General features: G+C 39.9%; 4 protein-coding genes and 1 long non-coding RNA gene across 13 annotated transcripts; 1 reads left to right on the top strand and 4 right to left on the bottom strand.

The window, feature by feature from the left end:
• Nucleotides 1–80,101: 80,101 nt before the first annotated feature.
• DUSP6 (dual specificity phosphatase 6) lies at nucleotides 80,102–85,081 on the bottom strand. Its single transcript, XM_032107299.1, has 3 exons — nucleotides 84,137–85,081; nucleotides 83,070–83,507; nucleotides 80,102–81,637 (listed from the first exon to the last, which is right to left on the bottom strand). The coding sequence occupies exons 1-3, from the start codon at nucleotides 84,537–84,539 to the stop codon at nucleotides 81,330–81,332; spliced, it is 1,149 nt and encodes a 382-aa protein (XP_031963190.1). The 5' UTR covers nucleotides 84,540–85,081; the 3' UTR covers nucleotides 80,102–81,329.
• Nucleotides 85,082–117,727: 32,646 nt separating this feature from the next.
• POC1B (POC1 centriolar protein B) lies at nucleotides 117,728–170,242 on the bottom strand. Of its 3 annotated transcripts, none has more exons than XM_032106603.1 (12): nucleotides 169,871–170,242; nucleotides 169,556–169,640; nucleotides 160,687–160,858; nucleotides 159,741–159,920; nucleotides 158,375–158,482; nucleotides 157,389–157,504; nucleotides 156,897–157,030; nucleotides 156,081–156,149; nucleotides 151,823–151,975; nucleotides 144,813–144,899; nucleotides 122,872–123,051; nucleotides 117,728–121,663 (listed from the first exon to the last, which is right to left on the bottom strand). In XM_032106603.1, the coding sequence occupies exons 1-12, from the start codon at nucleotides 170,240–170,242 to the stop codon at nucleotides 121,559–121,561; spliced, it is 1,761 nt and encodes a 586-aa protein (XP_031962494.1). In that variant the 3' UTR covers nucleotides 117,728–121,558. The 3 variants fall into 3 exon arrangements, 2 of the variants coding, with proteins under 2 accessions (XP_031962494.1, XP_031962495.1); XR_004239694.1 differs by lacking the exon at nucleotides 117,728–121,663 and adding an exon at nucleotides 138,493–138,684; XM_032106604.1 differs by lacking the exon at nucleotides 144,813–144,899.
• Nucleotides 164,453–169,090, bottom strand: GALNT4 (polypeptide N-acetylgalactosaminyltransferase 4). Its single transcript, XM_032106605.1, has one exon. The coding sequence runs from the start codon at nucleotides 169,066–169,068 to the stop codon at nucleotides 167,317–167,319; it is 1,752 nt and encodes a 583-aa protein (XP_031962496.1). The 5' UTR covers nucleotides 169,069–169,090; the 3' UTR covers nucleotides 164,453–167,316.
• Nucleotides 170,243–184,591: 14,349 nt separating the features above from the next.
• Nucleotides 184,592–245,481, bottom strand: ATP2B1 (ATPase plasma membrane Ca2+ transporting 1). 7 transcript variants are annotated; one of them, XM_032105196.1, is made up of 22 exons: nucleotides 245,056–245,234; nucleotides 219,088–219,499; nucleotides 214,057–214,254; nucleotides 212,945–213,199; nucleotides 212,739–212,864; nucleotides 212,233–212,376; nucleotides 209,361–209,399; nucleotides 208,851–209,012; nucleotides 207,286–207,500; nucleotides 205,866–206,108; nucleotides 203,282–203,523; nucleotides 200,513–200,750; nucleotides 199,454–199,633; nucleotides 199,280–199,367; nucleotides 198,878–198,984; nucleotides 196,794–196,985; nucleotides 196,387–196,600; nucleotides 196,043–196,254; nucleotides 194,104–194,211; nucleotides 192,086–192,268; nucleotides 191,632–191,855; nucleotides 184,592–187,503 (listed from the first exon to the last, which is right to left on the bottom strand). In XM_032105196.1, the coding sequence occupies exons 2-22, from the start codon at nucleotides 219,290–219,292 to the stop codon at nucleotides 187,491–187,493; spliced, it is 3,588 nt and encodes a 1,195-aa protein (XP_031961087.1). In that variant the 5' UTR covers nucleotides 219,293–219,499; nucleotides 245,056–245,234; the 3' UTR covers nucleotides 184,592–187,490. The 7 variants fall into 7 exon arrangements, with proteins under 7 accessions (XP_031961087.1, XP_031961082.1, XP_031961088.1 ...); XM_032105191.1 differs by having other exon boundaries at nucleotides 191,697–191,855; XM_032105197.1 differs by having other exon boundaries at nucleotides 191,630–191,783.
• Nucleotides 245,482–251,204: 5,723 nt separating this feature from the next.
• Nucleotides 251,205–255,240, top strand: LOC116442366. The gene is made up of 2 exons (XR_004239532.1): nucleotides 251,205–251,265; nucleotides 252,042–255,240. It is a non-coding gene; the product is annotated as an uncharacterized LOC116442366 (long non-coding RNA).
• Nucleotides 255,241–288,358: the final 33,118 nt, after the last annotated feature.

Here is a 288,358-nt window from a genome sequence, read left to right as displayed (position 1 = left end):
CTATAGCTTGTAAGCTGCATCTAATCCTTGAATTGTTGCACCATAGTTCCAGTGGTGGGGCTGCACTGCATGACTGGCAGTGACACTGTACTGGTGCTGTTGTCACCGTGACTCTTCATCTGCAGGAGAACCTAACCAGCAAAAGCCACTGAACCCAGATTACCTAATGTAATGCATCTGCAAAGGCTTGCTGGGAAGCCATTGTCACCTCCCATCTGTGAGCACTTCCCTGTCCTTTGGGTCTCTGAAATAAGCAGCATGTGGCTTGCAGCCCCCGTGTTCTGCATGACCCCTTCCTGTCTCATTACAAGAAGCAAATGTTAGATACTGTGTCCTGGGAAATGCCAATCTGCATTACCAACAAGATACTCAAAATCCAGGCTGTATATTAACAGCTGTGTTCCCAGAGAGGAGCAGTTAGGAGCCATGGTTGTGGCTGTGATGATAGTAAATCATGTGGTGAGCACCTGTGGTTTAGCTGCTGACCCCTCTGTCCCACATTTAACCAGGATCAAGCAGAACATTGTAGGTGTGTACCTTACCTCTGGAGCACAGGCTGGTTAACAGAAAACATCTCTGCTACTGCATCCAGGGTCAGTTATGGCAGAGATGACACTTAGCGAAAGGGACTTCTTTGCCATGAACGCTCCCTCTGAGCTGCCTGGGTGTCATGGTTTTAAGACCAGTATTCTTCAATTTAGTACTCCTGCTAGAACCGCTCTCTGTTTCCCCTTCCCCTGCCATTTCCCCTCCCACCTCGAGCTGGAGGCACAAAAGCCAGGGGTTGAGATAAGAACAATTTACTGGAAACAACGAGATAAGAAAATGAACAGTACCAGCAACAACATTACTAACACAATTGCACAATAGGATACTGCCTGCTTTCTTTGTTATCCAGATGATTTTTTCACCTCACTTTAAGCCTCTGTTTGTTTCATTTGCATCAGTCTACTTCAGTCTTAAACACTTCTTGAAAAAACAGAAATCTCTCTTCACGTTAGCTGTGCTGTTTCTGCAAATGTAAATTTTGATATTAGCCTTAATATTTTACTCTAGATTTGTTTGCCAACACCTGCATGATATCTTTTTTGCAATTTATGCTATATGCTTTACTCTGTCCTATCATTCGATTTCAGGATACATTTTGTGTGTGACATAATCATAAAACATATCTAAATCTGCCCAGGCTCAAAGCTCAAAGAACCACAGAGTCTTTTAGTTAAAAATCCTCTTGGTTTACCCAGAAGAAATACGTTTGCAGTCTCTTTTTAAAAATTTGCTCTTTATGTTTGTTTTTCTTAAGTAATACCTTGAAATAAAATGTCATCATTTGTCTGTGCATTATAGCTCATGAGTACAAATCAATTTCTCATCAGAGAGCTTGCAGTGGGACTCAAAGTCCTAAAATATTTTGGTGTGTCTAAAATATCAAAAGCATTTGAGTGAAATTCTAGAATTATTTGTTATTAATGGAAGTTTATTTTTACTGGAGAAATAGAGTGACTTCTGGTAGTATAGTGAACTTTGTTAATCAGCAGACTATTTTTGAATCAGAGGTTAAAGAGCGCAAAGTGTGGTGCTGGTTTTTTCACTTCTTTTTCTAAATAAAAAAAAATTGTGAGATTTTTGATTCTACAATATGTAACTTATGGAGTTAAAATAGTCATAGCACAGACACTGCCCCTCAGTGCAGAAAATATTTTATAATTTCAAATCTGTTTCCTACAAAATCTTTCAAAGCTCAAAAATGTGGTACATTGCTGACATTTTAGATAGCCTGACATGAGAAATTTGCCACGCTGTTAACCTTATTAATGTTGGCCTGTAAGGCTCTGTTTATTTTTATTTAATAATGGAAACCAGCATGGAAGTATTTAAATTTTTAGAAAATATGCCTGGGTTTTAAAAGTCTGCAGCATAAGAGATAGTTCATGGTATAATTTTTTCCCGATGGCACTGCTGTTTTTAGTGAGTGTGTATGTGATGCAACCCATCAGGTCACTGAATCCCAGCCTGAATTGAAATGTTTGCACTGCTGGAACTTCAGGGACTGTATGCCCACAGGTAATTTCAGATGGCTGAGTACCACAGTGACCCAATGTAACCAGCCCTGGAAATAAAATACATTAACCAGGTCTAACTGTGCTTCCTTCCTTGCCTTGTAGAATACACAGTATTTATGATTAAGCTTTGTAAATGAAAATCAGAGCAGTTTCTGTGCTCATTCGAGCTGCACTGTCTTATTCTGGGTGATTCATTCATTGAGTCAGGCAGCCATGCATGCAGTCATTCATAAGTAATGCCACGCTTCCCTTCAGCATGCAAGAATGATTTACCTCCCTGCTGCCTCTCAGTGTTTGTTCAGCAAACACACTAAGCTGGAGAGTTCCTTTTTCAGGCTTTGTTCTTATTTTAAAGAAACAGTGTTACCTAAATGCGTGTATACAGGGTGCTGTCCATGGAAGTGAGCACATACGTCTGTAAGAAATGGTTGCAACCCATAGCATCCCTCACAAGATAGTCTGTATTTTCTTGGCATTGATGAGAAGAGGCTTGTACTTACAAGCAAGATTTCAGCTCCTTTTATACTCATGCCTTTCCACAGGTAGGCCTATAAAAACAGAGCTTTTTTAACATTCACCGGGACTCCTAGAAGAGGACTGATAACACCCTAGCCTCATGCAAAGAAACCTGAGGCACCAGCAGATTTTCTGTTATCAATAATTTTTTTGCTAATTTCAGCACATAAGAGGAAATAAAAACATAGCCTATCACAGACCAAGGAAGAGCCTTTGACTTGTGCAATTTTAAGGAGCTATGAAGAATGAAGATCTGGCAAGAGCTGAAGATGGGCAATAATAGGTGCATGAGTCTTATAAAATCATAGCATGGGGGTTGACTTCATTCAACTTTACACAAATGGAAGAGACATGTGAGTGCAAGCTAATCACTTTCATATTCTCCCTACTTCGAGAGGGGAGTGCGGGTAAGTTCACAGGCAATGAAAGCACGATGTGACACTGCCTATATGATTCCTTAGTCTTCTGGCACTAACTAATGTCTCTTTATAGTGAAATTAAAAGGTAAACACAGGTAAATATCAACAAATACACGGCTCAGGGCAGCTCTCACAACCACCAAAATTCAGAGTGCAGAAACACTGGGTGAAACAGAAGGGTTATGCAGCACAGGTGCCTCCTCCCCTTTTGGGGAGAAGAAGAGACTTTTTTCCCCTCATTTCTAAATAGACTTCTGAGCTGTTGAGAAAGCTGGCCTTTAAATTTTTTTTTTTTCATCTAAATCCAGAGGGAAAAAAAAGTAAATGAAAGCTAAGAAGTTTTCTGGATGTGACATGTTCATACCTCCCAGACATCTGGGGTATCACAATTAGAAACCCTTTGTGGATGTATTTTCATTAGTCACAGAAAAAGACGACTCAGTTTTTCCCATTTTCTCGAGATTTCAAAGCTCTACACTGTATCCTTAAACATTAGTCATTAAATTATGTCTCAAGCTAAAGAAATTTCATGCTTTGAAATTCTTTTGAAGTTGGCAGATTATTTTATTTGTCTGTTTTCCCTTTTTAATTTTGGTTCATAAAAAAGGAACTTCAGTTTATCTTCCGTTATTGTTCTCTTTTCTAGCTCATCAAAGGCACCCTTATGAAAAGGTACATATTCATATTAAAGAAATATGTTTTGAAAGTCTCTGCTGCATTTTGAAATCCCTGGTAACAGCAGGCCTTTAAAAATACCTATTTTAATTATTTACCTTTCTTCTTTTTAATCGGATTTTCCAGGAAATCAGAATTGTTTCCTTTGAACTTTTGCCCCTTTCCTTTCCAATGTATGTAACATATAGCACCAACAAAAAAAGCAGTAATATTACACGACATTTTTCTGCTGTCTTTTAAGTTCTGAAGCATTTTAATTATTAGAATTTACACTATTTAAGACACTGTGTGGCCATTATTCGAGGTAGCAGTCTATTGCTGATCTTAACAGTTTATAAGAAAGAAAACTGCATTTGCAGAGAATACAGGCATTGCCATGTTATGGATTTAGTGAAGTGTCTGACTGAGAATTATTTTTAAAGGAAGAGTGAATTTTTCACTAAGCTATAAATTTTATAGGGTGGCTGGGTAGTGCAGAAGACTTTGATTGCCTCTTGAAAGAATCAAACACCCCAAAATCTGAAATACTTTGGTGGTGGTACTTGGTTCCTCTGTACTTATGAATTTTGAGTCAGATTTTGTCCAAGTAATTAAATGAAATTTGCATGTTAAAACTGTGAATGTTTCATTTTTACTTCAGAGAATTTCATCCTGACATTGTGTTGGAAAAGCTGCTTTCCACTGCAATCAATATATGGACCCAACTCTTTGAAAGAGATCCCAGACTGATACACAATGAAACAAATCAAGGGACATGGCAAAACCAGATGCAGATGTGGATGGGGTAGGAGGAAGATGGGCCTTGTAGTGCAGCCATGACCATGGGATTTGACTTGTCTCACTTGGATTCAAGATTTATAACCCTACATACTTTCTATAAACTTCTCTGGACTCTGATTGCACATTCCAAGCATTAAAATCCATTATACTTGCCCATAACCACTTGTCCAGGACATGGTGCAAAACCTTGCTCCACAGAAGTTATATGTTTAATTGAGTAATACTATTATGTCCTATAAAGTGACAAATGCTGCAGTAAATGCAGCAGCTCCTTGCCTGGCCCATATTTTTCACCCAATCTGGCCACCTTTCTATGTAGCTGGGTACTGACCTAGAGTTAGAGCATGGAATGTAAGCTCTTCTTGATTAAACAACATTTGTGAAAGAAAAATTAACCTGGGGAGTTGATATACTGGTTTTACATATCTACCTGACCAAAGAGACTAGTGTTTTCTCCTTGCCTGAGAAAGCACAATCAATTCTTAGTGTCTTTTCTGATATTACTTGACACTAACACAACTATTACTGTTAGTGTAAAGCAGCAATAATCAGCTCTGTGGTTCAGTGTGAGGCTGGATTGAACTGGCATAGGAACAACTGGGCAAGATTTCAGTCCTCATAATAAACCTAAGACCTATAAATTACAAAGAAGCATAAATTTTTAAATTGTCTTCATTTTTTAGACAAGGAAATGAGGCAAACGAACCTAAAGTGTGCATCAGCATCAAGAACTGAACCCAGAGCATGTGATTTCAGTAAATCACTGTTTGGCAGGTAGTGGTCTGCCAGACAGTTTCTTTTGTAGGCCAGTGAAGTCTTTTCTGCTTCATTTTTAATTCTTTTGTTCACCTTTCTGAAAACTCATCAGTGACCTCCTCCCTCTGTTCTGACCTTGTGCTCTTTGTAGTGTGGATGTCTGAGAAGTTGTCTCCAAGTTAGCTTAATGTAAATCCACTGGTTTTTTACACAAGAGGGAAGAAGCCTGACATGGCTGAAACATAACAACAAACAATAATTCTTTTCTCACAAAGGACCTGCTCCTGTTCTTTCTGGTCTACACTAACCTCTTACGTGAAATAAAATCTCTGATTTCCATATACTGCATAAAGGTGAGTACTGGAAATACCAAAGTCTACAAGATAACATTCTTTAGCAGGATTGAGCTGGTGAGAACTACTGACTATTAAAACTACTCTAACTTGTTAGTTTGTCTTTGTACTTCAGCAAGTGTCCCTTTATTAATTCACCGCGTACTATCTAAATCTCAGTTTGCAAGCCTTCTGGAACACATGTTGGTTTAGGATTATTACTCAGGACAGTGCAGAGGGCATCATATCCTCTTTGGTAACCTGACCACAATAAAGAGAATGAATAGTCACCATTCTGAGTCTACAGAATGAGCATGTTTCATACGTTAACCTCCACAGAAGCACAAACAGCTCAGTCATCAACATGCTGTTCATCAAGGCATTTCCAAATAACAACTCCACTAAGAACCAGGATATTATGGGTTCAATAGCATTTCTGCTCTACTTTTTCCTTTCGCTTAGAATTCATTCAGGCACCTTGAAGCCACATGTAGAAGTTGCAGCGACACTCACTGTAGGAGGCTGAGCTGATTACTTTCTGCTTCATGGTCTGCTGAGACTCCAGGCACCAGGTTCTTTATGGTACTGATTACCCTCACATTTTAGCCCATTAAGCATTGCATATCTGCTGAGCTATCCAACTTTTATTCAGAAAGCTAAAAACCTGTGCCATCATCCAGCACTCTGCAGATGTCCTAGATATTACAGCAGCACAATCACTCCACTGTTTAGAGTACTTTGTTCCTGTCTCTGTGAATTATAGGGTGTCACATCATGGCATGTGTTGCTAAAGTAGGAGGTAACACAGCACGATGTGACATAATGGGATACAGCCTGTGGCTCAGGGAGAGGGGTGGGAAGGGAAATACAACTAGATCCGTATCTGGTGAAAAATCAGTGACCAAAAATTTAGCTAAGCATTACTAGTATCTTATCAGATTATTCAAAAAAGAATCAAATGTTGATGGACAGTGATCTATAAGCAAAGTAATTTGATTACATAACTATAAAAGTAGACTCAAAATCTTTATTTGTATTTCAGTTAGCTCATAACTTCTGCTGATTCTAAAGATGCTCCATTTAGTCAACATTAGCAGCCTCTGTAATTTGAAAAGTTCTGCAGAAGCCCTTCAGTTTCAGCAGTCTGGAATAGACATGGGGTGGGGTTCAAAGCCCATAGGTTTCTGTCAAAAACATGTTTATGATTTCCTGTCAAGCTCTTCCCACTCCTCCCTGCTTTGCAGCTTCCTGGCAGCAAAAGGCTCCCAAAGTCCACCAGTCCTGGGTTCAAAATTCCCTTGTCTTCAAAAAATCATTTTAGCGTTTTTATTTCTCATTCTATGGCAGATCAGAACCAAACATTACAGGAATAAAATTCTTTGTGGAAAGGCTTTACCTATCTCCACACAACTCTACTCAAAAGCTATAGAAAGAACCAAATTAACTGCAGAACTGCTGTTGCCATGACACATAAAACCAATTCCTTGGGAGACATTTAGGGTTTAGTCACACACCAGACTCCTGTCCTTCTTTTTCTCTCTCTACCTACACCTAAGTATACTCAGCAACAGGCAATGAGAAGGAGTCTGTCAAGAGAGGAATATATTATCCTGCAGCCTTATTTTTCTCAAGGGAGAAGTACTTTTCCTGTCCTAGAATAATTGTTTGTAATTGCAAAACATCCTCTGACTAAATAAAAACAAGATTCCCCTTGGCAAACTCAGACAGGCCAATGCTTATTAATTGTTTACAGCATCATTACACATTTGAACTCAGTCATGAATCAGAATCCTAAGGGCCACCTTGCTACATATAGATGAATCTAAATGTAGAGTTTTATATCCTTCCATTTCTGATTAAGTTTTTTATAAGTGGATCATTTAATTAGAGAAATGCAGACAGTAAAAAGCACTGGAAAGATATTCCAGGCAAAGTGTTTGTCTTTTATTAATGTCATATGTGTTCCATTGAGTGTTTTTGAGCAATATGAACAGGATTAGTTTTCTGAAAGCAGAGAAAGGGAACTGAAGAAACATTTCAAATGACTGAGAAAGTTTCAGAGAACAAAAATCTTTCAACTGCTAATTAAGAAAATGCATTATATACTGTAAGCTTACTGGATGCAAATGTTTATGTTCTTATTAGGTACAACCCTTGTTTCAGTTCTGGTTTTAGTGTTTTCTGATAAAGTCCTGAACAAAAATCAGAATTCCCTTCCATGATTTATCAGGTTGCTGGTACTCAACCTTTTCTTGCAGCTGTTTGCTTGTTTCTGAAAGGCGACTCACAGAGTAAGAGCTATGTGTTGGTGTGTCCCTGCACATTTAATGAAGATATTTTTTCCTCTGTTCCAAACCTGCTGGCTCCATCAGGTGCACATCAGAAGGATTTCCCCTAGTTGACTCTCTAACTGTACCCCTACAACAACAGAAAAATCTCGTCTTGAATGTTGACTACCTCCAGAACGGAGTTTAGTCACTGTATGCTTTCCCTGAAATCTAAATGTTTATAAAAATCAACCTAATAGACCTACAAAGTCTGTCTGTAATGGCACTGTCTGATGACTCACACTCATGTTACAAATCAGAACTAAGATGGAGCAGAACCAGCAGCTCACTGCATCTTTGCTGAAGATGTCATGCCTCTGAATATGAGAAAACACAAGCAAAAAAACCCAAACTACATCTCCCTACTCCCTGCAGAAAACTAACTCTATTCAATTTTAAGGAATTATTAATGGATATCTTCCTAGATGCATTTTAAAGAATAAGAGGTAAACTCAGAAGTGTTTTATGCTTCCTGGATCAAACCCATTAATCTTGACTTTGCTTTTGTGTGGAGGTTTATAGTAGACAGCAGCTTTGTTTTTCTACATTTTCCTGTCTATTTGCCAGTTGCTATGTGAAACTTAGCTGTGTTTTGAAAAGATGATTTAGCAAGATCAACCAGATGTTCCTTCTGGGTTGATTTTTCAGCCTGAGCAAACAGAGGATGAATTTTAGTCCCATGACTCTGAACACATTTCCATCCTTACTTAGACACAGTCCCTCCAATGGTAGGGAAGGGTTCTCTCCTCCCAACAAGCATCTGAGACAGACCGCAGAAAGGGGAGTGGAAAGAATGAATTTTTTTCAGATGCCCAATCAGTATGTATTGCTCACAGGCCCAGGGACATACAGCTCCCCAAATTTTGAGTCAAGGAAGGAACTTCTCATTTCAGGTTCTTTTGGAATGTGAGAGATTGAGAGCGTAAATTAATTCACCTTTTTATATATCATGGTTCACCTGCTGCTATGATCTATGCATTTTTTAAATGATACTTTTCTTTTTCAGCACTAGTGGCATGTTGTTCACTTGTATCTTCAGACAATGACAAATCTGGTGGGGTGGTTTGTTCAGCTGAATTTTGAAGTATTAGATCTTTCATAGGAATGGAGATCTCTGTGTTAGACCAGGTGAAAGCGCTACTGAATGAAAACTCAGCAGCCAGTTTCCAGCAATGGCCCATCATGGATGCATAGGTGGGAATATAAGAAGAGCATAATCATGTGTAGAGATATTAATCCACAATACTTTCCCAGCCTGCAGAAGTCTACCATACAGGGGCTTCTGATCCAGAAACACTCTCTTCATATTTAGTAGCAACCCAAGCTCACTGGATTTTCAGTTAATTAATTAGATGCATCCAACCACTTGTCTAACATCCCCAACACATCCACAAGTGGCAAGGAAATCTGGCAGTGCCTACTGGAGTGAAATTTAACAAATTAGATAATCTTTACTAAGTTTTTTAACTTAAAATTTGAGAAACCTCTCCATATCACTGTTAGTTGCCATCTTACAACACTCTCCAAATCATGGACAAAAATTTTCTGCCATCAAAATTCCTTACATTACATTTTTTCTTTAATAAGTAGAGAATTGTGTCTTTTCTCTGCAGAGCAGTATAGAGAAGCAAAGGCTACAATCCTTCTAAGCTTACACACACACTGCATTGGTTGCTTTTTACATTCTCATGGCAGCATAATATAATCAGACCATTTCCCACTCTTTTCTTTTGGTCACATGCAGATTCTGAATGGACTTCGCTTGGATCACTTGGAGGAAATCCTAATTTACCAGGACGTGCCTTTTCCTCAGGGTGACAGGTTATATAGGGAGGTTTTTCATCAATGTGCTTAATTTTCTGCCAACCATATGGAAAGCAAGAAGAAAAGTCTGGCCTTAAAGACTCCTAGGAGACTTAAAATGGAGGCAGAGCGGAAAGCACATCCATTATAATTGTTCTTTTACAACATAGAACCTCAATATGTAAGAAATTGAAAATTATATTAAAAAAAATAGGTAGTCAGGGATGTAAGCATATACAGTTTCAAAGATGATATTTTGAAGATAGATTTGTGGATTTTAAGTTTAGAATGGGCTCGATCACTTGTCTGATATCATGCATACTACAGATGGACAGATGGGTGGGAGGAATCCACTCCTTCTTTAAATCTAAATTTATTCAGAGTGACAACGACTGGTCCCATGCACCTGTTGATCTGAAGGGTTGGCTGGTTTGGAAAAAAAAGTGTGTGAAATTTTACAGTGGGTTTTAAACCAACCTTTACAGTATACAGAGCGCCTAAAATCTTTCTTTTCCCCCAAAAAGACCAGCTTTACCTCAATTGTTGCTGATAATGCTGGATCTCTGAAGCCTTCACTTAATATATGTATGTCCTGTCAGTTTTAGTGATGTGGCTATTAGTGGTTGAGGCTTTCATTTCTCAGTAAAGACTTTTTGTTTTGGTAGATCAGTATTAATTTTATTATATAGTACCAATGATGGAAAAGACTCCTAACTATCTGTCCGGGGATTCTTTTTCTGGGGTTTAAATGCTTGCTATAAATTTATCCCAGAGAGTGTAGAAGAAACACATGGCAAAAGATAAAAAGCAGATCACATTAGTGGGTTTGAAAGGCTTGTGTGAGCTTCCCTCCTTCTATATTTTGACCAGATATTTTTGTTTGGTTTGTTGTGGAGTGTGACGGACTTGGAAAAATTTAAACTTGCCTTAAGAGGAATACAAAAGAGACCTTTGGATCAATCCACCAGTTATACAGCAAATGTCTTTGCATAGTCTCTGGAATATTCTTGTGTATTCTGCTATTACTTTTTTAATGAAGAATGAAAGTAGGTATAAAAGTTTAGATTCTGATACTAAATCAGTAAGTGTCCTCACTTTAGGACTTTTCTTTTGAGAAACAAAGAACTCTGGATAAGCCTCATACACATAGCCCCGACTCTTGTAGTGAAACTACACCTCAAACAAGAGTCAACAGCACCTGGGTTATGAAGTGGGGAGACAAAGATCTCTAGCTCCTGAGCAGTCATCTAAGGCTTAGCATATGTGATCCTTCTGCATTTGAGATCTTGCTCTTGTGTGCCAGGAGGGCTGCTCCCTTCCTCCAAGGCAGACTGCTCCAAGAGGACACCAGCAGTGGGATCCCTTTCATGCTCCTCATGATCCCTGTGCTGTTTCATCTTTGACCCTCCCAAGCTCCACAGATTCCTGTGCACATCAGACAGGCAGCAACTTTGCTCTGCTCAGGCACTTTGCTGGACAAGAAGTGAAACCTTGTTGGGTGAGGTGGTATTGTGGATGGCTGGATGCCATCTCCCCACCACTGAAACAGATACTGTACAGAAGCAGGGATGTAGTGGGGCTACTGGTGCTGCTCAGGGTCAGGGTGGGCAAAGTTGCTCTAAAGAGAAGGCACTATCACAATGCCAGCCTTGTAACGCTGGTTTTTTGGGTAACACGTGTATTGTAACTCATGGGACACCTGACCTAACAAATACTTGCCACATTGCCTCTCTCCATTCTGCTTCCTAGTTATGACAAGTGAAATTCCTTGGCTCCCTCCATAAGATGTTCTACAAATATCAGTTACTGTGCAAAACCCTAATTTGGTATTTTTCATCATTCAGGTCAAAATTTGTTCCTCTTTCTCACAGGATCAATACAATTCACCAAGATAAAAGTCCACAGCAAAGGAAATACATCCTCTCAGGGCAAAGTACTGGTGAACACAATGAGCTTGCACACAAGGCCATTTTCACTAGCAAGTGAACAAATATCTCACTTTTCAGAGTAGCCCAGCAATCAAGGGTAAAATCTTTTCAGAGACAAGGCACTAACCTGTTTCACTAACTTCACTGGGAGGTGGCACTTGCTTTCACCTGAAAAAAAGTGGGGATGGATTTGAATCTGAGATAGCAAGTGGTTTAAGTCACCTCTGTTTATTTTACACTTAGACCACTATCTTCCTATGATCTGTACCTAAGGCAAGTTGTTCTTCTGTGAGCACACTATTTATCTTAGCAGTATTGTTCAAAACAACCAAGGGTCAGGTTAGGAGACAACAAAATATATCAATTTAAATAAGATTAGAAGTTCAGACAGCCAAAATATGGACATCTGTGGGGTTACTGTGGATGAATACAATATTTGAGGTTAATAAACAGTCAGAATTTTGTTCTATTGGCTCATGCGCTGGAGCAGCAACCGGAATTTATGAAAAATAAAATAAAAGGTCAAAATGACAAATGTTATCATTATAGTGACAGTAACTCATGCTCAGTGGAAAGCTATTTTAAAAGCACAGTTTTTTCTGTTCCCTATCAATATGCAAATATTACTCTTAACAGCTTTCACAGTCCTAACAGAGCTGGAGAGCCATAATTCTTAACAGAGAGAGATTTTCCCAACATGAGAAATTGCCCACATTATGTTCCAAGAGCCTTATGAATAGAAACCATGAAAAACTTTGTATAGTAATCTACAAGCAGTCAAACCCCATTAATTTATTTTCATTTCTTCAATGTAAGGCTCAAACTCAAAGTTATTTTATATTACAGGGGTTTCTGAGGGGTTATGGTATCAGTGCTGCTGTGTCTTTATATGCTAAAAGCACAAAAGCTACAGGGAGTCATTGACCTACTAAAAGGCATAAGAATACCTGATATAAAGTGCTTTAGGGCTTAGAATATTTTTTAAAACCAACACCCAGATCTACCCTCAGCATGAGAGCCTAATGCAACAAGTTGTCAATCCGCATGGCAGCAGTGGGAAGAATGATTCCTAATAGCAGCCCAAAAACTAGGACACAGACTTTTGGAAAGTCTTTCCCCTGGGATGCCATGCTAATATATCTTTATAGCACAGCTTTTTTGGGTATCAGAGAAGGCCCTGCTGAATAAATGAAGCCACAGTAGCATAGCCCATGCGCAAAAATCCAGCTTGCTTGCCCAAACTATGAGGAATTCAGCAAGGATATGAGCAGGATTTGTGAATTTCTCCCACGGAGAGACATGGAAGAAATTCCAGGCAAAATTCCCGAGGAATATCCTTGTTACTGAAGCCTGTTCCTGCTTCAGGATTTTCTGTTGGAGAGGGGGTGAAAATGTGTACCCAGAGCTGCAACACCTACGTGCTGCGACTCGGCTCCTTGTCCAGCCCCTGTACAGTCAGCGTGACAAACCTCACCCCTGGGGACAAACCCATCCAGCAGGCATCATCCTATCTGAGCAGCCCAGTGTGGAAGGAGGCAATGAGGTCAGATGGAGACGGACTGAGAAACACTTCTTCAAGGCAGCCTTGTGTTGCCTGAGCAGCCTTTGAAGAGCAAAGAATAGCCAGCAGACAATGTGGGAGGGAATGGACAACAGAACAGTTGTGGTTTTGACAACACCAACACACACTGTGGTAGTGACAGCTGTTCACATCTCCTCTCAGAACTCCAACAACTTGACCTGGTTGCAAGTACGGATGCAAAACCTCAGTCTTTGCCTTCAATGCTAAGAAAGTCCATGCTTGTAGGTGGCTCCCACATGGTAGGATGTACTGAGCTATCTTGCAGCATCATCTGTGTGGAAACAAAGCATCATACTTCTCTGCCCTGAAATAAACTAGGCCCCACCAATCACAGATCCACTGTTAACAGCCCCACAGTGATAAAAGGTTTCTGTTTTCATAGGTGACAATGCTTGAGGCTTTGAGTATTTGTGAAGACAGAGAAACCAAACTTTGTTTTAGATAGACAAAAACAGATGCACTAGCACTTTCAGGCTCTTAGTTTATTTTCAAGACTTTCAGAAAAAATATTAGGAAATAGCTGGAATTTCAATGCCACAATTTTCTAGAATGCTTTCTTCTGACTCATTTCTATGCCAGGCTTACTCTGACTGCTGCTAAAAGAAATGGCATCACAGTCTCAGAAGCAAATTAGCAGCCTGTTCCTCATCTCCAGCAGTTGTTTTCTGTGTCTTTTAGCAAGTTGTGCTCTATCATAATTGTAACAGGAAGCTTTTTTCACAACTGATGCCCCAGTGTACCCTCTTCTGCCACAGATGTACTTCTGCAGCACAGCATCCTGCTGTCTGCCCTGCACTTTCAGAAGGGAGAAAAAGGAATGGTGTTGTCAGCAACAGCAAAACACATGGGAATGCTGGAACAGGGACAACTGTGCCAAGGATATACAAATTTATACAAAGCTAGTGTATAGGTGTACTGTAACAAGGATGTTCAAGCCAAACAGGGCAATGGCCTTCTGGCCTAAAAATACATTTTACCTTGTAATCAGCACTTGAATATTTCCTACAGTGTTCTATGAGAAATACTAGTTCTTAAGCATGAGGGAAGACAGCAATAGATAAAATATTCTATTTGGGAATAGAAAGAATATTTGTGCTACAATACAGTGACATTATTTCAGGGGCCGGATAAATAACCCAAGGCATTTCCAGAAGAATGCCTTTCCAGTCATCCAGACTCTTCTTAAATTGGATGATCACCATGCTGACAAAATCTCACTGTGTCCCTTTGAAAACCATCCTCGAGTCAATGGGTTCCAAAGAGTTGCAGACCAAACTACTGCAGTAGCAACTCCCTGTACAACACTAGCACAAGACAGATATTTTACAGATATTTTGTTTTTCGGTATTCAAGTACTTTTGATCGAAATTTGCTTCGAGTTTTTGGTCATTTGAACAAGTTACTGGATTTATAAGTTATATAGCACTCTCCCTGCCACACAAGCTGATGTTTGATCATTGGCCCATGCCTAAACAGCAGTGTTAACCTAAAGCCCCTGTGTTCTTTTCTCTTCATGCATGATTCTTGCTCACAGAGCTTCATGCAGAGGAGCTGAAAAGAGGATTTCCAGTGGGAAAAAAAACCCAAAAACAACCTTCCAGAGGAACAAAACCCCAGAGTTTTTCATACCAGAGCTGTCATTATAAAATAATAAACCAAATGAACCTAGGAATATTTTACACAATTTACAGTCTTAATGCTTCCAATGAGGCCAAAGAGTCTTAAGAGACATGGTCCACATATGCAGTGTTTCAGTTAACCTTCTATGAATGATTAGCTCACTGTTACATATAATGGAGATATCCAACTGGTCTTAATTTACATTAATTAGTGTATCCTAAGCCATGGCTAAACATACATTGAATAACAGATTAAACTCTGAAAAGGCATGTGATCTACCAGATAAGGCACAGGACCAGGATCCAACAGAACTGGATTCTGCTCCTGGCTAGCTACAAGGTATCTAGCTCTCTCATCTGTGTCTCAGATACTCAATTGGTAGTGCAAGAGAACAACTTTGTCTGAACAATAGTCTTTATTAGGAACCAAATCTCAGTGTTGCAACTTGCAAAACGTTTAGGGTGTACCTGCCTTTGCAAGTCAGAGAATAGCAAAGAGATGTCTTTGTTTCTGGAGTGATTAGCACTAAGTGCAAGTGCCTCTTTACTGGTCCCCTGGGCATGAATGACTAAGCCATTGAGGTACCCAGGTATAATTACCCTTTTCTGTTCTCTATCAGCAATGCAACCCTTTCCCCATTGGTCAGTAACCTGTGTCCTTGTTTCAGGAAAACACCCTCTTTCGGCAGTGCCTACAAGATCTCCTGCAGAAGCACTGAACGGTTCAGTGTTCAAGGTATGAGGAGCTCAGAGAGGGAAAAAATAAATTCACCTAGATCAAAATACAAAGCCAAATGAGCAAATATTTTTTACTCAAATCTTAGAAGCTAACACTTGGGAACAGATAATTGTATTATGGTCCTGCTGCCAAACAAACACTACGAACTATTACTGGAGATCACTTCATCACAACCTAAAGGTCCTGTTACACTTCTACATCTCCTTCAACCAATGATAATAGAATGTGCCTCCATCACTGTGTACTTGTAGGATGCCTGCAGATGACTGTAGCCTGGCTCTCCTCTGTACTGAGAAAAATAGGAGCACTTTCATTTTTAAGAGAAGGTGGAATTCAGTGTTCAAATTTAGGCATAGTGAAAGTTTTCTTCCAAAGCTGCTGCTTCATCTGCATCACACTTTCTGTCCATCCATTCACTTGTTCCCCTTACTGTATCATCTAAACTCATTTTTTTTCTTTCTATTTTTTGGCCCTGCTTGGCCAATATGTCTCATCCATTTTAAACACTCCTGCCTAGTCAAACCAAGGTACCAGAGAATATCAGCAGCTTCCTACATTTTTTAATCAATATTCTTGTTTTTTTTTTCCTCTGTCCACTGTGTTCCACAGGGTGGAGCTCCTTTAAAGCATCCTATAAGGAAATTCATTATCCAACCTGAACTTCCTTTTTCTGCCTATAAAAAATGCTACACTTACTGTACCATTCATTTCAATGCCAGCTTGAGCTTGTAATAAAAAACACCACCTCTAAGAAAGGCACTTCCCTTCCACCCATACAGATCACTACCTTTTGCTCCTTTTCTGGTCCCCTGACATGTGCAGGCAGAAATAGTGGTGTGGCAGCACAACAAAGAGTCAGGAGGTTGACATGGGTAAAAATAACTATCTTTTGCTCCATTAGCTGTTTTCTGCATCAATGCTTGTGCTGGGCTGGAGTAGCTGGTGAAGGGAGGGTGTACAGAGGATACAGAAGCCAGAATAATCAACCAGAGAAAAAGACAGGGCAGGACTGTTTTTTTGGCAGTGGTATTAGTTTCTGCTGGCTTAAACTGCTTGTAAAGCCATGGTACCAGGCCACTGGCCCCACTGCCTGTCATGCAAAGATGTATTACCTCACTGTTTCCTTGTAACCTTTTGTCTCCTTCTGACTATCTTTCACTCTGCCCTTTCTTACAGTGGAATTTTGGAATGTGTTGGCTTCTGTATAGTGATCAGAAAAAGTAATGACAGTTTCAGTCACAGGAGAAAATGCATGTAGTAAGAGAAATGTTTCCATCAACTTAAAATTATTTTTTACTCTTTTTTTCTCAGCAAGCAAGAATTCTGGTTCACGTTTCTCTTTTGGGCATGAATATATATTGCTGCAAACTACGCAAAAAAAAAAAAAAAATTATCCAGAAATCAGATGTGCCTGCACTAAAAATGTTCTTAACACCTTGCATCTCTCTGCTCAGGACAGTCGTAACATCGTTCTTGCAGAATTTTTCACTAAATTTTTAAAGAGCTACCAGCAGTTATTTTTCTGAGACACAATATTATCCTTCTGAGAGTGACAGGCAAGTCTTGCTGTCTTGGAAAGTCCTTTCCCACAGCCACAGAATCCACTAGTGTGAAATGCTCCTGAATGGGCTATAGCAAAGCAACTTCTTTTCTTGCTTCCCCTCAGCTGTTGTGTCTCAACTGCCTGAGGCTTTGAAGACCCAGAAGGTGAAATAGTATCTAGAAGCACTTAGACATGGCAGTGGCAAGAGTGAAGGGACTTTTCAGGCTGAAATAACAGAAGAGGAAGCACGTAGATCTGATGGAAATCCTGAGTAACTTGAGGCATCTCTAGTATCTTCAGTACGCTCTACTCCCTTCCTTCCTGATGAAGGGAACGGAGACTCCTCAGGCCCTGTAGCCCCCTGGGAAGATTCACAGGGTTAGAAAGTGACCTATAAAATCAGCACAGTCGGGCTTATCAACACGACTTCCTCATTATCTGGCAACGAAGCTTTGAGAGTGATCTCCTCCTTGGCTTGTCTCCTCTCTTCTCTCACCTACCTTCTGCCTTGCTTGTGCACTCTCGCCTCATTGCCAAATAACCACAGAATTGGCCAGCATGTGTGACACCAAGAGAAGATGGCTGTGAAGCTCTTAGAGGTGTACAGGAATCTCTTTCTTCTCTGTCTTAAGGGGAGAGGTGGACACAAGCCAGTTTCTTTGGGTTTGTGAAGAGCCCATGGCATTGCTGCACCCCAAATAAAACAGCATAAAGAAACCTGCCATAATGCTGCCAATTTGATGTGTACTTTCCACTGAAACTTGAAATATATGTTAAAATTTACTACTAAAATGTTTACTATTCTCATTGGTATCTTCCACTGATTGCTGACAGTCAGTAAAAACAAACCCTTCTCCCTTTTACATTTATTTTGATGATTTTAATAGCACTTTCTTGCTTTGTTAACAACCAATTTAAAACTTCACAGGGCAGATTTGAGCATGAACTATGCACATCTGGCTCTGTAATCAGTGTCACTAGGACTTCAGAGAAAACTTCTCCTGAGGTTTTTCCATTCTTTTTCAGAAATCAACCAACTCATTTCTAATTCTTCTTGGTTTTATATCAATATCTGATCTATGTTAGAAAACTCTCACATTTCCGTTGTTGCCTGAATGTCAGACCAATTTCTTTCCCCTCTAAGAAGAGTCACAAGCAACACACAGAGTACCAGGAGTGCAAATAATATTTGTTTAATGATTCTGTCTCAGTAGAACCAGAGTGATAAACCAGCAACCAGAACGAGCACTCTGGCAGAAAGCTTGTCTTTGAAGGTGTGTGATACCACATCAAAACCAGCTACAGAATATTTACTGATGTCTCAGATGTATTTGTACCTCTGTCTGAACGTAGCACATTTGAAGCAAGAAAAGAGGGACTACATCACAAGAAGGAAACATTAAATATATAATTACTTCTTTTTGGCGCAAGCTGTACAGCCCCAAGCTTCTTATAATGTATAAAATAGAGTACACCTGTCACGTCTTGAACGAACATGAAACCAGGATTTACAAGGTTAAATACATCTGAAAAAATTGTCTCAGTTTCAAATTGGAGGTTATATCTGTAGTAGGTAGTCATATAGTAAGATAAATGCATATTTGTTTTAGTAGGCAGATTTCAGTTTCCACTTTCTGCCTCAGAAGCAGCAATAGTATTTTGGCATAAGGGGTAAGAGAATCAATATTTTTAATTTAAAACATGCCCATGGTCCTTGTAGATTGATACATAGGTATATTCTTTATATGACAGATTGAAACTACTTTTGTCCTAAAGGTCACAGGCATAAGAAGCAGTGGTTCTGGGCTCCAATTCTAGCTTGCATCCACTGTAAAAACTTGGTCAAGACAAACTCAATCCTTTTACAGTGACTGAATCTGTTTTTACTTCCCATTTGAAACAAAGTATACTTTGAATCATTTCTCTATAGTTCCATTCTGTTATATTTTCTTTTCATTCTCAGGTTCATTCAGTCTAACAATGCTCATTGTGAAATATGAATCCTTCCCAGGGAATACAGTGAGATTCAGAGTGAAATAGTATAGCAAGCCTTCAGTATATTCTCTTGGCAAAATAGAAAGCGACTTCACAGCTTTTTAAGCTGGGAAAACCAGCTTTAATGGAGAAACCACTGCTTCTCCTCCCAGACAGTCGGGTCTTGCTAGAAGGAACTCACATGTAATCAGCTACAGAAATTAAATATAACCATTTAGCCACCCTGTGACTCCCTCAAAAGTCAGTGGGAAGAAATGGCATCCTCCAGTCTTTGGAAAAATAATAAGAAAAAGAATAAGAATTGATAAACTGGTAACTTTTTTATGGCACACAAGAGTGATCAGTATTTAGGATGGAGCAAGCATCACTCTTTTTGTACAATTTCTTAATGCCAGTGAACCCAGGAGGCTGGTCCACTCCTATTGTTAAAAGCTCTAATGTCTGCTTTGGCAGAGTTGTCTGGCCTCACAACTGTCTTGCAATTTGACAGCAGTGTAAATTAAATAAGGATAAGAGTCACCAGAAACCTGGGGACCCATGGCAAGGAAAGAAGCCAGGGTAACTTGTGCAGTCATCCAATTTTGAAAGAGAGCAGATTCATCAGGAAATGGGAAGACTGGGATCTGAGAAACACATGTGGAGTCTCTTTTTTTTCCTGAATGGTTATTATTATAGCTCAAGAAGTAAAGGATCACTGATCTCTTAATTCATCAAACATGTTGAATACCCTGTTTTAGTAGAAATGCTTATAGTTCACATTGCTTAGCATTTGCTGCCCTTTTCCTCTACTGTATCTCTCAAGTATGTTCCAATTCTTTGAAGCATAATGAAAGCTCTCTCCTGGGAAAAGGGAAGTCATGAGTGATAGAGCAACTGAAATGGTACCTGAGGTTGGCTTGGCAGCAAGCACAGCTGGTGAGCTAATAAAGTTGACATTTCTTACGGATTCTTTTCATTGTGGCCATGTGATGAATGTCATTCTGTACCATTTCAAATTCTTCACAAGGGAAATAGAAGGTTGGAGTATTTTTGGAGCATGCCTCTGTCAGAATGGGCTCACTGGCTACCTCTAAAAATTCTTAACTGAATGCAGCTTCAAAGCTTGGAACATATGACAAGGTGCACCTTGATTCTTTGGCAAGAATTGATGATTACAGGGCACAAATAAAAGTTGCTGATCCATTAGATCAATATAGATGACAAACACTATGGTAGGGAGTGTTTTATTACTCACATTTCATTAGGAAGAATATTAGGGCTTTGACACTTTTGTTCTGTTTAGAATAATGGCAGAGTGTTGCCTCAGTTTCTGTGACATTGCTAACATTGATTAGACAGGGGCCTTGAGTTTTAAGTCATAGATTATTTAGGCTGCAAAAGACCTTTAAGATCTTATGTGCAACTGTTAACCCAATACTTCCAAGCCCAACACTAAACCATGTTGCTAAGTGAGGTGTCTACACATCTTTAAATACCTCCAGGGATGGTGACTCAACCACTTCCCTGGGAAGCCTGTGACTCTTAGGAAGAAATTTTTCCTGATATCCAATTTAAACCTTCCGTGGTGCGGCCTGAGGTAATTTTCTCTCACCCTATTGCTTGTTACCTGCAAGAAAAGACTGACCCCCACCTGGATATACCCTCCTTTCAAGTGGTGTAGAGAGCAATAAGGTCTCCCCTGAACTTTCTTTTCTCCAGGTTAAACAACCCCAGCTCCCTCAGCTGCTTTTCATCAGACTTGTGCTCCAGACCCTTCACTAGCTCCATTGCTTAGTGGCTCCATGCTCCAGCACCTCAACTGGGAGGGGCACAAAATTGAACACAGTATTTGAGATGCAACTTCAGCCAAGTACAGGGGGGCGATCCCTTACTTAGTCCTGATACAGGCCAGGATGACATTGTCCTTCTCGGCCACCTGGGCACACACTAGCTCATGTTCAGCCAGCACACCAGGTCCTTCTCCTCCAAGCAACTTTCCAGTCATTCTTCCTCCAGCCTGTTGCTATACTGGGGACTTGTGACCCAAGTGCAGGACCTGTCACTTCACATTATTGAAAGTCATGCGATTGGCCTCAGCCCATCAGTCCAGCTTTCCCAGATCCTTCTGCAGAGCCCTCCTCCCCTCCAGCAGATCAATGCTCCCACCCAACTTGGTGTCATCTGTGAACTTACCAAGGATACCCTCAATCCCCTCCTCCAGATGAGTGATAAAGGTATTAAACAAGGCTGACCCCAATAGTGAGCCCTGGGCACACCACTGGTGACTGGTTGCCAACTGGATTTCCCTCCATTTAACACCACCCTCCAGGCTCAGCTATCCAGCCTATTTTTCACCCAGCAGAGAGTGCACTTGTCCAAGCCACAAGCAGTTTCTTCTGGAGAATGCTGTAGGAAGCAATGTCAAAGTCTTTACTGAAGTCCAGATAGATGATATCCACAGCCCTCATCCACCTTGTCATAGAAGGACATCAGGTTTGTCAAGCAGGACCTGCCTTTCATGCACCCATGATGGCTGGTCCTGATCCTCTGGTTGTCCTGCATATGCTGCACGATGGCACTCAGGAAGATCTGCTCCATGAGCTTCCCCAGCACTGAGGTCAGGCTAAAAGGCCTGTAGTTCCCTGAATCCTACTTCCAGCCCTTCTTGAAGATATGCAACACATTTGTTAGCTTCCAGTCAACTGGGACATCCCCAGTCAGCCAGGTTTGCTGAGAAATGATGCAGGCCGGCTCAGCGAACACTTCCCTCAGCTCCCTCAGTACCCTTCGCTGGATGCCATCCAGCCCCATAGACACATATATGTGTACAAGTATAGCAGGTCACAGAAGCACAGAATATTCTGAGTTGGAAGGGACCCACAAGGATCACCAAGTCCATCTCTTAAGTGAATGGCCCGTATGAGGATTGAATCCACAAGCCTGGCGTTATTAGCACCATGCTCTAATCAACTGGGCTAATTGACCATTTCCCCTTGGATTACAGAGCTTCATTCTCTTCCAGATCAGAGGACTGGGTACCCAAAGAACAACCAGTCTCACTATTAAAGACTGAGGCAAAGAAGGCAGTAAGTACTTCATGCTTTGTTACTCTGCTGTTCCCCCCACTCCCCACCCCTGCATTATTTTTCCAATAAACTGAAGAGTCCTTCGGATTATTCACAAAGTAGATCAAATAAGAATGGCTTGAAAGAGCAGACTGCAGCATCACCGGGCTTTGCATCAGTGAGTTTCCATGGTCACAATCAGGTAGTGAAGAAAGCTTTTGTAAACACATCCCAATGTTCTTTGTCAACATCTCCCTTCCGGTGCTGTATGGCTTTCTTAAACATTATTTGTATTTCATTCTGAATTCTTTTCATCACACAAGTGAGGTTACAGATAGGTTAAAAATGATGAATGTATCTTGCTCAAGAGTTAACAGAAGTTATATTTGTAGAATGCATGACAATCTTGGAGAAGGCAGGGACTGCCTTTGGCTGCCCCATCTCAGGCTGCTTAAAGTTGCTGGAATAGCCATACATGGATTGATATCTTCAAGTGACTGGACAGCAAGACTGCAGCTCTATGCAGTGTGTATCACTCATCTGACCCAGGTCCTGGATCTTCCTGTGCTGGAAATGTGGTTCTTTCTGTACAGGAGGAAACTTGAATCTGCAGCGAGTTGTAGAGGCATTCACTTGCTCTCTCTGTGTCCACATGAGACTCTACCACCTGCAAGAACAGTTTCTGTAATGCACTGTGTGATGCCTTAATGCTCAAACACAAACACTGCCAGCATTCTTGCAGTGGCTCCTTGAATATGCACAGGTTTTGCCTGCCTCCTTGAGGGAAGCAAATGCAGGTTTGGACCTGCTTTGTACTTGGAAGTAAACTGTCATAGTTTTCCTATTTTGAAGAGGGTGATCCACCATACAGCCTGATCAGAACCGAGGGTTTTTCAGGTAATGAAGATGAGTATAGACACTATTTTTCCACCTAAGTCCTAGTCAAGATGCCCAAGCCCTCATCTGATTTAGGCACCACACCTTCACACTCCTTGTAATGTGAGAAAATATGAGGAATACAAATAAAAAAAGGACAAGGCAATGTAAGAAAACCAGTTTTTGCTGCCCAATCACAATGGATCACATCCCATTGAGGAAACCGGTTGCCAGCAAAGTGGAGCTGGGGAAAACCCTGGAAAAATCAGCGTTGCTGACTCTTTTGGAGTTCTTCTTGAATAGGAGCAGTGACTGCTGCCTCTGGAAATTGCCACGTCCCAGCAGTACTACTGGCCTTCCAACGTTCTGGCATCCACAGAACATGGATTAGTCACAAGCACTATAGCCAATTCATTGTCCCCCAAATGTCTGTTCCTCTAAACAACTGCCTATGCCTAGAGGCAAACCACTGGCAACCAGTGCCTGACACTGGTAAAGTTCTTCATTATGAGGCAAAAAAATATTTAAAACTGTGCTGGAGGGATCTTTCAGGCCATCGGCATTCTCTGTACATGTGAGAGATTAGCAAAATTTCACAGGCAATATTTTTCTTCTTGAAAAATGCATTTTCAATTTGAAAGAAACAATCTATAGACCCACGTGATGTTCTTCAAACCATTTTAAGCAGATGGAAACAGGGGAAAAGACCAACAGCTCTACCTCTTGGGTTTGATTTTTTTCAGAACAAAATATTGGAATTGTTTTTTAAACTGTGCTCTTGAATTTTCCTTAAATATAATTAAATCTAAAATTAGAAGAACTGACAACCCTGTAAACAGAAACTTTTGTTTTATGGGATTTGTAGAGCTGTTGGCCTTGGGCTGTGAACCAGAGAACCAGCTCTCTATCACATCTAGAAGCATGGCTTCCATTCTCCAAAGATCAGAATTTTGTAGAAATTTGGTGTGCTCAGAGTAGATATGACAACTTAATTCAGGAACTGCGTACCTCCTGCCTGGGCTCAACCATGGCTCTGGGAAGCAGCTGAAAAGAGGTTTTCCAGAAATGCTGGCCATGAGCGTTAAATGCAGATGTAATCTGGACACTGAGACAGGAGACAGGCATTGCAGAGACCAGGAATGGGCTTGTGGTACTGGGAAGGGTTGTGAGATGAGACTGCCACTTTTTTATAAACTAACCTGGGAAAATCGATGCTTTTGAGATTTTTGCTCAAGTTTTCTCTAAGCGTTCTTCTTAAAGGTATTTCAGTGAAGTAGTTAAATATTCAAGAATGCCCAAACTGAAGCAACTCCTCCTGTTTTCAGTGATCTCAATGGGTTGGCGGGGTTGAAAAGTAAGGTTTTCCCTACAGATGTGGAATAGCTCTTGGAAATATTGAAGCAATTTGGGTGTGCTGAACTCCAGCTTCAGACTCTGGGATTTGCACTGAAGCTTTCAAATTCTTCCACTGAATGCAAAGGGCTGTAGGATAGTCTTTATATAAAAGTTTTTTAGAAAAATATTTTTTGTTTTCCATAAATCTTCTGGATTTTTTTGAAAAAAAATTAAATGGATCTAAGATATTTATTCTTGTTGAACTAAACACATTAAGAATGCAACAGAAACTGGCTGTTTCAGGGGAGCAGAAGGAAAGGAAAAAAAAGAGATTTTTTTTTTCCTGAAGTAATAAAGTATAAAAACCCCACAGTCTATTGTGAGTGCTCCAGAGGGACAAATTTCTTCTTGCTATCCTGCACACAAACTATAAGAGCTACTGATAATGAGTGCTGACTTTGTTACAGCACACTTTAAATCTACAACATGCTATAATTCTCTAATAAACTAAGAAAATAGCATATGTTCTTTCCTCACCTGCTAAACAGATGGCAAGGAGTATAAATTAATTAATTTTTTTTTTTTTTTTTTTTTTTTTTTTTTTTTTTTTTTTTTTTTTTATTGCTTTGGGCATCTTAAATTTAAATAATCAGACTCAAACTACCAACTTCAATCTAAAACAGGCATACTTTGGAGAAACGAAGGATCCTTTTTCAAAGGAAAAAAAGCTCTGGTAAACAGTAAGCAATTAGCCGCAACATGCTACCAGGGGTTATTTAATTGAGGCTGCCATACTAAATTAACCAGATACATGCCCTTGGAAGGACTAGTGATGCAGAACTACTTACAGGTGTTTTCAATTATTCTATATGAAACCATGTGCTTTTTCTTTGATTTTTTAATTTGTTTTTCCACTCCAAGAAAATTAAAATGCAAATCAAACTAGCCCAAATCAAACTTTCTTCCTAAATGGTAGGACTTAAATGATTGAATATTAGCTGCCAAATTCTCTCTGGGCTACTCTCTGTGGGTGGATTCATGATACAGAAGTAACTTACAGTTCTTGTCTGTCCTTAATGACTGTCCTGTCAGGTTAAACTGCCCTAGTTTCAGGCTTTAAAGAGCAATTACGACTGCTTAACTCTGTATGTCCCACAGATGTGGGGAGCATCTGGAGAACTGTAAATGAGTTCATAAAATAGTAGGGGAAATGTCCTTGGCTTCACATCCAGGTTGAGTGCTTCAAGTACAGAGAAGCTCTCTCCCAGTACTGAGCTAGAGGTTTTTTGATTCCTAGTTAGAACTGCTCCTTGGAAGTCTTGCAATCTTCTCTGAGTTTCCTCACTTTGATTTCTTGGGTTTTGTGTAGATATCATTTTCAGGAAGTTATTATCTCATGAGTTCCTGAATACCATGAGAACTACATCTGCAGTCCAACAACAAATTCTCTGTCCCTGAGGGCAGTGTGTAATTAGGCAGTGTATGTCTGTTTAATGCACAAAAGCAGACATAGTAAATAAAGGAAATTATCTTACTTGAATAAGTCATCAATAAGATGAGCTCAAATCTCATCATTTATTCAGAAAGAAAAAACACCCCTCATTTTAAACCTCAATAAGAGTGGTTCAGCTGGTACCTAGAAAGGCTCCTGCAGCCTTATATGAAGAACCAAAGTCCCTGAGCTTATGTCCCAAACTCTAGGCAGCCCAATAGATAGATATTCTGAGTCATCCTCTGGGACACCACACTATCTCCATGCATCATCATAATTTGTATAATTTAGGACTATGCACCTGAAATTCAGATAGTCCAACAGCAAAGTTTTCTGTTTAGTGTACATCATTCCTAGCATAGTCCTTGAACACAGAACTAGAGGGTCACTTGCTGAGAGCACTGTGTCCAGAACAGAATCTGAAGTATACGGGGTCAACATGTGAAAGAAGCCAGCTGGGATGTGACTGTAACTCTGATATCAGCACTCTGCAGCTGGACCCTGAACTCTTTGTTCATTCTCAGTCCAATTCTATACATTGTCTAATGTCTAGTAAATATAAAACATCCAGGCTAAGCAAAGTTTAAAACTTTATATGAAAATAAATTGCATCTTACCCCACAGTTACTCAAATCAAGAAAAGATCATATAAATTTGGTACAGACTGTTAACCTACAAGCTCTGAGAGGAGTGCTAAATTAGGAGTTTATTTGCTATTTGCTTCTCTTCTAGTCAGTGGTGAAAGTTTGGCACTTCCAGCACAGAGCAGGAAATCACCAAGAGCGGACATGTACATAAACACAGGACAGACATGAGACAGGTCTGGTATGGGGCACAATCTGGACCCAACAGAATCTAAATCAGAGTGCTGTGTAAATTTTTCTAATATAACTCAAAGTATAAGACTGCCATAAGCTGTTAAATGTATTATTTAAAAACATTAATGAAGTCAGGTAGTTATACAGTATCTGTAAGAATGTAGTACATATGAAAAAAAATGCTTTCAATACATATTTAATATTTTGCTTCCTATGACTCCAGAAATACATAGTTCTAATCTCTAGAAAGAAAATAAGTATACTATCCATTTTTAATTAACCCTTGCTCCGGAGTCCTGTATCTCACAAAGATGGTAAACAGTGTTGGTCAGTGATTTTTAATGTTAAGAATAGTGATCAGTATATGTACTGCCTGACAACCAGAATACAAGGATGAGAAGACATCAGATGAATTCCAGTAGAATTATAAAGGTAGTGTGTCCCATTATTTAGTCCCATTCTAGTGCAATATCGCAACACTTTAACTACATGTTGTCCTCCTAGGTCTTCGGATTGCTCACCTCACAACTTCCTAGCTCCTGTGGGTTGAAGTTTATCCCTCATGTTATTTTAATGCAGGCTTGTGGACTCTCATTTCCTTTGAAGATTTTATGGAAACAGAATTACTACCCAAATGCATTAAAAATGTTAGAACCTGCGGAGTTGGGGAGGGGGTTCTCCTGAAGCCTGTAAGCAACTCCTGCAAAACAGGAAGCCATTAACTGCCACAAACATGTATAACTGTGGATATATTGCATGGGAGACTTATAAGACATTTACTGGTGGAGATAAGGGGTTTGTAAGCTGGTTTTTTGGTTGTAGAAATACTGACAGCAGCTGTATTCTTCTCTCTTCTGTAAGGCCTTATTAAAAATATAGAGAGAGGGGAAAACTTACACTTTAGCGCCAGTTGTGAAGATTTTCAGAGCTTGCAGTTTTAGAGAAGCCCACAAAAAAAGGGGCCTCATACAAGTTATAAATGTGTGCGAGCTTAATTGCCTTTCCAGTTCCAAGATTCACAGCTAAGGCATGGCCTGCCCCTGGCTCCCCTGACCTTCACTTTTAGGAAAACAGACAAATCAATGTCAGTGAATGAAACACAGGAGATGAAACACAAGCAGCCATTGAAGAGACCTAGGAGATTTATGATTTGAAGGTGACTGGAATTTAACCTGAAGGTGAGTTAGTCACTGCAGTACCACAGGGTTCTTACTAATCTGCTATGGTCAAAACAATGGCATCTGCATCCACTGCACTAACTTAACTTTCTGAGTGGCCAGAAGCCAGTTAGCACTTTCCTCTGAGCTAAAACAGAAGCTTGAAGATGGCTATTCACAACCATTATCATATCATAGAAGATTACAGCTGGAACTGTACCTCTACAAAGTTGAATTTGTGATCTGTTCCCGCACAAGGCATCCCTGAGTAAAGCAAAAAGAAACAGAAATGCAAAGCTAGACTCAATTTCAAAGAAGAGAATGGCAAGCTTAAAACAAGAGAGAATTAAAAAAATATATATCTGAAATAAAAAAAAAAAAATCCAGAGGGAAGATCAAGCCAAAGAAAAGACCATGTAGATCAATGAAAAGAAATACGAGACACTTACAGACAGCCAGAAGATCATTGGGCAGTGCAGTCCTCCTGGCAGATTCTGAGGCTGAGATAACTTGTCTTTTTCTTCATTAAATTTCCATTAAGGCACTGTCAGGCTCCAGAATTTTATTAAGCATTTCTAAATTTAAGAGAGCAATGAAACTAGAAAATACACAAAGAAATAACAGCCTCATGACCCCTGGAAGTTTAGTGCTTGTGTCCTGAGTCTGTGAGCAGCCAGTGTGCTCCTATTTCAAAGGATGCTTGTGCTACTTGTTTGCGCCAGATTTCTGTTGCATTTAGTGCCACGTTTCAGGGGTCTTCTGGTAATTTGGAGAGAGAGAAGAAATTACAGTCTTGCACATATTTTGTACCCATCTTGGCAGGGTGAGGGAGAAGACAGCATTCCTCTGAGCATTCTAGGTTTGCAACAGCTGCAGATAGTATTTAGGCAAGGAGTGAAGAAATGTGGTAGAATTCAGTTCCTGTTCTACTCGTAAGACTATCACGTTCAGGTTCTGACCTGTAAACCTATCTGGAGCCAGAACATCATTTTTCCAGGTCAGGCAGGAACATTGCTTTTCTTTGTAGCATGTCTGCCTTATAAATGATCTAATGGACGGTTGGGTGGTTGCATCCAGAGGGCAGTGGTCAATGGCTCAAAGTTCCAATGGGCATCAGTGACAAGTGGTGTCCCTCAGGGTCCATACTGGGACCAGTGTTATTTAATATCTTCATTAATGACATAAACAAAGAGATCAAGAGCACCCTCAGCAAGTTTGTGGTGACACCAAGCTGAGTGGTGCTGTTGACACGCCTGAAGAACAGGAGATGCCATCCAGAGGGACCTGGACAAGCTCAAGAAATGGGTCCATGGGAATCTCATGAGGTGTAACAAGACCAAGTCCAAGGTGCTGCACCTGGGTTGGGATAAGCTCTGTTATCAACACAGGCAGGGAGATGAACAGATGGAGAGCAGCCCTGCCCAGAAGGACTTGGGGGTGCTGGTGGGTGAGAGGCTGGACATGACCCAGCCATGTGCACCCACAGCCCAGAGAGCCAAACGTGTCCTGGGCTGCATCCAAAGCAGCGTGGGCAGCAGGGCCAGGGAGGGGATTCTGTCCCTCTCTTCCTGTGAGACCCCACCTGCAGTGCTGCATCCAGCTCTGGGGTACCCAGCACAGGAAGGACATGGACCTGTTAGAATGAGTCCAGAGGAGGGACAGTGAGTTGATCAGAGGGATGGAAAACCTCTCTTATGAGGAAAGGCTGAGAGAATCAGGATTGTTCAGCCCAAAAAAGAGAAGGCTTCAGGCTGACCTAATTGCAGCCTTCCAGGACCTGAAGGGAGCCTACAAGAAAAAAGGAGAGGGACCATTTACAAGGGTATGTAGTGACAGGACAAGGGGGAATGGCTTCAAACTGAAAGAGTAGTTTTAGATTAACTGTTAGAAAGAATTTTTTTAGTGTGAGGGTGGTGAGGCACTGGCACTGGTTGTCCAGAGAAGCTGCGGATGCCTCATCCCTGGAAGTGTTCAAGGCCAGGTTGCATGGAGGTCTGAGAAACCTAGTCTAGGTGAAAGGTGTCCCTGTCCATGGCAGGGGGGTTGGAATCAAGTTATCTTTAAGGGTCCTTCCAACCCAAACCATTCTCTTATTCTATGATTCTAATAATGCTATTCAACACTATCAACTAGACACAGTGAACTGAGAGGAAACATCTTTACTGGTCATGTAAATAACCATCATTTCTAAATGCTTAAAACTGGTGCACCTACTTTTGAGGCACCAACTGCCTCTTCCTGTCTCTACTCTTTCTCATTGCTCTTTTAACAGTGGGTTTAAGTTCCCAGTGGCTTGGATTTTAAATAATGTGGGACAAAACTGCAGCAAATCCACCCTTGTGACAACTCCTTTTCCCAAATTTGGCTGCATTTTAAGACTGACCAAATCCAGTTTAGATATTGCCAGCTGATTTGCTTAGTAGTTTAGAAAAAAAAAAAGTAGCAAAATGATGAACAAACTCCAGGTTTGCATACCCAAGCTGTATGTAATCCATCCCCTATAAAGCCAATAAAGACAAAAAATAGCATTTCTGTAGTCACTGCTCCCAAGAAGGAAGGGGAAGCTGAGAGTAAACAGCTGCTGCTCCCACTGACCCTCATTTTTGGCACCACAGAAGCACACATCAGGGACCCTCCTCAAGAGGGTGTAAAAGAAACACGAGTTTGTAACTACAGTGTTCCTGTCCTACCAAATATTCACAGAAGCTGCTGGCAAAATGTGTGCCTCCTCCCATTTCAGTGATGGTCCACAGAGAATGAAGTAACCTTCTCTAAGAGCTCGAGTGTTGTGCACCTTTCTACAGCACAGGGCCATTTAGAATTTACTTGCCACAATCATCCACAGCAACAAAGACTTCCAGTGTATGAGGCAGGAGGGCAGCTGGAAACAGGAAGGGGATTAGAAGACACAGGCCATGAGGTCCCTTCCAGTTCTGTGTTCTCCAAAGGAAAAAGCTGACAGCCTCCAGATAGAATTGCCACTTTAATTTCTGTAGATTTTGTTGGCATAAGTCCATTGAAGGAAGGCAAAACCTTCAATTTGCCTTCCTTTCAGTAAAAGCAAGGTTTTCTTGAAATATATATGTATATTGCTAAAATAGGACATGGACACAAACATAGGGTTCCAGTTTTATCTCCAGCAAGATTGTAATGCATTTTGGATTTGGTTGACATTGCTCACCAAGGAATTTGTCACCACCAAACAACACAGCTATTGAAATGTGAAGTGTACCAGCTTCTTTCAAGTTCCACCTTTACTTAAAAATCCCACTAATTTAGGGCATTTTTTCAGGTTGTGTTAAGTCAACCAGAGTGTCACATATTGTTAGGTCACTTTAGAACTGGTTTTATGTAATGTTGCTGTAAAGCATACCCTGCTAGGACCCGTCAGAACTAAAAGCACATGGCTCTATGTCCATAACTCAAAGGAAATTTGACTACAGGCCAGTAACAATGGTCATTTTTAGTCATACCTATGCTGACTGGCTGCCAAATCCAATTACTTGGCAGTGGCTTAGCTTTTCAGGTTTTGTAAGGTTATGCACACACCATTAAAATATATGAATGACTCCTTAAAAGCAGGACTCAGCATTTCTTATTCTTTATTTATTTTCATTACTGTCTGAAATGTCACTTTTTTTAATAACATAACTGGATATTTTGTTTGTAGGAAAGTACACACAGAGATATCATTCCTGGAGAACATACTACTGCTGCACATAGTCATGTTTATATGATTTCTCGATGGTCTACATGAATTTTGGCACTGAATGGCCTGTGTAAGCACCCAATACTGACTCTAAACCTTCTTAACCTTCAGCATAATTTCGGCTTCATTTGTCCTGTTATAGCTGGGAAGAGCATAATGACATCCTCAGCATACATGGACTGTGTAGTTCATGTCAGACACAGACCCCTGAGGTAGTTGTGGTGAAGCCAATGAGGGCACATGATACAGCATAGCACACAGCAGGTTGATGTAGCCACTTTCTTGGGGTGAAACAGCCTGTGGATCCCAACTGCCTTGGTTGGACAGGTAAACTCTGCCATCCTCCATGTTCTCCTGGTGTTCAAACTCAGTTCAGGATCTGCTGTTAGGTACTATCACAGGGATAGGTATATTACTCTACATGTAATATAACTGGTGGCAAAATATCTATGTTTCTTTTTTAAAAAAACTCCCTAATCAGTTGAAAAAACAAAGCAAACCATTTGGCCCACAGAAGAAAATGAACCAGCAGCATTTGTTGTGAAATACTACAAAAACCTTGACATTTTCCAATCTATTTTCCCCAGAATCTCCAGCTGAAATTGCTTCTAATTTCCCTATTTCACTAGTCACTAACACTAGCCGGGGATAAATGTGATAAAGCACAGATTTCAGTGTCTTCTGCAATGACCAATGTCTTCATACCCTGTCTTCGCTCCCACACCTAATATTCAAGATGAAAAATCTTTCCTGTGGAAAACAGCATGTCTTCCATGTGGCAAGCCAAGTGGAGTTACTTTTTTTGAGTCTAAAGAGATTTTAAATAAAATGTTCACCTGCATGTTTGTCTGTTCCACAGCGAACATTTCTCCATGCCTTCTCCAAAGAACATAGTCATCCAATTTGTAATGTCTTATGCTGGACTGATTGCTCTTTGGGAGAAGCCAGAGATACAACTGTGTGATAGCCTGGGTACTGCTGGAGATGGACCACTGCTGATTTGAAATAAGATTGATCAGAAGGTAAGGTCAAGGCAAAAAATAAAACCAACTGTGATCTTTTGTAATGAAATAAGATTTCCTAACGCTGATTGGACTGTGATGCAACTTCAGCTTAATTAACAGCTATGTCCCCTTGAGAAGAGCACTTATGGTCTCAGTGTTGTGTGGACAGTTGCTGTCTAATATTAAAGGGCAGGGGGTTAATTTTTTATGTGAGTGATTCAGATTTACCCCTGTGCTTACAGAAGGACTGATTACGCAGTTAGGTTAGGCTCTGTACAGTTTGTCATTCTTTGTTACTGTTTTTGTTGTTCTGGGGAAAGCATCACAGACGTGGGCGAGCTTTGCCATGTGGTGGGATGAGAACTCTCTTCAAAGTGAGGAACTTGGTAGGAGACAGATTTGAGGTGGTGTGGGGAAATTAGTCACTCTGTTGTCTGGAACACTTCTGTTAACTGAGATTTTGCAAATCTTGCTGTAGAGAGCATGGAGAATTTCTTGGTCTCTCCCAAGAGGTGATATAACAGGAGAACAGTGATGTTTGAGATAGTCTTCATGCAAATACCAAGAATTGGCCCTTTCCTCTTACTCATTTGCACATTGCCCAACTTTTCTCCATTCTATTAATTCCTCTACAAGGCCACAATTATTGCCTTTTCTAAACAGTGTGACAATCTATTCTTATCCCTATGTTTCCAATTCTGTTTCTGTATTTCTCTTTCCAGTCCCTCCAGATTTTTACTTCCAGACAGGATGCTCACTGGGTAAGCTGTCAGAATGCTCACAACCCACAGAGCTGGAACCTTGGGTAGGGGAAAGTGAAAGGAGTATCTGGACCAAATCTGAAAAATCAAAGGGATAAGAAAGGGATCCCCCAAACCATCAAGTCCCTACCCACACACCTCAAGAAGGTCTGCAGTGATGGGCAGGAAGGGCTGCTATAGGCATTTTTTCCTGTCAGTTCAGAAAAAGCAAGGCTTTTAATTATCCAGTGCCACAGATACAAATTGAAAAGCAGAGCCCTGGTCTCCATTTCTTCCACATCAGAGGAGGTCCTCACCACTCATTTGGCATCTAACTCCCTCTTTTTCTTCAAAATGAAGTTGCATTATTCAGGTTAGTAGAGTATTACATGCTTTGATATGCTATGTGGAGTTCAGCTAGTTAAAAATTCCGGAAGCACATAACTGTGTAGTATGAGTCTCTATCCAGGGAAGATCATAGAGCATCACACAGAGACACCATTACTGCCAAGTCCCTGAGTTACTGTCATGCTGGCTTGCTTTTGCCTACTGTTTGTGTCATCCTTAAGCAGACATTTATTGTGTAATACAGCACTACCACATCTGAGCACCATCTCTCTTCTGGTAAGAGGGGAGGTTTATTTTTTTAAGGCAGCCATTCTTGTCTGTTCTAATAATGCCCTTTAGATCATTTCTATGACCTGAGGAAGCTCGCAAATACTGTAAAAAAAAGTAATCTCTGTCTATTTTGCTTCAGGTACTTTCACCTGATGCTGCACTCTGATTTTATTTGATTTCAATAACTGATCTCTCTACCGGTCACCAGCATTCACGTACATAGTCCTTTTTTTGCTTTTACTGTTCACTAACAAGCTTACCAAGCTTACAAGAAAAGAAATTAATATCGGTTATTGGCATTCCAGTCCCCATTTTCCTTCTGGCTTTTTCTTTCGCCTTTTTTTTTCCAGTTTGGTTGGGTGTCTGGGTTGGTTTTGTATTTGGTTGCTTTGGACTTTTGTTGTTGTCTTTTATTATTTTTTCATTCAGTACTTAGGTTACAAACATGAAGGACAAGCACTTTAAAGAGCAGCAATAGATTCACGACACTCTCTTTTCTTTTACGCTTTTATTTGTTGCCGTGCATGTGGCAGGGGCCACAGCAGCAGAACATTTGGAGGATGGGCGGACAGGCCTCCAGAACACCAAGGTCTAATCCTCACCCCATGGTTACAGCAAGTTCCCATGTTCCGAGTGGTTATTGGTTCAGGAGTTCTCCACCCAGTTTTATGTATAAGTTCATGTTTATGCATTTCCCCTAGTTGCTTCTGTATAATTTCTGGAAAGTTCTCCCTTCTTCAATGCTCCATTGGTCTACTCATGTAATTCCCCCTTAAGTTATCCCTATTGGATAGTCCCCTGTTGTCCCCTCCTCCTCAGTCGATCCCCATTGGCTGTTTCCCTTTGTTCCACCCCCGTATAAAATACTGTGTTCTCCCTTATTCCTGGTCTTTGTCCTTGGACTCTCCAGCTGGAGTAAACCAGCTGGAACCTATACAAAGACCCCTCTCTTGTCCTTTGCCTCCACTGACTCTTTTACATCATCTTTGGTTGGGGCTCGCTCCTTGTGAAGGAGCCAGCTCCCTGCAAGCTGCATCTGACGCCAGGGACATCTGCAGCTGGATGCTGTGCTGCCTCGGGCAGCCCCAACAGTGTCATTTATCCTCTTCCATTCTCTGTGAGGATTGTTTTTTTTCTCTTTGGTCAGCTTTGGTCCCTAAGACCTTAACATGACTTGGATGAAACCTGTTCATTTAAGTATCATCCAAATACAGAAGAACTGGTTGTAACACAGAGCTTATTTTCAGCTTCTGAAAGTTCCTCACGAGTCTTTTTTTTCCTAGTCTGTTTTTCCTACATCATCACGCAGTGTATTACCCATACTGCTACTTGCAAATCTGTGTTGTGGTCACTTGTGTTTGATTTTGGTTAAATCCATTTTTTGTTCAGGAGTTAATAGTTTCAGTTGCTCACCTTAAACAATACTAGTTTCTCAAGGTACTTGGTTATGATTTCAGTCTAACTCAGCTGTTTATTGCAGCCAAGTGAGATGATTCAATTTCCTTGCTGATATACTGAATTCTTGTTATAGCGGGAAACAAACATTTTCTTGGTAAGCTAAATTCATTTTTTACAGTGATGAATGACTCACTGAGCAATCGTTCTTGAACGTGGCTGCAGCCGTTTTTAAATACTAGATTTCTAAGAGAGGAAGACAGTGTTTAGTTGTTTTGTTTTATGGTACAGGCTAGCATATCTATGAGTATTACTAACATTTTATATCCTCTAGAAGAGAACTGTGGTATCCATACTAATATCACAGGATCTCATTTTATTTCCCATGACAGCTAGCAGGACATCTTGATCTCTTACTAGGCAGAAAAAGCATATTTGTTCTAAAGTGGATTTACCAGTTCACAAGACAGTAATACCCACACTTCATTAACTCAGTCTTAATTACCTTGTACATACAACAGGTCTTTTCCCTCTAAGGGGATGTAAGCAAACCCTTACTGCTAACAATTGTGGGGTGAATGACAAGAGCTGTTCCGGTCTGAAACTACAGTGTCTTCAATATTAATATTTTTCCTCACAGGCTAAACATTTGGAGGAGTGTTTAGATTTACATCTTTTATGGAGCAGATATCTATTCTGACATTTTCTGTGCCAAGACTTGACTCTCAGAGGAGTCATCTATGTCCCTAAAATGTAAAGCTAGTAGCATAGTTGCTGGCGTACCCTGCTTTGTCCTACTACTCTCCTTATACTGTTTCTTCTGCATGTGCCAATGTGTGCTAAGCCTGAACAGAGGGGAAAAAAAAGATTCTGCAGCCTAAAAAGATTATACTTTAGAGCTTCTTTTCATGCAAACACATGCATCACTATGTGATCTACATGAGTGTTTCCATACCTATTTTTAGAATCAGAGCTGTAGAGTCTGGCCGTGATGTTTCAGGAGTACATGTCAATTTGAAATTTCTCAGTTTTAGATTGTTCCTCTCCAGAGCTTTTGAATAGACCTGAGAGGTGGACGGTCAGATACGACTTCAAGTGGCTGGGCTGAAATAGCCCAGAGGTGAAGCTTCAAGACTCTCCAGTTTCCACTGTGTGACACACAAATGTGACTCAGGTGGAACTTACCATGTCTCCAAATTTGAAGAATGATGAGCACTTTCTATTTTAATAGACAGTTTTCAAAACGCCAAATACGATTCAGTGAAGGAAGAGGATAGCAGCCATGATATCAGGACAGAGAGAGAAAAAGGGAAATTTGGACTGTTTGAACACAGGACAGAAGAACAAGAGTGAAGTCTGAGACTGAATGAGAATGAAGTTTGAAAAGGGACCTAGAAGTAAGGAGATGAAGTTATATGCACATATATATAGGCATAGAGAGAGAAGGAGCAGAAAGGGGCAGCAGAAGTGGGATTTAGACTGAAAACAAGAGGACAAGAAGGCCTTTGTCAACAAGCTTGTCCTCTGCCCCGAAGCCTAAAAGGGCATCTTTCCCCTGTTGTCACAGAAACACAGTCCTAAAGCAAAAGTTTCATGCCCATCAAAGCTAATTTTCAGAGAAAACTACATACTTCGTACCCTGATGGCCTGGTACCATTTATTCTGTTCATTCCAGAGGCTCCAGTTCCACATCCATTTGCATTAAGTGCCATGGGATAATGGCATCTGAAGGGATAATGAGCAGGTTTGCAATGGGTATTACAGATGCTTTCCCTCATCATGGCCCAGTAGACTTTCACATCATGGACTTGTACTGCAAACACTTCTGTGTAGACATGACTTGCCTCTGCAATTACAGTACATGTGGAGTTTAGAGGAAGTACCTTTACCATTTTACCAGTTTATTCAAGCCTTCCTCTCTGTATCCTGCTCAAGCCTGTCTCCTCTGTCACAGTTTCCAAATCTGAGAACAGGCAAATTCCTATTGTTGAGCTAGAGGAATAACACAAGCACACTGCAAGAGAAAGCCAACATGCAACTGTTGTAGCAATATCAGACTTCTCAAAAAAAAGCCAAAACTCCATTCTAAAAACAGTATGCAAATCTTTGCCTTATTCAGAGTTTTATCTTGTGTGATTGTATGTCAAAACTGGCAAGGACAATCTTTGTGTGGGAGTATTGTGGGGGTTTTGAATTAAATCATATGAATTCCTTTTTGTTTTTTTCACATTATTTTTATTTTCCAGAAGACTAAGTGGAGAGACAGTCAAGCTGGATGGAAAAGGTGCTACTGACTCATAAGGATGAGAAACAGCCAGCCTTAAGAAGGCATTCTGGATTTATGCTTGCTGATTCATAACTTCCTACATACATGTGGGGAAAAAAGAGTGGATTTTGCCCTGAGCTATATTCTACAGGAAACCCGCCCTCCCTTCACAAAGTGAGAAAGTAGTTTCAAAACTGTAGGAGGACTTAACTTCAACTCCCAGAAGATGTTCCCCTAAAAAATTTTGAGAAAAAGAACTGAAAACACTATCCCCAACCACCAAGTCCTATTTTGTCTGCCTTCACAGAGAAGTTCAAAACTAGTTAAAGCTCAAATTTCCCGGTTAAATTATCAGGTAAACCAAATGTACCAATCAAACAAATAACAGAAGAGCATTGTATAAGGAAGGCACTAAGGGGTTTGTGGAGAACTACTTTTCCTTTTCCATGCAAGTGCTACTGGATCAATATGTCCCAAGCAATTAAATAAGAAGAATATAAATAAAATCAAGAACAGTAAGAAGATAACAACTAAGTAAGTTGTTGCAAATATTGTTTCATTTTAAAGGGACTTAAAACTCCACTTATATACAAACAGTTCATTGATTACCTATGTTTTGTAATTCACAGAGGGTCCAGGCTTTGATTGTAACAACAATTTTTTGTGACACTCTTCTACCAAGGAGCCCAAAAGAATCTGCATGTCCCTATAGAATTGGGTGACAGAATTAATTGGCATGGCAAGCAGGATCCTTGGCTTAGAATGCAGACTGATTCCCCTGCTGAATGGTATCTGTTGCAAAAGGGTTTTATGGAAAATGGTTGGCAAGATCCTAAGTGAGATAAAGAGTGACTAAGGGCAATAAGCCACAATCTGAAAGCCTTAGTGAATGAATTCAGTAATTGGAATGATATGTGTAAAATAAAAACACAAGAGAGGAAGGGATGTGCTGGCTGTTAGATGCAATATGAAAAATTGAAAACTAACAGGCTGAAAAGTTAACAGAAGAAATTCAAAAGGGAAAGAGTGAATTTTCAGCAAAGGATTGACAATTAAAGGTAAATTGAAGGCTGGCAGCAAATCTGGGGAAAGGGTATCTCAAAAAAAAAAAAAAATAAAACTAATGCCACAGGATATAAAGAAAGAAAGAAAACACCAAGAAACTGAATTACAAGGTAGCAATCTGTTGTGATCCAGTTTAAACCCAGAAGAGCAAAGAAAATTAAGAACTTTGAAGGTTCAAAATATATCCAAAAACAAGATTAAAACCAAACGAGGTTAGATGTTGGTGCCAAAAAATTGATTAGAAAAGGAGGAAGAAGGGAGGGAGGGAGGAAGGGAGGAAGGGAGGGAAGAAGGAAGGGAGGGAGGAAGGAAGGGAGGGAGGGAGGAAAGGAAGGAAGGAAAGGAAGGAAAGGAAGGAAGAAAAGGAAGGAAAGGAAGGAAAGGAAGGAAGGAAGGAAAAGAAAGGCAGAAAGGAAAGGAAAGAAAGAAAGGAAAGAAAAGAAAGGAAGAAAGAAATGAAGGAAAGAAAGGAAGAAAGAAAGAGAAAAAAGAGAAAAAAGTGTGTGTGGGGGGGGTGCAAGGACAGGGAGAGGTGACAGGGGTTAGGTGGAAGCATATCACCCTTCCAGGGGTCCCAACGATGTCTCATTGCTCCCCTCCATCTGGTCTTCTGGTGGAGGGGGGTCCCGCCACCACGCCACACTCCACCACTCACCAAAGAGTACAGAATCCCGTGGATTAATACACAGTTTGGGCCAGGTGGAAATGCCCACGTGCCTCCCTCTCAGGGGGCCAGTGTGATGCTGTCCCTTGCAACACTGAGGGTCTGTTGCTTCATCTCTGGTGTAGGGTCTGGGGACCCCTTGGGGGGGCCTTTGATGGGCCATGACACCCTCTCTGCTGTCCTTCACATGTATGTGGCTTCTCCCAGGGTGAGGGCCCCTCAGATGGGCTCTTCTGCACAGTGGAGGATGGGCAGTCACTGCGCCTCTGACCACAGACTTTTCCAACACACAGCCAAAGCCTCTCCTCCCCCACCCTTTGGTTCGAGGGTCTGTGCAAGCCTGGCAGCTGATAGCCCTGGGGCTGTGAGCTCCACTCCTAAGGTGGTAAGATTGTGCTCTGTGAATGTCCCCAGCCCTGAGCTGTTACTTTCTCTTCATCACCGAGCGGTGTGTAGGGTCTCTCAGAGCCCCATTCAGGGTGCAGTAGTCTTCTCTGCAGCTTTTGTAATACAGTTTTCATGAAAAAGTTTATGACTTAAACTGTAATATTTCAGTCTTTGACACAGTCTAGACCTCATGAAAGTCTGCACAGCTTTGTATGATAGCAACTGAGATGGAGACATTTGGAATAGGCTAGATGGGTCTAATGAGGAAGCCAGTAAAGCCAGTGACTCTATACCAAACTAACACCTGATTAAACAAGAAATCATTACTGATTGCGCATTTGGAAATGAACCAGAGAGATGGAATTCCACTGAAGTTCATTATTTTAATGCAGGTGCTCTGTGAAAAATGCAAGTAACCTGGGTGCCTTGGCTTGATACAAATTTTGGAGGAAAACATCTGAAATGAATGCTTCTGCTAGAAGGCAGATTTCAGCAGCCCCTCCCCCACCAGGTTCAGAAAGAAATTCCTCAGAGGAAAGTGAAAAAAACCTATTTATTTAACAAGTAAAGTGCACGCATGCACGGAAAAAAGAATGAATTATGTTAAATAATAAAACCTCTCACTGTGGAGAAGACCTAGGAAGATTCAGAGTTCTTTGTAGGTGTGGCTCTGCCCTCTCTGGACCTGGGGTTCGGCTTGGGTCCCTCCAGGCCATGGTGTGGGGCCTCCCAGTGATGTTCTGGTGTTGCTGAACAGTCCAGAAGAGAAGAAGAAGAAGCCAAAGTCCCAAGGAAAAAAACTTTCTTGCGTCAGCCAGCAGGCTAGCTAAAAAGCAAAGGAGTCTAACTCTCCGTCTCTCTCCTGAGAAAAGGAGCTGAAAGCTGGCTAAAAGCAGGAAGATGCTTTCCTCGGCTCTGTAGCAACCAGGACTGTACTGAACAAACACCTGATTAAACAAGCAACTAACCAGGAGCACAGGGGAGTGTGTGTCCTTGAGCACAAACCGCTCTGAAAAATTCGCCTGGCTTCTCTCACCCCTCTCCTGAGAAACAGCTTAAAGACACGGGAAGGCACAGGATTCATGTCTGGCATAGGGTAGATGATAGGGAATACAGTATCATACCATCACCCCAGGACACCGGGGAATCCATCAGTGATTGTACCAACTTTGGTGTGATAGGGCAGAAAGAGTGTCTGTTTGTGACAGAGGCAGAAGATTTATACCTAGGCCTTGCAATTTTCCTCACCCTCCAAGAAGATGCTACTCAAACATTATGGATTCTACCCATTAGATGGGCAAGACAGGTCCAAGAGCAAGACTGGGGTGAGGAATCCATGTTATCAAGTCATGACCCAGATGAATTGCAGGGAGAATGTTACAGGTGGCTGTCCTAACACTGCACAAAGCTGAAGCCAAAGGTAGTAAACCTAGTCCTTGGGACATATCTGCTACCTCCCCCAAACTGAGATCTGTTGGGAAGGGGAATGTGGGAATAGGAAAATCAGTTTTCATACATCTATATCATACAATACCTGTGGAACTCCCCTTTCTGCAAGCGCTCGCACAAACTATTTTGCAAATGCAAGAACTAAGAGTTCTGACACTTAAGACTCTGAGTGGTGCCAGGTCTTAATCATCTTGGCCTGACCCAGAAGTTGTGCTCCATCAGACCAATGGACTAATCCAATCAAACAAAACAAGACTGTTAGAGGAGTTACCAACCAAACTAAGGAAAAGAACCTGGCTAGATGCCCTAGCATCTTATTTCATGTTTATAAATGACAGGACAAGAGAAAAAGGCCTCAAGATGCTTCAAGAATCCTTCAGATTGGATATTAAGAAAAATTTGTTCGCTGCAAGCATTGTTAAGCACTGGAACAGGCTGCCCAAGGAAGTGACTATCTCTGGAGGTCTCTAAAAATTGTGTAGATGTGGTGCTTAGAGACATGGTTCTGTGGTGGACTTGGCAGTGTTAGGTTGGACTTCATGATCTAAAGGTTATTTTCCAACCTAAATGATTCTATGAATACAAGCACAGGGGAGTTTTATGTCAAATTCTGGTTTTACTTGCATCTGTGTAAACCTGTTATTCACAAGCGCTGCTTGCAAGCTAAGTGAATCAGGTCATGTTTAACCTGTGGGAATTTATTATTTATTACTGTGAAGCCTGCTACAAGTTTTGCTGGTCTCCAAGGGACTGCATCTTTTACATGGAGCCTGATAGAGACTTGGCTCCTATCACCATTTTAATGAGTAGTCTTTTCCCATATGTGGTTACTCTTGGAGCAGCTAGAATAGAAACTTTGTTAACTGCATAGAATGGCTTTATGAATGAAGACAGGGAAAATGATCTGTGATACCACTTCTGTTCCTCAGTTTCTCAGAACAGCATCGTCCTTTACAAAGGAGAAAAATCAGATGTGAGTTACAGATCAGGTTTGCAAGTTGCCACAATATCTGGGATTGTTCAAAGATGAGGTTTTTCTTCCAGATGCCTCTAGAAAAGGAATTATCTTGTTTACTTTCAACACTCCAGATGTCACCAAAGTAATTGTGATGTTCAGTGGCTACCTTGAAAGACGTGCAGTGTGCCAACAAAACATTTGAAGTGCACAAGGTCTGCTTCAAAAATCGACATGGATCAATAGAGGCAGAGTTCATTAGGAAGACAATTTCTTTATTATGTTAGGAAAAGCATGGTAGTTTCATTAGTAATAAAAGAAAGACTTCTTGGAGTTTAAAGCTTAATGTATTAGTGTTTATATTACTCCTAAGGAATTGATATTTAGGCCTTTTTCTTGGCTTTATCATAGTTGCTAGGTAACAGAGATGCCTGTGACATGGTAATCTTTAGGGATCAAGATGGAAGAAAATTTTATCCAACAAAAGTATGTGTGAATGATTGCTTTTTTTCTCAGCCCCATCCCAGGAAAAAGAGGAGCTGGAAGAACACACTTTTAACTATTCTTGGAAGAATGCTGTCAATGTTATGGAGAATTCTGCTTGGCCCCCTCTATTAAAATTTTAACATCAGTGGAAGTCATTGGAAGAATTAAATTGTTTTCTCACATTCCTTGAAAGTGACTTAAACCAGCACAAAGGCAAATGACCACCCCGTTGGACCCTCTGTAGTAAGCGCTGGGCTCATGGTCCCCATTGTTTCAGCTGTCTTTCCAGTCCCAAGGGCCTTGTCCCACTTGCCCGCAGAGGTTTCTGCAGGCTCAGTTCCTCCACTCCTTGGACCATGGAGCAGAAGAGAGCACCAAGGTCAGAGTTCAGATGGCATGGGTGTAGTTTTGCTCCCTGATATTCAGCTGACAGAGTTTAGCTTTCAGATTCACAGGTGAGGCAGGCAGCAGGGGGGGTTTCTTTTTCCACTATGCCCTGGTGGCCTGTCAGTCATCCATCTAAGCTGATGAAACAGTGCTAGAAGCAGATTTTAATATCATCAAGCACAAGCCATTAGCCTTAACTAGACAAGAGGAACAGCCTTCAGGGACCCATTGTTATCTCTAAAGGAGACAGAGGAAATGAAAATGTAACATGTCTCTGTGGGGCCCAGAGAGATCTGAGTTCATTTCTTTTAGTGCCTTAGGAAAGGAAAACAGAGATGGATTTCAGCTTTTAGTGCTTTGCTACAAAGACTAATGGCTTCTAGTGCTCATAACAACTATATTATTCTTGTAACAATAAGAATTATTATCTAATAGTTTTTGCATTGTTCTCCCCTTGTGCTCACAGCTCTGGTGTATCTGTCACGTGCTTGGTTGGAACAAGGCTAATGAATGACAAATTTCAACTTTCAGCTGACAAAGAGCAAATGTCTTTCTCAGGTAAAGGGGTAAACACAGTACTTCAGTGGCTATCTCTACTTCTGTTGATTCTGAATGATGTCGTTTCTGCCCCTTGTTCACATGATTTACAAAGGTTTTCACAACGTAAGACAAACTGATTTCAGCAGACATTTCACCACTTAATTTTTAAAGAGACATCAGCAAAAGTATCAGACTAAGGCCATCTCTGAACAGTATCTTGAAAATACTGAAATGTGAACTCCATTGTGTCCTTGTAACAGGCTACAAAAGTCACGTGTATCACTTTTGTTCCACAGGAATAGCAGTGTAACTCTAAGAATTACACTTCAGTTACAAAGATTATTCTAATTCAGATAAAAAGAATTGGATTGTTATTATTTTATAATATCCTGTATGTGAGGATTCATGCCCATTTACAAGTAAAGAAAAGAAATGGGGCAGGGGGGACTGAAGGCACATCTCTTATATTTGTATTTATATAAGTTTTGCAAAGAAGCTAAGCTAAATATCTAGAGGATGCAATTCATTAGGTGCCAATGCACATTAAGTCAGGTGTTGTAATGCCTGTGCTGTGTTTTACATGCCTGGTTCCCAGAGGGAAATCCCAAACCCAGGATTAGGTATTTACCTCTCCTATGCAACTGACATTGATTAAGATGAATCCCAGCTCTGATTAGGCAGTGACATAAATACAGACAATCAGAAACTGCACAGAGAAGTGTCTCAACTCCCTTCCTTTTCAGAAGCTGAGATCCCACTTCAGAGCTGACAACCAGCAGTTAGGAGGATCTGGAGCCCACATTTTTTCTCCTACAGATCTCTTTTCAAAAACTGCCCTGGTTCTGGCCAGGACAGAGTTAATTTTTGCAGTAGCCAGGAGGGGGCATGGAGAGGACCTGGATGTTATTCTATACCACCTCACATCTTCTCTGAGGATGGGGGAAGGACTCTTTTCAAGGTCTGCTATTGTCTACCATTAGAGAGGTTCCTAATGGAGTGGTCACCTCTTTGTCATACCCTCTAATATAAGTATTGTTGCTGTTACTGATAATTTTCTTACCTTATTGCTGTTTCCAGTAAGTCCTTCTTATCTCAACCCATGATCTTTACATTTTCTGCCTCAAATTCTCCTCTCCATCCAGGGGGAGGGGGAGCGAGTGAGTGGCACACGGTTTGGGGAGTCTCAGTGGGAGTACCAAACTGGGGAATACCATCCCCAAACCAAAGCAAGAGCTGAGGAAAAAATTACTCCTTTTGTCTATCTCTCTGCAGGGGTGCACAATGGAGATCACTCATCCTGCAGGCTCTGACCTAGGAAGTGGGAAGTTAGGTTACCAGTCTCTCCTATTCTGCCATGGCTGAATCCTCACTACTCTCCTCACCCCCTTCTTCTCCTCTAGACACCCAGAAAGTTTGCCGAACACACAAGAACAGCTGTGCACATGTGGTTTACAGGAAGTGCAGTCAGGGCACTGCTGGGGAGTTATCTCCAAGACTGGATGGCCCAGGTGCCTGGGGAATTAAGTGGCTGTAGGGCTGCCTCTGCCAAGGTTGCTGGAAGCAGCCCTGTGGGTACCAAAATACCTTCAGAGTTCAAAATCCAAGGGCTTTGCCCTGTAAATATAAGTGTTAACCCAAGTCACTTGACCTCCTGACAGCAGGATGGCAATTTGGGATTTAATAAACATCTGTCTACATTCTAACCAGTCACAGGATAACCACCAAATCTGGCTCTTTGTTTTGCATCTAATAAGTGCTACTGGGGGCTTGGGAGGATTTGAATGAATTTAAATAGGTTGTCATAAAATCTGAAGGCAAGAAACCAGGAATGTATCTTTATTGTTTCCAAATCAGGCTAAAAATACACAAAATTGTTCCAGTTTATAAAACTTTATTGTAGGGTTTTAATTTCTTCCTAGATTTACATAAAAGAAGACTCAGTTTAAAATTTCCTACGTGCATCATTTTATACTCTACCACTAGAAAAGATGGAGCAGATTCTTCTCTATTTGATTTCTAATACATTTTTATGCATATATTGTCCAGCTGGCTAGATGAATAAATATAGAGAGTGAATCACACATGCACAAGCCAATACTTTTTTCCAGTCATGAATGTATATTCCCTTTGGGTCTGTTATTTCCTTTTATACAAAGATAGTCCCCAAACACATGCAAATTTTCTATAAGTAATCAGAATGACATGGAGTAAAATCCTGAATTATTTAACCAACTGCATAGAGCCATTCAATCTGATTCTCCACTGTACACTGCAAATGTTATCAAATGAAGATGAGTGAAATCATAACCCGAGTTCTTTTTGTTTGGCTTGTGGAAAATGATGTTCAAAGTGGAAAGTCAAAGACATTTGGCTTTTGGCAGAATCAAGAACATTGAAAGAACTTTGCGTGTTATGCCCATGATGATATTGGGAAACATATGCTATCTCCATGGCTGCATCTGGTGATTCGACAAGAGCTGCAATGAACAATAAGGATGTCATTTTGCATTCTCTGGATCTGCAAGAAAATTCACACTTAAGGGTCTGGGTGTTTTTTGACTATGGAATAGGAGAAGGTATACTCCTGTAACATGTTTCAAGAGATGACTTACACACTACATTTCTCTTGTTTCAATGATGATTTCCCATTTATATCTGCAATATATTTGAGTAATACAACCACAGCAATCCTTTAATTTTATAAATATGTACACTTACCTGTGTATGTTCCCAGATATAAAAATATACCTTTCTGTCTAGAAGTTTCTCTCTGTGCACAGATAGCTAGCCACAGAATTTACAGCATGGCATGCAAACGTCAGTCTTGGGGCAGGCCTGAACCATACGCATCTTCTCAAACATTCAGAGTAAACATCAGAAACTTTGTAGTCTGGAATCCATGGGAGCAATCAGCATTTCAAGCTTATGGGAAGTCATGGTGACACCATGTCACCAAAACTTTTACTTATAACTTTTTACCTTACTTTTAATTTGGAATGATTTATCAAAAATATTTGCCACTTTTTCACAATAGCTATAACAGGGTGGTTTTATTGTCACTAAAATTTGTTTGCACTATCTTGTGCAAATATAAACAGCAACACTAATCACAGATTGGCCTGCTTATATTTTACCCTCATTTTACAGGGGACTGGGCATTTCTTACCTAATGAAGCTGTTAAACAATTCTGTGTTTGTCACAATGTTAAAGGAGCCCAGTAGTGCTGGCTGATGTCATCATTCTAAGGGCCTGCTGAACCAAGCAACTCAAACCTCCATTCCTAGTGGTTGTTATGAAAAATGCAGTGTTTCGGCTTCTTTTTGTAATAATTAGGAAACTTTCTGCACTCTTTTTCCTTGGTCTAAATCTTGTTTTCCAATTTTGCGTTTTCTAGAGCGTTCAATACTTGTCCTCTTTTTTCTTCCAGGGCAAAGAGAGTAACAGTTGCTTTAAGGTTTGCTCTTAAAAATCTTACACCTCTTTTTCCTGGGCCTAGAAGAGTCTCAGAGTAGGCTAGGGTGCCATGCAGGATTTAAACAGGAACCTGAGGAAAAAAAGTCATTTTATAGCAGGCAGTGTTGTCTGAAGTAGCACAGGGGTGAGTTAGTGAGCATCATACTGACCAACATGCTGAGTGATGTTCATCCCAGAAGAGCTGCCTTAGGCTCAGTTAGTTCCTGCATTGTGTATTAGTGGATCATAGCAGATGTGGTAGGTGCTACACTCTAACCTGTGTTAATATTTTACCATGACTTGAAGGACCAGATTCTTTCCTGAATTGGTTGGGGATGGCTTTTGTTATGATCTGAAATGCTTTTGTGCAACCATAACTACCTCCTCCTGAGGGGAGGTGTATTCCCACCTGCAGCTCTGTGTGCAGTTCTGTTGCTTCCTATGTTCTCTGCAACATATGAAGGACATGAAATTATTGGATCAAGGACAGAGGAGGGCTGTGAAGGTGATCAGAGACCTACCTCCCTTATGATGACAGGCTGAGGAAGTCAGGGCTGTTCAGCCTGGAGAAGAGAAGGTTGAATGAAGACCTCATGGCAACATTCCAGTATCTGAAGGGGCCTACAGGGAAGCTGGAGAGGGACTCTCATCAGGAATTGTAGAAATGGGACAAGGAGTGATGGGCACAAACAGAAAGAGGGGAAATTTAGGCTACATATTTGGAAAAAATTCTTTACTGTGCGGGTGATAAGATACTGGAACAGGTTGCCCAGGGAGGTTGTGGACAACCCAACCCTGACAGTGTTTATAAGGATAAGGCCTTGAGCAACCTCGTCTAGTGGAAGGTATCTCTGCCCATGGCAAGGGGACTGTAAGTAGATGATCTTTAAGGTCCCTTCCAACCTTTAACATTCTATGAGTCTATGACCTGGATGGAGGGGATTTTCCTCTTAGACAATATGCTTTTGCTGTTGTTCTTCTGTGATGAGTGACAAACCTGTCAACTTCTTAAGCACCTAGTAATAACAGCTCAGCATTCATTATGTGATACTGGGCAAAATAAAATTCAGTGAGAAACCAGAAGAGTTTTCATGTTCCTAAGTGGGAAATTATTTTAAGCATTCTGGAAAGTACTTTTCCTTTTCATTCGCTCTGACTGATTTTGTGACTTTCATTCTTCTAATGATGACCAGAGGCAAAAGCAGGTGACAGAAGATTCTCATGTCAGGCAGAGCAGGTTCTGCTGATAACAGAAGAGAGACTTAATTAAAGCCCTGTCACCAGAATGGTGCTGTTATTTGTCACACAGGAGAGATTCTTCAACACTGAAAGATTTGTACAGTCCGTTGGTGTAAGTTCAGGGACAAACACCCAACTGTGCATCTGCAGGCAATTTTCACAGCAAGTGTTGATGTCAACTGAAATACGAATGCACCAATCAATAAACTAACAAATTCAAGTCTTGTTGCCAACAGAGAGAAATTTCTGGCTTAAAGGAAGAGAAAATGTATAAATCCTAGATAATCTGATCCTAGAATTATTTTTATAACTTGCCTGTGATGTTTTAACTCAGGTTATCATTTTCTGATGAAGAATGAGATTGTTCCCTCTCCCTGAAGTGTGAACTTCAAATTAATTCTAGAATTTAAGTAATCCTGCAACTAGTCTTAACTCTTCTTTGAATTTTAAAGGTTTATTCACAGTGATGTATTTGTCACCAGTTTTGAATAGCAAGTTCAGAACCTGGAATAGTCAAAAATTTCTGCTTTTGGAGTGGTGGAATACTTGCTTCATTTATAAAAATCGCGTATTAAGTCTGTTTAATACATTGTTCTAGTTACCATGACTACGTCTAATAAATGTTTGTATACTGCGGCAGTGTCTACATCCAGTTAAAACCCCTTTATTGACATTTGCTTCCTGTTGCATTTGGCACAGTAAACTGAAGTCAGGAACAATTATGATTTTAAAGGAAACAGATATCCCATGTTCACACTTTCAAACCTGTTTTTTCAAAATCCCAGGTGGTTAGAGTAGCACATACACAATTAGAGCATCCACAATTATTTCAGTCATTTAGGGAGCAGCTGGTAAGAGGGCTGATCCCTGATTTATGCCCACAAACACATGCTCAGGTGAGATTTAGTACCTGGCTTGGTAATGTTAGTTGTGTTAAAGTACAGATTCCTATCAACCGGCAGCAGATTCCTATCAACCAGTTTTACAAGTTCTACTTCACATCTAATTATTTTGCCTGGAAATATCACAGGCAATGGATACAAATTGAGACTGAATTTTAGGAAAAACTTCTTCGCAAGAAGGGCAGTGAAGTGCCAGAGAAAGGCTGCCCACAGAAATGTGGGCTTTTCATCCCTGGTGGTTTTCAGGAGTTGGCTAAACAGTCGTGGCTGACCTGATCTGGTGGTGGCAACACACAACCACAGTGGGAAGGAATACACATGGACCAACAAAGCCTCTTCTAAGCAACACTTTAAAGACTTCTTTTTGGTTTTTAAACTTAAGACACTCTATTTTATGAATTGGATGCTGTAAGTTTAATATTCCTGTGCATTCACATGTGCCTGTATCTGTGCACATACATATGCGTACACATATGAAAATTGCCAGTAGAAATACAGCCTGTCCTTTTAAGAACACTAGCTATGCATGCATTTTCTTTAAAACCTCTGCAGACAAGTAGGTCCCAAAACAGGACTTCTAAATATCCGCTTGACGTATGTCTGTGTATTAATTTTGCTCAAATTGTGGTTGTGGCCTCCGCTGGGGTTTGCAAGATGACTCAGGGAAGGGAGGATTGCAAAACTTAAGAGTGCAGCTGTCAGCAGCAGCTCAGGTCCTCCAGGGTGGAGGCATGAGCATAACCAGCTGCTGCACACATTTTATCTGGTTCTTACTCTCCTGCCCAGAAGGAACTGAACATCTGCTGGCTCAGGAGATGGCAAAAAGATAAGATAAAAGTGTGTCACATTTTCTAGGGTTTTGAGGGGTGCTGATGCTATCTGTCCCTTGAAATGCAAGACTTCTGAGTTCTAATGTTAGATGCATTGAATATATTTATTAGCACTGGACCCTAAGCCTCCCTCCATAAGGGTGGGATGGTTTTGACAATGAAACTAGGCTGTGAGTAAGGAATGCCCGAAAAGGAGCAGCTCCTTTGAGCAACACCAAGAAATCTTTGGGTATCCAAAATGCCATGAGAAGAGGAGTAAGCCTCTGTGGAACAAGACAAATCTTCCACTAAATGAATTTTGCTGTGCTGTGTTGATGCCAATTTGCAGTGCACATTTTGATGGGAAGAAATCATTTTAATTGACAAATTGGTTTTGCTCTAAGTTTCTCTGGCACTGCAATGCCACTTGCAGATAAATTAACCTTCATGCCACTACTTCTTGTTCTTTAGTCAAAACCAAATACTTCTGAAAGTTTGATAAAGTCTACTTTAAGATGCACAAAGAACAGGCAGAATTCTGCTTTTTGAATTTCTACTTTCAGAAATACTTACTAGTCTCAAAAGTTACTTAAATTTTAGTTTTAATCATCCGCTTATAAAATTTACAGTAGAAGAAACAATAACATTTAGCACACTCACTAGCCACCATTCTTGTGGCCAATGTGTCAGTTTAAGAATAAGTTTTGGATTTTTCTTATGTAGAACTCTTTCAGCTGCCAAGTAAACAGAAGTGGCAATGCAGCATAAAAATTTTTCAAACACTGCTGAGCATTTATTCTTGTAACTGAACTGTAGCACTGGACAGAAATATGTTGTAAATATATTTGTAAAATTCAAAATTTACTTAATATTAGTGTCATTGTTCTAAATACTATTTGTTCCCATCTCTAAATCCTTTCTCACAAATCCTTCTGTTTCCTGTCCTCAATTCTCAGCTAAGACACCCCTTGCAAAAGTGAAGCTTGGCCTCTCTGGTGCACACCAAACCACACACCTTTTCATTCACCTCTCCCTGATCCCTGTTATGTCTGGCTCACTGCCCAGAGCCTGCTTTTTCCCAGAGCGTGGTTTTCCAGTACATCCCACCTACCTCAGCTGGTTTTTGGCAGAAGGGGGACAGTGGGAACTAACAGCTGGCAAACAGCAGCTCCCAGCAGATGAACAGTGCAGGGAAGGAAGGAAATTCTGTAGCAAATGGTGCAGATGGAGCCTGACCTTATTGTGTTCATGTGGCCCTGCCATTCAATGAAAAAATCCTTTCCTTAGTCCTGAGCAGCTCTTTCTGTGGCTGCTGCAGACCCAAGGCTAGTCAACATCTCATTGCACAACCGAACAATAAAATTTGCTTTCTTAAGTGTCAGACTTGACAGAGGTTTAGTCTGTCATGAGGAACAATAGCTTCTGCAAGTATGAAGAAGTAACCCTTAGAAACTGTAAAATAATGTGAAATTGCTATGAGTTACTTTAACAAGTTGTTAGGAAGGAAAGAATTTTGGATGAAAATGTCTGAATATCTCTTTTTCTGTTTGTTAGTTTTTTTTAATAAACACAGCTACCTTATTGCCACAGATGCTGACAAGCAAGGCACACAAGAGTGTATGCAACAAACTGTGCTAGCAAGCCATAAAACATCTGAAATCTATCTTTAAAAATATGTTACGTCCTCATAAAATTCCCTCTAGGATAATTTATTTAATTATATTTTCTATTTAGTCTCAGCCTGGAATTGTAGGATGTGATTTATTTCCAGTCTTGTGGTTTTTTTCTTTTCAATTTCTTTTTTTCCAATTTATTTCAATGACTTGTAAAAGCTGATAGGGAAGTTCATTCCAAGACTGAAGTTAATGAAGGCAGCAGATCTTGATTCCTTACAGAATTAGAAAGCTGTGTCCATGGAAACAAAAAGAGAAGTAAAACCTGAGATTCCTTTTTTCTTCTCTGCTGTATGATGTGAGAAGAAATAATCAGTTTAGTGATATCTAAGGACAAATACTTTGTTGTAGCAATTCCAAGACATGAGGTGCCAGGAAACTAGCATCACTCAAGCTCCAAACGATGACACATTCTGAAAAGTAACACCTTCCATTCCCCCAATTTTTGTGTCTTGGCATGCAGCTTTCCAGCAAGTAATCCTAAGCCATCGATCTGTGAGTTCGTAGCTATTGCTTTAGCACAAAACCAGAAATTAGCTTTGGTACTGGCTCATGGAAATATGTCATGGTAGCTCTTTAAGCCACAAGTTAATACATTACTACAACTTGCTAATGTTGCTATTGTCCCAAGCGTGGTTTGGGACTTTATCTCCATCACACAGCTATTTACATGTTATTTATTATTGTGATCTAGAAGGTACCAGCACATTTTGTGATGATATGTCAGCAAGCCTGACCTGGGGTGGCTTTTTTCACCAACTGTGTTTTTGAGTTCACAGATTTTTTAATTTTCTGTTGAGAACTATGGGCAGATACTAGTTTCCTCTCTCCAGAGAACATTATATTTATAATACGTTTTAAAATCTTTTGTTTGAAGAAACATCATCTTAACAGGGCAACTCGTCTCACTCATTTCTCTCTAACATCACTCTCAAAAGCCTTGTAACATCTCTCTTACTCTTTATTTAGAAACATTGGCCTCCCATCCTTTTACTTTTCCCTAGAGACCACAGAGCTTCTTTCTCTACTCTTTTTTAATAGGTTGGTTTTTCTGTATTGCTTTTGGAGCAGTCTACTGAATCTTCTCTGTTGCCACAGATAGAAGTCAGCCTCCTCATCTTAAACCCATGAAAGTTTATGGCCATTTGGTAAAGTTGGAGGAACGATTTAACAGATGAAGTCACAGCTATAGAAGATGAGTCACACTGAGGTAAAATACAGCCCCCACCTCCCCCACATATACCCATACATACTGGTCATGAACAGAGCAGTTACTAAAAACTAAGCCTCATCACCTACTCCAGGTACAGTTTTGCTCTCAAAACTTTCAGTTCTTCCAAACTGGGAACACACAGCCCAAATATCACTTTGATCAGTAACTCAGACTCCACAAGACTGCTACACACCTACTGTTTTCCTCTCTATTTTTTCAGCTAGTGCAGCCATTCCTTCCTTCCTTCCTTCAACTGTCTTGGTCCCTCCTATAAAAGCAACTCTGCTTGTTTCAAATACAGAGACCATTTATCCAGCTCTACTCTATGATGCCACTCCAGCAGTTTTCTGAAGCCTGACTGACTCTACCTCAGAATAATCTGAAAAACTTGATGATGAAGTAGAAGTCCAGCAAATGATCAGCACAAGAACATCAGTAAGGTCTTCTCTGGTTTAAAACTCAATTTTTTGATACTCATCTGCCCAAATGCCTAGACCTGAGGACATACTGAGCTATAGCAACAGCAATGGTAATTTTTACCTTAAATTATGCTGAGTAGGTTGAGCTAACATAGTTGGAAAAATGCCTGTACTTCATCCTGGTCTGAAAAATCCCTAAAGATTAATCTAGAACTGGTAAGACTACAGAAGTGTCTTTTAAGCACACCAAAAAAACCCCTGTCTATGCCATGTCAGTGATTAATTTTCTTTGCATAGACTTCAACATATGCCTTCCCCTGAAAATAATGAGACAAATACTTGTCTTGTAGCAAGAACCTATTCTGCTAAAAATGGCCCAAAATCATACCTTTTCAACTCTTAAAGACTTCATCTTTTAGATATCTTTGGGATATCTTCTACACGAAGTCTTGTAATAGAAATTACCCAAACACTTCTTCACACTGTTTGAACATATTTCATTTCTATCCTTAGAGGGTCATTACCTTAATTGCAGTGTCAGAGATGTCCAGAGAGGGCTAAACAACACAACTCCCAAACGGGAGGCAGCATTGTGTGTTAGGGTACTGCAAGGCTCCCCTTGGTCTAAGTGTGCTAATAGCTGTGCTGCTGGTGGGGTCCACAGATAAGTCATACACAGAGCTAGTTTATGTACCTGTGCTCTCTAGACAAATCGGTAGCATAGTTTTTCACTCACACTCCAAAGAAAACTTTTTAGAAGTGCAGGATTATGAACTACTTGGCTTTCCTTTAAAATTCTTCTGGAAATTCCTCCAATTAGTCATGTGTGGCTTCATATTTAAGAGCTATAATTAATTCATAATTTATCCTGTGCTTTAAGTGTGATCTACATGAACAGTTTAGCTTTTCCTGGATAGGATAGTTACTCCAGTCAATACTTTCCTCATTATTCCATAGAAGCAATTCACATGGTAAAAGAAAGATTAACTTCTGGAGAGTGTTGAAACATCCCCCTTTTGAAAGAGTGGTTAAAGTATTTAAAATTGTTTCTTTGCCTGGGGACAACAACAAGAAGCCTTTCTGGCATAAGACCTTTATTTCTCCTACTTTGCTTTTTTTCAGTTTGCTTCTGGTAACATCTCAATTTCTTTGAGTTATTCTTCTTCCAATAGAAGAAAAAAAATCTTTCTTGTATCTACTCCTTTATTTTCCCTTATATGGTGAAAATTGCTGTAATGTTTTAGCAATGTCTTTACAAACAAAGACATTGCCACCTTTTGGAACCCTGATAGTCTCTTTCAGATGTTTCCTGTTTTCCTATAATAAAAATGACTCGATGTGTTTTTGATTCCTGTGCAGTTTTTCTGTTAGCACCACCTGGTTTACAGCTATGCCACCATGTCACTCCTAAAGTGACAGTCTGCTTAGGCTGACTGTTGGTCCTGAAGTACAAACAGACCACACACACAGAGTACCAAAGGCCAAATACAGTGCAAACTTAGCTGTGACTACTCGGGAAAGTCCACTCAGAGCACACCCAATACCTTAATCCATAGATCATGCTTTCATTGCACTATTGCTTTTTTTCATTGTTCTATCATTAAGGTCATTCCAGACAAGTTTCAGTGTCTTCTTTTATCCTCTAACATTTGGTTCCTGAATTGTGATTACAACAATCTGAAAATCAACTTTCAAAATTAGCATTGTTCATCATTTTCAGCAAAGCTACCAAGAACATAGAACAAGGAGTAAAAACAAGGAAGATGACTATTCTTTGGCTTTATTTTTGCCTTTTTTCTTTTTTAAAATCTTGTTAGCTTTCTTAAATTTATCACAAATTATTCATTCTTTTCTCCCCCAGCTGCTCGAAATGGGTCTTCTCTAATTCCTTTTCTTGCCCTAGACAATTTTGTGGCTTTTAAAATTCTCTTTCATCTATATTTCCCCACCCTTGAACAAAATGGTTAACAGTATTGAGTTAGAGATTTTCTTAGGCATGATTATCCCCTGTAGTCTTGGTTTATTGGGATACTGTTGATCAAAGTCCATGTTTTAATTTTCCTGATGATTTCACTAATATCCCATTATCTATCTAACTGTTTAGCAGCAACTCATCCTGTTTTCAGCTTGAATGACAGTTATTTCCTAGTTTCATAAGTTATTTTATGTTGGGAATCTCTGTCTTTCAGTTTCCAGTCTGCCATTTTTCTAAATTTTCTTTGCCACTTATAAAAGCATCGTCTGGATGAAGTTGTTTCTTTGGCAGACAAATAGCAGAACATTACAGTATAAGTGATGTACTTTGGTTGACCAAAAATCAAGCAAGCCCAATTTACTAATCTCAATAATGCATAGCAAAAGTTCTTAAAGAAGAGCAGAAGCATATGCAGTTGATTCAGTGATCTTTCCCAAGGTATCCAGCCTGGTTCTGACAGCTTATGGATTGCCTGAGCCAGAGGTTATGTCCAGTAGACAAGTGTCTTCTTGCAAGGATTTGTCTGATCCCTTTTAGAACGCATGTAAGCGTTTGGCTTTCAGAGTATCCTCTGGCAATGAGTTCCACTATGCATGCATGTGTTGTGTGGAAACAATATGTTGCAGGAAAAATTCCTTTTTCTGTGTGTGTTTTAAACCCAGTCACTTAATTCGGTATGCTCTAGTTTCCAAACTGCTGTTGCAAATATTGAATTATAGTTCCAAGTTTTTTTCCCTTTGCCATATACGACGTTTGAATTTCTTCCATAAGCCCCAGCTCCTTTCTAAATTCAAGTCCTCATCCATTTAATCTTCCTTTACCTGGAAGGAGGTGAATAACCATTACCAAAAGGCATACAGGAACACGTCAAGTGAACCCTCTGAGTATTTGATTTGGGGACCGATGCTCAGTTTCCAAACACCACCTCTCATCTGTAAGACACGTAGTGATGCTCTGCATCACTCTCCAGCCACCTGTGTGACTCACTTTTAGACTTCTTACAAGCTCTTTAATGTCTCAAAAGAGTGGGGTTGCTTTTCAGCTTACCCTGTCAGAGGAGACTTGCAGCTTTAAGCTGTGAATCAGAACCTTTAGCAAAAATTTTTAAAGGAGAGCACAGCACAACATGGCAAGGTCCTTCAGATCTGGGGCATTGGAGCTGAACTGAGCTTTTGGGACACATGAGTAAGCAGCCAAGCAAACATTTATATAGTACTCAGCCATCTCTCTATTGCCACATTGCTTAAGAAAAACGTGCAATTACTCCAGCAAGCAGTTTTACATGATATGTAGGCAGACTGTCTGTGCTACACTTTAACAGCCTCTAGCTATAAATAACATTATTAGGAAAGCACATTGCCTTAGAAGGAGAGAACAGAGATAATCACTTTTCTGACTGTCTAGAAACATATTTAGATTTCATGTTTAAGGATTAAAAATAGACTCAACAAATGCATTCAGTTTTTGACACTGGGTTAAGCTTCTTACCCAAATGATACAATTGACACAATAATGCCAAGAGTTTATTAGAAATTTTAAAACCCATTAAAATACTAGTCAAAAATGTGAAACCTTAAAAGGCTTTTTAATTAAAAGGTGAAAATTAGGGTCATGACACATTTGCCCCAGGAGATAAAACACAGGCAGCTGACACAGCTACTCCCCTGCTGTGTACACGTACCACCCTTTCGATGGACACCACTGCCCTGAACCCCAGGCCGCTGAACTGCCACAGATTTCAGCCTGGGTTTCCATCTAATATTGGGAATGTTTCATGCAAAATGTCAGCCTGAAAATTCTGTCTGATTTTGAGGGGGACATTCTGCATGAGTCCCTGCCACATCAGGGATATTTTGGGCTGAAGCCGTGTCCCTGCTATGTCCAAGGATCAGATGGAGGGGCTATTTGTTATGTGCGGCACTGTCCTCTTCCTGAAGCAAAATAGAAAACCAGTGGCTGCAGCCTAAGACTCACATCTTTCTTGCTCTCACACCTTCAATTCTTCCTTCTTTACATGGTAGGAAGAAAAATCCTGAGCCCTGTGGCTCTGCTTTTGCTTTTGTGCCACTGAGCCCCTTCACCCCTCTTCAAACATCATTGGCCCATGGACATGCTGGCCTGCTGGAAAGGCCAAGTGTTCCTCCTGGTAGAGCCTAACCTGGAAAGCCTGACAGCCATTTGGTCAGCAAGCATCTCCCCAGGAAGCTGTGTAACCACACAGCATGCAGCTCCCTGTGAATAGCCATTGCAGCATAAGTTCTGACCCAAGAAAGTGGATACAGCTTTGTGGTAAGCTAAATGAGCAAGTGTTCTCTGAATCCCGATTAACCCAGCCACTCTCTCCTCTTGCAGTGTGTGGATGTTGATGCCACAGCTTTCATCAGTATTGTTGGGATGCACAGAAAGATCTGCACCAGGAGCTTGTGGCATATGCCATTGGGGCCATTACAGCCCTTTACATTGTTTCTTTTTGTTTGGTCCATCAAAGGTCCACACAGCCTCAGAAACAGCAGCATTGCTTCAAAGCCTGCCATCCTGACCTGTGGCCAGCTGAAACCAGCAGCAGGTGGTCAGGTGGAATTTGGCCAGGCGGATGTGCATATCTCTGTGGAAAAACTTAATTGGCCAGAGTTATTGAACTAGTGAACTACCTATCAAACTAGGTCAATTAGGTTGGACTTCCACTTTCTGTTTGTAGAAATGCAAAATAAACAAATGCACACACTGAACCACATCACCTTAGGAACTAACAAGCCAAGGATGTAACTGGCCTCCAGCCCATACAGGATATTCATTCACACAGGATACCTGTGTTGAACACTCCTTGTTATAAATTTTGTTTTGGTTGTTTTCTTGACAGAAGGTTAATCCCACACCCCGGCACTCCCCATATGTTCTCAGCAAAGTTGTAAAACAAGCTCTCTGAGTCAGGAGTTACACATTGAGGGTAAATACACCTGATAATGACACAGAGCCTCCCCAAAGCAGTACATCCTAAAAGGGTGTCTGGTGTGGAACTTCATTGGCATGCATGCTCTTGTGTAAGTGCCAAATCCAGGTGAGATCTCCCATGTGGGATGAATCACTTTTATAATTTATAAGGAGTATAAACAAGGTAAAACAATCTTTATTTTTGTCTTCATAATTTGATTCCTCTGAAATCAAATATTTGCACTTTCTGTTGAATATCACACACTTGCCTCTGCAAGTTCATCTAGCCAGAACAACTGATTCTTGATCTTCATGCCTTTCCAAACTTTATAGTAGCTGACCTATTATGGCTCTTCATCTCAATTATTTCAAGGAGAGAATGGCCACAAATATAAATGTGTCCTAACAGAAATACTGAAGACATAAAACACCACCTTTATGTTACTGGCTATTTCACATATATGCAATACTTACCGAGCAGTTGAGAACACAAGTAACATCCAAGTTAAAAACAAACAGCTTCATTACAAGCTGAGCAGTAAACAGACAGCTGGCTTTTAAAGGATATTGTACTTCCTGCTCCTTTCCGCATACGTAATGTTTATTTTAAATTTCTGTGGGCTTATGCAAACTGGACAGCTCTACAATCTTCTGATTAGATTGTTTAACTTTCTGGTGAGTGAGTGGTACAAATCTCTCTTTGTGACAAAACCCAGAAGCTAAACATATTGCAGACTCCTGCCATAGAGATTTGGCTCCTTAATTTGAACTGTAGCAGCTCAAGGTCCTGGTGGGATGGTGAAGAAAGAATCATCATCCTTGCTTACACACAACATTCAGCCTGTGGATAATATTTGATATGTTGAATTCTTGCACATTTGATTCTCAAAACATCCACTTTGCAAGGAAATTAGAAAGGAAATTAGAAGCTTCATAGCAAGATCTTTCTTTAGTTAAACCAGTTTGTCTCCAGATGATGAGGTCATTTTGACCAAACACAGTACCTCTAAAGCATGGTGGGTTACACAGTCTTTTAGCATGAACATTTCTAATAGTATTTTTAAAATTAATTTTAGTTGCTATTCATTTTTATGAATATTTCTGATCAAATCTCCCTTGGGAGATGTCCCTTCTCACTTGGGGCATGACCCAACACTCAGCAAAATAGATGGGGACCTTTACAGTAATTTCAGTGGGAACTAAAGTGATCCCTAAAGATCAATTATCAGATCATTGTTTAGTTATATGTGAAGTTCTTCTGGGATGGATTTTACAACTATTTGGTTGGAGCTATACAGAAACTGGAGATTTGTTTCCTGTAATTCATAGCCCCATTGGGCAATGCAGTAGCATGCATTACGAGTGATAATGTGAGCACCAATATCTAGACAAACATCTCATTTATTCAATGCCATCAGCATTATTGAAAAGAACACCCCATAAATTCTTAATGACAAGTACCTAAAATAAGTGTCACTGAGACATGCTGGATCAGTGCAGAAAGCAAACACAGTATCATATTCTGAGATCTTTAGAGCAGTGTTTAATTATTACACCTGAAGAGAGTGCTCTCCTTCTTTAAAGGTGATGTTTACATAGATCATAAAATACAGTCACCCAAATAGAGTAGCTGTGGGGAAGCCAATGCAGGAAAAAAGATGTCTCACTCTTTTGTACTGCCTCCCAGAGCTGGGAGTTAAAAAGATTCCAACCTCTAGATAAAATGCACCTTTGTCTAGAACCAAATACCAACACTTCTCATGTTTTTCATTGAATCAGCAATAGTATCTAAATAGTACTTTGATGAAATATTAGTCAGATATGTGGGGAAAAATGAAGAAATCAAGTAAGGCACAATATGTGTTTACCATGCCAGTCTACTCAGATATCTTTACTTGCTAAGTGTCTTTCAGGATGAATGAAAGGTGGGTAAATAATTGGAGGAGTGTCACTGGGAAATTATTAGTTCAACAAAGAGATAATGGATAGTGTTGAAAGGGGAACTTCTGGCTAGAGGAAGACTAACAAAGGAGTTTCTCAAAAGATCAGTCAGGCCCTTCTAAAAAGGCCTATCTTCTTCAATACTGTCATCAGAGAATTTGGCACAGAAACAGAAATGAGCTATTGAAAGCTAGTGAGAATACTTATTTGAATGTATTTGTCATTACAGTGAGGGAACAGGCTATTTTAAAGGAAGAGCTGGACAACTTTGAGTGCTAGAGTATTAGAAATGGCATAAAATCCAACATTATTATTGCAAAGCTTTTCAATTACTAATGAGATTTTTTTTTCTTAAACACACTACTTCAAAATGAATGAGAGGGAGAAATAACTGAGAGCACCAGTTGCTCACAGGATGATTATGATCCATCAATGTGATCTGACTATGAAGAAGGCAGCACAATCCGCATAAATCTTTTTTTCCTGAAGAGATAAGAAACTATTAACTAACAGGTTGTTGGAAGGAATAAGAAAGATTCTTTGCACTTGTGAAACCTCTTCTGTATCTAGTTCTGATTGCTTGTGTTCAAGAAAGTTGAATGCAGGCTGAAAGAAATATACTGAACAAAGTAATGACAAGCAACTGAAAGCACTTAACTTTTCTAACAAAACAAGAACTGTGAGGTGATGTTTGCTGCACCTCAGGGGTTAAACAAGGAAAGAGAGAAAAGTAGTAGAGCTAGACAATGTCGAGATGATTAAGGCCATTAAGTATAAACTGGCCATGGGTGAACATAGCCTAGAAATTAGGAAAAATTTTGTAACTATGAGAATGTTATGACCTGGAACAGCTTTTTTCCTACAAGTGTGGAGCCATACTTTTGCAGTGGAGTTTAAAGAGTCTGTAAAGAAGAGAATGTAATATGGCCACCCGAGGTAGCAGAGATTTGCACTTCCTTGCTAAAGTTTTATATACATTGATTTCAGTCTTCCCTTCACTTAAAATCTCCTGGGGTGATTTTGATGAGTGGTTAGGTGAATCTGGGTCACTCATGGGCCTAGCTGTAGTTTTGCCACCAGCCCTTGAGGCTGATGACTGGTTACAGCAAGTTCAAGAACAGATTAGCAATCAGACTGGGTGGGAGAGCCAGAGGTGGGATGGATGTAATCTTTGCTGGGAGATTTTCATTTGCTGCAGCACCACACAGTATGAACTGCATTGAAAAGATGGAACAAATTCTTTTTTCATGTTTACCTTCATAAATGTAACCCATTACATGGACTGACGCACAAGTATTTTCAAAGGAGAGAGTAATTCATACTCTCAACTTATTCCTGCTAACAGATGAACCTAGGGTGGTTTTCTGTGAATATTAAAAATGCTTTACGAAGGTAGAAACTGAAGTGATAATGGTGTTTTTTCAATAAACTCTTCTTGTTATCGCCAATACTTCTGTTCAGATCTATAGTCTTGTTGGGCTTCTGTGTGGTTTAATTGCAAAAGTAACAATTCTCACAGGTTGTTGGGAGGATTCAGATACCAGCAGTAATTTTTGTACAGTTTATGTTCATTGGCAGTCTTCTCTTTTGCTGACATTTGTGTTGTGTGCCATTCATAGTGTTGTGTGAAGTACTGTTACCTTTTTCTTACCCATATACTATATGAGTTACTGAGAAAAAAAGTACAGAAATACTGTGAAGAAATTACAAGCAAGATCTCCTAAGCTCTGGAGTAGCATTTCAGCCATTGAATAAACCTTCAATTTCATCCTAGAAAACTTCAGCTGAGGCTACCAGAGGTTCCTGCATGTAAAATGCCAATGAGATTCATGCCTGGAATAGAAAGTACACAGTGCAACCACATATATTTCTCGCCTGTGCAGCTGAAATGACAAACAAAAAGCCATCAATACTTCCTACGACATAGAAGAGATGTAGCTACAGAAGGACTCTTGGCACTGAAGCCAAATAATTTTGGCTCTCTGAATAAAGGCTTGTGCTCTCCTACAAAAATGGCATTCTGTTTCTGTTGTAAAAGGAGCCATGTAAGAAGGGACCCAGGAAAATACACAAGAGATCTTAAAGAAGGAAACCTCTGAGGCACTGTGTGTTTCAGATCTTTATCAACGATTTAACTTGTCTGTGGCAAGGAGCCATTGTTTATAGACCTCATGTTCCTCTCTGATGAGTGATTTGGGCTGTGTTGATTTATAGAGTGAATGGTCTGACTATGTTTTTGAGTTACCTGCTTTGCCTACTTGTCCTGTAGAAATCATCAATAAGTTTTTCCAGTGAGATACTCTCTGTCGCTTCTCAAGCTTTGGCTTATGTCCTCTGTTCAGGCTTAAGCACCTATTAGAAATATGGAATAAGGTTATACTCATTCTCCTTTTAGGAACATGAGTCTATAAGATGCCTGAATGTCCAGGATCAGCTGCTAGAGTTACATACCTCTGACGGGTATGTAACTGTAAGCCCACTTACTGATCCAGTCATTTAAAGTTAATCATTAAGAAACAACGAAAATAGTGTTGTGTTTGAAATTACCTTTTCATTGAGCTGTGCCTGTGAAACATCTGCAGAGAAAATTCTTGCAATATCCTTGAGGTTCAAATTCCCAGATTCTCACCTGTGAACAGGGTGAATATGCACTTTTTCCTTACATGAAGAAGGAAATGATCTTTTCTATTACTGCCTAGTGGTTATAGCGTAGTTTTTTTTTTTCTTTGCCTGCAGAGGATTATAGCTGTATCTCCCCTGCAAAGTGGGATTACATGGATAAGTGCGTTATCGATTAGGCTGGACCTGAGAAGACTCGTCTCCACCTCTACTAACTATGAAACAAAGAAGTAAAGACTGGTGAGAAAGGGAATGAATGGCTCTATGCTCCTAGTAGTCAGCCTGTCCCTTGTAGGAGAGCTCTGCAAAGTGACCATTATGAAGTCATTGCAGACCTGGTCCCTTCTGAACACTGGCATCGCTGACAGAAGAGAAGGATCTTCTTGTGAGTGGGGTTTTAAGTCTCTATTGCTGAGAAGGGCGCCAGATCTTTTAGACAGGAAGTGTAAGCCATTATAGAAAAGCTAGACTCCTAAATCTCTATGTTTTCAGAAGAAAGGGGCCAACACTGTTTTCTGAGAGCCTTTATGCTACCAGAGTATATTAAGGAGCTTGAGTCTCACAAGGAACTTAGATGGTAGAACAGCTACTGCTGGTCTCAGATGAGACTTGTGAGGCCATTTTCTCAAATGAGATACCTGTGAAAAAGCACAAGCATATAACTCTAACTACCAGGAGAATTTCAGGTTATTTCAGCACATACTGACAGCATTTTTTCTACCAACAAGATTTTCTATCATGATTTATGGTAAGTTAAGCTCCTCAGAGGAACATTGTTCCTTCTTTAGGATTAAAATCCTCTGTGGCACAAAGATTTTGGTCCAGGCACATGCATTAGCTTTAATGTCCAATATCAAAAAATAGGCATAAATTGTCAGCTTTGTCCACAAAAAAAGTGCAAACTCAAAAGGTCTCTGAAGGGTGTTCCTCTGGATATGCACTGTGTCAGATGTTGAACCCTGCTGACTTCAGAGGCATGTAACTAATACCAAATCCTCACCACATGCATCTAAATGGCTTTGTTTTATACACGTTATCATCAGTTAACCCACCTCAGCTGACTTAAGTACTGAAAGTGTAAGTGCAGCTAAAGTGGTAAATAATGTGTAACACTTTGTTGTTCCCTGCACAAAAGCCTCTTGGCTTAATTGTTTGAACTGTGCCTGTCCGTACTGGGGATGTCATGGTATTGGTGTCTCCTGGACACTGTGGTGACATTCATTGTGAATACACAAACTTGATAGGAAGGCATAAAGAAATCACACTTAGAGGAACATCCATCTCACCTTGGTCATGCTACATTTTTGAGAAAAACTGGCAGAAACCAGCTTGAGGAACAGCTTTGCCCATCTTGGCATCTGTGTGATTTGCCAGCTGCCAGCAGAGATCCAAGGTGATTTTACCACCACCTTCTTTATAACCTCATTTCCTAAGGAACTTGAGCTTCTCTGGTCATCCTGTCCATCCCTTTGTACTTCAGATTGCCTGTCATTTGTCTCCTATCCTAGTAGCTTTTAAATCTGACAACTGCTCACAATCGTATCGGGCAAAAAGGGAGAATTTCCAGTGAAATATGAGTTCCTACAAGACTTGTGAAAGACAACAGGTGGGTAGAGGAAAGCAACTAATACAAATTGGAGAAAGGAGATCCACAGAAAAGTTTCGATATGAGAGCCCCAAGACCTTCTGGCTGGACAATCACCTTGCATGCGGCTGCTTTCTGATCAGCGTGCAGATGGGCCACAGTGTCTGCAGCTCAGATACTCAGTACAGCTACCTCAGCCCATAGTTAAGGGACAGGGGGCTGAAATAAGGTGAAGAAAAAACAGGGAAATGGAGGAAATAGATTAATGTGAGGATGTGTAGCAGACGTGAGGGAACTGGGGAAGTCTTACGGACTTTTGAGAGAAACTATGATCATCATGGGAAGGTCAAATGAAAATCCATAGAAAGTTGGGCTTCCTTGTTCTGCTTCTCATGAAACAGGATATGAGACATAGTTAGGACTCAATCAGCTCAAAGTATAGCGGCAAAAAGGCATACTTTCAGAGTACAGCCAAGCCATAATTTCATTGCTATCTTCATTCCAGATTAGACCAAATTTGACAACGGCTGTGCCTGTGGAGTAACCATACTCAAAGTGAAGGGAACACGCAGCTAAGCTTCCGATAAAGGCCCTTGCTGAGTGGCTCCACTGCTGAAAACTGGGTATCTGAGCTTAAACTAAGGAAACGTCAGCTGCATCAAGTACTGAATGTGAGTTACTTTCAAGCATAAATTATACCCTTGCCATGGTTGAAACAGGCCCCTGTTGAAGATCAACAGATGTCTCAAGAGTCACCTACTTCAGCTCCCTGTTTGCTGCTGGCATCTGATCCTCTCATCATTCATGCTGCATATCTGCTTATATACTTCGTTTCCACGGGACTCCTGGTTTGAAATATGCTTGTTGCAGTAATCCCCGCTGCAACAAACTGGTGGAGGAATGCGAGCAAGATACCGATCCCTGAGGAAGATTCGTGAGTAAAATAACCACCCTAGATCTCTCTCTTCTCATCTTGGTTTGGGTATTCTCTCTGGACTATGGAAGAATCGTGGGAAATGGGGCTCTCTGAGCCACAGAGAAAAATGTATCTAGAAGTTAAAGGAATCCTTGAACAAAACAAGAAAGTATTGGAACCGGGAGATCTAGAACATTTTTTCATCTGGCTTTTCAAAAGGTTCTCCTATATTTCTCGAGACTTACTTTTTAATATCGAACCTCCTGTATCTTGTGAGGGGTGTTTCTGGGATGAGATCTGGGATAAGGTAAGGGATCAAAGAGAAGCTTTCCGTGCATACCTTATAATCAGGGAAGCTCTTGAGGAGCATTTGTATGGTCCCATTACCCCTAAAGCAGAGGATCATACTTATCCCGTGGCCGAGACCACGCGGCCGCCATCCCGGGAGCACATGTCTGCAGCCGTGCCGGCGGAGGTGCCTGCGCTGGATGCGCCCGGCCCCCTAGGGAGTGCGCGCCTTATCGCGGACCCCATCCCCGTCCCGGGGTCCCCGGCCACGCGGCCACGAGTGAGGGAGCGATGCCGCAGGCGCCGTGGGTGCCGTGGGCCACGAGCAGCCAGGAACCGGGCATCGGCGTGGCAAGCCGCTCTGAGCACACGGCTCGGAGAGCCCTGCGGAGGGAGAAGCGGCGGTTCCCACAGCGACACGAGAAGCCGCGCAGCGCAGCGCCGAGCTGAAACGGGGCCGCACTCAAAGCAGCGTGGATTTTGCGGAGCGGAACCACTCACAGGGCGCAGAGCCAGTGGCGATGGCAACGTGGGGCCGCGCAGAGCCTGGACACGCACCGGAGCAGCGCCGCTCGGAGGGTGTGGAGCAGCCGCAACGCGGGGGCCCGGCCGAGACGTCGGAGCCGGAGAGGCGGCGGCCACGCGGGACCACCAGCCACGACAAACATGCAAGCACGGGATAGGAGGAGTTGTAGCCACGAAAGTCACAGGAACTGTGAAATGGTACAATGTAAAAAACAGCTATGGATTTATAACACGAGATGATACAGGGGGAGATCTATTCATCCATAGAACTGCCATTAAAAGGAATAACCCTAAAAATTACCTGCAAAGTGTAGGAGATGGGGAAGTTGTACAATTTGATATAGTGCAAGGAAAGAAGGGTTTACAAGCAGCAAATGTTACTGGGCCTGGAGGTATTCCAGTCAAAGGCAGCCGTTATGCACGAAATTATAAACACTATCCATCCCAGCAACTTCCCTACCCACAGCCTACTTCCCCCTTTTACCCTATACCCAATATGAACCCCTTCCTAAGTTTACCCTATCCCCAGTTTATTCCTAATCCGTTTTTCACCCCATGGCTTCCCTATACAATTCCCTGTCCCTACAATTCCTCTCCGATGCCGAGGGGGGGATGAAAAGAGGGAGGGAAGAAATTAAACCCTCTCCTGCCTCAGTTTCCCCACAAAGCATGCCCGGAGAGTTCTGTCTCCCTTCTGTCAGCCCTAAGATGTTCCACAGAATCTGATTGGACATTTAAAGACTCAGGAGGGTGGCTTGTTTTGTCTTGTTCTTGTTATGTTTATCCAGTTGTTTTCATTCTCCTTTTATTAAAATAAAATGGGTGAGATGTTGGGGTCTCTCCCCTGCCATGTAGTCCTGGGAGAGGGGCCCTGAGGGCACAGACACGGGGTTTCCCTGCCCCTGGTCACCTTTGTTTCCCATTGGTTGGTTTGGGTTCCCTGATAACGCCAAGGACCCTCGGGTCCCGTGATTGCGGGGTTCCTGAGCTGAGCCCTGGCCATGCGGCTGGAGAAATAAACATCTCTGAAACATCTACCACGAATCTGCCCATATATACTTCGTTTCCACGGGACTCCTGGTTTGAAATATGCTTGTTGCAGTAATCCCCGCTGCAACATATGCTCACTCCCTCCCAGGCTCCCTTCTGAAGCAAAATGACTAGTTTCTTGGAGAGGAAGTCTGGACACAGTTAACAGAATAACTTGCTCCAGGCTCCACTCCAGACAAACAAAATGGACTTGGACTGCAGCAAGTTTAACTCCCCTCAGTCCATGGCAGTTGTCTGATCTTACTTCAATAGGCCTTATGTCCTCAAATTCCCTACACACTGTCATGGGACAGCACAAGCAGTCAAACATGCTTTGAATTAGTAAATCACTACTGCTTAATAATTAGCTTGCAGAGTAATATGGGGCCAGTGGAGACCTGGGCCAAATACTACTCCAGATCTGGCCATGCTGACCTAAAGAGAGTAGTTACTTCTGAGCAATGTGGACAGGAGCTGTCTTGCACCACCTGGTCTGGGTCAGACATTAGCCTTGGGGCAGCTGCTCTGGTAGCACAGTCACGGCCCTTGAGAAGCCAGGCAGAGGCCGGAGCTCTCAACAGAAGGACTTTGCTTCCAGGCTTACAGATGGAATTTGAACTATTCACACTGATAGGTGCCACCCCTCACCATCAGCTCTCACCCGGGAGACTCGGGTGGCCTCTCCAGCCTTTCTCCTCAGAGGCCGGTTAAAATATTCTCTCAAAATAGGTAATGAGGTCATAATTTTATTTTTCTAGTTGCTTAAGGAGAGTGTTAGAAGAGTTAATCCAGGGATCAAAGGTCTTTGTTAGCAGACAGTCTTTTGATTCCCATGTGTGCTGGTCACAGAAATAACAGTGAAAGTGTACAGACCTGAAAATGACAGCCAGGATGGAAACCGAGTCTGCCACAACCTTCTAATGGCATTTAGTGTCTTTTAAATGTTTAGGTCAAGTTTGATTTTGCTGGTTTATGTAGTCTGTTGTGAGATTTAGCCAGCTGCTGAATCTTTTCATGCGAGTAAAACTTTCCAAAACGGCCTTAAACTCTAGTGACGGAATACAGTTATTTTTATGTCAACTGCGGCTTCTATTTATAGGATGATGAAAATATCCCCCAATCAGTAACTCTCTAAGAGACAGGCATTTCATAAAAATAGGTTCTAGAAAACAAACAAAGATGCAGGCATGCTTTAGGTTAATCAAAACACTCATATTCCAAACTCTCCTCATAACCCATATATTTAAGACATTGGTAAATTCAGATAGTAAACCCGTTCAGACACAAACACACCAAGTTCACATAGGATAAGGAATTTGGCTATTCAGGGAAAAGGAATATTAATATATCCTTCAGTGAAGGAACACAATAATAAGTGGAGGTTTTTAATGACTCAAAATTAAATTAACTGCTTTCTGTGATACCCAGTAGAGCTTGCATGAAAGCACCTACCAGATGTGAGTGTGCTTTTAAAGGGTGTTGATTTAAGACCTGATTTGTTTGAAGACTGACTTGAAAGAATTTCAAAGGATGTAGCTTAATTAAAAATATTCCAAACTTTGCATTCCTGGCAAAACCTTTTGACCTCTCACGACATTTAATGCTCGAAGGTGAGGAGTTGACTGACTGCTTCTCACTTCACTAAAGACACTCCGGATCCTTCCTCCCATGCCACAACCATCATTAATTGTTGATGGGTGCTCATTACACTGACCTAAAGCCAGTACCCAGAGAAGCAGCAGATCAGGAGGTGGCAGGCACCCAATGCAGCACCAGGGGTACTTTTCCTGGCTGTGCCTCAAACACGGCTCATCCTTTCAAAAAGCCCCAAGAAGAGAGTGTGCACATGAAGGTCTGCTCATTGCAGCCATCACACAGTCTGGTATTCCCACCGACAGAGGAATCAAATGGAGCTGTCCAGAGCAGGCGGGCGAGGAAGCATTAGAGAGACTCCTCTGACCCCCACTGCCTCCCGTGACGAATGGCCTGCTGTCACCCGTTCCGAGGGGGCCTCTCACCATGCAGGCTGTTTACATTCAGTCAACACTCTGCTTTTATAGGCCTGTGGAGCCAAAGATTGCTAGACTTTTGAACCCCAGGCTAACTTCTGTCTGGCTACAGCCTCATTTTCTGGAGCCAAAATCTTTTTTAACAACTACACAATAACAAGTAATTAGGGTTAAGTCTGCTAATCTTCTCCTTTGGGCCTGGAGGTTGTGTATTCAGAACCCGTTGAAGGTAGAATTACTGCCATCAAAGCCTGAGGTTACTTTGTGAAAGGGGTTGAACTCTAGGTCAAGGAAATGTTAACTGGACAAAGAGAGATCAGGGCAGATAGTGTTAAAATTAAAACTGTCCTACTGAGATAATGCAGAATTGACTGCTTTTGCTCTGAAAACTAGCTGAATGAACAACATGAAGGGAAGGCTAGAGCAGTTCTTTCAAAAGGTGAAAACATAGCAAATAAAGGATTTATTGACTTTCTTTCATTTGGGAATTTATTTGTAGTCTCTTTATTCAGTAAGACAAAGTAATACATCTTTTTTTTCTGTGTCATATTGCCATCCTGGGTCATCCTGTTTCCTAAAGCTGTTTGGTTTACTAAATTGAGTAAGTTAAGTTTCTTAAATATCTTCTCTCTCTCCTCAAAAAGCCCCCTTGCAAAAATTCATTAGAAATTGGAGGGTTTCTGCCCTTAAGAGTCCTGGGGACAAATGGAACTTGCTGGGTGATATGAAGGACAAACAAGCACAGACGCACACATATGTGGAGGAATTGTTCTCCAGAAGAGAGTGGTGCCCATGAAGTGCCCTGGGTATGGCACAAGGGTGGGTTTTGTGCCTCTGGTACTTGCATATAGCATAGGTCAGGGGGAGATTCCAGTTTTTTGAGAGATTAGAGCCCAACCACTTAAAACCTTCAAACGTTCGAAACAAAATCACAGATTTTGCCTGGAAATTCATCGCAGAGCAGGACAGCCCTCATTCCACCACGTGGAGTCACTCCAAAATTAATTCCACTCACTGCTGTCTGGGATAACAAATACGCCTCTATCCCCTCGCCAGTATCAAAGCTGACAGCTCCAACAGGATCGGCAGCACTTTGTTCTCCCCCGTTGCTGTGAGGAGGCTTTTGCCTGCTGCTGCCAGTGGATTTTAAGTCCATATGTGGACAGGGAGCAGCAGAAATATTGAAGCCAGCTATTTCCCATGCCAGGTTCCACTGGGCTCTGCCACAGCACCCCAGCCACCTCCCTAACTTTTGGGAAATGGATGGAAATACTTCAGCTGATATAGGCAAGGGGCATCTTTGGAAATGTGATGGCAATTACCACAGCAGTGGAATTACCTCACAGTCCAGTTCTCGGGGCAAGATGTATTTAACGGTGCTGCAACTGCCAACTGGATTAAGCCAAGCACAGTAAAGTGGATATGGCTTTCTGCTTCCAAGCTGAGCTATCAGAAGAATTATTTTGTGGGACTTCTTCTAACCTGAAGGTTCCCAGAGTAGCTTGTACAGCTACCATCATGGGAAGAAAAAGTGTTTTGCAGAAGACCAGTGGTAGCAAAAACAGGCCTCAGCTCTGAGGTGGAACACTTCAATGCGCAGGGAAAGACATCTCCAGCCCCACACTTTTCTCCCAAGGAGGTAGCATCCTAGAGCTCTCCCCTGAGCTGTGGACAGGAGAGTTTCCAGTCTCTCCAGGAAAAAGACAATAGCCAGTGTTGTTTAGTTCCCATTTTGTTGGCATTTCCTAGAGGTTTTAGAAATACCAGGTTGCCATTACCTTCATGAAAATATAAACTTTCTCCATGTATGAACTATATGACACAGGCTCATCAATATTAGCTTTCTTTCATTATGGGTAGGTTTTGCATGTATTTTGCTTTAATTATAGCAGAATAAAATTAATTAGTGGTAATGATTAATCATGGCACAAAGCTTTTTTTTTTTCTTTGAAGTATTCTTCTGACATGGAAAGAGAAAATGACAAGTGCATTTTTATGTTAATTACGGCCATGTGAATTAGACCAGATAGATGGTACAACATCAATGCTAAAATGCACCAAAGTGAAGCCTGACTTTTTTCTGAAACTTAGAACAGGAACAATGTCCCTGGTACCAGAGGCATTGGGATATATTTCTTCAAGTTTCAGATTAGAAATTACTGTTCTCCGCTGCACTAGTAACAAATTTTGCCTAGTTTAAATGCTTCACAGATTAAACTAACCAGTGTAACCGTACCATGAAGCAATCCTGTATTTGTGTGAATATAACAAATTGGTATTTAGTCAGATATTTGTCAGACTAAAATGCAAGCCTGTATCCTAATTCAAATACCTCCATCCACACTCTTTTCTGTTTCAACTCTGCAAAATGAAATTTTGTGGCCACTATTGAAAACTGCCCATCAAAATACCACAGAATAGCTCTTCAATTAGGACAGCTGTTGGTTTTAGAATAATATATGTATGAACATTATGGATGTTTCACAAAATTCTGTTCAAAATGGGAAAAAAAAGTAGAGAGAAAATGATGCTGCAGAATAAAAACCTGGCCGCCTTCTGTGAGGAACTTGTAGATTTGTGCATGGATGTTACCCTGTTGGACAGCAGGCAAGCTGGTTTGGGGATCTTGCAGGCTCGTTTCCTTTAGGAAGGAAATCAAGTGTGCGAGTCAGGTGTGCACTCTGGTACCACTGCCTTTTAATTCTAAAAGTTTTTCTCCATGAACCCAACAGAAGCAGATATCAGTAAGCACTTTCCTTGCCTAGACACCCCCCAGCCTGTCTTTCCAATTAATTCTATGTTCAGACATTGGGGCCATAGTTGGATTTTATAGCTAAGCCAATCACAGCTCAAACTAATGTCAAAAGATTTGGTTCTGTCCATCCTTCTATTGCTATTAATTGCATCCTCCTATTCCCACCACTGCACTGTGTCTGGTGCTTTCCTGACCTCATGGTGTGCTACATCAGGGCGAGATCACCAGAAGAAATATTGATACTTTTCATAGAGCTTTGCAGACAAGCAAGTGTTCATAGCTAGGGAACAAATGAGCACATAAATGAAAACAAAGAAGAAGAAAGGGCATAGACTATCTTTTCAGAGGCAGCTGGTCATCTGATTGCCCAGCTTAGCATTAGGCTGTGCACTGCACGCTGACTGTCTGCTCCATCTCAATGTAATGACCATGACTGTTACCCTTATAGGCTGGTGAGGTTTTTTTTCTGTACAAACAACAGCTTACCCATCATATTCTTGTTTTTGCATGCACAGACCCAGTATTCTAGTACTGCTCAAGCTTTTTCATGCACTCCTTGCCTTGGGCCATAACCCACGTCTGCTTCCTACCAGAGCATTTATTAAATTCTTTGGTACTGAGCCTGAAAGGAGCAGACCCACTGTCTTTATCCAGGTCTGTGGTTATCAACAGATTAAAGATTTGCCCAGCAAAAATTGAGACTTCTAGGCAGACACACAAGATACAAAGCCAGCTAGAAGCTTCTTCAGAGAATGAATCAATCTTCACCCTCACTCTAGGTAGAAGGCGCAAGGAACAGAATCATCTGACATTCGCTTTGGAATAATACAGGTTCATTTCTATGTTTCTTGACTAACAGTAACTCACATTTACAGGAATACATTAGAAAGTCTATTTTTCTTTTTTTCCCTAAAGTAATGGCACTCACATGCACAGCTCCTGGTCCTGATTCATCCCTGCATTACTTCAACTTTACTTCAGGGACTCCATTTGTAGTGCAGCAACTACAGGAACCATGAGTCCTGTCTGTGATGCTCTCAAAAGCAAAAGGGTAGGATGGTCTTTGAAGTGGCTCATGACATAGGACTCAATTGCCCCAGTTCCCTGTTTGATTCTCCTCTGTGGAACCAAGTAGGGTGTGAGGGCTCTGCACCACCCAAAAAACCTGCTTCTTCTTCCCTTACACTGAGCAGCCAGAACAAAAGAGCATTTAGTTCCTCAGTTAATTCAGAAATCTCTAGTAATGTGAGAAATTGTCCTGCCCAAGAATTTCTAGTTTCTTCAATCATTAGTGGATATTATCAATTATTATGCAGCCAGCAGTGTGCAGTATATTTTCACAGCCAAAAGAATGCCCCAGTATCTGATTTTGCCAATGGTTAAGCATTTGAATAACTTTACTGACCAGGATTAGCTCACTAAACTCTGCAGTAAGACTCAGCAATCCAAGGATGTAGAATGGTAATCATGGAATATAGCAACATGCACACCATTTAAGACAAGTTCCATGCTGTACCTGGCTGTGCAGGACTCAGAGAAAAAGGAAATTTTCTTTTTGACCTCAGATAATTATGTTTATTATTAACATCACAATAATATCCCATAGCTGTAACCAGCTCACATTAGCCAAGGTACTACATAAAGATACCAGATGATTAAATCCCTGCCAAAGGAAGCTTACATACACTTTGAAACACACACCAAAAAAAAAAAAAAAGAAACCTGTTAATTTTATTTCACCATCATTGGCAGTCTTTTAAAACCTTAATACTGTAATAACAAACACTGCTCAAGTGTGATCTCTGCTACTCTTGTGTAAAGCCATAGGAATGTCATTCATTTAGACCTCAACAGAGAGGTTGAAATATTACTGCTGGCATAAAGTGAAAACACTATTAGAAGAATATTATTGAGGTTGCAATGTCAAGCACTTCGAATCTTACAGAAGAATGTATAGACCTAGCTGCCACCTGAGACACTTCAACATGTACAAAATTTAACCGACAATGAACCCCAGAAACAATTACATTTTCTCATCTCTTGCCTTTCCAGCAACATCACCAAAGTGCTCTGCTTTCTGTTGATTGAAGTGTGTTTTCTTCTCTGCGTAACACCAAAATTGTTCTTAGTTGACTGGCTCCATTAATATTTTTTTCAGGGAAAACAGGGATGTAAAAAGTATTTATAGTGCAGGGATGCTTGAGGCAGCTGTGATTGGTATGCTCAGGTACAGAGGCACAGTGTAGCTCTCCAATCAAACTTACCAGTTTTGGGGCAGACTTACTGCACAGTCTTCTACCTCACTGACACAGCACCACAAATCCCCTCCCTCCTCAGAGTGTGCCATGCTGTCCCTGCTTGGTAGGCCTGGCAGCTCAGTACCAAGGGCAGGCTCAGCTAAATTTTATCACTGCTAACTTATAAAGAAAGTTGCTCATAAAGATTCAGTTGCTTGGCATGTTCAGATCACCATCTTCCAACAGCTCAAATCTTGGGCAAGAGGAGCTATTCGGGGGAGCAGCACCAGGCACATTCTCGGCATACCCTGCCAGATTTCAAGTTCCTTCCTCCAGGCGTAGAAAGCTGAGGATGTTCAAGGAAACAGTAACAGATTTTGTTACACAGACAAACAACAAGGGATTTTCTTCAGGAAAAAAAGGGCCAAGTCTTTTAGGATGACATATTCAGAGGGATATTAATTTCTTTTCGTCTTTTTAGACCAGCCTGAGGCATTTATATTCAAGTCCAAACAAAGTCTAGCAAAGCTGTAAACATCTGAAAAGTTTCTTTTAAGAAGAATTGGTCCACATTAATAATAGGCATGGTCTACTCTCTGCTCTGACAGCAACTTGCAAATATAAAAAATATTTTCTTCACATACAGTAGCCTGCAAAATTTCACTGAACCAAAAAAAACCTAAGTGAAGGATTGTAAAGGTATATGAAAACCTAGTTTCTTTTTCCTGATTCGTATTCAAGAAATCAGACACATTTTGTCTTTATTTATAACAAAAATATCCTGTACAGAACCCAAGTGTTACCCAATTCCTAAATGCTTAAATAGAATATCAACTCAATGCTGGGCTGAATTTCAGCCTAGATGAGAGATGCTGTGCTATGTTTCTTCACAAAGAGCCAGGCTGGCCTAGAAACCTCTCAAACAAATTAATTTGGTAGAAATACTGACACAGAAAATGCAATTTAGACCACTGATAACACAGGAAATTTTAATCCATCAAGCAATAGTGGAAGTCTCAGTGACCATGACTTTTTTTTTAATGTTAGCAGCTCCCCAGGACATTAAAATTCTCTTTTTTTTATAAATAAGGAAAAAATTCTCTCACCACACTGAGACATGTCACTTTCTAGCTCTTTATCTAGTTCAGAATACTGTAACATTACGCAGAAAAAAAGGAACTAAAAACCCCACTTATGCTCTTAGTGTCTCCAAACAGAGGCAGATAATGTCTTCAAGGGGTTCAAGACTGTTATGGCCACCAGTCTGTGGCAGAGCCTAGCTGGTAGTCTCTACTATTACGCTGATTTATATCATTTGGGTGTCCAATGTACCTACTGAACAACAAACATGTTTTCCCAAATACTGAATACTAGTGCTTCCAGCCTGGTTTTGGTAGGTCGCCATTTCCCAGCAAAGGCAAAAATTGCTACCTTCAAACTCTAAAGAACTTTTCCTTTGTGTAAACTGAGTGTCAACCAGCAATGTTTTTCAGATGGCTTCACTTGCAGATGGAAATACATTTCCTACGGAGTTGAGGTCAGCAAGAAAAAAAAAGATGAAGAAACAGACTTCCGTAATGCCCCAAAATGAGTTTTTAACAGAAAAATAGAGAAGTTCATTAAAGTAAAAGTCTGGAAGTTAAGCAAGGACATTGCCCATTTGGGGAGGTGGAAGATCTTGGTAGCAGGACTTTGCAAAACACTTATGTCACTGGCAAAATGAGCGAAGTGCTTCACAATGGTCTCCACACTATGGTAAACAGACCTCCCATGTAGCATCACTTTGTGTGCTGGTATCTGCAGTGCTGAAACAGCTTAGGGGTGGGAGAGTGCCAGCATTCTTGCACGCTTCCTGCGTCCTGGGGATCACAGCTGTGAGGGAGAGTGGGACACACTTTCTGTTGCATCTCTCAAATATAGTCCTGAATGCAACTTCTGTCATTAAGAAATATTTCCTAAGCAGACTCCATACCCCCCCTTTCCATCTGATAATCATCTCCTTGTGTTTGTGGTAAGTCAACATCCTTCGTCTTTGCCTTATGAGGAAAAGCTATGGCTGTGAGCACTTCAGAATTCCCTCAGTGCTTGCAGATCCCTACGATAACAAACAACAGAAAGCATCTAACATGGCTTTTTCCTTTCCTTACAGAGACAAGCACTTCGCTCAAAAGAGGGCAGCTCCCATACCAGCCTACTGTCTGTACTATCTACTGAGTTACAGCACATGCTTATCTCTCAAATTTGGCAGTGAAGAAAGATGCATGATGCTGCACTCTCCATTTCTGCCTGATGCAGGAGGACAAAAGGGCAGAGTTTCTATAACCCAAAGTCATTACACACCATGAGAGAACACCAGTGGGTAGCCCTTACTTCCTTTTGGCTACAAGCTGTTTGGAGCAAACTCAGAGACCTTTCTTGAATGCAGCATCTCACTGAAGTCCCAGAGTCTCTCAAAAGTGCTGCCTGTGCAGTGGAGGGGGCTGGACCCATACCTGTGTTTGTGGGGTAACTGAGGAATGCTGAGCATGCACACCCAAGGTCTAGGGGGGCACCAGACTGAGCTTAGCAATTTGGTCCACCATCTTCACTCAGGCAAAGCTTTCAGTGATTTATAGCAGTGTGGAGAGAGGGCTTAGGCTGTAGATTTGTTTAAACACTCACATAAAATTGTTTTTCCTGGAGCTCTGAATAAAGTGTCATCATGCTTCTCACCAGGGAAAAATTTTTGGATAAGCTTTTCAGAGAAGCTGAAGAAATGTTATCCAGACACAATTGTTAAACCCAGCTTCAGTTTTGATAGCAGAGCTGCCTTTGTTGGACACATTTTCTGTCTCACCCCACTTTCCTCACCACTCCTCTCTCTTCAAATGGGGAGTCAGTCCCCTCTGACACTGGATAGGCCCAAAGGAAACGCTGCTTCCTCATGCCTGCCTTTTCTGTTAGCAGCAGCTACAAAGAGAACCCGGGGAAGCCATGTGGAGCCCAATCTACACAGAGACAGGGTGCAGAGGTGAGAAGTAATGTCATTTGCTAGGAAGTGGCAAGAGGACAGCAGTAGCATTTTCTTACTTTTTCCTCTAAAATACACCTTTCCTATAGCTCACTATAACTGACTGAGTCCATGAGTCTCATTCTGGTTTTCACTGTGAAAACAAAGAGGAGCAGGCAGGCTTAAGGCTGGCAGAAAAATGAGTTGATTTAGGAAATACGAGGAAAACAACAAGAGAATAACAGAAAAGAGAAAGGGTAAGAAAACAAAGGAGAAGTCAGAACTACGGAGCTTAGTAAAAGACCTGTGGAAAATTAGAAGGCATAGGAGGAAGAGCAGCATTAAAAAAGCACAAGAAAGAATATGGGGAAAGATAAAATTATGGCTACTACAACAAAAACCAGAGAGAGTTAGGACATTTTGAAGGGAGACATAGAGTGGTTTGAAAGGGTGTGAACGGGAAAGAGGAAATGCAAGAAGGGGAACCAACACAATGAGTTTCATGTTGCTATTGCACAGAAAATGAAAAGCAAAGTGTGCACGCGAACACAAAAGGAAGCCTTGGCCTTACCAGGGCAAACAGGACAGGATGCCACAGGACACAATTTCATCCTTTGTATTAACAGTAGATGGGTCATGTGAGAGTGCTCCTAATAGTACAGTTTTCCTTCCTAGTATCTCCACAGCTTCTGGAGGATTTCCTTACCTCCCATTACTACATTATAATATGAAGAAGCAGGTTGTGATTTTGTTAGCTGCAAAGGGCGAACATTTCTCCCCTTTCCTCCTATACACACCAGGCCTGACCCTACAGGCACAAAGGATTTATTCTTCCCTTTACAAATTACTTTGCCAGCTGAGGAACTGCAATAGCTGCCAAACCCCTCAGAAGCCTGAGACCTCTGCCCCATCCCAGCAAGAACTGAAATGAGGCAGGGGAGAGAGGAAGTGAATTATTTTGAAATGAGTGCTGGGGAGTGGGTAGATGGAGTGACCAGGACACACAATGCAGAAGCAAGCACCACCCAGCCTGGGAAAAGCTGGCAAGTGCTGATGTAGAGTGATCCATTCCCTGCACCATGCTTGGACAGAGTTATTTGGGAACCTCTGTGGAGAGGGTGAAGATTGCTGGTAAAACCCTCATCACTTTTCCTCCAAACCACTTGTAATTCGGAGCCAGACTATGACTGTGAACACTCCCAGCAAAACCAGACATTGAACTAGGTTTTGGGTCGGCTCCACTTGTAGTTCGGGGTTGCCTGTGACCAAAGTTGTTCTCACCCAGTCTGGTTCAAGTTCAGCCAAGGGTCTGAAACAGCCCTGGTTCAGGTCTTGCTCAAGGAAAAATCTGGAACAAGTTTTCAGCCTGACTGCAGTATGTGTGTGTGTGTGTGTCTGTGAGCAAAGCTGCTCTTCTGTGCTTGCTTGTCACAAAAAATGATGAATTGCAGAAGTACCCATTTGGTGTTAGTCATTCGGTGCAGCAGGAAGGAAGCAGGAAGCCCTTGTGAGCATTAACTTTTCAAAGCAGTTTGCAAAAAAAAAGCCAAGGCTCTTCTCCCCTTGGCTACATAGCCACACACTGTTCTTTACCTCCTCACCTTAAGGGGCACCTAGCCACAACCAACATTCGCAACTCCTTCAGCCGGAAATATTTGCCTGATGCAAACAGCTGAGGCATTTGGTGTCAGCCCTTTCTCTGAGCAAGACGTTTTAAAAGGGGGGAGGGAAGAGGAGCCCTACACTTGCCAAACGGGAGAGGCCTGATTGCACTCAACAGGTTCAGTTCACGCTGTGACCCTGCCTGGCTTCCTGCTATTCAGATGTGTTACTTCCCCTTTGTGGTAATGGCCTGTGGCAGCCAGCCAGAAAACACTATTAATTTCAGAAGTGGCCTGACAACAAACCCATAGCGAAATGAGAGGAAGTGGCGGGGAGGCCATCTGGTAGCTTCAGCAGAACAGTAGGGACACAGCTATGTAGGTTCTACAAGGAAAGCAGATTAATAATCCACAAAGAGGAAACTGGCTAAAATTATCCACAGACCATATTAAAAAAAAAAAAAAAACAACAAAAAAAAACCAAACAAGGGAGTCACTTGAGCTGCAGCTGGACAGGAAATTGCTAGAGCTGCTTGCAAATCTCCACTTTGAACAGAACAGCATAGGGAATGCCAAGAGCGGAAACCGTTCAAAACTGGATTAGCACAAGCCAAGTTTAACTGCAACCCACTTCTACTTTCACAGTTTATGCACTCAATCTAGGCCACTACTGCATGAGACACTGACTCACTTTTTTCCCATGTTTTGTTTGCATTTCATTTCACACACTTGCAGTTTCTAAAATTACTTCAAATGTGCTTTGGCTGCCCGGAGTTCTGCAGAACCTCAGCCGACAGCCCCAGCTGCAGCATCAGCCCCTCACTGTGGTACTGCACACAGATTTTGTCACCACCCTACATTGGGCCAGTTATCATCAGGAAGGATGTTAATTAATGTAAGTTGCAGCAGGAAGTTTAGCAATTGCTATAAGCCCCCTTTTTCCTTCTGCAGAGACTGAACTGCTTGAAGGATCCAAAGAGGATATGAGGTGACTAAGGGTATATAGAGACTTTTCCTCCTTGCCTTCATTAAGTTGCAAGGTGGCAACAGAAAAACCATTTACAGGCTGCAGACTGCTGATGAATCTCTGTGAAATGAGTTCCTACCAGACAGCTAAGGAGAACATGAACCCATCTCCTGGCATCTGCAATAGTGGCCAAAATTCATAAACAAATCCAGAAAACAGCAGGTCCTTACTCTTAATTATATAAGAAAAAATAGTAATGAGGAAAAAACATTATGGCCCAGAGTCAGGTGCATCTCTGGTATAGCAAAGGAATGCTGGAATATTTTGTAATTAACCTAAAGGCTTCAAAAGCATTCCCTTCACCAAAGCAAGATGAGAATCCAGCACATTCACCGTTTATTCATTGAGGCACCAGTGGACCAAAGGGCAAATCAAGGTTTTATTGTCTTAGGGGATGTACAAAAGCTATTGAAAGCAATCATTGCCTTTAAACATAACCATATGGCTTTGTGCAATTAACCACAACCACACAGAGGGGAAAGGGGGAATAAACCAGCCAGGTTCTCCATAGCCAAAAATAGTTATTTATTTATTAATAATTTAAGGATTTACATTCTTATAATAAATTCCATCTTAAAACTTTTACACCGTGGATTAGACTCTCCCTTATTGGCAACCATGTGCAGGTTCACTGTGCGTACACACAGGTACGAATGCTCACACATACTTCTAGTTTTATACAAAAAAAAAGACGCAAAATATTGCATTTGAGGTGAAGCTCCCTGAAGAATTTGTACAGAGGTAATGCACTGTTTAGCACATCTGAAAGTTTTAAAAAGTGATCAAAAAATCTTTCGCATTCAAAGACAAACCTCCTCCCAGATGATCTATTTACAAAAGGTAAGGCAAAAAATTAATTTAATTTAAAAATATATATATATATGTATGTGTATATATATATATATATATATATCAATGGAACCTACATCAAAAGCATGAGGAAAAAAAATCACCACAAGGAAAAGAAAGATATATGAAAGTAGAGACTCTGCTTGCTTACAAAATATGATTTGCAAACTTCTCATCATTGCCATTTCTCCCTCATGGAAAGCTTGCATCAATAAAACTCAGCATGCTGCAAATATGTTCTTTACAATTAAAACAAACAAACAAAGCAGAAGTTTTGAAAAGAACAAAAACACAGGTATCCCTTGGATTGATTTCTTGAGTATATGTGAATTAAGAAAAAAAATGCAAATCAATTTAAGGTTAGCTATTTACATTGATCAAGTAGAATACTACCAAGCTCCCAGCAAACAAGTACTCCAAATACACTAAACTGAAATCTCTTTCTTTGGCTCCTCTAAATTAAAACAAACAAATGAACAAAAATAACCAGTCTTCACTGAAGACAAAGATGCATGTCACAGATCTGAGAGCAGAGGGCAGAAGGACAGTTCCAGTCTCTAGAGAACACGTGCCCAGCCTCACCCTACCACACTGGAAGTCCTCAGACCCTGGCTACTGCCCAAGCAGGGATGAACGTACTGCCCACCTGCTGCCTGGTCACCACGGTCCTGCCCAGAGAGCTTGCCACGTCCCCTCCCTTTGCAATAGCCAATTCATATTAATTACTCATACTGTGTAACCTTCCCTTGCCTGCACTGGCAGCTGCTTTTTAATAGCAGAGGCCAGAAAAAGAGAAAGCTGCATTTCTTTATCACTGCCAAAGAGAAACCATTGAGGAGTGATCCCATGAAACAGACAGGAGAAGGGAGGTGATGGGAGCTCACGTGGACTGCAAGGAATCCACCTGGAAGACGTTCTGGTTGGAAGGGGTGGTGAAGTACAGCTGCTGGTTCGGCACTCGATTGTCACAGGGGCTGCTCAGTCCCAGAGTCCGCTCAAAGTCCAGCAGCTGACCCATGAAGTTGAAGTTGGGCGAAATGTTGGACTTCTTCATCTTGACAATATCATAGGCATCGTTCATGGACAAGTTCAGCTTCTGCATGAGGTAGGCCACCGTCACTGTGACCGAGCGGCTGATCCCTGCTAAGCAATGCACCAGGACGCCGCAGTTCTTCCCCCGTGCTTCATCTGTACAAAGAGGCAGAGAAGGACATATAAGACAGGGGGTTGGTAACTGATCTCTCAAAACAAATGATTACCAAGTAAGAAGAAAGTACAATTCTGATCCCAGTGCCCAGCCGCGCAACTCAGGAGTTAACTTTAGTGGCTTAAAACCAGGACAAGTGGAGAATCCACTCCCCCTACTACCCAAGTCCAAGAGCTGAGAAAACTAAGAATGAGACAAAAGGAGCAGGACACGCTGCATAACACTGTTTTAAAAGTCAGTTTTAAAAGACAGGCTTTTGCCTGGAGATTTGCCTTTAAATTCTTACAGTCCCCTTGCCCCGGCATGGAAATCCTACAATATGTCACTGAAAGGCTTTATACAGACCAGCAGACTGCAAAGGTCTATTAAATTATTCTCCAGCTGTTGTGCAGCTAACAATGGAGGTATTCAGGCATTTTAAAAGAATGAGGGAAGTCACAGGGGACAGCCCATTAGGAGGAACAGGATGTCAACATTGGTTGAAAATGGGTTCCTTTGTAATAGGAAATGCATTACAATGCCTGGAGATTAGTTTCTTTGTGGCTTCCAGCCCACATTTCTTCCTGCTAGGCTCAGATTACCTACATTCTCCACTATTACCGGTATCATTCAACCGGATTACAGCACAGCTCCCTAACAGATAATGCAATGTCCACCCCACCGAAACCCGATGGGGCGATTTGAGTCTTCTCCGAAACGAAGGAGAGTGCAGATTTTAACCAGAACTCCTTGGGCCCATGGGTACAGGTTTCCAGAGCTGACGGGTAATGCCGGAGGGCCGGCTGACCGAGGCACCGAGCCCGAGAGGTATATCATTATTACCACGAGATTTAATTGAAGCTCTGGCTAGATATTTGCCAGGGACACCGCTTATTCATAACTTGCATTTAAAAGCTAAAGTAAGATTCCCAGATCGTTTCTTTTTATTATACTGCTCTCCAGTAACCTCAAAGGAAAAAAAAAAAAAAAAAAAAAAAAAAAAAAAAAAAAAAAAAAAGCCCAAAACCAACATCAATAACAAAAAAAGGTCAAGTAAGCCATCAACCCCATGCTCATTTGCCCCCACCTCCACCTGCCAGGAAGTGATTTAATAAGATCCCCCAACCTGTGCGGGGCTCAGTCCCCAGCTCCAAAACAAACGAGTCAAGGAGGAATTCCACAGCCAGACAAACCAGGTATGTATGTGCAACCCTGCAAAGGTCGCTTACAATTCACCGGGACTTCTCAATAACCCTCCAAACAGTTCCAAACAGCCCCTCAACTTAAGCCGGTTTTAAAATCAGAAAAAGGGGCATCCCCCTGAGGCGGCCATAAATGCTGCTACCAATTCTCGCCCGGAACCTCACGAATTCTGCAAAAGATATTGAATTCTGCCTCTTGACATATAGCTGTTAGCAAGTAACCTGGTCTTACCTATAAAGGAGATGGCCTCAGGAAAGAACTGAGACAGGTTTTGGCTCCAGTGGTCAGAGATGGGAATCTGTTTGTACTTGAATTCACCGGCGTTTTCAAATAGATTAGGCAGGTTAGGAGTAACATTCAAGATGTATTTAATGCCGAACTCTTCTAAAACGTCCAAATTAGTGGAGTCCTTGGCACAGCCTAAGTAGAGGTAGGGTAAAATCTCCACCGGAAAGGAAGGCTGGTTGTTGGAGAGAGGGCTGCCATCGGAGTCGGTGGCACTGTTGGGGTCTCTGTCAATGTCAGATTCAATGTCAGATGATGAATCGGAGCTGATTCGGAGGCCTCCCAAGCCCAGGACTGGCAAAGGAGGAGAGCTGCTGCTACACGAACTGTCTAGGTTAGTTTCACAGTGCAAGGCGAACTCGGCCTGGAACTTGCTAAAACCACCTGGAGAGAAAAGCAAAGAGGAGAAAATGCAACCTGATATAAGATGGTATGTCGAGTTACTTCCCTGGCACAGCCCTGTCTGCAAAGGAGCGTCTGTTTTGCACCTCTCGAGCTCCGGGAAAAAGAAGAAAAAAAAAAAGTCACACTCTCATGCAGACAGACTAACTTAAAGGAAGGGTTAAGAAAATCATCCGCTGCTGTGGAGGGCTCAGCGCACTCAAGATTAAAGCTCTGTACCGCTTCGCCCTGCGGGGACCTCTGGAGAGGTGTCTCAGCGGCAATTCCTTCTGCCAGGCTCATGCCGGAATCCCCTTTAGCCCTGTCGTCCCCACGCTGCCATAGTGATTTCAGACATCAAGGTTTCTTTAAACAAAGCGAGAATGGGGGAGGGGGGGGGGGGAGGGGAAGGGGGGACGGGAGAGGGGAAGAGATGTGGAGCAGGGGGAAAAGCCCCCTACCCAGCTCGGTGCTCTCCTGGCGCATCAGTTCACTGCCCGGGGAACGCTGCAGACCGCATCCTCCCCTCCCTCTTCCCCAGGCAGAGATCCACGGGTCTCGGCTCCCCGTCCCCCACAGCCCCGGGCCCCAGGCAAAGATCTCTCCCCCAGCCCTGGGGCGGCCCTTCTCACCTTCCAGATAAAATGCCTTGCAGCCTTCATCTTTGAGGCGCTTGAGGAGCAGCCCCAGCACGGACTCGCCACCCGTGTTCTCGTTCCAGTCGCGGCTGTGCTCGTCGTACAGCACTACGGTGTCGGTGCCACACCGGCGGGCGAAGCGCTCCCGGTCTTCCTCGCTGCTGGCGACGAGGGACCGCAGGGGCAGGTTGCCCTTCTGCAGCCGCCGCAGCATGATGCCGGGGATGGCCACATTGATGGCCGTCTCGATGTGGGACGACTCGTACAACTCCTGCGGCCGACAGTCCATCAGCAGTAGCCGGTCGTTGCCCATCTCCAGCTGCTCGTTCAACCACGCCACGGATTTACTAATCGCCATTTCCGACGCGAAAGGGACGGGTCTGAACGTATCTAGCATGAGGAAGGACGGGGGGAGCGGAGCGTGCTCTGGAAGCGCCCCTCTCTCTCACAGAGGCATGCGGCTGGCTCGGCGGGCGGGCTGCACCCCTCTAACTCCGCACAACTTATCTCCCTCCGCCCCAGGAAAATGAATCACGCAGCCCCCCCCCGCGCCGCTTCCCCCACGCCGGGCGGCGATGGAGTCACGGGGAGGGAGAAGCAGCCCTGGCCCCGGCGTGTGTGTGAGTGTGAGCGCGTGTGCCTGCGTGCGCGCAGCCAGCCTGCCCTGTCTCCTCTTCTTTCTGTCAATGAATCGCTGAATGAACCTGCCTAATCGCCGCTGCAGCCCGAGCCCTTGGGCTTTTCCTCCGCCACGACTGAATGAAATCCAATTAACGTGCCGCCGAGCGGGGCTCCCCGGCTCAGCATGGAAACACTGCGGCGGTGGCGGTGCCCCTTCCCTTCCGCTGCCCTCCTTTGCTGGGCTGCCCCGCAGCGCCCGCAGCGCCCCTCGGCCGCGGCCCCGCGCAGCCCGGCGGCTCCTCAATGGGTACAACCGCGGCTCCGCTCAATGGATACATTCTCCGGCGCAGCCAATGGGGGCGCGCGGAAGGGGCTGTTGCCGCGGCGACGGGCCGGCTGGAACAGGTTGTGTTGATGAATCGTTAATGAGTTTGTCATTCACAAAAACGGAAAGGAATTTCCGCTCCGGATAAGCCGAGTGCAAACAAGCGGCAGCCGCGGCGCGGCGGGCGGGGGCGGCGGGGGCAGGTGAGGGGGCGCGGCCCGGCGCTCCCCCCTTCCCTCCGCCAGTACCAGCCGCGGGGCGGCCGCCGCAGCGGGCGGAACAAATAGTACTTTTTCTTTTCTCTCCCTCGATATTTTCGCTCCCTCAATCATACCCCGCGGGGACCGGCCGTGTTCCCTCCAGTTCCCCCGCGCTGATCGTGGCCCGGGTTTTCATTACGGCGTTCCGAGAATCCCATTTTTAGGGAGGCGGGTAGGCTCTGTCCTCGGCTGATCCCTACGGGGGTGAAGAATAAACCCCGAGCTAATCTCTTCCTACGCGGCCCGGCTTTATTCGCTGCACGCAGCGGAGCCGGGGAGCCGGCCCCGCCGCAGGAGCAGCCCGCAGGCGCTCCTGCTGCAGCCCGGGCGGGCCACCCCACAAACGTGAGCAGGGAAAGTGGCCCGCCTCGGCCCGGCCGGCTCCTCCAGATAGTCTGTGATTGAACCGCTTTCGCCCGGCCGCGGCGTGAGTCCGCCGCCAGCAGCGAGCCCGCAGCCACCCCCGGGGCGCGGGGAGCGCCGGGGCCGCCGCCAGCACGGCGGGGTCCGGAGGGGCCCCTCGCACCTGGCAGCGCCCGCGCTGGCGGCCCCGGCCGCCGCACCGGCTCCTCCTGCGGGTGGGGCCCCGCTGTCCCCATCCTGCGCTTCCCCCGGTCCGGCCGGGCGGAAGGGCGCTGCAGTCCCCGCTGCACCGGGAGGCAGAGGGGAGGGCCGGGCTGCGGTGCGCCGTCGGAGCGGCGCCGGGGTAGCAGGGGCCGGGGGCGACTTGGGGCCGGTGGGCTGGGGGCGCGGCGGGGCCGGAGGCTGAGCCGGGAGCGGTGGTTCAAAGGTGCGGGTTAGCAAATGGGTAAGGGAAAAGCGAGGAGTGACAATAAATCAGGAGAAGCCTAAATGCTAATCCTGCCGCCAACATCTGCTTGTAAGTAAAATTATTCAGGAGAGGCTAATCTCTCTTCCACTGCTACTGCGCTTCAGGGCTCACTATTTTTAACCCCAGCTGAAGGAGATTCTTTAGGTAGTGAGTGGCTGGAGAGTGTGACCCTGGGAACAGATAGTGGCACGGACAGTCCTGTGTGTCCTGCACAGAAAACATGCGTGATGTTAATTAAAGTTGGCACATCAGTCGCTGCAGTTTCAAGCAAGGCTGACACCCAGATGGCATTAACGACATCCTCCCCAGCAGGGATTTTGAGAGGATCCCTTCTTGCTACCTTTTTCAGAGGCTTGAAGGTGGGACTGAAGTGTTACACAAACTTTTCCTGGCCCTTAGCCAGGAGATTTCCTTGAACTGATGTTTAACTCACTGGGCACACCACACACCCTGTCCCATGGCTCAGCGAGGGCAAATTGTCCAGCCCACCCTGCCCACTACAGACTTGCCCTCTCTCGTTAAAGACTTTCTAGGCTGTTCTTATGAGGTGTTTCACTTGCTGTTCAGCTCTGTATGTTCAGGGTATGCTGTTTAAATGTCCAGAGCAGTGGCAGAACAAACTAGAAAGCAGGAGTCTTTTTTTAAAATTTATTTAAGCATTTTTTGGGGGGATACCTGCCTAGTAGTATAACAATACTATTACAATAAGTAATGATAGCATTTTAAATTAAAGAGATTTTTATCGTTAGTACACTCAGATTTGATGGAAATACTATGAGCATTAAAGGTTAAGTATATGAAAGCAGTAAGATGTTAGATGGAGCATGCTCCAGAGAGTTGAATTTCTGAAGTGGAGCTGGAGACACACTGATGGTAGCTATAGCCTGCTCATTGCATGGCAGCAGTCTGAGGGTGGCATTTGGTGAGCTGGGACCCAGGCAGGAGATTTTGCACTGCAGGAGAGTTAAACCAGTCAAATACAAATAGCACCCTTTGAATTTGCAGTAGTACCTCCCTCAGCACACACCAGCTGAAGAACGCTAAAGGAGAATGAGAACTGTGTGTCACCTTGTTGTCTTTGTGTTTGCATGCATGTATGCACTCCCTTTTCCTCCTTCTGTCTGAACTGCTCTGTCCTGTCAGTCACTGAGGGATGCTGGAGCAGATTCAGTTAATCTGATGCTTTGTCAGAGACCAGATGTACAACCCAAGCTTCACCAGGAGATCATTTATCCTCCAACTTCCAGAAGTTTTTGTAGTACTTGAGCAGTAAGAAGAGCCTATTCCTGTCAACCATGATCCCTTCATTCACCCAGCCATTGGCTCTGATGTGTTTATTTTTGGATGAGGAGGGAATGTGTATATTTACTTAAATTTTGTTTTTGTTTTTTTACTTCCTTGTCTGCAAATAAGATTTCTTCAGTCCAGATCAAAGCTTATTAATAACAAATAGCCTATTTTGCTGGCTTTTGGACCATTTTGCTCATTTTTAGCATGTGTAGTGGTCCCAATAGATCTCCATGAGTCCTGAGCTTGTCTTGGCCAGAGGAGCAGACACAGAGGACAAGAGCATTGCATGGATGACAGTGATTAGAATTTAGTGTTACTTTGCCCAATTCTTTCATATCCCTCCCTGTAATAGAAGCCCTTGCCCTGAATTAGACAGACAGGCTATCTACATAGTGTAATGGGAGAGAGAAGTACCAAAAAGGCAGGTATCTATGACATTTTGAAACCAGGCCAACTGGGTCACTCTGAGACACTTCACAGTCTGGAATACTAAGTCAGCGATGTAGAGGCATCCTCAGAAGGCTAAGTACTGATGAAATTTCTTCTTGCATTAGACATCATGGATGAGAATTTTTTGTTTTATACAAGTGCTTTCTTCCTCTAAAGATACAGCTTCATGCCTCTCTTCTACTTAATTGAAGCAGAATTTGATAGGAGTCTGTCTTTCTATGAGAAGATGGGACATAAAATATATAGGAAAGGTTTTTCTGTTTCTTTGGTCACACCTTTCCCATGTTGCATCCATCAATATTTACTAGAGCAGGGGCTCCAGCCTTCATTTTCCACATCCCACTGATGACCTGAATCAAAATGGCAGCGACACCTTGTGTATCTTCACTGTTTAATTTCAGGCAAGCAAAGAACACTCTGGGATTGCCTGCTGGAGAAGGCCAAGGAATATAAAACATGCTGGCATCAGGATTTTGAGTGAGATGCCAACTCAACTCAACTCTGGAAGTGCAAGAGCTTGGAAAACATAGTGAAGACAGGTTTCTCCACTGACAGGTCATACTTAGGCATGAATTTTGAGGATGACTATCAGCTTTGGCTGAACCAGCAAATGCCTGTGATTCAGCTAAAGAGTCATTCAGCTTTAGGTGCTGGAAGTTAGAGGTTCACATTTTACCTGGTTGTTTCTCTCATTTATCACTTTCAGAAGGTCTTCAGAGAGGACAAACTGCCCTCTGGAGCTGCTAAGTTCCCATTGTTGTCTCTAAATTGTGCCTAGTGGAACCAGCCTGTACTTTTACATGCTTACCTTGCAGTCTGCGATTCTCGCCTTCAGGTTTATCTCTAAGTCCTTTATACAGTTCCTTTTAGTTTCAGTAAAAGTGAAGAATCAGTGTATGTCTGTGTTGTTTGTGTGAATGATCTATTTGGAAAGAGAAATACACAAATCATCCTAGACCAAATTCTCCATGAAGTACAGTACCATTGGTGTAAAAGTGGTTAGTGCAAGGTGTCTCAAAAGGAGAACGAAAGTGTCCTATTTCATTTCATTTGTTTTATGTAAAGTACAAACAATTTATGGAAGTGACATTTAACTGGTTATTCAATGTCCAATTATTCACATCTAAAATAATTCCTGAAGTTGGAGAAATAAAACACTTGAATGACTCCATTTAGGAAATCCTTTTGACTCAAGTGCTTTCCTTGAAACAGCAAATAGCTGGATGACTTCAAGCACATATTTAATTGTGCCTTGTAATAAAGTAATGTAATTAGCAATTACTTAGGAATGATGCTTTAAAATACTTAACGGCTACCACAGACATGCAGTCATTTACGAGGTTTTGTTTTCTTTTGATTCCTTGTGGTATAAACAAGGTTCCTTTCTGAACACAGCTCGTATGTGAGTTCTCCAAATTGTTCCTTAGGGTGTGCAAAGTGAGCAGTTTTGTTTGACAGCAGATCACTACTGGCTGTCGGATTCTCTTCTTAGGGGATAAAACTAAGCTTGTAGGAGGGCAGTGCAAGGCACACATTTAGCAAGGCTCACAGTGTATTGGCCAAGCACAGAGGCAAGTGCTGTAATATTTTTTCTTTCTTTTTTTCCTTCCCACCACATGTTGCTATTGCTAGTGACACTTTTGGTGGCACTGACCTGTGCATCACTTCACAGTGGTTTACAATCTGCTGGCAACAGAAACATAGCACAGGTGGGCAGCTGTCTGTTAAAAATAATAAACATGAAGAGAACAGAAGCCTACGTGTCTGCACACTTTTCTTATAAATACATGTTAATTTGATAGATTTCAAATAAGAAATGGACTGCATAATAAATTAGGCAAAAACCAGAAGCAGACTAAATTATAGAAGTGGTACTGTGTGTATGATTGCATGAAAATACAGATACACCATAAATTTGGTGCCAGTGATTAAATTAATAAATTTTCTTACTGGTGGGAATGCAGATTTATATGGTTCTGTTATCTTAGCTAAGGAATAGAGCAATTCCTGGCTAAAACTTCTGATCCATGGTGCAGAAATATCATGCTATTTGTATACAGACCACAATGTGCTTATATTATTTCTTTGCCAATATCTAAGAGTTCAATAGTGTCCAGAGAGTGTTTTCATGTTGTGCAGGCTGGTGTTTCACTCTGCTGTTGTCTGCTGTTAGTGGCAGCCTATATCACACTATACTAGGCACATACATCACACCAGATGAGGCTGCTGAGAAAATGCTGTAATCTCTTTAACGCTGCCCATTTTGACTGAAGGGCTTACTAGGGACTAATGTGGGCTTACCTGGGGAGGCATTAGTGCTGTCACTAAAGTATGTTCCTTCAAAAGCACTGTCCCATTTTCGTCCCATTCACTCATCCTACAAGGAAGCAAACCTGACAGCATCAAGGAACTGTAGAAAGCAGCTCTCTCTTCCCAACGCTAAAGATTTATTTTCCTCTGTGTTTGTGAAATCCCTTCCTACCAAATCTCTCTGTTCTGCCCATGGGAATAAACCCTGCCCCTGGGATGACTGAAGGCTTGTTCTGGACCATGAAAAGAGTAAACAAGGGCTGCGTTTGCACAGTGCAGGGTAAATCAGCTGTGCAGAGAGCAGAGCAGGGACAGCAAATTATGTAAGAAAAAGATCTTCATCCTGGGACAGGCATATTCAGGAAAAGAAATGCCATGCAGCTATCTTATATTCTGGCTCCAAAGAGAGTCAGTTAGTAGTCCAACCCAGGCATGAACAATTCCATTTCCACTGTCTGTTTTTCATATGGCCACTGGAATGTGTCCTGGGGACCCGATGGAGCTGGGCACACAGTTTGGCTCCAGGACGTCACAGGAAGAGACACATGGACAATTATGTGTCCTGGCACCTGCAACTTCCATTTAGCACTTCTGCTTTACTTTTTACTCATATTCATTTTCACTCATTTTCACTTTTCCCTCATAGGGACTTCTCCTGGGCCGGGCAGGACCTGCACCAAACCAGCTACACACACTGACTGACAAAGGTAAGAGTTTCCTTACTATTGAGTTTGGAGCTTTCCCTGGTGACCTGCTGCTGTCAAAAAAGGTTGGTAAAAGCTTGTTGAGGGGGAAGTACCAAACTGATGGCCAGACCTAGGTGCTAAAATGTCCTACTCTGTTTAAAAAAAACAAAGGGCTCAAGTCACATGCTGAATTTGAAACACCCGTGGAGCTGGTTTCCAGGCATTGGAATGACATATAAGTCACCCAAACCCTTCTGGTTTAGTTTGCTACATTTTGCACCTCCATCCCTCCAAAACAAACAAACAGACAAACCAGAACATAAAAATAAAGCTGCTAAACTACAGTGGTCTTAAGGGGTCAGTCACTACAACTCCCAAGTCCCACAGTTCAGGCTGGCTATTTCATTTGGAAGCTTGAGAGACTTTAGTTGGTAGGAGAGGGAAACCAGTAGAAGGAATTTGATGTAAATAGAGCAAGTGGGGAAAGGGTAATGCCCTAAATGTGGAACAGTATTGTAAATATCTGAGGCAATATTGGGTTGTATACATTACTAGAAAAGTATATATTGAGGGTGCAGAGTCCTTTTGAAAGACACACATCTCAAGGTAAGCCATAAATGGGTGTGGTAGTCCTTGCTTCATCTTTGATTCGGTATTTAAGAGCTTTGCAGTATAAAATATACCTCGAAGACTGGGTGTGTACAAGTGTAATCTCTGCAAATGTTGGCAAGACAGTTACTGTTGTCAGGTTTATTCTGGCTTTAGTATGCTGAGGTATTTATGAGGACTGAATAGCAGAACTGTCACAGCCAAATACCAGGTCGTCACTGGGTATGTCAGAGCACAATGACATGATGATTACTGGTCACAGTTTCTGTCACTTATTTGGTACATTGATGTCACCAACATACCACAAAGGTAAATTATATTAAAATACTGCTTTCTCTGAGCAATTTTGTAGCAGAACTGTAAAGTACAAACCATTTTCACAAAGTTTCCTATTCTGGCTAAATTGTAGGCATAAATCTCTGTTCAAGGGTTCACAAGACATTGTTGTAAAGACACCTACAGCCCTATGCTTTCCAGTGGCACACTGGAGCCTCCCTGCTCTTTCTTAGAGGTTTTTGTCTGGTAATCATTATAAATGTTGGTTGGTTATTTTCTTTTTGCTTCTAGTCCCAGTTTGCAGCAATCTGCTTCATTTCATATGGCAGTTCCATCAGATCAGAGAAGTCAAGCATTTCTGGATCACAACAGAATTTGAATGGGAATAAGAAAAGTGCAGGAAGCAAGGACCAGCATTCAGTGGTTCTCTGCTCCCTTTCCAGTCTGCACCAGATTAGTGCCTTAGCACAGGGCTAGGATGAGCTGCCTGGAGGGGAGCACTTTCCTTCAGATAAGAAGGTTTATGGCCAGCTGTAATAACTGGATTCAGAAAGGTGAATGTTACACAGCATGGAGGTTAAAACTAAGTGGGTTGTAGGTACAATTGCTCCTGTAGCGCATTTCAGCAAGGAGAATCCTGAAGACCATGGCCAGATGCATCTAATCCCAGCCTTGCCCTTGTATGGGACTTAGGCAAGTCTTTGGAGAGGAGACACTGCCTGCAGTGCTGCCATTTTTGGCTGCTTCCTCTGTGATTGGATCCTGAAGATATGGAGGGTTTGGGGTTTTTTCCCTGAGTGAAGTGTAACTTTATTTAATCAGGGAAATCACATTAGAATTATGCTATGGATGATGTATCCTAGATGGTTAGGTCTTCAATACGTAGAAGAACACTCAGTGAGTCAGCCCTGCAATTTTTGGTGGAGTAGGTCTATTCCGGTGTGTGGGTGTTCGCAGAACAATTACGTAAGTGTCAGGGTAACGAGGAACTTTTGACATTTCTGGCAGCTTAACTGAGTTCTTTCCAGTCAAAAATACACTAATTGTTGTTCTCTTGCATTAAACACACATCACTGCCTTAACTGGATTTGGGAGGCTTTTTTTTTAAGCGTCAGTTGTCAGGGCAAGATACTGGAGCAGTTTTATTCTTGAGAAAAGAGGAGATTTTTCACAGTTACAGTGAGACAAACATTTGTGAGAACCATTTAAATCATATAAGAGGGTGCGAAAGTTGATATGCCATATGCCTGGAATTTACTATGGTAAAGCTAATTACTGCCACTGAATGCAAGGGCCCATCAGCATTTTCATCACACCCACCCTCAACACCTTGTCTTTTTTTTTTTTTTTAATTTTTTCAGTTTTAGTTTGCCACTTTTTTTTGCCTATGTAATTTTTGAGATGGAGAATGATAACACAGCCTCCAAAGTAACCCTTGAAATATATTATATCCTATATTCAAGGTGAGCAGGTTCAGTACCCCACTGAAGAATGGTGGATTGCACCGCAAAGGCAACTGCTTTCCTACATGTATTTCAGAGGGAAAGAAGAACTGGTTTGTCTGCCAAGATCAGTATAGCAAAATTAGTCAGACCAGGTCAGTGACCAAATGGCACTTTCAGAAAAGATTTCTCTCTAGAGATTAAATATGAAATAAACAAAAACTGGTAACTGTTTTCTTTCTTATTTAATCCAAACTGTGCCTATGGTACCAAAACCCTGTAGTCAAACTAGTCAATGGAATTTATGGGTTTTTTAATCCAGAAAAATATGAAATATTTCAAATTATCATGACCTTGATATACTGTCTCCTCTTCTACATGGAACAATTAATGAGCCAGATCACAGCTCTGAATGGTGCTGAGCATCCCGCTGACGTGCCTGAACATCTAACAAAACAGCACTTGTCAGTGGATTTTGGAGAGTCAACTAATGGCTGCAGGATGTTTTTAATCTAAAAAAGTATATTTCCTGAAGTCAGAGAGAAGGGCTCTGTTACATGCTGTGTGGGTTCAGAGCAAGAACAACCTACCAGCTGTGTTTATGCTTGTCCGCACTCAGTGTATTGGCTGTGGTAGCCAGTCCTTTCTGAGGCTGGAAGTATGTAAGGTGAGCATTCCACCAGTGACAGCATGTGGTGAGGAATCACTAAAGAACCTGGGTTCTTTGGGCTCAAACCAATATAGTTTTGGCCAGGAATTTTTCTAATTAGTGAGGACAACTTCAGCCTGGATGTTCTGTCTTAATGATGTGTACATTATGTGAGGGTAATAATTGGATACAGAGGAGCATGTGTGTTCAGCAGGTGTGTTGGTTATTACTTCTCTTTAAAACAGCAGAATCAAAGTTTGAATCTGAAGTTGCTGCAATCATCCCATTTGCTTCCCCAAAACTTAGAAAACTCTAGAGATCTGCAGCATGAACTGATGGCCTTATATTGCTAGTAGTCTGGTAGACTGAAGGGATTCATTGTTCTGATGTGTGCAGGAGGAATTGCTTAAATCCAATGAGCAAAAACAAAGGGACTCTCAGTGCCTCATATTTCTTCCCCAGGATTTATGCAAAGAGGAACCAAGTCTTCTGCATTGAGAACTTGAGATGAGAGTGCTCTTCACTCTAGCTCAGTACTTTCAAGTGCCACCCCTGTTGATTCATGTAGTTACTCAGAGAAAACTGGAGGCAAATAAGCATGAGTTCTCGCATTCAAAGGCCTCTCTACACTCAGTGATAAAATTAATCTCTTTTAGATTCAGAAACAGGCTAATTATTTAAAAACATTTGCTCCCACTCCTTTAAATTCATCAACAACACGTGATGCCTCTGCTATGAAAGGTGGACAAGAACTGTTAGAAACAGGTAGGGAGAGGTCACTGACCCACATCACTCATCTTCGGGGCAACGCAGAAATGTACCACAGGGATTTCCTTTGAACCATTTTGTTAGTTGGACTTTTTTATTTACTGAAACCTGCAGTAGTAAATGTATGGATACTGCATTATTAGTTGGTAAAGCTAAGAGATACATTTTTATTGGAAAATACTGATTACTACCTGTTAATCATCCCTCTCTGTTGAGGACATACCATTTGATTCAATCATTTTGAAGCTATCTCATCTGAGTAAGATCATCAGTGGTGTTACTGCAGTTTTCCAAGCTAGATTTAGCTGACATAGCAAGGCAAAAGTAGTGCCTGGAGTCGGACCTATGGTGGGTGTTGATTGTCTTTTTGCTCTTAAAAGCAAAGCCTATATTGATTTTGCAACTGAATCCCTGAAAAAAATATATTGCCTATTACTTTGGAAGGAAAATGAGGCCAAAATGGCAGATAAATTAACCAAGGACTTTATTCTCAGGGTTTGGAATTGATCAGTTGCTCTGATCATCCATTAAGCTGGATTCAGCACATTGCCTTTAGAAAGAAGGGGAAGATGAACTTCTGACCACAGAGACAGTACAGATGAGATGGGAAAAACAAGTCAGAGGGATCAGGTCCAGCTGTGGCAAGTTGAGCTCCAACTGGGCATTACAAGTAAGGCAAAGATGACCCCAAAACCTCGCCTATGCCAACAGCTGCCCTGTGGATCTGTACACGTTCAGCCCCATGTCCCTTGTCTCCTTACCTCCCAAATTCCCACCTGACCTTCATACTCAAGTCTCCAAAAACATGGGACTGCCACCATTCACCGTAGATTGTAGAGTTTGCCTGCGAGCAACTCCCGGGCATCTGATGCCTGTCCTACTTGGCCTGTTGTGAGGCACAGTGATGGGAGGGTTACGTGTGCTGGCGAGCAGGGAGCTAAGCATTTGTTGAGGTTGCTTTTGCCTAAGGCCACCCCTTAGAGAAGGGACATGTTTGGGAGCAGTCAGGAGACTTTTTGCTAAGTTGGGTGGTGTTATGAATTGTGGCTGAGGTCAGGGAGGAAGGAGCAAGGTCTGGACAAAATGGGGCCGCCGAACCTGAGAGAACAGCTCCCCATGAAATGTGCTGGCTCTGCTCTCTCTGAGAACAGGTTGCCCATCAGGTCTGAGCTCTTATTGCTGGCTTGGGGAGAAAGTGCCTTAGCTGACATATTCTTAGATAGAGACTGTTTTCTTTAGCTCTGTAATTTTCCCAGTCAGGCCATTTGTTGAAACTCAAGGTTTTTTTCTGCTGCTGGGTGAGAGGGCACCCCATGCCTCTTTGTGGGCATGGTCATTTGGAGGAACTAAGAAATGCTTCTTGAGAAGTGGCAGGGAGGACTTTTTTCCTGACTCCTTTCCTCCCCTCAGGTCCAAAGAAGAGTTTCTACGAAGCAATTTATTTTTGTCGGTTTGGTTTTTTTTAGAAGACATAGCACTTCTAGGAGCCTACAGTCATTCTATACTTGGAAGAGAGGAGCTGGGTATGTCAGATAGGTGTTTCAGAAGATGGATGTACCATTTCATTCATTCAAAATGAATTTCTAAGATAACTATGTCAAAGATTTCCTCCAAGGCTTTCCTTAGCACAAGGTGCATGTTTTTCTGAAATTTCGTATATGTTTTCAGGACTTCCATAAGAACATGTGGGCTATATTTGCCATGAAGTGGCCCTTGGACCAGGGCGAATTTTACTTTCCAAAAATCAACTTCAGCTGAAGTAACCTAAAGATCATATTAAAAAAAAAAAATGCCCCACTGTCAGTGACATTTGTGAATGATGGAAAACCATCCATATGGCCAAACAGACTATCTGCACTCCCCCACGGGTAGTGACTTAGAGGATGAAAGTAATATTCATCCTGATCATCTGTTTTGTAACAGGATATTTATCTCAAGCTTTCAAGAATGTCATTATTATTGGGGGAGGGGGGGAAAGGGCAGTAAGACAGAATCTGTAATAGATTATCAATTTTGGGAAGCAGATGAACTGGAGGCAGAGAAACCTGCCTGAACCCCATCATTCAGCAGCCTTGCTTTTGCCCAGAAAGAGGGGCTGTAGGGCCATGATAATACAAGGGGAAGGAGGAGGAGGAAATGTTCTCTCTGCGGTCAGTTAGGAGTTCAAGGAGACTAAGTGGGGTCTGAAAAATGGTAGGACCCTGAAAGGGAGGGGGATGGTGACACATTAAGTGTGTCTGAAGAGAGGAGTGGTTAGGACAGGGAGTAGGGACAAGTCTGTAAAATTGTTTCTGTGAGCACATCCTTGAAAGCTAATCCAGCTGCCCTGCGGGGAGGCTGGCAGTGCAGGAGGCTGAATCTCAGCTCTGGAACTCTGGTCCAGTTAAGCAAATGACATGGTTCTGACTGATACTGGCACAGAGTACACCTCAGTGGTTGTGGCTGACTAAAAACCATCTAATTTAAACTCCATTTCTGAACTAAGGAGCATGAAAATTTCAAAGCTTTTTGCTTCCAGTCAAGACATCCAGGGGTAGTATTAATAGCTTTGGTGAACTGTGCTCCATTGATTTAAAGCACCTGGGCTTCTGAAAGTCAGGATTTTATCAATTTTTTATCACTTACACAGGAAGCAGTGCTGGGCTTAATGCTATTTATCCAGCTGGACATATTGACTTTGACTTAGGAGATCAAAGCATTTTGGTTAGGGATTGTGTAACATCTTCCTATAAGAACTGTCAGGGGTAAATTTACCAAAGCCTGAAACTTTGATTGATGATCACTTTGCATGAGTGTTCAGCATCAGGAAGCACACAATAAACCCCTTCTCTTAACGGAGGTACAGGCTGTGGCCTCTTAAACATACATATTTTGAAACACATTTCATCACCTCCTTGAACATAACAGTACACAAAACCCTGGAGGTGCACTTGAAGGTGAGCTGTCCCTCAGCTCCAAGGAGGCGACCCAAGATTCTTTAAGATGCAGCTTCATATAGTGCAAACCTGGAGCCAGTAAGGAGAGCAAGTTATTTGTCTTGGTCTTTTTCTTTATTTTCTTGCCCTTTGCCATTGTAAAAACAGCATTTTCCAATAGGTAGGAGGTTGGAAAGTGCACCTTCAGGATCTCAGAAGTTCAGTCCTGTGCTCTCATGAGTCCTCCTCACAGCGCTGGCAGATTAGATCCAGCCCTTCCTTGAGGCCACATGAAAGAGACTTGACTTCTTGTCCCAGCTTAAGGTGACACATATCACCTTCTGTGAACCAACTTTGTCCAACTATTTATATATGAGTGGTACTAAATATACTTGTTAAACACTTTGACATCTTATATCACCAATTACTGAGGGTCTGTTCACATACTCTTAAAGGGAAGACACTGTGCCCCTTCACTAGGGTAATGAGGAAAAACTGCGCAGAAAGGAGCTCAGCAGGGGATTCTCATTTAGGGGTGCTAGCTGCCCCCTAACAGAGAATACCTTCTACTGCTGGCTGTAAAGGGAGCCATGAAAAGTAACCTCCTGCCTCTGTCTCAAATGATGCCATGCAAAATATCTGTCCTAGCCTAAATGTACATGAAACCATAGTGGTCCCCTCACCACAAGAGGTGTTGTCAGCATGGATGTAGTCTTAGAATAGTTGTCCTTAATGCAGTAGTAGGGGGCGTGTACAGAATTAAAATAGATGAAAATGACAGATGGTTGCCTGAGTTTTTCTCTCAACATAAAATTAAAGCCCAGTAAATAATACAGCATTATACTGGCCCTATTGCTGTCTATCAGTGGGTTTCAAAGCCATGTAGAGCTTTGATCAGTCTGAAAATTATTGCTGTTGCACAAGACAGTGTTACTCTTTTTTTCTCTAGGTGCTCAGAGTGCAGACTGGGCCCAAAAGATGAGCCAGCCCTACTTTGGCCCAGCACATCCTCTGCGCCCTGCAGGTCTGTTCCAGGGCTGAGTGTGGCTGTCAGAGTCCTGCTGGCTGGCACTTACCTGTGACTCAGGCACCTGCAGGCAACTTGCTTCTGAGCAGCAAGGCATTTTGAGTGATGGTTAAGTTGCTGCTGCCACTGTTTAGTCTGATAGTCACAGCCTTTGTCCCGAGTGTGCCACAGCCTGTGCTCAGCTGACCTGTGCTACTGCAGTGCTCAGGGGTCTTCTGTCTTGCAGAAGGAAATATTCTCTGGGCTTTTCCTTTATTTTCCTTTTTGTTTTTAGCTACAAACAAACACTAAATATTTGGAGTGCGGATTGCATGGCTCAAGGACTCAGGATGATTAAAAGCAGGAGACCTGCAGAGACATCCAGAAATTATTGTTTTTAACAAGACAGGAACTTTGTCTGAAAACAGGATGACCTGCTGCAAAAGACGCCGACAAATCCCTGTAGAGCTTTAGAAAAAACAAGCAGGCGCCTGAGTCTGCTTTAAAAAAAAATCCTGCCTAGTAATAAAAAGGGATGTGAGGGTAAACAGGAAAAGAGCACTCCACACTGTGAGCAGCCTAGAGGAGGAGAGGCTGGGAAGAGTGCTGATCTGAAAACCTGATATGGAAACTAAAGGGAAAGATTTCTTAATATTCCTCAGGACAAACTCCCTGTAAAAGCCTCGACGTAGTTTGGAGTGGCCGCTGCCCACTAGTTCCTGTGTGCCTTTGTTCTGGTACTGCAGAGGGTGTGGGAGGGTAGCACATGCTCCACAGGTTTTGTTGGCTGGATTCCGTGTCCATAAAGAAGTGTTGGTTCTGACTTGCTTGAAATACAGGCTTAAGGGACAGTTCTACTGCGTAACTGTATTTCCTGACAATGAAGTGACTGCAGTTCTGCACACCTGTGCAGTTATACTGCAGTACAACTCACTTTTCTAATTTTAGTGTGAATCTCATGATATACATTGTTTTCTGCTAAGCTCTAGCTCCTCAAGTTTTGCAGTTTCATGATAATCTCACCTTTCATGAATCTGAATCCAGTCTTTCTAGCCTTCATGTCTTAGAAAGAGAAATCTTGAAATCAAAGGCAGTGTAGCATAATGTGTAAAACAAAAGCCTTATTATTGTTATGTTTTGCATGGTGATTTTAAAATCAAATACTATTTTGAGGAATTAGTATATTGATATTTGGGCTTGATCACATTACCACTTCTGCTTTTTGGCAGAATTTTCAGACTCAAATACTAAGCAGGTTTTCCATTAGAACCAGCATACTGTTAGTGAGACACCTATAAAGGTGATGGGATAAGTATGCAGCATCAGGTACAGGCCCAGGTATATCAGAATCATAGGATGGTTTGAGTTGGAATTGACTTTAAATACTATCTAGTTCCAATATCCCTGCCATGGGCAGAGATGCCACCGACTAGATTAGGTTGCCCAGGGCGCCATCCAACTTGGGCTTGGACTCTTGCAGGGATGGGGCATCAACAATTTCTCTGGGCAATCTGCTCCAGTGCATCACCATCCATTGAGTAAAGAATTTCTTCCTCATATCTAATTTAAATCTCTGCTCTTTTAGTTTAAAACTGTTTCCCCTGGTCCTATCACTATCTGTCCATATAAAAAGTCACTCTCCCTCTGTTTTATAAGCCCCTGTAAGTACTGGATGGCCACAATGAATGCCAAAATCGTTTGCAACAGGTTTCTCCTCAGTGCTGCTCCAAAGTCAAACACTTCCTCAGAATTGAAATAACACCTTAGTGGCCAAAGGAGGATTCAGCGGGACATAAAACACACTGACAGTAAAAGATTCATCCTCTGAAATGTAGGTCCCAGTCCCTACCAAAATGCGAGTGGTTTGGGCTGGTGCCCATGGTTTGGCTTCACATTGGGGCTGTTAGGATGGAAGCTGCTCCCCTCTGAGCACCAGAGATTTGACACAGATCAGCCCCAACAGCCGTGCTCCTACCCTTGCTGAAAGAGCGCAGCTTTTCTCTTTCATTGGGTCCCATGGAAAACACTGCAGTTCAGACAAATGCCTGTGACCTTACAGGCACTGATGGGAGCTGCAGAGAGGCTTTTGGATCACCTTCCCTGGATGCAGCCCTAAATTCCCGGTGATGAATATCGGGTCCTCTGGCGCTCCCTTGTCTCCCTGCAGGTGTTTACCAGCCCTGGCCTGGGAGTGCCTCCGTGTTCCTCTGTACGAGGCAGCCTTCCAGAGAGGCTCCAGCCTTTTTGAGTGGCAGGGAGCAGGGAAGCAACACTTGCTTGTGAGCTTTTCTGATAATGGAAAATACATGCGTCTCCACCCTTTTCTGGGTATTGCTTTAAGGCGGTCAAAGAACAGCTTCTCCTCGCCCTGGAGGAGAACAGGCACGGGCAGCGCTAGGCGCAGGGGCTGCCCTGAAGCTGGGCATCTCGGACTGGGGCCACTCTGCAGCCGGTCACAGGGGTGACAGCTATCCCTACACGCCTCTTCATCCCCTGCGGCTGATGCCGAACACCTCCTGCTCTGGAGTTGTTTGGTTTCAATTTGGTTCACCTGCAGCATTTGGTTTTGCACCGGCCTTCTCAAGCAGCCCGGTGCCTTGGGCAGCGGTTTTTATCCACTCACTTTTTTATTACATAATGGACTTGGGTTCTTTTTTCTTTGTTTTAGTATAAATGAAAGGTGGTTTGCTGCTGTTAATGTATGTGGCTGCCCATAGATCAAACACTTATCTGTAACCTGCACCCTCCAGCACTGCACTACTTGAGACCGAGTTACATAGTAGAAACAGTGATCAGAGAAATTTCCAATTTCCAAGAAATGAAATTAAAGCCAAATCAATTTTTATCTCATCAAAATGAATAGAAATACCAGCTGCTTAGTCTACTGATTACCTAATTATTTGATACTCATACACATGCTCACAGGAACATAGCTATAGCAGCATACTTCAGTTTGCCTCTCTAACTTCCAAATTCACAATGAATACAGAATACAAAAATCTACTTGCAGGGTGAAGACAAGCATGTCTGTATAAGAATTTTGAGAATTTTATTCTTACAAGACATTCTTGTCCTCCTCGGACAAGCAAAGACTTTGTATCATTTGTATTGGCCTAAGAAAAAATAATTCTAAGTAGACATGCCAACATTGTGACAGCTTGATTTACAAGAGATTGTAAAATTAGTGTGCAAGATACTGAACTACATCATTAGGGAAGACAAAAAAAGTTAATTCCTTCTCCACAAGCAAGAGATACTTAAACTCTTCCCTAAAATGAATCCAAATTGAGTGCGATGTCCCAGGTTCCAAATTCAACTCACAAATTGCCAAAAGAGCACAGCAGAAGGAGCATCACTGAAGATCTAACATGGCAACAGATGTCTCATTTCTGTTAAAAAATGGTGAGTTCAGGGCAGCTACTTTCTGCAAATTATTTTTTTTTTCCATAGCTCTGTTCTAAGTAAGAGCTACTAGCTTGTCACTTTTTATTTGAAAATTGGATGTTTTGAGCTTTTTTGGTTTTTGGTGTTTCCATCTGAGGACATTTTAACTCTTGCAAATGAGTGGTTCATCTCGGCCTCTTGGAAGGGAGTCATAGAAGAGTGATGCCATTAGTGAAAGATAATTTTTAGGCTATTCACTCTTTAATGGTCTATGAAGTAAGTGGCTATTTCGGTGCTGCCCAGCAGGGTTTCTGGCTCAGCCCAGTCTTGCTCCCTCAGCAGCTGCCATGCCTGCGCCCCACAAATTCTCAGAAGCACAGACTGACAAAAAAAGCCATCCAAACCAGCCGTTTTTCTGTGAAAAAAGCTCACTGTTTTGGGTAGTGGAAACACAGCCTCGTTGCAATACCACCCTCTCCCCAGGGAGACAATGCCATTGCGAGGGTGGCCAGGCAGCTCAAGGGTTGTGCTGGTCAGAGAGAGGAGCAGCCCAGTGCAGGCCTCCATGGCAGTGGTGGCTCCTATGTTCACCTGAGCTGGCTGCAGGGAGGAAACTTCTGGAGAGAAGACAGCAGGGAAGTGAGCAATGGGGATTGCAGTCTGTGATTAAGGTTTGGAGAAAAAGGGGCTATTTGAGCAATGGGACAAGGCTTGCAGGGACCTCTGGAGCCCATCCAGTCCAAATACCCTGCTCAGGGCAGGGTCAGCCAGATGCCCAGAGCCAGATTCTGCACCTTTAGCTCTCAGTCTGAAGTTGGAAGCCTTGAAGGAGAAGTTTAGCATAGCACAGCTTATGCCAGACTCGTGCTGATAGGTTCTGAGCTATGTGGGATAATGCTCTAAAAAGATCATTCCAATGAAGTTATTTTTCTTTGTATTCCAACCAGTCACATTTTATTTTTTTCTTCTTGCTCCAGATATTGTTTTGCATCATCCTTGCCATATGGAAGAAAGGAATGGTGCTGTTCTGATCTGCTGCCATAAAAATATGAAATGCTGTTTGTGTGATCTTCAGAGTAGATTGAAACTGGGAATTTCCACTTTAGGGGGATTTTCAACATGTTGGATTTCATTTTCCTTTCAATCTAGCAAGCTACAGTAGTGTCAAGTTCTCCTAAAAATTAGAAATCTTGTCAGAAATGGATGTGTATAATATATGTTTTATTAGTCTTTATAAAAACTGCTTAAAATTAAGATATTAACTGATAATTTCCTTTTATTATTTTAGATATTTCAATTCATAAAAGTCAAATTTGATTTTTTTGGCCATCTAGATGCTGAAAATATTCAGTGAGTAAAGAGTCTCAGAGTTGGCATTACTGCTCCCTCTGAAGTCTTCCTTGACTTCTGGGTACAGAACATGACAAGAATATGAGTGCTTTTAGCAAAGCCAACGTTGAAGGATGCTATTTAGCACAAGGAGTTAAAAAGGAAATGCTGTGAAGGTGGGAGCTGTGGGTAAGCATCTCTCCAGTGACAGGGATCATCTATGCTATGGTTTAGTGGTGAACAGGGGTTCTGTGTTAATGGTTGGACTCGAATCTTAGAGGTCTTTTCCAGCCTCAATGATTCCATGATCAGCTACACCTGAGTAGCGAGGTGTGGTGATGGAGGAGCCAGTGCAAGGGTTGCTGTGCTGTTTTCCTAACATTATAAAATGACATGGGTTTCCTTTGCTACTCCTGGTAATGGAAATAATACAGGTTATACCTAATTCCCACAGAGGGCTTCCCAGCACTCTGGTTTCTGAAGAAATGGGGTGGCTGTGGTGGCAGTGAGCCAGTGGTCTGTGGGCAGGTTCTCTGCTCCAGCTAATAAATCCTTTGGGAACTAGGCTGGTAGCACAATGCAGTGAGCTGGAACTTCAGTGGCTTGAAGAAGAGCTGGCATGGGTGTAGGGTTCATGCTCCAATGGAGCCACACTGGAGACAGCCCAAGACTCTCTTTTCTGTCTTGGGAGGTGGTACTCTCATGTCCCAGCCAGCTCTGGGTGAGCTGATGGGTTTGGGCGTAGCCCCATGGGTACACAGCCATCCATCCTACTTCTTGCCTAATCTCTGGCAGCAGTACAGGCATGGCTCTGTTGTGCTTCCTGCAAGCCAGGACTCCTGGCTGCTTTGAGCCATCATCCCAATGGCACTATTTGTCCCCCAGACAGCTCAGCAGCCTGGACACTGGGGTGGAAACAGATTTGAGACCAGCTGTCATCATCATACCCCTGTAAGAATTAGACAGATTGGTTATTCTTACAGGGGCGCTTACAGTACACGGGAGATTGGACTTTGCATCACTGTGTTTACATGCTGTGGCCTGTACTGCAGCAGCCCAGTCCCACATGGGGATGGATCTTACCCTTCCCATCTTCATTTCTTAATCAGACAGAAGCAATGCTAAAGTTGCAAAGCAAAACATAAAAAGATTTATTAGGGTATATTATACCAGTACTTAAAAACAATGCAGCAAAAACTACAAACAGCATAGAACTTTATCCCCATGTATTTTGGATAAGATTTTATGGTAGCACAGGAACAGTTTCTGAGGCATTTGACATAGGAAGTGCATCTTGTGGCCTTTCCTGGTATGAAATTCAGAACGTTTTCAAGGTCTTTTGGCAGTGCAGACAGATGCACTCCACTGCAGCGCAGGACAGATGTATTTTGTCCAGTCCGAAATTGCTGGTAAGTCATCCAGAGTCACTGCTGAGTGGAATAAAGCTGAACTGATTACTAATACTGAGTTTCTAGCCATTTCCTCATAGTCTGAATCTGTACATTATAGCTCCAGGTTAAATCATATGTGTTAGGAATGAACATAAATTAGGTACAGAGCTCAGAAGTGCAGATAACTCATGTTAATTAGATAAAAATTTTATTTTTCCTCCAAAATGCAAGTGGACTATTTAAAGAGAATTTTCCTTGGGGGAACAACCATTTCTGAGCATTTTTTTCCATTATTTTTCAGCATCATTTCAGCCCAGTCAAGTAAGCCAAGCTACCAGGAACAGGGCAATATCACCTCTAAGTGATGCAAAAGCAGCTGGGGAAGGAGAGGAAGACAGGGATCAGTTGCTGCAGCGTTTTGGCAGGGTATTGAGCTAGCTCCTGAAGACAACCAAGCAATGTTCAGCTGGAGTTGAGAGCTGCTGCGTGAGGGACAAGAGACTGGGGTGGATTCTCTTTCCCAAAAATGATCCTCTGGTAAAAGAGGACCAATAACCACGAGGAAAAAAGAAATATAAGGACAAGTGAAGAAAATTCTTAGTAAGGCACAGGAAATTCCAGGCCTTCCCATGGCCCACTGACTCCCTTACTAAGCAGCTGTGTCCTACTGCAGAAGGATAACCCTGCACAGAGTATAGCTAGCCATGGAAGGCATTTCAAGAGCAGGGTGTATATGATGTCAGTACTTCATCTCCAGGCTTTGGTGGAGGAAAGGAAGCAGAAAGAGTATCCTGATGGGTAGTTGCAGGCGTAGATGGGATGTTCTTTCATTATACTTTTTTGTGGTGAGGGACCTGGGCTGAACACGTTCATTTGTATTGCATTGCACAGTGTGTGAGTGCTTAGCAAACACAGGCAGGTGTCTGAAATCAAGGTATTCACGGAGATCAGGAGCAGAATGACCTAAACATGGTCACAAATAGGCTTTGGTATTGCACTGCAGGACAGTAACTCCCACACTGAAGCAAAGAGGAGATTTGAACATGAGGGCTGCTGGCTTCATGCACTGTGGTAAGGACCTACACACTGATGTTTATAAAACATCCTAAAGAGCATCTGTGAATAGCACAGGGGTTCAGCAAGGGCTGACTAGCTCTCCAACACACTGCATTTGAATTCAGGGAGTGACGGACCTGAACTGGGCTTGGGCCAACCAGCAGCAGTCCAGGCTAAACATCTGTGCAGACTTATCTTGGGCAAAGTACTGCACGGGGGCTACCACAGCCTGGGCAGCATTTGCTGGTGGGATGTTCTGAAGAGAATGGAAGAATACTAAGCTGGACAAGCAGGGCAAGCAAGGAGGAGAGATTGAAGACTATTCTGTAAAGAACCCAACGATGGCAAAGTGCCTGGAAACAAGCTTCCATAGAGCAAACTGTTGCACGTGAAATGCTGTGCTATGATAGGGAGTTGAAGAAAAAAAATGACTGTTGACTTCGCAGGTGAATGACCAAAGTGCCAGCATGAGAAAATGAGCTCTTGGTTTGCCATAGAGGTGTTTGTTAAACTTTCATGTGTTGAGCAACAGGAATGCAAAACCTCTTTCAGTTTGGTGACAAGAGGCATCTGGGAAGTAGGAGTACTCATCTGAATTGAAAATCAACTTTTGCTAGACTGGTGTTCCTGGCAGGTTACACCTGCTTCCCACCCCATGCCTTGCTGCCACTCTGTCTGGAGCAACGTGCTCTTAACAATAGCTGGTGGCTGGAAGGTACAGCATGTGCTGCATGCTCATTTCCCCTTCCTCCCACCCTGATTGTTATTGCAGCAGTCGGGAGCAAAAAGGGCTCTTTAACACCATTAAGCTGTGAGAAACTGTGACAGTGAGGACCTGACTTCATGCAATATGAAGTTGAAGAAAAATATTTAAAGAGAGAAGATGCCTTCCTGTAAGTACTTTGTAGTGTAAAGTGTATGTACATATACAAACACTCACATGCACACGCATCCGGGAGGAGGTGTGTGTCCGTGGGGGGAAATCCTGCCTGCACCACTCAGTGAACAAATTCCCACTGACCCTGGCAGAGCAGAGCTTCAGCAGCTCTCTGTGCATGTGGTGGGACCTTGTGCAAGCACTCAGGCAGGCACACTGAGCACATTTACTCACTGTAGTACTGGGAGGTGGCACCTGGGCCATTCTGGCAGTGCACTGAAGCACAGCTGGGGCAGAAGGGCCTGTCCTCAAGCCAAGCCCCACACTTATCACCCAGCTGGCATGGCTTCCTGCCTCACATCTGGGCTGGGGCAGATTTGACTGCCCAAAAGTCACAGGAGCACTGCCAGAGAGTAACCTTGCCCACCTCAAGGCACTGGCAGGGAACTTTTGTTGCCTGTTTGGTTTTGCCTTGGGGACTTTTTCTTTGAGGTTTTTTTCCCTCGTTGTCTGTCTTTTAACATGTGTTTGAATTAATCTAAAAGTTGGTGAACTGCCTTCATTTAGTCTGTTCCCAAAATAGGTAGAATAGTTTTTGAGGGTCAATTAGAAAGGCCAACAAGCCCTTGGATAACCCTGATACTCCATTCATTGATTTCGTCTAGCTTATTTTATCTTGAGTCTGACCTTGCAGAGGCAGAAATTCAAGAAAATTACAACTGACTTTAGTGGTTACTGTCTTGGAAACTACTATTTTAAGGTTGATTATAATTCTGTCCCAGTGAATTTTTTTCAACTGTTTTGAATTTTTGCTGCTCTAAGCATCTTTCAGTGATAATATAGATGGAAATTTAAGATACCAACATAATGAATATAAATCTGGGTTTCCTTAGGTACTAGTTGGAGATCCATTAAAAGAAATTTAGGGCACCAAGGTTTAAAGACCTGCTCTGGTATGTTTAGCTACAGTGTGCCAAAACTTAAGTGCCTATTTTCACCTCAATCCCTGCATGCAGTGGGCCAGCCACCTGATTTTAGTAACAGAAAATGAGTATTCATAACTATCATTTTCTAATAGCTGGATTCTCATTTTTCCATCCTTCTATTGCGCCACAAGTACCACAAACCAGCATTACCACGTGTGACAGACACTTAGCTGCCACCTTCATCCTGACTGCACATTCCAGCTCTTGGAGCATGGAATTAGGTGGCTCCCAAAATCAGAGCTGTGATTCCTGCAGGAAAGCATTATGTATCCATGTCTGGGACCAGATCTGGGGCAGTATGCCAAGCTCTTTTGAGAATTTGGCCTAAGCTGTAATTACCATGACTGATGGCTGCCCGCTGCTGAAAATCTGCTGCAATGTTACGGGTGCTGAACATTTGGACAATCCCAAGATAAAGGCCAGCCAGGCAGTGCAGTGCTGCCTCGGTTTGAGAGTGATGTGAAGGACAGCAGAACAGGGGCCAAAGCTGCTTGTAAAGGAAAGCAAAAATGTGCTCAGAGTAATAGTGTTCAACATTCCAAATATCTGGTGAAACCAAACCAAAACAGGAATATTACTGAAAAATGTCAAGCATACCTATTTTTGCGTAGCAAGTATAAAGTACTAAATCACTTCCACAACAATCTGAGGCACCTTTGAGACTAGCATGTCCTCAGTTCTTGTGGAAGAGTTTTGAACCAAGAACCTTCCAGTTGCTCTGGGCAAACGCATCCTCGCTTCCATGCGGAGCTGTGCTGCCTTGGCCATGCTCTGCATTTCACTGGAAAAGCTGGTAATATTGCAAGCTGATGAAGAAGAAAAACTGCTGAACCGTTTTGGAGCTCTTAGTGGGTGAAATTTATTACAATTTAATGATCTTTTTTCCATTCATTTTAAAGACGTGCATGAACTACTTTCAGAATGTCATTATCATCTGGTTTTTAATTTTTTTTCATATTCTATACACTCTCCCCTTGGCTCACCCTATATAGGGAAGCTTGTACAGGATAATGCGTGAAGGATTGTGGTGACCACTCTATAACGATGTAAATTGCAGACAGTGCCACAGTACCTACAAACTATATTCTATCAAATTTACCTTCAAACAGTGATGTCAGCTGCCCCCAAGCATGTCTGGATGCCCTCACATGTGTTAGCAATACACTGCAATGACACACACGTGTTCCCACCCAGCCCATCCCTGCACTGGCGGCACAGGTTTCTTTGTTCAGAATCACATTATGCATGTGTTTGTTATTCATGTTTCTGCTTCCCCAGCTTTCCTTTGATGTAAATTTAATACAACTTTTTTTTTTCCCCTCTGCCATTATTTGAAACAGAAACTCTGGGACAATAGGAGCATCAAATATTGGATGTATGGAAAAACATTAGGCAGTGTGTTATACTTTTTCTGCAAGTCTAAGCCATAATAAAAAATACATATTTTTCAGAAGAAAAATAATAACTTTGACATTTTTCCAGGAGCTACAGACTTCGAGTTTTAGTCAGGCTGTGATGCCATGGCACTGAGCTGGCCAAAGTCTATTGCAGAGCAGTTGTGTCAGGGGTGCCAGGAGGAGACTGATTGCCTACAACTCTGCTAAAGACATTTTATTTTAAGTGGGCATTGGCTTGTAAGCCCCTTGCAAATCCTATACTGTGTAACACACAGTTCTGGAAAATAAGTGGAAAGACACTTATGTAAAGGTTGGGAAAGATGCTTGATCTTAAGCTTTGCATTCCTCTTTAAATGTTTCTGAGCAACACCTTCACCTGTTATTAGCTTGCACAGTGTATAAAGATCATGCTACTCTGTGCTTAACCTTTAAACAAAATTTCTGTGATTGCTGGCCCTGGTTCCCAAAGCAACTGTGAGAAATGAACAGGACAGATGGAAGCAGCCTTTCCCAGTGGATGCTGCAGGATATTTCTGTAATGATTTAAAGCCATGTTAAACAATAGCTTCTTCACGTTCAAATGCAGAGCATCCCAAGATGCTGCATGAGACAGGGGAGAGAGCTGAAATTGCTTTTGCGGTGATGCTGGGCATAATTAAAGGCTTATATCTGAATCTTACATCTATCAAACTGCTGTACAACAAGGGAAACAGCTCCCTAAGTAGCTTTTTACAAAACACTAAATATACTATCATAACAATAAAACCTAACTATCCAGCTGCTGGTGAATTATGTACATGTGGTACTGTGTCCATCATGTCTCCTCTCCCGCCTTTAATCCATCCCTTTCTGCTGCTGGAAAATAGCAAAAGTCCTCCAAGGAGCAGCTGAAAAGTTTAATAAAAGTAAGTCAGAGCTGCCTAATCTGTTTTTGTGATCTGGCTGCACTTTTTCTGAAAATCATGATTGTTCCTTTGGCAAAGTTCGGTGTAAAGTGAGAGCTTTTAGTGTGGCCCCAAAAGAGGGGAGAAAAAAGCCACTTGCTGTCTTCTCTTTTGACATAGCAAATAAAGGCAAATGTGTAAAGGTATTAGAGCCCCACTGCAAAGCAGGAAGAGGAAAACAAATGGCACCACACCATATGCCAGTAATCCCAATTAAAATGTATTAAAATTCATTTCTCTTTTCCTCAGCTTCCCTTTTCCACACCAGTGAACAAGCATGTTTGACAACAGAGTGTGGGAATTTCTAGTTCACTGAGCAGATTTCCGTTCTCTTTGACCCTGCATCTACCTGAGGCTGTAGCTCCAAACCCTCACCATGCACTTTAAAGAAAGCCCTGTCTCCCCTTACCATACAGCCAGGCATTGCACACATTGCCAGGGACTCCAAGGGAGCAAAATGGGAAGCAGCAGACACAGCTTGAGGTTAAGAATTCTCAGTGGCCATGCTGGGCTTTGTCAGAAATCAAACCTTTTAGGCTCCTTGATGATGCTGTGCTTAGCTTAGAACGTTTCCCAGGCATGGAGCTTCCTGTGCTTGAGCAATACAGCAGGAGAAGCATTGAGAAGGTGAGCAGGACCTTCTGCCTTCAACAGGCAGGGAGAAGCAGGCACGGCAGCCAAGGTGAGACCTTCTCAGTGCCACTGGCAGGAAGGCGGAAGGTGGAAAATGCTGCAGGGTGCTTAGAAGACTGGAAAATACCTTGGAGTCAGTAGTGACATGAACACATGAGATGAAGGCAGTAGGAGCTGTTTATTAGAGGCTGAATGGATAGAGAAAGAGAGAGAATATTAGTGTGGCAAATCAATCTACAAGTACCAAAATTGTTTTGAAAAATGCAAAAAGATGCACTTGCCATTATAAAATCAAATAGGAAGACCAACAAATAAACATGGTCTACAATTCATAAAACCATTGTTAGGTAGCAGAATCCTTTTCTCAGGCAGGAGAACAGGCAACTTTATCTGCAGCTTTTCTCATTCCTACTTTTCACAGTTTTAATGCAGAAGTAATTACTTCCTTTTAAAGGTCCTTCCTTGTCCTCTTCATCTTCCTATTGACATAAAAGGTATTACTGGACCCATAAGCACAGCATTGCTTTTCACTGTCTCTTGATTTAAACTCTCGTGCTTTCTCCCTTGTAGGGTATCCCAGATCTCAATAAGAATTCAAAACACTTCCTAATAACTTTGCAGTCGCCAGGTTTTGGGTTTTACAGCCCGCTCCTTGCCAGCCTTTTCAGATCTCCATCCCACTGCTTCCTACACAGAGTACAGCTGCCAGGCTGATGATACAGATGCAGAGATAAAATTCAATTCTCAAAAGTTGCCTCAGAAGAAAGATTTAAACATACAGTTCCAGATAGTTTTCTCTGTATGCATTTTCTTTATGCTTTTAGATTCACCGCATCAATCTTTGCCTCTTGAACAGGTGAAGAAATCAACAACAAAATCAGGATGTTAACCTCCATGCTTGCTTGTGGTACAGAGAAAGTGAGCAGTTGGGGAAAATGTCAAGCAAGGGGCTGCTCTGCAAAGTGCCAGGAAACGGGATCTAATGGACCAGAGGCATTTCTTCTCTTTGCCCCAAGCTTGACCTCTCCCAACATTAAAATCTCCTCAGTCCTTCTCCAGACTTCTCAGTGTCTTGTCCAGTCCCCAGCCACTCTGTGGTTCTCAGATTTACTCTTTCATCTCCTTACCTTGGTCTCCCCTCCATGCTGAGCTAGTCTTGGTCCCACTGTATTCACATTTGGTCTGGCCTGGCTCATTCGCTGTGAGAGCTTTCAGTGAGCTGCCTGCCTGTCTCCTCAGAAGATACATCTCCTGCACCAGTCAGTTCCCATCAGCTGTCTTAAGGCTTTCTGATGCTAGAAAGGCTCCAGCAAAAGTCTAAAGGGGGAGGTCACATCTTATTCTTTAAAAAGGCAGAGAATTTCTAGAAAATTTCATCCTGAAAAGGATACCTAGCATTGAAAATTTCATTCAAATGTTGGGAAATGTGTGCAAACAGCCTCTTACAAAAGGAAACACAGGAAAGGAGGGCTATCTCTGGCACCCCCAAGTCTGTGATTGAATTAATTATACGTGCTCTTGCCCACTGCTTTCCTAACCAGGAGTAAGAGCTCCCAAGTGATTTTCTATGTCAAGCCATATTAGTGTTGTATGAACCGTAATATTTACTTAAAACCCTCTTACAGACAATGTCCTGATTTAAACTGGATCCCATAGCTGCTGCAAACAATGTCATTATTATACAGCATGTTATACCATGACAGCTGGCAGAAGTGAGCTTGGTAATTCATGTGCAACTTTGAAAACGTGCCTGCACTTTTAACTCTGTCACCCACCATAACTTCTTAATGTCTGCTTGGACAGGCATCTACTGAACAGGATTGGTACTGATGCTTCAGGCCAATGGAAAGAAACACATGAGCATGAGGCAGGTTTCTCCTGGCATGTGCTGAGGTTATGCCTGTGGTCACTTTTTGCTGTGTGACTGTGGAGACCATGCTGGCTCTGTCACGTGAGATAATCATGAGGGAAATCTGCAAGAAGGCACAACATTCTGAGGTTGCCTCACACTATTCAGGGTTTGACAGGCCCATTGTTTATACAGCATTAATACCAAATTGATGCTTTTGGGAAACTCCACCCATGAGCGATCCAGAAAACTTCCTGATATGCCTAACAAGACTTCAGCCAAGTGCAGCAATTCTACAGTTTTTCAGAGGAAAAGGATGGGAAAGAAGGGAGGGTGAAAACACACTGGGGAAGAGATAAGCAAAGAACTGATGGGCTACAGTAGGACAGACAATATAGGCATGACAAATATTAGTGCAGAAGAAGGCAGAGCTTGTTGGTCCATTTGTGAAGACTGTACAACCAAATTCTCAGAGGCTGCACTTAAGCAGAATGGGGTTCATATCTGTCCTCTCCCTATCTCTCTGCCTGCATTCAGCCTCTGCTGGCATTGTCTCTTCCTCTCTCACACCCTGAAAACTTGAAGCCTCTTCTTCTTGGAAGTTTCAGGGTCTGGCAGGACTTACAACATCGCCTAGAAAATTACACTGGGGTACATCACTTTCTTTCCCAATTCTTTCTATAGCTCCTGGTCATGCTGTAACAGCAATACAGGCTGATCCTGTTGGCTCTGCCAGCTTCTTGAGCAATCCACTTTTGGATGTAATGGGTCACTGATTGAGAAACTAAAACTGAGAGGTCTGGAAAAAATGAGATATTCTAATGCTTAAAGAGAATATTAAAATGATGCTTACAGCTGGATTTTGTTGTTTGGCAACACCAACACCAAATCAACTTCAGAGGTTAAATCACCAGATCTTCTTGATGTTGGCCAAATGCTTCTTCTCAGTCAAATGCTTTTCAAAGCCAAGTTAACCCAAGTACACTGACACAATTAACATACTGATGGTCATGGACTGAAGTTAAGAAACAAGTACAGGATGTTGTTAGAGGCTAAGAGTTTGGAGTACAAAGGCAGATAAAGGTGACTGCCTATGGCATGAGCTGTGAGGTGGAAGGGAAGTTATCTGCCTTCCACAGCTTGCTTCACCCATTGAGCCCCCAGGATCCCAGCACATGCCTGAACAAGGCCCTGCCCTCAGACCACCCCACATTAAAGAGAAGGAATGAAATCACCCCCCAGGTGATTCAGACTGCATTGCAGAGAAACATCTCTGGCTCCAAGGGAAGATGGAGCAGATAAACCAGGGAGCAGCAGCCAAACCACCTGCATCTGGCCACCAAGGTGGCTTTCCAGAATATATCTCTGTGTCCCAAGAAACCACCTCATGTCCACAATTCTAGCAGCCAGAGTGACCAGAAAACAGTCAGCCTTTGTCCCAGAAACTGGCCTGGAAGGAGTGAAGGAGACAGTGCTGAAGGGCACTGCTAGCATGGAGAAAGCACAGCGCAACTGGGCATCTTAGAAAATAGAAGAGACAGTGTGGGCACTGGGAGGTATCCTGAAAATGCTCAGAAATGAAGTTCAGTGTGGTATGAAAAATATTTCACATCCAGGGCAGTTTAACTGGAGCAGCCTTCTGGTTAAACCATCCTCCAGGAAGGGAGGAAAGTTGCCCTGGCTCTCCCACATAAAAAACATGGGACTGGGCCATGCAAGGTCCTTACTATCAAAATGTCTAATTCAGGACAATCAGAAAAAGCCAAGCAGAGCCAATGTGTATTTCTGTCGAGACCTTTTCCCTCTAACTGAAAAAAAAAAAAAAAAAAAAAAAAAAAAAAAAAGAAGTAAAAGAAGTCAGGAAGAATCACAGGTTCAGTCCAGAGCCATCCTGGAGCCGTGGAGCCTGGAGAGCTGCCAGGCAAGCTGGCAGGAAGTCAGGCGGGCTTGTGATGGAAACCTGCCCTGTGTTTCATCGGAAGTTCATTCAAACAGAGACGCTTCTGCACAACATTTTGCTTACAACAAATCGGCATTCTCTGACAAAAACCTGGGCTGACGGAAACCTTCCAGCCCCTGCTCCTGATAGCATAATCGTTCCTTCCATAATAAAAAAGAAAAAAAAAAAAAGAAGAGAGAAACTGGGTGTGTCACAGCTAACGTTAACGGGCCACATTATACATAGTTTTGTAAGGGACTCCTCATATGGAGCAAATCTTAAAACTGAGCCCTCAGGCATTTCAGTCTGATTTTCCACAAGTGCTGAAGGCTCAGCTCTTTTACCCTACAATGTACACAAACATCGAAGTAATGGTGAGATTTTGGGTGAAGATGGAGCAATTTTATTGTATTCTGAATAGCATTTTCCAGATATTACAGGTTGTTAGTTCTGAATTCCTCTTTGTTCCTACCAAATCCATTAGATAGGAAAATATCGATAATTTCTCCTGAAAACTCAGATTCTGTAACAAGGGCATAACTCTCTCACTTTGAAATTACTAACTAGAGCATTTAGAGAAAAGAGAGAAATGTAGAAAACATATACACAACTTAGAATACCTGGATATCTGACACCATTTTTCTTAATAAAATAAAAAAAGACAAGATGAGTCATATTTCCTCTTTTATGGTTTTGAATGATACTGGAAACCTTTCTTGTTTTAGCATCTCTTCCAAAGGAATACCCAAAAGGCTGCAGAAGGTGTGCAGACAAACTGGGGACCTTGTCCTCTCATTTCCTCACATTCTCTTCATTTACCTGAGAACCAGAGCCAGACCTGGGCAGCTCTAATTCAGATAGCTTTGAAATAAATAGCAAAGTACCTTTTTAAACTAACCAGAAGCTCAAGTTAAATGGCTGTATTTGTTTTTCATGTACCTTTAAAGGAAACAGACATCAGCTGCAATTCAAATTTTCTTTCTTTGCCCCCCAGTTATGTGAACACAGTGCACAAGATTAAGACATTTCCAACATGTAAATTCAATCATTTGAGAAGTCCCACTGATTTCAGCCAGTGACTTCCTATTGAGTCAGCAAAGTACTTATGCCTGCGTGTGATTGTAAAATGACTAATCTCCCTGGCTGCGCCCGCGCTGGTGGGGAGGTGCATCAGCAGGATGTCCTGCGGCTCTGGTCCCCAGCAGACGCCCTGGCTACGTCCTGCCTCTGGTTTGGGTCAAGATTGGTGTGACCACGAGTTCCCACACGCCATGCTTTCATCCCTGTGCCCAGAGCCAGCAAGAAGTGCACTGGGCTTTGTGAGAGTCTGCAGCCGGGCTGACTGGGGGGATGCTTGGGGGCATTGCTGCTGCTGCATAGCCAAAAGCCCAGCTTCATGCTTAGTCTTATCCACATGCTGAAACGCTTTGGTAAATTGGAGTGGTACTACATCGGCCCTGGCTCGAAGGAGACTTTCACAACTTCTCTAATGAACCTCTCACAGTCATTCAATAATGCAGCTATTTATAGGCTAGGTCTATACTGAATAGATTGCAGAAGCTGCACGAAAGCTCACAGTGTTTCAGCAATGAAGCTGCAGAGAGACATCAGAGCAGACTGAAATCGCTCAGTATGGTTACATACAATCAAATATTATAATCTATGTTTTGCATGATTAGATCCACTGCTTAACTGAAAAGTTAATGGCATATTAACACATTTATATAATTTTCTTAGAAATTAATGTTTTTGTAAATTACAAGAATTTTCAAGTCATAGACTAAAGGCTAAGCCCTGCTTTTGCTCACAACAACAAATTTTAGGTGTGGCATCACTGAAGTTTAACAGAATACCCCCAGTAGTCAGTGTAGAAATTGGACATTGTCAGAAACCATCACAAATCATCTCATCTTTCTCTTTCAAATTACTCTTTTTAGGCTTTAGGAAACATCCTGGGTCTTGTGGTCCCAGCATGTGTCATGAGGTGAAAACATTAATTTAGAAATGTTCAACCAGTGCACTCATGAGAAAGCATTGCAGCTGTTATTTTTACCACCCAAGCACATTTCATCTTAAATGTTTCTAATTGAGATGTGCAAGATGCAGGTAGCATGAAGCAGCAGGATCTTTTGCATATGGCTCACCTGAATCTTTCTTAGAAAAAATAGGAGAATTTTACTGCTTTGACCTTCCCAGACTTGCATCTCTCTGACACTTGTTCATGAAGTCCCAGTAAACAGCAGATTTACACAAACATGCTTTGTTTATGAATGTTATAAATCTTTTTCTGAATCTGAAGAGAGAATTGACATTTGATACAGGTATTGGAATAAGCACTGCAGGCCTTTGGCTTTCACTGCTGTGGCCAGAAGAGGGTTCAGTGACACCTTTTACCACAGAGATTCCCAGCTCTTGCTACCTTCTGTGTCCTAAGGTTTTATCTCTCTAAAAGGAGCAGGGATTTCCTCTGGGGATTAGGAGGAGATAAAAACCCAAGACAGAGCTACTACTTAATTACAATACAAAGCACAAATGGATAAAAAAGACAGTCAGTAGTTGTCTTTCCTTCTCCTCTGGCAATAGATTCCTCTTCAGCAGCTCTGAAGAGAAACCGAGTCCTTCTCTTTTACCCAGGTCTGTAAGGACATAGGCTATGGACTTACAAACCTAATGGCTACTGGGAGCTGCAGAATTCTACATTTATATGGCATTGAGACTCTCAGTATTTCTTCTCAGTCCACTCCTGCTTCTGCAAGTGCACTGAGCAGGCCCTTGCTACAGGCATGGGAAAATCCTATAATGCCAGTCAACCAGCAGTCTCAGTACCCTCATTAATGCCAATGCTCCATCTTGAACTAGATTTTCCTGCACTGGTTTAGACTGTTGCTGCATCCCAGGCCGAGGAATTTCACATCCAGCCCTCTTCAGACCTTTGAAGGGTGAGGTTAGGCTAGGCATGTGGATCCAAACTGAAGTTCCTGTTGCAGTGGACTTGTACGAGTAGCCTAGAAATTCCCAGAGCCCTCTGAACAGAACTATTAAACTATCCAACAGCAGCTCTTCTGACCCTGACACACCCAGATAGATTTTTACCACCTCTTTCATTAACTTTTGCTTCTGAACTGTGGGAAAACGAAGCAAGGCATGGCGAAGGCCTTGACCTGATTGTGTAGCTTCATGGCAGGAAATGTGTTAGCAAAAAAGACAATTTTTCTGCTTTAAGTTTTATTTACAAATACATGGGTGGTACCTTGTCTGGAACTGATGACTGTCTTAAAATGAAATAATTTGGAAAGGTTGACACATTTTGTCCCATGTAAGGTTCCTCAGTGCTCACCAGTAAAATCTGACAATACCAATAAACAATCAAAGATTTTATTTTCATGTTATTAAGATGTTTAATCGTAAGTACAATATTAAGTTATAAATATGCTCTATAACAGATAATAAAAGCAGCTTATCATTCACTGACTAGTCTAGAAATTCTTTTTTTCTGCTGGATTTAAAATTTCTGGTGAAATTGGTGAGGAGTGCATTCAGCACATCCTGTTAGCTGAGTCAATTGAAATTGCACCTGTTCTTGGATGCAAGTCATAACAAATGCAACCCCTATACATTGTAAAGAAAAGGACTTGTATGCACTTCTTCCAATTAACATCTGCCTTTTGGCAAGTCATTAACCTATTTTCTCACAAAGAAACGGCTTCAATTGTATTATGCATACGAAGCGGCTTCAATTGTATTATGCATCCGAAGCGTGCAAAAGTCCCTGAGGGGGTACTCTGACTAAAACATACTGTTCCTGGATCCAGTGTGAACATACATATTCATTAATTGTTTGGGGCAATGAGTACAGAATTTCTGATTTTTACAAGTCTTACAAGTTAAACAAGTTACATAAAGCTACATCCCTGGAAATCATCACATCCTGGCTACTGTCGCTCAGTGGAAAAAATCGAGTGATTTTATGCTGTGATATGGAATGAAAGTAATTCAGCAACACTGTAATAAGACTTCTAGGAAGAAAAAAAGAATATTGTTTACCCTAAAAATAGTACAGCACATTTATTTACTTAAATAAATATAAATAAAGATTGTAAGTTGATAAGTTGTATTTTTCAAATGCCTCATGCTATATGGATCTGTTCAGGACATCCTAAAATGGCAATGAGAACCTATTCTACCACCACTTTTCCAGCTAGAAGATTTATATAATAAAAATTTAAAACTACAATTTAGATTTCTCACCATGATGATGACAAAGAAAAAACTAATTATTATCTTACATGTGTAAAAGCAAGAAACAACAATCCCCCAAAGACAAGGGAATTGTTTAGATATGTTCACCTCTGGGAATTGGTTTTCCAAAACACTAAGTTTATAAAAAATATGTCAACGATAGCAAAAAGCAAATGCTGAAGTAGCATTTCTTTCAATTTGGAAGAGCATTTTTGGTTTCAAATGTCTGCATGTTGCAATGAGCTGCTGAGCTACTGCACAGCGCTTTGACACTTGAGGAATTTGAAGTTGGGTTTCTCCAGAGACAGTCTCCCAGCAACAACTATTCCTGCCACCACCTTCTCTCTCTCGACACACAAACCTTGGGGATCTACTACATGTCATTCTTTTTAATAAGTAATTGAGCCATTTTTGCAGTAGCTGCCCTGAATGTTGGAAGCAGTTGTTCTCCAACAGGGTGGCCTATTTATATTTAGTATCAGAGGGATAATTTAGCCTGAGGAAAGCTGTACTGCATCAGGTACATTGTTCAGCTTGTTCAGAATAAGTATGGGCTCTCAGTACTTCACTGCAGTCTCCAGTACAGATACAATTTTCATAATTTAAAGACCCATGCAATTATTTTTTCACATGGTGCAAAAGCACAACTAAGACTAAACAGCAGTCATTTTCCTCTAGTTTTATAATTCAAATTAGTCAAGTCATTTGACAGCGTACAAACCCTAAAACAAATGCTTCTGAGAGTTTAACAACCTTGGCAGGTGCTTTTAAAGGAAGATTTTCCATTCCATAACTTTATTAGAAATTATATGGATCAAGAATAAGATAACTTGCCTACATCAATGCTCTCTTAAAAGAAACATCATATTAGATGGTTGTGGCTGTGTTTAAGGAGAGCCATCACAGCTTGAGGAAAATGCATCAATCCTGTTTTCAACCAACCTTGAGCAGACATCCTCCTAAGTGTCATCATGTTGAGTTTCAGTATCAACAGAACACCCGACAAAATGACAATTACATGTCTTAATTTGGAAATGTTATGTTGATTCACCAGATTCACAAACAGCAGAGGAATAAACTGGATTAAGTAGTAAATGCTCCAGATAATAGGTACTGAAAAGGAAGAGGGATTAGTGATAGGAGCTAAGGCAGAAGGGAAAATTTCAGCAGAGATTTTATTTAAAAATATGGAAGTAAAAGAAATATCCAAATCTTGTTGATCAATAATCCTGAAAAAACTTAGAAAAATCTGCAGATTTAAGACATATATATATATATAGTCCACTAAGAGAAAGCAAAAAATAAGCCAAAATTTTAATAGCTACATGGTTTTGTGTCTTCTAATGGAGACAAGAAAAGGCAAAAACCACAAGAGTATTTGCAAATTCATAAAGTGAAGTACATTTGATCTAAAAGAGAGCATTTACATAACTTTGTGTTAGATAGTAGTATTGACAATTGCATAATCAAAGGTCAGGCTGGAATACGTAAGACCATTCTTTGACAAAAAATCTGTGGCTAAGAAACAGTTGCATCCAAAAATTTTACAAGAGACTGCTTCTTTGCCATAAACAGTAGTACTTAAGATTGAGCTGCAAATATGGAGTACCTATTGGTAAAAATCAGAGTTAACCAAGGGAGTGAGGTGATTTCTGGCTATCTCAAGGTGGTTGCTGAGAGAGAAAATAAGTTATGCAAGAAAAATTGACTGCACATTTCTGTGGCTTGAACTGGAATCGTATCTGTACAGTGAGCTTCTGTACTTAAGCTGAACTCTGTTGATGTTAATGAGGTTCAGCCTGGGAAATGGGCTTTATCTATATACAGTCAGTTGCAGAATTGGATTAAAACACTCCCCCATTTCAAGTGTCCTATTTTTCAACATACATGTAAAGTTACAGAAATGGATAATTACCTAGTTTTGACTATGGATTTACAACACGTGTTCTGCAATTGCCATTTAAAACAATAATAGATAGACATAAAGAAAATAGATATTTTCCATTAAAGAACAAGACCTAAAATCATCTCTCTAAGAATTGCATTTTTATTAAAAATAAAATCAGAATCATCATACACTGCAAAGTCTTTCCTGACTTACGTCAGCATTCACAATGCATTACCTGATGGGGTACATTCATAGCATGCAAAGACACAGCACATGTGGACATTCTCATACGATAAGAATCTTTTGTATTTATGACCTAGATTTTGCATCATTTTGTGTTTGGTTCAAATATATTCCTCAGAAGTATATAGCTGATTTTTATTTTTCTAAATATAAAAAAATAATTTTGATGGGGATGAGATAAGCAGAAGTGTTCAAATGCATCAGTCTTGCAGCTGAATTCACATAGACGCAATTATAGCATCAAAGTTTAAGTGACTTAATTTTTGTATTTGTAACTAGAAGTTTTCACACTACATCTTCTTGCAATCATTACTAAAATGATGAGAAGATATAGAATAACTCACTACTTTTTGGTAAAATACTTGAGAATATGTAAGGGACAAAGAAAACCTCTGGCATTTTTGGTATTATGTTTTATTTAATTTAGGTGTTTAAGTAATATTGTCTTAGCACAAAGAACATTATTTTCACAATCCTTGCCCGAGTTTAAAAATCTGCATAGTGATAACCTGCATAATAACTGCTATTCATCTAAAAATACGTAGTTAGTGGCTTAGTTATATTCACAGATCTTCTTAGGTTGAAATAAGAGTCCTGGAATGCTCAATGGAAATGATTTAGAAAATACTAGTTTTGATTGGGCTACACTTCATTAAATATATAAACAGAGTATCTGCTTGCTACCAATGTTTGAAACTTTTTTTTCATTTCTTCAGTTTTTATTACTTTGATTTGATGCTTCTGCTTACATCAAAATTCAGTGGAGAAACATTCCTTGTGACTTTATGAAACTTATTCATCAACATAGTTCATTTTCATATTTTATTTGTTCTGGTTTTCCTTAAGTAACATTTTTTGCTGCTCTTTTATGCATTCTTTCAATTTATCTTCAGTACAAGTCAGACGATGTTCTAGGAGTGAAATAGTCTGCATGAAGAAGAGAATAATTTCAATTGGTTTTGTATTACACAGTATTATAAAAGTGTGCAACATAGTAACATAGGAAAAGTAATTTTAACTCAACAGGAAAAAAATACTATAAGATGGCTTCTCTTTAGCTATTCCACTATTTACAACTATATTCAAAAATTATGGCCTAGTATCCATGGAGATTGTCTAAAGGTTTTCAATTGTTTTCACAGAACATTTTCGCTGAGGGAGAGAGAAATACATACATGAATAATGTAAATTACTCTGAAATACTATGTGAAAGTTGCATCCATATTTCAATAGAAAAAAAGCCATCACTGTGACCACAAATGATGTCTTTCAAAAACCTAAAAGAAACTTTTAAGGCATTCCCAAGAAAAGGAAGTGAGAAAAAAAAATACACTCTTATAAGGCATTCATTATCTACGAGATTATCTTCATCAGAAAAAGTAGTTTTTTGGACCCAGGCTGGCAGTTTCTTTTTCATCCAACTTACTACACAAATAATTTTCAACTCACGGCTTGATTCCATACTTCCCAAAACCTTTTTCTTCCAACGTACATATTGCAAAAGAACACAGAAAAAAACCCTGAGTCGCTCCATTTTGATGTGATTTAATGTTAATATATTACAGACTAGAAAGCAGTATCTTAAAACATAAGATAAATCTGGATTACTACGAAGAAGTATTGAGCATTTGCATACAAATGACTCAGAGTCACTGACTATTTGTGCAGTTTCACTGACACTAGGACTTACTCCATGGCTTAGATTCCTACCTAAGCCAACACCTCGCACACTAAGTTGGAAAATGGATTTAACAGCACATTGCCAATTTACTTTGTTCATCCCCTGCTAGTGCATGATTGTTCCAGCTGGAATCCAACAGTGCCTGCTAAACAACTGGCTTCTGACAAAACTACCCTAGATCTCACTACTGAAAACAGTGATTCTCTTCACCCAGAGTTAAAAATACAGCAACATCCTTTATGATTATTTATCAGGAAGCTTTCACTTTAGCAAACACAATACATGCAATCAATACTTTCTGAAAGGAAAACACCAAAATAGTCACTTGACAACTATTCAAAAGAACTGCATAGTCTTTAATGTTCTGATTTACGAACATGACTCTGAGGTATTGTTGCCCTTTGACAGTACTGTCATTTTGCAATGCAAGTGTCATCTGTTATTGCATACTTACTAGAGTTAACATATCCAGCTGCCCCACAATGTGGTCCAAAGCACTGTCCACGGCAGAGATGTCTCTGTGCTTCTCCCCACTAGGCACAGCTGACCCGCTCTCGTTCTCTGCCTTCCTTTTTGAACGTCTTGCGGAGGGAAAAGCAGAGGGACTCTGCAGCTCTTCACTTTTGCTACTAACCTTGAACACAGAAACACCATTTGAAGATTCAGCTGCCTTTGTCTTCCTTTAAGTGGAACCATACCATAAGATAGGTAGAAAATTCAGGCTTCCAATTAAAAAAAAAATCTATTTACACATATATGTATACACACAAGGACCTTCAGATTTGGTTTTTGTACCAGATCCAATTCATAACACTTCAATAACACTTCAACACTTAGGTTCTGACCTAAGAGAGAATTCCGGCTGTGATGGATGAGGCAATAAAGGAAATCTCAGCAGTCTTTAGGTATATGTTTCAAGTACATAAGATTGAGGAGCTATGTGCTGTACCACTAGGGATTGAATTAAAGCTTGAATAAATACTATTAATGAGGGGCATTTTCTTCAAAAAGATAGCTCTGGTTGACAAAGACATTCACCCAGAGTAGTCGTATGGATGAAAAATCCGTATGTGACTAGATGGATCACAAGGGCTCCTTCCAACTTCATAGTATGGAACCTTTGTTTAGTATTAATTAACCTCTTATTTCAGCATTAAAAAAAAAGTGGTTTTTAGTTGTTTGTTCAGTGATAGTACTTTTTGAGAAACTGATTCCTTCAGAAAATGGGAGAAGGAAACAACAGAAAGGACCCACACAATGCAAAGTTGAGAGAAATAACTTTGATATATAAACATTGCTCCAGGCTAAGTGAGAGAGCACGATCTTCCCCATCAATTTGGTTTTGTCTGTGTCTTGAAGTTCTTAAGAGTATTTTTGAGTCATGAAAGGTTAAATCATCACTAATTCATTAGCAAGTCCTTCACAACAACTTTATCTGATTGATTAATGACTTATTGAGATTTCTTTGAAAACTTCTTATATCTTCACACAATTTTAGATGAAAACTTCTTATATCTTCAGACAATTTTAGTTTATTTTTACACTAAAATAAATTGTGGTAGTTAAGTTTTACTATTTCTAATTACATTTGATAGATCTACATTGACAAAATAAATCTTTTAAACTGTTGCAATTAAACTGTTTCTCTGGAATTTATTGACAGCCTGTGAAAATATCCATTAGCTATGCAAAGGGGTGATATTTTAATCTCACTTGATGTATTTAAAATACACAATATTTACAGTGTACCCAAAAATATATTTATGTTGTCAGGCTGAAGAGATTTTCAAAAGAGAGTCTTAAAATTATTGTCAAACATTAAAAAAAAAATCTCCTAAGTCTCTAAAATAATCTTATAGAATGTAAATTGCTAGGCAGAATTATTGGCAGACTTTCACAAGATTACCTAGGCATGCTGATGAGCTTCTGTCAAGAATGATTTACATGCAGTTGACCCTGCCTTTGAATCAAGTAGGATCAGAGACTGATGGATGAACTACTGCCACTATGATAATGTAACTATTTCAAATTGAAGTAATACTAAATCATATCAATATTATTGTGAACTTATACTGCTGATTATCCACAATAACATTCCTGTGTCTTTGGTGCCATCCTGCACAGTCCTGTGTGGTGGGAAATGGCTGAAAGCAGAGACTGTGGTGAGGTAAGAGAGCAAAGAAGAAAGTATTACCATCCTGTCTCAGTTAGAAGTTCCATTGTGCAGTTACATTCTGTAAGGACAGGTCTCAAGCCCTCAAGCAAGAACCCATGAAGTGCAGAGCATGAGGCTGATAGAGACAGGGGCAGATACCCAGGGGCATGTACTTCAGACCTTAACTGACAATGTTAGAAAACTAGAGGGAACCCATCTCAAGGTTTGATAGTACCATGGTACTTGCTGATATCACTTTCACTGATATCTTTATGAAAAAAGAAACAGATAAACTCACAGCAAGATACTTCCAGTTTCCTTTCAGCCCTCCTTTCTGTGCCTAAGTAACTGACTTAGGAACTAGTCATGCCAAATAATAAATGGCCAATGCAACTAATACTGAAATCTATCATGGATGCATATTGATACCAGGGTGTGGCAAAAATAAAACTGTACTAGACATCAAACTAGGGATTTCAAACATTAAGCATACAAAGCTGTTCTACAGAAAGACAGGGGGTCATAACATTTGCACTGGACTAAGAGAACTGGCCTTCTTAGTTCAAGTCTACTTAAACTCCTGACTCTGAGCAATGCTTTGTCAGCCAGGCTGCTGCCTCTTAAATGCATAAAACTGTGGAAGAAGGGGTACTCTCTCCAGCCATGCTGTTCAAGTTATGTCACTGGCCAACAGAAAGCTTTAATTCAGTGGTTAGAATACTCAGCCAGGAGCAGGTAAGTCTTGTTCCCATAAGAGGCTTTATATTTTATATATAAGGGAATAAAATTAATAAAAACCCCAAAAGAGAAAGGATATGAACCCAGAACTTTCCCACTCCTAACTAGATGGTTTAATTATATCTCTCTCTCCAATACCATTAATTCAATTTTCTTCTCAATATGAAAATTTTTGTTATGTCAACTTCAAATTATTCCAAAGACTTGTATATTCTGAAGGAGTAACTTGCTAGCACAAAATGAAATAGAATACAAATAGCTTGATTTTTGGACAAGATAGGCAGAAAATAAATTTCTCATTTAATTTTACTTTGCTTTAGATCCTTGCTTTAAAGTTTTAGAAGTCTTCAAAACAAAACATTTCAAGTATCTTGGAATATTCTGGCTCTCAAAGTATCCTATGTACTTTTAGATGAACATGAAGTATATTACAGGATTGTTGCATCTTAAGACTGTCCATATCTTTCCTTTACAAAAATTTTGTAATATGAGATACTGTTAATTCAACCCTAGAAGAACTCATATTCACTGTGTTATTTCCAAATTATGAAGATATATCTGAGGTTCTTGGGAAACAGTAATAATGGAAGGCTTTGACATGTTTACTAAATCACGAGATGAATCTCAAATGCTGATTAACAAGGAAAAGAGTAAGTTCAATTTGGCATTCAAATGCCAAAGACAAAATATTGCCATACTTTAAAGAATTCCTGTCTTACAACGAAGAACACTCTCGTATTTAATTACAATGCGAGAGTCTGTTAGAATAGACTTCTTAGTGGTATTTCTAGAAAAACAGAAAGATAGGGAGCTTACAAAAACCTTGCTTTTGTCTGTAAATCTTGACTGTTTGCCCAGAAGATTTCAAACCTCAACCAGGATTAGCTAAATTTGACAGAGACACAAAGAACTCACTGATTAAGTTGCAACAAATTTTAGGACAATCAGAGGCCTGGTAGATGGAACATGGTGCAGGCAAACCAGGTAGAACTCAAGCATTATATATTCTGCATGGCAACAGTAAACCTGCCCAGTTATCACATGCCTTACAAAACACAGGCAATTGATAAAGGAAGTTAAAAGTGTCAGAGAAAATCACTTGGTGCCGGGATAATTTTAAATCTTACATAATTATATTTTGTAGACACCTGTATGTGTTCTCTGAAAATTATAGCATCTATTGATGATTTTAATCAAACCTGAGGAAGAGGTAGGGTTCTCAGAAGTAATTCAGTAATTCAGTTCCTGAAAGCTTCAGGAAACCATTTGCCAGAATTTCCCACCTCAGGTTAACATAGCTCTGCAAATTCACACTCCTTAACTCTGAAGGAAATAAGAAAGTGTGAATAAGACCCAGTCTGGAATCCATGTCTTCCCAGACACCAACAACAAGCTCACTGTAAAATAAACTTAGTATTGTTTGCCTAATGTTCACAAAGCTACTTGTACTAATGTTCTGGGAAGTACATTCATTTTCTTGCCTTTGAATGATAAAAGCAACTCATTAGCACAGCCAAAACAGATGTAATTGTAAACTCAAACTGATACTTTCTGCTTAAAGGCATTCTGTTTTGCAAGTTCAGTGTCCCAAGGAAACTCTATTAATAAAAAATAGATTTAACATTCAATGATACTTAAAAATTGCTGTCTGTGTCTTGAACTATTATGATTTAAAATTAATTTAAATGAATGGAGCAAGAGAGGAAAACAATCGGAGGTTATTAGACACTGCCAAGTTCTAAGAACAGTTCTACTCTGAGGGTGGTGTTTCTCAGTTTCTTTTCAAACAAGATGACTGCACTTCAGACTGAAAATTAAGTACAAATTTCAGTTTAAGCTCCCACAAAGTGATTACAAATTTTGCTCTTAAACCCAACCTAAAGAGATTCTTTCAATCCAAGGAAGAAACCTGTCAATTCAGTAAAGAGCGCAAATGCTGAGCTACTAAAAATCTCACACTTCTTTCCTATAGTAAAAGTGATCCAAAGTTCAATATATCAGACAAACAGGTCATGAAAAAATCTTTTGTATCTCAGCAAACTGCCACCAGCATTGCAAGTCAGAGTAGTGGAAAAGTCTTCTTGTAATTTACAGGGTGTTAAGCAGGAAATTGAGATTTTTCTGTTGTATATTTAAAGACTTAGGAGCACAATGCAACAAGAAAGCACTTGCAGAAGTAAGGCAAATACCTTGATGTTTGTCAAAACTCAAACACAGATTAGTAAATAATTGAACTTTCAAAATTTGTAAGAGAGAAATGAAACAATACCATTTCAAAATTTTAACTTATCTAACTTGTGTCCAAAATGATTATTTTTATCATATTCGTGAAATTTGTAGAGATTTTTTTAAACACTGTCAGACATCAAGTATGTTGCTGTATCTCTAAGGTTACCTGCTTTATATTTTAACCTTTCCTAATATTTAACTTTACAATCTCCTCCAGCTCAGCAAAGGGTCCAAAACTGCTGAAATCTAACACAACACTCAATTGCCAAAACCTTGCTGTAAAGCAGTGACATGAGTCTTAATAGATTTCCTTTACTTTTAGATACTAATCAGTTCATGTACAACACTCTCATTCAGCATAATATATTACTTTTAAAAAAAGTTCTTTTTAAAGAAAGTCTTTCTACTTACAGTCTATTTCACATGAAGTGTTTCAAGAATTAGATGTTACCTTTCCTTCAAATTAGCCCCTTTCTAAAGTACTTGAAATACTTACTACCAATTCGTAAACAACAATTATATATGTCACCAGCAATGTAGTAAAAATGTCTCATAATTCAAAAAAACCAAACTATTCTGACAGTCATCAGAGCTACATCTTATTTTGAGAGAATAAATTTTAATAAGGCAATCAATTTTAAATTGTTACTTCTGAGCAAAGCAAAGAAGAAAATTAAAATGTGTACAGCGTTTCCATTCACAGCCCATTAGTAATAACATGAACGCACATTTGGGCAACTTCATGCAAGTTACAAGTAAGGAGGAGAAGGAACAGATTTAATTAATCAATAGGAAGTTATTACGATGACACTACCAGCAGATGTTGAGCAGAAAATTAAATTTAGCTTATAAAATGATGTCACAAACAGCAAACCATAATTGCTCATCTTTGTTTGCCGTCAAGCAAAATAGCCAAAACTCTGTGGGTGGTACTTGATCAATTTGTGAAAAATCCTTACACATAACCTTATCACCTCTGCCTGTTCCCAAATGTTTTCCCATGAAACATTCACAGAGCAGATATAAACAAGCACTGCAGCCCAGGCTCCCTTTGCTTCATGATGGTTAAGAATAGAATCTGAGTAAAATGCATCCATATATAAGGATGCCTGAGCAGATTTTTTTTATAGAAATAAAAAATTCCCTCAAGGGAAAAAAAAAAGAAAAAAAGAAAAAATACAAGTCTCTGTCACTCAATTGGATATCAACAGTCTTCAATCTTCTATGAGCTCCAAATTCAGAAACTACAGACCACAGTTTCTAAAAGCATATCTTAGAGATTTCATAATTAAGATGGGCTTATAAAAAAGTGACATTGGTAAGCTTCCTAATGAATCACAAAAATTGGCATGGTCGGCTTTTTAAAAATAATCCTTTAAATTTTGAACACATGGTACATTTGCCTACTAATAGTAAAATATTTCTGATACTGTGATTAAAACAACTACATATAATTAGTCATAAGTAAGGCATTAATCTCAAACAGACCAAAGAGCAAAGGAATAACAGAGTAGTCTCCCACCTTACCAGACACTGAATTCCTGTGTCTTTTGGTTATTTGAAATCATGGGAATTTCTTGGGAGTACTATCATTATCACTGTTTTTTTCCTCCTCTTGTGAACCTACCCTCAAATAAAAATGGTTCACTGTGGAAATGCTAAATTTAGCCATTCAAGAGTTGTTTTCTCTCAGGTTTTTTTTTTTGGGTTGGGTTGGGGTTTTTTGTAGGCCATAATTATTCACAGATTGCTTCTTCTGCTTTGAAATTATTTTTTTCAGTCAATGAGTGATCCACATAAAACAGCTCTCTGATACATTAGGCTAACACTGAGTATGTTAAATGACATTCTGTTTTATCAGTTCCACTAAAGGAAACTTCCCTGCAGTTTCAGCTGATTACAGCACTCTTCATTTCCTCTCCTCTTGCACACACATGAATCAGCACAGCAACAACTTGCCATGTGCCAACTGTGGCTTTCTGCTCCGTGTTATCCAGAATCATTCATTTGCAAACTTCAATGATGTTTTGCATTCAAGCAGTAAAAGTCAGATAAACTATGTGGCATATCCAGAACAAAGTTCTACTAAGCATTTCTAGCTCAGGCGGTCCGCTTTCAGAACTTGTAACACAGAATGTCACACTTCAATCAAAGTCGTTCACGTCATCTTACACATCAGAGTGTTCTCCAGCTCTTAAAAAGATGCCCAAGCTAAAATAAAAAATTTAAAGCCCTTAACAGAAGTGCATCCCATCCAGTCTGACACGGAAACACCTTGAAGCACCACTGAAGGTAGCACACCCTCCAGTTTAGAGCCTGATCACGAGCAGTGGCACCAGGTTACAAACTCACAGCCAATATAAGAGGCCAGACTATCAGACTGTATTCTTTCTCAAAACAGGCATTTTCACCTAAGATGGAAGAGCACAACACTTTAAGTCTCGAAAATAGAAAATTCAGCCTGAAGCTAACTGAGTTTATAGAGGCCAGAAGGCCAGTACAAAACAATGAAAACTAGTAGCTTAATTTGGTGGGGTTTTTTATTTTATTATCTGTACAAAATTAACTGAAATCCTGATGCACTTACAGCTATGGTCTGATTAATCTGATTTATTTATTTCTATAAGGATGACGGCTATATTGAATTTGGCATTTCTGTGATGGCATGAAATAATAAACTCTCCTGTCCACAGGCACATCTAAAGATATCCTGATAGCTCTGTGCAAAGAAATTATATCATACTTTACAAACGTTCTTTCACACACATAATGAGAAACTAACTACATGGTTTTCTTATGTCATCTTTTTCCCAGAGTGCTGCTTCTGGTTTGAGAATACACTGTAAAACAGAGTATATCCAATGCACTGAGTATTTTACATATACAGAATCTAATATAGAACAAAAATATTTTCTCCATATTCCATCCATGTCAAGAAAGCATGCAAAAAGAATGTAAAGTAAGCCTTGTCTTCTCCAAGAAACATTAAAAAATTGTTTCTATTTCCCTAATAAAAACTCACAGAAGTCCACAAATATTTGGGTGCATCCAGTTAGAAATAAATAATATTCCTGAAATATTTTTTTCTAAACTCTCAGATCATCAGTAATAAACTTCATTTAAAACCAGGTGATTTTTTCTTTCTAATTTGCTCATTGATGTTAGTTTCTAACATTAATAGTACCCTGCACAGAGCCTGCATCAGTTTAAACTTTTAGAAAAAACTAAGGATTTCCCTCCAAAAAACAAGCAATACTGCTGAAAAGTTAGGAATTGATAATTAAAAAGAAATAATAATCAAAAAAAACCAAAAACAAAAACAAAACAAAAAAACCCCCCAAAACAACAAACAAAGAAACAAAAGCCCCCAACCAAACAACCAAATAAAAAAACCCCAGAGCATGTCATGAACATACAACACAAACCAAGCAGAAATCATTGGAGGTTCAATTTCCAAAGGTGAGAATCCCCAGTCAGGAAGTCAATTCTAAAATAACAGTTCAGGAAGACTATATTCAAACACTTTCATGAGTTATAAAAATACTTGCACACTTCCACAGGCACTAAAATATAAAAATGTACCCTGTGGAAAAAAGGCAAAGAAAGGTAATCAATTACCTCCAATATCTCTTCAGCAAGAAGCTCTGCAATGCTAAGGAGAGATAACATGACACTGTAGAAGCATTTTCTACCATCTACAGTTATGAAATAAGGTAGCCAAGTTTAATTTAGGCAAATTACTTTGGACCGTTTTATATACTTTGCATACCCAAGAGAACATCTTATGGCTGAAATAAAAAGTTTCCATGATAGCTTCTTTTTACCTACATAGAGTCCTAATAAAAATTATATTGCAGACACTGCTTGAACTTCTTATCCATTCCAGGGCAGGGAAAAGCTAAAGAGGGCAGGAGGAATACTTGTAACAGAAACTGGAAACATAATGAAACACTTACTTGAATGAAGTAATGAAAATTAATAACCCTATGTGGACAAGGCCTCCTTTCTACCACTATAAATAAAATATTCTGCTATTTTTGATATTACAAATGTTAATGAATAAAAACAAAAGTATAAAAGCCCTAGGACTTTCCTAGCATGTGGGCAAACTCCCTGTACTCCAAGTAGCAGATTGTGGGGGTCTGTCCCCTATAATATGCAAAGCCCAAAAACTGTGTATATTAGGAAAATAATTGAAAAACACTAAATAAAGGGTTTACCATTTTGAATAAATAAATTCCACTGGTCTCCGTGCATTATTTTATTCATATATCCATCCAGGTTTATACTAATTCATTCAATGCTTGTGCAATTCTTCTGCATCCATTCCATATTTAATTATGCTTGCTGTTACCTTGTTAGCACTTGTGGTGTGTTTGGAACTTTCTGTTTGTTTTTAACAGCCACACTTAAAACACTGATTAACGTTAGTATTCTCTATGCATTCAAAACATATGACAACTATATATATATATATATATATACACACACACTAAGTCATTGTTTAACTTCTCTTCCTATCGCTCTAGCATACAAAATGTGTCTTGGAGTTATATTTGTATTAGTAACATCCCAATCAAAACCATCACAATCTAAAACAACATTCAATATCAATTGTCTTTATATAGGTCTATGTAACTCAATATATTCATTCTGAATGCTTTACCAAAGTCCTGACCAAAAAACAAATTAATCTACATTGCTAATGGCTTCTTTCTGGTGTTAAGGAGCATTCTTCAACATGACTACTCACACTGGCAGACCAAACCAGGAGCAGCAGTATGTTCCACACACAGGACTGGAAGCCATGGGAACATGTACAACTTGGAGCTGAAGCACACAAGTAGAACTTGCTTGTGTCACTGTATTTCAATAAACTGCCACATGTTTGTTGTTGAAATCTGGTCCTCTTGTAAGACCAGGACAAAGAAAAACAAGAAACTTTTATTCTATTCCTGCTTGCCATTTCTTTGGCATTGAGGTCTGATGCTTTACTGAGCAACAGGACAGAAATTTTGTCCATGAACACCATGCATTTCAAATTAAAGTTCACTTGCTTTGTAATGAAGACTAAGTTGCAGTCTCCCTACATCTTTTCTGTTTTTAGGAAAAACTCCCCTATTCATGTTAATACTATAATCTTTTAAAACTTTTAAAAGCAGGATCACTTCGGTGATAATTTTTATTATCACCAGCAGCACCGTGGTGATAGCAAGAATCTATGAAACTGTGTGTCCATGCAAGGTACAAGAGGATGCATCATTTCTCACACTCTAATAAAAACACAGCATCACTGGCACTCCCAGTCATCTATGTCCCTGCAACTTAAGTAATTTATAATTATAAGGGACAACATTAACATAAGTATTTTGTAGACATCAATCAAACGCTAAGTGCGTAACACTTACATGTAAGACACTCCTGCTAAGAACAACAGCTCAGATTTTAAATGCGCTTGCATTTCCTTATACTCATGGCCACATGACACTTTCTTTGAAAGCAGAGCATGTTTCTCTACATAGCTTGGTTGTATGGGTTAGAATTGGACAATGGATATTACTGAATTGAAAGAAAGATATATAAAGATATAAAAATAAATATTCACTAAATTAGCATTAATGGAATACTGCATTAAATACTATCCACTTGAGTACAGATAAGAAATATAAATACAACTATGCTAAAAGGTATGTAAAATAGAATTCCACCCCCTTTGTTAATTCCATTTGATTTAGGCTGACTCTGCTCTTGTAACCGCACAGAAGAGTTAAACACCAGACAATCAGTTGTACAGTACCATTGTGACAGGCAGTGGCCTGGTCAAGACATGGAGATGCCACATTCAGTGGGACATGGAAGAATGTACATCCTGACTGCGTGCTGCACTCCATACTTGATGTTAAAATGACAATAAAACAAAAGCAGTTGGCACTATAATCCCAGATCAACAGCTGGCATTCCAGTCCTAAATGTCAAATTCCTGTTGGGGATTTAGAGCCTTCACAGACAAAATATACTGCTGCTTTTTACAACTATAAAAGGCAGAATAATACAAATGACCATAAACGAGGAGTGATGAAACACAGCTGAGTGGGGTAGTTGAAGGTCTCAGCAAAAGCTCTATAGCCCTTAGAATTAGCACCAATAAAAAGGACATTTTAGCCGTAAGGAAGCAATACTGAGGCTATCATTTCTGTCTGCTTGTCTCCACTTCACCTCACCTCACTTACAGGTTTTGAACTTGTTGCAGATGTAAGAAAGTATGGTGGAGGAAGAGATACCCTAGAGGGAGCTGATTTCATATAAGCTCCCTGAGACTAGACTGCCAGCTAACAGAGAGAAATCAGTAAGTAATCCCATGGGGAAAAAGGCTCTGGCATAAGTTTACACACTATTGGAGCCCAGAGACTGCATGAAAGAAACAGAACTTAGAATTACTTCAAGGAAAGAGAACAGTGTCAAATAAAACCTTATAGTTATCTGTGAAACACAGATTTATAGGAAGCAAGGAAACGTAATTTCTATAACTCAAGGATTATTTGTACAAGTATCAGAAACAAAAGAAGTCCCAGCAACAGCATACTTATTAGCTAGAGATATTAAAGCATTATGCATATTTTTTAATGTGTTTAATGAGGTATCTTTATCTTCTGTTTCAGAAGATAATAAATGCTGTAATTGTATTTCTGGCAAAATACTTTCTATTCCAACCACAGCAAAAACGACTATTGGCTTTGAAATAACTTAACAAGTCAGGTAATGATACTGATTTTCAATATATCCTGCAATAATGGAGAAAATACCAGGGGAGTGGGGAAGCTGAAATTCCATCAGTAATCAGAAAGGGTAAACAGGATAATTGTGTGGTCCTAGGTCACAGACAGCTTGAGAACTGTGTCAGGGAAAAAGTCAAAAAATCAACTAAAAAGCTGACTTAGGACATATAGAGCAAATATTTAATGCCTAATGTCAATACAGTTTGAGGGGACAAAAAAGAAATGGTCTTTCAAACTGAAGACCTCTCTAATGAAATATTTAATCAAACTGTTACTGATAAATGCATCTTTGTTTAAAAATCCATAATATGCATGCTACAATTTTATTAATGCATTTTAGGTTGTAATGCAGCATGAACTCAATAATCTAGCTAGTGTTTCTTCAAAAACAGCTAAATCAGAAAGACACTACATAATTATGCTGGTTTTAGTGATTCCACTGAAATCTGCTCTTGTTTGAGTCCCATACAAAACGTACCAGCAATCTGGAAAATCAAGTTTACAGGTGACAAAAAAGGCATCCTGTAAACTATTAAAACAGTCAGGGTTACTTAGCATTCTGACTTCATTCAGCTGTCAAAATGCAACTTTATGTACACATGCAAGACATCAGAGAAGAATACACTACAGAAAGCAGAGGTGTTGAAAAGATCTACAATGTCACATAACTGGATAAAATGATAAAATTTTATGATAAGGTTACTGAGTGAAGACTTACAGTATCTTACTTGCAACTAACTGAAAATACTAAGCAAATAGTATTGTACTATTTCACTACACTGGCAAAAATTGGAAGTATGGACACTGAATTCCTTTCCCAAGAGATATAAGTAAGGAGGAAACATCTTGGAAGAGTAATCTTTTCAGCAAGGAACACTTGATACTGGTTAACCTGAGAATAGGTTAAGGATAAAGCAATTCTTTTAAATCTCTGTTGCAAGTAAGGAGTCTTCCTTTACAATAAAAATACTGCAATATTAAACTGAGTTGCACTGCAATGCCTTCACTTCGGGTATCTGACATGCAGAGTGGAACTCACACCTTGGTGTACAGGAAATACCCATGCAATTAGAACATGCCACAGGACAGCATCTCTCCCCTCTCCACCTCCCTCATTCAACCAACCCAAATTGTTACAACCAGAGTACCATATGTCAGGGGATACAGAGAAAAAAAGAACAAACCCAACCAACCAACTTTTCAAAGCAGCAATGCCACATATCTCCACTGATGGTGTCACTCACAGAGCTACTCCTTTTTTTTCTTTTTTTTCCCCCCCCAAATAGATTTTATTGCAAAATGCAACAGAATCCAGTGTTCCTCTTCCAGAGCACCCTAATAACTAACCATGGAATGTTTCTCACTTGCTTTCCTCTGATGTCATATACTCTCAGCTTTTACTTTACAATGCTTCAAATTCAAGCAAAAAGGACGGAGCTGCCTCCATTCAGTCTTTTACCTGCCATTGCAGACAGAAGAAATTTGAATCCTCTTAGGTTGAAAAAAAACCAAACCTGAATCCAACATATGTACTGCCTGAACAAAAGGAAACCATTACTATCACCTCCTTTCCCCCTAGTTTTTTCCATTGCAACTTAAGAAAGATGTTCAGCTGTGGCACGCATGTAACACACCTGTATGTATTATAACACAATCACATTGGATACATGGCTCCATAGACATCCGTCAATTCAGTTAAACTACAGACAGCTCTGATCTACTCCTTCATCTCTAAATAATTTTTTCTCATTATTTCCCTTGTGCTCGTATTAGTGTTAGGAGAGCTGAACATGTCAGGTAATTGACTTGGATGGAATTAACCAGATAAAAACAGCTGTTAAGTTACAATGACTGTGAAATCATTCTTTAGCATTGTTCTATCTAATTTCTGACCCCCAAACTGTTTTGGTGGGAGATACAAGCCAAGATGTTTTTCTACATCAAACACCTATCTGCTGAAGGAAAATTTTTTACTCTAGCTGCTGAATTTCATTTGAAAAATCTCATTTTTTCACTCTTGTTTTAAGCAACCTATGTAATTTTTGGACGTGAGTCAGTGTTTCCACCATCACACATTAAGCAAGTAACTACATCTCTTACTGCAAACTACACAGTACTGCAGCACAGCTTCAAGGAGAGATGAGTTGTATTGGAACAGCTGATATATATGGGAAACACTCAAACAAGCCTTTAGGCAGAAAGCATCCTCTGGGCTTAGATACCACTCTAATCTAAGCGATAAATAGAATTTGCTAGCACTTGTTTAAGCACTGTCATTCAGGAAAAAAAAAGAAAATATTGAAGCAGTATTCCAGTGTTTGCTTTTATAACAAACTTGCATTAACAATTTTGATTAGCATCTGGGTTTTATATATAAATAAATTTCATTTTATAGTCAAGTTTCTACCACAAAGTTGCAAGCATGCTGTGCTTAACTTATACTCCAGTTGTATTTAAGAATAAAGGGTAATTCAAGGGCAGTATTTTAGCTATACAATCTTATTTTCTGGCATACTTGATCTGTAGCTCAGCTTTATTATGCAACTTAAGATAAACAAAAATAAATCTTGCAACCTTCTCTAAGAGACATGGATTATGAGCTAAACTAAGCATTCCCTTTGCTTCTTAGTCCCATAAAATGTGCCATCTCAGAATTATTGAAGTCCTGTGAGTACTAAGAAGTTGGAAACTTTATTTGTACTACTGCATAAAAAAAGTTAAACCAGGTGCTTACAGGGTAACAGAGCCACTGAATGATAATTTCATTGACTTCCATTAAGCTAAATGACTCACAAATGGCATTTAGATCAGTAGTAAATCATCATCTAGGTCAGCAGGAAGCTCATTACAGACTGACAATCCAAGTGACAGAAACACTTTTCTACAAGTGCTATAGTAGCAATTTCCTGTGTGAAAGGCTTGCTGCTGTTCCTGCATTCCTCGGGGGACACTTCTTCTCAGAGGATGTTACTCTTCCCCAGGAAGAGGAAGGAACCAGTTGTTACTGGATGTGTGGGCTGATAGCTGTCGGGCATTTTCTGCATGCTGCAGAATCAGCTGTGAGAACTGTGAACACAACTTGAATTTCCAGTCAAAGCAGAGGAAAACACTGCTTGAGCAGACAAGGTCAGAGCGTACATGTACAGTATCTCAGGAAATGGAGAGAGAAATAATACCTGGAACTTCCATCCCTCTAGTTCCCAGAAATGTGCTGATGTGCTAAAGGAACAATATACAGACACAGATCAACTTGAAAAGCATTCCTGAAACACAGCTACCCTGAGTAAGACCCTACACAAAGAAAAACTTTGCCAGTTTTAAAAGGCCTGTTATCTTACAAAATGCTTGTGTATGCATGCATGTGTACAATTTTTTCCTGTTAGGTCCCTCTTCTAGGCTTCCTGTTCTACAGGAACTCAAGCTCCCTTCGTATGTGTTGACACACCGTTATGGGGTGGGTCACCAGTAGCTAGTCCATACCTATTCCAATATCAGTTCACATCCCACTGGCTTTTTCTTTAGTGATAGCACTACGTTTCCTTATTCTAACTGCTTATTTCCAAGCTTCATTAAAAAACCAATCCACCAATTATTTGATTATAAGATTATTAGGGAGACAGAACAGTGACAGACAAATAAACAGTACAATCTCATAAAGTACATTTTCTCAGGAAAGCAGGCTAAAAACAGTATAGGAAATATTATATTCTTGCACTCTCTAGTGCCCAAATTCAGAACTCAGTCTCCGATAAAAACCTGACTTTCTCTCCAGCTCCAGTTCACTTGGAGTATATAATGAAGACAATTAAGGAACATCAGGACATGTATTATTACTTAATTATGTAGAGGCACAACATATTTCCTGTTCTCTCCTTGTAAACCAGCAGTTACATGCTGTGTTAGAAAACATCACTGCAAAATGCAAGGACCATTTGGATCATATTCCTCTTTTATTACATGCGTTGAGTTCACCTACAAGCATTTGATCTTCAAGCTTTATTTGATGCTAGTGGTATCAAAGCACACTGCTTTTAAGATTACATACACAAATCTTTTTAAACATGCCTAGACAGCTACAGCAGGTCAAATTTCAAGTTTAGAAATTCACTGTTCAACATGCAGAACACTTCATCTTTTCGGCACTTGTGATGAGTCATTTTGCTCATATACACCATACCTTCTTTAGAAGGCTCTCAGCTGGGCAACAGAAAAAGCTGTCTCTACTGCTTCATGGTTGTTCCAGATGGATTAGGGGTAGCATTTGGGGGGAATGGGAGACATTCCTTCCGTGAGAGCAGCTGAACATGTTTAGCTGCAGAGTTTAGGGAGAAGGCAGCCTATCCTCTTGCACCAGCCCCACATATTGTACCTGCATAACAAAGAGTAAAAAGGTCTGTCTAGACTGTACTACAAGCCAAGAGGACACTAAAAACTGCCTGTCTAAAAGCAAGATTGGACAGAGAATGGGATTCATTCGCAAAGACACAAAAGCACAATTCTTATTTTTATTCTGCTGCACTGAACACTTCAGACTTCCTCCATTTACAGTATTTATTCTCTGTTTATATAAGACTTAGCATGAGAGATTCAGAGCCTGTTTGAGAGTTTTTTGGTATGCTGATCTATGAAAAAGGTGCAGATGGCTTTACCTCAAAACTTTGGAGACACAGGATCGCTTCACACTATTTCCTAATTTAATTCTGTATTTGTCATTGGGAGCTCAGGGAGTTGACAGTTCAAATAAGCATTTACCAGTAATCAGTAGAATGTAGAATCAGAAAATTCATCGCTATTCAGAGAGTGGCCTTTCTTATTTCTCTGTCTGGAAACAAAGAAGCTAAGGTGATGGAAGAGGCTGGGAACTGTCAATTCTTATCAAAGCTGTTTTACTGGTGGGATCACTCCTCAGTGCAGACCTCAGTTTACCCGGCAACTGAGTTTTGGACAAGGAACACAAGCAGAGCAGTGATTCCAGGCTTTCTTTCAAAGGGAATACTGCTGGAACTTGTCTTTGGCAGAGAAAATACATGCATATCATGTATAACAGAATTTAAGTGAAAGGTTAAACATCTGAGGATGTTTAGGAAAGTTGATATCCATGAACTACAGAAAGGTGTTGTGCTTTCAAATGAACTATAACAAACCGCAAAGGTAACTACTCTGCACAATGAAGTGTCATGTGAGTTTTGTTCTACCAGCTGTTCCCTTCTGAATTGGACATAGGCCCCAGAGGAGATGATCTATGTATAAAATTGCCATTATTTCCTTTCTTCCTTTTACCCTATCCTTAACCTCCCTGAAGATGGTTGGTGTTTATTTCCACATAAGGCTGAAGCCAGGAAAGGACAAATCAGAATAAATTTGAAGTTGCATGGTAAGAAAAATATCAAGTGTTTGAAAAATTAATTTTTAAGATATAATTTCTATTGTCATCCTCTCCTACTGGATCCTGGAGTTACGTTAAGCCATGCAAGAAGAGACATTACTCCAAGATCTTTTCGAAGTAAGTTTCCATGAAGAAGAATAGTTGACTAAGCCTTCATGTATGCAGAAATGGAAGAATAGATGCAAATTTTTCATTCATAATTGCTGTCTTTCTAAATACATGGCATGTTTTTTTGATTGCGGAGCTCGGGGGGTTTTTTTTGTATTCAAAACAAAGGCAGAGAAAAGTGTATCAAAAATATCTAAACCCTGAAATACAAACTGTGAAAACAATGTGCACAGAACAAATTGAGAGTATAGATACTTCTACTTTTTGCCTCTAGACACCTACTACAAATGCAGTACAGATAAACTTTCTATTTTAAAACTATGTTCTTTTTGCTTTAAACAGAAACAATCCCTATCTTTCCTCACTCAGTAATTAACCCAATCTTAACTTTGTAGAAATTGTCCTGTAAACAAACATTAAGAGTGTTTTGGTTTTAGTGTTAAATGGCACTGGAAGAGAAAGAACAGCAAACATCTCCCAGCCAGCGCAGACATTCTGACTTCCAGATTACAGTACATTGCTTTGCTTCCTCCAAATCCTGTTTACACGAGCAAGGTCAGGGGATGAAACATTAGAGAGCCTCTACAGTGATTTCCTGCTGCTGTCAGTAAAAACTACAGAGCCACCATCAACTTTCCCTAGTTTCCAACAGCTTATCAGGGACCGGAGGTTACTAGTGTATTGCCTTACAGAATTCAAAAGGCCCAACCTCCCTCATGACTAAAACTAAAGTCAGAAGATAAAATAGAAGGAAGTAGTCCCAAAGGGAAACAAAACTATCAATTTTTCCTTTTCAATAGTTCAGAAAACAAAGGCAATGTTAAGCTGCTTGATACATGGAGAAGAAGGGGCGGGAGAGAGGCATTAATGCTTCCAGAGTCTTCAATGAAATAGGAAGGAGAAAAAAATATCACCCACAGCCCCCAAATTTGACCTCAATTTAGTGAATATTTTCAGAGTGCAAAAGGCTAGAACACACCTAATTTCTAGTAACTGTGAGGACTCTTAGCATTGAAAAAGTTAGGACATTACACAAGTAGCAGTTTGTTAGGCATACACAGATAATTTTTACGGTGCTTTCAATAATACACAGGAGAACTGAATAAATTAATCATCAAATCCAAAGCTATTTCCTAACCATAATAATACACAGGAGCTCTTAATGGTTTTGTGACTGTAGTCCAAAAGAAAGCAACTCCACACTGAAGATTACACTGAAATTTTTCCACTGACACAACGATCACACTCCCTTCACTGAGTTTACAAAAGTTGCATTAGTATGAACCTTAGATGAAAACAGATTTTTCACCATGTTCAAAACAACTGGCCTTAGTATGAAGATAGAACAGAAGCTGAAAAGATAAGGTGTTTACAATTCAGGTAGTTTAATAATGTAAGTACTTTTAGCAAAATCCCTATAAGAACATTCATATCTGCATATCTTAGCTTAACCTCTGAAGCAAGAAAATACAACTAAATTAAAAAAAAAAAAAAAAAAGCACACACAAACACAGGCATTTTAAGTGTGGAAGCTGTGATGGATTGTTGGTTTTGATGAAGCAAGAAATTAAAATTCCTTGAAAAGAGAAGGAAGAGTGGGAGGAAGAGATAATACTAGCATTTTCTTAGCTACAGCTCAAAATAAATGAACTGCTAAGAAAATATCTAAACATATATTTTAAATTCACACTAAAGAATCAAGAGTGTTATATTTTTAAGTATTTGCTTTTAAAATCTTCTCTAGGCAGAGATATCAAGAAAAGGCAGAGGACTACGTTTGTACAGCCTTAAGGAAGAAAAGACACAGGGAGATCTTGCTGCCATCTCAGATATCTAATGGGTAGATAGAAAGAAGACACACACACGTATTAGAGGACCACTGTGAATTGAAGGCAACAGACATGTTGGAACATAGGATATTTTAGCTACATATTATGAAAAAAAAAATACTTTCATCAATCAAACACTAGAGCAAGCTGCCCAGAAAGGTGGTGGAATCTCTATGCTTACACACTATTAACAAATGAACTGGACAAGGCCTTGAAGAACCTGATCCAAGTTGGCCTTGCTTTAAGGGGAAGGTTAGATGAAATGACTCCAGACATCCTTCTCAACCGATACCACTCTATAATTTTCATTAACAAACCTTCACAGAAGGAAGGAAAAAGAAATAACTTCTTGCTCTGTCAGAAATCACCTTAGGGGCAGTAATAATGTATTTCCCATAAAGGAGTAGGACAGAACACAATTACAGCTGAAGAAAAAATTCTCAATAAGAAGAGCACTTTATCCTATTCTCCTTTCTCCTGGACCAGCTTGAGACCTACAGAAGTTTTTGACCACTTACTGTCAGGAATTTTGGTAGTTATTCAACAAAACATTACAAGCTTTTGCATAGACTTCCAGTCTTCCTGAAGACATTTCAGGGAGCTTTAAGGAACTCACCAGAGATCCTACAAAAGCTTCAGTGTTGTTACTCATCCCAGAGGAAGGCTGTATATAAAAACTTGCTTTTTCTCAGACCACTGTCTCAAGTATCTCTCTCCTTCAGTAGAAAAATTAAATACGTGGATTAGCTACTTCCAGTGGTCTAGGGACTTGCCAATATGTTTCATAAATAACCCTTCAGATCCTGCTGTGTAACGCGTGTGATAAATGCATTGAACAAGAACGCATAAAGATACCTAAGTGCAGAGTGCATTTTTCTCTCTGCACATGTCAGAAGGAGAGAAGAACTCCTTAAGGCAGAGCAAAACACTTCAAAAAGAGTAAGTAGGTATAGACAGGACATGCATAAATTAACCCAACAATCTGATCAAAAATTTTTGTCATTTGAACAGCGATCTTTCAGTAGAAGTAGTGCCAAAAAGCCATAAACAGTTTTAAAATGGGTCTTGACATGTTTGCAGGGAAAAAAAAAGTGCACAGTGGTAACGTCTTTGATAATCAGTAGAAAAAGAGCAACCCATTGGGGCTGGAATCAGGGATATGTATGAGATAGGATGATGAATTAGACTAGGACTAGAGGTTGGCAACCTCAAGTTGGAGAAGGATTAAGAAAAAAAAAATACAAATAATGCATAAAAGCAGTATCATTCAATTGAGGACAAACTGTATCAAGAGGAAATCTGTCAGTGAAGGTGTGATGGGAATAAAGCCAGCATCTGCCCTTTTCCCCTTGTTTCTTATGAAGAACACATCAAGCCTCTGTTAGACATAGTCTCCATACATTAAGGAAACTGAGACAGCTTCAGATGAAAAGGACCAAGTCACTGAGACCCAGAACTCTCTAGAAACAAGACACAAAGAGTCTAGGTGCCTGGCCTGATTAAGAAACAGGTGTTCATTCCACAAATGACAGAAGCTGGTAATGCAGCAGACACTGGACAAGAAGGTGATACTAAAGGATGAGGTGACATTAAAAAGCAGGGAGCACCAGATAGGCTGGCAAAGTTGGAGAGGAAGGATATTAGTGGCAAAGAAAATAGGAAAAATGATTCCTGAATTTGTGTGGACAGTGGTGTGTTGAACAGGACAGTTGCCCTTAAGGCTACAGTCCAAGTCACAAGGGTATAAAAATGTTTCTAGATGGAAAAATATGCAGATGGAGAATGCTGAAATGCAACAGTGATGAGAATCAGTGATAAATGGTAGATTAAGATACTGGGGAAAAAAAAGAGTAGTGGTTACTGACACAGTCAAAAAGCATAAACTCTGAAGCAACATTGTAATTTTTATAACGAACATTGTAAAGCCAGCCAGACAGCAGTCAAAACAACGCTGTATCTCGTGGGTCAATGTATTCCTCCGAGTTCTGGGCATAACATTTTATAAGCTGCTTTCATATCAAAAGAATTAGTGGAAACTAATTTGTATGCATGTAATACAGAATTACAGTGCAACCATACGTTTGAACTCTGTGATGAGCAGTAAGTAATGAACACAGAGTATTTAAAAGTGATAGATAGTCAATAAATTATATCTACCACAATCCACTATCTGTGAAGCCTACTAAACAGATGTAAGTCTACAAGAAACCATATTTCCATTGTGAAAACATGACACAACTGATAAACTTTAAAATATATAACATTATCACCTCTCAAATACAAGTTACGATTATTTGTTTTGAAGCAAAGGTTTCTCATCAACCTGTGTATCATGGTCTTCGATAAATGATCTTAAAGAACTTTACACAGTACCTTCACAACATAGCTTTCATAAAGCATTCATGCAAAATAGAACAACAGAAACCACACCTGCTGCCTTTTCATAAATATTAACCCTTCAACCACACAAATTCTTTATGGTAAATAAAATTGCTCAAGACACAATCTGTGCCTTCACTGGAGCAGATTCAGAGATAAAAGAAAAATTCTCATTTTAACCTAATTCTAGAACAGCATGTCTTTTAAATTTCATACCAGGAGAGCATATTTCTCCTCCTACGAAACTACTGCTAAAACATTGCCTTCCTCTCCTCCCACATGCCATACCAATGTCACATGTAAAGCTAACACCAGAAGACTCTAATCCTATTAATCTGTCTTGAAATGTATTACTTTTTTTTTCTTCTAGGAAACTATTATATACCTTAAAAAGAGAAAACATAAAACATCACTTTTAGAATAGTATCAGTGAGACAATGATTCTTTAGGTTTCCCATTATTTGCAGATAAAGACAGAGTTACAAGAAGTGCTTGAGAATAAGCCACAAATTTTAACAGTAATATTTAGATGTATTCAGCATGGGCTTATAAATAGAATTTGTGCTTAGTATAGTGGTAAAATTACAGGTATAAAATGAAAGCTTTGCTATTACACCATCTTCTGGTTAGACTTGGGAATTGTGATAGAAAGTTTACGTTGAGAATGTAGAATATTGAGCTCTGAGCACTTGACAATTGTTAAAAAATCTATTTTATTTATATGGATAGTAAAAGCACATTTCTGTAACATGTTAGCTATATCCTACCCTTTTTCTTTTTTTCGAAGCAACTTACAGGAGTACTGATAGTTGAAGAGGGTCTAATCCCTATGATAATTGGGTCAGGTGTTAGCATATCAGGCACATCAAAGGTAGGGTTGACCTGTTGAAAATGAATTATGATATTATTATTTCAGCACCAACATAGAAAGGGAAATAAGACTGAAATAGAAAGTGACAACACACTTAGCAGCCCAGATTGATCGGTTCCCAACCCCCATTCAAGTTCCTCAAGCCATCTACCACTAACAGACTGTTGATATGCTCACTTCTGCACCAACTCTGATTGCCAAATAACTTGAAAAGCACTTTTGTGGAAAACAGGTAGGAGGTAACACTGAAATCTGTGATAAGTTAACAGACCAAACACAAACTATGTTGCTCCTGAAACCACAGGAAGAACTGCTTTATACTGGAATAATGTCAGAGGCTGAGTGATCAGACATGTCATCACAATATCTGAAATTTTGCTCTTAGTATCACAGCTACTACTTGCTTATTTTTGGCTATAGGACTTAGTCTGTAACTTCAGCAACACTTTGCTAATGTCCTTTCCTGAAAGTGAAGCATTAAGAAAGTATTAGAGAATATGAAGTTTGAGAAAGCTGCTGCTTTTATCTTATGTTTCACATAAGGATCAGAATAACCTCCCTATAAAAATCTGTGTGCATATTATCCCTACCATTATGTTATCTAGGTGTATCACAGCCTAAGATGTTTGCCCTCTCAGCATGATCCATGGAAGTACTATTCTTATTATTTTATGAACTGACAAAATTTACAGAAAGACTAGATGACTTTCAAATCACCAAGAAGTCTGATGTAATAAAGAGAAATTCACTTTTCTCCTTCCAACTTTTTATCAGTAATCCGGAGACAGTATTCATTCCAAACACCTTATTGAAAGTGCAAAAGAATAACAGACACCCCAAATCTCACACTTGCCTAGTGACAGGGTCAAGTTTAGTCACTAAACGTTTCTTAGATACAAGGGTCACTTTATGTTGATTTTTCAAGAGGAAGATCCTATTATTTCACCTGAAGACCATCAAAATTCTGGCTCAGACAGAGCTGTTCACTCAGTAACTGCTTCAGTGCTATTTCCACAAGGAAAAATCCCTGATGCTAGGGTCCATACATTGGTATAAAAACCTTTAGGCCAGAGACATGTTTGTTAAGCAGCTAGAATACAATCTTGTATCTGGAATTAGTAGCCAAGGAAGGAGGGCAACAGTACCTTGTACTGCCTGAAGCCTTTTCATTCAGTTTATTTAGATTTCCATAACTTACATGCAGAAATTTAGGTTAAAATTAATAGAAGCAGGATCTTCATCAGTAAATAGAAGTGGAAGAAAATGACCAAAGTTTAGTAGCAAGCTAGAAGGCAAAGAAACATTTAAAAACATTACCTGATTATTCAAAGTGAAAGTGGTTCTCACACTTTGCAGCACTTACAAATCAGAGATGACAAACCTTCCTTAAGGGGAGATCTCAACACTGATTTTAAGCTTGTTCAGTTCTCTGACTAGCAGTGCTTAGCTCTTTCTTTTATTCAGTTTCAATAAGCCATTCTTCATATATGATCTCTTTTTTTTCTGTCTTCAGATTACAGGTGCATCAATCAAGAATGAGCAGGGACTCAGGGACAATCAAGAAAACACATTCTGCTACACAGTCATCACAGCTGAACACTTAAAATTCTCCCTCATTTGTAGATATTAGGATCAAGTCTTCCTTTCTTCCAATTTTGTCAAATAGACTTGGAGAAAAGAAAGGGGGAGAGGACAACCAAAGCCAGGTAACACAGTCTATGTAATAACCTTCTATTTAGCTGAAAATTCTACCATTTTAACTGGGCTTCTCCTTTAGCATCTTCCCTGCAAACAACTAATCAAAATCTCCTCTGAACAGAGTATATCTTACCACTTCTTCACTGCTAAGGTGAGGAAGAGAGGAACTGCAAATTTTACTGTTTCGCCTCGATATATACCATGTCTATTGAGACTAAACAGGCAACTGTCCCAAAGGGCTTACATTTGTTCAGTGCCCAGCATAACCAGTCAGTTGCTTCTGACATTGTCAGCCCTACAATAAACACAATCAATGCATTTTCCAAGTGCCAACCATACTATGGGCAGGTAAGACTAAAGTAATTTTCTGACCTGAATCATTTGGGTACCGAAGAGAGGACAATGCACCTGCAAGAGTCTGCACAAGAGGAACAGTAGGTGCCTACTACCTATCAATACTCTAATGTGGAGGAACTACTGTAGTATTATTACTAATAGCTCTTGAAACATCTTTGAGATAACATCTCTTTGTTATATACATCAGAGATATTGCAAAATGAGTCAAATTCTTGATACAGGTTGGTAAATATATACATGGTATAAGTTTAAAAAATGTGCTCTTTTTGTGGAAGTGTCACATCCTGGAGCTATTATGGAAGTTCCTCTGTCTATACTTCTGCTTACTCCTTTTTCAGGGGAGATAAGGGGAGAATGAGGAGAACTGTAAACACTGACTAGGAGTGAAGGAACTGTCATAAGCCATACTAAAAAAAATTAAATATAAAATTATTAAGCAAGTAGTCAGAAATAGCATCTAAAAAGTGTCTAAAGAAATGCACAAAAATATAAAGGCTGTATCTAAGTCCTCCATACAAATATTAGTTTTAATATTGCACTAAAAATGAATGACATAACGGAATGAAGCTAAATGTAAAAAAGTTTCAAATTACTTGACATTTCCTGACAAGGTGATGTAGTTAGCTGTAAAATAATCTTACCACGGTAAGTCTTAAAGGTAAGTCTTTGGAAAGACTTAGCTTTAAGAAACAAGACAGAAAAACCAGAACATGAAAAAGCAAGGTCAGCAGTACTGTCATGTACTACAGGTTTTCAAAAACACTCTTTCAAAGCCTTGCTTTGGTAAACTGATACATAAGTATTTTCATTATCATCTTCTAATGCAATAATACAATTATCACATTTTGATCCATAGTACAACAAAATATATTTGGAGGGAAGGTTTGTACAGAATCTTTCATGAATTAGAAAAATTAAGTTAATAAAATTAAAAGAAGAAGTTTTAAATGACTCACACAAAGTATTTCCTAGCAAAGTGATGTAGCTACTTGTGAAATAGTCTCTCCAAACATAGCAAGAGAAAATTACCTTTCCATTTGATTAAATGCTCTTCTTTGTTCTAGACTAGGGCCCTCAAGCCAAGCAAGCCATATATTCTTTTTTCTACTGCCACCTAGTGTAATTTAAATTTCCTTCATCTAAGAAATTATTTACAACTGAAATTACACTGAAAATTTTAAGATGAAATTAAATCAACAGAAGCTATTTGTGCACAAGATACAAACTCTGTGCACCTTAATATGCTCAAACCTCAAACCTATGTTTTGAAAGAAACTTATTCCTAATCTTCCATTTATTTTAAAGAAGTCTCTAGCATATGAAAAGGTCAATTGTGTACAAACATCGTAAATTCAGAAATACAGCTCTCAAGTAGAATGCACTTTTTATTATATTTTACTAAAACTGCATACTGATTAAACATACTGTTTTCAAATAACTCCACAAAGTCCTTATATCAAACAGTGACAATAACTAGGATTTATCTCAGTTAAATTTAGACATACTGCTAGACACCTGTATTTGAGCTGATTATCACCCAAGATTACCTCTGTGATCAACAGAAAAAAGTAGGTGTCTTTAGAGAACAAATAATTTACTTACATTTCCAAGTTGTCTGAAAAATTGCAATGATTATAAGCATTAAATCTCTACTTACTGGAATATTCAATAATCACATTGATCAGTGCAGTTGAAGAACAGTTGTAAAGATTTGTAAGTCAAGAACATGAAATTCAACACTGCATTAAAATTCAGGCTACTGCTGGGCTGAAGAGGAGACACAACTAATAATTTTCTTGTAAAAATTGATTATGTCTCAAAAAAATAGGTCGGTAGAGAGAAAAAAATATCTGAAATGTTAGCTTTGAAGAGTGAATAACTAAAAGTTATGAGAAAAGGCAAAATACAGTCAAGCTCCATCTTTCTGTCACTATGCTGAAGGGAAAACAGCAGGTGACACCTGCAATTCTTAATGCCCTTATGCAAGCTGCTTTATTCAAAGCAGCATTTCTAACAGGTGATGTGTGAAAATACTGCAATTGTGCCTCTGATCCCAGATGAGTAAGTTCTAAGCCAGCTCAATTTCTGTGTATACTACTTCCCCAGAATCAAGTTCTGGAATTGCAGGGACTTTGCCATACTGAGACAAGCAGGGATAGAGAAGCAATAGCTAACCAAAAGCATTAAAAAAAAAAAAAAAAAAAAAAAAAGGGAGGTGTGAAAGTGTGAAACATTAGGAATTTTAAAAAAAAAAGGGAGATAATTACTTTCCTCTTGAGTTCTGCCTGCACATCTGTTGAACTTTTTGTGTACTATCACCTTTGATTTTATCCTAAGGCAATCCATCTTCATTCCTGTTACAGAGATGACTAAACCAGCTAAGCATAACTGAAGGCAATGTATTACAACACAGCTCAAGAATTTAGATGACATTGTAGCGGCTTGTAGCAAACCTCCAGCAGCCACTGATACATTTAGATGACATTGTAGTGGCTTGTAGCAAACCTTAAGCAGTCACTGATACTTTTAAAAATCCCACAGCTGAACTGCCTCCTCTGTGTGCGTGTAACTCTTGCATATGTTACCAAGTCTCTTAGAATAGTGTTACTTCTGTTAAGATCAATCACCTTACCCTGTTCCCATAGAAATATGAAGAGAGAGGAAGACAATAACGAGAAAGGAAGCAGTTCTGCTTATTATCTGAGGTGTAGATGAGATATTAGGAAAATATTAAAACCACTGTGCTGTAGTGGAATAGATCACACAGAAAGATAGGGGAATCTCCATCCTTCTTCAAGGCACCCTAACCAGACACAGCCGAACTAATGCACCACTGATGAGAAGAATAGATGACCTCCAAAAGCTCCCTTTGACATGCCTAATTCTGTTCCTCCTTTCCCTTATATATTAGAAACATGATGAACCATTGAAAGATGAGGGTGGGATTGCAGTGGAACAGCCTAATGCTAGAATTCTCTCTATTGCCTCTGGCTTAGAAAGAGGTTACAGCAATTCTATTCTTAAAATCCTGAAATCAGGCCAGTAAATATACCACAAAGAGTCCAAAACTTTGCTATGAGAAAGCCATAGAGCCCTTTCACTACAATGGAGCAGCTAACCCAGGAGCCTATAAGCTGCTACAAATACTGCAGCCATGAATAAATGCAGACATTTGCCTAAATTAAACCTGTCAAAGCTAACTATTAAATAATTTCTTGACATTCAACTATTGATTTACTTGATGAGCCCTTTCAGTATTGATAATGAGGTGCTTCCTAGCCTTAGTTTAACTTTCCCCTGAACTCACTAATGCTTTTCCAAAGCTTCTCATTACTCAGGACCAGGAAAAAAATAAAATGCTGAAAAATTGCTTTAGAGTATATTCCCATCTTTGCCAGGCATGTAAGCAGCAGAGGGGTCTGGAAATGTTGACCTGAAAAGCAAGCAATGGAACCCTACAGCTATAAGCTACTGTGTTTGTTTAGCAGATGTTATAACTATTGCAATTTGAATGGTCTTGAAGCAAAATGTTGCTGCAGCAAGAGTGGCTTAAATTTGCTGGCAAATGCTGTGATTGAGTTTGTTCTGGCACTGACCAACTACACTGAAGGCTAGTATCAGTAAACAAGTTCATTCATTTATGTTACAACAAGTATGAAATTCCAGTAGGGAAGCTTATTTATGAACCTTGTCATAGATGCAGTCATCCTGTTCTGACCAAAATGCTAAGCATTAGAAAGCTGCACATCCAACTTTACAATAGAACCAGGCACAAAAGAAGTCTTGCTCATGGATTTTATCAGCGTTCCCTGCCTCCAGCAAATGTTTTCAATCTTTATACTACTCATGTTACATATATTCATGTTGCATATATTAATATTGCATACACACCCATCCACCAAAAAAAAAAGCTCAAAATCCACAAAAGTCAATGTTTTAAAACTGAGCAGGAAACAAATGCCATGGCAGCAATATCTATGTTTTCTATGGACACACCCAGGCAGTGGTGAATTTCTATAGTACTCTGATAGCATATATCAGTAATCAGAATGTTCCCAGATTTATCTCAGATACAGTTCTTCAACACTAGAGGAACCTGGAGAATATCAAAAAAGAGAAAAAAATATAGGTAATGCAGAAGCTAGCCAGCTCTATCACAAACCATCACAGATAAAGCGTAAACAATGGCCTCATCGATGACATAGCACTGTTTACCTATTGAGCATAACTTCCAGACAACTTGACAAACACAGGATTTTTCCTAATACTGACACAGAACATTTGACATTGTCCTTTGGTTCCCTAATTTCTGACGCTTTCAAGGGATGCCAATAGATAGTTTGACAGTAAAGAAGTTCAAGAATGAAATATCAAGAAATCAGACTACATAGTGACATAAAACACACTGCTAGCCTAGAAAGTCTTCCTAAACTTTTAGATAGATATCAAGATCTCCTCACAATACCTAAAGGTCTTGGAAAGAGGGACAGCTTGTGAGAACCAAGTATTAAACTTTCAGTAATAACACCACTTTGTCCTGCTTATAATGAAGTCTTTTGATTAGTATTCTAAAGCTCATTGAAGATTCAGATGCCTTCTGCAACACTTGCAGCATTATTTCAGAGACCAGATTATCACCTATGTTTTGCTTAAATCAGATGTAGAGTACAGACATACAAGAGGCATGAAAGTAATTTCAGCATAAACCTGCCAGCACCAGCTTGCAGGTGTGTGGATTCATAAATTATGGTTGCTTTCAAAGTATTATATATAACAATAAAAAGCTCTCTGGTATACATAAAACATATCTAACTTTAAATGCCAGACAGTGTTCACAGAAGCTTCTTGTTTCCTATATTAGACAATTTATTGCACTCACCTCAACTGACTCAAGTTTTCCATCATGGAGATGAGGTGACCTTGGGTAAATATCAAGCAGATGAGGAGGATCATCAATATGTGTTCTTCTAAAATTGTGTTTGAGAACTTCTTTATAATCCAAAGTATCAAAGTTGGTTTTCCATAGTAATACCTGTAAGAAATCCTCACCTCAGTAACTACTTGAAGGCTATTCAGTGCTCAAAACATAACTATTCAGTAAAGTCTGTTATTACTAGTAGATCACTGCATCATTATGAGACTGCAGTGATGTCTTAGTCTGATGTCTACTGCAACACAGGCACTTCCCCAGAGTATTTGTACTTCAAATCTAAAAGATGTGGTTCAATCTATTAAAAAAATAACCTCTACAATACATCTACAATCATAAAACAAAGCAAACTCCTGTCCCACTGAACTGTCCCAAGTTACTTTTCTGCCAGATCAAGGGATCATATACCGTTAAGTTCCTGCCCCCTAAAAAGGCTTGCAGGTCTAACAAGAAAATTTGAAGAAATAAGAGAAATGAGAGAGTTCCACAGAACTCTAAAACACCTTCCAGTTCCAGTGTTTTAGCAACAGGAATCTCTTTTCAGAACTTTGTCCAATTATATTCTAGGTAGAAACAATAAACAACAGTCACACTAATGCAGAAGGTCATAGGATGTAGAGGTAGTCCAAAGGTATTCTACCCAGTCTTATGAATATTCTGGGAAATGAAATTATAGCACACAATGTTATAATCTCTCCTGTCACAAAATAATTGCATATTTAATTTAATTAAGTTTACATGATCTGTGAGCTCTTTTGTACTAGAAGAGAAGAGAAGAGAAGAGAAGAGAAGAGAAGAGAAGAGAAGAGAAGAAAAGAGAAGAGAAGAGAAGAGAAAGAGTTTGAGACACTTGGAAGTTACCAAAAGTCCAATGTTGATATCTACAGCTGCTAGCTAAATTAAAGAAAACAAAGAGGGGTCCATAATCTGACTTAAAATTACTTCCCTGTCCAGCCAATAATATTTGTGACAGACATTAAAAGTATTTTTTATATATTAATAATTATTAAGCAACACAAATCATAGATTTGTTCACAGAAATTTCAAGTGCACTAAATCATATTTTTAATATATTTCTGAAGACCTGCACTGCTACAAGTTCATTTCAGGTTCAACGTCTTTCATGACTCCCTTGAGTCAAAGACCCTGAATATGCACTGGGAGACAGTGCACCAATAAAGGTGAACCCAAACTAACTCAGACATTAGTAACAGTAAAAGAGGATGCACAGATCTCAGTCAAACTACTTAAACCTTCCTTAAAACCTGGCACTTGCAGGACTGCTAGGTGATAGATTAGTTGATTCACAGCAGCTCCTACTTTCTCTCCTTCCTCAGCTGTGTAGGTTCTACTACTTCCATTATTCAGTCCAGAATAAAGTTACTCACATTTTTTTAGTAGTTTCCCTTCATTTTTTTTCAGGCTAATTTTCTGCTGATTTAGTACTTTGAAGTGTTTCAGCACCAAGTGTAAACAACAGTATAGGCAGGAGGCAGCTCACCTTTCAACAGTGGTGAGCTTTTGAGTTGCTCAAGCCCTAAATATATTTAATTTTGTTCTAAAGTGAAGGGCCATGTTCCTGCAGCTTGATCATTACAGATAAAAAAAAATTAGTAAGAATAAAACCAGAATGGAAACATCCATATATGCCTTGAGTATCTCAACTGCAATGCGAAAGTGCAAATGCAAATATGCACAACCCTAGAAAAAAGGATATTTCATAAAGAAGTAGTTCCCTTCACATCAAGGCCTTCATCAGACACAATGAGTTGTCTCTTCTATATGGTAACTGAATTAACAGCACAGGCTACTACTTTCCAAATGAATAGGTATAATTTTCCTTTCACATAAGAGGTCTTATGTTTTCCACGGCAGAAGGTTAATGAAATAAATTACCACATGCACATATAGCAAAAAATGTGAGGAACGTGAACTTCAGAACACTACATACTGAGATTTTTTTTTTGTTTGAGGAAAGAAGCAAATAGAAAGAAACAAAAGTAGCCAGTGTTTGTTTCAAATATTTAATGTGCTTCTGAACAAAGCTGTCAGCTGGTTCGGCACCAACCAGAAACTCGATACAAGAAGCAGATACTGGTTTTCCTTCTTTGATGGGAAGGTACAGAAGGATCTCTTCTTTGAAAACGTAATAGCCTTGAAATAATATGTGCATGAAAGAAGCAGTCTTCCATAAACTTAGAATGTATCAGCTGCCTCCAACTCATGCTGTCAACAGACAATATATTTTGGATACTGAATGAGGGATAGAAGATGATACTTTTATGGCCAGCCTCTGCCCATAAACATGACATGGGTGATCTGCCAGCAGAACTTTTCCTACAAATACACACTACAATTACAGTAAACCAACAATCACAGTGAGTTGAGAAGAAATCCCACAACCATCCTCCTAGCACACCTGAAAGAAGGCTGTGGACAGGTCAGCAAAACAGGATATTTCAGAAGTACATGTTTGTATGCACCAACAGAAAATGGACACTGAAAAATAAAGTTCTTATGTTTACTATAGATGAAGATGTATACCTTGGTAGTTACCCAACAGTGGTTAGCACTGCACATTTTAAAACTTAGAAAAGTAAAAGTTGCAGCAAAATAAGTACTCTCCCACCAAAACTTTGATAAAGCAAAGAGAAAAACTTCAACAAACACAGGAAGGCCCATTTTTAAGGTAACTTAAACAGTTACGAGACCTGCTGTGACTACTTTTTAAATTCAACATTTAACTAAAAAAGTGCTTCCTGATGAAACTGCATCTTCCCTCTCATGTATTCAGCATGAACCCACTATATCAAACTGCTGAGGAACACGAGACATAGATTTTACCTACTTTCTCCATGCTCTCATGCCCCAGCAGCTCTACAACATTAAATCAGGGCAGGAAAAAGGCAATGACATGACTGCGTTGAACACACGTGTCATTCAGGAGGCCCCAAATTCAAAGGAACTTTGAAGTAAGACAGGCATTCAAGTGGGAGGCTGTGTTAGGCTTAATTCAGTAGGTCCTTGCCCCCATCAGAGCTTCTCAGACTAATCTTGTGTCATGTGACCTAGTTAATATACACACTTCAGTTCCTCTCAAGTTAAGAATAATATACCAACAGTCATAAAACTCAAAATAAAATAGTCATGGAAGGTAAGGCCAACAATTCAGAATTACTTAGGACCTAAGTCGCATTTTGGAACTTAAAATCTTATTTAAAACTTTAGTATGGAAAATAAAAGATCATACTAGTGGGTCAAGAAATAAATATCTTTCCCCCTTTCTTGGCTGGTTTTTGTGGGTTTTTTCCCTGCTTGTAAAATTACTATTGGATGTTTGATAACAGTCTTGGCAGTGCTTCTTACCTAACACTTTGTGATAGAAAGTAATTTTTTTATTATTTCCCAAGACCATCTCTGCTACCAGCTGAAATTTATTTCAAACTCCACAAAACAGAATATAACCATGACTTATGGTAAACTCAAAAGATCTGAATTTCTACACCACAGCTTTTTATATCTACATTGAGCTAATTTTAGCTTTTTGTAACAGGAGACAATGAAAAAGACAACTAATATTAAGGAACATTTCAGACTGAAAATTTAAACCTTGTACTATAAAAGTTCATTCTTTTTGGAAAATTTAAAGAAATGATTCCAAGCTTGATAGTAGTTTTTCTTAATTATGATATTTATTACAGTAGATGGAGATTAATTATAAGAATTACTGTTTAACTTTTTTTTTAATGTTCAAATGATTCTTCCCTTTATAAAATCCAGTACTTTACTATTTCACCAAAGTAAATTAGTAAAGGTAACACAAGAGTTTTTTTCCCAATTCTAGCCATCGTTTTCCCAGTAATACACCTTAATTTCTACAGTTACAGAGTAAGGACTTTAAAATAAGTGAAAACCTAACAAAGCAGCTGAACCTTAATTTCAATTGCAGCACAACAACTTCATTGACACTGAATTGCAACACTTTAAATATTTTAAGTTAAAAATAATTCCTTTATTTTAATATGTAAAATAGAAGTGGCTAGTATTGTGGCCTCCTCATCGTAGCATCCAATGGAAAGTCTATATAACACACTAGTAGACAGAATGCATGTGAGTAATTAGCATGTTACAGTGACATACTATATTTAACTCCCCTCCACTGTAACAAACACTAAGACATTTAATTTAAAGAGATAATACCACAAACCTGAGCATCTGCTCCACCTGAAGCAAATTTTTCACCACCTTTTGAAAAAGCCACACAAAGTACAGGTCCCTGGCAAAAAAAAATAGCATACAGTAAAGTTAGGCTATTACTGTAAGCATGGTATTTTAGTGCAAAGAGAAAAACACTGATGCCGTTACCAAATAAAATAGATTTTTCAATTTTAATAAAATAAGTAACTATTTTACTACAGTAGAATTTCAGCAAAACTTGATTGAAGAGTTAATACTGCACATTTTCGTATAATGCTGCATTACAATTACAACAATCTATACTAGGAAAATAGGGGTATTATCCTTAGATTTTATATTTAGTTCTACAATGAAAGATTACACAATATATATTGCATTACTCAAGGCAATATGTTTGAATGATTTATTATCAAAAACAGGGTTTGTTTGGCATTAACAGGAAAAAGAGGACATGTCTGCCATTTTTCACAAAAGTTATCTTCTGTAAGCTTCCCCCTCCTTAGAAGACACTGTTTTTCAATAGATAAAAACACTAAAGTGCCAAATAACATGATCTGGAAAATCAAGTGAATTATTAATGAATTCAGAACATGAGCTATTACTTAACATCAAGCATGTAACACTGACAGCTAAAAAGCATGGTTACAGGTAAAACTGATGAATTTCCTTAACCACTTGTGACAAGGTGCATTAATACAACACCTTGCTGTCCACTAAATTTTATCTGCAAGTTGCAAGATAAAAGACAATGGCATAAATGTTACTTTCCCTTTGTAAAGATAACAACCTAGTAAGATCTTCATTTAAAGAGGATTATTGTGTATACCTGGTGTCCATGAAGAGTGTAAATAAGTCTTTCTCCTAAGAGGTCCAGAATCTTAAGGGTACCGTCAGAAGAAGCAGTGATGAGGTAGTTATCAGAAGGATGGAATGATATACAATTAACCCCTGCTCTGTGAACTAATTTACAGAAGACAATATTCAAAGACTGTAGATATCTACTAAGAGGAAATGTGCACTTTATTTCTTTGCTCTTTTCTACTTCCCAAAGAACTACTTCATTTAAGGGAAAAACAACCAAAGTTCTGGGGCATAAAAGACTCTTCAAAGTATTTGCTTAAGAGAAGCAAAGAAATAAAAAGGATTCAGATTGGATTTTTAGGGTTGCTAGACTACAAAAAGATACTTACAACATGTCAATATGACTTGTTTGTTCACTTTCCCCAGTAAGGAATGAAATAACATACTCTTAATAAATCACATTTAATTGTAAAGAGTCCCATTGTAAAGAAAATAAAACAAACTACATTTTTTTTACCTCTGAAATGCTGCAGTAGCTTGTTCGTTCGAATATCCCATAGCTTCACTGTGTGATTGGAACCAGCAGAAGCTATACATGTTCCACTTGGGTTGAAAGCCACAAAATTTGCATATCTAAATATAATTAATGAAAACTGATTTATAATATGTTTCCACAGAAATATTTAGGCGTGTGTATATATATAAAGCCCACAATATCAACACTGAGCTGCTTGTGTGGAATCCACATGTATGGAAACTCAAATAAGGCATTTCAAGTAACTGAAATAAGCATAAGAAAACAAGATGTGCATGATAAATCATAATCTCACTTTTGTTGAAAATACAGTATAATTGATCCAAGTCAAATCTTCAGAGTTTGTGCTAGAGTACAAAGTTCCTAGAAGATAGTGCTACAAAGTTTGTAAGCAACAAGTAAAATAATTTTGTCTAAGAACCAAGTATCTAGCTATAACAACATTTGGGACTCAAAAAAGGATGAAGGCAGCCATCAAATCAGCAAAGCACATATGCAAGATAAATACTCCACTGACTTGTTAACTAAAACTCTGAATCCAAGATGTTCAAGAAAACTGCATATAAATAAAAGCAAATATTTTTTAAATTTAAATAAGGCAGACCACTGAAGGTAACAAAACATTGTTTTAATCAACAAGTGGAAAAGCCTTCAAGCTTTCTTCTTGTTGAAGCATTCAATACGAAATAATATTATCAAAATTGAGGAAAAACATGGAAACATTCCAAAATCTAAGAATAATCTCACTTCTGTTTGGATTAGCTCTTGATTGCTGGAAAACATCTGGATAAGTGCAGACAGTTAACCTCTTTAGAAAAACATTATATGAATCATTTTACTTCACATGGGTGGTAGAATTTTGATCTGTTTTCAGATTTAACACAATAGATGTTAATACCACAGAATATTAAATTAATGTAAATAAAATTACTCTATTACATTTCTCCTTTTTTTCTAGTAAAACTTACCCTTCATAATCTGAGAAGCTATTAACACAAGTTTTACTTCTTGTATCCCAGATGTTAACAGAGTTGTCCTCACCACAAGATACTATTATTCTTCCATCAGGCGAAAACCTGGAACACACAAGTGTATACATTACCAAAAAACTGATACTGCCTAGATTAGCATTAGAGACATAAGTAGCAAAACACCAGAACCAAGAGAGCCTGTTTGAAATACGGATGCGTAACATTTAAAGGATATTTGAACTTCTAGTATTTCTCATGGAGTAATAAAATTGAAAAGAAAAGCTTCTCCCCCTATTCCACTCTGCCTCATTTCACAATACACTAGAATTAAAAATCAAGCAAGAGAAAGAGAGGGAGTTGGGGGGGAAGGTATCAGCAACCTAAGGATGACAGATATTACAGAAAACTCTAGGTAAAAAGACAGGACACAGTAGAATCTTGTGTTCAATCTTAACCTATATTTATGTTCTCTGAGTTCTCTCTATACTTACAAATAGTGGGCAAAGCATTCGCAATTATTCCTAGACTAGCAGACTAGGTTTTTAAACAAGAAAAATGACTTGTCTATAGCTTCCTTGAGCATTATTATTTCACTTCTTGAGCAACTGCACAACAACATTAGAAAACTGTTCAAGAACTTTCACATGTGATTTCCTAGAGCTTTTTCTTTTCAACAATTAGATACTTTGAAACTTTTTAGGGCTCTGCACTTCACCAGTGTGAAATTTCTTTCTCAAGAGGTTTATATCAGGCCTCTCTTAGCTACAGATTTTCCATTAATACGGAGGAAAGGAAAAATTAAAAAAAAAAAAAAACGGCAAACAATCTTTTCTTGTCTTTGAAGAGCTGTCCTGTCTTTAAAGAGCATGAATCCTAACTTGCAGTCCAAAGGCCACTTATTTCACCTTTTCCAATTGCGTAAGCTTAACTCATCTGGATTCATGACCATTCTTTTATGCCACTACTATTCCAAGAACAGTTCAGAAAACCCCTACAATGCATGATACCTCTGGGAAAATGCTGGGAAATAAGTTAATACAAAGAAATAACCAAACAAAACTGAGGAAAGACAGGATACTGACTGAAAATAAACACAGAAGAACCCATTTGTCCTCTAATGTAATAGAATGAACACACAGCAACTGATTTAATATGTACATATATTACCACAAAGCAAGCTTTCATACTTCAGCTAGGAGATAAATACAAAACTTGTGTGCGTAAGATTCATTTAATAAAATTTAATTATTACTGAGAGATCATAATTTGTTATTCACAGACTTTTCTTCTCTTAATTCTACCCTGAGATATAAAATTCCCTTTGTTAGGAATTCTACTTTACCAAGAGAATAAAAACACTTACTTGGCACAGCGAACCCAGCGAGTGTGTTGGAATAGGGTAAACAAAAGGCGCTGATAGCAAACACTCCATATTTTTATTGACTTGTCATTGGATGCTGAAACTATAGAGTAGCCATCATGGGAAAAGCTCACACTCCGAACAGATGCTGTATGACCTTTCAGTACTGATGATTCTCCATGACTAAGGGGGGTAAAGAAAATGAAACAACATTCCAAATATCAAGTCATAAATCACAATTACATTAGACGTAAAGAGTTTAAATCCATAAAACTCAATGTTAGAATATTTAGAATCTTACCCAAACAAAAAAGGAGCATAGTAGAGGCCAAATCGTAATGCCACCATTACTTTTTTTACTTACTTAAATATTATTAGAATAACACTTCTCCAGTTGTGTTTAACATGACCAGTTTTAGAGAACAGTGCAGTTAAGTAGCAGCTTTAGGCCCACTAGCACCAGTATTTGAAAGAGAACTTATTTTTTTAATATAGTAATCTACAAAATGCTTGAAAGTTCAAGTAACATCAGTCTAAGATCACTTTGAATAACTTATAATCACTACTACTCAAGAACAGTCTAATAAGGCAAGTCGATTAAATTTTTTTTCCCAAAAAACTATTTTTTGTTTGCACCATCACTTGTCTCCCCCAAATGAAGTGCAGCCATGCAGTACTTACTAAAATATAAGCCAGAGAAATATTACGAAGCATAGTTGTACACACATGAAATTGTGACCTCTGAATTGTTCTGTTTTTCTTTTGAAACTACAGAATATTCAGAAAAGAACAAAGTAATACAGTAAAGAACTGTGTTGCTTGTGCTCCCCAGTCTCTGTTTTGTCAAAGCCCAGGCATGTGGGAAGGAAAAAGAAATTTGAGTAAAGCCTCCAATATTCACATTGCACAATTACAAAACACGTAGCCAGCACTGCCCAGTTATACTCACATGCAAGGAATCCATAGCCTGACCGTGTGATCTTGAGAAGCTGAAGCCAGCACCTGCCCATCGGGTGAGAACTCTACGCTGGTCACCGCTTCTGCGTGGCCCGCAAATCTGTAAGCTCTGCGCTGATTCTTCAGCTTCCACAACATAAGAAACCTATCCACAGAGCAGGTAGCTGGCAAGAAGTAAAAGGTATTAGGAGTCTGCTCACTGTTCTTATGAAAGTCAGAGCTAATGACTACTGATTTGGATTCACAGAGAACTTAATGAACATTACGGGGAGGGAGGAGTTATTAGATTTTAATGGATACTTGGCCTGAGCAGAAGCCTGGTAGCAAGTAATGCCAACACCAGGCTTTTGGAGGGATGTCACAAGACTGGGAGGAGTAAAGGATAATTCTTAACAGGTAGCTCTCCTACATACTAAGCCAACTGAAGACATAGAGCAAAAATTTCAAAGCCAAACACCACGCACATCAGTTAAGTATGAATCCAGATTCAGTTTTACCAAATCCTAAGAACAATAGACAAATTCTTCAGTAATCTCATTTTGATCTCTGAGATGGAATTTGTTTCAAGCATCAAGTGTTTAACTCTGAAAAAACAAGCCAACTTAAACTCAAGACATGATTTCTAACACTTCAGATATCTACATTTGAGTGAAGATATCGACATACGATAATTCTGTAATCCTATTTAAGTACTGACTTTATAATATTAACATTTGTCTAGTACAAAAGAGAACATAAAGTTGTCAGTCTGAAAATAGAAAGAGCATGTTGGAGGGTGAGTTTTTTGCAGTCACTTTACAGATGAACTACACTATCTACACTCAAAAAGGCTCTTTTAACAGAGCTTGATCATTTTCAGGAACCTATAAGAAGCAAAGACAATAAGCAGTTGAATTAAACTGGTACATGTGATATTCCTACGTGCCCTATCATCTTCATCTCTGCTAAATGCTAGTATGCAGACATAAATAAAACAAGGTATTCACACTCCCATCTCTCAGTTGTCAAATTCCTAACCCTAGTAGAGAAAAGAAGGGAGAGGAAGAACAGGGGCCTCCTGGAAGCTGGAAGAGTGCATGAAGAGAATGGCTTTTCTCTTCCCAGTCTCTTTCAAGCCCCAACATAGCACAAAGAAATTGAGTCTCCTTATTTATCACATGTCAAGGCAAGCCTCAAACAAAATATTAGCATATTAGAATACTAAATATTAACTATTAAATTCCCTTAATTAATTTAATACAAAGATATTATTTTTATTCCCAAAAGACTAGCTTCTGCTAAAAGATGTGAGACCAGACTATTTCTATGCCCACCTTAATAGGTCTATATTTGACAAAGAAATACAGGATATTTTCCCTCCACTTCAACTTTTCAAAACCCGGGTTTACAGCAGGCTCTTTCTAATTGTACTTGAAAGAATTCTTTTTTCCCTTTGATTCTGAAAAATGTGACCTACAGTGGAATAAAACTAAAAGGAAAAAGTGAAACATAAGCTAAAATATAATTTGAAGGCATCAGGCTGGAAATGTGAAACAGACAAGATTTATGGTTTCTAAAACAAATCATTGACGAACTACCTGTGGTATCTTAAGAACTGCAAGAAGGCTGTGCATTACCAAGCTGCCTTTGCTTTCAGTTCTAAAAACTGAGGGAAACATTCTTTGAAAGATGACAGCACAATACATTCAAAGCCTGGTTTCTTGTAGCTTGCTCTCTCATAGATAGGCTATCCCAAGGTAAATGAGACACAAGCAGTGACCTGAAGTTCTCCTTTCTGTGGGACATCCATGACCATCTTCCTTGCTTTCCCTTTGGACTCCCTGCTGCCTATGCTCCACAGCATCCTCTCTCCATCCTTAAGTACATTTCTCTCTTGAAGCCACCAGCCCACTACCTCGACACACAAAGTCTATTTCCATCTCCAATGCTGCAGTTCCAGCCCAGCCAACACCACCCTAGGGGTGATGGAGGGAAGAAGTTCAAAATTTGCACAGGAAAGGGTGAGTAACCGACAGACCTGTTGTAGAAATATTTTCCTAAGGCACACAGGCTGACGTAACTATGTTTGAACAGCACAGGAGAGGCAAACAAAAAGAAACTCTAAGCCTAAATTTTGCATCTATATTGAGCTATGGCCCTTATCCTTTACCATTAATGAGGCTCAGTTAAGCCAAGCTATTCCCTCTTCAAGCAAGCTGAAAACAATTTTGGTGCATTAAGCTAGCACCCAAGCATTTCACTGTAATAGTAACTGCTTTACCTTAGCAAACCACAAGCAGAAAATACAAGAAGCCATAGGGTAACTGTGTTGCCAGAAATACTAATCTTAAAAACAGCTTTGTTCATGACAATGTACTATTATCAAGTAAACTTCACTATTTCTTTTTATTCCATTCTAAGGGCTTTTGCCTACTTTATAACAATGCTGCTTCTTCGGTTTACTCTAGCACAGTACTTTAAGGATTACTTCTTAATCCTTTATGCATTTTTATCCCCTCAAGGTCTCTCCATTCAAAAAGAGGAAAGCAAGAACCTTCCAGGATGGACTACACATGAGATTCTACAGGAATGCAGACCAGACACAGATGATGCATTCTGACAGCACTTACTAAGTATACCAGCACACTACAGTTGGACTTTCAATTACCAGATCACCAGCAAATAGTTCACAACAGATCTCCAACGCTGAAGTATTGGATCAGAAACAAAAAAGGATGTGCCATAGCACAAACAGGCCTGTTGCTCCTCAGAGAATACATGGCATAACCAGAACCATATTTAGAGGTGAAAAGACAATTTGTCCTTGCTATGAAAACATTTGATCAACTGAAAAATGTAACTAAAAATGTAGAAAGCTGAAAATTCACACTGAGCTGACTCCAATACACAACTTACTCCAGTTTATAACCTGAGTGCTTTTTTTTTTTTAAACATCAATGCTTCTATACACACCAACATATAGCAGGTACATCACTGGGTAATTTGCTTCTCTGCTGATGAGTCATTACAGGACTGAACACCAAAGAATAAAGACTTGCCTTTATGCAAAGGCCAAGTTGAGAGATCTACAGCAAAGTGGTGTGTAAACAGATACCTGAGCTTCACATATGCCATGAAAAAGATTTCATGGTATTTGCAATGAAACAAAGTTCCATTTATGAATTTTGATTATTTATGGTACACAGTTTTATATATACACACACAAATACATGAACACAAGTCGCTATAATATGGAATTACCATTTCACTCTCATTTCCCACAATAACAAAGTGGTGACTAAGAAAGTTGTGCAAAGTTCAGAAGAGACAGAGACAGGCTTTAACAGTGTGATGTACATCTCTCAAAATACTGAAGCATCCCCAATATAATTAATCACTCAGTGCAAGAATTACAGGGCAGATGGAATACAGTGCACATGATGGGTGTGTGAATATTCAAACCCCACCACTGTCAACAAACCCCCAAAACAAACCCACCAAAAACACTTCACAGGAACCCTGCAGCTCTCAATGATAAGGTGCAATGTTACAATACAAACACATTTTGCAATGAATTGCAAGATTTCCTACTTGGAGAAAAATTATTATTAATTGAACCTCTGTCAAGAAAGCCAATCTGGAATTCTAAGCACAATGGATAAAATATGAAGAACTTTTAATAACTCCCATAAGTTCAAGTTCATGGCAGTTTTTGTTGCATTCTGTATGCATGTACACAAGAGGAAAAGAACTGAGAAGAGTCAGTACACTAGCCAACATTTAATTTTCTGGTTTTTATTTTTGCAAAAGAAATCCCAAAACCCTCCACATTTATTCAGTGTTAAGTTTACATTCAATTTCTTTTAAGTCACTTAGAATCAGTAGTTTAAAATATATACAAGTGTTCATCAAATCTTCAAAGTCTAACAGAATAGAAAACCATTCAGTTTCAGATTTTTCAGAAATCTGTACATACCGAAAAGTAATTGGATAGGAGTATTGAAATGGCAAGGTGTTGTTTGTTTGTTTTTTCCTTCTTTCTTTCTCTCTCTTTCTCTAGTCCCTCTTCCTTTTATTCAGATGTTTTTTATTCCCATTGGGAATATTTTTAAATTTTTTTTTAGTGACAGGTTATTTGGTTTTTTTTGTTCTTCCCAGTTTGTTTATAAATAATTCCAAAAATAGAAAGGGAGGTCATGGGGAGAAGGAAGGGTTCAGATACATACAGAGAGAATAACTTTTCAAACTAAGAGGCAGATTCACTTATAATTATTGCTTACATAGATAAGGAACACTTTAATGTCAGGTTTAACTTGAAGGTATTTCTTTATATGAAAAGCAGTTTTTGCCAAGTGCTAAAAAATTAACTGTATAAAAGTTGCATAGTCTATATTCACACCATTTAATTACTTTCATCTTTAGAAACATGCATTGCACATACTATTTATGATCTGCCATATAGGAGAACGTAGGCCTTTTTCCTGTCATTTCCATTGAATGTAACAGCCTACAGCAAGCTTTTCACAAAAGCACATACTTTATATAATTTATTGCCCCAGTACATAATGACTGGTTGCCCTTTAAAATTTGATAAATGGTTCATAACTTGAAGGTCCACAAAAGAATTCCTGCTGCAAAGTGGAATGGAATTTTTCATGGATGTTTTCCTTACATAGTAAAAAGTTCCCTTTCTTTTTTTTTTAAGCAAACAAAAAACCAAAAACAACAAAAAAAAGAACAACTTAGGGGAAAAATAGAAGATAAAAAAGGGGAAAAAATCATATTGCAAGTAACTACCTAAAAATAAATTAAAGACTTAAAAGAACCCATGCCACACAGTGGCAAGCATTTTTCGCATGATTCAATGCTGCATTCCAAGCTCCAAATTTTCTTCTTCTGTTCATCTTCTATCTTAGCCAGCTTCCACCCAAACCTCTCAAAACTTTCAAGCCACTAAGACTTAAGAATATGTTCTAACTTACTCTTACTTTATTTTTGGCAAAACTTCCACTACATCAGGTCTCACGTGTCCCTTTTTAACCCTTCTACCTACTAACACCTGTAGCAAATGTACATCTACTACATTCCTCAAGTATCCAGATTCCTATTGCTCGCTAGCTTAAGTTTGTACCTACCAGGCCTATGTCAAGACTTACTATGCTGTGGCTACTGAAGAACATTTATCACTTCAGTGAAAGTAATCAAAAAAGCTGGAATGCCCAAAACATTAAGAAAAAGTGTTCAATTTAAATCATATGAAGCTAAAATACAAACACTAACACAAGATTTTTTTTCAAGTACACAATATATCTATCACATCTACCATCTATAATCACAATCAAAACAGATTAGTGACATGATTCAAGAATCAGTATTCTTCAAACCTCAGCATAACAGAAAAAACAGTCTAAATAAGTAATTCTGTGAACCACCTTACCAACAAATCTTGGTTTCCTCCAAGCTGTCCTTTGCCTTTTCAACTCCCCTCATGTCAGGAGCTTCAGCTTCCCAGCCTTACCCAAGGTCTCCCGTGGTACTGTTTTGACTAGAAAGAGGCAGCTTATGCTGTATTATTTCAAAACTCTACCTAGGGCTGACCCATGCCAGCTGTTGCCAAAACACAAAAAGCAAAATAAAACAGCCCAAATGTTCCTCTGTGTTATTTTCCTCTACCCTGATGACAGACCACATGAAGAAAACCCACAAGAAACAAACAACCCAAACATGCTCTAGATTACATAACTTTTGTGTCCCTAGGATGTGGGGCTGAACATGGAAAAGCTTACACAGAGACAATGTATACATTAAATATACAGCTAAGAAACAGCAGTAACTGCAATTTTGTGGTTCCTTTCCTTCTCAATTACCTTTAAACAGAATTCTTACTTGTAGCCATCCCTATTTCTTCCACTTGTGGTATCACCAGCATGTCCTTGGTTCCACTGCCACCACACTCTCCTCTAAATGCATGAGAGCTCCTGACTAACCCCCCATGGGGTAAGATTTTTACAATAGTACAACACTGCAAAGCAGTGCCAAAGTCCTTCTAATTAAATAAACTTCCTGTTCTTCTATATAATATAGTACCCTTAACAGCATGTACATTCCCAGAAAAATGCAGACTATTACAAGGCTTAGATTCGGCTTCCCGCATCAATGTCCATTCAATCACATGCTACTGTAGCATTACTTAGGGTTTTAGATACATATTTTATAATGTATCTGGGACATGGGTCAGCTAATACCACTGCAAGAACCTTAGCTTTAACTTCTGTAAGTAAAAATTCTTTGTTTACATGTAACATTATCTTGCAGGATTATTGCATAATTTTAAGATGAAAAAATCCCTCCTCAATCCACTCAGAAGCCATTGTTTTATCATAATCAAGACAGAACAAAGTAATAATGGATCAAAATTTTACAAATATAAAAGGCATTAGATGTTCTAATCCATGTTTTAGAAACCAAACCCCACTATTTACTTTTGCTTTCCATACAGTTCATCACAGTAGACAGTTTCTACACCACTACAGACACATCTGAAAACATTCCAAGGTATTCAATCAAACATTGCTATCTGCTCACACGTGTAAAAAGCTTGAAGATCACACACAGTCCATTCGATTCATACTACCAGCAGTGATTATTTCTCAAATTTCCAAATCTGATTTTTATCTCCAGCATTGCAAGTTCTCATTTGCACATCAGCATGCCCCTCAGTCGTACGATAAGCAGTAAGGCACTTCCCCGAGTGAGGATGATAAATAGTCCCATCTTCTTTGAAGTGCCAGATAATAATTTCTGGGATAGGAGATCCATCTTTTGGGCAGCTCCTCATACCTATGAAGTCTTCCCGCTCAGGGACTTCAGCACATAGCTCAGTTACAGAGTTAAATCTAATCTCCTGATTTGACGTATATTCAAAAAATTGGTTGCCTCCCTGACCATGACAGCCAAAGAGAGAAAGGTGAGACCCGGTAGGATTATGTTCTTGCAAGACATAGTCGAGGCACTCTGAAGGTATTCCTGTGCTGCGGATAGCACCGTGCCAGCCAGGACGATCTTCTGGTACATGTAACTCAGCAAATACATTTTTTAAATACCACTGAAAACTCTTGCATTTCAAACGCTCTCTAAGTATCTTTCTTTCAGAAATATCTCCATAGTTTTCTTTCCTTGCTGAAGGATTTCTGTTGTAAAAGTGATCTTTGAACTCATCCATCCACACCTCAGCAGCACGTGCGGTGTTCTGAAGGAAATTTGGTCTAGCATAGGGCGCACGCTTTGGAAACACATGGCCCACGTGGGAGCACGGATGAATTTCCAACATGCCCCCACACTGCCAAACCCTAAATGATAATTCTAAGTTCTCCCCTCCCCAAACATCCATTCCTGTATCATAGGTTCCCAGGTACTCAAAATACTTCTTGCTGACAGCAAACAAGCCACCAGCCATAGTTGGGGATCTAATTGGGTCGGTTTCAGATTTGCGCCTGAGACGTTCGTGTTTAGGCACTGAGTGCCACTGAAATGTCAGCCGCCAGTCAAACCCTCCAATCATGGGCTCTGCCGTTTGCATGTAGTATTCAAATGTTTTCCAGTCAATGGTGTCAATGACGGGACAAACAATAACAGTCTCATTCTCAGCAATCCTCTCGAGCAGTGGTTCCAGCCAGCCAGAAACACACTCACAGTGACAATCTAGGAATGTGAGAACATCACCAGTAGCAAAAGTAGCACCAATCAAGCGTGCACGAACTAATCCTTCTCGTTTGTTGGTTCTTATCAAACGAACTCTTTTCAGACTGCTTATGTATTTTTCGAGTTCAGCCTTCAAATACACTTTATCACTCAGGTCATCCACCAGTATAATTTCTTTCAGAAGCACTGAAGGTGATGTTTCAAGAACACTATGTATCGTCCTTAGCAGTGTTGACCAGGCTTCATTGTAGAAAGCAATTATAACAGATGTCGTGGGCAGTCTTCTGTAGTTGTAAGATTTAGTTTTACAACCACTCAGTCGATTATCTTCAATGTGCCGGTGGAGAGAAATTCTATCACTTAAATAAATATTTATTGCATACTTCTCAATCAGCTCTTCTTCCTGTTTCTTTTCCTCAGGACTCAGCTGTGGGCGAGAGGGTTTACCCCATTCTCCTGGGGCATAAGGATCAGGCGGGGGTTTGTCATAAACTGGACGAGCCAAATCGACAGCTTTTTCTGCTCCGTCAGAAAAGCGCCTCTCCCATTTCCCTTTAGTGATGCTCTCACCGGCGAGGGAGGCACCGAAGGATGAAACCGACAGCTCGACCACAAAGTAAGCGATCATCAAAAAGCCGAGGAACACGCAGCTTTTGCGGACCCACGTCCATCTTCTCGCCAGACGGATCCTCATCGTGGGTAGTTAAAAGCAGCTCCTAGCAGAGAGGGGCTCCGTGAACTCCTGCCGGCTCTCCCCGCGCCCCCGGGGCGGAGGGAGCTGCAGGCACTCCCAGCCTCGGGCTCGGGCCGCCGGCAGAGTTTGCAGCCAGCCCTCCGTGGCGGGCCCGGTAGATTCCAGGGGGACCGCGGGGGAGCGGGGCGGCAGGGGAGGCACGGAGCAGCCCCCCACCCCTCCGGCCTCGGCGCTCCCCTCACTTACTTCCTCCTCCTCCTCTCTCTCCGCGGGACAAACCCCTCCTCCCGCCTTGTGGTTTGCTCAAAAAGTTGTCGCTTAAGGAAGGGGCAGAGACTCCTCAGTCCGCCCGAAGGCGCGGGAGCCCGCCCCGCCTCCGCACCCGGACCTGCGCCCGGAACCGCCCGGCGGCTCCAGGGAGGGAAAGAGGGAGGAGGGAGCGGACCGCCCCGCCCGGAAAGCAAACGGCGCCCGGCCCCGCACTCACCCAGCCCCGCCGTATCCGCGTTGAAGGCGACGCCCGTCACCGCCGCCGTGTGGCCGCGGAAGGACCGGATCAGGACGGGGTCCTCCTGGGGAGAGGGTGCGCACCGTCAGGCTGCGGGCGGGGGCGGCCCCGCTCACCCTCCCCCGCCCCTCAGGCGCCGCTAACGCCCCGCGCGCGGCGGGAGCCGCCGGTCCCGACGTTCGGAGCGCTTCCACCAGCGGGGGGCGGCGGCCGGAGAGCCCTCGGCGCCGGGGCGATACCCGCCGGCCGCGGCTCGCCCGCCCGCCGCCCTGGCTGCCGGGGCCGAGCCCTTACCAGCGGGGAGGCCATGGGCGGAGCGGGGAGGAGCGGCCCGTCAGAGCCCCGCGCTCCAGGCGCGGGCGGCCGAGCGCCGGATTCATCCGCCGCGCCAAGACGCGGCTCCCCATCCGCCCATGCGCGGCCGCGCTGCGCGGGGCGGGGCGGGGCCGCAGCGCGGGGCCGGTGCGCGGATCGCCCTGAAAGCCGCAGCGCCCCCGCGTGCTCCGGCTCGGCGGGGCCAGAGCGGGGCGGCTGCCCCGGCCAAGACGGGGAAATTAAACCCTCCGAGTTTGTCCGGTAATCGGGACACGGCGGCTTAGTGGCTGTGGAGGGCTCTGTTCTCAGCGCGAGGTGCGGGTGTTGGAGCCTGCGGAGCGCCGCAGACATAGGTGGAACGCTCGACTAGCGGGAGGTCTGGCCCATGATACCTCGATTTTGTGGCTTACAAATTCATACAGGACAGCTGCGTTTAAAATGTCAGACTGGTTTTGTATTAAGCCCCTTTAGGTAGCTTGGCCTCTTGTCTTTTTTTTTTTTCTTCAGTTGTTTCTTATTTTGGTAAGACTTTCTAGATTCCTAAGTTGGCACACACGTTTGTGTTATACAGAGTGGTCTTTAAACAGACCTTTAATGCTCTAAAACCCTACACCTACTTTAAAAAACATTCCAAAAACCCCAGCGCTGCAACGTTAGTGTTAGTAGTGCTGTGAATGTTTATGCAGCTTCCTGGAAAGCTAGGCGAGGGAACCAACCTCGCTGCTCCCATAGCTATGCTAGTAAAACCACAGTTGACAGCAATTAGCAAAAAGAAGGGCTGTGATGGCAAAGCTGTCATTCGATATGCAAGTGTTCCTGAAGAAGTAATTCATACTGCAATTACCCTTTTTTCTTTTTTAAATCCAGTCTGCCTTTTACTGGTTGTTCTGACATTAAACTTTTACATCTACAGAATCAGGTCAGTAATTAGGCCAACATATAAGAATTGTCACTTACAGGACAGTTCCAAATAAATTGTGTTTAACCAGGAAATGCACATTTGAAATAATAATTTTGCAAGTGGTGAAAAAAGCAGGATTATCACAAGTATATACGGCAGTTTCCATGAAAATCTATTAGCACTCCTTGCATTGAGGTTATGTAGGCTGATAATTTGCCATTTTGACTTCACAAAATGAAACCCTTTGTGGGACAAGACACATTGACTTGGACCTAGCAAAAGCTACAGTTTTTTGCCATTATTTTGTTTTGGTCTGGTTTGCTGGTGGAGTTTTGTTTTGGGTTTTTTTTCCCCTTCTACACCCTCCCATCCTTTCATTTTATTCCCCATGGTTTAGATCACAAAGTAAAATGTAGCATTAAAGAAAGTTGGTAATGATAAGACTTAAATGTTCTGCACTCTACCGCACTGCAGGAACAGTAAGTTAACTAGTTAAACTTAAACTGACCTCTTCACCACTATTAAAGTCTTCCAGCCTTTCTCAACCTTTTTTCCAACTATCTTCTTTCTAACCCAGGTTTTATCAGCTGAGAATGATTTCTTTCCTCAGGGAGACTACATTTAGATTCTATCCCTCTGGGTTAGTACCAAACTTTGTGTGGTCTTAATTTATTCTGTGTTTTCTCATCTCCTGAATGAGAGAAAGTGTGCTGTGGTATTTTGGTATTTCTTGTACCTTGTCTTTTCAGGTTTGGATCTGTTCTGGAAGCTCCTTAAAACCCAGTGGTCAGAAACATGTTATTTTTTTTAGAAACTGAGCTGAAAGACAATTCCCAGTCCTACAGAATCCTTTTCTTGCCTTCTTTAGAGCTGCTATTCTTCCAGCAGCTCAGTATATTTTACTAATTTTGGGATGCTAGCAATAGACTGGAATCTCTAGCTGCCCACAAGATTCCTGGATTATAAATTTCCAGGTGATAGGTATAAAGCAAAGGAAGGGCTGTGATTTTAGATAGAAGGGGGGTGGCATCTCTCTTTCTACAAATTGATAGACGAGTGTTTCTCAAATTGTAGGGCTTACAAAGTTAGTTTGTTCCCTGCCATTTCTCCTCCCGAGAGTGCTTTGAGGACTCCCAAAGGCTCTTAGGAAGCAAAGTATTCCTTTACTGCAGACATGTGATTAGCTATAGTGACTGCAGTTATAAAGCTGGAAGGTAATAGTTTTTATGATGATTATGTTCCCTCATTAGTGTGTATAGATTTTATTTTTTAAATTATTTTAAGATTATTGTAACTCCTAATAATAAAATTGTGAGTTGGCATTGTCTTTTTAAGGTTGTGATATGCAGGAGCAATTTACTGTAATAAGTTGCTGTGCACTGTGATGACAATGATAAATGGTGCCTCAGAAAATATGTTCCAAGCATCATGTGTCAGCAGGCTGTTGCTTCAGCAGCTATGGAGGTTTTTTTTCCTCAGACACTGTGTTTAGGTAGTATATGTCCAAACAAAAATTGTGTCTAAAGAAGAACACTTTAAGATGGTAATTCCAGGCTTGTGCTGACTGCATGGTCATTGAAGGAAAAGGTGTGTAGAATTCAAGGACACATGGACATACTTGGTAAACTCAGAGCATGTATGCTGCAATGCACACATTAGTTACACTGATCACATATGATTTCATAATAATTGATGTAAAACAATACATGAGCACAAGGAGCAAATATATTAGTAATACTAGCCCACCAAAAATTGTTTTATGTCTAAAATGAGTCATTTAACTTAGTGTTAATCCTACTTTAAAATAAAACTAAGAGCCCCAACTGTGATTATGTGGGATCCTATTGGGAGCAGCTGTGTTAGCAGCAGAGCCGTCCAGGCTGCCAAGAGGCCTCTGGCCCTTGGGCTGTTGGCAGGAGGTGGTACTCTGTCACTAGAGGGGAGTGTGAGATCTGATTTGCCAGTGTGGTGTTGGGCATTCATCCGCCTACATGCAGGAAGAGAATGTAGTCCAAGGGCACAAAGATTTAATTGCAGGCTCTCTTGCTGTTGTAGAACCATTGTACCTTATGCACCCGGCATCTTTCCAACCTCTGATCCTACAAATTTTTCTCCTCCATCAAAATGGTTATGAAAATAAAATAAATATTAAACCTATAAAATAACTTGCGGAGTAGTATTGGTTTTTTGCTTCTGTTGAAATTTTCCTGTCAAAATCCCATTAAAGTCTGTTTGCCAACAGCAGCAAGAAAATGGAGAAGAAAAGAATATCAACTAGGTGCATAACGATTTGAAATACAAGGGCAATTTGGAATACATATAATATTACTTTTAGTCTAAGAAAAATCTTGGGCTTCTGAGGGAATTGGCAGGTGTAATTGCTGAGCCATGTCTCCATCATATTTGAAAAGTCATAATAATCAGGCTGTAACTACCGTTCAGTGACTGGAGTGACGCTGACTACCTGTAACTCTCTCAGGCACTGGAGGAAAGGGATTATCACACCCAGACCCTGGGAGCTGCTGACCAGTCAGCCTCACCTTTGTGCCTGACAAGATCATGGATCAGGTCCCCCTGGAAGTTATGTCAAAGCATCTGAGAAGTGATTGTGTGAAGATGATTAGACAGCTAACACAGCTACAGCAAGAGCAAATCATGCCCGACTAATCTAGTGCCCTCCTATGATGGAGTGACTGCATCAGGAGACAAAGGAAAGGTAAGTGATATCTTTTAACTTCTGTAAAACCTTTAATACTGTTCCTCCCAATACTTTTGCCTCTAAATTGATGTGGATTTGATGGATGGACTATTAGATGGCAAGGAATTGTATGACTGCAACCAAAGAGCTACCAGTGCTGAGTGGTATCTCCCCCATGGGTCTGTTTTGAGGCCTATAGTATTTAACATCTTTATTAATGACATAGATAGTGGGATTGATGGACCTTCAGGAAGTTTGTGGGTGACACCAAGCTGAGTGATTCAGTTGATACTGGGGAAGGGATGCCATACAGAGAACGTTGACAGGCTTGAGGAGTTGGCCTGTACAAACATCATGAATTTCAATAATGCCAAGTACAAGGTCCTGCACCTGGCTTGAGGCAATGCCCAATATCCAAATAGACTGAGGGATGAATGGATTGAAAGCAGTGGAGAAGGTACTGGGAATACCCATGGATGAAAGCTGGACATCACCCAGCAATGTGCACTCCCAGCCCAGAAAGCCAAATGTATCCTGGGCTGCATCAAAAGTAGCATGACCACTGGATCAAGCAGGGTGACTCTCCGCCTCTGCTCTGCTCTCATGAGACCCCTCCTGGAGTGCTGTGTCCAGCTCTAGGACACCCAACATAAGAAGGACATGGACCTGTTGGAGCAGGTCCAGAGGAGGGCCACAATAATGATGAGTAGGCTATTGAAGCTGGTAGATGTTTGAGATTTTTCCTTATTCAGTGTAGGGATTGTATCTGTACTGAAGGATAAATAAGAGAACTTATCTCTTATTACTGATGCCTGAAGGGAAATACTTGTAAAAGAAAACTGCATAAATCAGAACCGGCACTTTAAAACAAATAACCATCTGGATTAGAAGCAGAGAGTGACAATTACTCTGCCAAAGAATTTAAAGTCATTAGAATTTGTATAAAAGTGGGTGTGTTATCCAAAGGTCTTTTTTGTTTGTTCCTTTTAATTAGATGCTTTTGTGTAACAGATACATATCTTTATAATGACTGTGGGGATTAAATCCCTAGTGTTCCTCCCTTAGTACCCAAACAGCACAATAAAAACACTAACAGAGTAATATGCAGCATGTGCTGAGCTGCATGTAAGTCTGTCTTAGTATTGCCTTAAATGTCAGACTATAACTCTTGCCCTCTATAATGTATGTGCATTATTTGAATCTCAGAAAGTTTGCAGTCACGGATTGTTTTCAGATAATTGAATGGGTTTTACTATGAAATTTTCTGGGATAATCCTATTATGGTGTTTGGTATCAGTAGCATCACTATGTGGATGAATACCCACAGGCAATTCCAAATTAAAGAACATCTTCCTTTTTTTCCCCTAATGTTTTAATGGATGATCAATACCAGTAAGGTTCGCGTGTTGTCAGTAACACGGGTATGTTGGTAAATATACTTTTATTTTAATGCACTTGCATCCAACTTTTCTAAAAATAAGTAAAGCAGTTTTTTTCTAAGCAGATGTGTAGCATGGTTTTTGTATGTAGCATGCCATACAGTACCTGAAATTCTGTCATGTTGCAAAATTCAATGTATTGGAATCAAATTACTTTAGCAAATTGTTTGGTAATGTGTGCTTAAAAATCAAGAGCTAGCCCTGTGTCTTACCGGGTTCATGAGAGCTAGAACAAGTTTGGAAGAATTTAGTACACTGTAGCAAAGGTTAGTACAAATTTATTAATCCTTCAGCACATGCTATATAGAATGATTTAGAGCCTCTTCATTTAGTACATCTTATAACAGCATCATTCATCTGCTACAATGTGGATGTTAACTGCAAGGGTGAGGGGTGAGTCAATGAAAACTGGTGAATTGTATGGAGATGCCTAGTTTGGTAAAGTAGCTGTTTAGGTATGTACTACAAGGCAACATTTCATCTAAAGGAGAATGATCCAGGGGATAAAATAAACAGGAACAAGGAATCTAAAATAAGAAATCTAACTAGAAAAATGAGCTCTTGATATCAGAGCTCACTTAAATTTTCAGGAAAAAAATGTAATTGGCCAAGTGGAATTATGTTATGCACATTTATATGTAATTTTAGCAAGCAGCCTTTAAAAAAAAAAAAACAACTCTTATAACTCTGGATTTTATTTATACATAATTTTTGGGGTAAGTATTCCCTGGGAGCACACTAGTAATTTCTTGGAGCACTGAAATGAGAATTATGAGTTAGACATTAATCCTGTTTCTGATTTTTCTATAATGCTCCATAAAACTAGTTTCTTTAGAGGGTACGTTTTCAACAGCAGTCTTCCAATAGTAGTAAAGGCAAAGCAAGTGCTTGAAACCAATGTCTACAAATGTCAGGTACAAAATAAGACAAATTATAACAATTGTAATTACAAAGACAAGTGAGGAAAAACTATATGCCACAATTATTGAAAAATAAGGAACCTAATGGTTCTTGAACAACTGCAGCTACAAGAGGAGGAAGAGAGTATGTAACTGTAAAAAATCACAACAGGAAATCAGTGGGCCAAGTATCTTCTGGGTCCTCCACTATGCCTTCCAGTTTAACAGGTCTTTTTATGGTGGCAAAGGAGGGGAAACATGGTGTCCAGAAAGTTGAAGAACAGCTGCACAGTCTGGTGCACATATCACATGTGATCCATGATGTCAATTTTTTCTGCTAAGTGCTTTCTGAAGGGCAAGGTCTGACCCACCAGACTCCAGGTGCATAGCGCAGAGCTGTGCTCTATGCATTTGTTTGGCAATGTCATAATGTAAGTCTCCCAGCTCCACACCATCCATGCATCCTCTAAAAGGATCCTTGACTCTGTTTCTCATGACTGGCCCAGACATAACTTGGACGCTGATTTAGATGTGTCACTGCTCACTCCTCTGCTGCTGCTTTGTGGCATCTATTTAAGGACTGAGCTACCAGTTTATTTTACCTAGATTTTTGTTAGTATGTTTAAATGAACTAGGAGAACTGGATTCTCTTAAGTTAGCTACCCGTCCAGCAGGACAGGAGTCAGGCAAGGTGTTTCTAGGCAGCAGTGACAGCTGCTTCAGTTCAGGATAGTTGCAGAGAAGACATGAGAGAGAGACAATATTACAAATTACATCTGCATTCATCACTGCTTTACCACAGCAGGGCAGGGACTTGTGTCTGGACAAGGAAAGCCTTCATCTGTACTCATTTTTTTTTGTTTCTTTTTTTCTGTTGCAGTGCTGGCTGCTTGGGCAGGAAGAATTTTCCAGCATGACAGTTGGAAAACCCACAACATGACAGACTACCACAGATGCTTCCTGCTGCTACCATATAGATTTTCTCTTAAATATTACTTGTGTGGCTGATGCACAGATAAAAATGGAGTGGTAGTAGTTTCAGACTCTCTCATTTTATTATTAAATACATTGTTCTGCTTGTGTGCCTGTATCAAGTACAAAAGCTGCCACCATAGATGAGACACTTGTCTGATTCCAAAATGAGTGGTGTTGTTACATCTTGTCGAATTATGCTTATAAAATGGTTAAAATCTAATCAATAGGCCCTATTCCACCTATGCACATATAGTGGGTCATTTTGGGGGTAGAAAGTCTAAACTGCCAATACCTTTCCCATTCCACGCATTCTTTTTTTAAACTCCCTTTCCTCTCTTGCAGGAAGGCTGCATACATACATAGCTGGATGTGTGTCAGCTTGTGTCAACGCCTTCTTGCAGGGACTCTAATATTATGAAATTTTATGCTGATCTGAGCATAATGACAGGTTTTGTTTCAGAGAAGGACAGCTTCTGAATGACTGAATAAGCCATGTACCATAGAGTGGAGTGAAGCAGAAGGAGGGATCTGCTTAGTATCACAAAATGCAGCCAGGAAGAATGCCCCAAATTTTCTCATTAGAACAAGTTTACGAAGAACCCCCTCAGGCTCCCAGTAGCATTCTGTTTTATCACAGAACATTACCTGATTTTGTCATCTTGCACATTACCAATTGCAAGGCTGCAGCATACAGACACACTATATGCAGAATCTCCATCACAATCCAATTGCAATTCCACAGGGTGTTTTACAGTGGCAATTAGCAATACAGGTACCATGGAGACTGGTCCCAGCTGCAGGGAGAGTCAACAGGGCCACATAGTAGATGAGATATGCAGCAAATCCCTGCAATTCCCATTCAAAGTTAAAAGGAATACCTGGGTGACACAGCTTTTGCAGGTGCAGTAGCATGAATTACCCAGGGAGCATGGTCTGGTGGCTTCTGCCTGTTCAGAACTGACCCAGGCAGTTTTCCATCAATATGCGGTGAGGCTGCAGCCTAAAAAGTGCTTTCACACCACACAATCTTTCTGATGGAGACAAAATACTAAATTCAGGCTAAAATGATCAGAAGGAAGCCTGTTGGAGATAATAGCACTGACTTACTCTGTGCACTCTGTACATTTTTTTCCCTAATTCTTACTTAGAAATTTTTTGCTAGCTACTTTTACTCTAGTTTAAGAGAATTCATCTTTAACTAGGTTTTTGTTTTGAGGAACGTAGCCTGTTGTTAGTGTAAGCAGCTTGTTCTTGCATCCATAAAACAGACACTGTTATTTGAACTTCCCAGCTGTTGCCAGAAAAGGGTTCTACATGCTTGCTACAAGAGCTGCCTTCAAGATCACTCCTGCTGCAAGGACATTTTCCTGCCTTAGTATTTAATACGATTGTGAAACTTCATGTCTTCACCAAAAATATAGAACACTTGCAGATAGGCACATTTTACTGTGACACACCACTTAATTATGTTATCCATGTTTAATTTTGTATTTTAAATAAAAATCATTAGATTAAGTTTCTTACATCAGTTTACCTAGAACAGCTGGTGTTCTAGTTTTATTACGCTCCCTCAAACCTTTCATCCCTTAAGTGAAATCCTAGAATGATCCATAATAGTTATGATATTTCGGTATTCAGATTCCCAGCACAGATCATAGTAGGTTCTTCTCCCAACCGAAACAAGAAGTAAAGGTGACTGAAATAAGTACATAGCATAAGTATGAACTGATAGAGGGCATAGTTTGTAGCGCTCCTGACGTTAGTGCCTCAACCTGAATAAATCTGCTTTAAAACACAAGCTTTTCAACTTTTATATTCATGCCTTTTGCTCCTCTTACTCCTATCCTGTTACCCTAGTTTTCTTCCCCCAAAGTTTTCAGCAACCTTCTCGTTGCTCATATATTTCATTCCACTCTCACCTTTCAACTCCTACTTGCTTCATCTACAGTACTGTGGTGGCTCTAGACTGGGGCAGCAGGAGTCACAGAGGGAGTACTTCTGTGCTGGAGCTTTTGCTGTGCAGAGAACAGCTCCCAACACCAGCCTGCAGCAGCGATCTACCCAGAAGTGGTTCCAGTGTGGCTGACCACACTGTCACAGAAGCTGTTGAAATGGCACAACGGAGGGAACACTGCAGGAAGAGAGGAGTTGTAACCTGGGCCAGCATCACATACTACAAACCCCACTTGTGTAAAAGGCTCAGCTGCAACCCAATCGCATCCCTGCAATGTGGCAGAGCAGTTTGCTTAGAAAAGCTGCAGTTTTGCTTGAAAGCTGATGAGGCTGACTGTATAGATACTTATAAGTTGAAATTGTCTATGGTCTCTGCTGGGATAGCAAAAGAGATCCCCAACACCAGGAGATCCTCCTTGACAGGTGTCAAAGCTTGTTCAAAAGATTGGAGATGGCAGAGTATCAACAGCAATAGGCATGAACAGAAAAATAAGGATTTTCGTTCTTCGAACTGGCTAATCATTTCATTTCATAACACAAAAGCAAACCTCTTGAGCTTTATATATTTATTTATTTATAGTATATATTTATTGGGATGCTTAGTACTTAAATAAATTTTTCCATGAAGTTTCCTCTAAGGCCTGATTTCTGAGTTACAGCACAATCATCAAGCCTTACAGGACTAAAACAAGGCAAGAAAGCCACAGGAGCACTTCTGTTGTATTTGGCAACATCCCAAATGTAGTCAGTTTGGAAACAGCCATCTATGGCTTAACTGCTGGACTTGGATTGATTCCAAGTGCAATGTTTCAAATTGGGTTTATGATAGCACACATGAGTGTGTCCCAGCATTTAAGTGTCTGACAATGGTTGTCAGAGATGAAGCAGTGACTTTGGAAAACAGACACTGAGGGGTCTATTGGTTGTGCTGATTGCCTTTGGGGACAGTAATGAAGAAAACCAGTGTGAAATAGTGTTCTCAAGTGGTATTTTATCAGCTCGCACTCTTCATCCAGTGATCAAAAAACCTGTAGCACTTCTTCAAGTCAAACATATAAAATGCTGATTGTGTTGATTGGTAGCAAGCTGACACTTGATCATTTAGTTGATATTCAGACTTGGACTGTTTATGGCCCTTTTGAAAAAGATTGAAGTCAGTGAGATTTAAAGCTATAATAAATGTATTCAAATACTGACATACCTACAGAATTGGCTGGGCACCCCTGCTAGCCCAAGCTCTTTAAAAAGCAGCAGTTCAGAATACTTTTAACGTCCTGCTGTAGAATTATCTTTTATTGAATCATTAATACTTCTGAAATGAAACATGCTTCAGTATATTGACTCTACAGATGAAAATTCAGAAAATTTCTGCACCTTTAAGGTAGAGCCATTACACAGCATATTGGAACTTAGTGTTGTAGGCACTCCCCCGTATCCTCTAAACATACTTGTGTGAAATGTGTTTTAGTTTCAAAAGCAATGTGTTATTTCTAACAAAAAGAAAGACCACGTTTCCATTTTGCTGAAACTCAGCTATTTTTCCAACAGTTAGAATGTCAAATTTCAGTTTGAATCATCTCATTACTATAACATTTGATCAGCCAGCCAGTAGTTTTACTATGCAGCCTATATGTGGACTCTTTGAAACTTTTTCCACTGCAACATTTTTAAGATCAAAATGGCAGTTTTGTAATGTCAGTCTTCCTACATTAGCATTTAAAGTTTTATAGGGAATTATGTGAGAACCAATAAAAAGAGAATCCACCCCTGATATTACACTAAGTTCTTTAAGTGTAGCAAAGTATTTCTGCAACTCAAGGCAGAAGAAGGGAGCATTTGTATGCAACATAAGAACTGATATGGCATTTCATTTAATTTCACCAATACTTTGCTCAATTAAATAGAAGCCTGTAACACCACCAGTCCATGAACTAAAATAAGAAGAAAAGTCAGCTTCTCAATCCCGTGTAAATGATAGTCTTCCATGGCTGAAAACATACGTTTCAGTGCTCTTTGTTCTTATGATCCATTAGAATAATATTGAATTCATTAACTTGATATGCCTGCAAGAGAACCTTCTTTTTTTTTAGAAGCTGATCTTAAACACTTAAAACCAGGAAAAAAACAGGTTTTTTTAAGAGAGTCCTAAGTAGAGAGCAGGGCAATGAAACAACACAAATCTTCAAATAAACCAGAGTTTCATTTTTCTTAGAAACAGCTACAATTTTTTTTTTTTTTTTATACACCTGAAAGAGTCAAATAACAGAATGAGAAACCCCCTTCTTGACAAGCAGCTGATTTCCACAGGTCTGCAGCTTTGGAGATCATGTTAAAATCTGTGGGCTTTTCTATGAACTACAGATAGCCAGTCATTGTTCAAAAAGGTTTACTAGAGCAGAAGTGATTCAAGCTCTGCTATCACAGTAAGCATTACAGCAGGCAAATATCAGCAAGCCTTTTGGTCAGGCCAGTTTAAGATAAGAGAAGGAAAATAGTCAGTGGCTTTCTTGCTTTGCCTCAGATTTGATCATTCCAGTGACTGGTTTCTTTGTTGAATTCCATCTATGTATAGAAATAATATCCATGAGGATAATGAGAAACCCTATAGAAGTACACCTCCTGCTCAAGAATTTCAGAATCAGAGAATTACTGAGGTTGACAGGGGCTTCTGCAGGTTATCTAGTCCAAACCCCTGCTAAAAGCAGCATTGCCTACAGCAGGTTGCTCAGGGCTGTGTCTAGCTAAGTTCCGAGTGTCTCCAAGGATGAAGACTCCATAAACTCTGTGTGTCTCCTTGTGTTCAGGCAGTGTTTCATGTGCTGTCACTTGTGCCCGGCTGGGAAAATCAGAAAACTGATTTCTTATAATGGCATCAACTTAGCTATGTTCTGCTAAGACATGAAGGGCTTTCTAGACTCTTCATGTGCTAAGTAACCAGCCAAGCCATTCTGGTGTTATTTGGGCTTCAAATTCTTTTGGGCTTAAAAATTTTTAACAAAACTCATACTGTTGTTTCTCTAATTGGGAAAAAAGCTGTCCTTCTCTCTTTAATTCTTCCTTTTCCCAAAGCTAGTTCTTTCCATACATCTTGTTGAAAGAGCTCTCCTATGAGTTGCTCTGAGCTACAGCACTGAAAGATGCTACCATATAAAAAGCACTCCCAAAATTTACTGATAGTGGGTGAGATCTTGAAGAAGAAAGCAGAAGAGAAGATCAAAAGGCAAGATAGAAGTACGATAAAGGAGATAAATCCACAACTGCATCTCTTATCCCATCTGTGCTTCACTGATTCCCTAAAATCCTCCTTGGCAGACTGGAAGGGGGAAGACAGGAAGAAGATACCAAGTTGTAAATCATGTCTATATACTGCTAGATTTATTAGAACAGAGCCTAGTTGATTTGGCAAAAGGAAAGAAGCTAAGAATGACTCATCTTTTGCAGAAATTAAAATATGACCAAAGGTACCTTTTCCAGAATTTTCTTTTTATTTAAAAACACTTGTTTATTCAAGTGCTTTTTAGATGATGGTCCTCAATGAATTAAACTGTTGCACTGATCAGAATATTAATGACCAATACATGGCAAGTGATTAAAGACAGATCTTCCCATCTCTAAAGCAGTGTTGTCCAAAACCAAATCCCCATTTCTACCAAAGTATTGGTTCAGAGAATTTCCTATTTCATGCATTCTGTGCCTGACTCATATATCCTTTGACAGATCCTATGACAAGGATCTGAATTTTGTAAATTGTTCATTTTGCAGATTCTGTCCTAAAATGCATAGCACAAACCACTATGCACTAGCTGCCAGCACCATATTCAAAATAAGCTAAGTATTTCCCCACAAACATCTGCCAAATACAGGCTTACCTTCAGGAGATCTTGCCACTACCTTAGGTCATAGCTGAACAGGTTTTGTACCCAAGAGCCATCAGAGCAAATAACTTGTGGAAAACCGAGAATGTCAAGTTAAATCCTATATTTGTAAAACTGGAATTGTCAAAGATAACAAACATATCTCCTAGGGTTTATTTGTAGAGTGGCTTTGTGGTTTTCATTGTAGCTTAAATCAAAAGCTTTGGGAGGCTTTTCACACAAAGCATTTGAACTGTACACCCTGATTCTCTACAAGAGACTGAAAGCTTTGAAACAGGAAAAGCCAGTATTCACTTGGTGCCTGAGCAGTTGCCATAGAGTGAATCCAAGACCGTGCCTTTGCTAAGGAGGAAGCCATAGAAAAGTTTACTGTATGATCATACTTACAGTCTTGCAGCATACTTCAGCTTCATGCCCTGCAAGAGAGGCAGCCTAGGAAAGCAGATGAAGATGTTCAGAATAGTTAGATGCTACTACCTGTGCAAGGGCTTAAAGGGATCCAGAATGCAGATTTCCATTTTAGTGAGCAGCTGCTGCTTTGGGTTTGGATTGACACTTGTCATTACACGAGAATGTGAGATGATGTTCCTGTGCTCCAGAATGTACACTTCCATCAAAAGCTATTCCGGAATTCCCAGAAATACTCCTGTTAGTTTTTTTTCCAAGCTTTAAGTCCCACTGTCTTCCGTTTGGGGCAAGTCAAGGAACCCTTTTCAAACTAATAATTGTATAGATTTTGTAGAAAACTCTACATTAGGTGCCCATAACAGAAGTAAAGAGTCACCATCCAGTGACTACCTTCTAAACGCTGTCTTTTTTCAGTTGTCTAAGCCCATCCCATCATTTTCTAAGCAAACCCTCATCTTGGAGCAAAATGGACAAGTAGTACCTGTAGAAGGCTTCTGTTTTAGACACTAAGTCACACCTCCTTGATGGATGCTGCAAACTCTTGAGGAAGGTGGTTAGGTATTTCTGTATACAGTTCAGGGGAGAAGATGGCAGAAACAGCTCTAAGGCTCTTTATTCTGGCCCAGAATTTCTCATGATATGGCCCTGAATAAGCAGGCCTAATCACTCTGGAGATAAGTTGGAGCTGGACCCTCCATGCTGGCCAGGCTCATCCAACAAAATTAAGGTACTTCAGTGAGGGCTTGAAATCTGTAACATCAGAAGAGATGCACTGCTGGGGGAGACGGTGCAGGTGGAAAAAAACAGGAGCGCTTTAAAACCAAGTATTTGCATCAGAAAAGTAGTACAGACATTAAGATATTCTACTTTAATTTATGATTTATAATTTATAAATTTATGATCTGGATTGTTTTAAAGCTCTGCAGAAGCTAGAACAACTAGGAGTAAAAATCGAACTTATCAAACCTTTGGAATCACTTTCCAATACTCAGCCATACACAAGTTATCCTTCCATGAATATTACATTTGCTTGCTTACTTCAAAGCACATTGGAAAATTTGCTGTTATTCTAAGAAAGCCTCCAAGTATGTTATTTCATATTTTTTGGCTGATTGTACTTGCTACAGACCCCTGCATTTACCCACTGATTTAGCATTAAGGCATTTGTTTCCATTATTCTCTCCAGACTGCTCCATGATGCAGCATTTTCCTCTTCCTGTTAAGGCCAATACAGAAGAAAAAAAATGAGTCCTCTTGTATTACCATTTTCACCCCTCCTTCAGGGCCAAGATGAGGTGCCCTAACATATACACAACTACAGTAGACATCCCACCCAGGAAACCACATTTTAAGCCAGTCCAAATAGTAGTCAATCTAGAAATGAGTTTCTGTTCAAAGTCACTCTTGCTCCACCACGTACACTATATACCATGACCTCTTGAAAGCTAATGAGAGTAAAATTGTAGTAAGAGATATTTTATAGAACTGGCATGCATTTCAGGTTTAAATCAGTACTGTACTGACATACAAGAATTTCAGTCCCCATACAGACTGAGATGAACAGCACTTTTATTTATTTCAGTTACAAGAAGAAAGACAAGTAAACCTTACAACCAGCAAGGCAATGAAGGCCTCATGAGCTTAGTGAAAACCATTTCATTATCTAGGCAACGTTATGATTTCTTGAGATCACAAAGAAAGCATACCCCCCTCTTAAACAACTTTTCCTTTTTTCTGTAAGGAAGTTTCCTGTAAGAACAGCACACTGATGTTAACAGAATCAAGAGGGACCACCGATGTACAAAGCCTACATTCACCCTCCCACCCCCCACAAAAGGCTTAAGTGTAGATTTTATTCCAAAAAAGATAACATGCAGTCATGATCACACCTAGAGAAGAGGGGAAAATTAAAGTCTGTTCTGAAATGAAGTCAAATTATTACTTATTAATGAAGTTAAATGAAGATACTTTTTCACATGGCAGTGTACTTCACAGGTAAAGAAAACTCCCCTTATTTTAAGCCAATGCTCATCTGACTTTTGTAGTAAAGAGAAAATAGCTTACATAAAAATCGACCCCCCTACCAAGCGCTCTAGATAAGAACTATGATGTAAGAAAAGTGCTAGAAACATGTGGGAGAAATTACTATACAAAGTGTCAAGTGCAACCCCCCACCCTCGACCCCCTTGCCTAGAATTCAGTGTATTTACTGAAGTACAATAGAAAAGATGGAATTCTGGAGTGGTTGACAGTGGGATACAGTGCTACAGGTTGAACAATATCCACTAAAGGACAACCCCAAGCATGCATGTATCCCACCACAAAAGAAAGATGTGCTTGAGCTTCCCAACCTGCTCATTTCTGCAGTTTGCTCTAGTATCATCTCCTTCCTCATTACCAACTTAATCCTTGCAGTCCTTTGAAGGGACCACTTTAAAAATGTCCATAATTCCGGATTACTTGACAAAAAGATTCACTTGCTATTTTAAAGAGTACAGAGCTGGAAAAAGAAAATCTTACAACTCATGTCTTCTCTTGCTCTTTTAAGTAGTATTGTACCTAGAAAACATGAGGAAGTACCAGACCAAGTACTGTTTCATTGTCCTTCGCTGTTTGAGCAATACAGCAGAGGCAGACCATAACTTCTTCAGTCCATCTCTAGTCGGTCAGTTCTGGTGCATTTCACCTGTGCTTTATGTCAGTTCTCAGTCTCCCTCACTTAAGCAATCAGGGAGACATTTATTACACAGTACTCACAGTAAGTCTCAGAATTACAGGCAGACCTATTAATTCCCCAGGAGTATCCTTTTGGCTCAGTGAAGGCTTTTGAGAACCTTAACTTACATTCATTCTGGAGGCAGCCACCATGATTCCATTTATGCAAAGAGCTATTTGGAGTGGGGCTGTTACCATCTTGAAATTGCAGTTTAAAGGTAACCAGTAACACAAGAGTACTTTCTGTATTTCCAGTGAAGCAGCTGAGAAAAAAAAAATCTGTAAGAAACCATTGCTGCAATTTTATTTTAACAAAAGGGCAGATTTATTCATGTTTACAAACAAGTTTCAAAAACAAAAAGGAGAACACATATGCTACCCACTAACAACCTTTCAAAATGCCAACAGCCCTCATGCTGCATGAAGGATTCTATAGATTAGAAAAAAATCACAGTTCCACTCACAGTTCACCAAGACAGCACTAAACTAACATGATTAGACAAAAACAAAGGACTAAGATTCTGATGTATTTTGATTTAATCCATTTTGCCCGAGATAACAGAAATATTTCAAGCAAGTTCCATCACGTATCGATGTCCTGCATTAAACAATCCTACTAAGTTCTGAACAAAAGTTATTCATTAAGTTTCTCAAAATTTTTAAAAATTAAACAGTTGTTTCAAAACCATTAAGTAGTAAATGTATTTAAGAAACTAATTAGGACAGAGGCCATAACTTCATTAGAACACCACTGCTCATGTTTTTACAAAGCATTAGTGTTATCTATTTGGCTATTAGTAGTAGCAATTTATCTACAATATTTAACAAGGTAAATTGCAGGCAAAATTTAGTACAGTTTCAATAGAAACACCCTTTTCCTGAAAATACAGCAGTATTTGAAGGACTAGTTTTTTTGGTTTTTTTGTTTTTGTTTTTTTCTTCTCTGCATCATTTATAAGGAAGCTTCCCATCTATGAACAGGAACAAAAAAGTATCTACAAACCTTGTAAACAGATCTGTATCATTTATAAACATAAATAATCCAAATTATTAACAGCCAACAGCAGAAATTAAAGTATCAATTCAATGATCCAGGGCCTCCTTGCCCTTCCCAGCTTTCCCCTCAGAAAAGGATCATGATAAACTAAAGCTCTGCTAACACACTGTTCAGGACCATTCTTAGTACAAGAGATGATCCACAGGTCACTTATGCTGAGTTACTGTTTATCTGTCAGAGTTCATTATTACTCCCACCCCCAGAAAAGCACCCTCCAGTCTGGCAGAAAGCTTTTTTTAAAAAAATAAATCTACATTCGTACAAGTGTTTCTTCTGTTGAAGTCCAAGACAAGAATATCATCTTGTCCATCATAATGTGTGAAGAGACCCAGTTTCAATTTCTTTACAATGCAGCTAGTGTGTTAACATTCAGCTTACAATCAGAGTGATGTTTCCAAACTATGTAGTGGGCTCCCTGGGGATGAAGAGGTAGCAGACTTGTTCTTGTCTGTTGTAAGGTGAATTCCACTGTCAACCGCATTGTTATTTCTATTGGGAGAGGGAGGGGGACTAGAGTTGCGTTTTGTTGGAGCATCATCTTCAGCATCAGTATCATCAATAAGGGGAATATGAGGCTCGGAGTCTTCTATTCTAAACTCAGGATGCGTCATAAAATTGTGAATTGAACTTCGCGTCTCAGGTTTCTCTAGCCCCTCGTACAAGGAGCTACGAAATGCATTCACCACTCGGATCTGTAAACAAAGAAAAAATGTTGTTAAAATGCTGCAGATTTACTGATAATGGCATGGTTCTTATGAGTTTGAATCCACAAACAGCTAGACATGAGTGAATCAAATTTGTATGATGCAGTGGAACTTGCAATAAACTGTAAAAAATGAAGAGCATTTCAGTAGAGCACTGCCAGTACACAGTAGGAATAAAAATTGTGAAAGTACTGCAAAAAGCTGAAGGGCCCTAAAAATTCAGACATGGCACTAGAATTGTTTAATTATGTAACATGGGCTAAGCATTTTTCAGAAGTAAGGCCAACAAATATTTACTTATTCACAAATTAAATATATCTCAATGAGTGATTTTTATTGAATATTTGTGTGAGATTGGAGGGAGGGAAGGAGGGGAGAGGCTGAAAATAAGTTAGGGGATAAAAGGGTCACTAATTCTCATGCTAGGAATTAGGATGTCAACTGACTATGAAAAAGCCAAGCAAGTTGTAAGCCAATGTCACAATGAACGAACATTTACAAAGTCATGCAAAAAAAGGATACCGCTGTAACAGCTGTAAATATTCGAGTATATAGCCATTTACCATGCTAGAGAAAGCTCCTTAGTGAATGTGCTTTGGAAACTTAAGACCAGAACTAGGAAATTGAATACTGTATTGTACAGTTTAGTAGCCAGGACAGGTTGTAACTTTGAAGAGAGTACTTAAGTAGCGCCAAGTATGAGAAAAGCAGGATGATCAGCCTTTGCGCGAGTCTTCAATTCACATTGAATTCATGGACAAAATTCCCAGGCTGAGGACTGTTTTGTGTCTTTTTGTTGTTAAATATTTTTTGAATAAGAAAGCTAAGCTAACAGAATTCATAAATAAAACTTTCATAGTTAAATTAGATCGAAAAAAATTACAGCTTTGTTTTGCAAATTGTGCTTGTCCAGGCTGACTTGAATTTAAGCCTTCCAAACTATTATTTGAATGATGAAACCAGCTGCCCACACCCCCCCCCTCCCATACCCCATGTTTCCCTGACCAACTAGAGAAATTCAGGATTCATTCTTGAACTGATAAAACAAGTAAGGCGAGGCAGAAGTCATTGACCCATTTGTCCAACACTTTTCCAGAGATAGTTTCCCCCTACTGTTGACTCCCTGCTCAATTCTCAACATCCCTACCCTGAGCATGTCTCCAACAAAGCAGTGTGAAATAGTGTTAAATAGTAAGCAGCAGAGAAATTCTGTAGTAAACAAGAACTTGCTGTTACAAACAGCTAGTCAAATTTAAAGCTTTTTTTAGTGCATCCAAGATTACTTGTTTCAAACTGAGAAATACATCATGACTAGTGCTCCCAGAGTTCCCTGACAGAAAAAATAAAGTGACTTCCAGGTAAAGGAATGAAGCTGGAAGGTCAGCAGATCAAAAGCAGAGACTTCAAAACAGCTAAGATACACCAGGGAAGTTAACTGTAAACAGAGAAGGGCTTCCCAAAAGCAATGTGTTAAATCAAATTGGTTAAATAGAACCACCACACATGATAAAGTCTTATGTCCTGACTGTGTTCTTTGACCTCTAGAAATAGCACTGTTTTGCCACCTCTGTTCCCTCAGACTACTTGCACAAAGAATTTTACTCCAAAGCTATAATGTCCCCATTTTAATACTACAGGTACATGCTGAGCCCAATTAACCGTGGAGGCAAGCGAAGAGGGCACAGGGGATAAGGGGACACAGGGATGGGGCACGCACTCAAGGGGAAGGATGTAACTACCAGTAAGGGGAGGACAAGAAACAGAGTGAATGTGCTGGAGAAAAGATTACAACAGCAGCTAGTGCTTTACTGTTCATCACATGAAAAAACTGAGCACGCTGTCAAGGCATTGGCGAGTTCTATGAGGTTTAAATAAGTCCAGCCAGCTGCCTAAACTGTCTTGGCACTTACCAAGAAAATTAGCAGTGACAATGCCAGACTGAAAGTTTGCAGTGACTTTATTTGGCATGTTGCATCCCACTGTGCCATTTATGTGGCAAAATGAAATATGAATGTCTCATGGGACTGGTTTTTCATTGCCTACAGATGAGAATTTAGAACATCAGCAGCAATGAAAAACAATTCTGGCTTAAGAGGACAGCTGTAATTATCATGGACTATAAGCATACCCACAATAAAGGCTTGGTTCCCATGCAGAATGCATACCACACAAGTGGACTAGACACTCCAGCAAGACCAGGACCCTCAGAGTCCAACCACAAAGGCAGAAATCAAACTTACAGCGCTTTAAATGGGAAAATCTAGTGTTTTGAAAGCTCTATTTTCAACCACTCAAGATAATTAAACTAGAGAGATAACTATAAATAAATCATGTAACTGAGGTGCAAACAAGACAATTTGTTAAGCGTAATTCATACTGTCATCAGGCCTTCCTCATATTAATACCAGAATAGCAAGGAATACAGTTGGCACTCCAAATCCTCCTAAACAGATGGCTGCTTAAGAGTTGCAACTTTACTTCATAGGAACTATTTTCCAACAAACAGCTCCAAAAAAGAGACAATAACACATCTGCTTCCCATTAATCCATATTAGTTCTCAAAAGTTGTTCTTCTGGAGGGTGCAGCAGAAGGCTGTAATAGTGAGGATAAAAAAACTAGTTCTCTGCTATGGTAGCTCTGTATCTGCTTTGGTCATTTGATGCAATGAGATGCTGCAGTGCCCGGTAGATTCTGCTCAAATAGCAGCATGGAATGACATTGCTCTCTAGAGAATTCTGAATGTCTAATTAATGTTCTGGAGTGTAGTTAGGGATACAGGTTACTAATTAGCATTTTAACTAGGAGATGCAATCCTGTGCATCCTTAAGTGTTAAATCTATTTTTCATTTTGTGTTCTTGAGGTATGCAAATTTGTGAGCTGAGCTTCTCAGTACTACTGCAAGGTAGGGAAATACCTGTCTCACCAATGGAACAAATACAGAGGTAAATACTTATGCAAGCTCACACATGAATTCTGACCAAGCCCAAAAATAAAAAATAAATTAAAAAAATAAAATCTGAAGAGACCATTTCACTTAAGACAGCTCCTGAAATTAAGGGTCTTCATCCATCTGGTAATCTGAAAGTTTAAGCAGGGAGGGGAAGGGGGAGCAGCAGCCCTCTCAGAGTTATTTTTAAAAACCTAGGAACTCCCTAGGAAGTTAGAGAAGAAAGTTAAACATGTATTAAGATGGAAAACTCTGAACAAAGATATTGGCTATCAGTATTCAACTACAACTACTATGCATCTTCTGGTTCCATAGTTTAGGCCTACATCCAAGAGTAAATAAATCTCTAGCCTCTACAGAGAGGAAGGCTGAAACTGAAATGCCACTTAGAGCACAATATAGAGAGGGTAGAATTGAGGTGAGGCAAACTTCTCTTTCACTGACGGATTATGAACTGCTCCCAGAAGAACCTAGAGAGGAAAAAGAACCCTTCAGATTCGAATGAAAGTTTCACCATTTATTGCTTAAAACTTTTTTCCTTTTCATATTAGCTAATTCATATTTCTTCTGACTTGTATGCATTTTAGAAGCCTTGTTTCACCACCCGAATCCTGATGTTGAAAAAGTCGTTATTCAGTAAATAGGGTCCAAGGAAAGCAGAGATTCTTAAAGTTCCTTACAGGCTACAAAGAAAATGCATTTAGTGCTCAGTGTTCTACCTACATTCATATTTTCAACATACCATTTGCTTTCAAATCAGCTTGCTTACTTAAGTATTGTTTGTGCTGAAGTGCAAGAGATCTATTTTTGTTGACCTGGGTCCATGATTATGCAGTTAATTCACTTATTCAATGCAAGTCACCCTAAGAGGCATATACTCGAAAATTTACAACAGTTTTCCCATTTTATCTTAATAGTCCCTCTGTACACAAATGGATGAAGGCACAGGATGTGCAGGCTCACAGCTTTCGCATTAAAGTCTTTTGTTGAAACTGTTCCACCTGTTCTCAGCCCTCTAAGAAAAAAAAGTCTTGAGGACTCCACTTTGTGGAAGAGCTCTATAAAAGCCTGAACGATGATTTTAAGTACTAAGGAGAAAATGAGAAACGTTAGGTACGTGAATTAGGAAATGTTAATTTCATGCACTTTAGGAACACACACTCACACCCCACAGTAGTAGAAGCAGTAGTAGAGGAAAACACTACATGTGTAGGGGTAGAAATATTTGTTACATCATGGTGCTGGCTGGCGATGGAGGGTTGCCGCCTTAGAGCCCCCTGAATGGTACTTCCACTCTGGAAAGCATTCACTACATCCATCTGCAAGGAATCAGAGATTGTGACAGCTTGCTCAGCAAGAGAGAGAGAGAACAAGAGAAAGGACCATCCCATCTATAACACACAAAAAGTAAAGAAAAAAGGCACTTTTTAAAAACAGAGCAGATACACAGGCAAGAGTCGCATTTAAAGCTGAAGAAAACAGAGGACCCTGAGGGATTACACATCCATCCATACCCCCTTTTGACAGGCTCAGTCACACCAGTTAGAATGGCCACCTTAGTCAGAAATGGAGAGATTTCCCTCATAACACCCACTGCATCCTACCTTTTTGAAGGCCATACCTGAGTTTGTATCCTGTTTAGGCCCCTAAACCACAAGATCTGACCACGACGCAATTCTCTCTCAGCATGATCAATCTCCTCTACATCTTCTGCTAGTTCTTCTTCAGGAATCTCTTCCTTTTGTGTTCCATGACCAGCTTCTTTAAGGAATTTCAGACGGCTGGTTGGAATTGTTGAAATCAACTAACAGTGAATGAAATATATAAATCAGGATTATTCTTTTTTTAGCAATAAAAAAAACGGTAATACCAGTCTTAAGGCTTAACATGATATCCTGCATACAATTAGCAAAGTTGAAAAAACTAATTACATAGACAGGATGAGTGTATCAATGTAAAACAATCACTCCAGCTGAATAGCTGTGAATATACTTACTACCTCAACCAAGGTGTGAAATTAAACTTGGGCTACAAAACAACCTTGCCAGGGACAAAGAATTCCACATTAACATTACTTGAAAATGCCAGGAAGGAGAAGTACTGAAGCTACAAAAGCCATCAGTCCTGTAGATTATACTTGTATCTAGAGCTTTTAGAGTTTCATCAGTTTGATGATCATGATGTGTCACCTGACATGGGGCCTCCATCACCTAAAGTAACCACAATTAATTCAGAAATACAGAAGAGACATTCATTTATTTTTGACCTGCAAGATAATCAATCTATTTGCAAGGTGAGTGATGTTTCCAAAATTGTATGCATCTCAAGCTGTTACTTTGCTACTTGATGTCTAGCAGTTTATGTATATTAAATTAAACAATAGCTACATGTGGTTAAGGGGGGGTCATCTTTTAATACATTATATCTAGGAGATCCAGATCAATTCCAAGACTGCTTTGCTTGATCATCACAAACCTAGACGACCATTTCTGCAGCTGAGAGGAAAAAAGACTGCTCCAAAAGCAAGATAAACAGCCCTTTATGCTGTAACTGCTACTATGAATGCTCCCAGCTCACCCTTCAGTTTCTATTATTCTCAGAAAATTGAAGCTCTTCAACTTTAATGAGATGCTAGAGCAGCATGAACTGCAGCAGGGAAGCTTTGCCCTTGCAAGACACTTTGGGTCAAAGGTATTTCAAGCCATCTCGATTCTCTTCTAGGCTGCTTTTAAACCTCAGAGTGACTCTATTTGATTTTTTTAAATAATTAATTTTCCAGAGAACCTTGTTAAAAAGCTTAGTCACTTTTAGAATATATGCCTGTGTAGCTATTTACAACTAAAATTCATCCTACCAATTTGATGGTGAAACATGAAGTGTCTTTTACTTAGTGGAAGGAAAGAAACTGTAATGGAAAACTCTTCATGTGGTATGAAAAGTTTAGACAACTATGTCATTAAATAATAGAAAACTCTGTAGCTCTAAAGTTTCACGTAAATAAGCTCGCTGCTTACAAGCACTGTTGTGCATGCAATAGTAATGACACTCTGGGGGGGAGGGGGAAGGAAATAAAAGTCCAAATGTAATGGCTTAATAGGTGGGAGGACTTTTCAATTGTATCACAATTATGCAAATGAAGATTAAAGAGAAAGTTGTTTTGAGTTTTGCTGAATTTCTTGCTACTCCAGGAGGCTCTTAAATCAAGAAAATACTGGCAAGTTTAACAATTCTGATTTTTCAAGAAAACCATTAAGTGCCAAGTTAAAATATATTTAACATTAGCATGTTCATTGCATCATGTATTCTTACAATGTTTTCTGGTACTCCTATCTGGCTGAAGACATAATTTCATATTTAAAAGGTAACTACAGCTGGTTCTAGTTAAAAATTGCTAAACAAACCAGCCACAGCATCTAGTTATGAAATATAAATAATTGACCAACTCTGAGGAAAGAATATTCACCTAAGGACTTTCTAGCTGTTGAACGAGTCAATTTTAATTAATATTTACTGTTAGGCTCCATATATTCATATAGTCCAGTTGAAAGATCTGAATGCTAAAGATAGCGTATTTGCATTTTCCATTTAAAGTATACTATTGCAAGTAGATATTTGGCATTTTGAAAAATGTTAGTTTACCTGGCCCCAAAGTAGTGTGCCCATGCCCAGGAAAATGGACCACAGCCACTGTTCAATTGAGAGTTCTGAGCAACTGAAAGGCTTTCCACCAAACTGCACAATAACTATCTGTGAAGAACAACACAATTAAACATGCATCAGTGACCTGTTATTAGAAATTTCCCTAATGCTTTAAGATCATGACAGACAGCTCTGCAAGAGGACACAGGATTTCCCGTCTTATTAAGCATACTCTTTCACTGCCTCAGCAGTTTGAGCAAGTTTCCAAACCTAAGCCATAATCTTAAGCTTTTCAGTATTTCAAGAACTACCCATTTATTCTTCAAATGTCACACTCATGAAAACCTGTTGACTCTTTAATTTTGCTTGCAGTGTTTTCCCCTTGATTTTGCAATTACAGCATGTATTCGGTGCTACAAATGTACAGTGATTACTTTTGCTATGAACACCCATCGTGGAACTAAGTCAATTCACAAACTTGTATTAATAGAATTCACAGATCCATAAGACATGAAATATCTCAGAAGTAATTCTACAGGATATTACTATGTATCACATCAGTGTTAAATATCAGACTTTAAATCACCAAGTGTAGTAAACCTTGGGGGAAGGGGGCAGAGATCTCAGAACCTAAATTAAATGAGGTCCTACTGACTTAGGTGTTACAACAAGCTGTATGGGCCCTAATGAGCAAGGCGTCTCTCTGCATGGGAATTATATGCATGAAAGTCTGCCCTGGAGAATCAACAATTCAAAGTAGCAGGGCAGGCATGAAAAGGAGACAGTATTGACCATTAAGTAGGACACCTGCCAGCTGAAAAGGCAAAGAGTATCTCCTGTTATTAACTCAGAATAAAACACTGAAATGACAAATCAGGAGTTGGGAATGCATTCAGTCTGCCAAATTTATAAAGGGAACACAGTGTTGCACAACAATGGTCAATCTGCTGCATATGTAACCCCAAAAACAAGAGTAGCTTTCTGAAGAAGTGTCATCTATAAAAATCTAAACCTGAGAAAGTGCCCTGACTTAATGTGGAGCAGCAGTGCATACATTTCCAATGTCTGAACTGAAATGATTTCCATCAGCTTCATGAATTATGAAGTCTAAGGAGTAGCTTAATGTTTAGGTTATATGTCCCAAATAACTTAATCCAAAATGAAAATGGGTATACTGATTTGTTTGTTATTTCTTCTGATTAATTAAAGCAAAGGCTATTTAGAGAGTGAAAACATTTCTTGTAAATGATTTTCTGTAGATTCAGTTTTAACTTGGTGTTTCTAAACACCAGCATGTGAACCCATCAACGGAAGATAATTTCATTTGCTTTGTTAGCATATACTGAGTTAACTAACTAGCTTTTATGAATTCCCCTACATGCCCCAACAGAATGTCCCTGGGCATCAGGTTTTTTTCACTTAAAACAGCACCTCTACAATATTTAACAGTAGGTATCACTGATTCCTGTGCCAGTAAGGTAAAAACTGATACTTAAATTTCTAAAGCTTATTCATGTCCTAACCTCATTAAAAAAATACAAGAAATTTTACCTTTTCTATAATTGTTTAAATGGACTCTCATTCAGATACACAGGCAAATACTATAAGGAAGATTTAGGGGCAAGGGATGAATGAACAGCTGTCACATATAACGTCTTCATATTTTGCCAAGAGACTAGAAGACTAAGATAAAATTGAAGAACTAGAAAATTCAAAAGGTAACTACAGATACTACATTCCAGCATTACCAATTTTAAAGAGTTCTTACCCGAAAACCCCATCAAGCTGCACTTACAACTAACTTATTGTGTGCTTGACCCTGAAGGTTTTCCACATTGCAGAAATTAGATCTCTGGTGCTAGCTGATTGGCATTTCCCAGGTAAGCAAGTACATCAGTGTACTAAATGCAGTTCCGCCCCCCTCCAAGAATCTGCTTACCTGCACAACAAACGTCCCCAGCACAATAGAACAGAAGATAGCATTGTTAAAGATTCCTTCAAAAACGTTTCTTTCACCATGAATTTTTCGGGCGTTAATTTCATTAAAAAGCTGCATCATCACGAATGTATTAAATACTATAGTATAATGTTCTGAAGGAGGAGCGTGCAGAGGCGCATTTCTTCCACTATCGATATCAAAAATTTTCTCACCTGTATATAAAAGGCATTTGTGAACAGCTTAATTAGTGTCTTTATACACACACACTACAACAAAAACATAATTTTAAGATCTCATTTCTCTACAGCATTCAGAATAACTCTGTAAAGCCTCAGTGTTCTTACCAGCAAACAGGAGCGTGAAGACCACTACAAGTTGGTAGAATGCATGACCCAAAATGTTCTTCATCATTGTACGAGAAATCAAAGGTTTGTTTCTACCATAAGGCTTCCTCAGCAGAAGAGCTTCAGTGGGTGGTTCTGTTGCCAGGGCAAGAGAAGCTAATGTGTCCATTATGAGATTTACCCACAGCATTTGCACGGCTTTAAGTGGAGAATCCTATAAAGATAGATACATAAACTCTCCAATAGAAGTGCACAGGATACAGCTATTAAAGGCATTTATTATACAATATTGGCATGTTCTGAAGAGCATTATGTTCTTTGGTACAATTGAACTGGAAGTTTGAACTCAAATCAATCATGACTTTTTAAAACTTTATTAGCTGAACCCATCCCCCACTGGTACGTACTTGTGTTATGCAAGCTCCTGTGAAAGCAACAATTACTGCTACCACATTGACAGTAAGTTGGAACTGAAGAAATTTGGAGATACTGTCATAGACGTTTCGTCCCCACATAACTGCTTTAACAATACTGGTGAAGTTGTCGTCTGTAAGGATAATATCAGAAGCTTCTTTAGCTACGTCTGTTCCAGCAATACCCTGGTAGAAAAGGAAAAACATTACGAAATATAACAGGATGCACTGACTTCTTATGACAAAAGCTATCATGTCCTTAATCAGCATTCACTTGGATGCACCACATCTGAAGGACTCCTTTAATGTAAGCATCTAAAAGCCTACTGAAACAAGTTCTACTTGCAAGTTCTGCTCAAGCATGGGAAAATGTAAACTAGCAAACAAAATTAAGTTGTCTTTAAAATAAAGACCATAATATGAATTTGAGAGTTGACAGTAAAGACATATTAAGTTCTCCCGAAGAAATGTTACTGAACCCTGTTCAAGCTGAAGGCCACCAGATGGTGCAGTGCAACAGCTCAGGCTCTGCCCAAATCCATTTTTTGTATGGATTCCAGCAGCAGGAAACACTTGTGCTTGCAACACAGTAGAAAGATAAACATTACCGAAAACCTTCTGCAGAAGGGCATTGGCACTGCACAGTAGAATATGCAATGTCATTGCATAGGCATTGCAATGCAACAAGACATTCTTAAATTTTAAGCACCTCTAGTCTCCTACAGTATCCAAAGTGTTGTGTTCTGTGTAATGACGCTTGAAGACAGCTACTTCAAAGATTTTCTTTTTCTTTTGGCATTCCAAACCCACTAAATCAGTAGCAAATTTAATAATTCTTATTCTTGATATATTATTTTGTCAAGGAAATGAGTCACCTGCATAGCTATTTGTACACTTTAAAAGGTAACTTTAGATATCATATACTGGGTGGTATATTTTAAGTGCTATTTAGATAAGCAGTTGGAGAAGATAGTTCCTTACACGGATGAACACAGCAACTGCAGGAAACATTTAAAACAGATAAACAAATCTGCCCCTGACAGTGGCAACTACAGCAGGTATACCATACCAGAGCACAGAATACTTGCTAAGACAAGATTGCTATAGTCTAGAAAACATTTCATATGCAGCTGTCAAATTTTTAAATTATGTTTTTGAAGAAAGCTCCTTGAGAATGATGTGAAATCTCTTTCCCATTTTTTCTCTCAGGAGTAGAATCTGACTCAGTGTTTCTTTTTCTGCATGTGGCATAGGAAGAGTGTGGTCTTCATTTTTTCTTTCCCTTCAAATGCTTTAAGGCTATGGTTACCTGCCAAGACCAAAGTGTACCTATTACATTTAAGGCTGAGGAGGAATCCTGTGACAAAAAGAAGCTTGAGGACTCTGTCCTACCGTGTGTCTTGAAAGAAAGCTGAAACCCACATACTTAAGGCATGAGGCCATCCAGTATTAGCACTTTAAAACCAGGACATGGCTTGGCAGCCACGGGAAAGGGTAGCTGAGAAAGCCATGTAATCTAACGAATCATCCAGACAAGGGCAGATCCTACACTGTCATAAAATTCTGTTGCTTCAGTTGTACTTCAGATGTACTAGATATGGCCTCCAAAGCCATTTTAAACATCAACTGGCAGTCCCTTTCACTATGGTCCCCCTGTACCTATGTATCCTTTAAGGGGAAACAGATGATTAAGCTCATTCCATACTGCATATAAGCTTTGCTCAAAGTCAAAACACAGTATGCTATTTACTGCCTAAAGTGACTTTGTTTTATGTTGAAAATGTTTCAGAAATCTTCAGTATTCTGTTCCAATACTTTGCAACAAGGTTTTGAGTAAAAGATTTTTAATTTGCAAGTAATAGGCAATCTGCATTTTTCAAAGTTTTATTCAATGGTGAATGCCACAAGGACATTCACCATTCATATTTATTTTCCATCAAATAAAAACATTATTAGGTTGGAATCTTGACTTAATTGACATAGTTGTATATAAGCCTCATGAAATAAGGTTCTTTAATCTTAAGTGATTTGATAAGTTATTGATAAAATATTGAAGACTGAAAAAAAAAAAATCATACCATAGCAAATCCAACATCTGCCTTCTTCAAAGCTGGACCATCGTTAGTACCATCACCAGTTACTGCTACAACTTGCCTCTGGTCAAAGACAGTGCTGTCAATTATACCTAAAATAAAATGCCATAGAAGTGTTACAGTTCTAAATTGAAGCACAGCAAAGACTTAACCTGAAAGAGAAACCCAGTTTTTGTCTTTGTCAGTCATAAAACAAAAACAAACAAACAAAAACAACAGTCACCAAAAAAAGGTCTCATTGGCTCCATTTCTCAAGCAGGAAGAAAAAAATCTGTTGGAAACAACTTCATAGACATTTCTCATGGTTCAGTCCTAATTTTTTTTCCTAGAAGCACAAGAAAAAAAAAAATCTAGCTTTACTTAGAAGCTCAGAGAATTTTTACCTACCTTTTACTAGAGTGTGTTTGTCAGTGGGTGAAGATCTTGCAAGAACACGAAGCTTTGGCCAAATTTTATCTATTCGCTCTTGCTCTATCTGCAGAAAGAACATTGGTTGTATTTCACACAGCTAGGAGACAGAATATCTGTTGATCCACTTGATGACACAGTCAGTATGCCTACCTCTCCTTTTTCATTGCGTATTCTCCTGTTAAAGTCTTTGCCCTCTAAGCACAGGAAGTCTTCACCAGGATTCAGAATACCACATTTTAATGCAATAGCACGAGCAGTGTTGATGTTATCACCAGTGACCATACGTACAGTTATGCCTGCACGTTGACACTTTTTTATTGCATCAGGTACCTGTAAGCAAGAAAAAAACCCCACAGGCTCAGAGACTGTACATTAAATAAATCTAGACATGTGAGTGAAAGGAATCTTTATGGCTCAGTACAGGATAACTGCTATTTTAAAATAAAAACTGTTGTTATGGAATATTTAAAAAAAAAATTAAGTAACAGACCACAATTCTTTTCATAAAAGCCACACAACTGGCAATTCTGGCAAGAGGTTTCGTGTCTCTGTTTTGTCAGTTCCCCTCCCTTCTGCAATTTTTCAAATACTGCAGTACTCAAAAATACTACAAAAATCCTCATAACATATTAGACTGTACTGAATACTGGCATTTTATTTATGATTATGTGAAATAAACTACAGCTCATACTCCACTGCTTCACCCATGACCTTTACTGTGAAGTGACAATAGTGCAGATCAGCCCTGATTTCCTCGTACATGGGACATTAAAGCTTTCATTATTGAAAAGCCTTACACCTCAACCACAAGCCAAACTCCTTGCCCCCAGTTCTCAGGTGACAAGCTCACCTTCCTCCATCATTCCCTATGAGAAGCTGGTAAAAAGCACAATGGCTAATCTTATCCAAGCCAAAAGTCCTAATATTTCAAGTGGCAAAAACATAACAAGTTGTTTCATTTGCTGAGACCCTGCATAGTAAGCACCTTAAGTTATTACTTTGTACAGAGCTTCAGTAACACAGCATAAGTGACATTAAGTAGTTTTAATCAGCTTTTATAGCTCCATTAACTTTCCCTTCAAGAAATTAGATTTTCATTTATTAACTATGCTTAAGGCATACAATAGCAGTTCAGCTTCTTGTACTCTGCATGATGAAAAACACGAATCCCATGTAACAGAATCACTGCAGCTTAGCTGGTGACCCTACCTCAGGTCTCACAGGATCTTCAATCCCAACAACAGCAATGCATGTCAGACCAGTAATGATATCATTTTCGTTGTCCCACTCCGGCTCAGGCTCCCCTGCTGGGAAGTCTCTGAATGCCAGGCAGATGGTTCTGAGACCTTCAGAAGCCATTGGCTCAATTACAGTTTTCACAATATCATCACGGTCCCTAGGTCTAAATACCTTTGGTTCTCCATTAGCACTCAGTATTTTGAAGCACCTGGAAAGAAAGGTTTAAAGAGTTATCCAATTTTAACCAGAAGTTCAACCCACTCTTTGGCTTATTAGTGAACTCCAATAAGTTTCTATAACCTTTGTTTTTGCTACACACACACAAAAAGCCAGTAGTGGCATCTCTAAGGTAATCTTCTCCATATACCTTATTTCTTCAGTTGCAAAACATACTTTCTGTAGAAAGTTAGCTGAGCCAGTCATCCTAGGATGAAAGTAATGCCCAATGAATTTCACATACAAACATCCCAGAAGTATCCATTTCTCCATTGTACATAAACAGACTGGTGTCTGCACTGGTTGGGTCAGGCAATCCAATTTCAAGTTTGACAAAATAATCCCACCTTGTTAACAGCAACAGTCTCAGAACTAAGTACACTTTCAGAACATGCACATGCTGCTTAAACAGCTGCAAGCACTAAACTTGCAGCACAATAAACAAACCTCAAGGACTGCTGCCCTTCAGAACAGAAAGGTTTGCAGCCTTTCCCCTACCCCCTGCAATCGAAGTGCAGAGAATTCAGAGAGGATCTGATATGTGAGACAATGTGAAATATCAAATTAAAACCAGATACTTAAACTGAATAAAATGTTTGTATAAGAGACTAGATGCACCACTGTGCACTCTAGCATTTCAATACAGGCTCTCTTAGTTACGTTTCTTCACGCCAAAGATGCCACTGCTTTCACAGACAGCATATATACTTTACCAATATTGAATATAACACTACAGATGATTTTGAACAAGAAATTTAGTCTTGTTTGTATGTCCTAGACAAAGTTTTGCCATAAAGTAACACCATTATGCATTAGTTTTACAAATTAGTACTAATACAGCACCAGAAAAAAAAAAAACAACATTCATGACTTTTATTAAATATCAAGTTCACACCTTGCAGATCTGCAAAGATGACTACTGTTACAGTAAAGTGTTTAGTGCAAGGACTTAGGGAGTTTCCTAAAAGCTTCCACCTCATACAGAAAATTGAAATGAAGCAGTCCCTTAGAGCTTCAAAATTTATGTCATAACTGAAGTTTGAAGTCCATGTGAATTTTCTGATTCTGGTTATCTGTTCAAATGTCAGCAATCATTAAGGATATCTAGTGTTAGCTGCAATCATAAAGCTTGGTGACAAATTCAAACATTCTAAAATGACTAAGTACATGTAAATAAGTTCTATGCAAAGACTGCATTGAAACACTTCAAATATTTGACATAGTGATACGGAAAAAAAAAGAAACTGCTCTACTTGCAAAGTTTCTTCTACACTTCTTAGTGACTCATTTATGTCTTATAAATGTTCATGTTTAAGTTTCAGTATTCAAGTGTAGTTATATATGTTATAATAGAGAAGGAGCAGCACAACAGAAAAACCAGGTTACAAGTACTGCATAGGAAGCAGCTTTTGATGGCTAAGTGTTTTCCCTATTCAGTGCATACTCTGAAGTAGTTTCCTATTTGGATTGTATTACAATAATATCCAAGTCAGTCTAGGTTTTCTTGTTCTTTGCCAAATGTCCTTAACATTTATTTTCTTATCTCAGTTATTAAGTCAACCTCATTAATGAGGTTTGCTCAAAAATTTAGCTACACAAAAAAAGTACATATTTTAAGTTCCATACCAAGAAGAACAAGAGCTCTTTAAAGACTGACTTTTTGCTCTCAGCACAAAAGTTGAGGAGAAGGAAGATCTAATCTTTTTTCTTTAGTACATTAGTACTTTCCTAGATAATGATTTGGGGAGCTATTAGCAAGCAAAAAAGTAAGTTAAACTGATGAATATAATCTATGTGCCACTCAGACTAAAACCAGTTCGACATTAGAACCAAAATGGGTCTGGCTACCAACAGCTGTTCCTAGAGAACATGATGCATACATGTTTGACGTTTCTCCTCACCTAGTTAGGAGTTACCACAGCTGACTTCACACTTATAAAGGTTTGTCCCAGTGGTGCCTAATCACTCACTAAGCCTAATCTCATTGTAATAAATCCTTTATAGATGGGCAGATGGATAAGGAAGCATTTGCTTTGTCACATTAAAACCCCTCAAGTTGCTCGAACATTCAAGTTCAACCTCCTGTTAAAATGATCAACTTGAACACAAAGTTGCACAGTTTAAGCAGTCATATGCTAAAAGTTATCACTTGTGGAAGGTACAAGCCCTTCCTGGAATTTAGGCATATCAACTGATGGGATTTTACTAGGAGACAGGTGAGCATTTTGACCAACCACACCTAAAAGTAAAATAGTTTAACTCAAGTATGAGACCATCTCTTTTTTTGTGAGGGGTAGGGCTGAAGTAAAGTAACTAAAGTGCTGATGGCCCATCTTTCTGTAGAAAGTCAAACAACTGAAGGAGACAAGCTTCGAAGCTGCAATCACAAGGGTAGGACTGCTGCACTTATCTGTGATTAGAGAGACAGATTATGTCGCAATGCTGTTCAGCATGTCAGTCTCCCCATGTGTCACGACATTTAGCCAGACTTAAGAGATGAATTACAATAGTAGTCATTCTTACTTTTTAAGAACTATCTCAGAGGCACCTTTACTGAATATCCGGAAACTGCCATCAGAGTTTTTTAACACAGTACTCATCGATTTTCTAACAGAGTTGAAGGTGTACACTTTGTACAAATCCTCTTCTGGTATCTCATTTCTTACATCCTGATAATCACGTTTTAAATCCAAGAGCAATCCCAGCAAGGCACATTCAGTTTTATTTCCAACATGACGTGGTAGGCCACCTTCTTTTTCAGGAGGCTGCAAGAAGAATAAGAACCATCACTGATTAGCTTAACTTATAAACCACTGAAGCACAGCACTTAGAAAACAAGGAAGGACAAGCTTAGTTCTGGGGTGGGGAAGTTTCATTTTTTCAGTAATTACTTTATAAATTCCTATGAGTCACGATCCAAAGTCATACCACTGCTTTTTTAAAGTAACTTCTGTACCTATTTAGGATCTTTCAGTCCTTCGGAAATCACCCATTAAGTTAGTATCAATCCCAACATGACCTTTCTAAAAGGCATTTTCCATTACTTGAAATATTTATCTGATCAATTGAGTGTAGACCCTGAACAATTATTTTGGATTTTAAAAGTACAGATAAGTTCGCATATACTGACTTTAGCAAGCTTAATGGCATTATTTCTGCTAAATTAAAGTATCCTCTCCTGTAATAATTCTTCAATGACTTAGACTATGATCACATCACCTGTTAGCCTTCTTCTGAACAAACTAAGTCTTTAAGCTTCTTAAGTCTCACTACAAGTTCTGTTCCCCAGGCCATGGCCTATTTAACTGAAAAGAGTTCAGAAACAAGTTTCCAACCCTTTAATACCAGAAAAGGTTTCTTATCTCAACAATGTGGGATATGCACATACTGGTCCTAGAAGTAAAGGAGTATTTCTCTCAAAATATTTGAGTTTATTTAGCTATAACACTGCAGGGCTTTTTGCGGCAAAATAGGGAGAAGCACTTACTCAAACTGATATGTCTCAGGTGGCTAGAGCTGAACTACATTAATCATAAGACAGTGGTCCATTTTCATTGTTCAGAGCTGCAAGATTTTGAATTTGGCTGCACTGAATACTTGCACTTTCAAAATGTTCCCTTTAACATGCAGTTTAAGATGTCCAGTTCTGGGCTCCCCAGTAGGAGAGATATCAACATCCAGGAGTAAGTACATCCATGGCACACAAAGATAATAGAGACTCAAGCACCTGACATATGAGGAGAAGCTGAAAGGGAAGCCTTTCAGTCAGGAGAAGACAACACTCTGGGAGAGAAGCTTTTAAATGCCTGAATAAGGCAGGTGGGTAGAACAATGGCAAAGACTGTCTAGCCGGACTTCCTAGTGGTGCCCAGTGAGAGGACAAAAGGCAATGGATACATACTGAAGCTTTTGAAATTCCATTTTAAGATAAGGAAACACCTATCACTCAAAGGGTGATCAAATACTTGATCAGGCTGCCCAAAGGTTGCAAAGGCTCCATACTTCTTGATTCTGAAGCCTGAGTACACATAGTACAGAGCAACGTGCTCTGGACGACCCTGCTTTGATCAGGAGGAGTGGATCAGAGGTTCTCTCAAGAGAAGCCCTCTCTGATTCTGTAAAGCAGACTAACTCTACTGCAGTGGACATAATTCAATTAAAATTGTAGTAATAAGGGACTTGGTCAGTTTACATGCAGCTACCTTTTTCTTGATATAGAAAGAGCTTTAGAAAATACACTGTGAACCTCCTCGCACACTGTAACTCATTAGAGTATTTCCATCTTGTTTCAGAGAAATCAAACTTTATGTGCTGCCTCAAGTACTGCTATTGTGGAAATTCTTGCAGAGGTACCATTTTTATTGGCAGATAAGTAGCTTTTGAACTGAGTTTTCACTGCTATTTGTGTACAAAGCATCCATAGTGGAGGCTTCTACAAAACCTTGAAATGCTAATTCATTTACTAAATCCTACTTATTATTTTTACTGCCTTAAAGAATGAAAGTTATACAACATGTGGAATAACTACAGCAAGGAAGCTATATTTAGAGTTTTAAAAAATAACGCACAAAAAATGTTAAATAATCCACTATTTTAAATGTTTAACAGTTCATTATTCTTTTTATTTCAAAATATTTTGCAAGCTTCAAACAAGATTTTAGCAAATATGTTACAATTCTAAAGCTTACAAACTTATACAACAGCATCTGGAATAAAAATCCTTTAAAATCCTTACCTGTACTTACATTTTTTCATTATATTCTATTTAGTGTACTACTCTTAAATATTTATTGTTTAATGTTTATTTTCAAGTAGCACTTAAAGCCAGCCAAGACACTCTCTAAGTGGGGTAAACAGCCTCACTTACAAAAACAAACAACTGTGAACTCAAAAGGAAATTATCTTGAGATTGTATCTTTGAATTATCAGTTCTAATTGAAATAAGCTATTTTTTCCATTGAGTTTCAAATGAATGGTTGAGCAATTTAGAGCAGGTACGAAATACTTTACGCTGCATTGTGCCACACATTTACACTGAAACTGCTATGTGGCTATCTTTTGAGGAAGTTTTTCAGTTATCTTGATTGGAATGAAGAAATCCACTCACCAGTATTTTGGAAGTATAAGCACAATTAACAGAAATTCCTGTCACAAGATAAGCCATAGTTTTCTCTGGAATAGCTTCTGGTTCTGGAATTTTTTTATAATGTTTTTCATTGATGTAGGCTTGGACCACTGTCATTCTGTTCATAGTCAATGTTCCCGTTTTATCTGAGCAAATAGCTGTTGCATTGCCCATAGTTTCACATGCATCCAGATGTCTCACCAAGTTATTATCTTTCATCATTTTCTAAGGAAATAAAAGCAGTTAACAGCAATCCATGACCATTACTTCAGAAATTCTCATTTATGGAGTCCAGTCTTACACAGCAGTTTCAGAAAATACTCAGTCATGAAGTCATCTGGCATATTGCAGAGGAAGAACTTGCAGCTGCCACTTTCAGTATAGATTCCCTTAAGTCTATTAAATTGCTGTCAACTTAATTTTGAACAAGGTACATAAATACAGCCTGAATCTCCTGAAACTGCATGTCACACTGACTACCGATACTATTCAGACTGTTAGGACCAAACAGTTTATGGTGATATTTAGAAATGGAGGAGAGGTAAGGTTTGAGCTTTACCAGACACAAGTTCAGAAAATTTTTATGCTTACAAGAAAAGTCTAACACAGCTTATCTGATCTATCTGACAATCAGATAATACAGATTTCAAAGATCCTAGATTCAGACTTATCAAATACCAACTGGAAGCCTAATGTTTCAACTAAAATACACGCGTTTCATAGGTTAAATATCACTTTAAATTCTTTTCTTAACAGACTTGTATAGTATTTTCACCTCTAAGAGGAAGATGAAGTTCAAATAATACCACCATAAGGCCACTCCTAGTAAGTGCTGTAAGTTAAGAATTTAGAACACAGCCTAAGCATCCATTGCCTTTACAATTAGATTTTAGATAAATAATCAGTCTCAGCATGATGAAGCAGTAAGAAAATTAAGAACACAAAGAGCTTAAGTTAAAAAACATACTGTGTAATAAACAGAAAGCTAAATGTTTTACACTATCCAGTCTTCAAAAAAACAATCTGGAAGCTTTCGTAGCAGTTGCTTAACACATCAGCTAGGTAGAAGTTCAGATTTACAGAGGCATTTGTTATTTACAAACTCTAAGACATCTATTTATTGTAAACAAATAGTACAATGCTACATACTGAACCCATTCATCTTTAGTTGGTGACAATAGGCGGGCAGTGCTCACTGTTCTTGTTAGTGTGAATTCATTCAAAGATGAAGAAAAGTACTACAGGAGAATTCTCATGCCGCTCACGGAAACATGAAAAGCTTCTTTCCAGTCTGTTATTTATATATGTATATATCTGTGATGCAGCATAACTCAGTTTGCATTAAACAGGTGATCAATACACCCACCTGCCTTTAAAATCTACTTGCCCTCTACCCACTTACCTTAACAGAGTAAGCCAGAGATATAGTGACTGCAAGTGGAAGACCTTCTGGTACTGCCACCACCAAGACTGTAACTCCAATAATGAAGAACTTCACAAAATACTGAATATAAATTGGGGTACATTCAGCAAGCCATGGTCTCTTCTGAACCCAGAAGGTATCAATTACAAAGTATAACACAAGGATAATGACCGTGATTGCAGACATCAACAAACCTTGTTAAAAAGAGAATAAACAGTTTTAAGAAATTATCTCGAATATTTGGCAATACAGACTGGGGATACATGCAGATACTTCTGCCTTTATAGAAGATAGTTTAGAACTAAGGTTTTAAACAGGCAAGTCGAAACATTGAGGTAGTTCTCAGAGGTGTTCCAGGTTCCAATGCAAGTATTTCCTCATGCATTTCACCTAGAAATTTCCAGAAATCTTTTTTTCTTCAATTCAATTGAAAAGCATAGAGTTAATTAGTAACAGGACAGACCAATAGGTAAAGTCAATTGACTAAGCAGAGTAAGAAGTGAAAAAATTCAGGAGTCCTTCACCAGTTTTATGCTGACTGATTCAGTAGAGTGCTTCAGTGCGGTCTCAAAGCAGAGGGACAGGAAAATAAATGCATGAAGTAGATGAGTATTAAAGCTGTGTGGGGAACTGCAATGGGTCAAAAGGTACATAAAGGAAAGCAAGACCTCTTGGAAGATATGGGAAAAAAAAATAATGTTTGACAAGGAGAGTACTTTACAGTAAACATATAATGGAATTTGTTAATCTCACTGAAAAATTACCGCTGCCATACACAAGTGCAGAGTGCTACAGCTAAAAGTTCAATTGCTCCGTTTCAGGCTGTAACTGTCTAATGATGCAAATGCTAAAGCCAGCCCTTCTTGAGCTGTGGGGGCTGGGCTCCAAATCTTCCTGAAATTCTTCCAGCCTGAATCTTTCATCAATTTTACATGGACCAAAATAAATCCTGAAATATTTGAATTAAACCACTACACACTAGATAATATAGCCTAAAATTTACACTGAACTTCATTGCTGTTTTAGTCTACTTTCAACCTACCAAATATTTTGACAAAGCACCTGAAAATTAGCTGATAGAAATATAGGAAGTCAATAAAAATGTTACATATCAGCAAGGCACATGTTAAGTGGAAAATTCTAAGCCTCTGAAAGTACTAGAGATAACCTGGTGAACAGTACCACATTTTCCAAACTTCACTCAACTTACGGTTCTCTTGGTACGTTGCTAAATACTATATCTGACCTAAAAAGGTCTTTCGTAACAGTTGTCAAATGTTATGAAGCTGGAATTTCCTCTCCTAGAAGCTGACACTTGAAAGCCTAAATCTATTTAAATTAAGGAAAAATAAAAGCCATCCACATGACATAGCCTGAGAGGCCATCAGCATACTCAGGCACAATAGCATACTTGCATGCATTAGGATTTTGCACTTAAGTAGTCAGCCTTGAGTGGTTTGATAATTTTATGTCCTTGCAAACTATGCATGTTCCAACATTTTTTAACATGACATCAGCATAAGGAGAGTACTGAGACATTGTACCTGCTTTGCCAATCTGAACTGCGAGCTTTGTGAGTTTGCCTTGGAGAACTGACTTTTCCTTCTTTGGCAAGTTTGCTTTCTTCTTGTCTTTCTCATCTCCATCTCCACCATCCTCACTCTTCAGTGGCTGCATTTCCATGGCTGCACCATCCTGAGCTTTAGCTAGAAATTAAGATCAAAAAAAAGTTTAGTCATTGGTGAGTCTCACAAATCAAGGATACCTAAAGAGCTTAATACCCAGCTCCGCTAAATATAATAGTACTGAATATTGTCTTGTATCCAAAGAGGCCATATTGCACATGAATATTTAAAGCAGTGTACTGTGTATAGGTGCTTGAATACCAGGTTCAGTGAAGCATTTGCTTTGGGCAGATTCACTTATGCCATCTTTACCATAAGCACTCTGGATCTAAGGATTCAATATGCATTTTTACAGGAAAGTCTGTATTCATCACCTACGCTCTTAGAAAACAGAGACTTGCAAGAAAGAGTCAGAGCACCTGCACTTACCTTTGTTACGGTTTTCAACAGCTCCATCTTGCTTTTTACCTGTCAGAGAGGGGAACAAGTCGTGTTTTAAGCTGGCTGTGCAGAATTCATCATTTTATATATGTTTTTATATAATGACTACATTACTCTGCCAAAACAAGAAACTGCATTAAAAAAAAAGTAAAATGTGTAAGTCAGCTCACAGAAACAGCTCACATCACTTTTTGGACTTTAGTTTTCCCATACAACACAGCTGCAGTGTTAATCTACCATGGTTAAGTTTGTACAAATTACTGATACTGACACTTACGGCTTGTGAGGAAAGCGTTACAAAAGACACATCTTTCTAGGAAAGATATTTGTGCCAAGTGATTCTGGTGGCCTCCACCTTGCTCTGTTCTTCCAATATGTGCACTAGTATCTGACTACCTCTGTAAATAAACTGCAGGATCTCACTTTGGGAATCAGTGCTTTTGTACAACATTGCAGAAGCCACTGTAGTATAAAATATTCATAAATCCACAGCAAAGCTTAGCAGAGGTACAGCACTGGATTACTGGATCTATGCTAACCCTATTTACACAAACATAAGCATAATCTCTAGGCGACATACCATATATCACTGAGAGAACAGCTCAAGTTCACATAAAATATCACTCCTACCTGTGTTCAGAAATGGAGTTCAACAAGAGATCATAAAGAAGGACAGTGAAATAATGAAAGAATTTAACAAGTGAAATATTAAAGGTAATTAGAAGACCAACACATCATGTGTTGTTTTTTGGGGCTTAGCAAGTGAAAAACTTTACTTCTAAGTAGAGAGAGCAAGGGTTATAATTACTGTTTGTGATAACCTGAAATGAAAGCACAAAATTGAGGAACTTAGAACAAAACCCAGACATTTTCAGTATCACTGGTAATTCACCAAGTCTTTGGCCTTAGGCTATGTAGACTGAAATTTACAAGAGTATTCAGGTAGAAGAAGATCAAATTATCAAGCAGCCTGGTCTGGCATGACACTTAATATGCCCACTACAGTATTTCTGTAGACACAGTCTGATTTCTATACATAAGATTTCTCCCAGCGTTCTCACAACAGCTGAACAGAAGAAAAAGCATGTTCACTTTCTCCAGAAGATGACACCTCAGACTTCTTAAGAACTCATCATTGTTTCCTAATCTTGTACTTGTTTTCCCCTAGTTCCCCTCTTCCTCTTACAAGAGTGAAGTTCTACATTTGAGTTACTTGTAACTCCTTGTACGTACATTTGCTTTCACTCTGAACCAGGCCGTGCATAGCCAGCTAAATATAGTCCCTTTAATCTCCTTAACATTCACAGAGAAGGTAATTTAGTTTAACCTGAGTTTTATCACGGAGAATCTTATTAGGCACCTAACCTAAGGGAAAGAGGAAGCTGTCTATCTTGGGAGACAAAAAAAAACCCCACAAGTGTTTGGGTCCTAGGATACATCAAAACACTACTTGTCAAAGAGACTTCTGCTTTTACTATTCAATAAACACTGACAGAGTATTAATAAAAGCTATAGTCCTCTCCATATCTCCCGTAGCAGCTGGTACTGTTGTTTGTTTCCTTCTCCTTCCTCTGTATGGGGAAGAGCACAGGATGCCAACTGTTTCACACTAATGCCTGCAAGCACTGCAGGTCAGCTTTTACTCTTCATTATCACACTTGCGCTTGAAACTAACTTAGAATTTTCAATTCTTCTTGTAACACTTTTTCTAACTTGTGAAGGAGCTCACTACTTTTTTTCAAGTTTCAAGAAGGGTCAGAATTGTAAAGTATTTGTGGATTAGGACAAGACAAAAAAAACTTTAGTCCCAATTCCTGCACAGAGCACACATTTTAACAATTGCCTGTTGAGTTTGAAGGGTCCTGAGATCTTTAAACACATTTCTGTATGAATTTTCCATTATTGTCTCATATCTCTCTGATAAAAAATAGTATACTTTGGTTTATATTTATTTTTTTGGTTCTAGTGCCAAGAAGCCGCAGACTCAGTTCCATCCAGAAGACTTCATGACTGTTTCATGAAAAATTTTCACCATGAAGTTCAGTCCTGAACATGCCTTGTGAGCGCTAGTACCAAAACATTACTGCATAACATTTCTAAGCTTTGATTCTCAGGATAAAGGCTAAGGTTAGATAAGTGACCTTATAATAAGGAAGACAGCCCATTTCACTCTTCACAGAAGGGCTCCAAAATATGCTCAGTTACAAGCCTCTCATCCTTCCAAAAATAAAGATTACATGAAAGTGCCACTAGGAATTTGCCTTGCATATATCTCTGAGCATTTAAAATTTCTACTCTGAAGAAAAGAAATGGCAGAAGAAGCTGTGTGCTCATTTTTTAACATCAGTCAGATATGTCTAAGTTACCCACAAGCTCAGCAGTATGAAAGACCTAAGCTTCTCGCCTTCAGGTGTTATGGAAAAACTCCCTATAAGGGGCATTTTCTATCTGTCAAATGCAGAACTAGATACTTATTAGGTTGAACTACATAACTTGTTTTCCATAAACAAGTATTTGCTATTAGGCATCAGTGCACCTTGAAGTTACACAAGATTACAGTTTTAACTATTTATACATGGTATGTATGGCTGGTTAGGAATTGCAAACTTTCCAAACTCTGATTGATCAATGAGATCTGAAGTTTAATTAAATTCCATGTGACAAAAGTTAGTAGTAGTGGTGCACTCTCAGGTCACTGGACCTGCATTGGTTTTTTTTCCTGTGAAACCTACAGAAGGTATGAGTTTTATAAAAAGATTTCTGGCTTTGGATGACTGGAACATGCCTTTATCCAGTACCATTCAAAAGTTCACCACCATCCCCACTCGCCCGCCAAGGTATTCAAGATTATTATGCCTACTTTTCTTTTCCTTCTTTTCTTTTTCCTTCTCCTTCTCCTCTTCATCTCCTCCAGCCCCAAGTAAGGTAAAGATGATTCCAGTCTGAGAGTTCACACCTACAGCAGTAACCACCATTCTTCCAGAGCCTTCCATCACATGTGTACCTGAAAGATTGAATCCAGTTTTCCACTGAGACTTGAGCAGTTATATGGCAGAGCACACAAGGAAATAAGTTTCCAAACTTGACATTGATGAAACCTTGAGATGTGTATATGTACATGTGCTCCCCTAAAGCTTTAGCTGCCAAAGCTATTTGGAAAGTAAACCCATAAGCAACTACACAAAAGACAGTTTTATGGGTCTGATCACTCCAACAAAGTTTTGTACTTGTTGTACTGGTTTGGGATACTTTTAGGAGTCAACCTAGACAAAAAAACAATTTGCTAGTTTTAACCTCAGAATTTTAAATAATCAGCCTACTTCAGAAACAAACTACCTTATTGAAAAATTGACAAACACTACACACCTGACAGCAGCATAGGATCTCTGTCCAGAGATTTCTTAACGTGGTCAGATTCCCCAGTCAGTGAGCTTTCATCAATTTTGAGGTCATTCCCTTGAATGAGTACACCATCAGCCGGTAAAAGGTCACCTACGAGAGATCACTGGGTATGTTGACTGCAGTTCCTTTTTTAAAAATAAAAGAAAGTTCAACTTTAAAAATATGTTTACCATATTTCACTTGTGCAATATCTCCAACAATTATGTCAGCTACTGGTATTTGGATGACTTGGCCACCTCTGATGACTGTGAATTTCTGTTCTTGTTCAATACGGCTCTGCAATCCCCGAAATTGTTTCTCTTTACTCCAGTCATTGAAAGCTGTTACTAATACCACACAAACTACAGATAGGAGGATTGCTGCTCCTTCAATCCAACCTGCTTCAGATTCCTCCTCTTCTTCACCAACATTTACTGATCCACATACTGCAGAAAACAGGTTATAGATTTAAGAAAGTTCACAAAGATATTTCAACAATGAAAAGTTTTAGCAAACAGAAAAAACTAATAGTTGCTAAACACTTTCCATGCTACCCTTCTTTGCAATTTTACCTTCATTTTCCATAAGGGTAGCACACAAAGAAGCTAAAGAACCTGAAAGCTAGAGCAACTTGAGGAAGTTAAACCACCCTGCTTATCTGAACACATAAGAAGTTGATATAGAGAAAGTTACCTGTCCTTATTTTGTTAAATGATGGCATAAGAATGCCAGACTGGTTAACAACCTTCTGCTTTCTCAACATATCCCACTTTACGTTTGTCTTAGCAAGCCAGACGCTATTGCAAAAATTCAGTTAAATGAAGGCCCAATCCCTCTGTTTTTTGTTTAGAGTATAAACATAGCTTCATTTCTTAAATTAGAAAGTTACCAGTGTCATATTGCAAATCAAGGAAAATTTAAGGACTTGCTGACTCCACAAAGAAAGCCCATGACTTCAAATTATAAATTGCTTAAATATTTGAGGCAAAGCTAAAAAAAAAAAAAAAAACAACAAACCACTTGCACAGAGACTGGATTTCAAACAAGTCCCCTTGTTCCTCCTGCTTGCAATTTACCTTTGGCATTATTTTGGTCAGAATAATACCAGATCATGACCAAGGAAATCTCATGTTGCCCTTTTAAGGCAAGCTAGAGTTTTAATAATGTGCTCTCAATAAGGAACAATAAGCTGCTTTTCCACTGACTTACTGTCTCACATCAGATTTACAGTATAGACATGTTGAACCAGGAAAGTCAGTAGTATAATAAAGGTAGATAGCTACTTTTTAAGAAGTTTACTTACATGATTCATTTCCTCCTGGAGGCTGGTAAAAAGAAAGGCCCAAGGATACTACGGCTGCAATTTCTAATATAATTAGTGTAACGTCCTGTAGTGCTTCCCATACTAACTGAAGAAATGTTTTTGGCTTTTTAGGAGGTATAAAGTTTTTCCCAAAAACTGCTTCTCTCCTTTCTATATCTGCTGGATTTCCACTTAAACCTATTTAACAATAAGACAAAGTTAGTGACACTTACATGCATTTCACCCTCACATTAGAAGTGACTGAGGTTTCCCACTCATGGAATCAAGTCCCACTCCATATTTCAGTAACAATACCAAAAAGCCATATCTCAAATGTAATAACATAAGTAATATCCTTAAATCAGAATCACTATAGAATGCCAGCTATATTTTATAATTCTCACCTTGCCAAAATAAAGCTGATGGTCTACCTGCTTAATATGTCACTTAATATGACATAGGAACAGAGTAATAATAACACACATACCTTCGTTCAAAGTAAACAAGTTTGCAAGACAAGATCATTAGTAGAGTTACTACTATTGAGACTGAGTAGCACCATAAAGCTTTAGCAAGACCACAGCCCGTGAAGGCAGCTCTGGTTCCCAGTGTAGGGATTCTGTATTCAGAGACAACATCCTAGGATCCTAAAAGTAATGTAATATTTATAATGAGATATTTATTATAATTAATAATGTAACTATTATAATTATTATATTTCCATATTAATTTTTATATAAAGTACTATTAAAAGTTGTTGAAGCTCTGCAGGCATCGTGTGGAAAGATGCTGCTTCCACCTGGATTGGTGGTAGTTATTTGCTCTTCTGAAGCTTCACTTTCTATCTCCTCTCACACAGAGAGAAGCCCATGTTTAGAACTATGCAGGGTCTGTCACCTCAGTTTTGTATCTATCTTTTTTCTTATATGGCATATTTGAGTCCTCCTCTGTCTCAATTCTTGTACCATCCTTAAGGGAAACAAGGCAGACAAGAGTGAGGGGTCTACACCAAAGGCTACTGCATGTTTCAAGAACTTGCCAAGATCTTAAAAATAAAGGAATACCAAGTATTTTCAGTGCAAGGTCATGCACTCAAGGTCTTCTGTGAGCACACCTCCTGTTTATTCCTCTGAAAGTTTCCAGTTAACTAACCCACCATTCAGAATTAAGCTACTAGCTCATTTTTCAAAGCAAAATTGCCAAACTTCAAGGCATGTTCAGAGCAAAGGTCTGGATACTTCAACCATATTGCCCAAGGTTGTGATCAACCCCTGCTTAAAGACAACTATTTTCTTAGTTGAAATTTTTTTAGTAGCTAACCCAACTGCTTAGTGATAAAGGCATTGCAAACATACTAGGTAATAAATACGAACAGCAGTCACTGCAGCTGGCTTTCATAACAAGGGAGCTATTTAACACCTCTAACAGACATTTCCTAGAATCATCACATATTTCAAGACACTTTGAAAAGACTACTGAACTGCAAAGCTCAATTTTATATGCTAACAACTGCTATATAATCACGTAACTGAAAAGCAAATTATGAGCAGATCTTTTCAAAAGTGAAACAAATTAAACATACTCTGTGTATATAATGAATTACATTTATTCTAACACTCTTCAATTCACCTTGAATTCATGTTTAATACAAAGGAGCCATTGTACTCATTAGCCATAACCCTACACTTCTTGCAGTTCAAGCTTTAAGGTGCTTACTTTCATTCTCAACTCAAAGAGCACTGCAAGACTGTTTTCAAAATCAAGCTATCCATTACTTGGATCTAGAGAAACTCAGGACAGTGTGGTCATTCCAAAAGGCTGGGCCATACTGCTATTGTGCAATAGATACCACTTCTCTATTCTTTTAACACAGCAGAGTTTGGAAATTTATTTACGTAATGTTAGCATAGCAACATCACTTTTTTCCTCCCTTCACAGGGTACCACAGTGCAGAACATCAGAAGTATACAGCAAAGGTCTTTGAAGAATGAAAAGTGTTTCCCAATGAGGCTATATAAAGTCAAGCTACTATCAGAACCACTTAGTGAAGATTAGTAAATAAGCCTAGCAAAGACAAAAACCATTTGTATTTTTAGTATACACCATAATACACCATGCACCATTACTGAACTTGCTACATTTACCACACAGCTGGCAATTTCACAGTTCACAATCTACAGTCCTGAGGTCAAAACTACTGTCATTATATTCTTCATTATGTGTCTTAACTAGGGTAATTTATGTTACTTGGGGTTAAGCTCGAAAAATATTAGACAAGGGACTATTTATGCTTCATATACAAATTTTATTAGAAATAAGTTACCAGACAATCAAAATTATGTAGACTTATGGAAATATCTGTATCTCTCCAGAATGTAAGACAGACTTTTGTTACTAACAATATGTCTAACATTCATTTTGCACATTTGTATAAATGTAAGCAGTAAAGTCTGCTCGGTGTCCTTTTTTTAAGTAATACTGGTAAAGGACTGTTCCCATTTCTCATTTCAAATCAGATAAGTTTGATTCAAATTTTGCCTGAAAACAGACATTGCCTTACATTGTAAACAACTTCACAGCAAAGAACAAGCTGAGCTCATTCACTGAGTACCATGTCAGAAGTACCTGTACTTTTCCTGTGAAGCTCCTGGTAATTGCATAATGGCAAGAGTGTCATGTCATAAAGAAAGCATCTGATTAGGAAAAAGTGTCATAGGGCCACAAGATTTTAGAGAGCTAGTACTAGTGTAACACATAACAGTTTCCTGCAAGATCTTGCCTAGATTTTCTTTCCATTAGTATTGCCTCCCTTTCTATACCTAAGATTTGAATTTGACAAAAGCAGAGACCTAGTTCTACCTTTACAAGAGCTCTCCAGAACTCCCTCTGAAAAATTTATAGCAGGTTACCTGATTCTCTAAAATTTAATGTTGTGATTTACAGCCAAAATGACACCTCTGTTGGATGTTGTTCCAACTCATCTTAATTAGCCTTTTCTGAGCCAGTTACCGTGTTCAACTGTTGAGGCTTTGGTGTGTTTATGAGCTTCTCTCACACTTTAAAAAAATAGTGCCCTTTTATCAAGTCAGCAACTGCATTTAACTGATTGCAGTGTACATCTCAATGTCAAATCCTTTTGAAAGGGAGAGGCCCTGATCACACAGCCCTCAGTACAACACAATAAATCTGCAGGAAAGGGCATCCAACCTTTTTGAGTTTTAATACACTGACACTCATCACTCCCATGTGTTAGCCTGTGTGTTTGTTACGTTAAGAGACAAAGTGAATCCTGCAGTATATGAGGAACTTGGTGCTTAGTGCATTGTGGCTATCTAAAATCGTATGCCCACCTAGCTTGCAGTAATAATGGACCTTAAACTTTGTAGATCACTGTACAACAGATTCAACTCTTGGTTCAATTCCCAGTTGTACAAATATATATCCCTTTTCACGGAGAAAGGAAACTGCCTTTCAATATTATGCAACAGGTCAACAGCGTAATGAGAGCCTATTGCTCCTATCTGAGATGTGTTACACTGTGTGCTTCACACACATGCACTGTACTTTACAATTGCCAAGGAACAGAGGTTTGTACTCTTTATGTTTTACAAACTTCTTCATCCTGAAATTGGTCTACTCCCATTCACTGGTAGTTCAGCTATGTCAGCTGGCTACTTTCAGTTTGGTAAGAGGAGCCCAGTTCATGTACTGATAATTTCAGGAGTCTGGAAATCAGGAGTCTGGCTTTAAAAGCAGATCAAGTCAAAACATGCTAAATGCAGATGTACCCAGAGGTACCTCACGGCATTAGTAGGCTGCTCTTGGTCCAAGAAGACAAATCTTTCCATAGCATTTCTGAAGAACAGAAAGCAACGGCTCTCCAGGATTAAGACAGCAGGTACTTTACTGCCACCAACATGGCACCACATTGTTTAAGAGCTACGTGAGTCCTTAAATGCAGAGACACTACAATTTGCCAGAATCTTGATTTTGGTAATTCTCAATTACTCATAACAGCAGGACTTCACAATAAGTTTCAGTTAATGTTTTTACATATTTTTATCTAAGTACAGTTTACTGTAAATACTACAGTATGTAGATACTACAGTACATTATTCCATCTTTCACAAATACACTTAATAGCTTTCATTTACATTGGAAGAAAGCAGTAAGAAACAGCCAAGTCTTAAGGAGAACTTCTGGAATGTTCTCAAGAAGGAGACTTAACAAATTTATTTACTTATTTCTTCACATTTGTACTGTCTATCTTGGAGTAATAACTCTAGATAACAAAAGCATCATGTAGCCACACTTTACAGAATGCCACTAAAACCAACATGGCAATGACTCCACAAAAGATACTTATTTCTACAGAATAAGATCCTGTAGTCACTTTGCAAACCTTCCACTAAGAGTACATGTTAATGCTTCAAGTCATATTCATAGTTATTTTACATCGCTTAAATGGAATCTACAGAAATACTGTAGGTTTAAAAACTAGATCCTGCTATTAAGAATTCAATGTAGCACAAATAGAAAACACGTAACCAGTTTTAAAAGTTGCTGCATTAGCAAATGCAAGAACTAAGCAGCCACACAGAAGCATTAATAAGCCCTGCATTAGATTACTAAAACCTTGGGGTCTACAACAGCATGATCTGAATTGTGAACTATCCGTCATATGAACTGTTCACAAAATTGATGCTTTCCCATCAGCTTTCACACAGCTTTCACAGTGAGCTGAACACTGCTATGTCGCACTGCTGTTTCGTATATGGGTGCCTACATCAATGAAGTGTGTTTCAAAGTGCAACTTCATTGGTACATCATCTCACATGCAGTTAGACCAACTGAAAAAAGCTCTAGATTACTTATTACCGTGGAATACCTCTATCTTAGAGGAACAAGAAGCAATATTTTGTTATGGTAACTAAAATACTTTTACAAACTTTATTCTATTAAAAAAAGCAGTTTGCTGACTAAGGCTTTTCCTAAATGGAGTTTCCTCAATAAGTGTTAAAATTGACTTACCTTCATTTGGTGAAGTTTTCAACTTTGTACAGATGCCATGTACATCACCATAGCATTCCTGTATTTTATGCAGTGCATCTGCAGCTCGAAGTTCCATAAGAGAACGGAGCTCTGCAAGAGTAACTCCAAAATCTCCATGATTAGCTTCTTTTACTGCGTTTTTTACGCCGCTATACGCAACTGAGTTGTTTGCCATGTCACCCATGATGCATGCAGTCTTTAGTGCAGACAGTTTCCAGCAAGGAACAAGATTTCAACTTAAAATATTTCCAAAAGGAAAATAAATCCTTTGGGTATGAAGACAGTCAGGAGAGCAGACACATCACCCAAGCAAGAGACCCCGTCTGGAGAGATATCTTTGAGGTTGTCCCATGGCGCGTTCTGTTCCCCAAAGCCAAAAGGCATGTACAATCTAGGGAGAGAATAAACACACATTCAGTTACATAATAGCTATACTGAAATGCATTGCAAGACAACCCTAATTCTTTGTACTGAGGTTACAGAACAAATTTCTTAATTTCCTATAATATTTTTAGTTTGCATTCCGCAGGCAAGAGTGACAAGGGAAAAAATGGATGTTTCCCATCTCAAAACAACCTTGCATTATTGGATTTCCTTAAGTCATTAACTTTTTAACAGCTGTTGCCTTTAACACTGGCATTTTCCTTCACATGCCCATATGGTTCATCATCAAGCAGGAACCTTTAAAAATACCTAAAATTAAATCTTGTTTCCAGGGAAATGGAGCTTGTAACATCCACAAGTGGTGTCACATGGGGAAAGGAACATGTTTAAGTTAAAAATCCCCACTTTCCAATGACACTCTCACCACAGAGTTTGGGAAGAGCAGGCTTATGTGTGTTCCCATTAATTCATTTGTGCAAACCTCAAGAAAAAACACTTCAACACTAAGCTAGCCCACACATGAAGTACTTTTGCACTCCAAGGAGGATTATATTTTCAGGCAGACCTAGCGCTTAATAAATTTATCACATCCATACAGTTTTAGCCCTGCTCCAGCCTATTTCATCACAACTCAAGCCTCCCACAGTATCTCCATTTAAGTCTTCGAAGAGAGGGGAAAATTGCACAATACCACCTTCTTACAGAAGGGATAAGGAGACTGAGAGCAGCTCTTCCATCTGATGATCAATGCATTGTAGCTGAGAAATTACCATCTAGCCACAGGACTCTGAACTTGCACAGGCATTCTATACATAATCCCTGCTCAGGTGACGCATTTTGCACATACACATGTACCCACACAACAGTGAAGTGCACACACAAACTCCTCATGCCTGTGTGAAGATTTGCTGTGTGCCAAAAACAGACATCTGATCATGTAAGTCAGCTTTATTGACATAATGGAGTGCAATGAGCATGTGTAACAATATATGCCCCCACAAAACATTATGACTCCCAGTCTCAGAGGAACAATAACTTGGACATTTCCAGGTCAACAAGACCCTCAGGTGTCATATGCCTAGCAAAGGCAAAAATACAAAGGGAAAGCATCAGGAAACAAAAGATTTCTAGCTACTGCCCTGACAGGTTAGAGGACTGTTTGGCTGAACTGCTGAGTCTATGTTGAAGTAAAGGTATAAGCACCCAATTACCAGAAATTTGAGGTCCTAGTTCCAGGAAGGACTCAGATTTCTGCTCTGGAAATAATCAGTTTCAGCTATACTAAATCCACCATTTAAAGCAGCATGCCACAGTACTTCATTTGCACTGAGAACAACCACTGACACTAAGTCCCTTAACCGATGCCACACAATCACAAGTGACAGTCCCATCACTGGCAGAACTACAATTTCTGCAACTACAACTGCTCTTCTCTTCCCATCACAAGAGATTCTGAGAAAGCCACTGTCCATGGCTGTTTTCCAGAGACAAAATGCATAAAGCAATCAATATTCACATGCATAAATCTTCCAACATTCTGTAACATCAACAAAGCATTTAATTTAAAAATTAATTTTAAATCTTCATTGTTTTCTCTGTTACTTGCAAGGAAATGTTACAACAGTTGAAGAGTTCATGATGATATTGTTAGCCTGCATGCTAGGATGTAGTTATGATTAAGACTGTAATGTGTTCTGTTAAGAGTATCCTGCAAGTGAAGAAATTCATGCAAACCATGTATGAAAGACATGCCACATTGTTATCTAATGCCCAAAAGCTGGATGTTGTTGTCCAGCTGGTAGCCTAGGAGGATTTATCAGCTGGCATCTGATCATAAGCTATGACAGTATAACAAGAAGCAGATCAGGCAAATGAGTTTGTATAGCTATGGAGAAGATGCTGCAGCTGCTAATTAGGCAAAAATAGACTAAGCAGAAGGCCCCACAACCAATTACATCAAACTTGATTCAATTTTAATTAAGAAAAGCTCTGTTCAAGCCTCTAGCAGGAGCTCTGTACTTAATGCCCAAATACACCCAAATCCAAGAGAAAAGAATAGGAAAACTACACCTCTAGTCACTGTTCAGTTGACATCAAACATTTTAAGACTTTCTCTCCATATATATGTGTAGAGTGAGCAAGACTTGCTTTCATATGTAAGTAAACTTAAGAGTAGTAACACTGCTTAATATAACTCAATGTGCTTTGCACTCCAGTTTTAGCATCTTTATGCATCTATATCAATTTTTACTAATAAATAATAATCCAGTGATTGGTCATTACTAAGTTTATACTGAAGGGGGTTCTCATATGCTCCAAATGACATGCTAACATACCAATGGACCCCTAGGGTTCACAGGCAAATTCAATAAGCATGCATTAACACTACAAAAACAGTGCAGTTCTACAGATCAGCTCTAGTAGTGATACGAACTGTTTGGCGCATCCATTTTAGGAAAGAACTGAGGAAAATTGAAAGGAACAGTGTGAAGACTTCAAATTCTGAATACTGCATGAGTGCAGTTTTGCTCCAGATCATAAAAACTCGATTAAACGTTATCAGTTGTTACGCAAAATCAGACCAGAATCTGCTTCAGTAGCCCATTTTTACCAGACATTTCAACAGAGGGCACAATAGCTTCTTGTCATACAGGTACAGGATGGACTTAGTTTAACAGAGATTTTTCTGTAGGAATCAGCAAAAGAAATTTCCCTTAAGAAATATTCTTAATGCAGTTTTGATGTCAAATCTCGCAACATCCAATCACTTCCTGTTACAGCAAGTTCCAACAGTCCACTTCTGTAACATTAGTGGCGATGCATAATGAAACTATCAACAGTGAAATTCAGTAGCATAAAAAAGTGCACTTTTAAGCTACACAGACCATCTAATAGTATTGATCTTCCCAATTAATGAAATATTTTGTTTTTACCAATGTTCCAGTTCTCAATTATTGCATCAGCCATTTGAAATAACTGAATAGCATGAGCTCTGAAGCACTACAGTTTAAAGTAACTCACCTCCAACTTCCAATCTGTTAATATCTCAAATTTTAAATTAAAGAAATAGTTGATCAAGCTAAAACTCATTTATACACACTGCTGAAGTTCCAGCCTATTTAAAGTTTAATTCAGTTGAAGTTTTATGTTAGTGTCCAGCTTAAACAATCTGCACACAAAATAATTAAGACGTCTATCTTTCATTAGACACATCAACTTTTGGATAATCCTTTACCAATGACACTTTTGTTTATCACTTTATATCACTGAGACTAGGAATAACTTTAAAAGCTATTCTCTGTCACACTCAAGTGACAAAAAAACTTGAACTGCAGAGGCACCTTTCAGTAGCAGCACATAATCTCATAGGTAGGATTCGGATACTTGTGTAAATCCCTTCAAGAAGACCTTGCTGCTCTTTGGCTGTAGTAACTTCACTGACACATCACCTCATTGTAGCTGCTTATGAGGAGTAACTTCCTTACCCAAATCAAATTACTGTTGATTGCTATGGGAGTGTGCTTTGTTACCAGACAAAGACACTAATTCAAACTCATCACCCATGAAACAAAGGTTAAATAATTTTGCCAATGCTGGAAGTTCAACAACCTCATAAGCTTCTGTAGTTGGACTGGAGAAAGGAAAAGCTCTAAACAGAAGTCTACATGTAGAGATGCTTACCAAAGCATGGAGAGACTATAGATTACTTGTCTATTTAGTGCTACCAGAACATTCTGTGCTGACCAAACTAGAAGCTGTGACATGTTTCTTGAAGTGTTCCTGTGACCACACTTTAGACACAGACCCACATTAACCTCCTGCCCCAAAAAGCTGCTACTATAGAGGCAGTCTTGAACATTAATTATGCTTCAGCAAGGCCTCCAGAAAACATCCTTCACAGTTGAAAGTATTTCATAATTAGTGATTTAGTGTTTAGTAGAGATTCCCTCTATTTAAAGAAAGCTATAATCTGTGTTCTACAGTCATTAAAATTAAGGCTGCCTTGAAGAGATAGTTTACAGAGGCTATGCACTGACAAGGGTGAACAGCAGAGCTTAAAAGTGGCACAATTACTATTTCGCAGATGCACAGGACCTAGCATACCTTAGACCCCCTATCCAAGCCTTTCCTATGATTACATTTACATTTAATACTTGCTTCACTGACCTACAAGGAAATGCAATTTTCTTAATCAATATTAAAACACTTAAGTAAACTCATACTTTAAGAGTCAAAGCTCCAGCAAATATAAATCTTGTGTCATTCAATTTAATTTATACATCTTTATACAATTTAACTTATACATCTTTAATTTATACAACAGTATGCATTCAAATATTGAGCATTAACTGGTACTAGCATTTGACCTCCAACAACACACTAGAACTGGACACTGTAATATAGGAAAGGGCTTGCAAAGTGATTATCTCAGGAAAGCCTTTGTTTAATCTAATTAGTTCAATGAATACCAGACAGATCTGCATACCAAGAGGTGGCTGTGATAATAACTGTCCCCATATGTTTCAGTTGTCATGCCTTTTAACCTGCTTGCAGCTTTGAATATACTGAAAAAATATAATATGCTTTTGCGTACTTTAGTTTGGGTATGATCCACGGCTTCACGTCATCACATAACATTGCAGGGATGGGGGGAAGAAAGAAAGGGAAGCTGTCTGTAATATTATTATAATGGAATGTTATTACAATGGAAAGTAGCTGTAATTGAGAAAGTAACCTGGAAATCACGCTGCAATTGACTCAGGTCTGTTCTGCAGGGTCAGCCTTCTTACTGTAAGACAGACCCTCCCATCTACTTGACAGGAGACAGAAACTCACCAGCTGTTTCACAAGAAAAAGGAATAAATGCTGATAAAGCAAAATACTAACACAGAACAGCATGCATTTACAAGTCACTATTCCATAAGTTAAACTGTGCCTAACTGAACAAATAGGAGCTAAATCATTTCTGTGCCACGCTATTGTTTTAGCGCAAACATCTCAGCCTGGTTTATGAAGAGATGAGTACAAGTAGACTGAAGAACTAAGAGAGAAAGGGCACAAAGTTTTTAGCATATCATCTTCAGCCTTAAATATGCCCAACAGTGTTGTAATGACAAGTTTCAGCTATCACAGCTTATGTGCTATAAATGGTAAATTCATCAAAGGTCACGACTTCTGCTTCATTTTCAAAGAGAAATCTGATTTCATCCTGAAGCTTAATCTCCTGGGAAGCAGATGTACTTACCTATCTGAAATAAAAACTGGCCTAGATTCTGCATTGGGTCTAAACACTGGTATTGTCCCTGCTCATTGCAGGGAAGCTGGACAGGATGACATTTAAAGGTCTTTTCCAGCCCAAGTTATTCTGTGATTCTGTGATTTATGGCACTTAATCTAAGGGATTGCTGCTGCCTACTGTGATTGACACTTGTAGTAACAGTTTCATCCATTGGTGGTTCCTTTCCTTTGAGACCCCTAATTTATTTCATATTGAAATGATAGCTAATAAATTAGGACTTCAGTAGTCTGAAGTCAGTTTGGTAGTAGTACAAATTAGCAGTGTTCACACACAGGTTTCTGCATCATTTCCCTCCTATTTTGGTAGCAGGAAGGAAAAATTGTACAAATCTTGAAGGTGAGTTATTATGGTATGAAGGACATGAGCTCCTCTTACAAAGCAGCTTGGTCCACAGCCTCTGCCAGGAGCCCAGCAAGCAAGCAGACATGGTGATATGCCATCGACCATCTGCACAGGCCTGTATTGCCCTGCCTTGTCCAAGCCATGGCCTCTCCACACTCACCACACAACTCAACTCCAGCTGTAGTGACAGCTGGATTAAGAAAAAAGATGAGAAAGTGCTGTATAGAATAGTCTGAGTAGGAAACTATTTTATCCAAAGTTATAACTAATTATTAGCTTTCTGAGGTAACTAAATAGATATTACTGATCCAAAAACAGACAGACTGATACAACAAGAAGGGCTTCAGGAAAACCTATGAACACTTTCAAGTAGCATCAGACTTTGAGACATACTGGAAAACCCCAGAGGACAAAACCACTGTGATCATCATTAAAGAAAGCATCAAGTATCCCATGTGTTTAGAATACTAGGCTTTTATAGTGTCCTATTTCATATTACATTGCTGGTTTGTCCACAAGACGACAAACACTTTAAGAGACAACATTGCAAAAGCGTAACCACTTAAAACTTTCCTGCAGTGCACAGCTCTGACCAACACTCAGGCAGCTTCTCTCTTCTCCACCCACAGGCCCTGCAGCTTCCTTCTCTGTACTTCCTTTTCCTAGGTTCATCTACTTTCTGCTCCATGACACCATAAACTGAAGGCTACATTCAAAAGGACTGTTTGCGATACAAGCTTATTCCAGTTTAAGACTATAATCCCGGTGAAAAAAAAAGTTTTAACCTCTAAATAGGACTCAGTCCCTTCCAGAGTAATTTTGAATGTGTTCAAGTACCTAGAATGCATTTACTGTGTGTGTCAGCTTCCTCATCTAACTTGAGGTGAGTGAAGCTGCCAAAATTTGGACTAAGGCAGCTGATGGCTGAAGGCAAACCTGCTGCTGGTTCAAAATGCAAGAAAAAACTGTTTGCCCAATGGCCATCAATATTTTCCTTCCCTTCAGATCCACTGAGTCCTAAATAAATGACTGATTTCAAGTCTCTTAATCCTGCACAGTTTGGGATAATTATGCTGTAAACTAAGTGCTATTATCAGATCTGTCATATTAATAATATATAAACCTAAAAGTGCTTTTTTTTTAATGTAGTAAAGTCATCCATTAACATTACTAAGTTCATTAACAACTTACCACGCTTTTCTCATCAACATTTATCAAATCCATAGACAAAAATTACAAGACAAAGCTGAACTTCTTAAAAAAAAAAAAAAAAGATAGGATGGTAGCATGGCAACCCACTCACTAAAATGATGCATCATAAGACTACAACAGAGTTTACTGACATTCCCAAAATGCAAAAAGTGTTCTGGTCACAAACCCTGACAGGTATGTGTTAAATGAGGCACATGACATCACTATATGCAACTAAGTTTCAAGTAAAGGTAAAGTGAGATGGCACCAAATTTCATCCAACAGAGATGGAATGGATTCCTGGATTTCAGTTACTTGTTGCATTTAAAGCTCAGTGCAATGCATCCAGCTGGTCAGTTCTGACAATAATGTCAGCAAACAGCAGCTGACTTTATCAGCTACAGGTATATGACTTGTCTTGAGAAATCTTTTTACCTTGTTTTCACAGAACTTATATTTACCATTTCATCCTGATTTGAACACTCCCCGTTTTTTCCTTTCAGAAAGTATTTTTATGCTTGTGTCCATTTAAGCAGAGCAGTATGCTTTTGACTGTGACCATGCGTTATGATATCAAGAGGTTTTAGATTTATGAGTTTTCAGGCTAAAGCAAAAGTCCATTCTTACCCAATTTTTCTTGTATTCAGAAAACTTCAAGGGAAATTCAAAATTAGTCTTATATATATGTTTTGTCCTCTTGTGGCCAAAATTTAAGAAGCTTCCCTCTCATCCTGTAACAAGCCAGTTTGAGAACCTTCATCTTCAGATTTTTCACAAGTCTTGTGGAAATACCAGACCACAGTATACCTTTATCCTCAAACCCTCAAAGAGCCTTACTTGTTCAGAAACCCATATTTTGAAAGCTATGCTAGCTTCCCCTGAATGTCATTAATTCCTGCCTGCCAGAAACACACCAAATAACCTGGCTAAAGAGTCATTCTGAGAAAATCCCTTTCAAAAACTGCAGTTATGTTTGCCATCTTCTCTTTCCAAGGAGACGGAGGGGTTTTTAATTCAAATATCATAACTAGCTCACACTTGAGCAGCACTTTGAGAAATACTTCACAAGTTTGCTGCTCCTGCTGGTTCTGGCAAGAAGTTCAGGGGTCCTTTTTATGTTTCTTTTACCTCAATACTTGAATTTGAGAATTCAGTGTGTGGCTTTGTAGAAATGCAAGTGTGAAATCTCTTGCAAAATTCTTCATTATGATTATACTGGTCATCCCTTTAGCTCTTTTTGATAAATTTCGATAGCTTAGCTCACTAATCCATTCTACTGGATTAGATATTGGCCTCCTCTTTCTGGTACAGGGTAAGAAGCATGTTCAGTAGGTTTCATCTCATGGTATTATCTGACACATTTTACCATTTAGTGAGGCTACATACTGCTTTATACTTCAGGGACTTCTCCGGTTTCAAAACTAGTCTTTCCTCATGATAATACTCTTCCATCTTTCTGAAGTCTGACACCCACTTCAAGGCTAAATTGTCATGCACCCTGCACTGTCAGACACTTCTAGCTACTCCAAACTTCCTCATTTATGCGGGGTTGGTTGCTGGTCTGGGATTGTTTTACACACATTGAGGCATTACTGCAATATAGCTATCAGCACCTGCCTATAGAATGATGGTAAATTAACTGCTCTGTGATCAGCACACACATGATAATCCCTGGTCCATCATCTAATATAAGGTAATAAATACTTCTCTCAGCAGTTTGTTTCTTTAACAAAGACAGGGAATGTATAAGCAGTGTTAGTAGACAGAAAGCACAAAGCTGAGATTTTAGCAGCACTTAGTAAACCTAGCAAAGCAGCAATTCCATCACATCCTCAGGTGACCAAAGGCACGGCTGTGCTACAGTAGGTAGCACACTCCCACTAGGCAGAACACTCCCACTCACAGGGGTCCTGAAGCAGCTCTCACTATTTGACACTAACCACACTGCAACTTACACCTGCCACCCTTATCCTTTTGCACTGGGAAAAGCCATTGACTCTGCCAGCAGCATTAATGAAGTAATAGAGTATGGGAAGTCTGCTGTTGGAACAGACACACAGGCAACCCCAGGCCCAGAACGGTAACTTCTTGTGTGCTTTTCTACTCTTCTTTACAGCACTTCAGCCACTGAGAGAAGGTGCTTCATTTTGGGTCTGCTCTAAGTCCATCTCTCATGCATTATACAGTACTCCAATGGTTTTGGCACTTCTTCCTTCACTAATGTTGGTTTGTTTTTTTTTTCACTGGCCTTGCTTTCTCCATGTACTTCTATGATCCTTAAAAACATAGTTTTTTCTTAGCCATGAAATCTGCCCCCCTGCAGGATCCAAGGAGCAAGAAAGCACCATGCCATGTTCCCAAGCCTCCATCCTTCCACTAGATGTGATGGTAGCCATGCATTTTGTATCTCTACATCTGTGAGTGGGCTACTTGTAGCTGTGTGGTGCAGAAAGCTGTCATCCAAAAAGGATCTCCCCCCTCCCCCCCACCCGTGAAAAAATTTAAATAGCAGCATTTCTACTGCCTGAACAAGTTTTTCCACAAGATACCAGAAAGGCTCATTTATTTGTAGAAGTCATACAAGCAGTGTGCATATGCCAGCTCAAGGGACAGGACACACATTCAGCTAATGCTAGAACCATCTTTATCGTGGAACTATGTGGCTGCCACCTTTAAGATGGCATTAAATTTCCCCTCAAGGAAAGGTTCATCTCCCTTCTGTTGTCAAGTGACTTGCCACTAAACAAATAGCATGATGCATCACTTTTTGGTGAAAGGCAGACACTTTGTTTGAACTGAACAGCAAATTCACCTGACTGTCAGACAATGGCTCAAGCAGATTTAGAAAATTTAATTAATTTCTCCATTTTGGTAGGCTATATAAAATTGCTATACAAACTGGCTATGTGCATTTAACAATACTCATTTCTGAAGTTTTCAGGTGTGAAGATCTTTATTGTGCATGGCTCTTTAGGCTTCTGAGATTACAAAGACATCAGTGCATGATTGATTAATTAATTAGAAAAAAAAAAACAAACCCTCAGGAAAAATGCAAATGAAACCATGCTCCATGATAATATTTAAAAGTCCTATGCCACCCAGTAAAGGAAATCCCTTCTCCAGTTTCCCATAAACCAAAGGTCTTAAGTCTTCACCAGCATCAATGGATCCTAATGGACTTTGCAAACAGCTGTGCTTCAAGTCTAATCAGTAAGCATTCAACTTACGAGGTGAGCTAGGTGTCTAATTTAGCTCTGGCACCACTGCCCTAGGCAGGGAAATGCCATGCCTTGAAGAACTTCGTCGCAACCAGCTGAACCTATTCAGTGCTGAGGATCAGCTATTAGACTCCCTTCACTCCCCCGCCCTATCAAAGCACAAGGCTAGCAGAACTGATGTGGTAAACCAGCAGCCACTGACATGCCTGGAGCATAACACCATTGGCAAACACAGCGAGGTGTCAGTCTTCTGCTAAGGTAGCTCTGAATCCTCAGCAGCAATTGCTAGTGGATTTGATAAGCTTAGTATTTCTCCTTCCAAAAGATGGTGTCTAGATTGAGAGCCAAGTGAATTTAGCTCAGCTAAATGCTCATAGTTCAGCTGCAGTTGACCCTCAGGGCCAAGAGTCTATCCACCCATGAAGACTACAGATCATTATTCTGACTCAGCAAAGTCAGACATACTTTGTTCCTTCTGCATAAAGCTACTTCCCACAAGTGTTTGTTTTACAGTGGCACATTGTAACGGTGTGCAACTTTCGCAGTCATTCTGTTTCTAGCAATACCAAAAGCATACAGTGTCTCTGAAGAAAGGGAATTGGGAAAGGAGTATCAGCTTCTCCATTTAGGTGACAAACTTCAAGCATCCTGCTTGTATTTGTGCATGCCATCACTGCTCATGGCACAAACTCTTTAAATAAACTAAATTTGTATGTTCAGCTCATGGCTTCCAACAACTTCCTCAAAGGACCAGCACCATTGCACGTCTGACTGTAGCATGCCTCAGCTCAGCACGAGTTTCTTTGACCAAACAGCTGAGTAGGGGCTCACAGACAAACCCTTGTTAAGTCAGAAAGCAACTATATTTTTAATCTTAACCCTGCAACTCACAAATTTCTCTTATGCAGCATGCAGGTAAAGCAGAGTAAGGAAGACAAGAGCTTTCTCTAGCCTGAGGTTAGTAACACTCAGGGAAATGCCTGTTTCCCCAGTGGAGGGAAGTGACAGAGAAGATAAAGTACCATGAAATAAACAAAAAATTATGCTGCACCATGAAGCAAAATGTAACATGAGTTACCCAATCTCCCACAGTTAGGGACTCAGTCTTTCTGAAGGTAATTTTGGGAGATTCCTTCTCTGTTCCTATTGCTAGACTTTCCTAAGCAAACTCCTGTATCCCTGTTTTCCTCAAAGGATGCCATCAACTGGTTTCTCAGCACTTTCAGTAGACCCTTAAGCTTGAAGGACATCTAGCATTAGGAGAAGAGAAAGCAGACTACTAGGAAGCAGCTGTGCTAGGACTGCTCTCCTAGCTTTTCAGTCCCATTAAGGATGATTTATTCTAATTAGTTTGTCAAGGGGGGTATAGAAAAAGCCATCCGAAAACCTCAATAATTAAGCACTATTTTAGTAGCCTTTCCAAAAAAAAAAAAATCTACCTGAGGTAGACAAGACTTAGAAAAAACTGGTGCAAGCATGAAGTCTGCTAGTAACAAGTGGCAGACTTGTTATTCACACTTTCAGATCTGAGGTAAGGAAAACACTGGTAAGGCAGATGAAGTGAAACTTATTGAACAGTCCTACACAGTGAAAACCAAGCACACACCTTATTTCAAAGGTGTTATGAATTTGGCTCATTTAAGTTACACACATGTTCAGATCTGTACACCATGACAAGCAGACTGACAGCCAGGTTCTACAATGGTCTCTAACCTATTAACTTCTTAGTTTGATTTTACTTCCATTGTTTTACAACATTGGTTTTCCATTTCCTCCTTTTCTCAAGGAAAGGGGTGCTTTAAGAGAGACAAAAATTTATACCAACGGATGCCTAAATCTCCTTCATGTTTATTCAGACATAGCAGCACAGCTCATTAACAATGTTCCCAGCTCACCTTCAGAAAAAAACCCATGCATTATACTGAACATCTAGATGTAGTTTTGTATCTTGCACTCAGACTTGTTACCAGTAGCTCATAGCTTGCTCTAAATTACTAATAGCGAGTTGCTACTTAGTGTGTCATATTCCTGCTACAAGAGTCAGATTTCTGCAAATGTATCCATTGCCTTTGAAATCTTTTGCTCTATCCAATACAGCATGAAATTAGGGTAGAGGTTGGTTTGTTTGGGGTTCTGTTTGGGGTTTTTTTGGGGAGGGAGGGGGTAGGGGTGGGGTGGTGGTGCAATAACTAATTTTGTTAGTATTTGAACAGTGTAGAGCAGTTATCTTATAAAGGAACTCAGCAATGTGATCAAAGAGTAGAGTCAGAATCCAGAATCAAACTAAGTATAAAGGAACAAACAATTTTAGGCAGCTACACAGCTGTCTGTCAAAGTCACAATCTAGTTTGATGTGTGATGCCTCAGGCACATAATTAAGCTAAACAGCGTTCAAGACAGCTTTCTTCCTTAAAACTGAAAAAGCAGGTAGTTACTAAAACATTACCTTGTTGTTGAGCAATCATTATTAAAATAAGCCATTACCTGTCACAAAGTACTTTTCACAGAGCAAATATTTTCAAGTATTTAAACAATTGCATCATGGTAAAATTACCCACAGGAAGCCTAAACCAAGTTATTTTATTATTTTAAGATCAGGAATCTCTGACTCCTTAATTTGGAGATTTCTGAAACATTACTATTAGATGTTCCAAAAAAATTGATGCATTTCCCTGTGCACTGAGAATCCTCCATTGTTCTTGTTTGACAAGACCAGGGTTGAAGGCAGACATTGCTAAGTTAAATGTAATGGCCTATATTATGGAGGTCCACAATTTTTGGTTTACTTGTCAATTTACATGCTTATTAAAATAGTACTTTGGACATTAAAAAAAAAAATATTGAGCATGGCAGTAAAACTCTGAATTCTGATCATAAGCCAAGTCACAGGGATAAACTTCAAAAACTCAATCCACAATAGCAGGGGGAAGAGGAGGATATTAAGTAGGGGGAACACACTTGCTAGGAGAAGACTACTTGTTCTAACCTCTGTGTGAAGACCTGGTCAACTGCCTGTTTTTTGCAGCCAAACAGTCCCTTCTCAGTATAGCAATGCCTGAAGACATCTGCAGACAGCCACAGGTACACCCAAAGAGAAATTCCTCAGGAGAAACTACAGTGGCTGCCCTGAATTCCTAATTGAGTTTTACTGTTCTCAAATATTTGACAGTCTTGAATTATACAAGTAAAGCATCTGGACAAAAGACTGCTTTCCAGGAAATGCACCTTGCAGGGTCAAAAATCCACAAAATATCCTCAGACTTCACAACAAGGATCCAGACTGCACATTACAAGGCTCAAGGGCTCTTGTTCAGAGATATTTTGAACTAGAAAATGGTAAAAAGCCAGTTTGGCTTATTTCTCCACTTATTCGGTTACTGACCAGTATGTTAGTGTGGGTTATCCCTTTGGTTCTCTAAAACTGTCAAACTGTCACTGAATTCCACAGACTAAAAATAACTAGAGCAATAGTATAATAGAATAATAATATCAGAAAACAAGATAACAGAATGAACCACATTGGCATGTAAAGATGTCTATTGACTTCCAAGTGCAATGGTTTTGATTATGTACATAATACCTATCTATACCAAGACTTTGTTCAAGCCCAAACTTCTTCCATTGTGCCGGAGAATTTTTATATTGAATATCTGTGCACATAGAAAGAAACAAGTAGTCTCAGAATAAGCAAATAAATGCATATGGCACTCTAATTTATGGAAGCAGATAAGTGTTCTTCCCCCACGCGAGGCTTCTAATCATAGCTCTTCAAGTACATATAGCACACAATACCTACAGAAGTAGGGCTTATGTGTATGACTAGATGTACAAGTATTTTAATGGATAGCCCCATCCAATTGTTGATACACAAAACCAGATCAGACTACAATTACAAAGGTATATACAACACCGGTGTTTACCCTTATAGCAGGAGATAGCATCTGAGACACCTGATTAGCTTTCAGCAACTATTTGTTGACCCATTTTTCAGGAAAATCCCTCTTCCATTCATTACACTGTTCTTAACTCAGAATTTCACACAGGCATATATGTAAGAGGTGCTACTCAGCTATTTAAGCTCATGAAAGCTACATTTGCAGAGCCAGCAGAGGGAGTACAAACATCATTTCACTTACCAGCTGTGAAAAAGATACCTTGTAAGAAAGCACAAAAAAGAGCTGTGCCTGCAAATCTAATGCACTTGGTTTAAAGCATGCCAAGAACTTCCTCGGTCTTTCGTAGACATGTATGTCAATGGGCAGTAGAGTTGGTGTTTTGTTTCTGATCCTCAACCAGCTGTCACATCTTAAAAGTCTCATACCTGACAAATGGCAGGAGCAACTTTAACAGTACTAACAAGTACCATAAGGCCTGATGCTTCATATGTGTAAAAAAAGATAAAAAAACCAACCAAAATACTCAACAACCAAAACCATTATAGAGCTGCAATTCAAGTTTTTATTCCTATGGATTCTGCTGTTTCTCAGTTTCAGAAAAGCTAAAACCTTTTGGTTTTCCAGTTCTTAAAAAACAACTTCACATGGAAAACAGGCTGAAAAACTCAGAGTTCAAGACGACCACAAGCAAAGGAGCCAGGAAGGCAGGTAGCAGCGTTGGACTAGAAGGTAACAAACAGCAAACCTTTCTGCTGGCATTCACGGAGGCACACACCTACCAGCAAATCTGGTTTTACACAGCCTCTGAGGCAAGAGCTCTGGTGCTTTATTTAGCATTTCCATTGATCAGCTTGCTTTGGAGTTGACAATTATGACTGAACGGTGTTGACACAGAGGTGGCTGTGGAAATAGTTTTGGAAAGAGGAATAGACTTTGAGCAGGCAGATTAATATTCTGTTGCCACCTCATGCAGGTGAACCCAAAACTCTAGGTCAACATGAGACAACATACTTTCCTTGCAAAAACTCCACAGACAGACATCCACTTGCTTTTTTAGTCTACAAAATTGACTGGATTTTTTTTCTTAAATAAAGTCAGCAATTCTTAACTTGTTGGTAAGAGGCTAAGCTAATATGAAATTCTTTCCAATCTTAAGCATTTATCAAATAATTTTTTGGGTGGCTATTTCTAGGTTTCACTCTTTAGAAGTCTGTATATGAGAAACTCATGCAAGTGCAATAAATGCCTTTGTCTCAAAGTTTCCTCTAGAAGAGCAGCAAAACACTCCTCCTCCCAAAGAAAAGATAAATTCCCATCATTTTAAACTTCATATGAACTTTAAAAAGCTTTGACAGCTTGAATCATTAGATTTTGATTACTACCTACCAAAGAAGAATGTGCCTATAGCTACATAATTTAGCCTTCACTTGTTTCAAGTTTTAAAAATAGAAGAACCACCCTTCAGCAAGTTAGATAGCTGTTTCTTTTCCCCATCTACAAGAAAGTGGTGTTCACTTCTCAGCTTCATTTTCACGTGGCAGATTCACAAAATTAGTAAGTCAGAGTGGGCTGAACTGGTTGCCATCTTACAGCGCTTATATGATATTTTATAGCTGACTAAAAAGTTTTACCCCCATCATGCAACAAGGCCATCTCACGGTTTTGCTGTTGAAAACCAGGGCTCCTGCAGTATTCACTATTTGTGTGCTGTGCCTGGGTGGTTCCCAGGACCCCAGCTATGTTCTATGCAGAGCAACCACAGCAAGGAAAGCCATGCTTCTTCCATCACAAACATGGTGATGATCAAGTATCAGGATGCATCTCAACCACTCTGATCATCCTTTCCTTCCCCAGGTTATTGCAGTCTCTTGTGACAACAGTGAAGTTCCTGCAAATACATGAAAAGCTTATACAGATAGGAAAAATGCTTTTTTTTTCAGGCAGACTGGTTATCTAACCAGACTCACCATACAGATAATCCATTACCAGTGCCAGCTCAAAACACAGCACAGAACTACACTGAACCTGCCTGAGTTAAGCAAATATGAAACCATACTCACAAGAAATATACCACAAATTCTAATTCATTCCACAACTGAACCCTTGCTAAGCTCCCAAATAACTATGTTTGTAACACACTTTACATTTGAGAGGCTGACATTAGGCTTCTAATCAGCAAGTTAAGACACATGATCCATTTATATAAAGTAAGTAGGGTGCAGGGGAAAGGGCTGAAAAGCCCCTTGAAACATGAGCATCCTTCCTCTTGGTTAAGTTTCTACAGCAAATTCCACAGAATTTTACACTTTAGAATTACTGCAGCTGTCTTTAAGGATCTACAGAGGCTTGTTGTTATCTCAGTTTTTAACCTGAAAACTTTCTATTTAGTACACAGCTGAACAACTACTGATTCTAGCATTAATCACTCCCCAAGATTTAGTACTTCAATAATTGGTAATAGACAGCATGCAGCTGATGTAAGAGTTTTTTTAGAAGTCAGTGTTGAAATTGTGCTCTTCCCCATCACCTATTTTCACCACCTGAAGGATCTATCACAAGTTCTGAAGCCTGTGTGCATTTAATGGGTTAAAACTTTACATTCCTCCCATCATATGAAAGATTCACGTGACCAAATGGGAACACCTACCTCTCAGGTAGGCACTTCAGGCGCTTTTTGTAAATAGGCAATGGATAAATTCAAACATAATTATCAAAACGTTGAATTTAGCCACCTAGGACATGATCTAAAATAGTCACACGAATCTCATCTTAGATGCGCTTGTGTCGCTTCGGCAACAGAAGCAGCCCAGAGTGACTAGTTTCAGTTTTTTAAGATGCTTATGTAAGTGGCCAGGATTGCTCTGCCAAAGTTAAGCACAGTTGGCTGGGCTGAACTCACATATCAAGCAGCTGCACTACCATGTCAGAGCAAGAGGAAGGATGTGGCTTCACAGTTAGTTTAGGAATACCCAAGCCTGTGCCACTGCCAGAAGGTACAGCCCTGCGCCAGCACCACCGCTCACCTGACCTCAAGGTCAGGGGACAGCCTAGATGAGAACTGGTGACAAGGAAGACAGCAGCAACACCAGTGGTTCCTCCTGAAGGTCACACGGTGTTGGGACTGCCCCTTCCAGCCAGCACAGGCCTCACCAGCTCAAGTCAATCATGGAAGCTCTTCTCCACACCCCCACGCTCATCCTGGGAAAAAGATGAGCCTAGCTGCACCTTCCCTGCAAGGCCCCACTACAGACCATCACCAGGGTCCCTCTTTAGCTTTCCCCCTTCCAGGTCAAGCAAGGCCACCTCACTCTACTTCTCCCCACACACTGCAGGATGGCCCCTCATCAACTGTCAGGAGAGGTGCAAAACAAGGCACCATTTTTGGATGTGGCCTCACAAGCATGACTAAAACCCATTGGTCACGCTCTTGCTCATGCTGCCCCCAGCATGGGACAGTCTTTGCCAGCACAGGACAGCCCTGCAGCTGGCTCAGGCTTTCTGTCTGCAGGATGGCCAAGACCTTTCCTACAGGCATCCTCCTCCCCACAGCAGGGTACAGGTGCCAGGCAGCCTCAGGTCTCCTGTTCACCCTCACTCCAGGAATCTAAGGCCATGCAGTAGCCCTACCACCACGGCACCACTTTCAGCTACTGTCAGCTGTGACAGTGAAGAGGAAAGCGGGTCAGAAGTGTTTTTACTTTGTCAGCTCAGTAATGCTCAGGAGGAGCCTTTGGCAGCTCCCCATCAGGAGCTTGAAATTGGCCTGTTTTACAATCACTGCCTTAAGGTAACATGTATTTACTTTGTCCAGTTCAAAGCATTTTGCCCAGGGTTTATGTATATAACCTTATTCTCCATATTCATTTCTGTAGCCTTAGTTTTGACTATCAATAGAAGGTAAATATAAAGTTTTGAGCCTATGCAAATTCAGCATTGCAGTTTTGAAATGAGAGGTCCACCTATCAAAAATGTTATTACTATCTTCCCAGAAAACATGAAGTACTTCCCTCAAGCACACATCCGTTGTATTTTTCCATCTGGTAACCAATTTTCTGTGTTAGAAGGTAGCACAACACAGCTTTAGGGTGTCAGACTTCACACAACCAAGACTTTTTCTAAACTCTTTTACTAATATAATTTGAGGAGCTGCTGTCCAGTGCCCAGCAGCACCAGGATCAATAAGAAAAAAAGAAAGCCATACACAAATTGATCACTCACAAGCAAGACTTAATATGTACCACTGCTGTATATGCTGGTTTTTGGGGTTTTTTTTGATATGTGTATTTGTACTAAAGTTCTTCCAAATGGTTCCCATAACCTGGTATGCGTTGCAGAGGGGCTGACTCTATATGAAGGATAACTCCACTGTAAGTGCCTCTACTACCAGTAAACAACACACGTACACAAAAATCCAGGAAAAAAAGAGGCCATGCTCTCCTCAAATCCTAGAGAATTTAGTCCTTTATTCCCAAATCTCTTTCAACTCACTTTAGAAACACAGCTCTAGTTCAGGAACAAATCCTTAGATCTGCAGTCACCACAACAAGATCTGCCTATTATCAAAATGCATCTGAAAGCAGACTCTTGTGAAGACGTCAAGATGTTTCACTGTGCAAAGCAAGTTCATTGCAGAATATGAAAAATCACCATCACTGTTAACTACATGGATTTCGGAGCAGAAGTAGGTGAACACAAGCTGAAATGATTTGCGTTATTAAAAAAGCAGAAGTAAAGCAGTTGTGCTAGCAGTGGTAAAGAACCTTCCCTACCCTCTCCAGCTGTCATTCTCAACTATGCATATTTGAAAGCCATCTGGCACAGACCCTGGCAGCCAGTTTAAATCATTTCACATTTCATACAACCTCAGAGTGAGGCTGCTAGACACTGCTCTAATTTAAGTATTGATTTGCACTGTATTCCATAGGCTTCATGAAGTTCTGCACCAGCTTCATTCCCTAGAGAAAAATTGGCAGACCCAAGCAATGTAAAGTAATATGAAGTGCAATGTCTGCACCGATAGCAGCAGCACCTAGATGGAAATGAAAAAACTCCTGTTCAACATACATATTAAGATACTGATCTACTCTCTACTACATCTAAATAACCAGAAGAGATTCAAAAATACCACCCTTTCTCAGATAGTTTAAGGGCTAACCATACCTGCCACCTTTTCTACTTATTTCTTATTACTATCTACTCAGGTTTGTCTGTGTAAAAACATCTGAAAGAAAGTCTGGATGCACAACACAATAAGCACATTATCTTTTCCTCCACTGTAGTATCAGAAACCACCTAAGAATATAATTCATGTGTCTTAACCCAAATATACTCTTCTGGAACACCATTAGTTAAAGGCTGGCACTCAAACCACTCTCCCATCTACTGTCAGAACAATAACCTCAAGTTCTCCTATGTGAAAAGGTTAATACTCTCCGGGGAACCGTTTCATATGACACAAGGAGGAACATTCCCAACCACCAATCCAAAGATTCATGTTGCTTCCCTCACGTGAGCCTCACTTCTCACCTTGAAGAGACTTTGTGCACAAAGATTGTGTAAAAAATCATCTAGTGGTGCACTGAGTCGACTCAAAGTGGCAGAGATGGCACAAAGGAGGGGGGAATTATTGCAGTTAGTCTAAGGTGGAAATGAAAGTAGCCATGAGGCCACCTCAGCCAGCCCATGACACACTCACAGTGACAAGCCAAATAGGCAATTACAAATGATGCTCTCTCTGTCCTCAGTCACTTGGATTATGCTGATCAATTGGCAGCTTTAGAAGGTCTTCATAAAAGCCTGACAAAACTTTGGAATATTAAAAAATCATCAAGCATATTAACAAAAATTACTAACCAATCATTTGATAGGGATTTAAGACTCCTATCTCTTGAAACGCCTACCATACAAAACTAAACGTTTTCCAAGCTTTTGGAGAGTCACAGTGAACACCTTTAAACTTTTTAGAACACTCTACAAGTATTTTAAAAAAAAAAAAAACCTGTGCTGTAACTACAAGACTTTTTTATTGCGAGTGGCCTAAGCTACTTATTTCAATAAAGACCATAGCACTATGGTTATTTCTTTCTACAGTGGAAAAACTCCATCAAACACAGCGAGTGACTCTTCCTCCTATCCCCATAAGGAGCCACCAGTTGTTTTGATTTATTTAAAATCCAGACAGAAGCCAAAATACACACCACAAGCAACACATCCTTGTATTTGCAGAGACACAGGGGCAATCCTGAAAGAGCCATGCAGACAAGCCACCAGTCACTGGTCAAACAACAAGTGGAAGAAAAGTTATGTGATTTCTACATAAGGGCACATCTGTAACACTCCAGCAAACAGCACTTGATTTTTCTTTCCCTGGTGTATTTAATGTAAAGGTGATTAAGTTCATCTTTGATTCAAAATCTTAAAGTCAATATTAAAGTTTAAGTTTTAATGCAGACATAAGCAGAAAAAGAGCACACCACTATGACCCTTGGGCTGAGCCCCAGAAGTTAGATAGTTGCTTAAAGCAGAGTGGGCTGAATCATCTTTCCTGCCTTGAGTTGGGGTTTATTGCTATCAACTATGCAGAGCATGGTACATCCTGGGGCTCCTCTGACCAGACACTGTACACCAAGTGGTGAGAACCCAATAGTGTTGTTTTCCCTGCTGCTACCTTATCTTTCTGTGAATATAAGGGCACAAGTAAGGGTAGCAGATTACAAGTGATAGGCTCCCCGAAGTGTGTTTTAAGAACATGGTGTTTCCTGTGCTCACTGGGAATTAAGGCGACATCCAGCTCATACACAATATTAAGAAAACTGGACATACAAACCACTGAAGTCCACTGTAAATAGGAGGCCATGCAGAAACTTACCTAACTCTCTTCTCCAAAGCAGCATCAGATTATGGCCAGCAATAAGCCAGGGCTACCCCTAGTGCTGAGAGAAGTTATGCTGTAAGTGGCAGAACCAGCCAGACTTAGCAGCCAGCAACAAAGTTTATCAAATGTCATCCTCCAAATGCATCCATGCACTCTTTAACTGCACAGTACTGTTGCAAACACCAGTAAGGAGGAATATATTCTGTTTCTCAGTCCATTACCCTTCAAAGGCAAGGCAGATGTTATTTGTCTGCTTTGTAACAGCAATTACATTTTATCTCTTACTGGAAAAAAAAAAAAAATTATTTTCAGAGCTATTTCTGATTTTTTTTTTTTTAAATGCCTCCTACATTTTCCTTAGATTTCTTCTCCCAGCAGACCTTTGCAATACCAATGGAGAAAGCCTCATTCCTACTTTGCAATTCACCAAAATTAAACTAATAACACCTCCTGCTGTCATCTGTCAGTTAGAGTAAGACTTATAAGTGGCAGCAGAAATAATTTTCATAACATGTATTGGAATATGAATAGCTTGAACAGACAGATCCTTCAAAGATACTGCTCATATCAAGTGAAATCTGTCATGAAAACTAGAAATTCATTTTAATTAACTGTATTTGAACGCCTGATAATTTAAAAATAAAAGACAAACCGGACAATACCATGTATTTGTGCAGAAATTACATTCAGTGTGAGTAGGTGCAACTGTTTCAAGATGGGTTAGTCTAATATTTTGCCTGTTGATTTCATTGTACATGTCACCTCCTGGAAACCCTCCTTCTCTACTGCTCATTATCACTGCTTACATCATCTGTGTGAAACTGCTGAACACATTTTTATTTTTTACATGCAATAACAGATGTTTGGGGGGCTTCACTAACAAAAAATTCTCACTTTTTTATCACTCTGCTGTTCAATTAATGAACATGGTCATTTCAGCTAATTGAAACCTAAGTTAGGAGAACACTAACATTAGTTAGTGAAAAGTGAAGGAATCCAACATTTATAAAGGCAAGCTATTTTGAATTAAATTAGTAAATCTTAATGCTTGTGAGAAATACCCATCCTCTACATAAAGCATCATAGGCTCACTTTTCTTTTTCAAATCAGCAAGAGTATCACCTCCTCTCTCCTGCCTCCCTTGTTCTTCAATCTGTTAAATTTTGCAAGAAGAAATAAAAATGTCTTCAGAAAAAACTTAACAGGTTTGAATAAAAAAAACCCAAAAACCTGCTTGAGACCATTGCACACACTCTAGAAAGGCAGTAGGCAGAGCTAATCTTAGCTTTTTAGACACAATACTGCAACTCCTAGATTTTATCTAGCTTTTAATTAAAATACCTTATAGAGAAAGATCCTTATCACCTGTACTGCAACTTTTAACAAGTCTTATTATTATTACTCATTTTAAGACAAGTAGAGAATACTAGAGAATACAAATTTAAGACTACTACTGCAATTGTATTGATCCTTTTGTAATAAAATAAGCATGAACTTCTATAACAGAGATCTCTTAGAGATTCAAGCAGTCTCCCTTGTTTCTCAAAAGATATTTACCTTTAAATGCCCAGGACTAATCATAGCTGTTCATTATTCTGCATTAAATTTTGCTAACTGAAACCTGACTTTGAGCAAAATGTGAATCCCTTGTGGCACTAGTATTATTTTCTCTTTAAAAATAGAAGAGAACATATATTAAAATAAACAGTTCAAACACTGAAAGACATTACTGGGGTCATATTTCAGTGGTAAAGAATGCCATTAATATTTAGTCTACCTTAATGGAAGAAATTCGAGTTAGAAGATACTTTAGGTTATCTTGTCCACCCTCATGTCAAGGGAGACTTGCTTGCTATGGCACGTTATTGATTGTTTCAGCAGGTCCATTTTGAACTTGGCAGTTAATAGCAAGCTCCCAGCTCTAAAATCTTAAATGTCGGTGAAGTTAATTCTCCCAAAGCATCTGTTTTTGAGGCGGCTTTAGCAGATCCAGCCTATGTTTCTTCCTTCTTAGTATCATCTCATGATTGCCCCTCATTTATCATATTCTTCTTTCCAAATAAATTCAAGCAGTTAAAGATAATAGTAGTGATAGACCTTTGTGCCTTTGCTACAGGACACTTTGACTTTCTAAATGACACTCTAATTTTAGACAACAGTGGATTTTAATTTGCAGGATTACCCCCAGATTATTAGCTGAATATATATTACATGAATGGGGATCCTTTCCTTGTACCACTATCTGTATGTAATGCAACTTTGTGTAAGAAACCGATACACAGTTTACTCAATGCTAATGTGACAGAAGTCTTGTTTTCTGCTTTGAATTCCCAAACACTTTTGCTTAATATGCAGTAGTAACAGTATGTGTTCTTACAAAGAGTACATCCACAATTCCCTTTAAAATTATTTTTGACTTGTATCATTTTAATGATCCACATGGAAAGCAGCGTTTTTCTTTGAGTGGATAGAAGCAATAATGTGGCAATTTAGCACCGACATAGGAACATTGATTGGGAAAACCTGCAAGTGTCTGTACACAACTCAGGATTCACATTTCCTTCAGCTAACCTAACCTGGGTCAGTTACCATAATCAACAGTGGGAGCAGCAATTAACCGAACCACACAGTGATGCTGTTCCAGACCGAAAATTCACATTTAAGTGTATGAGTTTTTTTCCCTCACTGAATTCAGTGACCACTTTTTCCACTGACACCGAGAGTTTCCATTCATTATGCCATAAGTATTAAAGTCCTAGTACATTGGAAGCTATTCCTGCCAGAAGAGCCAATAGTTTAAAGATATACAAGTTTACTTCTATTGGAATTCACGATTTGTGGTGTTTGGAAGAAATCCTTGAAAAGCACCAACAAACGGGGGAAAAAATGGCCCTAGCTATAGCTACAGCTACCACCTTCTGAACACACTGTATGGTGAACCAAGGAATTAGCAAGTTATCTAACCAACACCTTTTCAAGCACCTAAACCCTTTATTTTAACCCAAATTCATTAGGACCCAGGAATGTTTCAGAGATGCAGCAGCTTTTCCACAGGCAGTGGTTTTCCAAAGGCACACCCACTTCATTCCCCAGGAAGTCAAGATTGCCAGCCACTAATGATGGAAGATATTTCACAAGTGGGCTTGGAACTTGACTTCTAAGAAGGGATATGATTTGAATGGCCACCTAGGTAGTCACCTCTCAAGCACTGTGAGGCAAGATACCAGCAAACATTCTCAGAATGACGGTTTCAGACACAGCATAAGGTACTATCACCAGTTCCTTCTGAACGGACCTTGAGAAGAAAGCCCCCGCATCTGGAGTTACAAATTTACGAATGCCGTATAAAACAGATATTTACGGATTTCTGTAACGTGGATCTCAAAATCACGAGAAAAAAAAGCCCCCGAAATTTTGTTACTGGTCGTGTCTCTCGTCACCACCCGCGACCGTTTAAAAAGTCAAACGTAAAAAAGATTTTTGTGGAGTATGGAACATGCACAGTACTACATAAACGCCTATTACAGCTGAACTAATACACTGCCCCCCAGGCTGCGAACCCTGGGACGGACTCGACCACAGCTCTCGGTTTCTGAACGTTTCCCCGGGCTCAGGCTGAGCCCCCTCCTGCCCCCGGTAAACACCACTCGCACGGCCGCTCTAAAGGAAACGCTCCTCAGGACCACAGACCACTTCAGCCCGACAGCTTCTCATGAGATCTTCTTCTCGAAATCCTAAGTCCCTTCCGACTCCAGCCTTTACCGACCGACCGAGAGGCTCGGCCGGAAGCCCGGGCAGACGGCGGCGCGGACACCCACCCCATTTCTCCCCACCGCGAGCGCTGCCTCCCGCGCTCGCAGCGGCCAGCCATCCCCGGCGGAGGCTCCAGTCCGCTCCCAAACTCACGTGGTGCGACAGCCAAAGGTTACACGCACCCCTGGGACGAGGATGACACCGCCGTTAGAGGCGCTTCCCACCGCGGAGCGGACCCGCGCGGGGCCAGGCTCACCCGCGGCGAAACGCCCGCAAGGGCTTCGCTCTCCCGGCACCCGAAGTGGTGCCGCATCCCCTCCTCGTCCGCGCCGGTCGATGAGCAGCCCGGCCAGGCATCGATAAATCAAAGCAGCCCGCCCGCTCCGACGGAAAGCTGCGTACGACTCAGCCGCGGCCAAAAACACCGCCCTGGGGGCGCGGCGGGCGGGCGAGGGAGGTAGGGAGGCAAGCGGCGGGGGAGGCTGCGCGGGTGCGGGTGCCGGGCTCCCAGCCCCCGCGGGGCGGCGAAGCGCCCGGGATGTCGGTGTCGTGCTGCCGCAGCGGGCTAATCCCAGCTACTTAACCCGGCGGGCGGCGAGGGCTGAGCACCACCTTAATCCACGGCGTGTGCGCGCCCGCCCGCCGGCAGCTGCGGGACCGTGGCGTGCCGCCCGTGTCCAGCCGCGGGGTCCCCGACGGTATGGCGGTGCGCTCCCGCGGCGGCTCAGCCCCGCATCTGCTGCCCTCAAGGTCACGCCGTGCCCCGGCTGCACGGTGGCGGCCAGGTGCACGCTCCGGTTACCTGCGGGGAGAACCGGCGAAAGCCCGGAAGCGCGGCACCCAGCCCCTCCGGCCGCGCCGCCCCCCCGAGCCACTGCTCGCAGCCCCGCAGCGGGAGCGGAGCAGCGCTGCACCTGCCGCTACGCTGTTGCCCACCCCGGTCGGCCAGCCGGGAGGAGAGCCGCCCCGAGCCGCCGCCGCCGAGCTTACCTCTGCGCCGTGGGGCCGACACAGCCGCCAGCCGGGGGCCAGGACGAGGCGCCCGTGAACCTGACGCCGCCCGCTCGTTCGCTCGCCGAGCGCACAAGGTCCCCGCGCTCCCCGCCCTGCCCACGGCCGGCCGGCCCCGCCGCGCCGCCCCCGCCCTGCGGCCGCGCGAGGAGGGCGGGAGAGGGGGCGGGGGGGGTGAAGCGGCGACCGAATTGGGGAGGGAAGGAGGGAGGGAAGGAGGGAGGGGGCACTGGTGCGGGGAGAGCCGGGGGAGGAGAAGGAAGGAGGGAGGGAGGGGGGCGCGGACCGCCCGCCCCGCCCCCGTCGCCTCACCGGCAGGAATCAGCGATTCGCCCTCCTCGCGGGCGCTCCCACCGCCGCCGCCACCGCCGCCGCTGCTCCCCGGGGCCCGCCCGCCTCCTTTCCCCCGCACGCACCGGGCAGCGCCGAGCGCGCCGCCGAGCCCCTGCGCCGCAGAGCAACCGCTACAGGAGCCGGGCGCCACCGGGCAGGGCGGGGCGGGGCGGAGCGCGGCGATCCGCCCGCCTCCCGCCTCCGCCCGCCCGCCGCGGTCACTCACTTGCCCGCGCCCACCGCCCCCTCCTCTCCCGGCGCCGCGGCCGCCGGTCCCCGCCGCCTCCCTCGCCGCCTGCGGAGTGCGGGCCACGTGACGGGGCCCCTCTCTCGACCGAGGAAGGGGGGACCCGACGTGCGGAGTCTTCAATGGGGGAGGCGGAGGCGGGGCCCCGGTAGGCACGGCGCCCGCGGGGGCGGGGCCCCGCGCGGATGCCCGCCCGCCGCCGCCGCCGCCACTGGCGGGCGGGAGGCTGACGCGCTTGTTTCCATGACGTCGGCGGGCGGGGCCGCGGCGTTTGATGGAGCCCGGCGGGCTTCGGGGGTCGGTGACTTTGCCACGAGCGGCTCCGGCGGGGCGGGACGGGGGCGGGGCGAGGCGGGCTGTCGTGTCGCGTTCCTCCGCCTGTGGGTCGCGGGCCGCCGCCAGCGGGGACGCGGGCTGCCTCGAAGGGGCGGGGATCCCCCGGCGGCGGGAGAGGCCGCGGTCCCACGAGGGAGGGACGGCCACCGTCCGGACCGGGACGCGTCTGTTGCCCCGGTGGGCGGGGGCCGTGCGTGGGGCCGGAGCCGTCCCGGAGGCGGGGGCGACGCCGTCGGGGGAGGCTCCCTAAGGGACCGCCGGGCGCCCCGGGCGCGGTCCTCCCCTGCCCCAGGGGGCGCGGGGGCGCCGTGCAGTGCCGTGCCCGCCGGGGCCCGGGGCGCTGTCCCCCCACGGCCTCCCCCTCCCGAGAGCAGCCGGTGGGAGCCGCGCTGGCGACGCTGAGCACAGGGCGCGGGGAGCGCGGTGGAGCCCGGGCGAGGCTCCGTTATGTCTGCCGGGGTGCGCTGCGGCAGGAGGTCCCTGTTGCGTGGGGCCGCTGGCGGGTCCGGAGCGGCAGGAACGAGCGTGTCGCTCGCTGCCGACGGTGGGGATCAGGGAGCTCCGGGTCCAGCCTCCAGTCAGGCGTGTCCGCCTCTCGGAGAACCCTGGCAGCTCCCTCTGGAGAACGGGGTGTGTGGGGGGGCCGCAGGTGTTCAGCGCTTCCCAGTCTCCAGCCGAAGGCTCTTCGATTGGAGAAAGAAAAACAAATGGGTTTATCAACGTTTGAGCCCAAGTGAGTTGTCCGGGGAGATGCTGGAAATGAATAACAGGACTGGGAATTAAACTGGAAATGAAAACCCTGATTTCTGTTCTTTTCCAGTGCAGTAGATCTCTCACCGCTCCCGCTCCCCCGCCCCCGCCCAATGAAAAATACCCATCCGTAAACTGTATGCCATTCTATAACCTATTTGTGTGGGTTTTTGAGCTGTGTTTTGACATCCTCCCCTCTCCCCTGTTGGACATCTCGCTGGAGTGACTGGCCAGCTGTGTCCCAAGCTGTCAGGTTCTTTGAGCCTGCCATAAATATCCTGCTTCACCTTCGCTATCGTTCAAATCCCAGTGCTGCAAAGGAAATGAATGGAGAAGCTTATGCAGCTGTACCCGAGATGATGCAGAGCCTAGAGGGTTAAAGCAACAGGATGAAGTCAGCACAAAGCAGCGCACAAGGACTGGGAAATAAATAAATCATCCTAACTACGCTATTATTATGGCTTGCCTGAGGTTCATTGTCTCTTTCTTTCTTACCTGAATGTCTGTTACATTCTTCTCCTTGTTCAAGAGAAGCAATCAAAAGAGACTGTGAGCAGTAAATGGCTCCTGCCCATTTTGGATGTTGCTAAAAATACTACCTTACCTCTCCGTATCTAGAGGTCAATTGAAAAATCAAAATAATGAGGTAAGCAATCCTGCAGACTGTTCTGTTGAGGACATTTCTTGCATTTCTTCCCAGAAGGAGAATATAAAACTACCTGAACATACATAAAACAAATTCTCTTGCATTCTGTTTGCAGTTCAGCATCCTCCTCTGTACTTATGGCTGTAGTTCAGTGAGGCTTCCTTTCCCCAGGCACTTGGAAATTGCATTTCTCAGTACAGCTTTATAAGCCTGGCAGATGTGTTCTGCACAGTTCTGTCATATCTCCTCGCTCTCGGGCAGATAAAATTAGCTTTGGTACAGCTAAGAAGGAGATGATGTGTTTAAAGCACTGCAGTTTGGGTACATATCTGTACCTGCTTCCGTTTGTCTTGAGGGAAGGTAGGTAGGTTGTTCTTCAGTACTTTTTCTATGAAATTGGAATAATGTCCTATTTTCTTCACAGAAAGGAAGCAAAGGTGGGAGGGGTACATATAATCATTATCTTTTATGGTAGAATTCTCTAAGTGGATACATTTTTCAAGGCACACAATAGTCAATGTTCCTCTTGCATTGATACACAGGGATAGCACAAAAACATGCAACACATTGACTGAAAATAAGGAGAAGTTTCTTATATCTCCACAGAATCTTCTCCCTGAGGATTTAAAAATTTTCCAAATTAATCCTCAATATCCAACAGATTTCATAATTTTTTTTCTTCTGTGAGAAAATAGGTGCTTCTGCTGTTTCTAAGGGTTAGTGTATATAATTGACAAACAGAAAACATTCCATATAATGTAGGTCACTAATGGTGTAAAGCAAGCAAAACCAAGATGCACAAAGAAATATTTCTGGAGACCTTTCATTTAACTTTTGAGGAAACAGTACCATTTCAGGAAAATTCAGACTGGTTTGCAGACCATTTGGAAAGGCCAGACTTGACAAATCAGTGCCAGTACTTCAGCTCAGTTCCATGACCAACATGCTAATGACACAAGCATCACACATTTTAATAGACACAGAAAATGTGTCACAGAAAATTTAAGTGGATTGCCTGTATCTAATCTCCTTACTATGAGACTTTTAACATAAGAGTAAGAATTAGGGTGTTTGGATCGTTACAATATTTGGTCAAAAATTAATAAGGTGACCAAGGTCTGAGTGCCCGCCTCACCATCCTGTATCAACTAGGGGACTTTTGGCAAAATCTCATGGTGGGTTTGATTGGAGAAGAGTGAAAACAGGCTTTTCATAATATGTGTCTACATCTTAACTTTTTTGAAACTGTTTTCTTGACTATTCTGTTAGTGTTAATCCTGTTCAAACTCAGTCAGTTTATTAAATTGGATGGAAGTGGAGAGCACAGAATAAGCATGCCAAGTTAGGGGAATAATTGTGTGTGAGCAAGGAGATACGAGTGTCTAAAACTTCCACGGGTTTTGCAGAACCAAATGTTTCTGTGCCAGGTACACTTCTCCCAGTTGCCTTTCTCAGTTCAATACTGCTGTTTGACCAATCTCTTCAGTCCACCGCGGAGAAGATTCCTGTTTTCCATGCTCTTGGCTGATGCCTTGAGCTCATTCCTGACAGGCCCTGGAGGCTGCATCTTGTGATTATTCCAGTATCCTGCATCCTAAAAGATCAATCGTTGCCTAAAAGACTAAACAGCCATCTAGATAGGCAAACAGTAGACCACTCACTCATCTTGTAGGTGGCACAATGACCAAATTGTTCTATTATTCACCCCTGCAGCCTAGCAATGACCTTGTGCAACAAAACAGTATCACCATTTAATCTTGAAATACTCCACCCCGCCCTTAGGAAAGATGACTATCTGTAAACATTTGCATTTTTATAAGCTCAAAATTCTTTCTCTTGACTGTTCTGGAGCTCAGGATTTGTGCATAATGTGCTTCCCCTCGAGAATACATATGATAATTTCAAATAGTTGATTTTATTTTCTCTATTTTTCCCCCTCAACAATTTTGGATAATTTTTTTTTTTCATTCAGTTTTATGTTTTACTGTGATACTGCAGGATCAGGAGGGTGAAAGATTAAAAGAATACACAAGGCAATGTGAGGAGTAACAGTTATTGCACAAACTGGTTTTCATGGATATTGCATATTAAATATATAAAAAAAAAAAAGATACACTGGACTTAATATATTAACTGTTTCTTCTTTTTATGTTCTTTTCAGGCACCTCTGCAGCCCAGCAACATTACAGTCCCAGAGCAGATGAAAGAGTGGAAAGGTATTTCATGAACAAGGGCACAATGTCTACATGCAAATATAAAAAAAAAAAAAACCAAAAACAAAGCATAAATCCTGAAATTGATGAAGAATTTGACCAGTTAAAGGAATTTGAGCAGGCATGAGAGAGAAGGGGAATATAGAGCAGGGTGGGATAGCAATAACTGACACATTTATAAAGAGCAGGAAAAAATAAAACCATTTGGGAAGCCTTTCATGAGAAAACATAAATCATTAGAACCAAGTATGGATGGTGATGACATAGTATGACCATGGTTGCCTCTTAGAAAGTGAGAAATGACTGGGAAATGGATGTATGCTATCACTCAGTAAATAACTACTAAAAATGCATCTAGCGAGCATCCAGCTACCTCCATGGAAGTGACTTCCTGTGTAGTACTTCCCCAGTTTGGAGCTGATACTTTCTCCCCCAAGGCAAATTCATTGTTGAATCCCTAAAGGATGGCCAAAGTTTCAAGCAAGGCTGTCCTGGAGGCAGTTTTGTCCAGTTGACTAGAAGGGTTTGTTAAAAATAAGCTACTGTTTCCATTTCCCAGGAGCTGCTGTTAGACATCAACTCCTCGGTGTGGACAGGCATTGCTCTTGCTGCTCACCTATCACCCCAAGACTCAAAATGTAGGAGTGACTATTTTACTTACCAAACTACAGAGGACCTTTTGGGGGTTCATGATATGTACAATTCTGGACCGAAATAAAAATGTTAGTTCATTAGATTTATGATACTGTGTGTGCTTTTAGATGTGTTGCTTTTTAAGCCTTCTAACTTGTCTGATGAAGTTGTGGCCTTACCTTTGAGACCCTCTTTTCAGCTGATGTTAGTGAGGCTTCATTGATTTCACTTCTTTTTGTGACCTATTCCAGTTCATGCTGACTGAATATTTGGTTTGTAAATTGTTGTGTTCCTCTCCAATGTGATTAAGTGACAAGGGAGTTATTTGTTTTTTCCTCCTCTCCACCAGATAAGAAGCAAAAGGGGTAACCAAGCTATCTCTCTCTGATGCTAACTAAAATCAACATCACTGACCAGTCTGAGTCACACTCCTGACTCACAAAAATTGGTCTTATAAAGAGTAGCCCCTCCCTGATCTCATCAGTGCTGGGAAATTTTCTTAAGGAGCAAAATGTCTCTTAACAATGCTAGTTCAAAGTCCTTTGGATAAGAAAATAGATAACTCAATTACGCTTTGGGTTCCTTCAGCCAACCTTAGCATTTCTCCCCCTTGGTGATTGCTCAAGACGGGTTTGAAACATTTAAGAGTCATTAGAGGTAACAGTTCCCATTCTGCATTTCTTTTAAGGAGGAGTAACAGAAAAGAGCACTACCTTATTTCTACTACCTTAGTCAAGAATTAATCATTCAAATGATAAATGATGACCAGAACACAGTGGAATAAATTGTTTATTTTGTTAATCACATACAGCTCTAAATCATCTTGTCTAGGTTTAAGATACTAAGAAAATTATTCCACCTACCTAAAATTGCATTTAAAGAATATTACTAATGACCTACTTCACATGCATTTTTAAATAGTTTCAACCTCTGGGCTCAGCCTTGTAAGATTTATTCAGAAATAATCTTTTTCAGATTACAAATACAGATCTGAAGATTTTCAAGGTCAAAATTTGGATATCTATGAAAAGGTGAGGATATAAAATATCTAGTATCAAAGCTTAAAAAAAATCACTCTCCACAGTAGTATAAATTATAGCAAAAGTATTTAAAAAAATGTTTATACTTCTGTATACATAAAATCAAGTATGCTTACAGTGTTTAAATGTAGACTATGAGCAGTCAAAAGATGAATCTTGCCTTGGGTGTTGTCTCTATTATCAGGTAATAATAGAATCATAAATATTAAGGTAAGTGGAAACAAACTTTTAAAAATAATTCAGAATGTTGCATGCCAACTCATAAAAATGAGGAAAATTTACTAAGTTCCTATAACATAAACTACATTTCTATTATGTTCTAGTAGAAAAGATCAATAGAATTTTCCTTTAAGTTCTCTTTTCTCAATATGATAACACGGCAGCCTTGTCTTGGGCTACTGAAGCTTGAATATATCATGTTATGGGTACATCTAGTAATAGTACTGCTGTAGGATATCTTCAGGCTACAACATGTTAGGTAGCAGTAAAGGCAGTTTGTTTTAGGAGAGAAGTGGATTAAAAAATAGAAAAATATTTTGTACGTGTCAGCAGTCCAAACACTGACAATTTGTTATCTTCAGTTCTGACTGGATTCGGTGAGAGCTGCACATACTTAATAATTACTAAAGCTGATGCCTATTTTAGTTAAAATATCTTGGATTATTAGAAGGTATTTTAAAGTGAATGCATGTAAAAGGTGTTCAGATCTATTCAATATTAGATTTACAGTAAAACTTAAATTTGTTTATTTATTGTGTTTCGCTCAGCTTGATGTTAAAAACAACCAGGCCATTTTCACTGTTCAACTAATTCTCAGTGCCTTTCACGTTCAAGCCCCCAAGCCTGGGCAGTGCCTTTTTTACCAAGCCATATACTCAGAATGGCCCCCAGGACAGCAGAAAGGGCCCACAGCTGCTCTGTGAAACTACAGATAGGAGTGATTGTACGGGACGTCCTTGACAGCATAGGTAAGTGGCCTTTAAAAGTGCTGCAAGACCAGCAGGCCATAGGAAGAAAATAACTGTGGGTCCTGCAATGGATGCGGTGCATGGAGTTTCTTAGGAATACAGTTTGAGTTGCAGGGTCCAAGTGACAGGACTCTCACAACATGTTTTGAAAATGACACTGAGACCTAAGCTCTGATCTTTGTAATCACCGTATATTTATCTGCCCCCGACCTTTATGTGGCTCTGTTTAAGCTTGTGATGCTCTGTCAAAGTACAGGGAAATGTAAGCACTTGGAAAAAGGTCAAGAATCCCCCTCAAAAATAGTGTTGGCATGTATAAACAAATATAAAAATATACAAATACATATAGAGATGTTGCTTAAGAAGGAAACCAATCTAAAAAGATGTCCAGCTGAAACTCTAGAACAGTATTATAATTTGCAAAAAAAAAAAAAAAAAAAAAATTAAATTGTGAGACAACAGTAAAATGACCACAAATTCTGTCAGTATTAGAAAATCCACCCTGTTACCTAAACCAAAAATTGTTCCTTTCCTTATTATGTTTCTTTCCTCATGCATATCCCTATCCATTTTAATTTTGTTGTGAAGTTAAGCAGAAATATCCATTTTAGAAAAAAAGTTAGGAAATCTGATGGTTTTAGATGGGATCCATACAAAATGTTGTTGAGTTTTGTTTGTTTGTTTGTGGTTTTGTTTGTTTGTTTTTAAAAAGGAACCAGAACTTTTATGGTAAACCATGGATGCTAACCATAAGAAGTGAAATCAGCAGGAGTTAATTAAGACCTCTAGAGCCAGAAAAAAGATAGTATTGTACAGATAAGGTTTGTTTGGGGTTTTTTTTTTCTTTTCCTCTGATCTATTCCTCTTTTCTAAATTAGATAAAGAACTCCATGAAACATTAAATTGGCAGGCAAGTAAAGCTAAGATAAAGTACCTCTCTTAAACCCTTAATGCCAGGAAATTCAGAGATGTAGCTATAATAATACTCTTATCCCATACTGCAGTACTTTTACTGTGTGGAGTTTCCCACTGTTGACTGAGACAGATAAAAATAATAACTTTTTGCCTCCCTTCAAAAATTTTTGTTTTGAGGCTGAGGGGTAGAGTTTTTTAATAGTTTACTACAACACTTCTATTTTCTCCTGCAATGTGCACATTGGGATATATTCTTATAATATTTTTGGTTTTATGGTTGACAAAATTAAATACAATGATGTGAGAAAAATCAATGAATATAATATATATCTCATACTTGTATTAGATGGGGCTTTTTTTAAAATCATTGTGTTGCAAACTCCAAACAGAACAGGTATGTAGATTAACTTGCACATGACTGTGCAGGTTTAGGACATAAACTGCCTAAAGGAACTCATGAAATTATACTACTTGTGTCAGGGAGCTTCTTTTTCTCTCTCAGTATAGACATTGTCTTCCATGTGCAATATTAAAAAGCATTTACCAGAACTCCAGTCTGTCCTTTGAAAATTTAAACAAGTGCACTTATTTGCCATCCTTACAAGAAAAAGGAATATTTGTTGGGGTTTTTCTCTTAATATATTTCAACTTTATTGCAATTCTGAAATACATTGAAGAAGCATCTGATCTGAAGCCTCATAAGTGTGTGTCATTTTCAGCAGGGTTACAAGGATCAGCAAGTATTTTTTAAAATAGAAATCACCAATCAGGTCCAACTTATTTTGTTGTTCAACTTCCTCACTTTTTACCTATGGCCCACTGGGTGGAAAGGCTGAACAACTTTGCTGAGTGCTCACCTCTTTCCCGAAGTGGTAGGAAGAAGGGAGGGAGGAAGAAAGATAATTAAATAACGAAGTCCTGGTTCCACACACCCTTACTCAGTTAGCACTTTGTGTATGTTGACCTATTGGAGTATAGGGATTTAGAAAGACATTTACTAATTTTTCAGAGTAAGGAGAAATTAGAGTGGTAATGTATCTCAAGCAGATCCTGAGTCATTGTATCTTAGATATTCATTAGTGGACTGCTGCAATCCAGCATTTTCCTATTTTTCAGGGCTGTCTTTAAAGGAACTCTATTAGTCTACAGGAATTAAAAACTAACTGAGCAAAAAGTACAAATAATTAATCATATAAAACACATTCACCCGTGTTACAATTCCTTTAGATTGTATTTTGAACCAGCAGTGAAATAAGAGGTATAGTACATCCAAACGTATCTAAATTATATGTCAAAAATATTTTATTAGTGTTTAAGAAAAATGTTTCATTTTTATGCCATAATCTGTATGGTATGGTATGTTTCCAGTTGGCTTTAGTGACACATGTTTTGGGGTATTGTTGTTGGGGTTTGGTTTGGGTTGGGGTTTTTTTGTTTGTTTTTTGGGGTTTTTTTGGTTTTTTTTGGTTTTACACACTACTCATAAGGTTTCTGTATGCTGCTTAGACAATGTTCCTTCCTTCCTGATAGTGACTATCTGTTCTCTACTTTTGGCTTGCTTTTCTATTGTTATTTCTAAATTTTGTACATTTAGCTGATGACTGGAGGATCTGTTTTATTAATACAATGATTAAAGAATAGTTGCCATATTTTGCTGTACATTAAATGTCTTAGGAGAAATAATTTTTATTATTTGATGCTTTAATTTTATTCTTCGACAGTGTTCTTATATTATGATATCTGTTATGTATAAATCTGATTACAAAGCAAAAAAAAATTCAAAATATAATTAGGTGTCAAAATATAATAAGGAGGAACTTTATATTGTCAAAATCAAATGCAAGAAGGAATAAAAGGTGATATTTGTGAAAATTGTGGAAGACATAGCAAAGTTTCATGAGAATTCAGATGAGATTAAATAATGTTTGTGTACATTGAAAAGACAATATGCTTCTTATTGTGGTTGAAAAGGCAAGAGCCTTCTAATGGATTGTCTGTGCAAGAGCTTTTAAAAAAGCTAATTCACTAAATGCTAGATAGTACCAGTTTAGGGAGTAAATAAATAAAGCAATATTCACCAGAATGAACATGGCAGAGTCAAGCTTCCTACAGTCTGAAATGCTGGGGAGAAAATATCCACATTTTATTATTGTCTCCTCTGATATTTGCTGTTCTTCATAGTTAATATTTATCTTAACAATGGGTTTCATATTGCTTTGACAAAGAGAAGATATAATGAAAGAAAATATGTATCAACCATTTATAATATCAGTTTTTTCTCTAAATTATAAAATTCAAGTGTCCTTAATAAAGTTTAAAATCCTTTTTCCTAAAGACGAAATCTAATCTCCAAAGAGATATTCATTATTCTTTGTTACACTTTAAGTTTCATATGTTGTTCACTCATTAAATTTAATTTTTCAAGTTAATAACATTGTTGTATTTTTATTAATATAGTTTGATATAATTGCTACTCCCTATTTAATGATAGCATAACCTTGCAATTAAACAATTTGCTTTACCCACAAAAGGTTTCCATGATTTCTTTTTTTTTTTAGTCCACTGAATTGCTGCCAAATTTTAGGTGAAACTATTTGTTTTTTCATCACTCTCTTATCCTTTTCTTTAGTGCCGATTTAAGCATTCTCCCAGACTTTGGACATTGGATGACAGGTTTGCAAGGTTTGAAACATTTGATTCGTTGGGCGCTGCCCTTTGGAAATGGAAAACACATAAGAAAAAATAATGTTGTCTCTGAAGACTGAATCAAATATAAGTTGTCTTTCATAGCCAATATAAACATATGAGGGCTATGCCTCTGCAGGATAATGAGGAGATGCTTTATAGTACAATAATTCAAGTTTCTATTTTTGATGATGGATGGTTGCCTTCCTTTAATTGCACCTGTCTTATAAAATAAGTTATGTGGTCTTTTACTACTAAGTTTTGTAAGTTTTACAAACTTAGGTATTCATTCAAGTGTCCTGTCTGTAGAGCAATATCTACTCATGAAATCTGTAATCACCACCACTTGTATAATGGTTTGGAGAGCGGTGTCACATCAGCCTTACAGCCTATCTGACAGAGACCACTGCACATTTCTGAGGTTTTTCAGACACTCTCCCCTTGTGTGTTGTCAAAGCTGCTTTATCCATGAAAAACCTTTTTCTCCCCTAGCAGCTTGAAAATCTTTACAGAGTATTCCCCTTAGGAGAGGGGACTTGTACAGTGTGATGACAACATCCATCAGCTCCCCTTCAGAAAAAAAAAAACACAACAGACTCCATAGTGTAGGTAACATCACACTGAAGAGCTTTCAGGAAATTCTTTACTAAAAACTATCTGCCAGATTGTTTATGCTATGGGGGAAAAAATGTTACAGAAAGAATAAGGCAAGAACTGACAAAGCATAAAGACCTAAATCTTGAAAATGTAAACCCGATGTCTACCAGAGCTATATGAGGGTAGCAAACCACATTCTGTTTCACCCTTATCTCTCCTGAGAACATCCTCTGCTGAAGCTGAGAAGGAAAACTCACCTACATGTCCGTTTGATCATAATATTTGTTATTTATAAATTCATTGCTATTTTACTTGTACCTATTCATATTCATAGTTCTTCAGTAGCCAACAAGCAGTAATCAAACCACTTATATGTCAGCACAGTTTACCTACCTCAACTTGAAATGTTTGCAAATGGCTAGGACTACATTTTCCTGCCTTTTGCCCAGTTTTTACATAAAGTACTGCATATTGCATCCAGATTTTGATAATGTAAGACACTACTTTGAGCAAATTGCCTCTATGGGTAAGGCAGAAACATTTTTTATTTTCTAGGGTAATTCATTAAGCATCTACACTGTCACTCCCACACTTAAATTAATCTCCGTATGTTCAGTTATCATAGGGAAAAAAAAAAAAAGAAATAAGAAACGGAAATGAAAACTCATAGCCACAAGTCTGCAATGTATTTTTCAGACACCTAAATTTCTGTCAGCTTGCTGGGAATTCATAACCTCTTTATTACATGCTTAGCTAATTAGCACACTTCACAATTTCCACACAAACAATGGCTCTGTCACTTTTCATCATATATTTAAAATGGGGGGGGGGGGGGGCGGGAGGGGGTGTGTGGAAAAAGAAGCGTCACTGGTGAGATTTTAGTACTTTTATTCAATGCAGTTTAGGAAAGTTACTATTTAGCATGAATTACTTTTGATTTAAATAGTACTTCTCAAGTTACTTGTCCTGTGATATATTGTCTTTGGTTCATTTAACTTCTTGTTTCATTTCCTTGCTAATTTGGAAAACAAAATCCATACTTGCTTGGTAATTTTTCAGAATTGCCAAAGTTCTAATAGGTGTTGTTGGTGTTGTTGGAGACCCTTTTAGATCACTTTTTAAGTAAGTGTCTTGTGTGATGGGTGGACTCCGGTGGAAAAAAAAACCCACAAAAAGCGCAACTGAACTACTGAAACACTTAAACACAGGAAATGTTAAGAACTTGCAACCAGTGAAATGTAGCAATATTAATCTGTGCTTATGTATCCTTGGCCTGATACATTTATTTTCTTTATGCAACATTCCTGTGTTTTCAGGCATTAAAAGTGTTCCCAGGCAGAAGTCCCCAGCCTTGCCTACAGTGTTTCAATTGCACAAGACTCAGTCTGGCCGATCAGTGAGGGGACAGAATTTATGGTTGCATGGGGTCAGGCTGGGATGGAGTTACTTTTCCCCATGGCAGCTCCCCTGGTGCTGTGCTGTGTGTTGGGGCTGGAAAGGTGTTGATAACACACCAGTGTTTGGCTACTGCAGAGCAGTGCTGGCACAGCACCAAGGCTGTCTCTCCAGCGTTCCCCCTCACCAGCAGGCTGAGGGTGGGCCAGTTCTTGGGAGGGGACGCAGCCAGGACAGCTGGCCCAAGCTGACCAAAGGGATATTCCATAACTTGTGGCATCTGCTCAGCAATGAAAACTAAGGGAAAGGGGATGGAGGCATTTATTATGAGGTTTGTCTTTTGGAGCAACTGCTATACATATGAAGCCCTACTTCCCAGGAAGTGACTGGACATCTCCTACTGATGGGAAGTAGAGAAGAAATATTTTGTATTCCCTTGGTTCTGTTCATGGCCTTTACTTTTGCTTTATCGACCCTGAGATTAGCTCAGTTGGTTAGGGCATGGTGCTAATAATGTTAAGGTTGTGGATTTTGTGGATTTGATCCCTGTATGGGCCATTTACTTAAAAGTTGGACTCAGTGATACTTTTGGGACCCTTCCAACTCAGAATATTCTGTGATAAACTGAGTAACTGAGTTCTTCTGACCTGTTTTTTCCACTTTTTTTTTTTTTTTTTTTTTTTTTTTTTAATTCCTACCCTGCCTTGCTGAGGAAAGGGAGTGATAGAGTGACTTGATGGGCACCTGTCATCCAGCTGGGGTCAACTCACCAGAACCAGACACAAATCTTTCACCCAGGGCTGCCCAGCTAGCAAGTCACAGACAGCTCTCCTTCTAGGCTGGTGCACACGTGTGTTTAGGATGCTTACTATACAGGTCTGGCTGTGATAAGGCATTTTCTTCTCCCAGCCCTTGGAAAGAAGTATGACAAATGAATCCTAAAATTCTTTAGAAGCAGTCGAACCATGCTGGTTCATTCTTTGCTCTGCAGCACTTCAGTGCATAGTAGGTACTTGAAACCCATTGTTTCAAGTACTCCAATGAACCCTATATGAACTTGTTGACCTGCAGGATTTTATAGTTTCAGTAAACAGAACCACATTAAGGAGGAAAGAGTTCAAGGCTTTACATAAAGTTCAGTTTGATATGCCTTATCTGTGACAGGAAAGTTCAGTGACTTTCCCATCTTTCAGGTTTCATTTTTAATTTCTGCATTTTCTTAAGTCTTGTGATCTTATTTCTTATTTAGTTTAATGTTTTCTCCAAGCCACTATTTTCTTGCATTTTTATTTCCAACCGGCTCATTCATCAGGCATAGCATTAGGACCATTATGACAGAGAACACTGTTTACTTGTAGCCACACCTGTGCTTTTGTATTTTTTCCTTTTCATTTGTAGAGATTGAAGAAGGATGTTGGAATTCAATCAGTTGTGTCTAAAAGCAGGCCTCCCTCCTTCCCTTTCTTCTCCTTCTCCTTCTCCTTCTCCTTCTCCTTCTCCTTCTCCTTCTCCTTCTCCTCCTTCTCCTTTTCCTTTTCCTTCTCCTTCTCCTTCTCTTCTCCTTCTCCTTCTTCTTCCCCTTCTCCTCCTCCTTCTTCTCCTTCTTTCTCCCTTTTGTCCCACACTTCCTCCCTTCCTCTCTTCTTTTTTTTTTTCTTCTCTACTTCCCTGTCTGTAGAACCACTAAGGAATTCAGTAAGATTTCTGAATTGATTGTAACTATATAACTAGACATTAAAATAATAGTTCTTCTGTGTCAGGGCAAATAAAAAAGACATTTAGTGAGAAAATTTCCATGGAAACAATATTTCAGTGCAATGAAAAATATTTTTCACCACAACGCTCTAAAAATAATTTCACAAATAACTTCATAAATTGGACAATTTTTTTATTGACAGCATGGCAGGAAAAAACATTGTACTTTTCATCTGGAGGATAATATACCTCCTTCTGAGTTCTGCATCACTAATTCTTTAATAGGATAACTTTGCATTTCCCAACCTGCTTTTTAAAGCCTATTCTGGTGTTAGTTATTCCTGTTCATCTAGACAGAGGGATTACAAAGCAAAGTGGGCTACAATGTGTTCTTGGTTGCTTGTCACTTCCCAAATTCTGCATTGTTCTTTCACAGCAATCTTAAGACCAATTTCCTTGGAAAAGAGCAAGCAGCTTGTATCTGCACATTCTTTGCTATTGCAAGGAATCTATGTCTTCTTTTACCCTACTTACAGTTTTCATGGAAAGAAAGGTTGATTGACAGTTCCCCTACAAGGTACAATAGAGCAGCTAAATTGGATAAGTAGTCCTTTGTGAGAACTCTCATTGTACCATATATTCTGTTGCTTCTATCATTGGGCTTATGAAATTCCCTTTGGGATCTCAGTTTTATGTTAATATCTCCAATAATCATGTACATTCTTGGTTTTTGTTTTGTTTTTTTTTGTTTTTTTCCTGCATTTAATTTTCAAGTACAAATATAAAAGCATGTATCTGTGATGATTTGTGTCTCTAATACTGCAAGCTGTACACAACTGGGTTGCAGACTGCAATTCTGTTTTGTCTGAAAGGGTTGTATGGTTGTACTTGAAGAAGCATGTTACCAGCTTAAGTGCCTTAAGACAGGACCTGCAGAAAATTAGGGAAACTATCACAATTCAAACATGTAAATACTTATACACGAACAAAACCTTTAGGCACTTAGGGTTAATAGACCAAGATTACATAGTCTCCTCCAGTCATATGATGGTAAAGCAAATTTAATTTTCTTTTAAACATGAAATTATGGAAAAAAATAGTTTGAGATGTAAGATGGGACATGCAATAATAAAATAACGGTGGCTTTGTCATATTGATAAAAAAGTGATTCTACAATCAATGCATTTTTCTTCAAAGTTTTCTCCATCTATGTAGTAACACTTACTTTTAGATCAGTGCAACTGAAAGTTGAATATCTGTGACATATTTGTGTACTAGTGGGAAAGAAAATACCTAAAATTTGTATCCTGAAGAAGAAATTGAGATAGAACTCTGAAATGAAAGTTTGACCAAAATAACAGATCGGAGGGGGAATACATACTCTTATTTTCAACTTTCAGACAGAATGAAGTGAGTACAAGAGCTGAGATCATTGAAAAGGGCCAATAGAGAAGTGAAAAGAAAATGAAACCAGTTTTAAATGGAATTTTTAGGTTAGGTAAGGACAGCATGAAACCTTGTTATCCATACTGCACAGGGTTTTGTGGCTGACAAAATAGACAGGGTTAGGACCCATCCATCTTGACAGTCTGAAATGCCTTTAGTCTACTAGCAGCCTTTTCTGTAAGAGTCAATTCTTTTAAATAATAGTCTTAATATGCAGGTTGGTTTGATGTAAATGTGTTCTAATTAGGTATATCTGCATCAATTAAATGACTTTAATTTCTTTGTGCTTTGAAGTTTTGTGGCAATCTCATTGGTGATCAGGCTTAAAAGCACTTTCTTTTAGTAGATCATCTTCTCTGCACAGTGAGTATAACAAATACCCTGAGCTTCAGCATTTGCAATCAGAACTCCTTTTAAACAGATTTTGGAATGTCAGATTGAACATACCCTCCTGCCTGTGATCCAAAGCAGTCACTCATGTGAAAGATTTTCAGCCCCTATTTGTTTGTGCTCTTGGCTCCGCTGGCAGTGTAGGTCTTGCACAGTTGATTTAAGCTGACTGTCAATAAGCAGTTTGCTGCTGTTAAAGATACTGGCATCAGCTTAAGAAGAATATGTAGACCATAACTTGGAAACCTTCAATTTAAGAAACTGTTACATGATAGTTACCTTATATGACATATTAAATAGTATGTAGCATGACAGACTTGAAATGGGCTTGCAGTAATGAGCATCTTATGCAATAATTATCTTAACTAGATCCCTTTCTTTGCATTACCTGACCCTAGATCCAGAAATCATGTATTTATGTGTGTCTTCACTGATAGTTTTTTTAACCCCGCTGGTGACCCCCAGCTAAGATCTGCTGGCCATTTACATTACATATACCTAAGGTTTACTCTAGCAGAGTCTAGATTCATTCTGTAGGATGTGAATGTCCTTCCCAGGGGCTGACCTTGTTCCTGTGGAGTTTGGAAAGTGGATCAATGCAGAAGTGCTATTTATAGGCTGCAAGTGTAGGTAGTTAATTCCAAAATATGGAAATTCAAACTTGCCGTTGCCTGTCACCTGTGTTGTCTGTTCTTACCAGCAGAGTTCTGGTAGTGGGCATAGGTCTGACCTGAGTGTGCTCAGAGGTACTGACAGACTCACAGCACTGAAAGAGTCACTGGAATGCATAAATTAGGAACTGGCCCCCAAATCATCTAACCCACTGCACCTGTTCAGAGAACGCTACTGAGGAAAACCTACTCTAAACCCCAGCTGTGATGATGAAAGGGTCCCCTTTAACTGCTAACCTGATGGTTAAACCCCTTACCTGCTAGATAGGGCACGTGACCCTGGTTTCCATTTGCAGGAGATTTCAACCTGCTACTTCCTGGTGAAAGATCAACCACTAAGATATTTGGTGTTGGGTCCTTGTAGCCTCTTCAGACGAAAAATAAGAATGAAAAGTCATTCTGTGGAAACACAGCATTCACCTAGGTGAGGCCACATCCAGGGTGCCAGCAGCACTGGTGGATGGCTGAACATATGTTGTGACTCTCCTCCCAGGCTGATAAGGGGGGCTCCTTCTACTTGGGGTGCTTCAGTTTTTGAACTCATCCATTTTTCTCAGAAAAGATATGAGATTTTCCTTGTCCTGTTTCCTAAAAGTGGCTTTCTTCAGTTCTTGTAATGATGAGAGGATTTTAAATTTGCTTTTAAAGTATTCTGGAATATTACTCTTTTTGGGATAGGTTGTTTTATTTCCTTATGTTTATATAAATAAGTGGTCAGTGTTTCATTCAAAACCAAAATAAAGTTGAGAGAAGACACAATCCAATCTAAATGAAAGGATTGCAGGCACTCTTAACTCTCCTCCAAGGTGGTGCAGATGTTGCTTGAGAGAGGTGGGTCAAACATTTTTAGAGATCTAGCTCTCCTCAGCACAGGCAAATGCTTCAAACTGGTCCCAAGTGCTGCTAACAATTGTTTTGGTCCTCAGGTGTTGGCAGCATTTAGAGGCCTTGGGGTAAACAAAGCGGCCAGTATTTTCAACACTTATCTACTTAGACCAGACCTAATCAACACTGCTTAAAATGCCAGAGGCCCTCTGTGCTCTGTTTGTGCTACAGCTCCCAGCTTTCTGAGTAGACAAATCAGTCAAGATTTTAGTTTTTGACATGGTTTAGAGCCTTTGCAGCTTACAGAGTGTAGTAACACATTTAGCTGCTCCTTAAGAACCGGGATGATGGCGAGAAGCATAGGAGGTTTGGAAGGAATGCAAGGGGTGTCATGTGGTAAGCCCTGTAGAAAACCTGATCGTAATATTTATCTAGGCAGGAGGCTGCTATTTGAGAATTGCTATCAATCATCACCAGTGATGTAACACAAATCTTCTGTCATAGCAGAATAAAAATGATTATATATATATTTTCAATTAAAAGTTAGTAAATTAACTGCTCTTCCTAACCTTAAGCTAGATAATGAACCAGACTGCATACATACAGCCTTGTGGATTTCAGCTGGGTCAGAACACACAAACTTTCACAGTTTTAAACTATAGATGACTTTATTAAAACTTTTTGTTTGTGTTCCATGTGTCAAAGTCTTAGCTTCTGTGACATAAATCATATTTTGATCTGTAAGTCCTCACACATGGTGCTTTGCACTGTAAACCACTTTTTTTTCAATATGCATTGTACTGCAAAGTAGAAAAAATCTATTTAAGAGTCAGAGATAAGGAAAAACTATTGTTATAGAGCACAGCTGGAAAACTGCATGGTGCCTTCTGTTGTGCCTTACATGACATAAAAATATATTTTAATGTAGGGTAATAAAGACAGAAAGCTTGGTGAAGGCCCTTGGTAGTACCTTGACTGACTTGCTATGTTTGCTTTGGGTTGTCTTACTTTTACTGCATATTTATTATTTTTTTTAATATTAATATATTAATTAATTTTAAGCTCTAGTTTCCTTTATGTTATTTGTATGTCTTTCACACTATATTTTGTCACAGTATCATCAGAGTGTAAACTTTAAAGGCTTGAGTGTAAACTTTCAAATCTTGATTGGAATCCTTTCTAGTGTGTTAAGTGAGATTCTTGGGGAAACTCTCAGTTCACTTCAACTGTCATTTCTCTTTCAAGTTTAGGATAACATTCCTAAAAATGGAGATTTAGTCTAGGCAGAAATTATTTTTCACTGACCTTTTGTATTGCTACTCTGCCAAGTTCAAAGTACTGCAGAGTTGTCTCTTTTTTCTCTTCAAATTTAATTTGTTGCTAAGTTCCCACCACCGTATATGGTGTCATTGTTTCACTTATTCTATGTACTTTTGTGTTCTGACTAGATTTAGTGCAATGATTGAAAACAGAATAGTTCTAAGCATGCTTTGTGGAGTACTAAAGCAGTATTTAATTTCTGGCAACATATTGTAGGTATTATCTCAGCTGTGTTGCAAAAATACTTAATATGGGTAGGAGGAAGGAAAATGAGAAAGAGGCAGTCTTGCTCTCCCTTACATGGTTGTAGAAGACAGACAAGGATGTGGAAGGAGCAAATTACATCTCTTTTATAGCCTGTGCAAAGATTTTGGTAAGACCTCAGGGTAGCTGCCGTCAATTTGCTCATCCTGAAATAGATGTTGGAAAACAATGGAGAAGTGGGAAAAAAGGTCACTAGCTGGTCTGATGAATGGATATTTTACCGCAAAAATGTGCACCAGTTGACTTCCCCTCCCCCTTTATTGACACAGCAACTTATCTCAGGAATATGCTGTGAGTAGCAGAATGCTTCCACAAAAACCCTTGAGCACCCAGACGGTTGAGTAACTGGTTTGTTCTTCCATGCTTTGTAAAAAATAAATTAAAAAAAAAAAAAGAAAAAAAAAACCCCTGAGCATGGTTCCAAACACAGAGATCTTCCAAAGGTGAGATTTGAAAAGCACAGATTATGGAATAATTTCAGGAAGGGGAGGGCGTGAACAAAAACTGGGTATGGTAGTAAAGGTGCAGTGAGGTATTGAGTTTTAAATAGGGCTTGAAATCAAAGAAAGATGCTTGGCTGACAATGAGTGAAGTACAAAACAACATTACAGAATTTTAAAGTTGAAAGAGGCACAAAGATAAAAGAAATGAAGAAAGAAGCCAAAGTATAGGGACACAAAGGGTCGCTTGAAGTTTTACAGTTCTATTACACTTAATATTCATGTTTTTTACCCTGTCAGAATCTCCATCTCTTCAGTTATCAAACTTTTCACTGTCTTTCTCCACTTTCATTTCCTTTTGGAATGAATTATGTACTAAAAATTAATTTCAATATATTTGTGTTTAAAGCCACTAGGATGTACCAATTCTACTCCCTCTTTTCCTAATTTCGATAGTGGAAGAGAACTTAAAAGCAATTTTCTCTGTCTGTTCATGAAGCCAAAATGAACAAGGCTGAGATCTGAGACTTGTGACTCAGAACCTGAATAGCAACTCCTTTTTAGCTGGGAAAAAAAAATACATTGATCTGAGACTTGGCTTGGCGGGTTTTACATTTTAATTAAATATTGATACTCAAACATCATCTTTGTTTACACTGCATGCTGCTTCCTCTAGGTTTTAAACAGGGAGAATTTTTTGCAGATAGTGTTGAAGTCAGAAGTTCATAACAGCTTGTTTATATGTGATAGGAGTTTGTCAGTGTGTTTGGAACAATATGGATATATTCTGGTACTGTTAATGATGCTTAAAAGCTGTGGGGTTTTTGATATCAGATTTCTTGTTCCAGTCTCTTTAGAGATGCTTTAAATTAAATCATAGTCTAATAAATTATCTGCATAAATGTCATGCTAGGTGTGGTCAATGCATTAGGATATGAACACTGAGGACATCAACATTTGACATGGATTTAATCTGCAGTCTTGTTCCAGTTGTTTGCACTATGTTTGCTTTCTAGTGAAGCATATTCTGGTGATTTAAATGAAAAAAAAATTGCTTGTGTGTATAGTTCTTAGGTTTGATTTTCCTGTTTCCAATAAATTAATAAACTTTCTTTTGTATTTGTATCAGTGTCTAGGGAAAGGCAGAAGGAAGGCTGAGAGGAAGCAATTTTAAGGTGTTTAGAAGTACCATTTTTAGCTATTGTGAAGATAAGCAAGGTCCTGCTCGTGTATTTAGGTTCCCAAATCAGGGTCAGATCCTGTCTTGAGGTTGTTACAACAGGTAAGTTGGCTGCTGTTGGCTATTGCTGCCCCACAGATGGATGTGCAGGAACTGCACAACTGAAGTCACTTGTAACATGACCGCAAGCAGATTTCACTTGGGGTATAGTGAAAAGGGGAAGAGCTGCCTCCATTTTACTTCCCCATGTTTCTTCTAATGAAATCATGAGAGAGAGAATTAAATCAGCACTTTTTTACTTCTCAGTGATATCAGTATGCTGCGAGTTCATGGGAATGTAAATTTCAGGATGCCTACACAGACAGCGATTCGAGAGGCGGCGCATGTGTCATGGTGATAAAGTTTGCATGTTGCTAAATCAGCGTAGATTTGCGTGGTTCTCACTGCTACACAGATGAGAGCATGAAGCTGTATCATGAATACCTACTGCAAGGGTATATGACACCAAAAGCATGTTAGAATGCATAGGCATATGTAACTTCATTTTACATCTTCCCATAGCCACCCACTCGGAGCTCTTCTTGCTTCTACTGTGTGCATACAGTAATTTTGGCTTACCCTGTTGTCATCTGCAGCACTAGAGACACCTATGTCATATCACATATAACCACTTCTTATATATAGAAGATCCTGGCAGATGTTATCCACTTACTAAAAGGAAGCTTCTTGAATCTGATGCAGTTTCAAGTTACTGAGAAACACACAGATTATACAACTGAGAAACATACAGATTATACAACCACAGCCTCCTACCACCCTCCTTTCAGAAGGCACTTGAATTGCTCCGGCCATCATCTTCTGCACTCTGCTGGACTGGATCCACTCGTTTTCCCTAAGAGGGCAAAACTAATCCAAGATACAGAGATACATGTTAAGCAAGCTTGATGGACTATTAGAATAATTTATCAAAAGAGACAGTGGATTTTTTGTTCAGCTCTTACAGACTGTTTTTCTATTTCATAGATACTGTAGTTCAATCAGATGCTCTATCCAGAAATTAGTTGGATTAAAATTGACCTAGATTATCACTGAGAATATATTTGTTTTGTAAACAGAGTCCATGCACTAATCTGCTTATATCTAGCTGCAAAGAATAGGCAGGCATCAACGTAGTTTAAATAAAATAAATCTAAACATAAATGCAAACTGCAAAAATCATCCCTGAAGTCAGTACACCTATTCTGATGTAAACTGGCACAAGTTTGCAGTGAATCACAAGCAAGTCATAAACACTGTTTCAAAAAGAAATAAGTCATATGGAATATTGATATCAAAAGCAAGGAGTAAAGGTTACCAGCTCATTTTGTTTACCACAGCAATCACTGGCTATGGAGTGAAAAAATTACTTGATAGCTTCTCATGAGTAAGTTTTTCCATTGTATCTTTTATGCCCACACATTGCAATTGAAGATGCAATGAGTTGTAAAATGGTTTCTGAGATTGCATGCCGCTGGCAGGCTCGGGGCAGAGGTAGCTGTGTACCTGCTGCTGCCTGGGCCTGAGCTATGTGGGGCTGCCATGCAAGGTGGGATGCCAGGACACCCCGCTGTCCAGGGGGGTGCTCCTGCCCTGGGCTCCAGATTGGACCTTAGGACCCATCACCAGCACCAAATCTGTTTGTCAGTGCTAACGAAAGCCTAACATTTGAATGCCAATTATGTCAGTCAGCAGATCTGAGAAAAGCAAGAGAAAGGAGGCTGAGTGAAGCCTGGATATCCTGTACTAGGAAAAATGGGCAATAAAGGAATTATCTTGCACCGGAGTCACAGAATTCTGGGCTTCCAAACAAAAAGGGAATGGGTTGTTGGGTCAGTTTTCCACTGGACTAAATAACTGGTACAGCTAATGCCCTGAAGACCACTACCATCCCTTCTGCTTGGCATGTGTCTGACAGGGAGAGAGGGAAATGCAGGGTGAGAGTTGGGTGGTATCATGCACAGAGCAGACAAATCTAGCTTGTCTGTCATCAATTCCATGTTCTTGGTTTATTTGCATGTTAGCCTTCAGCTCTAGGTGTTTTGGGGTTTTCCCCCATTTTGTTTGACACTGCTGAGAGATATCTTGCATCTGTTTCTTAAGCTGAATGTTTTGCGGTGAGAGAATCCTCTCTGGCTGCATGTAACATGCAAACTCAGCAGCTCAGCTTTTCTTCTTCTCATGCTCTCCTGAAATGTCACACAGCAGCATTCAGATTTGTAAAATGACAGGGCAGGAATCAGCTTGAAAAGAGATGCAGTTCTAGTTTCTTTTCAGCTGAGTGACTACGTGTTTGGTCACTTTTAACCGTGAATTAAACCATGTTTCTGTAAGTGTATGTGAATTGTGCCACCCTGACAGAAGTAACGTATGGAAATTAATGTGCAAAGCCAGCTTGACCACTGCTCTTCAACAATGCAAAACTGTTTGATTAATCTGGGTTTACATGGCTTCATATTACTAAATAAAATAAAGCTAGATTTGATAAAAACTAATATATCAGATAATAATTTAAAAGTTATAGCAGGGCACATTTTCCTGTTATTATCTGTATATTTCCTGCATTATCAGATTGTCTGCATATTTCCCTACTCTTAGAAATGCATCCTAACCATATGATAGCAAAGGAATTTCAGTTACTGTGTGTATTACTGAAGAGATCACACAATTTTGTTTAGACTTGAGAGAAAAAAGTGGTCAGAAAGCAGTGTTAGATTCAAGAGATTTTGAAAAATATATTTGTAGCAGTTATATTTGCTGGCATAAACTGTATAATTGATCAATGCCTAAGGGGAGCACTCCTCTTTTCTGGCATGATTTACTTCTCATAATAAAAGCTATGAAGAAAGAAGTGAGACTTGAGCTGACACAGAATTGTGAGTTTGAGTCACCTCTGAATGTTCAATATGGCTTTGTCTACAACAGTATACAGTAAGTCATATATAAATTAGTATGATTTCTTGATTGCAGTAAGTTCTGTGATCTCTACCCTCAGACATAAAGTCCACAGTTTGTGGCCTCTCCAGCGCAGCATGCAGGAGAGGGAGCTGGGTATAAAATAAGACCCAGTGCATGCTCATAAGCAAAAAAATTCAAGTTACTAAGACTTCATTGGCTTTAATGGTTTCTTTAGTCCTGAGCACTGGTGCTAGAAAGAATAGAGAAAACATGCATTGACTGAGGATTCATTTTGCAGATGTGTGAACTCTTTTCTGCAAAATGCTGTTTGATCAGTTTTGACCGCACCTTTCCTGTCTTCTAAAAAAAGCTAAAAATACAAACGAGGAATTGTGGTTAGAAACTGACAACACTTATTTGGTTGCATGGTTACGGGCTGTGAGCATTTAATGTCTGCTAGGGTAAAAGGATTTACATTATTACCAGCTCTCAGTGTCTTGTGAGGTTGTTTCTAGGTACAGTTTCTAGAAACTGTTGTGCAGGTGAACAGAGATTTAAACTACAATTAGTGTTTTGCTGAACAACTGCTGAGTTTGATCAAAAATGAAAAGGAATGACTGAAATAGTAAGTTCTATATGCTGGAAATGAGAATAATATTTACATCTTACTAATGTAAGATGTAATTGGGGCATTAATGGGATTTGGGTCTCCATTTTTGAGGTGAAAAAGGGAATGAAAGATGTCTTAAAATAGCAATTGCAGAACATAAACTGTGCAGAACTGTCCCTGGATATTCTTAGTATCTTGAACCCTGATAACAGGGTAGAGTCACCATATCTTTAAAGTATACCTGCCCTTTAGGTTAACCCGGTTTGGATGTGCTTAGCATTCAGTATACATGATACAGCAGCTTCCACTTAAAAGTATTTCACAGTCTGAAAATAAAGTAAGTAACTTCAAAAAAATGGGCACAAAGAGCAATATCAGAAGTTTGGCACTTGAAATGCAGTCTAGGCTCAGGTATCTATAGTAAATAGAATAAATTAAAATAAATAATATAGAAATAGACCTGTATTACCTGAACAGGGTCCTCAAGTTATTAATGAACCTAAGTTTCCTGGAAAAAGTCCCATGCAGGGACATGCAGTTTGGTAGTTAACACAATATCCTGTGAGGGGGAAGGGGCTACTCAGCTTCAGTTCCCTGCTGGGTACATTGCAGGAATAAAAAGTAATGTAAAATTCAGAAAGTTTCCTGGAAACAGATGATATTGTAATCCTTCAAACAATATGCTGTTGACTTAGAAACAAAATGGAGCAGCTGCTGAAATGAAAGTGAGGCAACAGGACAAAATGTCACAAACACTGTTGTGTAAATCCTAATGGTATTCCCAGATTGCTCTCACCCTCATTGCAGTCACTGATAAGTTTGTTGGCTGCTCTCAGAAGGTGTTTAAGTACAGAACCTGTCTAACAAAACCTTACTTCTACATTGGCTTTGATTTATGAGGGTTTGAACTATACAAAGCCTGACTAGATCCCTAAAATTTGCTTGCTAGCAGGGAAAACATTGACTTATTATCCAGTTGTCGTAATGTGTTCAATCATACAGCTACCAGACTTGGGATGAAGGTATCTATCTATCCTATCTGTCTCTAGAGAGACAGTAATAACATGGCACTACTCTAGAACTGTCCTCTCATTCTTACTAGCACAGTAAATGGAGCATTAGACTTCTCAGACAGTCCTAAAAGGGACTGCTGCATTTTTGCAGCAGGCCATTGTACTGTGCAAACTGGTATAACACTCATTGACTGAAATAGAAATAGGCTGATTTATGCAGAAGGTGTCATTTGAAAAAGAAAACCTTGCAGAAGTCTGCATTGCTGCAAAACTCTTGGGAAAAAATGCAGGCGGGCCAATAGAAAAAAAAGCCAAAACATTTTAAGATTATTACATTAATTTTGCAAAGTATCCATGTACATACTGCTAAAATGAGTTGTAAAAGATGGGCTAATGACAAAATGATATATTAGATGATGAAATTAAAACCAGGTGCTTGCTACATTAAGAACACTTGATATTTCAACATCATCATCTATATATTTATCAGCATAGTGACTGAGAGGCATGCAATTTGCTTCTGAAAGTACTCTCCTGCAATCCTTGGGTCTTCAAAAGCCATTAAAGCAAATTAGCCACAAAAGTATAGAGATCAAAAATAGGCTGCCAAATAGCTGGGCATGGATTTTCAAACCCATAGGTACAGTAAAACCAGATAAAAATCTTAATGTGTCCCTGCAATTGCAATCCATGGCAAACATCAGACCTGGCAATGGTTATACTACAAATGAAATCTATGCAAAAAATCTATACCTTTAGTAGACATTGCACAGTTCAGTAAAAGTTAATGTTTTAGTTTGTTTTTAAAGTGGCAGAAGCATTTTGTTTGCTTGGTTGTTTGTTTTTTGAGGCAATCCAGCTGTTACTGGTACTCAACAGAAAATGGATGTAGTTTAGGAAAGTTTGTCTGCTTAATCTAGCTCTGGTATATATAAGCATGCATGTCTGTAGAGTCTGCAGTATTAAAGACGAAAAACATTTGGCAGAGAGGAGTTATCTGAAAGGGAGGTTACAGACTGCATAATGTTGGTAAAGAAAGCTCACACTGTTTATGTCTGCACCATATGGCCCATGTGTTTACAAAGTAGTTCAATACTTATCTCGTTTTTACCCAACATTCTCTTCCTCTTATTCTCATCTTTACTTCCTTGTTTATTTTTCCTGTTAACATCAACAGCATTGTCTATGGATGAGACAGGCATGAGAACTGGAGTTTCATATGAAGTTGTAATTCCCCTTACTGATTTTTTAAAATTATTTTTGCAATAGTCAGCATCTTGAACTACTCAGAAGTGTATACAATCTTTAAGCTTGTGAACAGAAATTCCTCAAGCCCAGCTGGTAGCTGAGTTCGTTTGAACTATGCTAAAAGGATGTATGAACACTCATGCCTAAAGAATGAATCCAGAGGAACAAAAAATGTTGTACTAGATTATCACTGGATTGGGTTGACAGTGAGCAGTTGGATGTTAAATGGTCAACCATGAAGTTTAACAAAACCATCATCCAACTGAAGATGGACACTGATTCAACCATATCGTGTTTGGCTTACATGCTTCTAGCTTGGCTGATGATACCCGTAGCCAGCCAAAGGAATAATGAAATCCTGTTGCTGCCACATTGCTGTCCTTACCTAAGAACAGTTGATTATATTTACTATCTCTACCCTGTCTTATATCAGATACTCAAGATATACAAGCAGAAACTGCTTCACATTTTCCTTGTGTAATCCCACGGGCCTCCACTGGCACTACTAATGCTACTGAGAGAGGCAGTATTGGAAGAACCAGAAAGACGGAAACCTGTGCTTTTAAACCTGTATATGCATACCTGTTTTCACACTTGCATTTACGTCCTGGCATGTATGAGAAGATGTACCAGGCTGACAGATGAAAACAGATTTAGCATCAAACGATTCAGGATTGAGGATGAGCCAGGGAAATGCCCTGCTTGCAAGGAAGGCCATCAGCATCCTGGGTTGTGCTAACAGGAGCACAGGCAGTAGATGGAACTGATTATTTCCTTTACTTTACTTCCCTTACTCGTGAGACAACATCTAGATATTTCATCCAGTTTTAGGCCTTCCAATACAGGAAAGACATCATGAGCAATTTCAGCAGAGGACCACCAAGTTGGTTGGGGCTGGAGCACCTGGCCTGTGAGGAGAGACCAAAGAACCAAGGCTAGTTCAGCTGCTTCAAAAGAAGGTTTCAGGGAGACCTAATAGCTGCCTCCTCTCCCACAATGCTCAGTACCTACAAAGTATCTAGAAGACTGAGCCAGGCCCTACATGGTGGTGCATGGTGGGAGGACATAAAACAGTGGCAATTTATCAAAGGTTTCTACCTAATAAATATTTTTTTTACCATGAGGACAGTCAAGCAGCATTTGCCTACAGAGGTTGTGCAGTCTCCATCCTGTGAGGTTTCCAAGGCCTGACTGGATATAAGGCTCTGAGTAACACAGTCTGATCTCAAAGGTGAATCCTTTTTGAGTGAGAGTTTGGACTATAGACTTCCTGAGATGCCTTTCAACTGGAATTATTCTGTGATTTTATGATTCTTTGATTCTACATGGATGAACACATTTCCTACCCTGAACTCTAAATTAAGCCCAACTTAAACAAAGGAAAAATGGGAGACTATTCTGCCATTACTTGTGCTCTGGCTGTGATTACAATAGTTATGATGTTTCTCAGAGGAAATTTCTCTCTGAACAAACATCTATATCTGTGTGCTTCTTGCACCATTAAACAGGTAAGAGTGATATTAAATGCTCAAGGTTGTTCAATTAATCTGTGGCAGAGTGAGTTAGCTCAAATCTCTTGGGCCACACTCTATTTTGAATTTAGTTGTGAAGACATGGTCCTCACAGGTTTTCAATTCACTTATTCTATAATATACACACTTGTGCTCAAAATACCCCATTGAAAAAAATCATCTTTAACTAAATCTGTTCTTTTAATAGAAAAAGCCTTCATTTCTTTTTTTTAATACATAGACTGATTCAGCAATAGGATCAAATCATGTCCTATCTTAGAGAAGGGCTAACTTACTGTGCCAATCATTTATATACCCTCATCTGTGATAGGCATGTCATCAAAAACTTGCTTTCAATTTATTGTAGCTCTAGGTGAGAATCACATTTATTTATGGTTAGTTATTAGAATAGTATATGCACTCCAAACAGGACTGGTGTCTCATTCATTGTGGGTGCAAATGCGTAGAAAAGACTGTTCTGCCTGTGGAAAGTTTTTGTGATTAGCTAGATGTCTGGTTATTAGAGACATATGACATCCATATTTCAACTAAGCCAAGCTTTTAAATTCATAAGCCGACATTCCTTAGAAGTGGCTCTACACAGAGATCTTTGGGTTCATACATGCTAAACTCTGTTTACAGTCAAAACTCACTGAAAAAAACTCTCTTCACCTCACACCCTCTGAAAGCCATATGTAAAAAATGCCACAAAACAGAGTGCAATTGTTCCTTGTTTGTTGACTGAGTCCTCTTCAGTGATGTGAACCACCTGTCTCTTCACCGAAACTCCAGTAATACTCAAAGTCTTGCAATTTACCCATTCTAGTATGGAATTAGTTTCTTCTTTCAGCTATCCTCATGTCAGTGCCTGATTACCTGACAACTATTCCTGTCCATTTTACTTTCATCAGAGAAATAAGAGATAGCATTGATAGCATGTTTCTATTCTGCCTGGAATCTGTAGAACCTCCTCCTCTCAAATGGTTTGCCTGCTGAGATGAAGAAAACTATAGTTTGTCATAGTTTCTTCTTCTTCTTCTCATTACAGCTGATCCATAACACCTTCTCTTCTATTGTCCTGTTCAGTGCCACAGAATGAGTTTTCTTCTATTTGTCTCATCAGGTATTTGGTCCTATTCTTGTAAAACCTATCACAGAAGCACAGAGCTCAGAATAATCTAATTACCTTATCAAGAGTACCATGTTGAGCCCTATGCCCCTCTATTGAGGTGACTACTGTCAACTAAAATAGGTAGTAGGTTAATGCTGGCTTAAACACAAGTTTTTACAGTGCAATAGAGGTGTTCTGCTAATATATGTTACATCATTCTGCTTCCGAGATACCTGATGTGATCTTTCTTTTCTTTTTCAATTTCAAGAATGGTTGCTACCCAAACTGAAGAGAACTGTGATAATAATTACATTTGTTACAACACTTCATGGCTTCTGTCTCAGAAATTTATAAAGTCATTATGGAGAGCTATGCTAAAGAATTTCACCATGTACTTTGCTTTCAGTGTAAGATAAGTTCAAAGTTGCAATTTCATTTGCAAACTGGTTGATTAGATTAACCACTCATGAAATGAGTGTTTAGGCAAAATAAAACTTGCTATTTAGTGGTATTTTTTTGTAAATATGGACTTTTTCATGACAGGAATGATATTGTTTTCTTGATTTTGTTATTGAAGACCTCCACTTGAAATTCAAATTAAAGGTAATGTGTAAGAGAATCATACTCTGTTTAAAGACCAAGGAAAGTAAGAAATTATTCGAATGGTCCTGGAGATTACTTTGATATCCTGGGTGGAGAGAGGGAAGGAATGGAGAAGAGAGAGAGGGGCTTTCTTTACGTGGAATTATAGGCATTGAAGAAACCCCCAATGTGACAGTGTAGCTAAAAGCTGTGGTGTGGCTCTTAACAGTAGAAATAGATCCCATTGCCATGGAGGCTCTATCACCTTGGTGCTGGTGCAAGCAACTTCTACTGGAATCATGTATCCATTTCATGTGTTCAGAAGTCAAGAGAAGTATTGGAAACTGAGAACAAGTGAAAGGAATAGTTATTGAGAGGATGATAAATGTGTTAGCAAAGTATTTTTCAGCAGACACCTTGTCTGCATTTGAAGTAAAACATGTTCTGAATTAATGAACATGTTGGGTTTGGGGTTTTTTTGTGGTTTTTTTTTGGTTTTGTTTTGGTTTTTTTCAGAAAAGATAATTAGATATCAGAATTATTTACCAAGGTGGATTCTTCATCACAAAAGCTTAAATATTAGATAGTTTTTGAGAAGGTTTGCTTGGTTTGATTTTTGCTTTTAAACATGCTGTAATTCAAACAGGAACAATTTGAGAAAAGTCCTGTAGCCTAGCAGGGATCAGAAGTATCAGTCATTACACTTAGCAGACTGCTAGACAATTCCTAGCCTGCATAACTCCTAATAATACTAAGGAGAAATGTGGGGGTAGAGAGGGATGTTAATCCTGTTCCTATTCAGCCCACAGGGGTGATGGATCTGATGAATAAGGAGATCAGCCACTAATTTCTATTGCTACAAAAGCAATGGCAAGTATTAATATTTCATCATGGGTCTGAGTGACATTGCATGTATTTTTCTCAGAAGCAAAATTCTTGAAAACCAATGATTGGAATTTTTAACTTTTCTTAAAACAGAAAAACCAATATCTTCCTAACCTTCTCCTTTCAAAGAGAAACTTGAAAACAATGCACAGTTTCACCCTGAAGGCTCAGAAAGTGAGAGATAAAAGTATGCACATACATAATTAAGAAAAAAATAGTTGAGGTTTTTTTTTGAGAGAAGCGATTCATAAATTTTACATGCTTGAGGTTGGTAGTGCTGTCACTAACACACTTGATTAATTCACTGATCTGGGTACTCTAGACACATGCTTCTTCATCTGTGGAGAATGTGGAAAAGAACTGATGCCACCCAGTTCAGATGACATGAGCAGGACATGGCTGCGGGTCAACAAAGTAGCCATTAATCCTGAAACCACTTAAGATTGGTAGTAGAGGTTTTTGGTTTTGTTGTTGGTTTTTTTGTTGTTGTTGCTTTTTTGTTTGTCTGGTTTTTTTGTTGTTTTTTTTTTTTTAATGCCTGTGAAAGTCATGCAGTTGTGAATTACAGTGAAAGGCTCGAAACAAAGTTTTTAAATCATGTTGAGGCTGCAAGTAGCCAATAACAGTAGGAGACAAAGGACAGATTCTAACAGAAGGAATAGGCTCCTTCCAACACCGCCTGCTGCCCTACACCACCATCTGTCCTTAATGGTGTTGACTTCACCTAGGGCTTGCAATAAAAACTTGCATAACAGCAAGTCTGACTGGGTCCAAAAATTTTCACTGCATGTTTGCTTCTTATGCTCCAACCTGGACCCATAAACTAAGGCAATGGCCTCCTAAGGCTGTTTAGTGATTTAACAAGGAGCCAGTTCTTTGGAATGTAGGCTCCTCAGATGAGTTAGGGACCTACGAGGTGTATGTGTCCTTAATTAATAATCAAGATAAACTAATGATGAGATCTGAACCACGAGTACTTTATTTGGTCCTTTGCTATTCTTAGAGAAAATATTCCGTATCTTAATTCACTGAGGTGACAATGCACTGAGTTTTAATGTTGCATAACTCATAATAATAATTTCATATGTTGTTGTTTCTTTTTTATTTCTCTTTATTGTCTTTGGATATTAAATATGTAATTTTAAAAATTTAAGATATTTCAAAGAATTTTTTTTTTAGGAAGGGATAGCAATTTAATTCAATTTTACTTTTCTGACTTGTTAATTTCCAAATGTTTTTCTGAATGTTTTGGAGTTATTTGTATGCTTGTTTTGTTTGAGTAGACATTTTTAATTCTCATCCACTGTGGGCAGGCTCTATCTTGATATACTCAGAGTTGTACATAGTTGTATGCTCAGAGCTAGCAAAGTCTGAACAATTTATTTTGTAACATTACTTTCATATATATAGATATAAAAATAAATCTATATAAAAAAATCATTAGTTAGTAATTGAAAACTAGTTTATATTCCAACTGGAAATGGGTGATCCCTAAAAAGCAGCCTGACTAGAAGATAGCTTTGGACCTGCAAATTGATAGTATGAACATGAGTTAGTCAAAGTGAGTAAATCAACTTCTGTGTAAGGTACAATACAATATTTTTTAAATATGTTAAATCTCAAAGTAGATCCTTAGTCAGCCAAGCTTGTGGAAAAGCTGGGAGGAGAGAAGCAGTGGACTTACACAGAGAAATAATTACATAATATTCCATCGTGCTTAAAGGTTAGGTCCCTGGCCTCACGTCCAGTCGCCCCAAGGTTTTCAAGCAGAGCAAGACAATGAGGAATCTGCTCTTAGTACAATCTAATCCCTGTTTTTACAGACTCCTACTCCCTTCTCCTTACAGCTGCAAAATGCTAAATCAGGAATAGACAGCTTTTACAGCACTCATCCCCATGATTCTGCCTAAAGGAACTGTCTTAATTGGAGGTTTGGATTATGAGGAAATCTGAGCCCCAGCCTTATGGATTCATCCTATTCTGGGCTGGTGGAGTGGTCCTCATGAATCTGCTGTAGTCTTGGGCAGCCAGAGAAATGTTATTCCCAAAGTGACCCCAGACTGAGGAAGCTCAAAGTTCTTCAGGAATGTGGAAATATCTGAATTGCATCCCCTGGAAGCATTCAGACTTGGACAGTTCTTCCATGTAAAGGGAAGATGCCAGAGGAGAGCTTTGAAGTCAGTGCACCTTTTTTTAATGCAAGGAGTATTATAAAGTGTCCGTTTTGCCAGCGTCTGCTTCTGCCTGGAAAAGGTGCCACAAACATTTCTGTTCCTAATCCCAGATTCTCCCGTCCTTTCATGATTGCAACCACAGCTGACCAGCATACTCTGATGCTTCCTTCTTAGCAACTGCTGCAGACCTGCCTTTCTGTGACTTTAATACTCCTCTGTTGTCCCTGGCTCTACTACTGTGGACAAGTTACTCCTTTACCTTATGTAGAACTTGCTCCAACTATAGTGCAATTGAATGTATTCTAATTCTTTAAGTAATTCTAGACCAGTTGAGAAAGTAGTCAGCATTCCCCTAGTATTCCATACTCCATTGCTATTAATTTTCCAGCCTTTTCCTCATGAAGTTTTTAATTTTATGGAAGCAGAAATTGAATGTTTTTGGTACCAACTGACCCTGATATTACCTAGACTAAGGTTGCTTCATTCCGCTGTTTCTATGGTTTTCTCAGCATAATTGAAATTAAGGGTCTGTGCTTATTATTGCTGTCAAACAAAGATCACCTCTTCTTCTATTCATGTTGTAAAGGTTAACCTAGTGACTTCACAGGAGAGAGAATTAAGGTAACTGTGTGGGAAGAATTGGTTCAGAGTGAGAAATCTCAGTATCCTGGAGACAAAATATCCTATACTGCATAGGATTCTTGTTTTAAGATCTCTTCCAGGGCAGGATCTCACTTCATCACTCATGGTGTTCCCAGGATTATATGATTGAATTGCCCATATAATTGTGCTCTGACCACAAGAAAAATGTTAAAGGACTGTGAGAAGTCCTTCTTTAATGTTGTATGTTAACATGGCATAAAGGCAGCCTTTTAATGTAGAAGACACTCGAGCTTCTATCCAGAAATGTCAAAGCTTTATTTTGCAATATGTATTTCTTTCCTATACTGGTGTCTTAAGTGCTGGATTTGGAATTCATACTGGTAGAATTTTTGAGGTTTGTAAATGTGTGTATGTGCATATTAAGACATTCACATGCTTCTGAGTAGTGGTGGAATCATAAACCTTGATACAAAGGAGGCTAATGAATCTCAGTGTACCTAAGTAACTACTGAAACGTTTAATTCAGAAAGTAAATTTTCCAATATTAGCCTAGTTTTTAAAATTAAGTCCTTTGTGACAGTATTGGTCAGTCATTTATATGGAGCTAAAGTACTAAGAACAAACAAAACTGTAAAATTGGAAGAATGATGCTGTTTGTAATTTCGACGTAACTACTTTCAGATCCTTGAATTGACCTATTTTTTTGAGAGTAGATCTTCATCACTTTATGGAAAACTAACATCTGTAAAATTATCAGTGTGGATATCAAAACATTGAGGTGTACCAAAGCATCTAGTTCTGCTTGATTTCAACTAGTGCCCAGAAAATTATTACAAATAAGACTATATAACAATCTTGCTTATGTAGCATTGGATTTTGTAGTAACAACAAACATTTCTAAAGCATGTTATTTATATTCTGCTTTTTTGCAGACTTTTTGGTAAGATTTTGTATTGATCCTAATCTGTCAATTGGATTTAGATCACTTTATTCTTATACCTTTGTTAGAAAGTATATCCACTTTCACAAAGAGGTAAAACTATATCTGGACTGAAATATTTGCAGAACGCTTGAGGGAATTAATTATCCCACCGTACTGAACTCGGCTGACTGAGGTGAAGTAAATGGAAAACCCCTACATCTGGAATGTTTAAAGAAGCAGGAATTTAAATGCTTGGGTTTATTTGCGTTTGACCCATGCTTAGAATTTGCCACTGTAATTGAACATGTGATAGCCATGAAGTGTGCAAACTGACTTCCGTGCATTGGTGCTATAATAACCACTGTTCTGTTTCATGGCCAAATTCTCTTCATCAACAGAACATTTTAAAAGTTTCAACTGAAAAATTGCAGCAGCTTTCATGTTGGAAAAATTTTAGTAAGATGCTGATTTTAGACAGCTTCATATTTCTTGGCAAGCAAGTAAAGCAGGTTGAAAAATTTTCCTCTTGGAAAATGTGGCTTTGCTGAAATAAGAACTTTCTGTGAGAAAACGTCAATTTCAATGCATTTTTTTTTTATATTACAATTTGGGTAATCAAAACAAAACCCTCCACATTTCAAAGTGACAGTTTGAAACAAAGATACTTTTCTTCCAAATAATTGCTTGAATTAAAAACAAACAAACAAAAAAACAGGTCAAGTTGCTCAGGAACATTTATTCCAATCAGAGGTGTGGTAATGTTTCACTTTGACATTTTCATTTTGAAACTTCTTATAGTTTTTCATCCTAGGTTTTTTTTTTTTTTCATACTTTGTTTTTTTCATCCTGTTTTGAAGTAGAAACTAATTTACCATGGAAGAAAATTTTGTTTCTCAACCAGTTCTGCAGGAGACGAATCAGTGAAGGTTTTTGATAGGAATAAGGGAGGAATATTTTACAAACATATGTATGTCAGTTATAGTTACCTGACTGATCTCCTAAGCTGTTTTGAAATAGCTCAGGAGAAAATGATGTCATTATCAGCTGTGCTGTACCTCAGAGTTTGTGCTCCTCAGAGAACCCTTACAAGCAACACTACACATGGGAAGCTGTTTTAGATTTTCCTTTGTCTGAGTTACACAGACAAGTTCTTCAGAAAATACCTGGTTTTCAATCACTTCAGAAACCTTCCTCAGGTCTGTCACTAAGGTCTGTGAGAAATGAGGACAATTTTTCCATGTGAGAAGGATGTAAAGACCTCACCAACCCTTTTTGTTACAAAACTAACACCATCCTGCATGATCGGTGCCCATTATCATATAGTCTGGTATTGTCTTCTTGTTTTACGAAATTGTATTTGTTAGCACGTGTAATCAAGGATCTAACAATATGAAAAATCATATCTGAGGAATGACCTCTCTCTTGATCTCCACTTTGCTTAGGAAGTAACTTTTGTTCACCACACGCCCTTCACAAACACCCTTTGCTGTCTATTATAAGCAACGTTTTACTCAAGAAAAAAATTGTAAACCATGCCTGAAGAACACTGCAGAGGGCCAGTTGATTTACTGTTATAACTAGAGGTGATCAAGAGTTCTGTAGGAAGTAAAGGATTCTCTAAACACAGATTTTGCTAGTCCTGATCACTGCTATCTAGACTTCACTCTCTGGCTTCCAGAAATATGGAATTATTTTTCACTTGAGTTTTAATCTCTGATGTTTTGAGTATCTAGATATGCTGAAAAGTGATTATCTAAAAATAATACATCCATCTCACATATTTTGGGAAGATTAATCAGCAAAACTTGTGCATTCAACTAATTATGTCATAGTTTATGATTTTGACTGGTTGTAGCAGATCAGCACCATTTTGTCTAGGAAATAACATCTAACAGATATATTTTGCAGTGCAGAAGTGATGCCAGAAACAGTATCAGTAAGCCTGGAATTTAACCAGTGCTGTGGAGTGCTGGATGGTATTGGAGAAGAAAATAAATCTGTTTCTGAAGGCCATATAATTAAAAAGATGTATAATACTATAAACAGCTTGTATCAGAACAAGAATTTTCATTGCAGAAGATATGTGGTATTTTCCTCATTCTTTCCTAATTCATTCTGAAGGTAGACTTTACTGTATCATCTAAAAAGGGTGTTATTAGGCATAAATAACAAGGGACTGCTTCCTTAATCATAAAATAAAAATCTACAGTTTGATTAGCCAATCTGTGCTTCACAGAATGAATCAGAAAGCAAGATGATTCCTTGCAGATAGAACATTCTCTTAAGAAAGGATTTTTGGAACAGCTTGTGGGACTAAGATTAAATGTCTTATACACACATACATGCCCATGCATTTTGGATATATCCCAAGATTCAGGATGTAATCACTGGAAAAGAGTCAGCTTTCCCAAAGTGTTATAAGATGGAAGTAGATAAATGCCCTGATGGTTGAGGGAAGGTAGCCTTGCATGAGCTTTGCAGTTTACAGCACTGTGGCTATCAGGGCATGTCTGGGCAATAATTAGCATAGTGTCTCCCAGCGATAGCATTTATACCTGGACCCAACCCTCCACAGAGTTCATGGATGTTTTGTTTCAGCTCCGTCAGGGTTGACTACAGTCACGTATTTCCGGTTGTTATCTCAGACTGGGATGGTCAAGAGACTTCTTGAGAAGAGACATTCCAGAAAATTGAATCTGCAGAAAGCAAGATGTACAACACAGTCCTTTATGAGACTTTATTCCTAAACTATATATCTGCTATGATTCTGTGAGGATTTTTATGCTACTTCTGGCCTAAAAAAAATGCTCAGTTTCTTATAACATTAGAACATTTGGATCTGCTTCAATTCATTAGCACTATGTGAGGAGGGGAGGAAGCTGAAACTCAGGTTTCACTCTGCTTGGATGCTCTCTTCCATGGTTTCCAAGAGGTGCCAAAGTTCAAAGCAGAAAAGTTATCTAATTTTTTTTTTCTGTGAATCTTAAAAACTATCTGTATGGAGTAAACCTATTCTATCAATAGAAACTCAGACAGTACATGGTTGACATGTCTTTTTCTATCACAGGGGTGACACTATTCAGCAAGCAGTTAAACATATTTGGGGAAAAAAACCAGTTCCCTGCCATAATGCAGTAGGCTATTATCCAATTAAAAATGATCTGATAAAAACACTTTTTAACATTTGTCACATTTTTTTGCCTGTTTATGATCCAGCCAAAGAATTTCTATCATTTTCTGAATGCAACCAAGACATAACTAACTGTTGCCATACCAATAACTGGGAAGAAAAAGAACCTCCTCCACATGTACTACCCACACAGATCTGATGGGCACAGTTTGTGAAATGCCTTGGGAATAAAATGGTGCTGTGACTGAGGCATGCACATGGCTGCTGCAGTTGGATCTGGCCAGGGACTTTCATGCTCTGCGTGTGTGTGCGCGCACATGGTGTACGTGTGAATCACTGAGGCACTGTATCGCTCATGCTCACAAGCACAGCTCCCATTGCACTTGCTACTTTCCTTCCTCAGTCTGTCAAATTGTGCCAGAGGAGCTGTGGGCCTGAATCTGGCTGTAGCTCTCTAACAGTGCAACTTGCATAATCCTCACAGCAGAATAGTGAGATTATTCTTATTTTCCTTTGTTCCAACTTGAAGGCAGTTTTGCCTGTGTAACATCTTGGATTCTTTTATGCCTACATGTTCAGTGATACCTTTTCACTGACACTAGATGTTCTGACATCCATGTGTAAAGTGAGGAAGTCTTTAGATAAGGCAATTTATATTTTCACTTTTAATATGTCCACTAAGTTTCCTTTTAAAGCAGCCTTTCTTTTTCCCGTCCTTCTCTCTGTCTTTTTGGCTGTTAGATTTTGAGCATCTTGGAATAGCATTCAACTATTTCTGGATGATGGCAGTGGGCTTAGCACATCATGAAAACTAATACATATATATTTTAAAACAGATAATGTTCTGAAGAAGTGTCTGAGCTACTTATTTCTCACTTATGTTGTAAAACAGCAAATAAGACAAAAAGCAAATATCCGTGGTCCAAGGAAAACACTCAGTAGAAAAGAGAATGAAGAATATGTAGTTCCTTAATCTTTAGACTCTCAAAGATATGAAATTTACTACTCACGGTTGTCTTGTAATGGTAATGTGATATGACCTACTCTTATGAATATATACAGTCATTGAAACATCAACATTGAAAAAATTAAGCCAGTTCAAGTCAAAATAAATTTGGCATGATAAGAGAGGATTTCTGCAAAATGAAAGGAAATCCCATGCTGCTTCATTTTCATATCAGTCAAAAAACAATCTTAATATAAAATAAAATATCATTTGGTTGTGGGCTATTTAAGAGTTTTAACCCTTTCTTCCTCATTTTAATCTACTATGAAATTCTTCTATTTTGAAAGCATAGAAAGCAAAGAAATAATTCTGACCTTTTCAAAATAAAAATTTCAGAAATCTTTTGGCTTTTAAAAAACTCTATTTATATTTTTATCTAACATTTTTCATCAAGTTCTACCCACACTCGTAGGTAGCTTCTGCAATATATGCCCCTTCTTTTCACTGAAAATAACAGTAATTGATGACAGTAACTGGTCATCAATAACATTGTACCCTCATTTTAACAATGCAATCATACTTTTATATACACTTAATTGTGTGCAAGGTTTTATAAATTGTGTTCCAATGTAATATATGTGGTCATTTTGAATGTATCTAATGCACTCTATATTGAATTCAAGATTTCAGCACTCACAAATATGTATTCTCATGTTTTATGCAGGCCTGTTTTTACATATGTTTGCAATAAATGTATCTTCTAAGATATTTTATAGGAAAAAGTTTAGGATAAATCTACCTCTCTGGGCAACTTGTTCCACTATTTCACCTCCCTCACAATATAAAGTTTTTCCTGATATCTAGTCTGCATCAACCCTCCTTTAGCTTAAAACCATTATCCCTTCTTCTAATGCTACAGGCCCTACTAAAATGTCTGCACCCATCCTTCTTATGTGCCCCCTGTAAATATTGATGGGCTGCAATGAGGTCTCCCTGGAATCTCCTCATCCTCAGGCTGAACAACTCAAACTCTGTCAGACTTTACTCATAGGAGTCATGTTGCATCCCTCTAACAATTTTTGTGAATCCAACAGGTCCATGTCTTTCCTGTGTGTAGCACCCTGGAGTTGGATGCAATATTCCAGGTGGGGTCTCAGACGAGCAGAATAGAGGGGCAAAAACACCTTCCTTGACCTGCTGGCCATGGTAATTTTGATGCAGCCAGAATATGGAAGCAATCTTCTAACCTAACTAGACATCATAGGATTCACCCACTTAGATCCACAGTGGCTCCAGCAACTCATGATGAAGAAAACTGCTCAGGGCGTTTATGTCAGATTTGATAAAACTTCTGCTAAAGTATCCGTTCAAATAGGTCAGAAGTTTTAGTGGTAAATCTATCAGACATTTTTTCAGGGGTCATGAACTGTGAAGAATTTGTTCCTTCTGGCTGTCAGTAGGTCTGCTCTTCTGGAAAATAAAAGCAGTATTTAGCTAAGGATACAGCTTCCCTCTGGGACATGCACATACCACTTCATCTGATTTCAGTGGGGCTTATGAAGCTCACCTGAGGATTTAATGAGTCCTCTAATAATTAATTGTAAGGATTTTTAGGTTAACTTTAACTGTTCCAGTTAAAAGTTCAAATACAGAATCATTTATAGTAACAGACCAAGCAGCAGAAAGGCATCAGTCTCTTTTGTCACCCGGTATAACAGTTGCAGATACACACATGGCAACTCTCTTCTGAGGTTAAAGGGGAAAAGATATAAAGCAATTTTTCTATCTCCTCACGTCTGCATTTGTAAGATTGGCTTTGGTTTTCCATAAGAAATTTCAGCTCCAGTCAAGCAAGCATCTTGTGTCTTTACATGACCTTCTAAGTTACAGGGGCATTGAGCAGAAGGAAAACCTATCCCACATTATAGCAGAGTGGATTGGGATCACTGAATGCACAACTTCTTCCGCTATTTCCTACATCGTAGATGAGTATGAAACATTTGTGTGCCTGTTCTAATGGTGCACACAACTGTGTAGGTTAGACTATATTTTAATACTAACCTAACTTGGCACAGTTAATAAAAAATTCATATCTTTCCAGATATGATAACAGGATTTTATTGCCAATGCACAAGTATTTCCCTTCAAGAAGTGAAATTCATAATAGGTTCAGATTTTTGCAAATGATGCCTCAAGTTCCAGTCTTGGTGCTGTATACTGTACTTTTATATATACTCCTTCAGACTGACTTTGTGTTTACTTAATAGAAAGGTACTTAGCTTTTGGAACTTTACAGTTTTTGGCACACCAGAAGAAACCAACCTGCTTTATTAAATTAATGATTGAAGGAAATCACTGTAAGCCTAATAAGATTTATGTGTTTCCATTCAATGTCAGCAGGGAGTCAGATTAAATCAAGGCTGAAGGTCTCAGCTGCATTCAGACCCTTGATCAAGCTACTAATGCTTCAGTTTGGAAAGTATGACAAGATGATTAGATGATTTAAACAACCCTGTGCTTTTTGAGATGGTTAATATAACGAAAGAAATGATTTTTGCAGTAAAAGTATGTATTTCTTATAATCATAATAATAAAATATGGTGTCATGGCTTAACTCCAGCTGGCAATCAACCACTGCACAGCTGTTTGCTCACTCCCCTACCTCACAGTGGGATGGGGAGGAGAATTGGGAAAAGGTAAAATCCGTGAGTTAAGAACAGCTTAAATATTTAAATAAAACTATATATATAAATAATACTAATACTGATAATAACGATAATAACAACAAAAATAATACTAGTAATACTAGTTGTTGGGGAAGATGAAACAGGAAAGCCTTATAAATATGATTCCCTGACAAAAGATTTTGGGAATATGAAAACTATAAGCAACATCGAAATGAAGGCCACCTTTGAGATACAAAGTCTAAGTTACTGAACAACTGGAAAACAATGGTATGGCCGACTGAAGGTAATCCCCTCTTGATTGAACAATACCCTCTGCTTGCAGGCAGGTCCAAGGGTCAGAGCAGACCCTACTAGCTCAGCAGAAGGGGTCCAAAGAGTAGTTTTTAGAAGTTAAAATGTAACACTCTATGGTAATATAATAATTCTTATAGGCTGTAGGTAAATGCTATAGGATTTGTATCTTGTACAAGATTGGCTAGTGAAAATTAGAATATTCAGTACAGAAGATGATTTATTGTATTGTAACGAGGACTTCTGCCCTTACTCTCTTACTTACCTCCTCGTCACTCACTCTTCCTCCGCTCTTACCTACTTGCACTGACTTTTACACTCTTGCTCTCTTGGGCCTGCTCCGAGCTGCGTCTGGCAGCTCTAAGCAGTGCCCCTGTACCCACGCCCTTTGCAATAAACCGCATGTCCCAAGATCTGACTTCAGAGATCTCTCATCTCCATCCGTCCCGACCGTCCGACCCACCCAAGCTCCTGCAACTAGGAATAATAGTAATGAAAAGGGAGATAACAAAAAGAGAGGAATAAACCCCAAGAAAAAAGAATGATGCACAGTACAATTTCTCACTGCCTGGTGACTGATACCCAGCCAGTCCCGGAGCAGTGATCAGCCCCTCCTGCCAACTCCCCGCAGTTTATACACTGCGTTTGGTGTTCTGTGGTATGGAATATCCCTCTGGCTAGTTCAGGCCAGCTGTTCTGACCATGCTCTCTCCTGGCATCTTATGCACCTGCTCATTGTGAGAGCACGGGAAACTGAAAATTCCTTGACTTAGGGTGAGCACTACTGGACAACAACTAAAACATAGGTGTGTCATCAACATGTGGTTTGTCAAGTTTTTCAATGAGGTGGTCTAACGAAAAGAATAATTTATTCTGTTTCATATGGTTACCTGTTATACAGGTTATCTATTACTAAAAGCACAATACCTGGTACTCATGCAAAGTTGTCCTCAAAGCATTTTACAAAAGAGGTCTGTGTGACTGTTCTTTTCTATAAATATGGAATGTAATATATTTAATGTTGCAGTTGTTGAATGATATGCCAGGATTTCAACATCTGTGCTGATCTAGTGTGACTAGGGATTGGTTACCTTTTGAGGTCTTATTCCATAAATAAAGTTTAAGTACAGCTAAAAGGAAAGAGCCATTTAACCAACACCAAGTGTCTGGAAGAATTTTCTTGTACCATTTGAAGATTAGGTAGTGTTAATTGGTGTGCTTTCATGAGGAATGGTCCAAAAGCTTCCTATCTAGGTCTACAAAGTGACTTGTTCATTTCTCCTTCCAAGGTGAGACCAGCGGTGCACCAATGCTCTTAGTACCTGTTGCATACCTGAGACTTATAGTCAAGGATGGATGTCAGATGGATGCTGGAGTTAGAAACACGTCTTTTATAATCTTATTGGAATTAAATGATCTTCATTTTACTGTAATTTATGAAAATCAGACTTGGATTTTGGGCCACTAAGAGCCTACTGAAGAACTCCAGGGACATGAAGTGAAATCTTGGGAATCTTATTTTCATGAGTTTATGTGATGACGGTATTGAAATCAGTCAATCAAACTATATTTCTGATAAAGCACACACTTTGAAAGCCAAAATTACTAATATACCTTTTGCCTCAATGTCTGCAAACCACAACTGC

This window comes from Corvus moneduloides, chromosome 4 (assembly GCF_009650955.1).
Source record: "Corvus moneduloides isolate bCorMon1 chromosome 4, bCorMon1.pri, whole genome shotgun sequence".
NCBI lineage: Eukaryota > Metazoa > Chordata > Aves > Passeriformes > Corvidae > Corvus > Corvus moneduloides.
The sequence above is the reverse complement of the archived record's forward strand: the minus strand, read 5'-3'. Positions and strand labels throughout refer to the sequence as shown.

Bases quoted from the DNA above. Each gene is read 5' to 3' on its own strand.
- DUSP6 (XM_032107299.1), bottom strand. From the start codon at position 84,539: ATGCTAGATACGTTCAGACCCGTCCCTTTCGCGTCGGAAATGGCGATT. The intron at 83,508-84,136 runs GTGAGAAGGGCC...TTTTCTCTCCAG, and splicing joins CAAGGCATTTTATCTGGAAG to GTGGTTTTAGCAAGTTCCAG. The intron at 81,638-83,069 runs GTAAGACCAGGT...CTCTTTGTACAG, and splicing joins TGAGGCCATCTCCTTTATAG to ATGAAGCACGGGGGAAGAAC.
- GALNT4 (XM_032106605.1), bottom strand. From the start codon at position 169,068: ATGAGGATCCGTCTGGCGAGAAGATGGACGTGGGTCCGCAAAAGCTGC.
- POC1B (XM_032106603.1), bottom strand. From the start codon at position 170,242: ATGTCTGCGGCGCTCCGCAGGCTCCAACACCCGCACCTCGCGCTGAGA. The intron at 156,150-156,896 runs GTATACACAATA...TTTTTTTGCCAG, and splicing joins ACACTCTTCATGGACACCAG to GGACCTGTACTTTGTGTGGC. The intron at 121,664-122,871 runs GTAAGTATGCAA...TTCTTCATGCAG, and splicing joins AGCTGGATATGTTAACTCTA to ACTATTTCACTCCTAGAACA.
- ATP2B1 (XM_032105192.1), bottom strand. From the start codon at position 219,292: ATGGGTGACATGGCAAACAACTCAGTTGCGTATAGCGGCGTAAAAAAC. The intron at 212,865-212,944 runs GTAAACATATTT...GATCTCTCGTAG, and splicing joins TATTGCACAAGTGAAATATG to GTGACCTTTTACCGGCTGAT. The intron at 200,751-203,281 runs GTAAGAATGACT...CTTTCTTTCCAG, and splicing joins TCTGAGATAGTTCTTAAAAA to GTGCTTCAAAATACTGAGTG.